Source organism: Marmota flaviventris, chromosome 8 (assembly GCF_047511675.1).
Source record: "Marmota flaviventris isolate mMarFla1 chromosome 8, mMarFla1.hap1, whole genome shotgun sequence".
Lineage (NCBI taxonomy): Eukaryota > Metazoa > Chordata > Mammalia > Rodentia > Sciuridae > Marmota > Marmota flaviventris.
This window is the reverse complement of record NC_092505.1, coordinates 134,646,716-134,900,235: the sequence shown is the minus strand read 5'-3', so window position 1 is coordinate 134,900,235 and position 253,520 is coordinate 134,646,716. Positions and strand designations below refer to the sequence as shown.

The 253,520-nt window shown below is 42.9% G+C and overlaps 7 protein-coding genes, 1 non-coding gene and 4 pseudogenes across 17 annotated transcripts; 3 read left to right on the top strand and 9 right to left on the bottom strand.

Annotated features, from left to right (window-relative positions):
* The first annotated feature begins 571 nt into the window (after nucleotides 1–571).
* On the top strand, nucleotides 572–1,320 carry LOC114091205 (small COPII coat GTPase SAR1A pseudogene; annotated as a pseudogene).
* A 24,396-nt stretch (nucleotides 1,321–25,716) lies between these two features.
* On the bottom strand, nucleotides 25,717–26,644 carry Tmem89 (transmembrane protein 89). The gene is made up of 2 exons (XM_027933583.1): nucleotides 26,354–26,644; nucleotides 25,717–25,893 (listed from the first exon to the last, which is right to left on the bottom strand). The coding sequence occupies exons 1-2, from the start codon at nucleotides 26,642–26,644 to the stop codon at nucleotides 25,717–25,719; spliced, it is 468 nt and encodes a 155-aa protein (XP_027789384.1).
* A 1,971-nt stretch (nucleotides 26,645–28,615) lies between these two features.
* Nucleotides 28,616–38,370, bottom strand: Slc26a6 (solute carrier family 26 member 6). Of its 3 annotated transcripts, XM_027933762.3 has the most exons (22): nucleotides 38,220–38,370; nucleotides 37,546–38,057; nucleotides 36,276–36,433; nucleotides 36,055–36,194; nucleotides 35,799–35,909; nucleotides 35,111–35,274; nucleotides 34,782–34,946; nucleotides 34,554–34,706; nucleotides 34,168–34,250; nucleotides 33,935–34,082; nucleotides 33,575–33,688; nucleotides 33,403–33,480; nucleotides 32,984–33,079; nucleotides 32,787–32,893; nucleotides 32,554–32,623; nucleotides 31,381–31,473; nucleotides 31,191–31,295; nucleotides 30,708–30,800; nucleotides 29,789–29,965; nucleotides 29,538–29,592; nucleotides 29,131–29,267; nucleotides 28,616–28,892 (listed from the first exon to the last, which is right to left on the bottom strand). In XM_027933762.3, the coding sequence occupies exons 3-22, from the start codon at nucleotides 36,392–36,394 to the stop codon at nucleotides 28,878–28,880; spliced, it is 2,223 nt and encodes a 740-aa protein (XP_027789563.2). In that variant the 5' UTR covers nucleotides 36,395–36,433; nucleotides 37,546–38,057; nucleotides 38,220–38,370; the 3' UTR covers nucleotides 28,616–28,877. The 3 variants fall into 3 exon arrangements, with proteins under 3 accessions (XP_027789563.2, XP_027789561.2, XP_027789564.2); XM_027933760.3 differs by lacking the exon at nucleotides 37,546–38,057 and having other exon boundaries at nucleotides 38,220–38,369; XM_027933763.3 differs by lacking the exons at nucleotides 37,546–38,057; nucleotides 38,220–38,370 and adding an exon at nucleotides 37,055–37,539.
* Nucleotides 38,371–40,279: 1,909 nt separating this feature from the next.
* Celsr3 (cadherin EGF LAG seven-pass G-type receptor 3) lies at nucleotides 40,280–66,783 on the bottom strand. The gene is made up of 35 exons (XM_027933757.2): nucleotides 63,102–66,783; nucleotides 60,564–61,214; nucleotides 59,919–60,144; nucleotides 59,525–59,640; nucleotides 59,081–59,169; nucleotides 58,780–58,937; nucleotides 58,008–58,171; nucleotides 57,607–57,732; nucleotides 57,347–57,516; nucleotides 56,751–56,936; nucleotides 56,083–56,199; nucleotides 55,508–55,679; nucleotides 55,209–55,350; nucleotides 54,991–55,111; nucleotides 54,512–54,695; nucleotides 54,094–54,195; nucleotides 52,631–52,725; nucleotides 52,218–52,427; nucleotides 51,744–51,939; nucleotides 51,356–51,511; nucleotides 50,810–50,981; nucleotides 50,068–50,235; nucleotides 49,707–49,833; nucleotides 49,409–49,615; nucleotides 49,013–49,187; nucleotides 48,658–48,770; nucleotides 48,123–48,202; nucleotides 47,545–47,668; nucleotides 46,905–47,021; nucleotides 46,665–46,813; nucleotides 46,299–46,408; nucleotides 45,772–45,930; nucleotides 45,126–45,326; nucleotides 43,374–44,259; nucleotides 40,280–41,995 (listed from the first exon to the last, which is right to left on the bottom strand). Exons 1-35 carry the CDS (start codon nucleotides 66,781–66,783, stop codon nucleotides 41,968–41,970), a joined length of 9,879 nt encoding a protein of 3,292 aa, XP_027789558.2. The 3' UTR covers nucleotides 40,280–41,967.
* A 7,952-nt stretch (nucleotides 66,784–74,735) lies between these two features.
* Nckipsd (NCK interacting protein with SH3 domain) lies at nucleotides 74,736–85,011 on the bottom strand. 2 transcript variants are annotated; one of them, XM_027933976.3, is made up of 13 exons: nucleotides 84,768–85,011; nucleotides 82,126–82,235; nucleotides 81,677–81,881; nucleotides 81,411–81,501; nucleotides 80,675–81,165; nucleotides 79,438–79,608; nucleotides 79,179–79,265; nucleotides 78,953–79,091; nucleotides 78,763–78,843; nucleotides 78,450–78,578; nucleotides 78,263–78,355; nucleotides 77,950–78,122; nucleotides 74,736–75,627 (listed from the first exon to the last, which is right to left on the bottom strand). In XM_027933976.3, exons 1-13 carry the CDS (start codon nucleotides 84,936–84,938, stop codon nucleotides 75,424–75,426), a joined length of 2,145 nt encoding a protein of 714 aa, XP_027789777.1. In that variant the 5' UTR covers nucleotides 84,939–85,011; the 3' UTR covers nucleotides 74,736–75,423. The 2 variants fall into 2 exon arrangements, with proteins under 2 accessions (XP_027789777.1, XP_027789778.1); XM_027933977.2 differs by lacking the exon at nucleotides 78,263–78,355.
* A 2,007-nt stretch (nucleotides 85,012–87,018) lies between these two features.
* Nucleotides 87,019–118,295, bottom strand: Ip6k2 (inositol hexakisphosphate kinase 2). Of its 5 annotated transcripts, XM_071615749.1 has the most exons (8): nucleotides 118,218–118,284; nucleotides 107,024–107,093; nucleotides 95,860–96,192; nucleotides 94,035–94,103; nucleotides 93,721–93,943; nucleotides 92,266–92,441; nucleotides 88,465–88,640; nucleotides 87,019–87,793 (listed from the first exon to the last, which is right to left on the bottom strand). In XM_071615749.1, exons 2-8 carry the CDS (start codon nucleotides 107,028–107,030, stop codon nucleotides 87,293–87,295), a joined length of 1,485 nt encoding a protein of 494 aa, XP_071471850.1. In that variant the 5' UTR covers nucleotides 107,031–107,093; nucleotides 118,218–118,284; the 3' UTR covers nucleotides 87,019–87,292. The 5 variants fall into 5 exon arrangements, with proteins under 5 accessions (XP_071471850.1, XP_027789496.1, XP_034493283.1 ...); XM_027933695.2 differs by lacking the exon at nucleotides 107,024–107,093 and having other exon boundaries at nucleotides 118,218–118,295; XM_034637392.2 differs by lacking the exons at nucleotides 107,024–107,093; nucleotides 118,218–118,284 and adding an exon at nucleotides 103,905–106,997.
* A 6,412-nt stretch (nucleotides 118,296–124,707) lies between these two features.
* Nucleotides 124,708–125,395, top strand: LOC114091171 (adrenodoxin-like; annotated as a pseudogene).
* A 4,220-nt stretch (nucleotides 125,396–129,615) lies between these two features.
* Nucleotides 129,616–202,451, bottom strand: Prkar2a (protein kinase cAMP-dependent type II regulatory subunit alpha). The gene is made up of 11 exons (XM_027933835.2): nucleotides 201,933–202,451; nucleotides 180,056–180,091; nucleotides 167,854–167,906; nucleotides 164,876–164,959; nucleotides 158,628–158,734; nucleotides 154,053–154,206; nucleotides 150,460–150,561; nucleotides 150,239–150,313; nucleotides 136,922–136,987; nucleotides 133,725–133,866; nucleotides 129,616–133,167 (listed from the first exon to the last, which is right to left on the bottom strand). Exons 1-11 carry the CDS (start codon nucleotides 202,177–202,179, stop codon nucleotides 133,034–133,036), a joined length of 1,200 nt encoding a protein of 399 aa, XP_027789636.2. The 5' UTR covers nucleotides 202,180–202,451; the 3' UTR covers nucleotides 129,616–133,033.
* On the bottom strand, nucleotides 194,717–195,635 carry LOC114091384 (transformer-2 protein homolog beta pseudogene; annotated as a pseudogene).
* A 7,004-nt stretch (nucleotides 202,452–209,455) lies between the features above and the next one.
* Slc25a20 (solute carrier family 25 member 20) lies at nucleotides 209,456–236,186 on the bottom strand. Of its 3 annotated transcripts, XM_027933959.2 has the most exons (10): nucleotides 235,979–236,068; nucleotides 230,324–230,443; nucleotides 227,552–227,644; nucleotides 223,031–223,158; nucleotides 219,493–219,583; nucleotides 212,930–213,047; nucleotides 212,031–212,103; nucleotides 211,547–211,656; nucleotides 210,710–210,834; nucleotides 209,456–210,290 (listed from the first exon to the last, which is right to left on the bottom strand). In XM_027933959.2, exons 3-10 carry the CDS (start codon nucleotides 227,597–227,599, stop codon nucleotides 210,228–210,230), a joined length of 756 nt encoding a protein of 251 aa, XP_027789760.1. In that variant the 5' UTR covers nucleotides 227,600–227,644; nucleotides 230,324–230,443; nucleotides 235,979–236,068; the 3' UTR covers nucleotides 209,456–210,227. The 3 variants fall into 3 exon arrangements, with proteins under 3 accessions (XP_027789760.1, XP_027789759.1, XP_027789761.1); XM_027933958.2 differs by lacking the exon at nucleotides 230,324–230,443 and having other exon boundaries at nucleotides 235,979–236,186; XM_027933960.2 differs by lacking the exons at nucleotides 230,324–230,443; nucleotides 235,979–236,068 and adding an exon at nucleotides 230,226–230,314.
* On the bottom strand, nucleotides 229,258–229,331 carry Trnav-cac (transfer RNA valine (anticodon CAC)). Its single transcript has one exon. It is a non-coding gene; the product is annotated as a tRNA-Val (tRNA).
* A 9,432-nt stretch (nucleotides 236,187–245,618) lies between the features above and the next one.
* Nucleotides 245,619–253,137, top strand: LOC114091203 (peptidyl-prolyl cis-trans isomerase G-like; annotated as a pseudogene).
* Nucleotides 253,138–253,520: the final 383 nt, after the last annotated feature.

Genomic DNA, 253,520 nt, shown 5'->3' with positions numbered 1-253,520 from the left:
GTCTTCTTTGATATAAGGAGAGTAACTAAGAACAGAGTAGGGTCGAAGAGCATGAGAAGAAGATTAACATTAAACAGGGATGAGAGGTGGGAGGGAAAGGGAGAGAGAAGGGAAATTGCATGGAAATGGAAGGAGACCCTCAGGGTTATACAAAAGTACATACAAGAGGAAGTGAGGGGAAAGGGAAAAATAATACAAGAGGGACAAATGAATGTCAGTAGAGGGGGCAGAGAGAGAAGAGGGGAGGGGAGGGGAGGGGAGGGGGGATAGTAGAGGATAGGAAAGGCAGCAGAACACAACAGACACTAGTATGGCAATATGTAAATCAATGGATGTGTAACTGATGTGATTCTGCAATCTGTATATGGGGTAAAAATGGGAGCTCATAACCCACTTGAATCAAAGTGTGAAATATGATATATCAAGAACTATGTAATGTTTTGAACAGCCAACAATAAAAAATTAAAAAAAAAAAAAAACAACACCCTCCCAGGGTCTGTGTGTTCTGAGGGAGGGTCCCAGCCACCTGCCACCTTCGGAGGAGCCCCTCAGACCATAGTAAGCATTAATAATGTCTTTCATCTTTGAGTGGATCTACAATGGCTTCAGCAGTGTGCTCCAGTTCCCTAGGACTCTACAAAAAAATCTGGAAAACTTGTATTCTTGGGTTTGGAAAATGCAAGCAAAACTACTCTTCTTCACATGCTCAAAGATGACAAATTGGGCCAACATGTTCCAATACTACATCCAACATCAGAAGAGCTGACATTTGGACTGGGGTTGTAGCTCAGTGGTAGAGTGCTTGCCTAGCATGTGTGAGACACTGGATTTGATCCTCAGCACCATATAAAAATAAATAAATAAAATAAAGGCATTAAAAAGAAGAAGAAGAAGAGCTGACAATTGTTGGAATGACTTTAACAACTTTTGATCTTGGTGGGCATGAGCAAGCTCATCGGGTTTGGAAAAATTATCTTCCAGCAATTAATGGGATTGCCTTTCTGGTGGACTTTGTAGATCATTCTCACCTCATGGAATCCAAAGTTGAGCTTAATGCTTTAATGACTGATGAAACTATTCATTGTGCCAATTCTTATCTTGCAAAATAAAATTAACAGAATAAATGCAATCAGTGAAGAAAAACTTTGCAAGATATTTGAGCTTTATGGACAGACCACAGGAAACGGGAATGTGACTCTAAAGGAACTGAATGCCCACCCCATGGAAGTGTTCATGTGCAGTGTGCACAAGAGGCAAGGTGAGGGTTTTGTCCCCCCTAACCCCGCGCCCACCCACTGGCTTTCCCAGTATGTTGACTAATGTTTGGACAGTGAAAATAAAATTTTACTCCTCAAAAAAAAAAAAAAAAAAAATCCCCCTCCAAGCTGGGTGTAGTGGCATAAACTTGTAATCCAAGTGGCTCAGGAGGCTGAAGCAGGAGGATTTTAAGTTCAAAGCCAGCCTCAGCATCTTAATGAGGCCCTAAGCAACTCAGAGAGACTGGGTCTCTAAATAACATATAAAAAGGGCTGGAGATGTGGCTCAGTGGTTGAGCATCCATGGTTTCCATACCCAGCACCATAAAACAAAACAAAATAAAAAGACATCCTACCTCCACCCCACAACCTCCTCCAGCAACCACCATGCTCCATACCTACCTTCTAGCAATGCTCTCCCAAAGAGCCCCCAATCTAGTCAAGTCCCCACTTCACTCCTCCAATACCACACCTTCAAAATAACCAACAATCTCCATGTTGCTAAATCCATGAGAAACACCCGGTCGCACTTAATGTGATCAGCCACCTTTCTCCCTTTGAGCATCTCTGTTTTTGAAACTCCATAGAGGTTCTCAAACTGTTCTTGTCCCCATCTCCCTGCATTTTCACAGCAAATGTCAGGGCTCTGTGATATATATGTGTGTGTGTATGTATGTATATATATATATATATATATATATATATATATATATATATATATTTTTTTTTTTTTTTTTTTTTTTTTTTTAAGGGCTTGGAATGTAGCTCAGTAGTTAAGTGCCACTGGGTTCAATCCCCAGTACCAAAAAAAAAAAAATTAAATTAAAATAAGATTCATCCCAACTCACTCTCAAAATCCATATCTAGTCCTTCAGAGAATCCTGTTCCAAATAATTCTTTCCTTTCTTCCCTCCCCTCACCCTCTCTCAAGATAGGAGTCTCACTGGTTTCTTCTTGGTCTCAAGTAACCTTTCCTGAGTAGCTGGGATTACAGGCGTATGGGCCACCACAGCCAGGTCTCAAATAATTTCTAAATCTATTGGCCTATTCTCCCTTTTCACTCCTACTTCTGCCTAGGGGTGAGATAAGAAGGTCAGTGACTTAGGGAGATATCCAAGAAGTGTGATACTGTAGACACCCAGGAAAGGATGTGTTTCAAGGGGTTGGCCCAAGAAGGAAATATTACTAAAGGATCAAGTAGAAGTGGCCAAAGGTCAAGTGGCCATTGCAGCAATTTGGCAAGACTTTAGAGGCTTATTGATTTGGAATTTACCTGATGTATGGAATGAGGTAAGGTCAAAATACCCTCCCCCCACAATTTGCAACTAAATTTTGTAACCCATTTCTTGACTAGACTTCCTTTCTCCATTCATCTCTGAGAACCCCTGTGTCTCCCCCCAACGATTCTCAAACTTGTGACCATGTACTGCAAGCTATGCTCTGTCTGGAAGGCCTCATGCACTCACCTTACTCTTCTTGCTCATATTTATGTAACACATTCATCTGTTTATCTCCTAGATTTTTGTTTTTCTTTTATTTTCTATTTTATTTTAATGTAATATAATAAATACAAAAATGTAGCACTTGAACCATTATTAAGTGCATAGTTCAGTGGCGTTAATTCATCTATAGTGTTGCATAATCACCACTATCTATTTCCAGAAGTTTTTCATCATCACAAACAGAAACTCAATACCCATTAAGCAATCACTCACCATTTCCTCCTTCCCTCAGCCGCTGATAACCTCTTTACTACTTCATCTTTTTAACTGCTTATTCTGGGTACCTCATGTAAGTGGAATCATACAATATTTGTCTTTTTTTTTTTTGTACTTGAGTTTGAGGGATTGAAACAGGGGTGCTTTACCACTGAACTACACCCACAGCCCTATTTATCTATTTATTTATTTGTTTGGTTTTGAACCCAGGGGTGCATAACCACTAAGCCATATCCCCAACCCATTTTTGAATTTTACTTAGAGACAGCATCTTACTGAGTTGCTTAAAGCATCACTAATTTGCTGAGGCTGGCCTTGAACTTGCAGTCCTCCTGTCTTGGCCTCTAGAACTGCAGGGATTACAGGTGTGTACCACTGCACCAGCCTTATTTTTTATTTTGAAACAAGATCTCCATACATTGTTTAGGGCCTGGCTAAATGGCCTTTAACTTGCAATCTCTAGAATTACAAACATGAACCACCATAACTGGCTCAATATTTCTTGGTTTATGTCTGGCTTATTTTACTTATCATAGTGGCTTCAAGATTTATTCATATTTTAGCATGTATAAGACTTTCATTCCGGGGCTGGGGATGTGGCTCAAGCAGTGGTGCGCTCGCCTGGCATGCGTGCGGCCCGGGTTCGATCCTCAGCACCACATACAGACAAAGATGTTGTGTCCGCCAAATACTAAAAAGTAAATATTAAAAATAATAATAATAATAATTAAAAAAAAAAGACTTTCATTCCTTTGGGAATTTAAAAAATTTTTATTGTGGTAAAACATATATAACAAAAATTAACCATCATACTAATTTTAAGTGTACAATTCAGTGGCATTTTATTTTAGTCAGTTTTTTCACTGCTGTGACTAAGAGGACCCAACCAGAATAACCGTAGAGAGGAAAAGTTTATTTGAGGGCTCACGATTTCAGAGATCTCAGTCCATAGAAGTCCAACACTATTTCTTAGGCCTCTACAACATTGTTGCAGAGTGTGACAGAGGGAAGCAACTCATATAATAATCAGAAGCAAAGAGAGACTCCACTCACCAGATACAAATATATACCCCAAAGCCATGCTCCAAGTGTCCCAACTCCTCCAGTTACCACTCAGTTAATCCCATCAGGGGATTAATCCACTGATTGGGTTAAGGCTCTCACAACCTTTCTACTCCAAACTTTCTTGCATTGTCTCACATGTAAGCTTTTGGGGGGACACCTCACATCCAAACCATAACACATAAATTACTTTTGCAATGTTGTGAAACCATCACCCCAGACTACTTACAAATTTTTTGTTTCCCCAAACAGAAACTGTGAAACCATTAAGCAATAATTCCTCATTTTCTTTTCTCCACCATCCATGGTAAACTCTACTTTCTGTCTCTACAAATTTCCCTATTCCAGATACCTCAAATAAATGGAATTATACAGTTTTTGTCTTTTTGTGTATGACTAATTTAATTTAGTATGTCTTTAAGTTTCACCCATGTTGTAGTATGTATCAGAAATTCACTACTTTTACGGCTGAATAAAATATTCCATTGTATAACATACCACATTTATCCTGTTGATGGACACTTGGGGGTGTTTATATCTTTGACAATTGTAAATAATGCTGCAATGAACATTGCTTTACAAGTATCTGCTTAATCCCTAATTTCAATTCTTTTTTTTCTAATGATTCTTTTTTTTTTTTAAGTTGTCAATGGACCTTTATTTTATTTATTTATATGGTGCGTGGTAGACAAGCGCTGTACCACTGAGCCACAACCCCAGCCCCCCAATTTCAATTTTTTTGGTATATAACTAGAAATGGAATTGCTAGATCATATGATAATTTTATGTTCAGCTTTTTTATGGGGGGGGGCAGGGTACCAGGAATTGAACTCAGGGCACTCTACCACTGAGCCACATCCCCAGTCCTATTTTGTATTTCATTTAGTGACAGGGTCTCACTGAGTTGCTTAGGGCCTCACAATTGCTGAGGATGGCTTTGAACTCTCGATCCTCTGGTCTCAGCCTCCCAAGCCGCTGTGAATACAGGTGTGCATCACAGCACCAGGCTTGTGTGTTTAGATTTTTGAGAAACTATAAAACTGTATTCCAGGTGGATGCTGATCCATAACAGGGGTGGGAGGCATGGGGAAAATGGAGGAACTTTGATTGCGCAAAGGAGAGGGAGGGGTCGGGCAGGGTGTGGGAGTAGGAAAGATGGTGAAATGAGATGGACATCATTACCCTAGGTACATGTATGACTGTACATACGGTGTGATACTACGTTGTTTACAACCAGCGAAACGAAAAGTTGTACTACAATGTGTACAATGAATCAAAATGCATTCTGCTGTCATATATTCCTAATTGATTTTTTAAAACTGTATTCCATAGTGGCTGCAACATTTTACATTCCTGCCAGCAGTGCACAAAGATTCCAGTTTCTCCACATCCTCATCAATATTTTTTATTTTCTATTTTGTTTTTGCTCTTATTTATTTATTTATGGTACCAGGAATTGTAAAGAGAGGTGCTTAACCACTGAGCCACATCTTCAGCCCCCCCCCCCTTTTTTTTTAATGGTGAGACAGGGTCTCACTAAGTTGTGTAGGGCTTCCTTAAGTTGCTGAGGCTGGCTTTGAATTTGTGATCCTCCTGCCTCAGCCTTGGAGCTAGTGGGATTATAGGCATGTACCACCACACCCAGCAATCTTATTTTATTTTTTGGTACCAGGGAACGAACCCAGAGGTGCTTAAGCACTGAGCCACATCCTCAGCCCTTGTTTTATATTTTATGAGACAGGGTCTTACGAAGTTGCTTAGGGCTTCCTTGAGAAACTGATGTGACTAAACCAGCTTCTACCTCAAGGCCTGTCCTAAGGAAGGGGGCGTGACCCTTGTCCTTGGAAAAACCCACAGAGCACTCAGTAAGCACATACCCACCCTGCTGAGTTGTTTGTAAATAACAGGAGAGATCTGCGGCCCCAGGTGTCCCTGATTCAGTTAGGCTAGATGAGGACCCATAGCAACCCCCTAGCAACCTCCAATCAGCATGAGACAGGGAAAATACCTGGGATGCCAGATGACTCCCCTGTAGTTTATGGTGGTTGATAACATGTTGGGAAACCTTGTAGTTCAGCACAAACACCCCTCGTGGCCTAAACCAATCAGTTCAAAGGAATCCCCCTCTTGTACTAACCAATCACCCCTACCCAACTTGTTCCCACCAGTGAATGTGCTAATCAATGTTAAGAGTTGTTGTTTGACTTTCCCGTGGTATGGAATGATTTGCTGTGTGATCTTGTGATGCATAGAGTATCCCCCCAAAACCTATAAAATCTCACTGGACAAAGGACCAGGACTCACTCCCTGGGACTGCTGCGTTAGAAATGGTTGTGAGTCCAGGCTCGAGCTTGCAATAAAGACTCTTGTGTGATTGCATCGGATTTGGCTCTTGGAGGTGTATTGGGGTCCCAGGAATCTGGCATTACATCCTTGTATTTCTGAGGCTGCACCACAACACCCAGTTCTCTTTTTGTTTTTAATATGATTATGAAGTGATATCTCATGATTGAAGGATATTGGAAAAACAACCCCCCAGGAAGAAAAAGAGGACAATGGGTCCCAGGGAGAGAAGGAAAACAATGGGCTCTGGACTTTCACCATTTCCCAGCAACAATTGGCTCTGAACTTTCACAATTTCTGGTTCTACAACTGTTTTCCCTGACTGCCGAAATGACACATTCTACTATGATTAAGTCTCACTAAAGCCTATAAAACTCAGACCCCGATTGTAACTGTTGCCAAAAGCTTGGACCTTGTCCCCAATGCCAATCCATTAATGAGAACACGGTTTTGAGAAAAAGGAAAAGAAAGTTTATTGCTTTGCTAGCAAAGGAAAAACACAGGGGACTCCTGTCCCAAAGGCTGTGATTCTGCTCATTTACAGGAACAGAGAGCTTTTATAGAGGTGATTCAGAGAAAATGAGATGAGCAAGAAGAGATCAGGAAGGAGAAGACCAGGAAAAAGGAGATTAGGGAAGAGGTTGGGGAAAAAAAGATCAGGGAGAATTTTAGGGAAAAGAAGATCAGGGGGCTGGGGATGTGGCTCAAGCCGTAGCGCTCTCACCTGTCATGTGCGGGGCGCTGGGTTCAATCCTCAGCACCACATAAAAATAAAATAAAGATGTTGTGTCCACTGAAAACTAAAAAATAAATATTAAAAAATTCTCTCTCAGGGCTGGGGATGTGGCTCAAGCAGTAGTGCGCTCGCCTGGCATGTGTGCGGCCAGGGTTTGATCCTCAGCACCACATACAAACAAAGATGTTGTGTCTGCCGAAAACTAAAAAATAAATATTAAAAAAAATTCTCTCTCTCTTTAAAAAAAATTTCCTCTCTCTTTAAAAAAATTAAATTAAATTAAAAAGATGTTGTGTCCACTGAAAACTAAAAAATAAATATTAAAAAATTTTCTCTCTCTCTCTCTGAAGAAGAAGAAGAAGAAGAAGAAGAAGAAGAAGAAGAAGAAGAAGAAGAAGAAGAAGAAAGAAAGAAAGAAAGAAAGAAAAGGAGGAGGAGGAGGAGGAGGAGGAGGAGATCAGGGAGGAAAAGTTTAGGGAAAAGTAGACTGAGAAAAAAGAAAAAAATGTGTAAGTTTCAAAGTCACAAGAGATATAGTCAAAGCATCAAGTGAACCCCTGTTAGTTAACCAGCTGCCATTTTCTCTTTTGAAAATGTGCCTAAAGCATCACTGATCCGTTGAGGTCTGTCTCTTGTTTCTTTTGCTTTCTCTTTCATTTTGCTTTCAATGATAGCTTATTGTTTTCATTCTACCACTGAGCCACATCCCCACCCTCATTGTTTATTTTTGTTGTTGTTGTTCTTTTTAGTTATACATGATGATGCATTTTGACATATCATACGTACATGGAGTATAAATTCCCATTCTTGTTGTTGTACATGATGTGGAGTTACACTGCTCTGTATTTTTATATGAACATAGGAAACTTATGTCCAATTCATTCTACTGTCTTTCCCATTCCCATTCCCCTATCCCTTTCCCCCATTCACCCTTGTCCAATCCTGCGAAGCTCCACAACCTCCCGATTGTGAGTCATCATCTGAATATCAGAGAGAATATTTGATCTTTGGTTTTTTGAGGATTGGCTTATTTCACTTAGCATGGTAGTTTTCAGCTCCATCCATTTACTGGCAAATGCCTTAGTTTCATTCTTCTTTATGGCTGAGTAATATTCCATTGTGTATATGTACCACCTCATTGTTGTTTTAATATGTGTTTCCCTAATGGCCTGTGGTGTTGAGCATCTTCTCATTTGCTTATTGGCCATTTTTATGTCTTCTTTGGAATATCTAATTAAGTCCCTTGCCAATTTTTTTTGTACCAGGGATTGAACCCAGGAGCACTTAACCACTAAGACACATCCCCAGCCAATTTTTCTAATTTATTTAGAGACAGTATTTTGATAAGTTCCTTAGGGCCTCACTAAATTGCTGAGGCTGGCTTTGAACTTGAGATCCTCCTGTCTCAGCCTCCTGAGCCACTGGGATTATAAGCATGGACCACTGGGCCTGGCTCCTTGCCAATTTTTTAATTGTATTATTTATATGTGTGTGTGTGTATTTTTTAAGGTACCAGAGATTCAACTCAGGGGCACTTGAACACTGAGCCACATCCCCAGCACTATTTTATATTTTATTTAAAGACAGGGACTCACTGATTTGCTTAGCACTTCACCATTGCTGTAGTTGGCTTTGAACTCAGGATCCTCCTGCCTCAGCCTCCCAAGCCACCGGGATTACAGGCATACACCACCGTGCCTGGCTTATTGTTTATATTTTTATTGTTGAGTTTTAGAAATCATTTATATATTCTGGATATTCATTATCAGATATATGATTTTCAAATATTTTCTTCATTTTACTGGCTATTTTATTTTGATGAAATTCAATTAATGTATTTTTCTTTTGGTAAAATAAGAAATTACTATCTTCTCAAAGGATTTGGAGGATTTTCACCTACCTTTTCTTCTAAGTATTTTATAGTTTTAATTCTTAAATTTAGGTATTTCATGTATTTTGTATATGATGTAAAGTAAGGGTCCAATTTATTCTCTTGTGGGTGTGGTGCTGGGGATTGGACCCCATGTATTGTGTATGCTAGGCAAACTAGACCACTGAACTATATCCCCCAGCCCTTTTGCAGGTAGATATCCATTTTTCCAGCATCATTTCTTGAAAAGACTGTCTTTTCCTCATAGAACTGGGTCTTATCACCCTATGGAAAACAAACTGAGCCGAATGAGGTGGCACGTGCCTGTAATCCCAGAGGCTCAGGAGGCTGAAGCAGAAAGATCACAAGTACAAAGCCATCCTCAGCAATTTAGTGAAGCCCTAAGCAACTCAGTAAGACCTTCTCTCTAAATAAAATACAAAAAGGGCTGGGGATGTGGCTAAGTGGTTAAGTGCCCCGAGTTCAATCCCTGGTATAAAAAGAAAGAAAGAAAAATAAAATTGACCACATATGTGAGGATTTATTTCTGGACTTTCTGTTCTATTCATTTGGTCTATATCCTTATGCCAGTATGAAATTTGATTTTTTTTTTTTTGTACCAGGGATTGGAACTCAGAGGCACTCAACTACTGAGCCACATCCCCAGCCCTATTTTGTATTTTATTTAGAGACAGGGTCTCACTGAGTTGCTTAGTGCCTCGCTGTGGCTGAAGCTGTCTTTGAACTCGCAATCCTCCTGTCTCAGCCTCCAGAGCCACTGGGATTACAGGCGTGCACCACTGTACCTGGCTCCAAATTTGATTTTCTGTTTGTTTGTTTGTTCTTGTTGTTTTTGAGATGAGGCCTCACTATGTTGCCCAGTCAAACCTTGAACTCCTGGGCTCAAACCATCCTCCTGCCTCAACCTTCCGAGTAAAACTAGGACTACAGGCTCATGCCTCTGTGAGACTCCAAACTATTTTTTTTTAATTATATATTTTAATCAGGTATATATGACAGCAGAATGCATTTTGGTTCACTGTACAAAACTGCAATTTTTCATTTCTCTAGTTGTATATTATGTAGCATCCCATCATATGTGCAGTCATACATGTACCTAGGGTAATAATGTCCATCTCATTCCAACCATCTATTCTGCTTCCATGCCCCCTCCCCTTCCCTTTTTCTCCTTTGCCCAATCAAAGTTTTGCCATTTTCCCCCTGCCCGCCACCCCACAATTGTGGATCAGCATCTGCTTATCAGAGAGAACATCCTTTGTTTTGGGGGGGGATTGGCTTACTTTGCTTGGCATGATATTCTCCAACTCCATTCATTTACCTGCAAATGTCATAATTTCATTCTAATGCTGAGTAATATTCCACTGTGTTTACATATACCACAGTTTCTTTATCCATTCAACTATTGAAGGGCATCTAGGTTAGTTCCTCGGTTTAGCTATTGTGAATTGAGCTGCTATAAACATTGAATTGAGTTGCTATAAATATTGTGTTACTGTAGTATGCTGATTTTAAGTCCTTTGGGTATAGACTGAGGTGTGGGATAGCTGGGTCAAATGGTGGTTCCATTCCAAGTTTTCTAAGGAATCTCCATACTGTTTCCAGGGTGGTTGCACCAATTTGCAGTACCCCCAGCAATGTATGAGTGTGCCTTTTCCTCCACATCCTCACCAACACTTATTGTTGTTTGTATTCTTGATAACTGCCATTCTGACTTGTGTGAGATGAAATCTTAGAGTAGTTTTGATCTGCATTTCTCTAATTACTAGAGATGAACACGTTTTCATATATTTGTTGATCAAATGTATATCTTCTTCTGAGAAGTGTCTTTTCAGCTCCTTAACCCATTTATTAATTGGATTTTTTTTTTTTGGTGTTAAGTTTTTTTGAGTTCTTTGTATATCCTGAAGACTAGTGATCTGACATTTGTGCATGTGGCAAAAATTTGCTCCCAAATGTATTTCTTGCTATTTCTGGTCGACCTAACCAACCTACAAGTCCCAGGAAATGACCATTGAATGTCCAGCACTCCTAAGGTTATCGTATGATCAGGGGCACCCCTCAGCCACAGCTTTCACAGCCACAGCTGATGCCTACTGTCGACAAAGTTTATAGGTGGTCTTTCATTTGGGTCCTCCCAAAACGTAGGCTCTCTCTTCACCTCATTGAAAAGAAGCTTTTTAGCTTGAATCCATCCCATTTATTAATTCTTGATTTTATTTCTTGCGCTTTAGGAGTCTTGTTAAGGAAGTCAGGGCCTAATCCAATGTGATGAAGATTTGGGCCTACTTTTTCCTTTATTAGATACAGGGTCTTTGGTCTAATTCTTAGGTCCTTGATCCACTCTGAATTGAATTTTGTGCATGGTGAGAGATAGGGGTTTAGTTTCATTTTGCTATATATGGATTTCTAATTCTTCCAGCACCATTTGTTGAAGAGGTTATCTTTTCTCCAATATATGTTTTTGGCGCCTTTGTCTAGTATGAGATAATCGTATTTATGTGGATTTGTCTCTGTGTCTTCTATTCTGTACCCTCGGTCTACATGTCTATTTTGGTGCCAATTCCATGCTGTTTTTGTTACTATAGCTTTGTAGTATAGTTTAAGGTCTGGAGTTGTGATGCCTCCTGCTTCTCTTCTTGCTAAGGATTGCTATAAGGTCCTTGCTTAGCATCTTGATGGCCATCTTAAGTGACAGCCACCATTTTATAAGTACCGCGCGCTAACCGATTGCGCCACTGGAGCTCCTACAGCCACCATTTTAAGGAAAAAGTTTCATTTTCCCACCCAAGAAGGCATTTCTGGAAAGGCTCACCACTCCCTCATACTAACCCAACCCCTAAGCACTGCATTGGGACCCATCAGACGCTGATTCTTGAGCCTGCCCCATAAAAGCCCCAGAACCCAAGCCTGTTTTGCTTCTCTCCACTCTATAGAGAGATGGCTTTTATTTGTCAGCTCTGACAAACTCTCGTGTGTATCTCTGCCTAGTCTCTGTCTTTCATTTTTCACTTACCCATCTCTCATTCCTTACTTTCCCTTCTTTTTGGTGCCGAAACCTGGGATCAGGTTCCCTGGTGTGCCCACTCCCCTCTTCAAGGGTCACTGAGCATTCCAGGGCCCCGATCCAAATTCCACCATGGGACCAGGCCTTCCATTCTGCCAAACGCCCTCTCTTCACCCACCACCAGACATTCCAGGTAAGACTCCTGTCTCTGGTCGACCTAACCAATCTACAAGTCCCAGGAAATGACCATTGAATGTCCAGCACTCCTAAGGTTATCGTATGGTCAGGGGCACCCCCCAGCCACAGCTTTCACAGCCACAGCTGATCCCTACTGTCGACAAAGTTTATAGGTGGTCTTTCATTTGGGTCCTGGGTTTTGAGAAAAAAACCACCAAGGGTGATTGGAAGTTGTTCCTGGTGAGACTACCTCTCAGCCTTGGGTTAATTATGCCCCTTCTACGGAGTTCATGCCAGGCGCCCAAGAACCTTTATGGACTCCTGCCCCTGATGCTTACCCAGCAGTGGTGATGACCCCCTGAGCATAACCATCCTCTCAAACTAGGTGATACTAGAGACTGGGGGATGCCCCACCTCTAAACTCACCTCCTACATCTCAGCATGGATGGCTCCTCATCCATTCCTTCCCATAGTCCCCTAGGTTGCCTCCTGGCTAACTTATGGCCTCTCTCACTCACCCTGGAACTAAACCCCCCAAAACTTATCCACTTGTGCAATCAGATCTGGCCTCAATAGCCTTTGGATAAGGACTCTAAATAGCTGCTTTTTAAAAAATATTTATTTATTTTACTTGTACACAGTACCTTTATTTATTTATTTATTTTTATGTGGTGCTGAGGATCGAACCCAGGGCTTCACATGTGCTAGGCAAGCGCTCTACCAAACCACAACCCCAGCCCCTAAATGGCTGCTTTATTAGGGATCTTTTCAACTATTGTGAGCGTCTGGGAAAATGGAAAGAGCTATCACACATTCAGGCTTTCTCCTCTCTAAGCTTTCTCTCTGCAACTCTTACTCTCCTGCACAAGTCCTCTTAGCTCTCACTTCCCTGCTTCCAAAGGAACAGAAGATTCTACCCAGGACTCCTCTTCCTTCAACCCAGCGGATAAGCCCCTGCCATACCATAATTCTCTTTCTGATGAAGCCACCGCAGCAACTGTCCCCTCAGCCCCTCTGCCTTTCTCTCCTGCTGCTACATGCTTACAGTTTGCCGCTTCCCAACCCACATCTCTTGTGTCCTCTTGGTTCATGTGCCTTTCTCTTTGTCAGATCTTTCACAGTTAGAAAAGTGGCATGGGTCACTTCAAGTTCCAACACATATATCAAAGAGTTTCAATATCTGACCCAATCATATGATTTGACCTTCCATGATGTCTATATGATCTTGTCTAACACCCTCCTGCCCAAGGAGTGCAAGTGAGTTTGGGAGCAAGCTAGAAATTATGCAGGTGAGTTTGGGAGCAAGCCAGACTTCCCCTGCCCATCTGATTGGCACTAAAGTGGTCTCTGATTGGAACTCCAATTGGAATTATAATTCATTCGCCTGGAGGAGTAACTAGTAGAAACCAATTAATTACTTGCCTTATGGTAGCACATAAAGCGATCAATTATGAAAAGCTCCAGGAAATCATCCAAGATAAGAATGTAAACCCTTCAGCATTTAGGCTTTATTACAATATACTAATCTGGACCCTGAGACTCCAGATGGGAGACAACTACTAATGACCCAATTTTTCTCCCAGAGTTTTTCTGATATTAAGGCCAAACTAATGCACCTCAAGAGGAGGCCCTTTACTCCCCAAGCTGAGGTTCTAGGAGTATAACAGGAGAGGCAAGAAGGCCCAGAGCAGAAACAGATCCTTACTCAAGCCATCTGTCTGGCCTCAGCCTCTGTCCCTGGTTCCACTGGCCCATAGAGACTGCCCAGACCCTGTTTTAAATGTGGTCAGACGGGGCTTGTACATGTTCCAAGCCTTCCAAGCCTCCAGGCCCTTGTCCTAAATGCCATCAGGAGGGACGCTGGGCCGTTGACTGTCCCTGAGCCCATCTCAGCCCCCATCCATCCATCCCATCCTTTCCAACTCTTAGGACTGGCTGCAGAGGACTGACAAGGCCCAGGTCTCCATAACCCAACCACTACCATCACTCTGTGGGAACCCAGGGTAACTCTGTGTGTTTCAGGTAGGCCTGACTCCTTCCTTCTAGATGCGCAGGGCTACACGTTCAGTCCTCAAGGAGTTCTGGGGGCCTAATAGTCATTTTATAACCTCTATCGTCGGGGTAAAGGGTAAATCTTACTAACCCTTACAAATACCTAGACTTGTTTGCACTTTTGGCTCTCTAATTTTTTTAAACCTTTTTGTTGTTGTTGTAGATGGTCAGAATGCCTTTATTTTATTTGTTTATTTGTATGTGGTGCTAAGGATCAAACCCAGTGCCCAGTACATTCTAGGCAAGTGTTCTACCACTGAGCTACAGCCCCAGCATGGCTCTCTAATTTTTGCCCACTCTTTTTTGGTCATTCCACAGTGCCCTGTTTCCCTCACGGGAAGGGACATCCTCACAAAGTTGTGGGCTATGCTTTCCTTCTCCCCTCGTACTTGCTTCCATCCAGACTTGCCTGCCACTCCCCTGATCCTCACACTTACCCCTTATTCCCTATTCCATTTGCCAGAGCCTTCCCATTACCCTCTTCCAAGGTGGACCCTACTGTCTGGGATGTTTCAAGTCCTTCTATCATCCACACCAAAAGCTCATTCTTATCCATCTCAAAGACCCCCTCCATTTTCTGGCCCAATCACAATACCTGCTCTCCCGACAAAAACTCCTAGGCTTACAGCCTATCATTTAAGACCTCTTGTGAAAGGGATTCCTTAGACCTACACATTCCCCTTATAACACTCTCATCTTGGCAGTAAAAAAAGCTCAATTGTTCCTACCGCTTGGTCCATCAAGCATTCATCAATTCTGTGGTTGTCCCAATCCATTCTGTGGTAACCAATCCTATACCCTTCTCTCCATCATTCCTTCTGGGACCTTTTACTTCTCAATGCTATACCTGAAAGATGCCTTCTTCTCTATTCCCCTCCATTCTGACTCTCAAGACATTTTCACCTTTACATGGACAGACCCTGAGTCATATAACTCCACTCAGCTTATGTGGACAGTTCTCCCTCAAGGGTTCCATGACAGCCCTCATAATCTTCAGACAGGCCTTGGCTAAGAACCTAGCATCCATACATCTCACTCAGTCTCTGGTGCTACAGTATGTTGATGATCTCCTTCTCTGAAGTCCCTCCTTTGAGGTCAGTTATCAGGACACCTGTAAGCTTCTTAACTTCCTTTCTGTTCATAACTGTAAGGGTTTCTCCATCCAAGGTACAGCTCTCTTTGGCAATGGTAACATACTAGGGCTCCCCCTGACCCCTACACACAAAGCCATTACAGTTACTAGAAAGGGCCTTATCACTAATATACAAACACCCTCTACTAAAGAAGAAATTCTCTACTTTTTAGGTATGGCAGGATTCCTCAGAGCTTGGAATCCTAACTACTCTATATTGGCTAAGCCTCTATATGATGCAGCCCAGGGCCTACTCTCTGAACCTCTATTCCACTCTGTTACAAAGCCCTTCACCATGTTCCAGCAGGCCCTCCTCCAGGCCCCTCATTCTCCCTGATCTCACATGCCCATTTCACCTTTTTGTGGCTGAAAAGCAGGGATTTTCTCTAGGGTCTTCAGACACTTGCTGGGGCCAACCTTTCCCCCTGTGGCTTATCTATGGAAGGGTCTTGAGCCTACTGTTCAGGAATGGGCCTCTTGCCTACCAACGTTGGCCTCAGCCTCTCTACTCATCAACGAGTCAAAGAAACTTACCTTTGGGGCCCTACTTCCCATCCTGGCACCCCATCACCTAAAGGAACTCCTCACCTACAAGGGCTTACATTCCATACCCGATGTCGCCTTTTGTCTTCTACCAGGTTTCCCTGGTGGAAGATTCAGTCTTACTTTCCACACATGCTCACCTTTAAACCCTGCTACTCTCCTCCCCACTCCTCAGGACTCTTCCACCTTTTCTCTTCTTACCCTTTCATGCACTGAAACTCTGGAGGAGTTTCTTCTACATCCCTCCCATATCCAGGAAGGCCCCTTGCTCCAGGCAACATACACATGGTTCACAGATGGCTCCTCCTTCCTTCAGGAGGGAGTTCATCAGGCAGGGTATGCTATAGTCTCTCTAACTCAGTTGTGGTTGAACTTGTTGCCCTCATCAGAGCCTTCACTTTGGCAAAGGGAGCCTCCATCAATGTCTACAGTGACTCCAAATATGCTTTTCACATACTTCTCTCCCACTTTGCTATTTGGAAGGAGCACAGATTCCTTACCACCAAGGGAATTTCAATTACTGATGCCCCCTTTATCTCTAATCTCTTTCAGATCTCAAAGCTTCCCACTGCCATTGGAATCTCACATTGTAAATTCCATCAGACAGACACCTCCTTTGTGACACTCAGCAACAACAAGGCAGACTCTGAGGCGAGGGCCACCACCCTCTAGGACCACCTGTGGTCCTCAGTCTTACTAGTCCCCCCCACACAGACTCTTCCCCACTTGACACTCAACAGGTGCTTACCTTCCTTCACAACCTCTTTTAGCCTAACATCACATCTTTAAAACAATTTCTCACTTCCCTCCTTAAACTCTCTCCAGAGGACTTACAATGTCTCTCTACCCTCTCTGCTTCCTGTGAAATCTGCAGGGGCGGGGGGGGGGGGGGGGGGGGGGGGGGGACACGGACACACAATCCCACCTCCAATCTCTGCCCACCTGCCTTCCCTTTACACCAGGCAAGAGGACATCTACCTTGCTCTGATTGGCAGTTGGATTTCACCCATATGCCCCCAAGTCAAGCAGTACAAATTTTTCTTGGTACTTGTCGACACCATCTTGGGATGGGTTGAGGTTTTTCCTGCCACAAGAAAATGTGCCTCTGTGGTAGCCAACATCCTCATTGAACATATTCTTCCCTGATTCAGCCTCCCTTCCTTGCTCCAGTCTGATAATGGTCCTGAATTTACTTCCCATGTTTCATGGTCCGTAGCTAAGGTACTCAACATCTCCTGGCATTTTTTTTTTTTATGTAAAGCAATCACACATGTCCCCTTTTTTTAAAATATTTTATTTTTTAGTTTTTTGGCGAGCACAACATCTTTGTTTGTATGTGGTGCTGAGGATCGAACCCAGGCCGCAACCATGCCAGGTGAGCGCGCTACCGCTTGAGCCACATCCCCAGCCCCCTCCTGGCATTTTCATATCCCCTATCATCCCCAGTCCTCTGGCAAGGTGGAATTGAAGCCAGACTTAAAGATAGGTAGTTAATGTAGTTAGGTAAATATTGAGTAAGGTGAAGATGAATAAGATGAAGGCCATTATTGAGAATGGAATCCAGGAAATCAGAGCAGCACTTGGGGGAATTGAAATGTTAACATCCCCAAGGCCCAGAGCTCATCCCAAGGAAATGTTAATGAATCAGCTCCCAGAAAGCCCTTCCTGCCGAGATTACTTCTTCTGCCCACCTGTTCCCCCATCCTTTGGGCCTTCCCACCTACATTCCATCACTGCAAGGTAACAGAACAGAGGACAGGTATATGACAGGAATGTGGGAAAGCTGAAAGTAGACTTTAGCTCTATATAAGAGGGAAGAAGACCTTCCCCTTCCAGGGACTCCACCTCTTGGGTCCCCTTCTTTCTCCAGGGAGAAGTCTTTTCTGCTGTCCTTTAATAAAGGCTTCTACTTTCCACTCTAAACTTGCGTGCTTCTCTGGTGTTATACTTCAGCATTGGGGAAGCAAGGACAGCAGTAACAGAATGTACCAACTGGACCTTGAAAAACATTCTCACTAAACTATCCTTTGGTTTTTGTTTTTTTTTTTTTTTTAATATTTATTTATTTATTTTTAGTTTTCGGCAGACACAATATCTTTGTTTGTATGTGGTGCTGAGGATCAAACCCGGGCCGCACGCATGCCAGGCGAGCGTGCTACTGCTTGAGCCACATCCCCAGCCCCACTAAACTATCCTTTGAATTACATTTAGATTGGACTAAACTCCTTCCCTTGGCTCTTCTTAGGTTACAAGCCCTCCCAATCAATATCTCCCCTTTTGAGCTTCTATACAGACTATCTTATCTCCCTACTCAGCTCACCACCCTCTCTGATTCTCCAGTTCCCCTTGCCCCTCATCTTTTCTGGCATACATAATGCTATTCTGGCAAAGCCTAGTTCTGCCTCTTCCACTCTTCCCACTCTGTGACCTGGTACTTTTTAACTCCCGCCCGCAACAAGCCCCCCTCCTCCTCTCAACTCTCAGCAAAATGAACTGGACCCTATCAGGTCATTCCTACCACTCCTCAGCAGCCCACCTTGAGGGCATCTCATATTGGGTTCACAACTCCCATTTAAAATGTTTTTCTCTGCCCTTTTATACAATGAGAATCATAGGCCCTCTCAACTGTGTGTCTCCAAGGCCAGAACCCCCAGTCTTCCTTTGGTCTCTGAGGACATGAGGACACTGCAGAACCATGAGTGCCATCCTTCCCTTTTTCACTTCTGCCCTCCTCCCTTATTCTGTACTCACCTCCCACAGGTACCATTATCTGGAATTACCATTCCAATTTCTAGGAGACTTACAGCAACTTGCTCAAACCATACTAACTATACAATCCCACCTTGATTCTTTAGCTGCTGCCGTTCTGCAGATCTTTTAACAACCCTGAAAAAGGCGGAATGCTACTTTTATGTCAATCAACATGGAATAGTAAAGGACAAGATAAAACAACTCCAACAGGACCTTGAACACCAGAAACAACAGCTCTCCTCTACTGAAGGATGGCAGCTAAGGACCCCCCTTCTCCAGTGAGCACTTCCTTTCCTGACCCCTCTCTTTGCCATAGCCCTTCTGTTGATTCTTTCCCCTGCATCATTAGATTGGTTGAAGACCAGATCCAAAAAATCTCTAATCAAACTATCAACCAGCTTTTGTTACAGGAATACCAACCCCTCACCAAAAATTGGGGCACCAGTGACAGCATTCCACCACCACTCAACCTCTGTCATTATTCCAGTGATGTCCAGTGCCCCTAATGAGAGATTCAAACTCCACCCCTTCCCAACAGGAAGCAGTTATAGAAGATTGACCTGAGTCCCTATTGGGGGCCCAATAGAAACAAAAATGGGGGGAATATAATAAGGTTCTTGCTTAACATCTGGATGGCCATTTGAAGGAAAAAGTTTCTTTTTCCCACCCAAGGGTGTTTCTGAGAAAGGCCTACCACTTCCCTAAGCCCCCCCAACACATACACACACACAAATACTTAGGGCTGGGCATGGTGGCACATGCCTGAAATCCCAGTGGCTTGGGAAGCTGAGACAGGAGCACCATGATTTCAAAGCCAGCCTCAGCAAAAGTGAGGTGCTAAGCAACTCAGTGAGACCTTATGTTCAAATAAAACAAAATAGGGCTGAGGATATGGCTCCGGTGGTTCAGTGTCCCTGAGTTCAATCCCTGGTACCAAAAAAAAAGAAAAAGAAAAAAAAAGAATAATTATTAAATACCTAGGAATAAGGGGAAAGCTTTCAATCTTCCATTGAATATGAAGTTGGGCTGTGAGTTTTTCATATTTTGCCTTTACTATGCTGAGGTAATTCCTTTCTATTTCTAGTTTATGTACTGTTTTTATTAACAAAGGGCATTGAATTTTGTCAAATTCTTACATGTTTTTTTTTTGTATGACAATAATATAGCCAAACTGGCTCTCTTCTAGTTACAATTTGCATGCAGTTTTTCCATCATTTTACTTTTAACCTTTCAGTATCCTTATATCTGCATCTCTTGTAGTCTGCATATAGATGAACTCCTTTTTTGTTGTAGTTTTTGTTGTACCAGGAATTGATTGTGCATGCTAAGTGTGCACTCTATCACTGAGCTACGTTCCCAGCCCAGATCAACTTTTTTAAGCATCTGCCAATCTGTTTTTCAAATCAGAGAGTTTAGTCCACTTGCATTTAATGTTATTAATAATAAAGGATTTACTTCTACCATTCCATTATATGTCTTCTATATATCTACGTATGTACATACATATATATATTTTTTCTTTTTCTTCTTTTTTTTTTTTTTTTGGTACCAAGGATTAAACCTGGGGAACTTAACCACTAGCCACATCCCTAGCCCATTTTATGTTTTCTTTGCTTTTCTTTCTTTTTTTTGGTACCAGGGATTGAACTCAGGGTTACTTGACTCCTGAGCCACATCCCTAGCCCTATTTTGTGTTTGTTTTTTTTTTTTTTTAGAGACAAGGTCTCACTGAGTTGTTTAGCACTTCACTGTTGCTGAAGCTGGCTTTGAACTCATGATCCTCCCGCCTCAGCCTCCCAAGCAGCTGGGATTACAGGTGTGCCTCTGTCCAGCTTCTCCTCCTTTATTCTTGAAGGATTGGTTTGCTAGGTAATAGAATTATTGGTTGACATTTTTTTTTTCACCAGAATTTTAGATATGTCACACTAACACTTATTGTCCTCCATGGTTTCTGAGAAATCAACTATTATTAGTCTTATTTAGAATCCCTGCGCATAACAAGTAGCTTCCCTCTAGCTGCTTTAAAAATTCTTTGTCTTGAGTAACTTAGCAACAGCCTTGGCTAAGTAACTTAGCAATATCCTAGGCAACTTAGTGAGACCCTAGGTTGGTCCTCAGCACCACATAAATAAATAGAATAAAGCTATTGTGTCCAACTACAATAAAAAAAAATATTTAAAAAAGATCCTTTGATAAGGTCTCTGGCCTTGAGCAGAAGCTTCACAGAAGTGTCTACATTTCTAAGATAAGTTACCAGTTGGGCTCCGTAACAGCTGGAAGGGGGAGGAAAGAAAGGGGAGAAGAAGCTCTCCCTTCTCAGATGTTGTCCTTGAAGAGTTAACTTGCCCAAAACAGTGAGAGAAAAAGCTGCTTTTATGTGAACTTCTGCAGACTGTGAACTTCTGAGCCCCTCCCCTCACACACTGGGCATAAAGTTCTGAAACTACCTGAACTTGGGATTCAGTGGATTAGTTGATTACAGCAAAAACTGTATCTTCTGAACCTGGCTGCAGCCAAATAAAACTGTTTCCTGCTATCTTCAGGGACTTGCCTCATCTGTCCTCTACAATCTAGACTTGAGTTCCTAAAAAGTTGGTTCAGGCAGTTTCTGAAAACTCAAATACCTGATTTTTTGTTTATTTGTTTTTGGGGTGGGGGGGCGGGGGGGAGTTGAGGGGGACTGAACTCAAAGGCACTCAATCACTGAGCCACATTCCCAGTCCCATTTTGTATTTTATTTAGAGACAGGGTCTCATTGAGTTGCTTAGCGCCTCACTTTTGATGAGACTGCCTTTCAATTTGCAATCCTTCTGCCTCCACCTCCCAAGACACTGGGATTACAGGCACATGCAGCTGCACCCAGCTCAATTCTTGTTTCTGTGAAGGGATGAATCCATGAAGCTTCCTAGTCCACTTTCTTCTGTGACATCATATCCTTCTTGTATATTATTTTTATAAATACTTTATCACTCAAAATGAAGAACTTGATGTTATTTGAATTGTATCAACTTCAACAATTTGAGGTAAAGTGCTTTTCTGGACTGAGAATTCCTAATATCAAGGTCTGATTTCATTGTAACAGTTTCTCTTTGAATGTATATCCCTCTTCCTACAGTTTACCATAATTAGCAAGAAGAACCCAGAATGTACCTTCAACATTTTGCTTAGAAATGGACAAATTCTGTTTTCCACCCTACTATGGGATACAATTCCACACTAAACTTTCTGCAACTCCAGCTTCCAATAACATGTTTTTCATTTCTTTCTAAGCTCTCACCAGCAACATCCTTAACATTCAGATTTCTTCTAATGGTTCACTGAAGCCAAAATTGGCCTTTTCTGTTATTCTTCTAGCCTCTGCCAACTGCCCAATTCCAAAGCCAATTCCACATTTTTAGATTTTTTTTTTTTTTTTTTTGTACCAGGGATGGAACCCAGAGACACTTAACCACTAAGCAAGATCCTAGGCCTTTTTATATTTTATTTAGAGATAAGGACTTGCAAAGTTGCTGAGCCTGGCATTGAACTCACAATCCAACTGTCTCAGCCTCCTGAGCTGCTGGTATTACAGACCTGCACCACTGAACCTGGCATGTTTTTGAAATTTGTTACAGCAGTATCTCATTCTCTAATCTCTATCAGTTTTCTTTTCCTACAATAACATATTACCCTTGGGTTGGGGGGTGCAGCTCAATGTTAGAGCACTTGCCTAGCATGCACAAGGTCCTGGGTTCAATCCCTAACAATATAAACACACAAATTAACACAACCTTAGTGGCTTAGAATAATAAAAATTTTTATCATACCACAGTTCTGTAGGCCAGAAGTTCAATATGGGTTTCATTGGGCTAAAATCAACACATTAGCAGGGATGCAATCCTTTCTGGAGGTGGTTGGGGAGAATTTGCTCATTAAGGTTATTGGCAGAATTCAATTCCTAGTGATTGTAGGAGAACTTAGTTTCCTTTTTTTTTTTTTTTTGCTATCACTTGAGGGTCATTTCTTGCTTGTAGAGACCACCTGAATTCCTTGGATCCTTGGCCAGCTGTGGAGGATCGCATCCCTTTCATACTTTGAGTCTGACCAACTTCTGTCCTCCTCTTTTGCTTTTTCAGGCTCATGTGATTACATTGGGACCACCAAAATAACCCATAATGATCTCTCTAAAGTCCTTTTCCCTAACTTCATCTGCAAAGTACTGTAATATATTCAGAGATTCCAGGGATTAGGATATGGACATCACAGAGGGGCCATCATTCTGCCCATGGTACCCTCTCTAGGAGACACCAATTTTTGTTCCTCTTCAGACCCCTCCTTCCTGCTTTCCAGAGCACCTTCTTTCCCTTGAACTCCTGATCACCTTAAAGCTCCTTTAACAAGTTCTATCTCCTCACTAAGCAATTGTATGTGCTTGTCCTTCTCAGTGGAGCTCTCTTCCCTTCTTCTGGTCATTCTACTCATCCTTCAGGTCCCAACAGTCAGCCTCTGCACCACCCCAGCTGAGCAGCATACCTTGCTTCAGAATAATTGCCTTTTCATGTCTATTTCACCAGCACTAGACCTTTATTTGCAAGAAGGTAAGGGAGGAACCAGGTCTGCTATGCACATTAGTATATACATCCACAATAAAGGGTCAGCAAATAGGAGGTGCTCATTAAACCTTGTAGAGTGCCAAAGTGGATCTCACAACAGGCAGATGAAACTTGGCCTTCAACATCTTACTTTCGGCCTTGAGAAAGGCCCCAGTAGTGTGTCTGGGGGCAAATATTTTTGGAAAACTGGCAAAATTAAGATAATATAATTGCATTAATTCAGGACCTCTGTCCTTTCTGTTCAGACTTGTCTCCAGCCTCAAATGTGTCGGGTGGGGAATATCAGAGAGACTATGGCATTTGGGAATCTATCCAAGGGGAAGGTGGGTTAGGAATTATTCCAGGTTGGGTTCCCTGGAAAGCTAGCTCTAAGAGGAAGATTAGAGTCCAAGATACTTACCAGAGAAATCAATTGGGATCAGTACCTGAGGAAGGAATAGGGTTGGGCAGAGAAAGAAAGCTAGCTGGGAGAGGCTCTCCATGGCTGAGGCAGACTTGTCTTCTGGTTGATTTCCCAGTGTCTGGCAACAGCCAGCCTTTTTTGAAGGGGACTAAAGTGGCACATCTCTGTCTACCATAAGGAAACACTTGGTTTGAGTTAACAGGGACATATTTATGTGAATTGTTCCACTCCTGTGTAAAGTTAGCTTATTATTCCTCTTCTGGAATGTAGCCTGGAAGAACTCCTACCGGGGTGAGAGCTCCTGACAGGACAGAAGTACAAAGTCTTACTGCATTAAGAACGTGCCCCACAGCACCCAGCACTAGAAAAATCAGGGAGGGAAAACAAGGTTTGAAATATGTACAGGTGGAAGTCCACCTATGGGAAATTCTTCCAAATCTTACAGTTTCTGTATGAAAAATGGATGTTTCCAAATTTGGCAGCAATACTTACACCACTGGTAATAGCTTAGGAAGTAAAATAACTTTCCTAAGCTATCAATAATTAAAACTCAAACTTCAATCAACTATGTTAGAAGGAAGACTGAATTATCTTTCCCTTTTCTATTTAAAAATTTCTCCCCCTGAATTACAAAATCCTTATTGTTTATAGAAGCCATCAAAGTAAGAAGCCAGAAAATGGAGGGAGAAATTATAGGAATGTGTCATATAATAATATGTATCACAAAAGATATATTTACAGATCACTATTGTAATATTTATCAACCTAAAACCATTTGCGGGGGGAGAGGGTACCAGGGGTTAAACTCAGGGGCACTCAACCACTAAGCCACATCCCCGGCCCTATTTTGTATTTTATTTAGAGACAGGGTCTCACTGAGTTGCTTAGTGCCTCACTTTGGCTGAGGCTGGTTTTGAATTTGCAATCCTCCTGCCTCAGCCTCCCGAGCCGCTGGAATTACAGGTGTGCGCCACCATGCCCAGTCTAAAACCATTTTTAATGATTTATTTATTTATTTATTTTTCAATGCTGGTGATTGAACCCAGGGCCTCATGCACATGCTCTACTACTGAGCTAAATCCCAAGCCTTTTTCATTTGTTTCTAGTGTTCAATTTTGTTGTTGTTCCCAATGTTCAATTTGCAATAGCATATTGTTTTTCTAAAACCGAGACCCCCAAAATGCATGTGTCTCAGGCCCAACTCCACCTGGATCACCTTTGATAGGTGGGAAAAGGGGTAAGTCTCTTTGGGGAGGTCCGACCCTCATTCTTCTTCTAGGGGCCTTGGAGCAAGGGCACTCAGGTATCAGAGCATGTTTGAGGTGGCCACAAAAACTGCCTACTTGGCTCCAGTTTGATATTATCGGGCCCAAGCTGGGGAGGAGGAGAGTGGGGAGCCAAACAGGTGCCAAGGATCTGGAGAGTGGCTGCTATAGGAGACTCAGCAGTGACCCCCTTGGAGTAGGGCCTTGCAAGTCCAGGGAAGAAGGAAACCAAAGCCAGCTGCTTTCAGGTGGCAAGACTAAAAAGTCACGAGGACATCTCCCCTACTGATCTCCTGAGGTGGTGATAAAGGTGGAAGAAGTAAAGGAGTGGGTGCCCCCCAGTAACTGGGGTCTCAGGGTTCTCAGTTCCCATTAGAGACCATTGGAATCTGGTTCTAGCCTCCTCACTACCCTCCTCCTACTCTTCTCAGCTGACCAGGCCTTTTCTCTGTACCCCATGTGCACTGGAAAAGCCTGGATCCTTCCTTGGCACTTTATGCTCTCCACCACTGATCACTACCCATCCTGACAACAAGCATGGAATACCAAACAGCATATGGCCTTTACTCAGACTGAGATCTCCACTGGGAGTAACCTTCCCCATACCCACTCTTCCACAGGCACTTTGTCAGTTCCTGGACTCCACAGACCTGCTGGTTCTAAGAGTAAAAAGGGGCCACAGAGAGGCCCAGAGAGAACATTTGCATAGGCTTGAGTCCCAGCCAGGGAACTCAGACTATCGTCACCCTGGCTGGCCAGCAGGCAGAGAGAAATGTGCTGGATCACCCACACTAGGTGGGAGTCCCCTTTATTTGAATTCGCTTTTGGGTAGCTAGACGCTGCAGGTGGCCCTCAATATGGACCAGGAGGGCATCCAGCATGTGAAGGACCCCAAAGAGTAGGGCACGATCTGAAATTGGAGTTCGCCGTTTCCAAGGTCCGTAGCAACTAGTGGTCACCTGTGGGTGCTGAGAATAGGAGTCCAAGTCTTACTCCAAGAGGTAGGAGTGAGTAGAGAGAGGGGAAGGGGGCATAGCAAGTGGCAGCAATAGAGAAGGGTGTAGGGTTATGCATTTGTGCCCAAAGGAGATGGGAGAGGTGACTTAGGGTGATGGATTCCCTGAGGGTCTCCTATAGGCTAGCATGTTCATGGGACCCATGGGGGTTGGATGAGAAATGGATGTACTAAAGGAGGACAAATTGGGCAGGGTACTGACCATGGGGAATAGTCAGGATGGATGGTTCTAGAAATGCATTTCATGGAGATGTGTGGACGGATGCAGGGAAAATAGGGTGTTGGGTAGGGTGAGGTTGGGCAGGAGGCCCATGAGTCTTTATAAGGCTGGCTTATTAGGGAAGGTTGAGTAGAAGTTATGGGCCCACTGGGCATGAGTGGAGGAAGGAGCTGTCGGGGAGTACTGTGCTCACCTTATCCTTAGTGTCCTGTGAACGCCACCGCTGCAGCATCGCACGGCTGATCACCAGCATCATGGTGGTGGTAATCATGACCCCAGCCACAGGGTAGATGCGGTTCCCTCCCAGGCCCACCCAACCGTTCGGACAGCCCAAGCTGCTCCTGCAAGAGTCTAGGCTATTTGGCTGGCACCCCCAGGGCTGCAAGTCCAACCCCACCTGATACCAGAGGGGCCGTGACCAGGCATGGGTGGGAGTAGGTATTGCCAACAGTAGTGACAAGAGAAAGTACAGTGCATGCAACATGGCTGTGGCCACTACCAGAAGCTGGAACCTTTGCGCTTGGCAACCACCAAACACCCCTCCCCCAAGAGTAGGCCCAGCTCTAAAGCAACAGGTTCCAGCAGGGCCCAAGGCCCTTCATGACCAGCCTGGACCACAAATGGGAGGTGGGGGACTGTGTTCAGGGGGGGGGGGGGCGGGGGAATGGCAGCTCTGAGGCCTGGCAGGCCCAGGATAGAGGGAACACCTCTTATCCCCTATCTTCCCTGCTTCCACCTCATCTTGACAAAATCTAAACACCATGGCCCCTACAGCCCTCTGTTCTTCACCAGAGATAGCACTCCCAGGCCAATCAAGCAGTATATGACTGAGCTGCTCACTGTCCCTGCCCCCACCCAGCCCAGCTCCACCATCCATACTGCCTGAGCTGCAAAAATGTGGCTCCCGGGCTGGGGTTGTAGCTCAGTGGTAGAGTGCTTGCCTAGCATGAGTGAGGAACTGGGTTCAAGCCTCAGTTCCACTTACTACAAAAAAAAATTTTTTTTTTCATGTGGCTCCTGTCAGTAAAAAAGTCTGAAGGTTCACACTGGCCTATAAGATCTCCCTCCCATTCATTTGGGCTGTACCTGCCTCATATACACATCCCTGAACAAATCTGCTATTCCCTGTCAGAAGCAATTCATCTCTTAGAAAGTCACCTTCTCATGGCTAGCGTTTGAGTTCAACTGTTACCTGCTCCCTAAGCCTCCCTCCCATGACCATCTTAGGTAACACAGCCCCTTCTAATGTGACCCTGCATTGTTTTCTTCAAAGCACTTCTAAGTACCTTCAATTTCATATTTGAGGTCCAGACTCCTACTCCAGCATTTAAGTCTCATTCAACCAATATTTACAGAGTGCCAGTTCCTGGTACCAGAATGCGGTATGATGGAGCCAACAAAGAGCTTTGATTTCCTGGACTGTGGTGAGGTTCTGGGGGGAGGACAGACAGTTTGTAAATACAGTGCCAGGCACTGACATAGGCCATGATAAAAATAGGCCTGGGCAAGGGTGCCCGGGTGATTTGGAGGGCAGGGCAGTCTCTGTGGTCAGTAACTTGATGAATGGCAAAGTTCATGCTTTGAGCAGGTGATTCAAGTCCTGAACTCATCTAAGCATTTCCCCACATTTGCTCATTTAATACTTACTGAGTAGTCTATGAGGTGAGTACTATCGCCACTCCACTCATCAGTAGCACACCCAAGCCCAGAAAGATTCTGGTGCCCCCATAGACACTCTTGACAATTTACTGTGTCAAAACCCCCTTGCCTGCTGGGCCATATGCCCTGATGTTGGCTTTTTTTTTTTTTTTTTAGTTGTAGACCGACACAATACCTTTATTTATTTTTTTGTGGTGCTGAGGATCGAACCCAGTGCCTCACATGTTCTAGGCAAGTGCTCTTACCACTGAGCCATAATCCCAGCCCCTGATGTTGGCATTTACTGGGAGAAATCAATAAATGCTTCTTGGCTAACAGTGCTCTGCCAAGTCCAATGATCTAATTATATAAACAAGCAATCAATCACACTTATTTAAAAATACAGATCAGCAGCGTTGGTAAGCAACTGATCTTCCTTGACTGGGTGTTCAGGGGTTCACTCTGTACCACCCAAGGGCTGCCCAGTGGCACCTGCCCTGCTGTGAACCTTATTGGGTATCCCTGAGAGCTGATTATTCCTGAGAAACAGTTTTAACTCCAATTATTTTCCAGCCTGAAGCTAAATTCTACCTGTGTGTAATTGGGGAGAAACTTGAGCCTGGGATGTCCTCACATTAGGCCTGGCCCCATAGCTCTCCTACTCTGTACACTTTCTGCCTGACCTTCCCCTCCTCTAATCCCCATCCCTGGCTTCTGACCTCAGTCTCTATCTTGGGGCATAAAAAGGTCAGAAGCCAGAATTGTCAACCATCCAACTCCCCAGTCAAGCCCCCACCATGCCATGGCAAAGCCTAGAGCTGGTTAAACAAATTTTTATTCCTTAGACTGAAAATAGACATTGGCTCCCTCCCCAAGCCTGGCCAAGGCCAGCCAAACCACAGTACCCCTCTTCCAGGCCTATAACCTGAATCTGGATTCCTAAAATCTCCATCCCTGAGTTGTATGTATATATGCACCAAGGGGCTCCTGAGTGGCACATGCTCAGTGTGGGGGTCTTCTTGAGGGTGCTCCATCACAACCTCCTGAGGTGAGCAATCTTGGGCAGGGTAATAACACAGTCAGAGTTTGGTGGCCTGGATAGACAGAGGAGGGGAGGTTCTAGTCAGTCTCCAAAAAACACATAACAAACCACTTCTCCAGGACAGCAACCCCTGTTCCCAGGAGCAACTTAATCCAAAGACAACTGGAGAAGGAAATGGGTCCACTGAGGGCAGAGCTAGGTCAATAAATGGACTTCCTGGAGTTAGGGTCAGGTTGGGGACAAGCAACAGATTAATAAAAAACAGCCTAGTGGGCCAGAAACAAGCTTACCAAAATAGGGCTGATGGGGCCAGACTTTGAGTGTTGGAGGGCAAAGGTCACAGCATCATGAACAGAGACAAAGAGATGCCGTTTTGTTATAGATGCATCAAAGAACTGCCCAGCCTCCAACTGGGTGACCACAGGACCTGTAAGCAAGGAATAGGTCTCCTCTGACTCTCAGGACCACTTGACATTCCAGCCCCAGACACCTTTATAGTGTTCTGATGTCTGCCACACTATCTTCCACCCCTGAGGCTAGAGCTAGACACCCAGTCACTCCCAACACTAGACTCCTTCCTCCCAGGGCACCTTTGACCTCCAGTTTCAGAAACTTTTTCTTTGTGATTCCTGGCAAACCTCTCAGCAAAGAGTCCCACCCTCTTCCTGGACCATCCTGTTATCCCCAAGCAACGCACTGTGGCAGGCTGCAATGTACACATCCACCTCAATCTCCCGGAAGTCACGGAAAATCTGCAGCAACAAAAGGGGCTGGACTCAAGGGAGGCTCAGGGATTCAGAGGGGACACTTGGGCAAGCTTAGGGGAACAATTTTTTGATGTTGAGCTTGCAGGGTTTGGGGGCATCATCATGCTCAGAGGGGTCTCAGCAAAAGTTATGGGGTTTGTGTGGAAGCCTGGGGGGCCATGGCCTGCCTACAGCCCCTTACATTCTTTAGGTTCTTGATGCACACAGTGTCTACAAAGGAGAGGGCACCCAGGTCCAGGATGAGGCTATGAAAGTCCGGCTGAGGCAGGCCCAGGGCTTTCAGCGTAGGCACAGCTATAGCCTTGGCATCTTCTTGACCACTAGCCACAATCTCTTCCAGCTCATTCTCTGGCATTGCCTGCAGGGGAACCAGACGTGTGGTAGGACAGCCCATCAGGAAGTGAAAGCAGGGAACATACAAAGCACCTTAGGGACACATGGGATTAGACACAGGAGTGTGCATATAAATACCCACATATAGAGGGACATACAGGGAACACATGATGACACAGACATGGGGGAGTCATGTGTGTACATAGGACAGGCAGTATAGATACATGGGGACATACAGGAGAGCATGCCCAGATATTCACACACAGCTGTTACCTCCTGGGCCCAGGCTTAAAAGGGACACAAGAAGGGAGGATACTGGGAAACTATATTCCACCATCAGCCAGCCCAGGTGGAGTGGATAGGGGTACAAGGACAGACCAGAAGAAACACATCCATTCATGTGCACACACTCACACACAGACACCTTGGCAGCCTGTTCTGTTTGAGTCTCTAATTGAGTGTGGCTTCTCTATGTTCCCAAGATTTTTCCCATATATTCAAGCCCTTCCCTCCCTTCATGAGCAGACTCTGGGATCTATAAATCTAAGGTCTTCATCTAGGCCTGAGATTATAGATAAGAGAACAAGCAGAATTCTGTTTCACCACAGGTCTCTCCAGAGTATCAGAGCCATCACCCTATTTCCCCAGACATTGGTGCCTCCTCAAACCCAATTTGGTTGGGGTCCATGACTTTTCTCAGGAGATGTGTAGACACCCTCATCTCTACAGCTCATGGCTGACCTCTCCTCTCCCACCTCTAGCCTCACCTTGGTCTTAGAGCTCTCCACATCATCGCTCTTGGTGTCTCCAAGATTGGTGTTGACATTGATGGAAACTGAGTTGTCCTGGGAAGAAACAGCCTACACAGGGGAAGAGTGGAGACAGGAAAGAGTTATTCCCGCTATCATATAACAACAGGTCAGGTAGGTAGGTCTGATGTAGATCCCAGGCTCTGGAAGCTGTGGGATCTGGGGCAGCCAAGCCACAGGGCTCTGACCAATTCTGAGAACAGCCACAAAAATGGAAGAGGACTATGATGATTCACACTGTCACCGGTATAGGGACAACAAAAGACCACCAAGAGCCCCGCCAGGGAGTGAAACAGGGAGGCTGGGAGACAGGCTGAGGGAGGAACACTGGGGCAGGGGCAGAGTTCAATAGTGAGACAAGTTGGCTGGGGTCAACAGCAGACCACGGGCAGAGGCCAGCCCAGGGCAGGGCCAGGAGTCAGCCACTGGAAGGGGCCCTGCCTGTTCCTGGGGTGACTTGTGTTTCTGTAGGCGCTTCAGCTTCATCTCCTGCTTCTTGAGCAGTTTCTTCTTCCGAGAGATGAGGTGATCAACATCCACACCACACTAGAGGTGAATGTGAAAGAAGAGGATGAGGCACTCTGGGAAGGCAAGGGGCCCTCAATCAGTCTCCAAGAGACCTCAGTCTCACCCTCTGCTTCAGTGTGTCACTGTAGAGCTCAGCGTTGGCAAAGTATATGGTGGCTGAGGAGCGGAAGATCTTCACACCTGGGACCTCCCTGGCCTGGGGATGGGACAGAGTTGTAGGGGAGCCAAGTCCTCTCCCTCCACTGCATCCTGTTCTGTCTTTCCTCCCCAAGAGCACCCAGTGCCTGCCACCTCCCACCCTCTGTTCCTAGCCTTTGGCTTACTCAGAGGTGGACTCCCCATCCTACTACTTCACTCCTGCCTCAGGTCCTCTCCCCATCACCTCTCCTGCTCTTTGCCACTACCCAGATTAGATTTTGGTGGTGCCTAGGCCTCCTCTTAGATCTCCAACCCCTGTCGTTTTGTTGTTGTTGTTTTTTCTGCATGTGGACATAAAGATTCCTCTAAGCTGTCACCCCAATCTCAGTTCCCATCCCATTTACAACACAGCAAGATCTTTACTAGGCATTTAGGCCTGTGCCTCATGGTGCTTCCTCTCCATCCAGCTGAGCTACTCCCCTCATGTCCTGTCCCACACCTTAGATCCCTTGGTCCCATCCTTTACTCTGTCTAATCACACTGTGCTCATGCTTTCAGTCTCTGTCAGTGGGAAGGGACTTTTTTTTTTTTTTAAACATTTACTATTTGTAGTTGGACACAATAACTTATTTATTTTTATGTGGTGCTGAGGATCGAACCCAGGGCCTTGCACATGCGAAGCGAGCACTCTACTGCTAAGCCATAACCCAAGAAGGGGCTTATTTTATTCCAGATCCCTATCCCCTGTGCCTGCCCCACAGCCTTTTTTCCATCATTTGGCTTAAGACTTCCCAGGAGGTAAATGATTAGAGACTTAGTAGCCCCACTGATGAGATCAGGAAACAGCCTATGCCCTAGGACCCTGATCCTCTATATTCCTGACCCAGGATGGCTCTAAGACTGACCCCTCACTAGACCTCCAGACCTACCTCTCTTTACTCTCTTTCTGTACCTTCTTAGCCCCTCCCACTGAGTGGGGGTTATAGACCCAGACTCCCCACTAAAAATTCCAGAGACCAAACCCAAAGTACTCTCAGCCCACTGTGTCCTTGCCAGTGTAAAAGGGATTGACATGGGTTTGCTCTGCCTCTGTTCCACCCAACTCATGCTGCCCTCCTACTCAGCCCCTGCCACTCACATCTGAGTACTCTGCCACGTCTCTGTAAATATCCGTGTCTGACACCTGCCCCAGGACAGAGTAGTGAGGTCTGTGGAGGTGAAAGTGAGTATAAGAAGAGGAGGAGAAGGGAGACATGAGGGCACACTGAGGAGCCTGTGGTTCCCCCTTCTCCAGAGACATGGGGAAACCTGGGGGGAGCCAGTGTTCCCTTTCCAGCTGGAATGAGGGAAGGACCAATAAGGATGACTCACAGCTGTGTTCGGACCACTACAAGAAGCAGGGAGAAGGCTAATGCAACTGCCAGGCCAAGGTCCAGGTTTAGCAGGATGGTAGCCACAAAGGTCACCAGCCAGATGAGCTGAGAACAGAGGGCCAGGAGTTAAAGAGTATAGAGGGGCCACTGGGGCTAAAGGCCCCAATCCCAGCTCTGGGCCCCCAGGTCTCTTACCAGGTCTACACGATTTGTCTTCCACAGGGAGCATATGTCAGCAAACTGCATCAACATGCCCTTTAGGTTCACAATAATGGTGGCTGCCAAAACTGCCTGGGGTGGAGGGAGTATCACCAGGGCTGCTTATAGGTGCCTAGATATTGACCTCAACCATGTAGGCATGATTCAGACTGACCCCAAGAACCTGGTCAGAACCCCAACCAACAGCAATGACCACCCACCCCAACTCTACCAATTTGGATTTGACTGAAAAATTCTAAACCCTGACCCTTGAGGCCAAATCTCACCCTATAGATCTCAGCCTTAAAAATCCAGGGCATGATCTTATATTCTTGCCCCTTACTTGGGTATAGACTAAACTGAGACCCTGGCCTTACCAAAGCCCTGAAAACTGGTTGGGTAGGGCAGTGGCTCACCCTAGGTAGGTCTTGGAAGAGTTCTCCAAGTTTGAGGATGATGAGGAGGATAAAAAGGGAAGAGACAGCTCCGGCAACCTATGGGATAGGGGCGATCAGCAGGTGGGGGCAAGCAGGGGTAAACCACCCTGGAAAAGCAATGTGCACCCTCACTCCCACATCCAAAACCCACCTGTGTGTTGCCCCCAGTGCTTTCTTGTACCAGACTCCGGGACATAGAGCAACTCACAGGAAAGCATCGGAAGATACCCCCAATGAGGTTACTGAGGCCAAGGGCCACCAGCTCCTGTTGGGGGAACATGGGTGTGAGGAGACTTGCCGGAGGTGCCTGGTCACTGCTCCACTATTTAGTTGATGCATCTCCAACCCCCATCCCCAGTTAAGGGCCTTCAAAGACTAGGCTGCTGTCCCACACATCTTTTTCCCCCACTCTCAGTCCCACACAAGTCCCATCTGATCCTCCCTACCCGCAGCTGCTGGGGACTCTGTACATACACCTGGAGGTCCCCTATGTGTCCCTCATTACTCAGACCTGGTTGCTGTCCACACGGTAGCCATGTCTCAAGGCAAAGATCTTTCCCAGTGAGATGGCAATGGCAAACCCAACCACAGCGATGGCGAAGGCATTTCCCACAAGCTTTACAAACAGCTGGGGGTTGGGAGCTTCTGGGGATACCAGTCTGAAAGAGGCATCTGTGAAGTCAAAGAAAGGTTCTTTCCCTGGCTACCCAGTCCTTCCTGCCCTGATAGGGGACCAGAACTTACCCTGCAGGGATGTTGCCCACAACATCCACCCCAAATCTCTGCTTCAGGCCTACACCATAGGAAATGCCTGTAGCCCCAATGAGCTGTGGGGAGAGAACAGAATCAGGGGAAAAAGGTACAGGTATTATTGTCTGGGAGAAGGATAAACCCCTTTGGGAGAGAGGAGACACTGAAGCAAAATTTTCTGAGGGAAGGGGGAGATTCTGTCAGGGGTAGGGAGAAGACAATGGCATTTTTGCTGCAGTACTCAAGAAGCTTTCACAGGGGCCACTTCAACCAGCTCCCAAATATCTGGAGGTTCCCCATACCTGGGATCTATCCTCACTTGCCTTTTCCCCCTGCCCTTCAACACCCAAACCACAAGCAATTCCCCAGTAAACCCGAACCGTGAGCAATTCCCCAGGTATCGGCAGGGGCAGATACCGCTGCAGCTTGTCATTCAACAGCTTCACCATCACAAGCACCACCCCGGCCACAAATGCAGTGATCACGGTGCCGATGACACTCTGGGGTAGCTTCCAGCAGACCTCCAGCACTATCTGAGGAGAGGTGGGGTCACAGCCAGCACTCAAGTTCATGGGGCACATCTATTCACCCATCCCAACCTTACTCACATAGATGAGGGATAGTGGCCCTGAGTGGCTACTCAGCTGGAGGCCAAACACATACTTGAGCTGTGAGACAAAGACCTGCACAGATGCAGCTGTGGTATAGCTGCGGACCAGCGGCTCTGACAGGTAGGTGACCACAAAGCCAAAGTGCACCAGGCCCAGCCCCACCTGTGGGATAACAGGGAAGAGTCAGGGGAGGCAGGAGTCCTAGGGGTGGTCCAGGGCAGATGGAATCAGAATCAGAGGGGATAGTGAACAGAGGGGACAAAAATAGGATGGCAATAATCAGAGAATCTGGGTGCTGGGGAAACATACTTCTGAATGTTTCACACCTGGAAGAGTCCAACCAGAACACTGAGTGCGGAGGCCAGCTGCACACGGGTGACATCTCTGGCTGTCTCATTGACTGTGGAGTTTGAGTCCAGCAGGAATTTCTCATCTGGGGCTAGGGATTCTGTCACACTGCCCACCATCACAGACATGATAGCAAAGGTCCCTAAAGGAGCAGAGCAGGGCTGGTCTGAAGGGAAAAGAACACTGTCCTCCCCTGGAGCCTTGGTCTTGACAGTGAGGCCAAGATAGATCTAGTTCTGGACAAATATCCTTAGACCATGGCTATACAAATGGCAGCAGGTCAGGAGGGAACCCTGAGGCTCATGGGTTCTTAAGGGTACTAGAAATGCTACCCTACATTATATACCTTGTACCATTTATGTCCATTGGCCTAGAGACAGAGACATTCCATGAATTGGGGAAGAGGAAATAACCTGCCTTGGCCTCTTGAATTCCCTCATTCACTTACATCCTCCTGGAGTCAGGGCTTTGAAGTACCCTGAATCTGTGCTCCCACAGTCAGTGACCTAGTCCTGCCTGGGGATGACAAATGGGCCAGCCTCCTAGTGACCCAGCAACCATTCTACTCTTTCCCTAAATTTCCCTGCCCTGCTCAGCCCTCCCTCACCCTGTTCTCCATGGGGGATATGGGCATCCTCCCAAAAGTCTAGGCCTGACTCTACTTACCCACAGAGATATGCCTGGAAGTACCAAACAGGAAGTAGATGAAGACTGGGTAGAAGGAGCTATAGAGGCCAAACACAGGAGGCAATCCAGCCAGGAGGGCATAGGCTAAGCCTGGGGGGAAAATGGTAGCAAAGCAGGCTTGGAGATGAGGATCCAAAAGGTTGGAAGAATCCCAGCATGGTTAGAGGCCATGTGTCCAGGTATGGTATATCACAGATCACAGGGACTCTAGGTCAGGGCCTTGAATGTGGCTCACCCTGGGGAAGCTGCATGATGGCAACACTCAGGCCAGATAACAGGTCACCCAGGAGCCAGTCACGCACAGGATAACGGGGTAACCAGCCCAAGACCGGGAGATGTTGAATCAGAAGGGCACGGGCCCGTGCATGGGAGCACCTGGGGACATGAGGGGTATATATGAGGGACAGGGGCTACCTGGGCCCCGCCAGAGTCCCAGGCCTTTCTCCCTGGCCTTACTTCAACCATGTTCTCCACTGATAGGTCCTAGGTGTCAAGTCCCAGCGCCCCAGTTCTTCCAGTTGCTCCTGGTTCATCAGTGGCCGGTCCACATGGTAATCTTGCTTCTGCAACTCCATTATCTATGTTGCAGACAGGAGTGCCTGTGTATCCCTTATCTGGGGGGATGAGATCAGAGATACAGTAAGGATACCCCTTACCCAATCTTCCCTACACATACCTGGGAATAGACAGTCACATACTGATTTTTCCAGGCCCTAAGATCAAGGTAGATCCAGCCCCAAGTTGGTCCCTGCAGGCCCCATACCCACACCCAAGCAGAGGCAGTACCTGAACTTTGGCTGGTAGAAACCTCTTTCTGGGCCAAAGTCCCTCATGAAGGGATAACAAGAAGAACACGACCCACACTTCCAGCCTAGGTGTGGCTGCCCAGCCCTGAGTACTGGTCCAGGTCCAGGTCCAGGTCCAGGTCCAGGTCCAGGGTGACTGCTCCTCCTAGCCCCCTCCTCCCAGGCCCTTGCTCTCCCTGAGTCAATCCCTGTGTCCTTATCCAGCTGCCTCACCGACCCAGATCTGGCTGGCCGAGAACACTTTTAGGGAAGGGATCCAGCAAATCAGAAATCCAAGTCTTCAAGCAATTCTCTCCCCAAGCCTCAGTCCTCCAAATGAAACTCTTTCCTCTAAGGGAAGGACTGCTTTGCCCCTAGGCCTCTAGCCCCAGAGTCCAATTTGTAGACAAGCTGGGGACTGGGCTGGGGAAGCCAAAGGATGCCTCTCACCTGGGGGGATGTCTGAGGAGAAGGGGATCTTTCTTGAATTTGGAAGTTCTCACCCAGGGGGAGACACGCCCATCTGGAAAGGGAAGCTCTCCCCTGAAGTAGGGAAAGTCACCTAGAAATAGAGCTTTCAGGGGGAAAGCCTTCACCCCCAGGCAAATTCTGATCTGAGGTAAAGTTCTGACCTGGGAGGAATCTTTTATCTGCCTAGAGGCTCCTCTCTGAAGTGAAAGACCTTAAAGAATAGGAGATGGAGGTGGGTGGGTGGGAGAGGGAAGTCTTATCTGGGAAATACTCTCACCTAAGGGGTAGGCTCCCCATGGCATGGGAAAAAGCTCTCTCTTGGAAATAACTTCTCAACAGGGTAGGGGTGGTAATGGGGTTCTAGAGCGGGAGGGTCTAGCATATTAGGAAAGCTTTCACCCATCAGGAGAGTTCTAACCTAGGAGAAGCTCCAACCAGGAGAGGATCCCACCTGAGGGACTGGAACTCACCTGGGGAAAGCCTCTAACCTGGATGTCCCGGTTGGAGGGAGGCAGTATGGCAGGTGCAAGGAAGATCCTCAGAAGGCTCCGCTGTTTCACGGAGATCTTAGAGACCCCTCTCCCCTCCTCCGTAACTCACTCCAGTCTTCTTAAAGGGCTCCCTCCCTCACAACGCGGGACGCGTGCCTGGAGGGCGGAGCCTTGATCCTTGGCCCCTCCCTCTGGGAGAGTACGGGGGCCGTAGAGCTAGAGCTCTCATTCCCTGGTCAGTTATACAGCTGGGAGGACTCGGGCCCCAGCTGATCCACAGGCCCCAGCCAGAGACTCTCTTGCAGCGATCTTCCAACCTCAACGCGCCCCAGCTAGCACACCTCTTGGGCCGGGGCTCCTCCGCACGCAGCCACCTCCTTGAGCCCCCCCGTTAGCCCTTGGACAGCATTCCAGTGGCTTTACGCACAGCCCTCAAGGGCCAGGGTCGCACCGGCTCCCACCCCCATCCCTCGCTGCAGAGGGGCAGCCACCTGCGGGAAATCGTCAAAGCGGTAAACCGGTTGGGAGAAGGAAAAGCCTACTCGGGACTTAGCGGTCCCTCTTAAGAAGCCCAGGCCGGGAGCCCGCGCGGGGGCCACGAGGCTGCCCGCGCCTCTCGGACAAGCAGAATCCGGGCCATGCCCTGCACTCACCCCAAAGCATCAGACAGCCCCAAGGCCCTCAGGCTTCCAAGCCAACAGCTCCAGCAAAAGGCCGCTTTGGGACGAAGGTGGCGCCAAGACAGGGGCGAGGTGGGCCTCTAGCTCCCAGGGCCTAATCCAGGGGCAAGTTGGGGAAGGTTTGAACCAATCAGCGTTCTAGGGGCAGGGACTAAAGCACGCTTTCTGAGCAGGGAGAGTCGGGAGAAGAGAAGTTTAACCCCTTCTTCACCCCGGGCCTGGCTTTTTTCTTGCTCCCCCTTGCGGCTCGCTTAACGGTCTGCCAGAGCCTGATGGGACTGTGGAACGTGAACCAAGAACCAGAGCGGGACTGGCAAGGAAGTAAGTACTGGCCAGAACCGCGCCTCCAGGGCCCTGAGTGGATGGAGCTGATCCTGGTGCTTCGCTGGGTAGTGTGACCTGATGTGCATGAGGTCTTGTGGGGCCTCTCATATTTCCAAGCTGAGGGCGCCACCCTCAGGCTTTCCCTTGGAGAGCAGGAGGCATGTTTCTGAGACCCACGAAATGTCCCCAAGGCCTCCTCTTCAACTCTAGCTAGTGAGGAGGGCTCTGGACAGGTGCAGGGAGCCCAACCTAGGCATGGTGCCTGGAGTTTCCTCCCTGAGCCATGGAGGAACTCAACATTCTGGCCAGTTGCAAGTCATGGAGGGTGGGAGGAGTCTGGGATTGTGGCTCAGTGGTAGAGTGCTTGTCTGGCATGTGTGAGGCCCTAGGTTTGATCCTCAGCACTGCATGTAAGTAAATAAAATAAAGGTCCATCAATAACTAAAAAAATATTTTAAAAAAGAAAGGCTTGTGGGGATTAGTGTTGTCAATGGGCAGCTGCAAGGGAAGCTCCTAGAAGTTGACAACTTCTCATGTAACAGTGGTTCACTTTATGCTTTGGATATAGCCCTTGCTGCTCTGCCATTGCAAAATTTTTTAAAATGGACATTTTTTTCTCTCCCTCTTTCCCTTCTCTTGCCTAATCTTTCCCTGTCCCTAATCTCAGAGGAAACAGGATTACCTTTCTTCCCCATCCTAGGCAGATTTCTCTGTTCTTGAGTAATCACCCACCATAGAAACAAAGTAATCCGGACTTTGGGGATGGTATCAGAAGATCTCAGAAATGACTAGCTCCTAACTTAACAAGTGAATTACAACTTCAGTAGAGAATGTAGCCTTTGAATCACCTCTATAAAAGACCCCTGTTCCTGTTGGTAGGCAGAATCACAGACTCTGGGAAGGGAGCCCCCTGTGTTTCTCCTTTGCTAGCAAAGCAATAAACCTTCTTTTGGCTTTTTCTCAAAACCGTGTCCTCATTGTTGGACTGGATTGGGGACAAGGACTGCACTTTCGGCAACACCCAGAGCAAAACAGTAACCAGCTGTAGGCATGGTGGCATACGCTTGTAATCCCAGTGGCTTGGGAGGTTGACGCAGGAAGATAATGAGTTCAAAGCCAGTCTCAACAATGGCAAGGTACTAAGCAACTCAGTGAGATCCTGTCTCTAAATAAAATACAAAATAGGGCTGGGGAGGTGGCTCAGTGGTTGAGTGCCCCTGAGTTCAATCCCCCGTACCAAAAAAAGGTGGGGGGAGCCAGTCTTAGCAATTTAGCAGGGCACTTAGCAATTCAGGGAGACCCTGTCTCTAGTAAAATATGTTTTTAAAGGGCTGGGGATGTGGCTCAGTGGTTAAGCACCATTGGGTTCAATTCCCAATACCAAAAAAAAAAAAAAAAAGTACTTAGCCAGGGCTGCAGGCCCTGAACACTAAGTAGGTCCTCATGCTTGACCAGGGAAGAGATGTCCTTGGCACCCTACTCCCAGCACTTGTGGTCCATCTCTAGCCCCAATCACAGGTGAAGGGCCAGATTTCAAAGAGAAAGAGATGGGAACCTGGTCCAAATCTCCTATAAAGTGAGCAAAAAACCCAAAAATACCCCTAGATATTCAAACTCAGTCTGAACTGAATCATTCACAGCCACCATCCTACCACCACCACCTCCAACAGAAAGAGGCAACAACTGTTTTATATAGAAGTTTATTCCCAAAACAGAGCTCGGCTTCACGGAACAATTTACACAGACAGGAAAGAGGGCTGCTGGGCTGGAGTGGGGAGACCCCAGAGAGGGGTATCTACAGAACCTAGGACATAGCAAGGATACCCTCTCACCCACAGCATGCCACTCAGCCCTTTGAGGGCTGGGGTCATTTTGGGTAAGAAGAGCTGGGGTCCTGGCTGGTGGGATTTGAAACCAGTCAGTGAAGTAGAATTTTTAATCTCCTTGGAAACTGCCTCCAAGAGCATGCATGGGAGTCGGGTATGGGGAGGTGTCTGCACAGACCCAACCCTATACAACCACTGTTAATAGTGGTAAAAGGATGCCTACTCTCAGACCTTCTGGGTCTGCTGTCAAACTGGGGCCTCAGGATGGACCTTTGGCCTGGGAGAGCTAGGAGTTAGAAAACCCCACAAGATGACCAGGCCCAGGATCTTCACAGGTGGGTCCTCTTAAGCCCCTCTCCCACTTTTCCTACCTTTCACTTGTAAACAAAGGGGGAAAAAATTCTCAACTGTAAACAAAGTGTTAAAGTTCAAAATTTTAAGTTGTAAACAAAAAAAGTTTTTAAAAACCTCACCTGTAAACAAAGTAACAAAATTTTAAAGTCTCTAGTTCTGAACATCAGACAAAGTAACAAAAGTAAGAGTTTTGTGAACAGGGTCCTAACAGTCATTTTTCCCTTTAAAAGGGAATAAAGGAAGGGTGGAACTGAGTCACTTCAGCAGCCCGGTGCCTAGGGCCAGGGAGGATCCTGTAAACATGGGAGGCAGTGGCACCTACATTCTGGGTCTTGAATTCCCTCATATCTGCTCCCTTTGTTCACTCTCCCACCCACCCCTCAGAGGGCAGTGTGGGGGAATCAAATGGCACCACAGACAACTTTTGCTCAGGCAGGGGCAGGGGCAGGTCAGTGACCCCTCTACCCACCCAATACTGGAATGTCTGAGTAGAAGCCTGGGCCCCTCCCCAAGGGAGAAAGGGAAGCCTTGCTCTGTAAACATGACATCTGCTGCTCCACCAGTGCCCACAGCATCAGTCCTAGGTCATAAGGCAGTAAGTGGCAGGGACTCCATGTAATAAACACACACATCCACGGGGAGGGGTGGCATGAGCAAGCCCCCATGAGAGAATCAGAGGACCCCTGTTTCCAAGACCAACCCCCAACCCCAGAAGTTTGGTCGGTGGGGCATTTAAGAGAAAATAAGATCAATTCTGCACTTTGGGCCCTGACAATCCTCAGATCAAACAGGGGGGTGGGGTGGGGTGGGGTCAGGAGGGCATCTGTCCACATGTTGGACAAGTCTACCCCAGTAAGATATGAGAAAAGAACATATGGTTTACTATGGACCCAAATGGGGCCAAACTCTGCATCTCTCTTCCTCTGTTCCCTTCCCTTTACCAGTCCAGTCTCAGACCCCTGGGGGAGACAGAAAAGCTGAAAAATAACATAAGCATATCTCTCTGGTTACAAAGGTATAAAATGTATAAAAGTCTTCCCTTCAGTCCCCACCTGCCTTGCACTTGTCACACCCATGCTCACTGATGTGCATGGAACCTCCACACTGCCATAGAGGGAGCTGGGGGGAGGCACACAGGATGCTGCCTTAGGATCAGCCCCCCTACTCCTGGATTTTCTCCTGTTGCCCTCAGTTGTTCCTCATATGCACGTCATCCTTCAGGAGTGACCCTCACTTCTGGGAACCCTGTAGAGTTGAACATGGACATCAAAGTTAACTGCTGAGAGGACCCTAAGTCAGATGCCTCCTAGCTTCCCTACCATATCTGGCCTGCTCCACCTCCCCCCATTACTGTTGCCTCTCAGTGTTCAGCCCTTCATGTTCACTTTGGAGTTCTGAGTCCCCCACCCATTCTGAACACCTTAACTCATCAGCAAGGCTTCCTGACTACCTCGGTCTTTTCTCTTAACACTTAGCAAGCACCTGCCATGTACAGACATTATGTTAAGCACTTGGCACGTAATATCTCACAAATCTTCACATCTCAAAGAGTTCGATACTATGGACCTTTCTACAGATGAGGAAACTGAGGGTCACAGAGGCTTGTACCCTGCACAAGGTCACACAGCTAGTAAGATAAGAGAACTCAAACTCACACCTGTATGATTCTGGAGCCTAAGCCCCTACTCAATTTCCCAGCCCTCCTCTTACTCAGCCAAAGCCCAAGGCCACACTGTAGGGGGACCCAGGTGATAAGTCTGCTCTCTTTCATCCTCACCCTTTAGTATCCCTCTAGAACCCTGGGCCCTCCAACCCCCCCTGCCTCTCCCTTCTTCCTTTGTCTTCCCCCAAACACTGGGTCCTGCACAGTTCTGTTGGTCCCCTGTCCCATCCCCAAAGACCCCTTCCCCTCAGATCCATCTCTCAGCCTACAGACTCCCCACTCCTCCAGAGCTTGACCTAGCTATACTCCCTGAAATGCAACTCTCCCATTGGCTTACAAAACCAGCAACTCCTGCTTTCTCCTCACCCCACCATTCCTTCTCAGGCTCTTGTATATCCAGCTACTTCTGGGCATGTCTGCCATCCTCTACCCCACAGATGCCCTGCAGGCTCCTGAGATGTACCAGATCCCAGCTCAAGCCTCTGAGCCTCACCCCATAGTGCCCACAGGCAGGAGGAACTTAAAATTGACTGAATATAGTTTATCCTCAAAGTTAGCTCTTCATCCAGATATATCTGGTACCCCTTAGACAAACCTTCCCAAGCAAACACTCCTTCACTCCTCCCTGCTCTTTGAAAACATGGGGTTATCTTCTACTTCTAGGCTTTGACTCCTGCCTTGCCCCCTCTACTAGATCCAGTCCTTTGGAGGGCAACTATCTCTTCCTTAGTCTGGGAGGTGCAGGGAAAGAGCGCTGGTCCCAATCATACAACTGGTGAGTCCCTGCTAGTCACATTCCCTTTCAATGCCAGATCTCTGTACCCAGCCTCTGACCTCCTGGCTGTGCTGAGCCTGGGGTAGCCCCCACCTGTCTGTCAACCCCCACCCCATTCTGTAGTGGAACCTAGGGGAGGAGGCTAAGCTAATAAGGGTATGAGTAGTTGGCTAGGCCATGCTTACTCTGAGTCCGGCGACAACTCTGAGATGCTGTGGGACGTGGCAGAGCGAGGTGTGGAAGGCCCAAGTACAGAGGCTGTGGCAGAAGGGGTGGCAGTGGTGTGAGGGCCAGAGGGCGTGCTTGAGGACTGCACAGAGGAAAGAGCTGAAGAGTTGAAAGAGGCGAGGATGGAGGAGAGAATGTCCAGCTGCTCTGTGGAGGGGCCATGGCTCGGGCCACTGGTTGGCTCCTCCCTAGCTCTGAGCAGCTGAGGGGCTGGTCCAAGGGCCTCTCGTGAGGAGTGCCTACTAGGCACTTGGTCCAGCTGCTCCCGAGAGTTCGAGCTCCTGGACAGAGAGTCCAGGGGCCGAGATGGCAAGAGGGGGTCCTTTGAGAGTTGCCGCTGGGGAGACAGGGGCAGAGTAGGGTGCTGTGGGTCAAGGTCCCGGGTGAGACGGGGTGGGGGCAGTGTGCTCAGCCATTCTCGGGGTGCTCCTAAGTCCAGTGCATCCCGTGACCCAAAGCGACCAGCTGTGGCTCCAGGGTAGTCTCGGGGTGGCTGCCTCCGTGGCAGGGTGCTGCCCCGAGCTCTGGGCTCTAAGCGGCCTAATGCAGCATCCAGGTGTTCCTGGGAACCTGGCCGGCTCAGGGGATGCAGAACAGGGACAGGGGCTTCCTCTAGTCTCTCACGGCTCAGCTGCCGCCGTAGGAGCAGATCCAGTTGTTCTCGAGAAGAGTAGCGACTGGCTGGCTGTGAAAGGCTGCCTGTGCCCCCACCAGCATAGATGCGACCATAAGAGGCAGCTGGCACAGCACGGTGACCCAAGGTGGCTGCACGGCACCAGGACAGCTCAGGAGCACCTCGGGTCTGTGGTACCAGTGGGTATTGCAATGGGTTCTTCAGGATACCTATAGGAGAAACAAAATGGGGGGCGGGGTGTGGGGGTGGAGTGGGCCAGGTAGGTATTCCCTGAGTTTAGGGATCGGGTAGCTGCTGGGATCCCTGTCAGAGTTGGGACTAGAAATCAATCCCCTGGGGAGGAGCAGAGGCAACCCTGGGGGTCTCAAAGAGGCAGCAAGAAAGGGCCAGAGTGGGCTGGAGATGTGGCTCAAGCAGTGGGGCCCGGGTTCGATCCTCAGCACCACAACAAACAAAGATGTTGTGTCCGCTGAAAACTAAAAAATAAATATTAAAAAAATTCTCTCTCTCTCTTGAAAGAGAGAAAGAAAGGGCCAGAGTGGAGAAGTATTAATACTCTGGCTCAGGTGAAGGCAACCAAACTTCCCCACTGACGTCAAAAGAGCAGCAGCCACCAGGTTCTGGAAATATAGGACTAGGTCAAAGAGGAAGTCCCCAGGGTCCCTGTAATGCAAGACTGAAGACAGAAATGTTTTGTGTTGTATAGGAACAACCTCTGGTGGTTCCTGTAAAGCAAAGTAAGGAGACAGAAATCTTCCAGATCAGACAGGCTCTGGGATCTGGGAGACAGCTTCCCTTAGGATCTCCACAAAGCAGACATGGGAATGGGGAAGGGAGAGGAATCCCTTGGGTTGGGGCAGCACTGGCTTCTGGATGTAGGCCAGGGCATGGGAGGAAGGAATTGTCTGGGTTAATATAGGTGCATGGGGACCATGAAGCAGAGTAGAGAAACAGAAACCTCCCAGATCAGAATAAGAGGAGCTCAGTTTGAGACCAGGAAGCTGAAATTGATTGCATGAGGGCAAGAGTAGCCTCTAGGGTTCATATAATGCAGGTCAAAGGTCAGAGACCATACCTTTCCTCTGGCGCTGGGCTTGGCCCAGGGATGTTTCGTCCCCGCTGGTCAGGGCCAGATCTGGATGGTTGTTGTTGGCTGTATCTTTGCTGGTGTCCAGCCCCAGGCGCCTTTCAGAGCCCCATGTCTGCAGAGCACAGGGGGCTGCCTCGCATTCCCCCAGGGCTGGCCAGTAGGACAGGAGGTCATTGCCATCCACGTCTGTGGAGCCAGGGCAGGTTACAGAAGCCTCTAGTTTGATCCCAGTGACTTAGGACTTCTGTGACCCAGACTCAATGACATTCAGTGATTCCTGGCTCTAATGACTTTTGAAAATCCTGGCTATTCTCATTGAGTAGAGGTAGGAACAGAAGGGAGACCAGGAAGACCAGGTTGGGTCCCAACCCACAGGGACAAGAGTCTGGAGGGACATGTCATTCTATAACATCCCTGACTTCATCACTCTATTGCTTAGGCTGTTCCTGTGTCATCCAGATACTGCTGGAAAACTGGATGGGGATGGTGCGTGGGGTTCCCATGAAGACCCCAGAGGGTCCTAATGTATCAGATTCAGGCATCCTGAGGAGATGACAGGATCCTTGAATCGCATCTAAGTGGAACATGGGGTATCCCTCAGTCATTCATGGGATCAGAGTGTTCCCATCACCTTTAGGGTGGGTGAGGAGCCTCTCACTCTGGGCTGTCCGTCGGAGAGGACGCTGGAAACGCCCTCGTGTCCGACCATTGTCCTCGCTTTCTGAAGATGGGATAGACAGACTCCTTTCCTCCTCCAAAGACAGGTCACTGTCAGAGTCAGAGTCTGCACCTAGAGTTGGGAAGACCAGAAGGAGGAATGTGTAGCAGTAGCTTTGGGAAGCAAAGGACTTGGGGATAAGGAAAAGGCCTGGAGATAAGGGTCTAGAGGTGGATGCAGCAAGGAAGTTGGGGAGGAGGGCCCCAGGCAGAACTTGGGAAAGGGATAGGAACAGAGGGGCTATAACTATCAGGTATGAGCTGGGTTAGGAGTGGGTTGGAAGAACCAGGGTTAGGTGGGTGGGTGCCTCCTAAGACAGTGACCTGGGGGGAGCTCATCCCATCCCAGTCAGCCACTGCTCTCAGTTTGGGACAGTAGGAGGATCAGGAAGAGACCCTCTCCCTCCCTCCTTCCTTCCTGATCCAGGGCTCCAACTCCACCAGCATCTCGATGGAACATGGCCACGTCCAGGTCAGTGGGGCCAGCATGAGCCTGGAGGCTGTGGTTAGTGTGGTCAGCAGCTGAGCCATGTCGAACCAGAACATTGTCCCTAGAAATACAGGAGACCCCCCCAATCAAGGACAGATGTGATGAGGTGCTTTGGGAGCTGCAATATCTTCAAGGACATGGCCAGCTGAGAGTAGAATGGTTGAAGGTGTCCCTGGGTGTGTAGCAGGAAACATCTGGGGCAGTGGCAGCAACAGGCCCCCAGGTGGCTGAGATAGGTAAAGTCACCCACCTTAGGATCTGGTATTGCCAACCCCCTGGTGAAGGGGGACTGGTCTAAACCTCATGTGGCCACTCACCTGAGGTAGCCGCGGCCCCGCTGGCTGTCCTGGTCCTGGGTCCGGCCAGAGCGGGCACTGCTCACTGAGGAGACGGTGGAAGCACCAAGAGTGATGCGGATGAGGCCACTCTCTTCAAAGAGGGCCGTGTTATTGTAGGCCCCAGGCCCCTAAGGATGGTGGGCAGGACAGGGGTGTGAGCCAGCCCTGAAGGACTTCCAGGGTCCCCATCCTGACTCCCCAGACTTGGAAGCCCCTCACCGTCCCAGGTGCTGGCCTTGTCTCCTCTGGTGCTGCCTTCCTACTCAGACAGGCTGGTGTCCAGGCAGCCCGAGCATCTGCATTCAGGACACAAAAGAGCAGCAGCACTGCCAGGCCCTGGAGGTGAGCAAGGATCAGGGTGGGGTCAGCAAAAGTCACTAAGAAAGGAGTGGGTTAGGAGTGGGTTGGAAGAACCAGGGTTAGGTAGGTAGATGCCTCCTAAGAGATCAAAAAAGTCAGATAAGATCAGAGGAGGGCCACCAGATGTCCCTGTGGCTCAGCAAGAGGGGAGTCAGTTATTGCAGGTTATTGAGCCAGTGAAAAGTCCAAGGAGGGCTTAGAAAAGTCAGCAGGATCTGAGCAACAGGAGTAACTGGAGTCAGTCAGCAAGGGGCCAGGAACACAGTGTTAGTGAAGGTCTAACCAGCACACAGCCTGACAATGTCTAGTTCAGAGTCAGCTCCAGGCCTGGGGCTAGCAGTTAGGGCCAGTGATTGGTCTGGAGTAAGCACCCAGCCTGGCAATAATTGTTACCCACTCAGAGTGAACTCCAGGACTGGGGGCAATGCCTTGCCTGGGCTGGGCCCAGCCTGCTGAAGCCCCCTCTGGTTCTGGGATAGAGGAAGGGTGTGAAAGGTACCTGGAGGCCACAGAGTCCAGCATGGAGGTAGTGGAAGGCCAGGATGCTGTGGTTGACTGCCAGGAGGCCAAAGAGCCAGGAGGCACTGACCAGCAGGAGGAGCAGAAAAGAGCTGCGAAGGGTCCTGCTGTGAGGACATGAGAGGACACAGGAGGACACAAAGGGGTCACACTAGAAGAACAGGAACTTTATGGGGAAATGGAAGTCTCAGAAGAACACTAGGGGAAATGGGAAGTCACACAAAGAACCAGGAAAGTACTCAGGGAGCCATGAAAGGACATGGGGAAAATGGAAGAGTTCGGGTACCATGAAAGAAAACATGGAAACACATGGGGCAGGGGAAAAAGTGAGTCACCCAGACTTTGGGTGACAGAGACCCTGGGAAGAGCCAGGGAACAAGGAGATGGTAGAATGGAAGCACATGTGGGACCAGAGAGGGACCACAAGCTAGGGAAGGCATGACTTTATCCAGAATTTAGAGCCCAACCTATACCAAGCAAGGATGCTCTGGGGGCTCCATATTTTATCCATAATGGGTCTTCCATCTGTGAACCCCCCTTTTTCCCCAGTCAACTCACAGCACAGAGGTCCTCTTGGTTTCCCTCTGTCCTGTGGAGCAGGATGTGCGGGCAGCAAGGAGAAACATGGTCCCATTCATCTGGACCCATGGTGGACATGTGGGGTCCGGGTAGGGCAAAGAGAAAGAGAAGAGATAGTGTGAGACAGGGACATAGAGAGACCAAGACTATACATAGGGGCAGAACCAATGATAAATTCATATACACGCACACACACAAAGATAGATCAGGAACAAAGACAGTGGAGCTTAGAATCACAGGAAAAGTTAGACATAGGGAGCCAGAGAGATACTGAGAGATGGAGACAGAGAGAGATGCAGAAAGAATCAGAGAGAGTGGCCAAGTCTCTGACCTCAGGCCCTCCATCTCCATGCCAGCTAAGTGGGGATTGGTCACTCTGTGACCAGACAACAGAGGTAAAGAGAACCCAGGAAGCCTATGGACTGCCACCTCAGCAGATTCCACATTTTCTGCAAGCCCTCTCCCTTTGTCCTGGGAGGGAAGCACATGGTGGCACCAACTGCTGGGCACTCACCACAATGACAAGGATAACAGGGCCAGCAAAACTCCAGATGAGGGGTTCATGGATAGAGATCCAGCAGAAGTCAGGGTTCCCGTAGCCCTCAGGATCCAGGCCAACAGCAAGGCCTTGGAAAGAGATGGGGAAGGACCAAAAGGGTGTCTTCTAGAACTATAGAATGACTGAAAACCCCTTGGGTGGGGGGAAAATCTGGGAGTAAGGATGAACAGGTTCTTCCTTGAGTAGATGGCATTGGGGGGCTGGGGTTAGGGGTCATGATCAGGACTAGGGATATGGTCAGGGTTGGAACATGTGATAAGTGAAGATTTTGGGGTCACATCCCTGAATAGATAAGTGGGCAGGGCCTCACCCAGCAGCACAGCAGGGACACCCCAGCCCAGGGTGTGGTAGAAGCGCATTGCACCGCGGTCCACATTGCGGGGCTCAACCTGCATGCGGTAGAGGTGCAGGCCCTCTACCAGGAGCCATGCAAAGGTGCTGAGGAAGAAGTAGTGCAGGAGGATGGCAACCGCAGTGCACACCAGCTGAAGGCAGAGAAGGAGACATCAGCACATCTCCTGCCTTGCCCTACCTCTGACCCTACTGCAGGCATCTGCTTCCCATCTCTGACTCTTAAACCATAGCATCTTACCCAGCATATTGTCCCAAACTCTGACCCCAACCTGAGCTTCTAAACTTTGGCCCCAGGCCTTCCCAGGTTAGGTGGGGTCATCAGGACACAGGTTCCCTGGCCCTGACCCTGCACCTGGTTATGGGTCCTGTGAATCCCCAGCAGGAAGAGAAGCTCTGCCACCCCCAGGGCAGCTGCTACATTGGCATGGATCCCACGCACGTTGGACTTGAGACTACGTAGGCTCAGCAGGACAGCTGCAGTCAATACCAGTGCAGCCACAGACACTGCCACAACCACATGGGTGAACACAGCCAGAAGCTCCAAGTCACCTTCTAGCCGCTGTGGAGACAGGGATGGTTATTGGGTGTTGGGCAGGACCTCCCTGCCCTTTCAACCTCCCATTTCCTAAGAACCCAGAACACAGCCCCACCTCACGGGGGGAGGCATCCATGAGAACACCAAAGGTGCCGGTCCGGCTGCAGCGACACCGTGCGTGGGACCCATTCCTGTGCACCAGCTCACAGTCCCGTGCTGTCCACGTGCCATGCTGGTCCACCCTGCAGCCACAAGACAGTTAGACCTACCTTTCCCAACAGGGAGTGCCCACTACTAGAATTTGTAAGAGTTGGTGTAGGGGCTGCGAGTTCCTGAAGTTGGGGAGCAGCATTCCTCATGGACCTAGTTGCAAGGCAGCATGGGTAGGGAGCTCAGAGGAAGGCTGGGACTATCAGTTGGCCTCTCAGAGGCTAAAAGGGGAACCAAGGGAGGGTTTCCAGAGCAGGGATCCTCACGGGCCAGGTGGGTCCCATTGCACGCAGATCGCCTTGCTCCGATTCGCTGTCTGCAGGAGGCGGAACTCAAGGCTAATGGGGGACTCCAAAACACCCTTTAGGAAGTTGCGTCCATGGAACACAGCCACGCTGACCACCGGGGAGTTCATAACAGGGTTCTGGGGAAGCCTGAGGAGATACCCCATTTGGGCTTGGTCATTATTGACTTCTGATCTTTTCAAGCTCTAAATAGCAATCTCATCCTATCTTCATACCATCTACCATGGCTGACCCAGGGTTTAGGATGCCCCTGGAGTAGATGCTGCTTCTAAGAATGCCTCTAGCCCCTGCCAGCCTGCCATGGGGCTTTAGATTCACTGCCCAGATTGGGATCTGAGCAGCTTTTGATGGTCTACAACTGTTTGACCCAATCTTTCCCCCTCCCACCTCGATCAGACCATCAATTCCTCAGTCATTATGTCTCAGTTAGTTGGCCTATCTGCACCTGTTTCACATACTCCTCTTGTATGATTGACCCATTTGTGCTCCATGTCCATCAGCCTTCACCTCTTCTACTCTGCACAAATCCAGAGAAAATTCACACGGTACCTAAATTGGATAGGTCTTGGAGCCGTGCACAAGGACATCTCTGTATATCTGTGAACCTGTGCATCTGTCCACCAAATAAGGAGGTACTAGGCTAGGTAGAAGCTCACAGAAAACTCAAGAGTGAGGGGCCTGAGAATAGTTCTACTCATGGTACCTGGCACCCCGGCGCTCAGCTTGGAACTGGGCAGGGAGTAGCCCCCCCAAGGTGCGGTACACGAGGAGGATGACAATGGAGATCCCAGATTCGGGCTCAGGCTCTGGAGGGGCTGATGAAGGGACCACACTTGAGGCAGTAGAGTTTTCCATGTTGCTACTTGTGGGAAGAACTGACAGGAGAGAGGGAAGAACCATTGTCAAGTGACCTCTAACCTATAAGACCCACAAATCCAACATTGAACCCAACCCAGCATCAAGCACAAGGATCTCTTCCTTGCAGATCCAGAACCGGGGAGTACGGAGAGCAGGCACCCATGAATGAAATATTCCAGGCCTGGGAAGTATCATCTGTGGTGAAGGAGAGGATCTGGCAAGTGAGAGTGTAGCAAGGTGTAGGGTAGAGGGTTAACCTGGAAGGTCACACTTAGGAGATCTGAAGCAGGAAAGGTCTGATAAGGGGAGAATCAATAAGAGGGCAACATGGTGTCTGTCTTGAGAGAACAGGAAAACAGGACTTGGTCAGGGATCACCCAAAGGTTCTCACCTTCAGATGGGAAAGACCGTGGAGTCTGGGAAGGCAGCAGCACATGAGTATGAGGATCCCAGGCATCTTGGCCCCGAAAAAGGTTGCTGTGGTAGCGGGGGTAGCGACGGGCCCCCCGAGTTGAACTAGGATGCTCCAGGCGGTCAATGCTGAGCACTGTCCAGGAGAAAGAAGAGTGACACCCATCAAGTACCTCCTCCCCATACCAAGAGTCTCATTCCCACCTACCCAAGTATCACAAGTCACATTTTCCTTGCCACTAGTGTAGAGACTGTCCATACAAAGCTTGTCACAGCCTCCTGACACTATTTGCATTATCATCCGTAGCCCCTCCAAACTCTAGGCCCCTGCCTTTTGCAGCCCCAGTCCTGCCCCACCCACCACGCACTGATATTGGGTGTCACCAGTCCCACAGGATTCAGGTATGTGAGTTCCATATTCCTTGCGAGTGTGGCTGCATATTCCTCCAGATGCTGCATCAGCCCTGCACTGCCTGGGGAGTCCTCAGGGGCCCGCTGCCCCAGCGCTGCCCACAAGTTCCCTGTCTCTGGAGCAAGCAGTGCAGAGCCAGTCCACAGCAGATTCTGAGAGAATAGAAATAAAATTGAGCTCAGCCAGGTGGTGAGGATATGCCAAGGGAGAGGGCAGGCATGAGGGATCTGGCCAGGTGCTCAGAGGGACTCCAAGAGGCTAGAGGGCAGAACTGGAGAAGATAAGGGAAGAGAGAATGCCCAGGTCCTTCACTTCTTCAAAGATCAGGAAGGACCTGAACTGGGGATCCAGGGCTGGAGGACTAGGGAGTCAGGGCACATGGAGCTGGGAAATAGGACCAGGGATCTGTGAATATAGGGCATAGCCCTACCTCATTGAAATGGGCATCTTGTGTGGCTGTCAGCCCAAAGCCCTGCTGATGGCTCTCAAAGGCCAGTAGGTAGGCCAACAGGCGGGCAGTGACTCGGACATCTTGGCTAAAGTAGCGGTCAGTGTGGCCAGTCACCTCCCGTAGCCGTTGAGCCAGCTTCTTGGCCTCCACAGTATCCAGTGCTGTCTTGTTCAGGTCTAGGCCATCCAGCTGCCAGGACAAGGATGGGAATGGTTGTTCTGTCTTCCTGTGGGCTTTTCTCAAGTCTTACAGGGAGAAAGACTGGGACAGATTAAAGGATAACCAGGAAAATCCTTTTAGGTCAATAATTAGGGCATGATATTTGGTGCCCACCACAGGCCTGGGGAAGTTGAATCCAGGCCCAGGGCCAAGGAAGGTCTAGGCAGTCTCACCAGCAGACTGAGCTCTCGAAAGGCAGGGGAGGTACAGTTGAAGAGGTCAGGCTCCAGCCAACCCCGATCCTCATCACATAGTCTCACAGCAGCACCTGGGGGCAGGCAATACTTGGTCAGGCCTAGGGCCTGGATACCTTTACTGACAGGGTGACCCTCTTCTATCCCAGGGGGAACCCTGAGACAGAGGCCAGTGTAACAGGCATCTATGGCTAGATGCCTGGATGTAGCAGCCCAAGCCCAGCTGCTTGTTGGTCAATTCCTGAGGGGTCTGTGGAACATTCTTATCACCAAGCACATAAAGGAGAGCTCAAGGATGGTGCTGCAGACACACACACACACACACACACACACACAATTATTCTCACACAGGCATGGCAGGACAGACACATACACACTGGCCAACGTTCATACTCATACACTATTGCTTAGCTGCACAAACACAGACATGTGGACCAGGAGAAGTGTGCAAATACTTGATGATCTCTCATACACACGCAAACACACTGATTCAAACAAGGTCTTCCAGGATTATAATGTGACACAAGTGAGATGGGGTTGGGGTTCTCATACAAGTTTTAACTGCCCCACTGGTGACTTTGCTGTCATTACTCTCCCTTATCTGTGGGGTTGGGATGTAGTTGACTAAGACATGACCGGATCTTAAGCGAGATTATAGCCACCAACAAAAGGGACCCTAACTTAAATATAGTACCCCATTTTCCCAAAAGAGAGTCATAGACACGTGCACAGGCACAGTAAGACACACACATACACATAAGCATGCACACACAGACAATCTCTTGTCCAGCCACTGCAGAGACCTCAAGCAGCAGAGAGGTTCTGAGGGACTCTCAGGTGGCAGGGAGGAGCTACTGGGTCCTCAGTCAGAGGGAAGGGGTATTTTGTGACCTCAGTCCGTATGGATAGGCCTACAGGGACCTCAGGAAGTGAGGAAAGGCCAATACAATTCCTTATTAGGGAAGGGTTGGCAAGGGTCTTAGGAAGTGGGGAGGGATCTGTAAGATTCTGAGGTGACAGGGAGGGGTCTCTGAGGACCTCAGGCATCTTCAAACAGCAGAAAGAGGCTTCCAGGAACTTTAGGCAGTCAGAAATAGATTTTAGGGACCTCAGGCAGCAGGGAGGGGTCTGCAGGGACTTTAAGCAGCAGGAAGGATCTGCAAAAGCTCAGGCAGTGGGAGGAGGCAGTGCACCTGAGCAAACACGTACCCCTTACCTGCACCCCGCAATCCTGCCCAGAAGCCAAGAGAAACAGATGGAGGCTTAATGAAGGTGTAGGAAAGAACCCAGAGCCCTTAGAAGGTAGTGACGGGCCCACAGGACTCCCAACCCATCCCACCTTTTTACAGGTACAAGGTCACCCCACTCAAGAAAAGTAGCTCTGACCATCAGAGAATAGGCCCACCCCTGCCATCAGCAATGCCCCTATTTCTCATACTTACCTAGGGCCCCCCGGGGACAGGGCACTGTGGCCAAGACACCAAACTTGGTTTGGGGCCACCACACACCCGATCTCAGGGACTTGGGGCAGGCATCATAGAGCACTAGGGAAAGAGGAAGCTCTGAGCCAGGTAGCCAGGGTCTAAGGCAAGTGACAGCCACACCTACTACCCCTGTACCACACACCACTGTAGACCCACCACTCCCCTGTGGACTTCTTAAGAGCTGGCATGTCACATTCTGTGACAGGTCAGCAAAGTATTTGGGGTAAATATGAGGCTTCCTGGGTAAAACTGGTCTGGTCTCCCTCAGAAGCTTCCCAGAGCCCCCCTACCCAGAAGCCAAGCATGCCACTGATCCTTTAGTGGCAACTTGCTGGAACCAACCCTCTACAGGTGGAGCTGGGTGGAGCTTGCTCACCCCGGCAGCCGCTGGCTGTCACCTCAGCAAAAGGACTGTCACAGCTGTTGCACTGGCGGCCAAGGGCTCCTGGGCGGCAGGGGCACTGTCCACTATGGGGTGCACATGATCGCGAAGTGGAACCAACAGGGTAGCAGTCACAAGGGAAGCATGAGTCACTGCCCCGTGGTCGATAGTGGAACTCCTGTTTGAGGATGAGTCAGGGGCCTGAAGTCAGAAGTCAGGGCTTAACATAAGAGTCTTAGGTCAAGGCTTGGGGAGCAAGCAGAATTAAGGGCAAATGGTAAAGACAATAGGAACATTGGTCTCAAATGAAGACAAGGAAGATGTTATGGGATGAGGAGGAGAAATGATAACTAGGTCACAGAATTCAGGTAAGAGGTTAGGGCCCAAGTCAGGTGACTGAGGTCAGCCAACTGGACAAGAATCATAGATCATACTTAGAGGTTTTAAAGGTCAGGGTCAGGGGCCAGGCAAACCTTGCAATGACACTGCCCATTTGTCTTGTTGCAGCTGGGGTCAAAGCCCTTGTGAACATCACAGTTGCAGGGACCACATGTTGGGCTCCCCCACCAGCCCCGTGGGCATTGCTGGTCCATCCTGGGGATAAGATGAGGTGATAAATGCTTCCATAATACTTCAGTGACCCTCCCTATCCCCACCAGCTCTTTCCATCATCCAGCCCCCAGAGTCTCACCTGTGTTCACAGTGGTGACCAAAATAGCCACTTGTACAGTCACAGGTATAGCCATGGGGGGCTCCTGGGAGGTGCCGGCATGAACCCTGGTTCTGACAAGGGTTCAAGAGGCAGGCATCCACACAGCCTGGGCCATAGTAACCTGCAAATTGGGTCAGGAAGCTCAGGACACTAGTCACAGAGCATGGAAGGAAGTAGGCACTTCTCCCTCTCAATTCCTGCCTCCTCTAGGCCCTGCAGCCTCCCAGTCTTTCCCATAGGCCCCTGGCTTCTTCCCAGATGACCCTCTCAAGGCCCACCTGGCTGGCAGGTACAGGAAAAAGTCTGCCAGAGATCTCGGCAGTCAGCGTGGGGTGGGCAGGGCCCAGATGCACAGGCGTTGGTCACGACACAGCCAGGCTCCACATTCACTTGGTGGGTGGGGGGTAGCAGGGCTGGGGACCCCAAGGGTGTAGAGCCAAGCCATACCCCCTATGGACACAGCCAGCAAGGGATAAGACTCATGTCAAGGCACCTCAGCATCAAGTCCTGTAGAGCCAGCCACCCAGTCTGATGACCCCTGACATACAGTCTCCCTCAGGTCCCCCCAAATCCCAGCCCCCCCAAACCCCAGCTTAGCCCCCCATTGGACCCCAAATTGTGCTATTTCTGATATAGATCATTAATGATTCTTGATAATCTAATCTAGACTCTTACTTTCCACACTTCAGAAAGGCTTGACTAATCTCTGAATGCTCTGGGTCATTTATCCCCCAATATCAACTCCTACTTGAATGCTATTTTTCAGCTCCTGATATCTGACCATTATAGGAGCCCCTGATAGCTGACCACTAACCCTAATGCCCCCATATCATATTCTCATGCTGACCCCCACCTGGATACAGCCGACCAGACCCTGAGGAACATCCTCCTTACTGCTGTGGGGCAGGCCTCCCACGTGGAGTTGCTTTACCTTCAGGCCCTGCAGCTCACTCCCCACTGTCATGGTGTCCTAAAGAAGGGAGACGGTCAGCACTGAGGGAAGGGGGTGACTAGTGGACTCCTGCCATACCCCAGAGTCAGTATTAGTCTTTTTCTAACTCTGCATGACCATATTCTCTGTATCAGAGGAGTAATGTGGAAATGAGCTACTTCCAAGTACAAAGAATCTTCTGAGGCATGGAGGATGCATAATAGAATAGTTGCAGTCAAGAGCTGGGCTTGGACAGGCCCCTCCCTCCTGAACTCAGAGCAGACCTTGAACTTCCATGATTTTGACCAGAAGGGTCTTTTAGGAATCAGGCAAAGTATTGGCTACAGAGGTACCCCCAAGACTAGGTCAGATATCTGGGTATCCTTCCTGATATAAAGAGGGCCTTGACAGTGGACCAACCTAGCTGGTGGGATGGGCTTAGAGCAAGGCTATGAGCAGGGAGACTGGGGGAAGAACATTAGATTTGGTGCAGTGATGGAGTAGAGAGGACCTGGATTAGAGGTGGGGTCAAATAAGGTAAATCTGATTGGAAAACTGAAAACAGACTACACTGGGGTTAGAGGTCAGACCCGGAAGAGGCTGAAGTCCAGTGAGACCATGAAGACGTGGTGGCCCCGCCGGCCACCTGGCTCCTCCTGTAACTCCAGCCGCACATCATGCCATCGGCCATCATTGACAGTCACTTGGTCTAGCAGGAGGTAGGCAGCACGGCCTGAACCCCTGGTTACCGTCACAGATAGCAACCCTCGATCTAGCTGTGGATAGAGATAAATAGCCCCAAGGTTAGAATCCCAAACTGAGTTATGACTGGAAGATGAGATGAGATGAGAATATCAGAGGTCAGAAGAGTAAAGTCAAGGCTATATCTGCCACACAGGGGACACCATGTTGCTGACATGGATCAGTAATGGACAGGGAGCAAATGAAAGGACCAGGGGGTCATGGATTGATGCAGTTAGCACAAGAAAAAGCTATGCTTAGGCCCTGCACCTGCAGAGAATATTGTGGTAGGGAAAAGTCAAGGGTCCAGAGCAGAGTCTAGTGCAGCTAGGACACCTGGCAGAGAAGTATGCTATATGATCAGCCTGAATCCATAGAAATGTTACTGGAAGTATCAGAGATTGATGGTTGAGGGTGTATGAAGGGATCAGAAGGACAAACACACCTGGCAGAGAAGCGTGCTGTGTGGCCCAATCTGTACTTGCATCAGGACCCCGTGCATCGCCCATGTCCGAAATGCTAGCCCCAGGTACCATGGCACAGTCACAGCCATGTCACTTCCAAAGTCCCAGCTCAGTGAGCTGTTGCCATGGAAATGGTAGGGATGGGCCATGGCTGAGGAGATAAGAGAAGCAGGGTCACAGCCCCTATTCTAGAAACAGACCTTACCCTGCAGACCCCTCCTGCCCTATGCAGCCCACTCACTGAGCCGACAGTCTTTGCCACCAAAGCCCACAGGGCAGTCACAACTGAAGCCACCCCAGCGCTCTGAGCAGAAGCCACTATTCTTGCAAGGGCTTGAGTCACAAAAGTGCAGCTTGGCCTGGCAGCCTGGAAGAGGAAGGCATATAGAAGATATAAAAATATGAGGTGAGGGCATGAGTGCTAGGTGCAGAAGGGCCAAAAAACAGCATGATCTCAGCTTTGTGTTCACTGGTGGGGGAGAGGTGGGTAGGAGTAAGGCCCTAAAGGCTGGGCTCTAGCAGCCTTGCCATCAAAGGAGACTGGGTTGAGGTCAGATATGGAGCCACCCCATGCAGCCCTGCAGAACCCTCTTATGATTGGGACAGGGCCACAAGTGAGGCTAATGGGAGCTTTGTGCCTACCTGCCATGGTGCCATTGTTTGCAACAAAGGCCGCCATGTCCACTCGGCGGCCATCAATATGCAGGTCTCGCATACAGCCAATGAAGTCCTTGTGGGACACGGGGAAGTTCTCGGGGAGGTTGGGGACACCCCCCAGGAGCAGAGGGCCCGTCAGGTCCAGGGACCTGGGAGTCAGGGGCCTGGGTCATTGGTGGAACTGGGGCCAAAGTAGGATTGCTCCTGGAGGCCACAGGAAGTAGGGGTAGGACTCAGAGGAAAGGGTAAAAAGCAGGGAGGAAAAGGCCATCTGGGGAGGGAACTGGGGGCTTACTCCAATTGTGGGGGCACAAAGGAGAGATCATGATGATGTGGGGAAAGATGGGTGAGATGGAATCAAGCAAGGGTCATGATGAAGGAGTGAGGCATCCAGGTGACTGGGGCAAGTGATGGAGAAGTGGGTTTGGGAGGTGATATCAGTAGGCTCAGAGTCCTGGAAGGCTAGATAGAGATCAAGGAGCTGTAGGTGATGTATGGCATTAGAGACTTGGATGGGAGAGTAGAGGCTTTGGAGGACTGGGTACCTGGGAACTTGTGCATGGGAGCAGGGAGTCAGGGATAGAATACAGGATTGGGGGCTAGGGTGAGGAGGCTTCTAAGGTCTTTAAAGGGGAATCTGGTGGTTTGGAGAAAGGATGGGAAGTTTGGCAGGCTGTGGTGAGGAATGGGGTATGTGAAGGGTTGGGGTAGGCTTTTATAGTCAGAGGATATGGGGACCATGGGATGGGGGCCTCACTTCTTGGAGCTTGTTTGCACACCAGCAGCAGCACATGAGTAGTTGCCAATTTCAGCACCAAACTGCAGAGCTACAGCCACATTGCAGTCATCCACACTCAACACAGCAACCTTGTCCTTGGAGGGGCCCTGAGCACCCCCTAGGGCATCTGTCCGGGGCTAAAAATCCAGGCACACCAGTCAACTATGCCCAAGGGTAACCCCTGAGAAGCAGAACTCAGAATCCCCATGCACATGCACGCGTGCGCCCCGCGTGCGCCCCCCCCCCCACACACACACACCAAGCCAGGGGTGGTGCCTACCTTGTTGTAGTATTTTAGATGCACTGTATGCCACTGCCCATCACTCAGACCCCCTGGAATTGTGGGGCTGACCACTGTATTGGATTCACCTGTGGGGGATATGCAGGTAGAGTGTCCTCTGGAGCTGATGAGTTGCTCTACCCTCACCCAGCTCATATAGCATATTCCCACAGTCATCCTGGATGCATCAGATCAGTATATCTCCTGGTGACCACACTGGTTAGAACAGAGTGGCCTTGAAGAGATAGGAGAAACATACACTTCTTGGAGAGATGGACCTTCCCACAGGGAATGGACATGGAGCTGGGTTCTCGCTGTTGTCTGTTTGGCACTGAAGTATGTTGAACAGTGCTATAATGAAGCAAACCTGAGGGGACTTGTGGACTGCATTTTCCAGCCATCCCATGCACACACTGTCATGTACATCTCCCAGGGAGCACCCACCAGTGGAATATGTGAGCCGCACTTGGCCAGCCACGAGCTCCAGGGCCAGAAAGTCATGCTTCTCATTCAGGCGCCCATTATAGAAGAGTAACCCGCTGTGCTGCACCGTCGCAAACCTGGGTGGAGTGGAGTGGGGACATTAGGAACCAAAATGACCTCACACCTACCATCCTTGAGGGAAGGCTCGCAGGTCACCCGCCCAAGCTGGAGCAAGAGAAGACAAGACACACCAGTATACTGATGGCCAGGGTACTGATGCTCTGAGACACCCTAGCTAACTTCAGGGGAGGGGGCGGTGTCCTGTGGGGACTTCAGGATGGGGCAATCAAGAATCTTAAGGTCATGGAGGTAGGGACGGAATGGAGGCATACAGAGACACGGGGCGGGCACCTACGAGAGGGACAGCGTGAGGTGGAAGCGCTGCCGCAGGCCACGGAACATGACGAACGAACTGGGCGGGAACGAGCGTGCAGCCACCTCACAGCGAGGGCCCTCGAAGGCGCCGCCCGCAGGACACTGGCAGCGGAAGCCGCCAGTGGGTGCATCAGTACAGGTGCCCCCGTTGCGGCATATGCCGGGCACGCAGCGTCCGGCCTCGGTGTCCAGCTCGCAGTCTTCTCCTGCGGAGCAAGACACTTTCAGAAGCCATCATGGCCATACCCTGCCCACGCTGGAGCACGACCAGCCCAAGCCGAGCCTCCAGGCGGGTTCCAAGACCTCTGATTGGTCGAGCTACCAGAGAGTACGCCCTCTTTCAGTCTAGCCTCGCCCCATTCTTCCCGCCCAGGTCTGATCACACCCCCTTATCGCCTGGCCCTTGGCCACGCCTCCTTCACAGCTCTTCCAGTCTGAGGCTTTTATTCCTTGTGTTCTTAGGCTTTCTTTAGGCTGGGCTCTATGATTTCAAATGTAACTGAGCCCATACTAACCCCGTTGCCTCAAAAGTGATGTCCAGTCCGCACTTGTACTATAGTCCCGCCCCCAATTTTGCAAGTGTTCACCCAGCTCGGTCCAACTTTCAGCCCTGTGTGGGACTCACCGGTAAAGCGCGGACGGCAAACGCAGGTGTAGCCGCCTTCTCGCTGCGCGCAGGCGCCGCCATTCCGGCATGGGTTCGAGTAGCAGAGGTCCAGCTCAGTCTCGCAGAAGTCACCAGTGAAGCCAGGCGGGCAGCGGCAGCGCAAGCCCGCGATAGGCTGGATGGGTCGGAAGAGCGTAGAGGTGGAGGCCAGGAAGGGTGCGGATGAGTCAAAGCGGAGCACCGACACACATTTCATATAGTTCTCACAGGGCTCACGCAGGCACACGTTATCGTCAAAGGGCAGGACATCGAGCAGAGAGCGGGCAGCAAGTGCAGCACGACGAACGTACAGCTGCTCCTGAAGTTCCTCAGAGCTAAACCAGGGCCCAGCAGCTCCCGCCCCCGCCCCACGAGGTGCTAGAGCAGAGAAGCTCACATTAAGCACCGTGCCCCCGACATCTGTGTCATTCTGTATGTTAAAGATGAAGACGTCCTCGGTGGGTGTAGCGAGCACTGCAGCCACGCCTTCCAGGAAGTGGCCCAGGAGCGGTGACAGAAAGCGCTCCTGCCACATGTTCTCCAGACGTACAGTCAGGCTGTTAGCCAGCAGTTCCTCCGTGATGATGACCACCCGCAGCACACACTGCGCTGTCACACTGTGTAGGCCATCTGCAGAAAGGGGTATGTATGGATAGTGATCAGCCTGGGATTAGCAGCTGCCTTTCCCTGGGACACAAGAGGGCTATGGCTAGTGACTCCAGTCCCCAGTACCTCTGAGTCAACAGGCTGAACCCACCAGGACACAAGTTGAGTCTGGGACTAGTGACTACTAACTCCCCCAGCGTCATAGCATCAGCAATTTGCTGCTTCTTCCCCAGCCCCAAAACAGAAGGTGGCTGGGTCAGCAAGCCCATGGTTAGCAAGTCACTCCAACCACACTCAAGAAGGTCCCTAATGCTGGGTGTGGTGGTGCACCTCTGTAATTCCAGGGACTAGGAAGGCTGAGGCAGGAGGATCCCAAGTTCAAGAACAGCCTGGGAAACTTAGCCAGACCCTATCTCAAAATAAAAATAAACCTGGGAAGGGTGTTGCACACCTGTAATCCCAGCAGCTCTGGAGGCTGAGACAGGATCCGAGTTCAAAGACAGCCTCAGCAAAAAGCAAGGCGCTAAGCAACCCAGTGAGACCTTGTCTCTAAATAAATTACAAAATAGGGCTGGGGATATGGCTCAATAGTCAAGTGCCCCTGAGTTCAATCTTTGGTACCAAAACAAATAAATAAATAAATAAAAATAAAACCGGGGATGTAGCTCAGTGGTAGAGCACCCTGGGTTCAATCCCTAGTACTGGGTTGGGGAGCAGGCCCCTAAGTGCTCACTCCTTTATTCCTGTTAACATCAGCAGCCTACTCCACTCATGACACAAAGAGAAGTCAAGGTCACTGACTACACATTTCCAACTTCCTCCCTCACCCATCTCCAGCATGACAGAACCAGCAAAAACACATGCTCCAGAAACAAGGACAATTCCAAGTCAGGGATCCCAGTACCTTTCGTCAGCAAACTGAAAGGGACTCTGGCTAAGGGAACACTAATTGCAATTCCCCAGAATCCTGTGTCAACAAGCTCCAGGAGGATATAGTACCCTGACACTCCCATACCTCCCCTTACAAACATAAACCCACCACAACGTTCTTCAATTAGCAAACTGCTCACCACCTTAGACCTGGTTTCAGTGCATACCCCCAGAGATGAAGGTGAGGTGCTTATCTGCCTTGTTCACCTTGTTCTCAGACCCTGGTACATGTTAGGAGATCAATAGATTGGTTGTTGCATGAATTATGAGTAAATGAAGGCTATGCTTTTTCTGACAGTGCCAGGACTCCCAGCTCCAAAATTGAGGAAGGAGCACTGCTAAAGCCTATTCTCCAACCTCTGCAGCTTCCAGTAAGTAGGACTTCAAGAACCTCTTCAACTTGTTCTCCCCTCCTAATAGGAGGGGTTTGTGAAAGCCTGGAGAAGTGAAATCAGGAAAGAGGCGGGTGGGTCTCTGGACATTTCCCCAAGACCAGGGCCTTAGACCACAGCCAGGCCACTGTGGGCACACTCTCTGCTTGAAGCTGCCATAGTAAGCTGTTATTCCAAACCATTAAACTACTGGTCTCTTTTTCCTGCACAAATGGTCAGTCTGGATCTAAAGTAATCATTCATCTAAACATGGGCATGGTATGGACTAACTGGCAATCTGGTTCTGCCTGGGACCTCCAGAACATTATCTGAGGCCTTCCATGCCCTTTAGGGATAACAAAACTGTCCCTAGGGCAGCAGACAGTTGTTTACAATCTTTATGGTATATACTAGATGCCTTAGAATTTGGGGATTTCTTAGGATACTATCCAAGAACCTAAGCAGAGTCCCTGTGAGGTCTATGGCAGATCTGTGGGGCACAGGAACTTAGAAGACTTGGAAATCACTATTTGATTTGAGGGTCTTTGGAGTTCCTGAGGCCCTGACAGCCTAGGATCATTGGGTCACTTGCCTGTTCCCTGCCCCTCACCTGTGACAGTCACCAACATGGAGGCTACCAGTGGGCGGTTGTTATCTAGCTTTCTGCTGAGTCGCAGTTCCCCACTGGTTTGGTTGACCACAAGCAGCTGCAGCTCATTGCCACGCTCAAAGGAGTAGAAGAGGTGATCAGAGACATCAGGATCATAAGCTGGGATACGCCCAATGATGCCCGAGGGGAAGGTGTCTGAGCGGTTTGATACATAGTTGTTGAAGAGGATCTGGAAGTTGTTGAGCACAGGACTGTTGTCATTCTGGTCAACTAGGCGGACATGAACGGTGGCCCGGCTGACCAGAGGAGCAGATGTGGCTTGTACCACAATCACATATTCCTGACGAGCCTCGTAGTCCAAGTCAATGAGTGCTGTCAACTCTCCAGAAAAGATGTCCATTTGGAACAGCTCAGGGATGTTCCCCTCTACAATCTGGTACATTATATGGGCATTGGGTCCTTCATCAGGGTCTATTGCAGTGATCTGGGCCACCACTGAGCCCACAATACTGTTCTCCTTCACTCGCACTTCAAACTCCTCAGCTGGAAAAACAGGTGCATTGTCATTCACATCTTGCACTGTCACCTGGATACTGACTGGAGTCCGCAGTGGGGGCACACCACGGTCCACTGCATAGGCAGTCAACTCATACACTGGTACTGCTTCCCGGTCCAGCCGCCTCACAGTCCGGACAATGCCAGAAGTGGGCTCAATGGTAAAATCTCCATCCCCATCTTCCCCATTCTGGAAAGTGTACTGGACCCGGCCATTGGCATGAACATCCCGGTCAGTGGCTGAGATCTGCAGGACACTTGTGAAAGGTGGAGCATCCTCAGAGACCAACCCTGTATAGTGGGAGGCCACAAACTGTGGTGCATTGTCATTCACGTCATTAACCATCACCTCTACATAAGTGGTATCTGCTTTCTGTGGGATGCCATTGTCCCGAGCAGTAATGGCCAGTGTATAGGTCACCTGGTCCTCATAGTCCAACGGAGCCTGTAGTGTAATGGCCCCTGAATCTGCATCAATACGGAACTGGGGCAGGTTGTCCTCCAGAAGATAGGTGATACGAGCATTCTCACCCACATCATCATCAGAGGCACTGATGACCACCACAGTGCTACCCACTGGCCGATCCTCATTCATACTCACCGAGTAGTGAGCACTTTGAAAGACAGGCCGGTGAGTATTGGCATCTGTGATATTAATATGCACATAGCAGTGGTCATGAAGGGCACGGTCAGATGCAGTAAGCACCAGTTTGAAATAGCGTTCCTGTTTGTAATCCAGTGGCAGAGCCAGTGTCACTAGACCCACACCTCCTTGGGTGCTGATGGCAAAACGATTCCGGGTGTTTCCACCTGTGATCTGGTAACTGATGGCACTGTTGGCATCACGGTCTACAGCAGTCACACTGACCACACTGGTGCCCACAGCCGCATCCTCATTCAGCCGAAGGTGGTATTCTTTCATGGTGAACTCAGGCCGATTGTCATTAACATCTAGCACAGTCACTGTGACACTGGCTGAGGCAGAGAGCGGGGGTGAGCCATGGTCTCGAGCCTCCACACCAAAAAAGTAATGCTCCACAGACTCACGGTCCAGGGGACCACTCACAGAAACCCAGCCAGTGGCACTGTTTATTACAAATGGTGTATCAGGTGCCACACCAGTTAGGGAATACTCCAATCTGGCATTCTCCCCATGGTCTGCATCCACTGCCTGAATGTGGATGACTGAATGGCCGAGGGGTGCATTTTCCAGAACAGAGACCTGGAAGGGTGTGCTGACAAAGATAGGAGTGTGGTCATTGATGTCTACCACCTGAATGCTGACCAGGCCTGTGTTGTTGGACAAGGGTGGCCGGCCTGCATCTTGCGCCCGAATACGCAAGGCATACTCTCTCTCTGCTTCAAAGTCCAAAGGTGCCACTACCTGTATCTCACCCGTGAGGCTGTCAATAGCAAAGTGGCCACGGCTGTTACCACTGATGATGTTGTAGTGCACCAAACCATTGGCGTCCTTATCCCTATCTGTGGCTGTGACACGTAGCACCACCGTATGGGGGCGCACATCTTCGCGTACCTGAGCCACATAGCGCTTCTCGCTGAATTGGGGCACGTTGTCATTCTCATCAAGCACTGTTATATGTACACGAACGGTGGACGAGCGTGGCCCGGGCTCCTGGCCCTGGTCGCTGGCCTCTACCACCAGTTCGTAGCTTTCCATGTGCTCACGGTCTACGCGGCCGCTGGTGCTGATGAGGCCAGAGCGCGAATCAATCTCAAAAGCTGCTGCTGCTGCAGTGCGAGCAGCTGGCGGCCCCACAAAGCGGTAGCGCAGGTTGGCATTGGGGGGCGCATCGCCGTCTGTGGCACGCAACTGCAGGATGGGGTAACCCTCTTCCACATTCTCACGAAGTGTTTCCCGGTACTGAGCCTGCTCAAACACCGGCGCGTGGTCATTGCGGTCGGCTACTGTCACGGCCACCATGGTGGTGGCTGATAGGCGTGGTGAACCGTGATCCTGCGCTGTCACACGCAGGTAGTGGCGCTCCATACTCTCCCGGTCCAGAGCGGCAGCTGTGCGTATGAGGCCGCTCTGCGGGTCAATGCTGAAAAGTTCCAGCGAGCGGCTGTTCATGAGCGCCGCCAGAGAGTAGACTAGGCGCCCAGCCTCACCGATATCCGGGTCCTGCGCCACCACACGTAGCACCACGGTGCCTGCAGCCTCATTCTCGGGCACCAGGGTCTGGTAGTTGTACTGAGGAAACTGCGGGTGGCGGTTTGCTGCGCGACGGGGGCGTGACCTGTTCGCTGAAGGTATTCGCCAGGTTTCAGGACCCGCGGGCGGTCCCGGGGGGCGCGGCCCCGGGCGCTGCGGAAGGAAGCGGCGGCGGAAGACACTACCCGAGCGCATGCGCTGCGGCACAGGCTCGGGAGCTGTCCGAGACTTGAGGGGTGCTGAACCCGCTGTAGGAGCTGTCCTCGCCGCACGCGGTGCTGAATCCAGTCCGGGCCCAGATTCCACAGCCCCGGGAAGACAGTCCTGCCGAGGGACTGCCCTGCCCGCTTGGGATGCTGTGGCTCTCTCGCCCTGACCCCTGCGCCCTAGCGCCCACAATTCCCTGCAACAACGCAAGGTTCCCACTCTTTTGCGGGAGCTTCTCCTAGCGTCACGCTGGAAGGACACTGGCTTTGGACCACTGGGCTGGGCCAGGAGGTCCAAACGGAAGGGCAAGCTGTTCCCTAGACCAGACGCCCCTGGGGACAGAGCCTCTGGCGAATGACTATCTCTCCGTCCGCAAGAGGAGACCTCTGGGCGCCAGCACAACAGGGGCCCTGGTCCCTGACTTGTCTCTCGCTGCTCAGGGGCCCCTCGGCCTCCCCAAGGGCTTTGCCTTCCCCCTCGGAGCCCCATGAAGACAGGCTCCCTAACTCCCAGGCCAGACCTCCTATTCTCCTGAGCCCCAGGCGACTCGGGACAAAGAGCCAAGGCTCCGCCGCAGATCTGCGTCCTTGGTCCCATAGCAGGAGCTACCCCCGGGTCCCAGCCCTGGTCTCCGCCACCCCCCAGTTCCTCCTGGCTGAGGGGGAACAAAGAGAGGAGGAGAAGGAACTGGAGTACCGGGGTCAACGGTCCCCCGAGACCCTGCCATAGCGGCCACCTCGCCATCATCCCCGTCCTCCTTGCACGGCCTCCACCACCCCCCGTCCTGGTCCGGGCCATGGGCCCGCCCCGCCGCTCGGGCCCCCTCCCGGGCCCCTGCCGCCGCCCCGGCCCCCCGCCCCTCGGCCTGTCGCTCCGCGCCGCTGCCTCCTTCTGGGCACCATCTACTCCGCGGCCAGAGCCCCTTTGGCATACGGCCCCGGCTTTCGCCGTCCCCACCACAGCATCCCCGACGCTGCTGCCGCCTCCCGCTGCACCAACATGGCTCCCGAACGCCCCAATGGTCCGCTCCACCTTCGCCCCGACGCCCCAAACCTGGTGGTACAACCCGTTGCGCATGGCAGCTCCGGCTGTTGAAGCAGATGCCGCCATCTTTATTGAGGACACAAGTGCTACCCACAGTGCTGAACAGAACACAGAGGTTCATGGTTGTTAGGTCCGCCCTCCCGGCTCTTGGCCGCCGCCCTCTCCCGCCTCTCTCCTCTAGGGCGCTATCCCGGCTCCTTTTTCTAGCCTTTCTTCTGCTTGTGGATCTCTTGTCCCCTTCCTGAACCCCATGTCCGATTTTGATCTGAAAATTCGGTGCTCATGATATGGTGAGAAAGTGCTCTTACAGATGGGCGGGGGTACCATGTGGAATCCTGGGGCAAGGGAGATGAAGGCCAGACGCTGCCCGGAGCCCCTGAAGCCTGAATGATAAATAGCTTTAACTATCTGATCCCAAGTTTAACTTATAACATACGTCGCGACTGTTTGTTAGGAGTGCCCCTTCGTAACAGGGACTGGGGATGCCACTCCTGAGCCAGGAGCAGAGGTCAAACTCTTCCCGGTCTCGCCCGCCTTCAGCAATCTCCTGGGCTCAGGTTCCTCCCCTGGAAGCTACATTTACTCTCCAGGACACAGGTCCCGAGTGTTCTGGGATGCCACGTGGAGCCCAGTGCTGCCCTACAGCTGTGAGTTCAAGCTTCCTCAGATCCCCGCCCCTTGCCTACGACGATCACATTCCTTAACCCCTTCAAGGAACTGACAGAAGCTTAGTTTTCCAGGGTCCTGATTCAATCCAGCTCTCTCAACGCGGTCCAACTCCTGGCACACGCGGGTCTCGATTGGCCAATAGCTGGACACGGCGCAACAGACGTCACAGAAAAAGAGCTGAGGTATGGGTAAAAGCAGAGCATTCCAATCAAAGAGTCATTGTTTCTATTGGCACAATAGAAAGCCCCGCCCCTCACGGCGGACTCATTGTAAGGGGAGGAGGCTTCGCGGGTTCCAAGCTAGGTGGGAGAGAGAATCTGGGAGGCTCTATACCACCAGCCTCCACAGATGGCAGCGATAACGGGCTGCAGTACCAGCTGTAGAGCACGCCGGCATCTTGGCACCAAGGAAAGGGTCAGGGCCAGGACTGCTCTACTGGGTGCGGGTCTCCCAACCGGTGGATACTGCTTCAAACTGTCCAAGGACTCCAGACCTCTGACCCTCCTATGACATCATCACTAACCAATCAGAGCATTCTCTCTTAGACTTCGGGGAGGCTGAACCTAGCCGGTTAAACTTCCAAACGCCCCACTTGGCTGCTGGTAAATGGTTTTCAGCAATGACTACTTACCCCCCACCCCACATCGGGTCTGTCCTAACACCTTCCCCAGGATCAGAGCTCCATGCCGGTTGCACACTCTAGGTTCCTACAGTTTTGTGCACGCAGAGGTGGAGCATCTGCAGAGGAAAGCAGAATTCCTCTGAATGAAGACCAGTATGTGCGGGGACCAGAGGAGTTAGAGCCAAGACATGGCTTTAATAGCGCCCACTGCTCTTTGGGTTCACAGCGTAATGACTGGAGGGCACAAAACCTGACGCCAAGGAAGGATGAAGGAGAGGGGTGGGGCGCTAGTGGGGAGGAGAGGGAGGGGTTCCTGAGAATTGATGCATTTGAGCCACCTTGGTGGTTTGAGAAGGCTTCCCACAGAAGATGCTTGAGTAATGCCTTTGAGGAAGGTGGCCCTGTGGGCAAATGTGCAGAGACCTACAGAGACTGTGGCTGAGGGAAATCAAGCCTTGCCCTATCACCTAACAGGGCTGGTCCTGGCTTCTGTGGGTACTCCTAGTGAACAGCAGCACTCCTTGACACCTCTGAGCAGTGGTGTCCACTGCAGGTGGCTCAACATGGAGAGTTGTTGCTCCCTGATCTACCTGCCTCCACTGTTTTCCTCCTTTGTGGCTCCTGTTCTGTGAAGGCCACTTGCTGGCCTTGTCCTCCCATCTGCACTCATCTCTGTGCCCCATCCCCTGTGGCACCTCCCAATGCACTCCCTGTAAAGACAAAAATCAAGTGTCAGTGATAATTCCTCCCTCCACCTCAAAGTCTAGCCTTGCCCCTACCTGCTAGGAGCAATAATAAGACCCCTATATGGTTCATCCTCATTCTTTTCTTATCAGCTCCAAACTAGAATGTGCATCCAGGTCCTGGAGACCTAGATTTAAGGCTGCTGTGGAGGAAGTGGACAAAAGGCCAAAAGACCAAGAAGGTAAAGGTGTGGCCTTCTCAGCTCCTTATCTTTACCTCATATAATTCAATGCCTTATAGAATCCTTACAGTATTGCATGCCCTGGGTTCAATACACACACACACACACACACACACACACACACACACACACAAATAGAACCCAGCACTATAACTTACCAGCTCTTTGCTGGGCTAAAATTTAATCTCTACTTAAAACAGACTCTTCATGTATTCCTCACTTTTGGCACAGCAGAACATTGCTAAAGAAAAATATATAACCCTGATAATTGGCCTCATTTTACATTTGTGATCAAATTATGGATGTAATAAAAATCCAAGAACCTACAAATAAATTCTTAAAAGTGAATTTAGAAAGTTGTTGAACAGAGTCAATATAGAAAAATCAGCCTAGTCAGGCTGTGGCTGTGGCTCAGTGGTAGAGCACTTGCCTAGCATGTGTAAGGCACCGGATTTGATTCTCAGCACTGCATATAAATAAATGAATAAAATAAAGATATATCACATCTAAACATTAAAAAAAATTAGCCTGCTGCCATGGCCCACACCTATAATCCCAGTGGTACCAGAGACTGTAGGCAGAAAGATCACAAGTTCAAAGCCAGCCTCAGTAACTCAATGAGGCCCTAAGCAACTTAGAGACCCTGTCTCAAAACAAAACATAAAAAGGGCTAGGATGTGACTCAGTGGTTAAGATTCCCTGGGTTCAATTCCCAGTATGGAAAAAAAAAAAGAGAGGGAGAAAAGAAAGAAAAGTTTGTTGTAATTTCTGTATGTTGGCAACAGAAAATAAACTTTAAATTTTTTTAAAATACCATTTACAATAGCATTAAGTAATATCAAATGTCAAGGAGTAAATCAATGAAAGATATGTAAAGACTCTACATGCATAAAAAACTATAAAACCTTGTTTAAAGAAATTAAAAAAAATGGAATGAAAACTGTCCTCAAAGATAGGAATATTGAATACTGTAAAGGTACTATTTCTCCCCAAATTACAAAATTTGAGTTCATACAACTCCAAATGTAATCCTAGCAGATTGTGTATGTGTAAACTGACAAATTAGATTCTAAAAAATAAGGACAGGAATTCCCAAGACAGTCTTGAAGAAAACCAAAGAAGGAAAACAAGACAAGATTTAAAAAGCAACAGAAACTAAGACTGTAGGGTGCTGGCACAGGGATGGGTGCACTAATGGAAGAAATCCAAGGACAGGCCTAAAGATATGTGTAAACTTTGATTTTGACAAAGATGGCTCTATAAAATTAACACAAGGATGGACTTTTCAGTAAATGGCCATTTGGATATCTCTACAGAAAAAAATTAAATGAGATCGCTATCTTCCTAACAACTGCATAATCAATTCCAGATAGATTTGACATCCAGATATAAAGGGAAAGACTATACAGCTGCAAGAAGGAAGTGCAGGAGAAGATCCTAACAATAACTTAAGGATTTTTTTTAACAGGACATAAAATGCACTAACTAAACCAAGTATGGTAGCACCCACTTGTAATCCCAGAAATTTAGGAGGCTGAGGCATAAGGATCTCAAGTTTGAGGCCAATCTCAGCAACTTAATGAGACCCTCAGCAACTTAACAGACCCTGGATGAAAATAAAAATGACTAGGGAGGTAACTCAGTGGTAAATAGCCTCTGGGTTCAAATCCTTATTAAAAAAAAAAAAAGTAGGGCTGGGGTTGTAGCTCAGTGGTATAGTGCTTGCCTAGCACATGTGAGGTACTGGGTTCGATCCTCAGCACCACATAAAAATAAATTAATTAAATAAAGATTTTTTTTTAAAGTATTAACTATAAAGGAAAAAACTGATAAACGCAATTACATTACAATTAACAACTTCCTTTTATCAAATGTCAACATTAACAATGGAAACACCCTGGCACAGTGGCACATGGTAGTAGTTTCAGCTACTCCAGAGGCTGGGACAGGAGGATCACTTGAGCTCAGGGGTTTAAGACATTCTAAATCACAGACTCTGTTCCCTGTCTCAATATATAAATAAATAAAAGAGTGAGATATTATAAAATGTAAAACCTAAGGACTCATATCCTGAATACATATTACAAGTCAATGAAAGATAAAACTAATAGATACAGACAAGAGTGTTGAATAAGCACATCACAAAAGAAAATATCCAAATGTTAAATAACCAAACCTAATGAAAAGGTGCTCATATTCTTTAGTCATCAGGGAACTACAAACAAAAAAAATATCAGTGGGGCAGGGTGGTCCATGCCTGTAATCCAGCTACTCAGGAGGCTAAAGTAGATGTATCACAAGTTCAAGGTCAGCCTCAGCAACTTAGCAAGACTATCTCAAAATAAGAAATAGAAAGGACTTGGCATGCAGCTCAGTGAGAGCACTTGACTAGCATATACAACTCCAGGGGTCAATCCCCAGTACTGTAAAAATATACACCACTCAGTATCATATGGATGGCTAAAATAAAAATGACTGAAATACCAAGTTTTGGGGAAAATATATTTGTGTGTGTGTGTGTATCTGTATACATGTGTGTGTGAATTTTTTTTTGTTGGTGCTATGGATTGAACTCAGGGTCTTGTATATGTTAGGCAGTGCTCTACCACTGAACATGCCCAGCCATACCAAGTTTTGGGAAAGATAGGAGGAGAATACATTGCTAGAAATATTTGGAAAACATGGGCTGTGGTATAGCTCAGTAGTAGACCACCTGCCTAATATGCCAAAGGTCCTGAGTTCCATCCCCAGCACCATAAAGAAAGAAAGTATCTGCCAGTGACCCTATAATTCTACCCTTGGCAATATGCGCCCCCCCCCCCCAATAATGCATATGAGCTACAAGAAAACTTGTACACTAATGCTCCTCGTAGCTTTATTTATTTATGGGTACCAGGGATTGAACTCTGGGGAACTCAACCACTGAGCCACATCCTCAGCCCTATTTTGTATTTTATTTAGAGATAGGGTCTCATTGAGTAGCTCAGCCTCCCATTGCTGAGGCTGGCTTTGAACTCAGCCTCCCAAGCCACTGGAATTACAGGCATGCACCACCATGCCTGTCTATAACACTATTTATAATAGAAATTGAAAACAATTGAAAAGTCACCAACAATGGATGGATAAATATGGATACTGTCCATAGAGCACTGGGAATGAACAAACTGCAACCAAATACTATGATAGATGAATCTCAGATATTTAAGGATATCGGAAGCAAGACAAGGGTTTTTATTCCGATTCGAAGCTGGGGGTGTAACTTAGTGGTAGAGTGCTTGCCTATGATGTACTAGGCCCTGAATTTGATCCCCAGTAATGAAAAAAAAAAAACTGTATACTGTGATTCCATGGCAAAATTTATGATTAACTCCAGGAAGGAGGGAGCAGTGACTGAATGATTAAGTGAGCTTGGAGACTGTAACATTCTATTTCCTTGCTCAAATTGTGGTTATATCAGCATTTTTCACTCTAAATTCATTGTCACTCTTTAAATATTTTAAAATAGTGTATTATTCAATAAAACCAAAAAAGGCTTGGCACAGTGGCTCACACCTGTAATCCCAGCAGCTTGGGAGGCTGAGACAGAGGGGGATCAAGGATGAAGGCAGCCTCAGCAACAGTGAGGCACTAAGCAACTCAGTGAGACCCTGTCTCTAAATAAAACACAAAATAGAGCTGGCGATATGGCTCAGTGGTTCAGTGCCCCTGAATTCAATCCCTAGTACCCCACCTCCTAAAACAACAATTGTTCTCATTTATTTGGATCCTCTGTCTATCTTTTGGGGACTGAACAGGCAAGTGATCTCTTGGTCACCTGGAGTTGCTGTACATATGCAGTTGGGGTCCAGTCAATAGACACAGTGCCAGCACTCTTAAGCACTCATTTCTAACCCAGAAGTCAGCCCCAAACTTCTTTGCAACCACCTACACCTTCTTTTTTGAACCCAGGGCCTTCTGCATGCAAGGCAAGCATTTTACCAGATGAATTATATACCCAGCCCCTCCTGCAACTTCTTGAATTATCTTTTCAACTTTACCCATAAACACTCCCCTTTGAGTGCTCTCATTGCCCTCTTTCCTAGCCACATTCTATATCTACCAACCTTTCAAGCAGCCTGAGAGATACTGTCTCAGAAAATTCCCTAAGATTTCTGTGGTTGATCATAATCTTCCTTTGTGATGTAATTTTGTGAGACTGTCACTAGGTATTTGCTTAGGAAATCCTGGACTCCTTGGACTCCTCAGAGCATGTTTGTTACCAAGACCCAGCTTTTATATAACTTGTCAGCTAGGACTTCTGCAACTCTTACAAACACATGCAAGGGTCCCTTAGATGATCCTGCAAAAATGGGCAAGGGATTCTGCCATGGGGCCACAGTTTGTCCATCCTAGGTGCCAGCACTGCGATAGATAGTATAATACAGCCCTGCTCTTCCCACAAGGTAAGTGCATGTTGACAGGGTACAGAGTAATCACAAGTGCATCAGATGTTCCTGACTCAGCTTCCTGAGGGCCTGTGCTTTCTACTGTATTATACTCTTTTCAGAATGGTTCTCTGCCTTCAACACTCTAGTTGAGAAAGGAGTCATGATTGGAAGTCATTGATACTGGATGTGAAAGAGAAGGTAGAAAATCTCCAGGATGAAGACAAGTAACCAGGTTGTAACCCCTAGAGCCTGTGTGCTTAACATTCTAACAATGCCTAAGGAAGGTCATCTCTCCAGCAGCCTTCAGTGCTGTGCTCCCATGGGTTTCCCAGCAAATATATATTCCTACCTCAACTTCCTGAGAACCTGCTTGCTGAGATTCCATCCCAAGCCTGCTTTGTGCTGTTGTGACATTAAATTATGAAAATCACTGCCACCTGCTGTCTACCTATGGGTACTAACTTTCCTTGCTCACTGTCAGTGAGAATCTTTTTGTTAGTCCAGGAAGAATAATAGTTTTTGTCAAACTCTAGCCTCTCATCACTCTAAAACAGAAGTGCAAATCCCACCCCTGTTAATCTACCCTTTTGCCTTACCAAAATGAGGGCATTGTAGATTCAATGAAAAGGGAAACAGGGCTGGATGTGGTCATGTATTCAGGGAGACTGGATATGGGAGAGGGCCTTCTTCACCCGAGAACAACTATGTAGGACAAGAGGGCTTAAACAGGAAGAAGTATGACTTTCAGAGAAAAGAGGACGATGTAAGTGAAGGCTGGAAGCAGTCATTTCCAAATGGAACCCAGAGGCACAAGGCTGTGACTAGGCCCAGGTGAAAGGGAAACTCAGGGAATGGAGGCTGAAACAGGGCCCACAAGGTCTTACAGGACAGGCCTGACAGGGCCTATCATCTCTTCAGGATGCAGAAATAAATGCAAACTAGAGTGATGGATCCTGAGACCCCACTCACCCACTCATCCTCTCCCACCCTAGCATCATAGAGGGAAGTCCAATTCCAGATGCCTGTGATTTATTTCCAAAGGTGAGCTGCAGCACATAGGAAAATACACATGGCTTTTCAGTCTACATTTTTAGAGAAAATAGAATCTGTCACTGGCTTTCTCAGCCATCATCCAGTTCCATGAGGCTCTAGGACAAATGGCTTGACTCCAAGATCCCGATTTCAAAGCAGCAACTTGGTCAAGGCCTCTGGGGGTAGAAAGCAAGGGGCAACAACCCCTATGGGGATCAGGGGAGCACATGAGCAGCACTCACTGCAAAGCTAAGGCAAAGAACAGAGCTGGTTGGAGGTACCTCCCATCACCCCAAGGACATGGCTTGCTGAGGCCCAGGACCCAGACCAGGTGGGGTGGGGATGGGGGCTCTGGCCCAGCCTGGAGCAGCAGCAGGACTTTGCGTGTGTACAAGGGAATGGGATGGAGTGGGGGGCATGCTGAAGAGGCAGCCTACCAGGGGATAGAGGGGCTTCAGCTTGCACATTTCCTCTGCCCCAGTCTAACTCCCAGAAAATGGTCCCAAACCCTACAGTTGGCCCCTTGCATTAGCTATACTTCAAGTGGTGGGGGCCTTGCTCAGGTAACCTTCTACCCCCTTATCCCCTCACAATGACAGTGCAAAACATTCTCCCCTGAGTCCCCTGCACCCTCACCAGGGCTGCAGGGAAGGAGGAAAAGGAAGGTGCTAGCTGGGGGCCTCCCCCAACACCGGAAATTCCTTGCACATCTCTCGGACAATCATGCGGTCCATCTGGCACTGGGGGGAGGCTTCCTCCTCAGCCAGGATGCGCCGTAGTGTGGCCTGCAGGTCAGGCAGCCGATGGCGGTGCTGCAGGTAGGGCGTGGAGCGGACCACAGCATGCATCAGGGAGAGGTATTCCATGCGCAGCTGTGGGAAGAGCAGGTCAGCTCAGGAACCTCAAGAAGGTACTGTAACCACCACCAGAAAGGGACTGGCCACTACTGCCCCACGGACCCTAAGGCTACTGACCAACTGACACTATTTGAACATAAGGCCTGCATTTCCAGCACCCAAAATGTACCTGGCCTTCAACAGTTGCTAAATAAAGTGAACAGATCAATCATCTCAGCCAGAGTCCTAGAATGTGGCCTGCCTAGGGAAGTCCTGCCAATCCTTTAGAGGCCAAACTCTCAAGGTGTCATGTCTGTCAGTTGGAGGCCCTCTTATTCTCACCCTATCCCTCTTCTTCCTTGGAAGATCTCACAGCTTAAAACAGGGACCCACCCTCTACCTATTGCCTAGACCTGTTCTATAAGCACCAGACAAGAATATCCAATTGCAAGCTTATCACCTCCTGAACATCTCAAAAAACTCAAACCAACATATTCACCATCAAACTGAAGATCTTCCCCATCCTCTCCAAGCTGAAGGCTTTCTCATGTTCTTTATTGTAAGATAAAACAACACTATTGTCTATTTAGAAGCACAGACCTGAAATGCAGGTATCCTTTTTTGATTCCTATCTTCCAAATACCTCATATCCAATCCATCTCCAAGACCTGGATATCTTACTTTCTATGTACACCCTGAACATATCTCTAACGCTTCTCCCCCGAGCTCATACTCCCAGTACCTCTAGCTTAAGCAATTCCATCAGCCCTGTGATTTAACATCCAAGCTCTTCCTTGTTCTGAGACTCCAAATCCATTGGCCTGACTTTTTCTCTCCGCCCCCCCCCAGAGATATCCCTCATTATCTCTGACTAGAGAAATTGATATCAAAACCTCCTTTAGGCAGCATCACCTTAATTACTAATCCTGGGACTTAGACCAAGGTGCCTACACACCAAAATGCCCGTATCTAAGCAATACACAAGTACAGTAGTTTTCAGGTCTGAACCTCACTCACTACCACAAACCTCAAAAGGATATGTGGCACTAGTGGAGACCCCACTGCTTTTCTTTGATGTGTTTGCTCTCCTTATAGAAGGTGTATCACTGTACACCTTCTCGGTCTTCCAAACCTAAACTGCCTGGCCAGCTGGACTTGTGCTTCATGGATAAAACAGAAGCAATAATTTTTGTTGTTGCATTGCTGGGGATTGAACCCAGGATACTCTACCTCTGAAATACATCCCCAGCCCTTTTTATTTTTTTGAGACAGAGTCTAAGTTACTGAGGCTGGCCTTGAACTTGTGATTCTCCTGCCTCAGTCACTCAAGGAGTTGGGATTACTATGCTTAGCTCAGATGCAATCTTTTAAAATACCTTGTCTTTTGCTCTCAGCATCCACATCACACCTGTCCCCACCTGCTGTGGCTTCTGTCCATGTGATCCTGGACACCCCTCACCCCCTGACTCATCTACCTGCCTCCTGAAGTGGCCTACTCTCCCCAACATGTTCACCATTTTTTAATGCTTACTGGATCATCCCCTCTGACTTAGCACATGCACTGGTACTTCCTACCTTTAAAACACTCCCTGAACTCACATTACGTGTCTCTAGCCCTACTACCCCTGCTCCCCCATTTTTCTGTTCCCTTCACAGAAAATTTTATGAGAGTTGTTTCCATTCTAATCCTTCCTTGTTTTTACTCCCCAATAACTTCAAATTCTCTTAAACTCTCCATTCAGACTCATACTCCCACTCCATTAACACCGCTTGTCAATCAACCCCGTCCATGTGGCAAATTCAATGGCAAATTTTTAGCCCTCTTTTGGACTCCTGACTGTGTGGAGACAGCAGATCTCCTTCCTTCCAACATGTGACTAGGGCCCCTGCTCACTTGGTTTTGTTCCCGGGTTTCTCCTTACTTGTCCCTGGTGAAGCCTGAACTTCCAGTTGACCCTGCTCATCTATCTCATTTCCTAGGTGACTGCACCACTGCAGGTTTCCCGTAACATCTCTGCATGGACAGCTCCAAAACGTCCCTCTGGTTCCAACTTGCTCCTCACTGCATCCCTGATGCCCTCAGTTTGGCAGGTAGCTCCTTAATCTTGACCTATTCAAAACACAACTCTATCTTCCCAAAGTTTTCCCCATAATAATAATCAGCACTGATTTCACCTACTTGCTCAAAATAAATTCAGCAAGCTTTGCCAGATCCACATCCATCATATCCCAAACCTGACCTGTTTTCACCACCACCATGTTTCTCTCTGTCTCCTTATTTCCATTTGATATTATGTCTCCCCCATTTGGTTCAGATTCCACTCAGCTACCATCCCCATTGTGGTAACCACCAGGCACCTTGTCACCAGGTGACAGGTCTGCAATATGCCGCACAGTGATGTCAATGAGTGCCATCATGTCTGTGTGGTAGAAGATAGAAGCCGTGGCAGAGCTGCTGAACACATCCTGCAGGAACTTTAGGATAGAATGTGGTGGCTGTGGCTCATGTTTGAAGATGCGCACAGGGTCATCTAGGAAGCAAGAGTCATGGGGGTCAGAGTGATTCTTGCCAGGGTCCCAGAACCACCCCAGGAGTTAGAGGAGTCAAAGCAAGGGGTCATAGAGTAACAGGGTATCAAAGGGGTACCCACACGGATTCATGGGCCCTTACCCCCTCTGTTCAGAAGCAACAGCAGCTTCTCAGAGAAGATTTTGACATTGGCATGCTTACTCAGGGCAGCCATGATGACGTTCTGGTCAGGAGCTAAGGAAGGACATGGGTATAGACAAGAGCACAGGTGCAGAGCTTAGAAGGCTTCACGTTGGTTAACCCCCTCCCAGCTAGGACCCAACCTCACCTGGGAGGTGCAGGTTGAGAGCCAGAAGCAGGTTCATGCAGAGGTCTGGCAGCTGCTCTGTGGTGTCTGAGGGTAGCCCATCCTCAACAATGCTCAGCAGGAACTGGGCAAAGGGTGTGCCCAGGTGTTCTGGAAGAGGAGCGCACACAAGTCTGCAGTCCTATCCCTTCCCAACACTACCCAGCTTCCTGGTCTTTGAGTCTTGGGGATACTCAATCCCTACCAGGCTGTGGTCTGCATGTTCCCAAGCCTTTGGGCCCTGGGTCCTACCTCTGGAACCTGTGGTCACCTGGTCAAATGTTTGCATTCTTACCATAGTGTGCATAGGGCACTGCCTCCCCCATGGAGAAGACCATGGCCAAGACGAGAGCAGAGTAACAGAGCTTCTGGTGGTCTAGTGGAGGGAAGGTAGGCAGTCAGAGTTCCCGAAGATGGCAGAGACCCTCAGCAGAAGGTGTGAACCCTTTCCAGATGACAAGAAACAGCCCCTGCCCCTGCCTCACCCTGTGTGTCCGTCTGCATGTCCCGTGCCAGCTCCACAGGCAGCACAGATGATACAAGCGTGGAGATGATGGCTGCATCTAGGCTGCACATGGCACCAAAGCACTTCAGGAGCAGCAGCCGAAGTGACGCACGGTGTTCCTGGCAGAGGACCTTACATGCTCAGTTCCTGGAACCCCAACCCTACCTACATCCCTCCATGCCCCTTCCCTTCTGTTATGCACACACCATTTGGTAATAGGCCACCAAGGCCAAGACAGACTCAAACTCATTCCTCTTGCACATTTTCTTGCAAACTTCAGGGTCTGCATCAGTCTGTAGGGAGGAAGTAAGAGAGTCACCCAGTTTGAGCCAAGCTGTGCAGCCACATGGGGGCAAATTAAGCATGGACGTGCAGGGAAGACTCATAGGCATTAAAGAGAGATGGTGCAGGGTGGGAGACACTGCTCCACATGGTGGGCAACGTATGTGGGCCCCCACCCCGCACCAGAATATGCAGCAACTCCTCCAGATAGCAGCGAATGACACCCTCGTCCTCATACAGGGCCCAGCTACGCTGCTGGGCATCATCCTTCCGCCGGGCCAGGTCTGCAAAGATCACCTCCAGTCTCTGCTGGTCATGGCAGACCTGCCCTGAGGGCAGGGCTGAGCTCAGATCCTGGGGAGAGAAGGTGAGGTGCAGCTCAGTATACTCCCTGCTAGTGTCTGTCTCCAGGAAGTCCCCAGTATCTGGATCTGTGGGCCTACAGTCTGTGAGCTCAAGTCCGGCACTATCTACACTAGGCAGGGGGGCTCAACTTTGGTCTCGATGACCACTTAGGACAGGATTTTGCATGAGACATGTCTAGGGTTTTCTAACAACTTGTTTCTCACCTTACACCTGGATAAATACCTTCCATGAGAAGGTTTATGGACTCTGTCATTGCCTGAATGTGACTCTGACACTCCATGCCCCCATTCCACACAGAGACACCAGGCCTGTCATTGACCCACCTCTCACATTTCCCTCAAACCCTTAACCAGGCACTGGTTGCTGTGCCCAGCACAGTGTCACCAGAGAGTAGATGCTGTACTGAGGCAGCCTCCTGAGAGACCCCCCACCGATCCTAGCCCAGAGTCCCTGTACCCCCAGTACAGGACCCAGTTCCTCTACAGTTCTCACTCCCTCCTCCACAACCAGAACTGTAGGAGGAACTTAAGGTACCTTTCCCTCATCTAACCCCCAAGATATAGTCTGGACTCACTGCCCCAGTGCTGTGCCTAACCAATAGCCTTGGCAAGGTGGGGCTTGCCATTCCATGATGCCCACACACCTCATTCTCTTATTCAAGTGCCCTGTGTCCATACTTCCACGTAGCCAGAGAGAACTCCTGGCTATCCATATCTAGTCTCATTTGTCACCTGCCCCAGATCTCACCTCCTCCCATACCACCTGCTCCTTCACTGCCTGTTTTCTACCCATGCTGGCCTTCTACTTTCTCCTGTGAGCCATGCTCAGTCCTGTTCAGGGCCCTTGTCCAAACTGAATCTCTGACTAGACTGTTCTTCCTCCCTTTCTCCTTCATGGGTCAGCTCAAATGACCCAAGTGCCCAACAAAATGAAAGCCCAAAGCTTTAACTCAACAAATACTTCCACTTATAGGCTGGACAAATGTATGAGGGTGGGAACAGGGTTGGGGTGGCAGGGTGGCCTGAAGGTGAGGAGGCTCCTGGCCCACCCTCACCTTGCCCTCTACCAGCGAGAGGAGGACCTGCTCCATAACAGGTGAACTGGCTGGCACGGAGGCCTGGATGTGACCCACTATAACGCCAATGGCCACGCGGCATAATTCATGGCTCAGGCCGGTGTTTCTCCGCACAAGTTCCATCAGCTCTGCCCCAATGGTCCTCGGCACAACCGTCTCAGCCTCAGCCTTCTCCTCTGTGGTCTCTAGGCTCAAAGATCTTAGGGCCTCCAGGTCATCAGGGGTTGAGGTTGTACCAGCTGCCATCTCCTCTGCAGGGGGTTCAGGGGCTGGTTCCTTGGAGGGAGAAAGCTGGGCTTGCGACACAGTGGTGTGGGTGCCTCTACGGGGCACAGGTGGGGGCGTAGGTGAGTAACTGGGACCCAGCTCAGAGGGGCTGGAGCCTGTATAGAGCGTGTCCAAGGAGGTACTGCCGACTGAGGAACCACTGGACACAGAACTACCCCCAGAGGGCATGGTGTTACGACCACCTGTGAGCAGAGAGTAGATGCTGTACTGGGGCAGCCTCCTGAGAGACCCCACCCGTCCTAGCCCAGAGTCCCTGACCCTGACCAAGGTCACACCCCAGTACAGGACCCAGTTTCTCTAAGAGTCCCTGTCTCTACAAAGCCCAGAACTCCCACCTGCCCCAAAAGGAGGCCCTATCTTCTCTGACAGAGCAACCATTCCAAGCAAAGTGTACCCCACCCCAATTCCTCCAATCCTGCCTTCTCACCATTCCCTGAGACTATCAGTGCCTCACGATCTCGGCGTTTCACAGGTGGGGGTGGTGTGGTGGGTGCTGCCCGGCGAGGCTGTGGTGGGATCTGGGAAGACAGAAAAGAGATCTTGTGGGGACAGGTTAGAGGCTGGGACCCTAAGCTCTGGACATGGGCAAGAATATACTCTGGGTGCATCAGTGATCCAAGTGGACCCCTTGAGCCTCTGGATGAAGCCTTCAGTTCCACCCACCACCTTCTCCAGGATGCCCTCACCATGTACCTGATAGAGGCCTCCATCTGTCCCAAGATGCTCAGAACTGGGCAGGCTGTGCTGCCTTTCAAACCCAATTCGGCACACTCCATTGGGTTGCCTAGCAGCAGCAGTATCCAAATGATGGTCACTGGTAGATGGGGTCATAACTGCAACATTGGAGGCTGAGGGGCCTCTACGAGACAGGGTCTCTTTCCGATGGTAGATCAGCTTCCTAATAAAGGGTCAGGGAGACTTTTGGGGAAGAAGACCTCACAACTCCCAAAGTCCTTTCCTGGTCCCTGTGGGATGCTGGGACCACACAGCCCAGGCTTCTCACACCCCTATCTCTGCCACTGCCTACCCCACTTTGTGATATTCCATACTATCCCCAGTCCTGACTCTACACATCTTTGATCCTTAAGGACCCCACCCTTCCATGCTCATGGGAGAATCCACCCCCACTTCCCCACACTCACTGGAGGACTCCACGCTGTTCCAGGCTGTACTTGCCACCATCTCGCATGGCTGTATTGTGCACAGCCTCAATGGCCCGGTCAATGGCCTGGAGGACATCCTGTTCCAGGCCCTAAAAGTGGGTAGTGGTGATCAGTTAAACCTGGAGCTCAAGTGGGGATACTTAATCCAGACTTGGCCCAGGATGGAACCCAGGTGGAGGACCACTACAGCTGAAATCTAGAATGACAGACAAGAGCAGAGACCAAAACTGGACTATGGAATGAGGTTCTCAGACTGCACCACTCAGCGAACTGGGGTACCAGGTGACCCTAAACCAGCTTACATATTGAGGATCTTGGCTAAGATGCCTCAAAACCATGAACCTAAAGCAAAACCATAGCCCAGGAGTTCCCAGCTTGTGACCAGGAGTATATACACAGTCTATTCCTGGGCTTGGCTCAGAGCCCCAGACTGAGATGCCAAGCAGGAAACCTCCAGTGTCTGGAATCCTTAATAAGTCATTCTGATCTTGCTGACCCTTCACAAAACCAAGGTCACACCCCACAACAGCCTTATCCTCACACAGACCTTCACAGGCCCTGAGAGCAAAGAATAGACCAAAAGAACCTCCTCTCCCCATCCCTGCTTATCAGTCCTCATCCTCCCAAGCTGTCCCAGTAATTTTTTGTACCTGCCCTGGGAAGCGGCTCTGTGTTTGTGGTAAAGGAAGGACATTTGAAATGAGCCTAGTCCCTGCTCTAGGCCCTGTGTTGCCATGCCTAACAACCCAGGAATCTGGTCTACCTCACTGCATGTTATAAGTGTGGTGTGGGATCAGCTATCCCCACCCCTTCCCTATCCCTAGACACATGGTGCATCAGGCTACATAGAAGCCACAGAGCTCCTCACAGTAGGTTTGGGGAACTTCTCTGATGGAGACAGATGGACGTAAAGGTCAGCAAAGCCCCTGAGGTGGCATGGGGCATACCAGGGAACAGGTATACAAGAGAAGGAAGGGGGAATAGGAAGAGAACACACTAACACACAGAAAGTAAGACAGACCTAGAGAGAGAGAGACTCAGAGGCAGGCAGAGGGAAATAAAGCAGGAAAACTGAGAGTCAGAAACAGACTGGGAGAATTGGAGAAAGAAAGGAAAACACCCAAATGGAGAGTCAGAATGAGACAGAGATGCACAGTCAGGGAAACTGAGACACAGGGAATATGCAGAAAGAAACTGAGAGACAGTGGCAGAGAAGATGGTTGCCTCTCTGCTCTCCCCAAACAACCAGCCCCACTGGTCCTGGCTCAGGCAGAGGCTTTACAAGCCCTTGACCTATGCCCTGTGGGGAAGAGGCAGGACTTCCACAGAGGCCTCCAATGAGATCCCACCTCCAAAAGAGGCTGAGTCTGACACACTCCAGACCTAGTAGGGCTCCCTATTCTCACCACAAGCATAGCTAGATGGAATCAACCAACCCCATCTGTGAGAAAACCTCTAAGGCCCAAGACCCATCCTCTCTGGTAAGACCAGATGACATTTCCAAATTTATCCCATTATTTCTGTCTTGAACTGGGCTGGCACAATTTATTTCCTAAAGGCTAGGGACTAGGACAGGACAGGAGTGTCTGACACAGACTAGGTGTCTCAGCACCTTCCTTCCCACTGTGATCATAACATACCAGCCAGAGACACTACACCCTAGTCCCTGCAACAGGGCTACTCTTGAGGGAACAGGAACTGGGACTGCAGCCTACCTACACTGGAAGAAAATGGGGCATGGTCAGACCAGGGGAAGTCAGGAGAATTCATTTCCTTACAATGGGAACAGCCCCTATTCTTGGCTGGGGACAGGAGGGACAAGCTCCCTCAATTTCAGAGGAAGTCTAAGTCAGGGCCTGAAGCTTGTGAGGAGGCATTGCCAGGTAGTGTTAACAAGAGCTTGGTTCTTGGTTCAGAGAGTGTTCAGAAAGGGGGAGGGGTGTCTTGAAAAGAGTTTAGTGGGTGACTGAGTACAAGAAAGTGAAATACACTGAGATCCAAGGTTTGGGAGGTACCTAGGAGATGGGAGTGATCATGACTCCAGGTTTCAAATGGGAGGGGATTGAGGGCCTGGAGGATGGTTGGGGAACCATTGGTATTCTAAGGTGGCTCAGTCTCAGTAGTGAGGTGAAGAGGGTCTCAGTGGTAAAGGTAGGGGCTCCAATAGGTGGAGGAGGTGGGGGGTGGGGAAGGAAGAGTGCAGGAATTCTAGAGATCCAGGGAAGGGGTATATTAAGGGTGTGTGTGTGGGGGGGGGGGTCTCAGGAATTTGGTAATTGGATTGGAGTTTCTGAGTCTAGCTGTAGAATTCTACTCAGATGGAGGTCTCCATACTGGGGAATATGCAAGGGGAATTTGGGGTCCCAATGAGTATCAGTCCCAGAGTTAAGCTTTTAGTAGCTTAAGCTTTTGGTAAGTCTGGTCTAAGATGTCAAGGGTCTATCTAGTCTCTTGCAGGGATTGCTGACCCTAGAAGTCCCAGTCTTCATGGGTCTTAGGTCTCAGGGTCAGGTTCTCAAAACTGTCTCCTGAAGGATCTGGAGCCCCTGGGTCGGTTCTATCAGCCTGTGAAAGGGCCCAGTCTCAAAGGCCACTAAAGCGGGCAGGGGAGGGGCACTCACCTGCAGGCGATGCAGGTAGGCAGGCGGCACGTAGCCTGTCTCGCCACTGCGCGCCCGCGCCGCTAGCCACCAGTGCGCGCTGCTACGCTCCAGGACCAGGAAGGTCTCGCCCGCGGCGAACGCTAACGCGTTGGGCTCCGCCGAACGGAACGCGTACAGCGCACGGTACATGGGGCCGATTTGGGCCGCGCCGGTGCAAGGTACGCGGCGGGAACTGCTGAGCTAGGACACCAGGCCCGGCAGTGCCGCGCCGCGCTCGCCACGCCCCGTGACACTCAACGCGTGCGTGCGCGCGCGCGCCCGCCCTCCGCAGCCCCGCCCCGAGTGTCAACCCACGCAGTGGCGCGGGCGCCCCCTGTCGGCCCCAGAGACGCGGCGAGGAGGGGCTCAAGAGATTACTTTCTCTGCAGCGTTACCTCTTAGATTCAGGGCCGTTGATACATGGCCCCGGACTTGGCTTCCCTCACACGCCCTTGGACTCCCATTTTGCTCAAATCCCAACGCTGCGGCCCTTCCTATATCCTGATGAAGATGTGTTCGGCTCTTAGCCTGTGTGCCCTGACTGTCCGGGGCAAGTGGGTACTGACCTACTAACTGTAAAGATGGTAACTTGGACAAGGTGCTTTCATTATAGGTTTCAGGAAGTGTGAGGATGGAGCATATGAGAATAGAAACCACTTCGGACTATATCCCTGTTCAAAGTCCTCCCATCTTTGCTCTCCTTGCCCCATCACCCTGAGTAGTCAAGCTCCCGCCACTATCAATCGCTATCATCTTACTTTTTAATTTTATTTATAGGACTTAAACTCCCAGATTATCTTACTTCGGATGCCCCTTTCTGAGGGCAGACAGGAGAGCTGGAAGAAGGTGGGGAGTGGAATGCCATATAGCTGTAAAGAATGTTTGTCCCATCCAACAGTCAGCCCAAACCTCCTTAGTGAGTTCCTGAGAAGCCCAGGGAATATGCCCCAAAGGGTTCTGGGGATACACTCTCCACTGGGAGCAGGTGTGGACAAAAGGCTAGTGTATGCAGCTGACCTGTTTTTAGGTATGGTGGAGGTAGGCCTAGTGGGTCTTGGAGAGGAGGTGGCTGGAAAGTTCAGGTGAGGGACAGAGCTACTAGAACCTGACAACCAGACCCTGGCTTCTCTGCACTAGATCCGGCTCTGCAATTCCAGAAGCTCCCTCGGAGGGACCCTCCTCCTCCTCCCAGAGCCCCTGCAGGCCCAGAGGAGTAGTAGTTAGGGGCTGCACTTCACTGACTGAACATTTTTTTTTTTTTTTTTTTGTGGTGCGGAGGATTGAACCCAGCACCTTGTGCATACAATGCAAACACTCTTCCAGCTGAGCTATATCCCCAGCCCTGCACTGCCTGAACTTTTGTGAGGGATGAGACTGGTTAATTGCGGTAGAGCCCAGGGCTGGGTAGAAGTAGTGACAGGTGGTGTGGGTAAGAGGATCAGCCTACCCATAACCCCTTTTATTGTGCCCTCCAACACCAGGCCCCTTTTTCACACAGCCTATGGCTGCCAGCGGACCACAGCCTAGTGTTACTTCAAACCCCAGTATTGGATACAGGACATCTGACATCACAGTCTTCAGCTTATTAGTTGCTGCCAGTGGACAGGAGGGAACAAGAGCTAAACCTAGGGGTGGGGATACTGGTAGAGTGCTTGCCTCACACGTACAAGGTCCTGGGTTCAATCCTCAGCACCATCAGAAAAAAAAAAAAAAAAAGCTAGACCTAAAGTTTGGAGCTTCTGCTGCCTAACTTTGGCTTAAGCTGCTACATAGGGTCAAAGTATAGTGTCAAAGTATAGTTTTGCTGTATGCATATACATGACTGTATGACCAATGTGATTCTGCAACCTGTACACTCAGAAAAATGAGAAATTATACCCCATTTGATTCAAATGTATGATATGTCAAGGTCATTGTACTGTCATGTGTAATTAATTAAAACAAACAAACAAAAAGTATAGTTTCTAGGTAGGGATAATGAAAGACAACCAGCACAGATCAGGAAGACCTGGCTAAGGTAGGTCTATAGAGTTTTCTTTTTTGGTGACCTCAGGGTGCTAGGTTGAAACCAAGCCAAGACACTGTGGTAACTCTGGAATCCATGGGGGGTTAGAAATAGCCAGGGGGGTAGAAATATTACAGAGCCAGGGAAGAGGTCACAACACATGGTAAGCTTCTGAGGTTTAGGAGGGGTGCTACATGCCCTGGGAAAGAACAACAACAACATGGATACAATAAACAAAAAGATCTGTATTAGAACATTTACACTCAGGGAACAAAGAGGTATCTGCATCATCAAATGTGGAATGTTGAAGAAATAGTTAAAATAAATAAAGACTCCCGAGTGCAGCTGGAGCGGGCTCGGGTTGGGGCTCAGAGAGGCCACTGCACATCAGCTCCAGGCTGCAGGGACCCCTACCTGGCCATACTGGCCTCCTCCCTGACGCAGCACAGCTGTGTCTGGGACACAGAGTCTCTCTCAAGTACTGGAGCAACCAGCAAGTTCACTCTCCACTCTCCTCACTTATCTCTGTGACAATGTCTATCAGGCTCTGGAGCCCAAAGATATAGCCAGCATCCTGGCCCTCATGCACCACACTGTCCTCGCCATACAGCCTGCAAGTGGTGTGAGCAAAGTCGATCATGCGCACATCCACTGAGCTGGCACCAATGGGCTTGTAGGCATAGGCACCAGCAGACTCATCAGCTGACTCCTCTGACAGGTCCTCCAAGTCCTCCTCATCCGAGTCCAGGGCCACTTCAGGCCACTCTTTGCCATCATAGATAACCAACAGGGAGCTTGAGTAGAAGCGGTAGGATTCCTGTCTTTCCAACACTGCCTTGAGCTCAGCCAGCTTCTTGAGCACAGGGCCCAGGAGCTCTCGACGCAGGTACCGACCATTGTGGAAGAACTGGAAAAGTGCTTCCTTGAAGCCCTGCACTGATAGTTTCCGCCCATGGTACTTGTTCATGAACATAAGCTGCCCAGTGCCTGCCTGGTATACCTGTGGGGAGATCAGCAAGTCAGTGGATGAGGCTTGGACACTGGGGTGGGGGAAGGTGATGGTGATGTGACATCTGGGATCTGCTCCTATTTTTTCTTTTGTAGTACTGGGGATTGAACCCAGGACTCCATGAATACTAGGCAAGCACTATTCCACTATACATTCCTCGCTCTTTGTAAAATTTTGAGACAGGGTCTCACTAAGTTGAGGCTGGCTCAAACTTGGAATTCTCCTGCCTCAGTCTCCTGAATAGCTGGGATCAAATTGTGTACCACTGCACCAGGCTCTGGATCTGACTGTTTGTTAATAAGCACACCAAGTCACACATGAGCTGCTGTCTTCTCTGATCAGCATCAACCTGCAATGCAGCCATCTGACCTGGGTTAAATTATTGTACATCTGGGTCAGTGGAGACAGACTAATCCTCTTGTCTTTTTCTCTACTTCTGTCTATAGGTTCTGGACTCAGCCTACCAGGACAGTCTCAGAGAAATTACCCAGACATAAAATACATGCTTTCTTTTCTTTCTTTCTTTCTTTTAACCAGAAAGCATCAAATTCATATAGGGTCATTCTGAAATCTTTAGAACAAATAAAACTACACCACAGTGGGGAAGCAGCAGCTACTGGATTCCCTAGCTAGCCCTTGTCTTGCACCAGCACACTACTCACCTGCATGCCACACACACGCACACCAATGACTGCAGATGTGCTCTGCTGACATTTTCGGATCTGGTTAGCTGCTTTCTCCTCTGAAGCATCATCACCATGCTGGCGTGTGCCCATCTTAAGGTCCAAGACACAAGGCACCTCATAGCGGGAAGTCAGGTTCTCCAGTAATATAAATTCTAAGTGGTTAAGAACTACATCCCCAAGAGAAAGTGCTACACATGATACCTTGGCACAGGGAATTGTGTGTGAATGCAGTGACCCAGAGAAGCCTAACCCCACAGGGGGCTCCATTAATTGTGCTGTCTCCTATATAGAGTGCCCACAGCTAACTAAAGAGCTAAGAGGAACTTCTTGTTAGGGAACTGGCATGAGAGCAGCTAGTGTCTAGACTTGATACAGGCCTGAGGTGCTCCAGCCTTAGGAGACAAGATTTCCTGAATTCAGCTATGTGTAGGATCAGAGTACAATAGCATACTGTCCTCAATTATACATAGAATGAGCTCAGTAAATCCTGCAGCCTTAGATATAAATTGTAAACTTCAATACAAATTCATAAAAAATATTTGTCTTGAAAAAACTGTTTCCCAAGCTGTGTGCATGGAAAATGTCTAGAAATAATGACCAGAAATAATAAATACCCCTAGTATGGTCTATTTCCCATTAATAGAAACCAGTGGTCCTTAGAGTAGGAATGGTAAACTACAGTCCACTGCACATTGTTGTACAATCTATGAGCTAGTAGTGGTTTTTACATTTTTAAGAGATCAAAATAAATATAATACTTTATGATCCATGAAAATTGATATTCAACTGGAGTGACAATAAGTATTTACTGGAACACAACTACACTAGTTTATTTAAATATATAGTGGCACATATGTATGTGCCACAACACCTAAAGATTTATTTGGCCCTTTACTGAAAAGATTCACTGACCCCTGCCTTAGGGGAATAGTTTGAGTTCACATCTGGAGCAGGAAATATACATGGTCATTTCCTAGACCCTTTTTCATACTAGAAAGCAAGATAACTATCATAGATTACCACCACTGTGTCAAACTTGGTAAAGGTAACAACTGCAATGGATTAAAACACAAATATATAAACCATACCTCAAGCATATAGTTGATGAGGAAAAATTTTGTTTTATAGGAAGTTTCCAGCTTGTGAATAACAAAATTAGAAAACTACCTAATGAAAAATTAGATCTAAGGCAAAGAGAAAGACTCTGCTTCCCAATGGACATGTACAATATAATTTCTTGGGGATTACTGCTCCCATTCCCACAAACTGAAACCAAATCAGTTCTTTAGATCTTTAAATCAAGCCTTTAGATCCAATCATCACCTACTGAAGACATCATATATGAATACATGACCAATGTAACTACACATCACATACAACCACAAAAATGGGAAGTAGAGCTGGCATTTGTAGCTCAGTGGTTGAGAACTTTCCTTGTGTGCGTGAGGCACTGGGTTCTATCTTCAGCACCATGTAAGAATAAATAAATAAAATAAAGCTAAAAAAATGGGAAGTAATACTCCATGTATGTATGAAAAATACTGTCATGTATAACTAAAAAGAACAAAAAAAGTTAAAAAATTAAAAATTAAAAAAAACAGTGGAAGGGGCTGGGGTTGTGGCTTAGTGGTAGAGCACATGCCTTGCATCTTGTGAAGCACTGGTTACCATTATTAGCATCACATTAAAAATAAAAAATTACAAAAAAAAAAAAAAAACAGTGGAAACAGAGGGGACACAGTAAACATGTAGGAATACAATCAGTAAAACCCAGATCATAGAAAACTCTAAAAAAGAGTTTTTTTTTTTTTGTAATAGGGATTGAATGCAGGGGCACTTAACCACTTAGCCACATCCCCAGCCCTTTTTTATATTTTATTAGAGACAGGGTCTCACTGAATTGCTTTAGGCTTCGCTAAGTTGCTGAGGCTGGCTTTGAACTTGTGATCCTCCTGCCTCAGCCTCCTGAGTTGCTGGGATTACAGATGTGCACCACCACAGCTGGTAAGACATCATTTCTTTCTCTTTTTTTAAATATATTTTTTAGTTGTAGATGGACACAATACCTTTATTTATTTATTTATTTTTATGTGGCGCCGAGGATTAAACCAGTGCCTCACATGTGCTAGGCAAGTGCTCTACCACTGAACCACAACCCCATCCTAGACCCAGTTTCTTTGATAAGAAATTTAAAAAAAAAAGGCAGCAGGGCATGGTGGCACATGACTATAACTCCAGCCACTCCAAAGTTAAGAGGCCAACCTGGGCAATTAGTGAGACATAACCTCAAAAAAAAAAAAGGCTAGTGAGGCTGAGGTTGTAGCTCAGTGGTAGAGTGCTTGCCTAGCATGGAAGGCACTGAGTTTGACCCTTAGCACCACATAATAAAAGGTATTATATCCATCTACAACAACAAAAAGTCTAGACATACAGCTCAGGGGTACAGTGATCCTGTGTTGCACAGAAAGGAAGGAAGGAATTATTTAATTAATTTCTAAGGAAAAATGAGAGTGGTATTTAAAGACTTAAACATTTCGATCCAATGCAACTTACGTGAATTCCTATTCTAACAAATAATAAAAACATACTCTCTGAGACAATTAGAAAAATGTGAACATGAATTAGGTAGTTTATAGTTAGGAATTACCAATTTTTAAGAAATAAAAATGCGGGGGTGCTGGGGTTGTGGCTCAGTGGTAGAAGTGCTTGCCTAGCATGCAACAAGGCACTGGGTTCAATCCTCAGCACCACATAAATGTAAAATAAAGATATTGTGTCCACCTAAAACTTAAGAATGAAAAAAGAAAAGAAATGAAAATAGTGTTCAACTGTTAAAATAGTCTCATCTTTTAGAGATACACGTTAAGTTACACACAGATGAAATTATATAGCTCAGATTTGCTTTGAAAAGAGTATAGGTGGAAAAAATCTTCTGTTTAAAAACCAGGGGCTGGGTCTGAGGCTCGGTGGTAGAGCATTTGCCTGGCATGTGTGAGGCACTGGGTTCAATCCTCAGTACCACATAAAAACAAATAGACAAAACAAAGGTATTGTGTTCATCTACAACTAAAAAAAAAAAAAGTTCAGTGGTAAAGAGTATTTGCCTAGCATGCATAAAGCCCTGGGTTTCATCCATCCCCCAGCACAACCAAAAAGTCCAGGTATGAAGGGTAGTGGGTAAATAGAGAAAGTCATGACACAAGACTGACATAAGTGGGTTAACTGCCAAACCTGGGTGGAGAAATACTCTGTCAATGCATTATTCTAACATATTTTCCTTAATAAAAGTTAAAAATATATAAAACAACCTCAGTTCTGAAGATTTTCAACCCATAAGGTTAAAAAAAAAGAAGGATCCTGGCATAGCTCATATGCCAGACTGGTGAACCAGAACTGAAAGGTTAGTTTTCTCTTAACTTAATCCCTTTAGTTCAAGACGATTTGGGAATCTTCTGCAGGAATTTGCAAACAGGGATAAGCTCTGTGCCATCTTCCCTAGGCTATCTAAAGTACACCTGATGTAAGGTGGCCCCTTCACGAGATATCCCTCATTCCCAGAAACCCCTTATCCCCCATTCCCTACCACCTACACTCAGAGGCCAGTCCCTAGCCCTAAGAGAAGCAATACCTATCCATGAGCATCACAGAAGTTTTCTGGCACAACCCCAATAGAGGAAATTCAATTAAGACTTAATAGACCCAACCACTCTCTTCAAGCCCTCCACACTTTCCCTCCTCTCCCCAACAAGGTAGGGATGTCCCATGAACAAAGGATACTGTACTGGTTCCGATGCTTTGCATTCTCCTTCATTCTCTGTAACTGTTGCTGGTGACATTTCATGCTCCAAGGATTATAGTGTTTGAGCTGGGAACTTATACTCCCCTTTTTTTCTACACTGTAGTATAAGACTTCAGATTTCTTTAGCCATTCAAATTCTTCTTCTAACTTATGGCTATGAAGATATAAGGTTCCAATAAGTCATAATGTCAAAAAATTCAGTGTCAAAGATGCATGAGGGAGCTTTCTGGAGTAATGAAAAGTTAGATATTTTGATATAGTGATGGTTACAAACTCATTAAACACTTTATTTATTTATTTTTTTTTAAGAGAGAGAGAGAGAGAGAGAATTTTAATATTTATTTTTTTTTAGTTTTCGGCAGACACAACATCTTTGTTTGTATGTGGTGCTGAGGATCGAACCCGGGCTGCACGCATGCTAGGCGAGCGCGCTACCGCTTGAGCCACATCCCCAGCCCCATCATTAAACACTTTAAATGGGTACATTTTATCATTGTACCTCATTATCATGAGGTCTATTTTATCTCATTAAAGTTAATTAAGGGGCCATGCCATCACTATTTTCTACAACAAGGGAAACCTAAGAAGCAAGATCAGCCTCTGCCTCCCAACTTCCAAGTCAGGCAGCTTCTATTCCCCTATTCTAGGCAATACCCTCAAACCCACATGTGGTACACAGGTTCATCTGACTTCCCATCTGGAGACTGGGAAAATCTTAGGTGAAATCCCATATAAATAAGTTAATCTACTTGGCCACATTATTTATATATATATATATATATATATATATATATATATATATATATATATATATATATTTTGGTACCAGGGATTGAACTCAGGGGCACTCAACCACTGAGCCATATCCCCAGCCCTATTTTGTATTTTATTTAGAGACAGGGACTCACTGAGTGAGTTGCTTAGTGCCTCGCCATTTTTGAGACTGGCTTTAACTCGTGATCCAGCCTTCCGAGCCCCTGGGATTACAGGCATGTACCACCACGTCTGGCCATATTTGATATTTTAACAAGCTTTGCTAACGTATGGTACTTGAAAACTCTGCCCAAACAGATCCTTGAGTTTCACAAATGTCCCCCATAATTAGTAAGCAACCTGAAGTAAAGGGGTAGGTAACTCCTGTCACATCTACAGGACCCAGGCTATAGCCTGGCACAGAGCAGCAGTTGAAGGAATGTACACTAAATCTCTTTTTACAGCTACTGCTTCAGCTGTTAACCAAAAATGGCATGCCCTAACCCAGAAGTTAATTAAAGAGATGCTGGGCATGCCATGTGGGAACTAACCATTGAAAGACAAGGCACCTATAAGCCCACCATGAATTTTCACCTCCAGGGAACTCAGTCAGCTATAACTAAGAACCCCAACACTGACCTTCCCACAGAGTCCAAGGATTCCCCTATTAGTGTACCTACCTCTTCATCTTCTCCTCTTTCCGGTGCTGGCGCACCCAGTCCTTGGGGGTCTTTTCCGTTTCTAGCATGTGATGTTTTTTGTTTGTCCACCTTAGAAGCTTACTTTTTGGTTCACAGTCTGAATTGTCTACAAAGTCCACAGTTCCGTGGTCCCCTTTTAATGGATACGCTATTAAACACAAGTTCCTGTCTTCATCTTCTTCAAAGCGCACAGATACCACACCTGGAAATGGGGCGAGGAGCAGAAGGAGCTTTAATTCCACAGAAAGATGCTTTCTAAATAACATGATTGTAACATTTGTTGTTTTTCTTACCCTGTTCCTTAGTCTCTATGTTGCCAGAGGCCCCAAACTCATCTGCAAACCTAACAAATATCAAAACAGCTAGAAAAAAATGACACCATACAAGACAAGCGATTAGGGAGCAAACATGGCTGAGAGTCTTCCTCTCTAATGCACTCAACAAGGCAAGAGCCAAAGAATTACAAGACACATTTTTCCATCATTGAAAATGTTTTATTAATTTTTGTGTAACTCTTCTAATACTAAGAGAGATGCAAAAACATTGCTCTTTATATCTTGTGGAAATTTTTAATGCCCTGAACAGAAACTCCGACCGCCTGGAAGCTTGCTTTAAGGCAGAACCTGAACGCAAGGAAACACAAGTTTGTCACAGGGTAAGAGGCATCTAAAAGTAAGGAAGACTGGGTAAGCAAAGCAAAATAAAGGGGCAAACAAAACAAACCACACAGCACAACAGACACCCTAGCAAAGGCTTACTGTAGCACCCCCACTTAGGTAGGTGCCTCAAGCCTTTTGTCCTTCTCAAATATGCTTTTTATTAGTCTTTGCAGTTTCTTGTCACAAAAATAAATAAATAAGTAAATAATCAAATACAAGATAGATAGGGTTGGACCAGGAGGACAGACACATTGTGGCCTTGAAAGCAGCTCTCCACCCTTGAGTCTCTAGAACCTGCCATGTGTAATTAGACAGTCTTTGAGGAGGGAGCTGTCAGTAGGAGCATTTCAGCAGGTGCCGATGAGTGCCTTACAACCGACTGGCTGAACACCTTTCCTCCCAGGCCTCTCTGCCCCAGGATCACTCAATCTGCTCAGTCCTTGCTGCCCGCCCGCTTGCTTGCTGCAGGGGAATGCGTGCTGAGAGAGATGACACTTCTGAGGTAGCCCCCAGCTCTAGGTGCAGAGGAGCCAAGGTGGGGATTTCAGGGGACCACACTTCCCTGTGGCCATGGGGAAAAGGACCAGAGGAAAAAAGGGGGCAAGGGTGGCCAGCTAACAAGGGAACTCTGGCTTTGTCCTGGAAAAAACAAGAGAAGGACCAAGTGAGGGCCCACAACTCCCCCCACCCCCACCCTAACACACATGCATTTCAGAGTACAGAGAGGTGCCCAGAACATTCTGTTTTTTTAAAAAAATAATATTAAACAGTCCCAGAAGAACCTAAGTTGTTCTGGTCTTTTATATATCCGGTAATACCCACTTAAAATTAATTTCTTTAATATGTTCTCCTTTGATTTACAAAAGTTCCCCCCAGACCACACCATGCTGGTGGCTGCTTATGTCCCCCCAAAGAATCATTATAAAAGGAAGAAAAAGCTACAATATGTGAATCAACCATTTGCTTCATGTAGCAATTTTGGGGATTTCCATAATTGCAAAGGGCTTCAGCTAATCAGCACAGTCCTCCCACTCCTGCATTCCATCTGACTCAACCCTGCTCCCAGCCTACCTAATCACCAGGGCTTCTGGTTTCCTGGAGGACAAAAAGCAGGCGGCAAGAATTCTGGGTAAAATCCTCCCAAAGTCTTCCCCCACTGTCCCCACCATGGGGGACTATGGGTTACTGTGATCAAGAGACACCTGAACATAAAACACAACTAAACTTCCACCAAAAATAAACTCAAAACAAATCCACAAAACAAAGCACAATTGAGCAATCTTACCAGGGCTTGAAAACTGAGGGTGTGAGGTGCTGGGCTGAGGGCCAGGAGGAGGGAAAACACAAAGTGAGTGGGAGGGGGTGAGGGTTCCCAGGATGGCTGCCAGGGCCTTCCATGGCCGTGATTCCTCACATCTCCTCACCAGCCTGGCGACCCCTCCGGCAGTTGGGGGCTCACCTTTGTACTGGGGAGTGAATCTGCGCATCTCAGCTGGGAGGGTCTCGTAGAACTGATGCTCCCTCGGGACCAGGGGCTTGCACAGGGTCGTCTCATTGAAGCGTAGAACACAAGAGTGCCCCCCAACCTGGTGGACAAAGGGCTCCAGCAGGACGCCCTTGGTGCGGGGCTCCACGTCCATGGCCCTGAAGGCTGGGCTCATCCTCCGGACGCAGACAGCAGGGAAAACGGGGAGGCAGCAGGGTCTACGGCCAGCTCGTCCTCCGTCGCTTGTCTTGCCTGATCCTCCTTCTGTTTGGTCTCCGCTCCTAGGTTTGTGTAGGCCAGAATGCTCTGCCGGAAGCAAGCACATTGATTTGTGGGAACCGCCTTAGGTTCCAATTCTCCAGCAGAAAGGCAAACAGTACAAGCTCACTTAGGGTTCCGCCCACGCTGCCCACCCCAGCCCCGCCTCTTCCCTCAGAAAGATAAAAACACCCTGAGCTGAGGGAGGAGAGGGAAGGAGAACAAGGCAAATGAGAACACGCAGAAACTGTGCTCCAACAGGGACACTACAGCATTACAAAGTCACCTTAACAGACAAAACACAAAGCCATGAAAAGGTAAAGATCAAAGATCACAATTTCAAACATTATATTCAAATTAAATCTTACCATTGTCTAATATGATAGACAAACTTAAGGTGAAAGGTGCTCAAATTTATCCATTTAATGCAATTTCTACAGGGAAAACCAACTTATCCATCATCTCGGACTTATCCGCCCAAGGTATCCACACATACTGCCCCAGTCCAAGGCCAAAGACAAGCTCCATTAACCTTATTAGCAGTGGAGCTTGGGACCAGCTTTAATGATTAACGTCTGTATTTAAAAACAACCGATCAAGGCTGGTTAACTTCATTTAAAAAGATACACAGTGTTCTAGGTCAACCAACTATTTTTATCAGTTCTATCCTGATCACTAAAAGCTGGGGCACACCTTTAAGCCAAAGTTGTGCTCCTGGGGCAGTCAGGGCTCTTATCCACCATAAGTCTAGGACCTTAGTTCTGATTATGCATCCAGACGCCACAACTGGATCTCAGCAAAGCACACCTTTTTACACATCCTATTAACTGATTCAAGGCATGTCAGGCTAGGTATGTTTTCTGGCTATAATTTATAGACAATGTAGTTTCTACTAGCATTCCTTACAGGGCTTAAACCACTGTATGTATATGTACAGGGATCTTACTGGGAACTTGTGCAGTTCCCATGACTCCATCTGCGACAGTGAGAGTGAGGAAGGGTTTGCTGAGTAAAAAGCTCATTACAGAACTTCTTACTTGGTCCTCTGGATACTTTTAATGAGGTAGACACTACTCTCCCTACTGCAGGCAATGAAGCCAATTTGAGGAAGTAGAAAAAACACCCACAATCACAGTTCCCAAATGAAACTTAAAATCCTAGACTGGAGGATGCCTTAATTTTGCTGCATATATGGGACATTTAGTTTGTCCTATAAAAGTGCTTTCAGGTGATAATGGCCTGATTATATTCTACCATTATGTACAACTATAATGCATCAATAAAAAAAAGTGTTTTCACCAAAATTTATATCTTCTGTAATAGCCTCTTTTAAAGAATTTAATTTGGTGGGTTTTTTTAAATATTTATTTTTTAGTTGTAGTTGTCAATACCTTTATTTTTTTTTATGTGGTTCTGAGGATTGAACCCAGGGCTTCACACGCAGTAGGCAAGTGCTCTACCGATGAGCCACAACCCCAGCCCTGTGATAATCTTTTCCTTTCAGAAAAGCCCACTGTTGACCCAGCTGGATTCAAGGATTTGAAGCTTTATTATATGCAAAGAACACAGACCTCAAAGACCCTGATTTCTCACCTGATGCTACCTTCTCATTATCACAGAAGCCCTCTCAGAAAGGCAGGTACTGAGAAGAGTTCCCAAACCACACAGGCAAAGTGACTATAAGGATGAATACTCTAGTCATTTCAGACTCTCTCCAGAAGATAGAGCTGAGGTGCCTAGTTACACAAGCCCTTTTACTTAGCAACTTAGCAAGAAGCAGTCTCAAAAATTTTTTTAAAAAAGAACTGGAGCTGTAGTGCACACCTGTAATTCCCAGTGGCTTCGGAGAGTAAGGCAAGAGGATCAAGAGTTCAAAGCCAGCTTCAGCAACTTAGTGAGGTCCTAAGCAACTTAACCAGACCCTGTCTCAAGGAAAATTGTCAAAATGACCATATTACCAAAAGTACTATACAGATTTAATGCAATTCCAATCAAAATACCAATGACATTCTTCACAGAAATAGAAAAAGCAACCATGAAATTCATTTGGAAAAATAAGAGACCCAGAATAGTCAAAGCAATCCTTAGCAAGAAGAGTAAAGCGGGAGACATCACAATACCAGACCTTAAACTATACTACAGAGCTATAGCAACAAAAATGGCATGGTATTGGCACCAAAATAGACATGTAGACCAATGGTACAGAATAGAGGACACAGAGACAAATTCACATAAATATAGCTATTTCATACTAGACAAAGGTGCCAAAAACATACATTGGAGAAAAAAAATAACTTCTTCAACAAATGATCCTGGGAGAACTGGAAATCCTTATGCAGCAAAATGAAATTAAACCTCTCTATCTCACCCTGCACAAAACTTAACATGGATCAAGGACCTAGGAATTAGACCAGAGACTCTGCACCTAATAGAAAAAAAAGCAGGCCCAAATCTTCTTCATGTTGGCTTAGGACCTGACTTCCTTTACAAGAAATAAAATCAACAATCAATAAATGGGATGGATTCAAATTAAAAAGCTTCTCTGCAGCAAAGGGAACAATCAATAACGTGAAGAGAGAGCCAACAGAATGGGAGAAAAACTATCGCATGCACATCAGATAGAGCAACCCAATCAATAAATGGGCTAAGGAAATGAGCAAACACTTCACAGAAGAAGATATACAGAAGATATACAATGAATCAACAAATATATTTAAAAAATGTTCAACAGCTCTAGCAATTAGAGAAATGCAAAACAAAACTAAGATTTCATCTCACTCTAGTCAGAATGGCAATTATCAAGAATTCAAGCAACAAGTACTGGCAAGGATGTGTGGGGAATGGTACACTGATTTTATTGCTGATGGGACTGCAAAATGGTACAATCACTTTGGAAACCAGTATGGAGATTCCTTAATAAACTTGGAATGGAACCATCATTTGACCCAGTTATCCCACTCCTCGGTCTATACCCAAAGGACTTAAAATTAGCATACTACAGTGATGCAGCCACCTCAATGTTTACAGCAGTTCAATAGCTAAATTGAGGAACCAATCCAGAAGACCTTCAATAGATGAATGGATAAACACACTGTGGTATATATACACAATGGAATATTAGCCTTAAAGAAGAATGAAATTAGCGGCTGGGGTTGTGGCTCAGCAGTAGAGCACTTGCCTCGCACGTGCGACGCCCTGGGTTCAATCCTCAGCATGACATTAAAAAAATAAATAAATATATTGTGTTCAACTACAATTAAAAGTAGAAGAAGAATGAAATTACAGCATTTGTAGGTAAATGAATGGAGTTGGAGAATATCATGCTAAGTGAAGTAGGCCAATCTCAAAAATCCAATGGCCAAATGTTTCCCCTGATAAGTGGATGCTGATCCATGGGAGGGGGGAGAGGGGGAGGGGGGGAGACAGGGAAGAATGGAGCAACTTTAGACTGGGCAGAGGCAGGAAGATGGTGGAATGAATCAGACATTATTACCCTATGTACGGGTATGACAGCATGAATGGTGTGACTCTACATCATGTACAACCAGAGAAACGGCAAGTTGTGCTCCATTTGTGTAAAAACAATAAAAGTGGGGGGCCCTCGGGATGTGGCTCATTGGTAAAGAGCCCTGGTTTCAATCCCCAGTACTAATAAACAAACAAACAGGGCCGATTTTACTTCCCCAACATCAAATCTGCTCCAAATTATAGTTCTATACAGACTGGTACATACTAGGTTTTATTTTGAGACAAGGTCTTTCTAAATTACACAGGCTGGCCTAAAGCTTGCAATCGTCCTGCCTCAGTCTCCTGAATAGCTGGGATTACAGGTATGTGCCACCACACCCAGCTGTCCTATTTTATTTAAAACCAAAAACCAAAAAGCTCCCATTGAAAGAGTAGGTTATGATGGCACATGCCTGTAATTCCAGCTGCTGTGGCAGCTGAGGCAGGAGAATCACTATTCAAGCTCAACTTGAACAACTTAGTGAGACAGTCTCAAGATTAAAAAAAAAAAAAAGTTAACTCCAGCGTAGTAGAGCATTTGCCTCACATGGTAGCAGAAGCAAGATGATGAAGAGAACACTATCACTTGGATAGCATCATGATCATCATGATAAGACACACACATTTAGCCATTATTGTAGCTCTAAGGCCTGTCACCATCAGAAGTTGACCTGTAGCAGATGTGGTTACCCTGCCAAGGGCAAGAGAAAGTATAACTGGAGCACCAAGGCAAAATACCACCAGGACTGGTCAAATAAGGCACCTAAAATTTGTAATAACACAGATTCAGGGAGGGATTCCATGAAGAAACTCCTAAACCAAGAGGGCAGCATCCAGTTCATCTTGAGAGTTTCAACAATTAGCCACCCAATAAAAATTCTGGCTTTAAAAAAAAAAAAAAAATAGGGGCTGGTGTTGTGGCTCAACAGTAGAGCGCTCACCTCATGTGCGAGACCCTGGGTTTGATTCTCAGCACCACATAAAAATAAATAAGTGAAATAAAGGTATTGTGTCCTACTACAACTAAAAACTAAAAATATAATAATAAATAAAATAGCCAGGTGTGGTGGTGCATGCCTGTAATCTCAGCAATTTAGGAGATTTGAGGCAGGAGGATCACAAGGTTTGAGGCCAGCCTCAGCAACTTAGCAAGCTGATATCTGAAAATTAAAAATAAAAATGGCTGGAGATGTGACTCAGTGGTTAAGCACTACTGTGTTACATACATAAATAAAAACAGAATCTATAGGCAGAATTAATATCATTAAAATGGCCATATTACCAAAAGTACTCTATAGGTTTAATGCAATGCCAATCAAAGTCCCAACAGCATTCCTCGCAGAAATAGAAAAAGCAATCATGAAATTCATCTGGAAAAATAAAAGACCCAGAATAGCTAAAGCAATTCTAAGCAGGAAGAGTGAAACAGGTGGTATAGCGATACCAGATTTTAAACTATATTACAGAGCAATAGTAACAAAAACAGCATGGTACTGGTACCAAAACAGGCGGGTAGACCAATGGTACAGAATAGAGGACACAGAGACCAATCCACAAAATTACAACTACCTTATATTAGACAAAGCACGCAATGGAGAAAGGATAGCATCTTTAACAAATGGTGCTGGGAGAACTGGAAATCCATATGCAACAAAATGAAATTAAATCCCTTTCTCTCACCATGCACAAAAGTTAACTCAAAATGGATCAAGGAGCTAGGAATCAAACCAGAGACTCTGCATCTAATAGAAGAAAAAGTTGGCTCTAATCTCCATCTCGTGGGGTTGGGCTCCAAATTCCTTAATAGGACACCTATAGCACAAGAGTTAAAATCAAGAATCAACAAATGGGACGTATTCAAACTAAAAAGTTTTTTCTCAGCAAAAGAAATAATAAGTGAGGTAAATAGGGACCTACACCCTGGAAACAAATTTTTATCCCTCACACTTCAGATAGAGCTCTAATCTCCAGAGTATACAAAGAACTCAAAAAATTAAACAAGAAAACCAATAACCCAATCAACAAACGGGCCAAGGATCTGAACAGACACTTCTCAGAGGAGGATATACAATCAATCAACAAATACACGAAAAACTGCTCACCATCTCTAGCAATCAGAGAAATGCAAATTAAAACTACTCTAAGATACCATCTCACTCCAGTAAAAATGGCAGCCATTATGAAGTCAAACAATAACAAGTGCTGGCGAGGATGTGGGGAAAAAGGTACACTTGTACATTGCTGGTGGGACTGCAAATAGGTGAAGCCAATTTGGAAAGCAGTATGGAGATTCCTTGGAAAGCTGGGAATGGAATCACCATTTGACCCAGCTATTCCCCTTCTCAGACTATACCCAAAAGACCTAAAAAGAGCATACTACAAGGACACAGCTACATCAATGTTCATAGCAGCACAATTCACAATAGCTAGACTGTGGAACCAACCTAGATGCTCTTCAATAGATAAATGGATAAAAAAAATGTGGCATTTATACACAATGGAATATTACTCAGCACTAAAAAATATCAAAATCATGGCATTTGCAGGGAAATGGATGGCATTAGAGCAGATTATATTAAGTGAAGTTAGCCAATCCCTAAAAAAAAAAATGCTGAATGTCTTCTTTGATATAAGGGGGGTGACTCAAAACAGAGTAGGGAGGAAGAGCATGAGAAGAAGATCACCACTAAACAGGGACGAGAGGTGGGAGGGAATAGGAGGGAGAAGGGGAATTGCATGGAAGATGGAAGGAGACCCTCATTGTTATACAAAATTACATATAAGATGGTGTGAGGGGGAAGAAAAAAAAGAGAGAAAAATAAATAAATAAATAAATAAAACAAAATTCAGATACATTCCTGCAGTTTTTTAAAAAAATATTTTTAGTTGTTGATAGACACAAAATCTCTATTAGTTTTATGTGGTGCTGGAGAGCAAACCCAGTGCCTCACACACGCTAGGCAAGTGCTCTACTACTGAACTACAATCCCAGCCCTGCATTCCTGCAATTCTTGTTTCAATTATGTTCAATCTCTCAGTATGAACCTCAGTATGACCTCACTGTGCAAAATATGTTTCACATTTCAAGGCACACAGAAGTGGAGCTTCTATTCTCGGGTCTCTTACAGGTCTTATCCCTGTGAAAAAATGAATGATCAATTTCCCAAGAATTATACACAAAATCAACTTTCTCCCTAGGGACCTTAGGCCAAAAGAAAGAAGGGCTCCAAAGCACCTGTTCTTTTCTTTTACCTGTTTCTGTGTGTATGTGTGTATATGTTTGTGTATGTATGTGTTTTCTACATGCAGTTTGAGCAGTAGGATCTCTTTAATGGTTTTTAAACATCCAAAGACTAAGGTTCAGTTTCTCAGAAATCCTGGATTACTCATGCAATGTGTGGACCATGTACCTATCTATGGAGATTGGGAATAACTACAAAATACTGGTTTCAGATTTCGCTTTCCACATTGCCTCACAGGTGTCCATGAAACTATGAACAGATAAGGAACATTTGAGCATGATCCTAGGCTAGGTAATAGCTTTTCCCCAGTTGATCCCCAAGATTTACAAAAGACTATTAAAGGATCTGCTGGAAACAATGCCTTAATATTCTAAACTTTTTAAAATATGCAAATAAATCACAGCTATAACTCATGAAAGCCTCTGAGCCCTTTATAAAACCTCTGAGTCCTTTAAATCAATCATCCAGAATCTAGTTAATGATGTTACCAATGGGATCCACTGGGGCCACTTACTCTGCCTCAAAAAAAGCTCCAGGGTCAACACTGAGTTATGGCAGAAAAATAACCTTCATCACTCAAACGTCCTCCCAAATGAGCTCTAGAATCACCACTCAGCACATATGCACACACAACTGAAGATTGCATCAGAGTCAGTTACTGAAATACTCATATATAGCTAGGGATTACAGATGTGTACCACCATCCTACGTATGTTTAGTTTTATAAGAAATTGTTAAAAAAATTTCCAAAGTGCTATACCTTTTTGCATTCCTATCAGCTATAGGAAAAGGTGGGGAAATTGCTTAAGCCTAGGAATTCGAGATCAGCCTAAGCAACACAGTAAGACCTCACCTCAGGGGTTGGGGATATAGCTCAGTTGGTAGAGTGCTTGCCTCACCCTGGGTTCAAGCCCAAGCAAAACACACACACACACACACAGAGTTAATAAGACCTCATCTCACGGTAAAGGGAAAGGGAAAGTCAAGAGGAAAAAAAAAAGTTAAACATACCAGGCATGGTGGCATGCCTGTAATCCCAGCTACTCAGGAGGAAAGTTAAGGTGTCTCAGCAAGATGATACCAAAGAGGGTTGGAGCTGTGGCTCAGAGGTAGAGCGTACCATGTGTGAGGCACACCACATAAAAATAAAATAAAAATATTATGTCCACCTATAACTAAAAAAATAAGTATTAAAAAAAAAGAATTTTAGGCAAAATAAAACCAGGAAGCAAAGAGGAAAGCTATCATTATTTGCTTGGGGAGCACTAGACTGACCCACCTGGATACACAGCAACAAACTACAATTAACCTGAGAAAATGCCACAAACCCCAAGTCCACTGTTCCATAAAATCAATTCTTAGTAAAACACCATTTATACCTTTTACCCTCTAACATCCAGTAATAGAAGAGGAATGAAACAAAAAGAGTTACTTTTACTCAAATTGCATTATGTACTATTAGGATCCAATAAAAGTATTCTTACTAATTTTTTGGTTTTTTTAAACCTCCCCCCATTAATCTGACTTATTTTTTAACTGATAAATAAATTGATTTTTAAAACAGTTTATTTAAGCAAAAGAACAAGATTCAAGATTGTATAACCTATATTGTCTGGATTATAAAGACAAAGACTGATGGAAAATACCACTATACCACTGAATTATACACTTAAAAATGGTTAATATGGTCAATTTAGTGTATATTTTATCACAGACAATAACTAGAAGAAAGTACCAACTACTCACAGGGGCCATGGCTATCAGTCCTCTAAATTCTAAAGAGCTTATGTAAGAAACCAGGCATAGTGACACATTTCTATAATCCCAGTGACTCAGGAAACAGAAATGGGAGGACTACAAGTTTGAGGCCAACCTGGGCAACTCAGCAAGACCCTATCTCAAAATAAAATAAAAAGGGTTGGGCTGGGGATGTAGCTCAGAGGTAGAGTACTTGCCTAGTGCAAGGATCTGGGTTCAATACCCAGTACCAACAAAACACACATACACACACACACACACACACACACACACAACAAAGCAACCTTGAATGCCTTGAAGTCTCAAATGCCCTAAAGTGAAAGAAACCTAATGCAGGTTTCCCAAATAAGATGACAATATACAAAATGAAACAACATATAAACTTTTTAAGTGTGTGGCACTGGGGATAGAACCCAGGGCCTCATGCATGCTAGGCAAACACTCTTCCTATAAGCCACATCCCCAGCCCAGAAAGAAACTTTTCTGAGTTGTCAGTAATAGAAAGCAGATGGATCACCATCCTTGAGGACTGACTATGTAACCCTTCTGTTCTCTCAACAGAAAGCGGTACACTGCGGTCACAGAAAGTATCAAAATAATGCCCAAAAGTGTAGGGGAAAAATACTGCAGTTGTAGAAAAGTCTGCTTTTTAAAATGTGTAAATTTTTGTGATTTCTTTTTCAATCCAAATCCATAAACAACCACTTTCAATCTGAACATCCATTTCTTATCTAATTGTCTTCATATTGTAACTTCTTTTGTTTTTTTTGTGCCAGCTGCAGTGGCACATTCCTATAATCCTAGCGGCTCAAGAGGCTGAGGCAGTAGGATCGTGTCATGCCAGACAGCAAAAAGCAAGGTGCTAAGCAACTCAGTGAGACCCTACCTCTAAATAAAATACAAAAAAGGGCTGGGATGTGGCTCAGTGGTCGAGTGCTCCTGAGTTCAATCCCTGGCACAAAAATAAATAAATAAAGATGACATTTGTGATTATGTATTATTTACTTATATGCACATTATATATCAACTTCCAGTGTCACAAAACCTGTCCTATAGTAGGTGATAAGATCATTATTCCCTCCTTTTCAGTTTTCTGAATGTTTCTAACTCCTTGAAATATTCTTAAACTCTGAACATATATTGGTTTTGCAATGGGAAGAGAAAACAGGGCAGGGGAGGAGGATTCATGGGACAGAAACAAGAAAACAGGGCTGGGGTTGTAGCTCAGTGGTAGCGTTCTCACCTAGCATGCATGAGGCACTGGGTTCTATCCTCAGCACCACATAAAAATAAAGACCAAAAAAAAAGTTCATCAACAACCAAAAAGAAAACAGCTGCCAAGTTTCTGAAGCTTTTAAATTCATCTACAAGCAAGCACTAATGCAGTCACTGTATGCTAAGAGTTTTACTCCATGATGAAAACTCTGAGAGATGGATCACACAGAAACAAATGAAGATAACTACCCAATGAGGAATGTCCCTAAGGCATATATACAAGGCACACAAAGGTCAGAGGAAGTAGTGACCAAACTCCTCAATCTTCAACAACAATGAGATATGTCTGTGCCAGAAATGAGAGCTCCTGTTTATCAAACACGTACTGTTTAAATAGCTCCTCCATTCTCACAAATCCCTGGAGTAGATCCTATGATACTGTCCTTAAGTGATTACACTGAAGCACCATATCACCTAGGTCTTGCTGCAGGAAAACAACGGGTGCCTGAGATTAAAGAATTACTGCTAAGTATGTTGGAATCACAGGTCTAATCTTTTGTTTTTTAATTGTAAATGGACACAATACCTTTATTTAATTAATTTAATTTATTTTTATGTGGTGCTGAGGATCAAACCCAGTAGCTAACATGTGTTAGGCAAGCGCTCTACCACTGAACCACAACCCCAGCCCCACAGAGCTAATCTCTACTTTTTTATTTATTTATTTGTTTGTTTGTTTGTTTTTGTTATTGGTGATTGAACCCAGGCGCTGAACCACTGATCCCACATCCCCGGTCCTTTTTTGTATTTTATTTAGAGACAGGGCCTCACTATGTCTGCCTTTGAACTCCTAAACCTCCTGCCTCAGCCTCCTGAGCTGCTGGGATTACAAACATATGCCACCACGCCCAGCTCATAGGTCTAATCTTAAAGGAGCTGCAGCTCATCTGGCTGTGAGGATGCCCCATGCCACACAGTCAATGAACCTACTAAAGCAGCAGGACCAGAGAAACGAGACACAAAAGCCTTATATAAACTCAACTCCTGGGTTCCAACACTAGATGTTTATTTTTCACCTTCAACAGCATTTTATTCTAGTTTTAATTAAAAAGAAAGAAAGAGGGCTGGGGATGTGGCTCAAGCGGTAGCGCACTCGCCTGGCATGCGTGCGGCCCAGGTTCGATCCTCAGCACCACATACAAACAAAGATGTTGTGTCCGTCGAAAACTGAAAAATAAATATTAAAAATTTAAAAAAAAGAATCCACAAGTTGTATAATTGGAACTATTTCATTAAAGTCATATAGCCATGCAGATCCTTTCCCCAAAGGCAAAGGGAAAAGTAAAACAGCAAATTCAGTTCCAAAAATCTGTACAAACTTTTCTGTAAGGGGCATAGCAGCCTCTCAGCTGCTTCTCCTCTTTCCAAGTACCAGCACAAATACATTACCCCATCTTTGCATTATCAGACTTAGATTTATGGAATGACAGACTATAAAAGACCTCAAGATCAAGTGGGATAGGTAGAAGGTGCTTTTGGCCTACTAAAGAATATGTTTATCAGAATTGCCTGCTAGAGTTAACAAAATTTTAACCATTGAAAAACTTTATTTATCAGCTAAAAATCAATTTAACTTCAAAATTATTTTTTAAAAAAATCAGCACTATGAGAAAATATGTCTGCTATTTTAAGCCCCCCTCAAATTTTTTTAACAAACAAACCCAAAAAAATCTCCTTCTAAAACTGTAGCATCACTCCAAGTAAATCTAAACTATTCATTCTGAGGTGTCATATGTGCCCTTTATCAAAATATCAAATTTTCTTGTAAATAGCTAAATGTATTCAATATAACATCAAGAATTTTCAGTTTTCCTTAAAAAGTCAATTCTTCTTTTTTTTTTTTTAAGAAAGAGAGAATTTTTAATACTTATTTTTCAATTTTCAGTGGACACAACATCTTTATTTTATTTTTATGTATGTGCTGAGAATCGAACCCAGCGCCCTGCTCATGCCAGGTGAGCACATTACCACTTGAGCCACATCCCCAGCCCTCAATTATCCTTTTAGGGCAATTCTTTATCTCCAGTACCCCATCTGGTAAGAAAGTACATAACAGGAACTCATAAGTGACCCTCTTAGATTGGTCAAAATTGCTGTAACATCTCAATCTAGAGGGATTTTGCTACCTCATGTTATTGTTCTCCCATGTGCTAACAATAATGGTCCATCAGCTTCAGACAAGAATATATGCTCCTGGGGCTAGGGCTGTAGCTCAGCAGCAGAGTGCTTGCCTAGCACATGTGAGGCACCGAGTTCAATTCTTAGAACTACATAAAATAAACAAATACATTCTGTCCATCTACAACTATAAAAAAATAAAAATAAACAAACAAATAAATAAAAGATTATATGCTCCATTAACCCCTGCACAGCTCTCAGACTGTTGCAAATCCAAATGATACAAATTCAAGGGCTGGAGCAGTAGATCAGTGGCAGAATGCTTGCCTACCACATGAGAGGCACTGGATTTGATCCTTAGCACCACATTAAAAAAATAAATTAAATAAAAGCATAATGTCCAAATGATACAAATTCATTCTCTGAAAACAAAGTGTACTGAAAATGATTCAGAACTCATGGGCAGCCACAGAACAAGGACAGCCCCAACATGTCTGGACCAACACCCAAAAGGGTTCTACCCACTAGATGGAGGATCAAGTGTACCCTACACTGTACCAGGTCATGTGCCCAGGGTAGCTCTGACAATTTCTCTATTTTCAATACCTTATGTAGGTAAACATTTCCCACAAGGATTTGCAAAATATCCCAGCCTCATTGATCAGTCTGGCAGCTTTTATCACCCAACTTCGTTACCTGAATGCAGTGAATATTCTTCCAGGACTAACCCAGAAAACGAGATAGGGAGATAGGACCGTTAGAAAATTCCAGACTGCACTGGTCCCTCAGCACTATATCCTAATACAGAGCCACTTGCCAATTATCCTTCACAAATCCCAAGATTTCTTTCTAAAATAAAGAACAGTAAAACATCTTAAAATTTTTTCTTTGAGGAAATCAAGTTCAACTATACTCAGTTCTGAAGTAAAAGTCACACTGATCCCTTCAAAATCATGGGTTAAGAACACAGTGGTTTCAGTCAAGCAAGATTGAATTTGAAGACCAGGACTGAAGGCTAACAGGGCACTTCCACTTTTGATATCCACCTTCTCTGGTTCATTACAGGAGCTTAAGTTATTTACAAAGTAAAACCACTTTGAAAGAGAAATAATTTTTGGAGGGGGGGAGAGAGAGAAGCCTGTCTCTTCCCTTCCCCCACCTCATCTGCCCCACACTAATGGCCACACCCATCAGTTTTCAGAAACCAACATCAATCAACTATCAGCTAGTACCTCTGCAAAGTCAGCCCTCCCCAAAGCCCCAGGACCCTTATCCTAGTCTTACCGACCTCCTCTGCTCCCCAATACAGGGGACTGACTATCTCATAAAATCCTTGAACAAGAGACCCCAGGAAGGTACTACTGTTGTCAATTTCTTATGGCTCAGCAGAGATTCTACGAAAGGCAGGGACAGCTCAAAGGACCTGGAAAGAGACACTTGTTTTTCAGATACACACACACACACAAGAAAAACCCAAATCCTCAGCACTGACTCTGCAACCAGCTCATCTACTTCTCTTCCTATTCCATGAAAGAAATCTTTTGCCTTACACATAAAATCTGTACTCATAATGGCAGAAGATAAAAAAAAGTTCAATAAGATTTAACTTGGAGCCCACATCTGCAATCCCAGCTATTCAGAAGGCTACAGTAGGAGGATTAAGACCAGTTACAGCAATTTAGCAAGACCCTGTCTCAAACAGACCAAAAAAAAAAAAAAAAAATGACTAGGGACATAGCTTGGGGGTAAAGGGCCCCTGAGTTTAATCCCTAGTACCAATAAATAAGTAAATAAATAAATAGGACTGGGGATGAAACTCAGTGATAAAGCACCCCCAAGGATTTAATCTCTACCACCAAAGGTGGGGGGGATTAATTTGGGAAGTCCATAATCCCAACAACATGAAAATAAATGATTTAACAAGTTACTGGTAAATGTTTTTGATGTCAGGTTGCTCAAACTCATAAAAAGATACAATCTACAATACTACATTCACCCTCCTCTTCCTTCACCAGGATAACTAGGTAAGTTCTTAAGGAAACTGTGACTGTCTAGCACTGCAAAGAAGAACTGGGTGTGCAAATCTCTCCATGTAACCCCATGAAAGAAGGTAGATTGTCAACTTTACCAAGATGTTACATCATCCCCTATTCATATGGGGGGCGGAAAGTGCCACAGCATAGTCCTCACCTCCAAGTTAAAAGCATATATAAAACAAATGGGCTTCAGAATAAAGGGTCAGGTTAATCTCCCAAAAATGATATTGCAGTTTTACCAAAAACATTTATTTTGTATACAATTGGGGTACCCCCTCCCCTCGTGTGTATATTACTGAAGACTGAACCCAGGGCATTCCACCAATGGGAGATGCTGATCCCTGAGGCAAGAGGACTGCAAGTTCAAGGCCAACAAATACTGTTGATTAAATAAATGTCCAGTCACCACTATCCCCCCGCATACCCAAATACCCATGTAAAAACCAGCAAAATGGCTATGTGCTGCAGTGCAGCCTCCCTGGTCACAGAAACCACCTGCAGAACATATAGACAAATGGACAGCAGGAACAGACTAGATAGCACAGACCTGTCTCCTTCCTTCATTCCCAGGATCTGAGCCCTAATTCAATGTCTCTAACAACCGTAGTGGTGTCCTTTAAAACATACATGCCAGGGGCTGGGGATGTAGCTCAAGCGGTAGCACGCTCACCTGGCATGCGCGGGGCACTGGGTTCGATCCTCAACACCACATAAAAATAAAATATATTGTGTCCACCTAAAACTAAAAAATAAATATTAAAAAAAAAAATACATGCCAGAGTAAGGAGTTTCAGAAAGATTGATGGGCTACTAATGAGGGGAGCCATAACCAGGAGGGGGCTACAGGATTTCTGGGGGTGTATACTATATGGTATGTAAAGTAAAAATTTTTTGAGACAGGCTTCTGCCTCAACCTCTCTAGAGGTTAGAATTATAGGTATGCACCACTGTACAAACAGCCTGAACTATAAATTAATATATGTATTTTTTAATATAGTTTTTTAGTTGTAGTTGGACCCAATACCTTTATTTTTTTATTTTTATGTAGTGCTGAGGATCGAACCCAGCACCTCACACATGCTAGGCAAGTGCTCTACTGCTGAGCCATAACTTCAGCCCCTAATGTATGTATTTTTAAATCAATGCTGCCAAATGGTTACACTGCAGAAATCACAACCAACTTAGGCTGAGGGTTCCAGTGAGCGTATCTCCCATCACTGAGAGGCAAAAAAGTTGTATTCAGGAGAGCACCAAATGTCTCCAGATGTGGCCATGGGAATAATAAGGATGTCTGCAGGTAAAAAGGAGCAGAACTAATTCATAAAATGTGTAAAAAGCATAATTTATAAAGAATATTTTATTGTGAGAAGTCCAACTTCATCTTACGTATCTGTAAGTTGATTTTGGGTTAAACCCAAATAACTCTTCTAAAACCTTCTCCCTGGCGAACCAGGGGCCACCTTACATTTGGTCACAAATAGTACTTTACCTACTCTCAGCATCTGTTTTCATATGTAAGGAGATATAGTACAATCAATTACATAGAGCTGCATATGGTGGGAACAAGATCAAATATCTAGCCTACTATCAAACATGTATGCTAAGCACTCCCCAAATATGAACTTTCCTCAAGTCCACTGCCCCACATTTCTTCCAAAGAGTTCAATGGAAGATGAAGGTCACATGGAGGACTTGACAGGACCTAGTAACTTTGGACTTGTGGAAAGAGAATAAAAAAGGGGGACTTCACAACAGGCAAAGAAATGGAGTGTCAAGGTACATGACAGTCTTTTAAAAACACTGACTTCTTATTTTTATTTGTTTTACTGGTTATAAGTATGAGAAAATTACCATTATTAGTTTGGGATTTCCTCATCCTACAGATTTTCTTCCACGTGTTTTCTATTCCTTACATAAATAAGTTTAGGCTGTTTGCCTTTTTCACCCAACAAAATCAACTTTACATTCCTCTCCCCACTTTTCTGTTTGCAGTGTTTGTAGTGAATTGAACACAAGGCTTTGCACATGCTTAGACAAGTACTGTACTACTGAGCTACATCCAAACTTTTTTCTTCACTGTGGTAAAGTATACATAAAATAAAACCTACCATTTTAACTATTTTTGGATACACAGATCAGTAGCATTTAGTATTTTCACAATGTTGGGCAATCATTACCATTATCAGTTTTCAGAACTTTCATTTTCCTCAACTGAAACTGTATCCATTAAGTGGTATTTCTCCACTCCCCTCTTCTCCTAGCAAACACCATTTTACTTTCTGTGCCTATAAATTAAAACACTCATAAGTGAAATCATTCAATATTTGTCCCTTGTTTTGGCATTTTTGTCCTAAATTAAATGATTTTAGCTTCTTTCCATGTCTGATTCCTTTTAAAGGTTGTATTATATTCATGCATAATCATAATTTACTCAGTCACCTACTATTTCCAATTTTAAACTACAACAATAATACAAATAAGCTTCCTTGTATTTGTCTTCACATAATTGTACAAGTATTTCTGTACAAGTACTGAAAAAATCTCAGAAGTGGAAATGCTAGGAAAGTTCATATATAAAAAGATTGTACCTCATTTCACAGTGACCTATAATGTGTGTGAACTACAGATTCTTTTTTTTTTGTACCGGAGATTGCACTCAGGGGCACTCAATCACTGAGTCCCTATTTTGTATTTTATTTTGAGACAGGGTCTCACTGAGTTGCTTAGTGCCTCACCATTGCTGAGGCTGGCTTTGAACTCATGATCCTCCTGCCTCAGCCTTCTGGGCCTCTGGGATTACAGGCCTACGCCACCGCACCCAGCGTGAATTGCAGATTTTGAAGCACAGTGGTGGCATTTTATATTAGAACAATTAACCACGTGGAAAGAGAAGGGAAAAACCTGGTTTTACAGAGGTCCTGCAAGTTTGGGTAAATGAATTCTGGCAGCAGGAAATTAGCATTTATTCAGAGTTTTCTCTGTGCTAACAGCCTTCTTTGCACTATATTACTGAAAGAGCAATGAAGAGATATAATTCCTATACATATTAGAAGCACATGTAAAAATGAAAATATTGGGAAGAAAAATTTATATGAAAAACTATGATGTAGAAATCTCTCAAACTAGCCAGGTATAGTGGTGCAACCTGTAATCCCAGTGACTTGGGAAGCTGAAGCAAGAGGATCACAAGTTCAAAGCCAGCCTCAGCAACTCGGTGAGACCCTGTCTCAAAATTTAAAAAAAGGGGAGGGGCCTGCAGGTTCAATTCAATGGTAGAGTGCCCCTGGATTAAATGGCTAGTATCAAAATAAACAAAAACTCTCAAGCTTCTTTATTAGTTTCATATCACATGTTTAAGGCAATCTAGCATGTTCATGAATTTAATATCTGGTTATTTGAAGATGTCAAAAGTGATGGCACACACCCGTTATCCAACTACTCAGGAGACTCAGGGAGAAGGATCACAAGTTTGAGGCCAGCATGGACAACTTAGCAAGATCCTGTCGCAAAATAAAAAGGGCTATGAATGTAGCTCAATGGTGGGTTTAATCCCCAGTATGCCCCTATACACACACACACACTAGAAGAACCAGTCCTAAGCCTGAGAATGTTCTGGAGGAAGGGGATAACAGGAGCATCTCTTCTAGAGCTATAACACCCAAGAGGCCAAAACAACTAAGACCAAGCTGACATCTCTTCATTATCCCCAGTCTTGAGATAGCTTGCTTTCTTCCTTCATTTATTTATTTTGGTACTGAGGAATGAACTCAGGGGCAAACAACCACTGAGCCACATTCTCAGTCCTATTTTGTATTTTATTTAGAGACAGGGTCTCACTGAGTTGCTTAGTGCCTCACTTTTGCTAAGCTGGCTTTGAATCTGCAATCCTCCTGCCTCAGCCTCCAAGCCTCTGGGATTACAGGCATATGCCACCAAGACCAGCTCCCTGGGCTTCCTTCTCTTAATGAGTCTCTTTATTCAATTGGAGGGGGGCTATCTTCCCTCACTCAGGTTCTGGACCCCCCCAAGGTACAAGAACTGTTGTGTCTCAGACATTTGTCCCACCTGGCATGACCTCTTTAAGGTCACCTCCTCTATTTCATGGCAGGGCATAGGGTCCCTGCCTTTTCCATGTACTCATGGGGCCTACTGTCCTGCAACAGGGAAATCAAGGAAGCAAGGAGGGCAATGAAACAGAGTTTAGTACTTATCCACTGTGCTTAAACTTTCTGGGGGAGGGAATTAAACCCCCAGAGAATCTAAAACATCTATGGGTCTTTCTCTTGAAAAAAAAAACACACACACACACCTTCTGAATTTTGCATATAATCTGGGGAGTGGTCAACCATAGATTCTATCTTTAGAAATGCTGACACAAGAATCAAATTAGAGGAATGTAACAGATATTGAGGCTTCACAAATCAGGACAAAGATATTTTATGAAGTGTCAGAAATAACTGAGAAGATACTGAATTAAGCTGCAGACACTTAAGGAATGGTCAAGCCCTCAAGAAAAAATGTTCAGCAGATAGCTGGAAGCAGTGGAACTGGAGCTGAAGTGAATCTAAACAGAAATCATATTTGGGCCAGGCACGTGGCTCATGTCTATAACTCCAGCAACTGAAACAGGATCAAAAGTTCAAAGCCAGGCTCAGCAACTTAGCAAGCCCTATCTCAAAAAAGGCTGGCGCGGGGGGGGGGGGGGGGGGGGGGGGGGGGAAGTACAGAGAAGGGATGTAGCTCGGTGGTTAAGCACCCCTGGGTTCAATCCTAGTATGAAAGAAAAAAAGAAAAGGAATGAAAAAAGAAGCAAAGAAAAAAATATATATTGGAGAATTACCTACAAAGGGTCAAGGCTTCTCTAACTATAAGCCTCCTATGAGCAAAGGGCACAACACAAGAGGCAGGACATCAATACCCTCCTAGAGGCCAAGAATCAGAATCTCCTCTCAATTCCACACCGAGCATGTAGCATTCAGAATATCTGGACCGCATAACATGGAGGAGGAGGATTTCTTCCTATATGGTCCTTCAGGTCCCCAGTACTCATCAGAATTCAGCTTGGGGCTTTTTTTTTTTTTTTGAGATAGTGCCTCATTGTGTTGCCCAGGCTGAGTTCAAACTCATAATGCTCCTGCCTCAGCATCTCCAGCATCTCCTGGTAAACCTGTATACCAGGTTTAAAGGTATACACCACCATCAGCATGGGACTCATTTCCAAATGAGACCTGGCAGTTTCTTCTCAACTTCTTCGCCAGAATAATAAACAAGAATAAATTCTTCAAACCAGGCACCAGAGCCAAAAGGTATTGAGCACAGGGAGTGATCAGCAAAACCAGCATATGGGAAATTCCACCACACAGTTGCTTAACAGATTAAAAATTACAAAAAAAAAAAGACCAAGCACATATAAATTTAAAAGACAAAAGAACCATTTACATCAAATGCCATGTACAAAACCTGAAAAAAAAATTAAGGAATTAACACTTTTTAGAAAGAGTAATATTATTATAGATTCCATGGCTCTTTGCTTTTGGAGATACACACAGGAATAGAATATTATGGATAATTTTTTTTTTTTTTTTTTTGGTACTGGGAATGAATTCAGGAATGCTTTACCACCTTTTTTTTTTTTTTTTTTTTTTTTTTTTTTTTGAGACAAGGTTCCACTAACTTACTGAAGCTAGCCTGGAACTTGCAATTCGACCTCAGCTTCCCGAGTCAGGATTACAGGTATGTACACAGTGATAAAATAACATTTCTGAGGGCAGGGATTATAGCTCAGTGACACAGCACTTGCATAAGACCCTGGGCACAGCAAAATAGAAAAACAAAAACATTTCTGGAAAAAATAGAATTAGACATTTTAGTGAAGGCTAGGGATATAGCTCAGCAGTAGAGCACTTGCCTAGCATGGGCAAAGCCAATTGGTTCAATCCCCAGTACCCACTAGAAAACAAAAAAAAGGCATTAAGGGAGGTCAGTGCAGAGAACAGAAGAAACAAGATTAGTTAGAAATTGGTTAACAGCTGAAACTGGTGATAAGTGACAGATTCAAAGCAAATATGCATCATCTTTGCAGATTGTCCTGCAAACTCCTGAGTGAACCTACATTCAATTTTTTGGGAAAAGGACATTTTAATGCCATCAAAATATATCACAAAACAATACTCCTATTACATTGCACACAAAGAAGCAAAAACACAATTTATTTAAAATACAAAAACATGCTTTAAAATGTAACCACATAAAAGTAATCATCTGCTTACTTTCTTTTTTTTTAAAACCTTTATTTATTTTTATGTGGTGCTGAGGATTGAACCCAGGGCCCTGAGCAAGTGCTCTACCGCTGAGCCACAACCTCAGCCCCCGCATCTACTTACTTTCTACAGTCCAAAAATGGTTCAATTTGTTTAAGATGATCATCTCATTAAATAAAATAACTTTACTTAAAGAAAAAATTCTTCTCCAAAGCATCATCTTTACGAGCCAAACAATGGAAAATTTTCACCTCAGCAAACTGGCCTCAGGGAGGCTCATGCTCATCCCTGTTGCCTAGATACAAGTGACATCTCAGGAGCTTACACACTGCTCTGGCATCCTTTTGCAAGGGAGAATAGCTAAGTTTCATCAGTCAGCGATTGCTCTTTCCTGGTACATTCCATTGCTCAGAAAGTCTTAGGGCTGATATATAGTGATCTAGTCTGTCACCTACAAAGCTTCCAAGCAAAAAAGAAGCCTATCACATCTGCTAAACTGGTTTCTACAAGGAAATCAACTCTAATCCCAGTTCTTATCCACATAATTTCTAATAATGCCTGTGAATTCTACTTTAAAATCACAATGCAGGAAAACCAATTTAAACAACAGTTCAACAGACTTTTTCTTCAAAGAAAAAAATTACTAGGCAATTAATGTCAAATATGATTAAGTATTCATTTGCCATTTCAAATTCTAAGTGGCTAAAGTTAAAACACTACCCTGAAATTTATCTTTTAAATACTTAATGCCAAGTTACAGGATGAAATATACAAACCCCACAGCAATAAACTACACAAATAAGCGTCTTAAGTTTCCCGCTAGGTGTTATCCTGCTAAAAATGCAAATACAGCAAACATTTTAAATACTAGAACTCAACAAAATTACTGTAATTATGGTCCTTTATTAGAAAAAAAAACTAGTAAGCTCCAATGTTTTTGTTACTCTTCTAAAGTTTCAGTAATTTTTCTTAAATATGATTCCATATGATTTTAGTTTATTCTTGTTATGTGTGCAATTTTGCTAACGTTTAATTCCAAGCAGTGACTAGCTACTGGTACTTAAAGAGCACTAAATTTTACTGGTTTCTACATTTTGTTTTCACTCGTTTTTTTCCTGCTAGTCGGGCTTTCTAGATACTGAGAGCCAATAAAATCCTACAATAAAGCCATTAGAATGCAAGACAAAAGCCATCTAATCAAATTTGAAGGAAATTAAAGCTCCACTCAATGGTAGAAACATCGGAATAAAATAGGAGTCTTTTGATACACTGCAAGACAGTTTTAAAAATGTTGGGTGCGCTGATTCCCCTAACAAATACGACCCAACTGGCAATCAACACCCAAAATGGCTGCACGTTTGCCAGCCTCAGGTAACAGTATCTGAGGCGCTGGGTTGACCCCTACACTCAAAGATGGAAGACCACATCCTCAATAACCTGGGATATCACGATCGCCAATGACCTGGGTAGATATTTCAACATTACGGAAAGTTCTCGTCCACCTAAAAACCTCGGAAGATCTCCTCAAAGGCGGGGGAAAGATACTACCCACCCCTCAAAATTCCAGGAGACCTCTCTCCAATGATCGGCGAAGATCCTGCCCACCCCCCAAATCCAGAGGGGAGCTTCTCTTTCCAGTGACCCAAAACTACGATGCTTCTCGCAAATGGCCAGGGAAAATATGGCTCCACGAAGACCCGGGGAGACCTCCTGCACAATGACAGCGAGAGACTGCCTCCCAAATAATGTGGGGAGACCCCCAACGACCAGAGACCCTGTCCCCTAACAGCCAGAAAAAAAACAAAACAACAACAACAAAAACCTTCCCCAAAGCTCCCGGGGCGGCAGGACCACAGGCACCGCGAGGCGGGCGTTACCTGCGGCCACAGACCGGTCCCGCGGCGCCTCAGTCCTATTGTTTCTCTTCCACCAAAATGGCGGCGACTGCTCAGAGCACCGCCCCCCGCCCCTCGCTCGGGTGCCCCTAGCTATTGGCTTGTACCGGAAGCCGCGCACGCGGACTGGGCAGCCTGAAAGGCGCTGTTGCTAGGGCGCCGGGATTCGTTGCTACAGCTTCCGGAAGGGGTGGAGAAGGGGAGGAGCCAAGTAGGGGAGGAGCTTTTCCCTCAGGCAGGGCAGGTGAACGGGCGGGCAGGTGAACGGGCGGGCAGGTGAACGGGCGGGCAGGTGAACGGGCGGGCAGGTGAACGGGCGGGCAGGTGAACGGGCGGGCAGGTGAACGGGCGGGCAGGTGAACGGGCGGGCAGGTGAACGGGCGGGCGGGCAGGTGAACGGGCGGGCGGGCGGGCGAGCGGGGGGGGGGGTCAGAGACGAGTTTGGAGTTAAAGATGGCTGAGGGCCAATAGGTCAACTGTAGGATTCCTGGGAGACCGATGGGTCAACCAACCATCTTGGTTTGCCCTGCAAAACTGGGAACATGGTCACTCTAGCAAATGGATGATACAGGACTGAATGCAGATGTCGCTAACATGGATGAAAGAGGGTTGTGAAGAGTAGACAGAAGAGTGACTGTAGACAGCCAACCAAAGAATGGTTATATAGACAGGTGAAGAAATGACTACGTGGATGGGTGCACAAACGAAGACATAGAGGGACAGACAGAGGAGAGGCAGTAGAATCTTCTGTGGACTGGTGGGTGACCCAATGCCTGACTCAGGTCCATCAAGCTCCACAGGGGTTGTCTAATGCTCATTTGTTCTGGGGCCTGTGTTGGTCATAAAGGCTCTCACCTGAGTGAATGAATATCAGTGTAGCTGGGAAAAGCAAGGGACATGGTGCTTAGCACCAAGAGTGGACAGAGCCATCCTATTGAATATCTGTTCTTTCTGTAAAGGAGGCTAATGTTGCTGCCTTATGTCCTGGGCATTTGCAAAGGTGTGGATTCACCCATGCACTTTTTAAGTTTTTTTTAAGGACCTACACTCTTCTGTAAATATGGCAGGGAACAAAAGCAGTAGATCAATAAAAAAAAAAGATAAATAAAACAAAAATCTGGTGTTGAGGCTATAGCTCTGTGGTAAAGTACTTGCCTAGTATGCACAAGGCCCTGGTTCCATCCCAAACACAGGGGAAAAAAATCCATCTCTTTATGGAGCTGATTAGGAGAGACTTGTTATATGACCAACAGATCTCTTCTCTCTTAATTTCCAGGCTCCATTTCTTGTGATTTACCAGTTTTTCACTGTTGCTTGTTCTCTGTTCATTCTTACTTCCTGGTCATTTCATCCAGACTCATGGCTTTAAAATGTCACCAGTATATCAATCACTCCCAAAGGTGTTTATTCAGTTCAGACCCTTTCTGAGCACCAGATACAATGTCCAGCTATCAATTAGATATCTGCATTCTAAGTTGCAGTAATCAGCTTCTCAAATTCAACTTCTGTTACCCTAGCTTTGGCTCATCCACCAAACCTGCTCTATCCTATTATCCCACCCCCACAGATCAGGTGATGGCAGCTTAGACCTTTTTTTTTTTTTTTTTTTTTTTGGTGCTTGGGATTGAACCCAGGAGTGCTGTATCCACTGAGCCACATCCCCTTTTTATTTGTTATTTTTGTTCCTGAGACAGGGCCTCACTGAGGCTTTGAACATCAAATCCTTCTGCTTCAGCCTCCTGAGTCACTGGAATTACAGGTGTGTACCACTTTCACCGAGCAAGATTAGTCCTAATTGCTCAGGACAAACACTTCTCAGTAACCTTGACTAATTTCTTTCATACCTATATGCATTGGGCCAGGAAATTCTGCCGCCGCCATTAGCATCATACCCAGAATAAGATCACTTCTTGCTATTACCATGGCTTCCACCAAGTCCAGATTTCCACAATCTCTCCCAATCTCCTGCTGCTGCCCCTATTATCTTCAATCCATTCTCCACACGTCAGCCTGTGAGTAAGTCATAACCTTTTACACCTGCAGTAGCCCCTCCTTAAGGAAAAGAGAGAATTGGCAAGATCCTCATAATTCCTGTTACCTACCCAACTGCAGACTGCTGGTCTCTATTCCCACTGCTCAAAGTTCCTCACAAATTACATCCTGTGCACCCTCCAGCTCTGCATTTCAGACTTTAATTACTCCTCTCTGCCTCCAGCATGCGGGATCACTTTTATCTCCTTGTCCTGCTCTATTGTTTCCTATAGCAATTACCACCTTCTCACTATTTTTTTGGGCGGGGGGGGGGGGTACTGGGGATTGAACTCAGGGGCACTCAACCACTGAGCCACATCCCCAGCCCTATTTTTAAAATTTTATTTTTAGTTGTCAATGGACCTTTATTATTTATTTGTATGTGGTACTGAGAATTAAACCCAGTGCCTCACACATGTAAGGCAAGCGTTCTACCACTGAGCCACAACCCCAGCCCCCTCAAGCCCTATTTCGTGTTTTATTTAGAATCAGGGACTCACTGAGTTGTTTAGTATCTCGTCCTTGCTGAGGCTGGCTTTGAACTCGTGATGCTCCTGCCTCCAGAGCTGGGATTATAGGCATGCACTACAGCGCCCAGCTTCTCACATACTTTTAAAAATATTTTTTAGTTGTAGATGAACACAATACCTTTATTTCATTTATTTATTTTTATGTAGTGCTGAGGATCAAACCCAGTGCCTCACAAGTGCTAGGCAAGTACTCTACCACTGAGCTACAACCCCAAGCCTTCTTGCATACTTTTAAAAGTAGATGTTTATTAGGCTGGGGATACAGCTCAGTTGGTAGAGTGTTTGCCTCACATGCACAAGACCTGGGTTCAATCCTAGGCACACACACACACAAAAAAAGTAGATATTTATTATCCTTATATGGCATTGTGCAGCTTCCCCCACTAGAACCAAAGCTCTGGGATGTGGAATCTCTGTTTTGTTCAAAGGATGTATCATGAATATCTCATACACCAGAAATAGTTGTAGACTGATTGCATAAAAAGAAGTCATGTGGTATTAAGTGGTAAATATTGTAGAGGGAAAGAAAATAGGTCAGTGAGAGGTTGAGGCAGGGTGGGAACACCCCTAGTCAAGGCTAGTAGCTTCTCTACACCAGGCAGGATTGCTGGAAAGCCTAGCCCAGTTCCTGCTCTTATGACTTCAAGACCTGTGACTGCTGAAAAAAAAGCCTCAAAAGGCACCAGATGTTCAGACCCTCACAGGTCACTCTTTCACCTTCTTCTGCCCACCCAATCTTCCATTCCAGAGGCCCTTCTATACATGGGGTGGGAGGCTGGACAGTGCAGCCCTATGTAGAACTTTTCTGTTCTTTCCATAGTGTTTACCAAGGGCTGACCTGGATTAGACACTGTGGATATGTCAAGAATGGACATGGTGGGGCTGGGGTTGTAGCTCAGTGGTAGAGTGCTAGGCTAGCATGTGTGAGGCATTGGGTTCGATTCTCAGCACCATATATAAATACGTAAAATAAAGGTCCATCAACAACTAAAAAACATTTTAAAAAAATAGACATGGCAAGAATCAGGGGTGAGGAGGGACAAGGGCAAAAGAAAGACAGTGGAATGAATCCGACATAACTTTCCTATGTACATATATGAATATATCACAGTTAATCTCAAAAAAGAAAAAAAAAAACAGAGGCAATAGAACAATGGGGAAGGAGACAGAGGAGATGGTGGAATGCTAAAGAAGCACCCAGAGTTCCTGCCTGATCTCTTGTGCTTTCCCCCTATAACAAGATGAGGGCCAGGCACAGTGGCACAAGCCTAGCAACTCAGAGGCTAAGACAGGATTTGGAATTCAAAACCAGCCTCAGCAACAGTGGCAAGGCTGCTAAGCAACCCAGTGAGACCCTGTCTCTAAATAAAACATGAATTAGGGCTGTGGATGTGGCTCAGTGGTCGAGTGCTCCTGAGTAAAATCCCTGGTACCCCCCCCAAAACCAAAAACAGAGGATGAGTTCATTGCTAGGGTCATGGCAGGGCTGCAGGGGATCAAACAAGTCTTAGGGCAAGACAGCAAGCACTGCAAGGACCCTGGAGATGAAGGATGTTGGGAGGTGATGAATAGACCTGGCCTCAGTCTAGTGAGCAGGATGAGGGGCCCTTTTGGTGCCAGGGTGTGTATGTGTGTGTTTGGTTGCTGCTCCCTTGCCAGGGAGTGAGGAAGCACTCTCTTATCAGGATCTGGGTATGGGAGGCAAAGAGAGTTGTTTTGGGATCAAACCTTTTACCCAGCTCCCTTTCCTTCATGCTTCTTAAACTGGTCACTGTTCTCTAATCACCATTACCCCATCTGGCCTAAATCTGCCCAAGAGCCTCAGGGTAAGCCATGCAGCTCCAAGCTGGGAACATGATGTTCCCATCTGGGTAAGGGGATGGAACTCAGATCTCCTATGATCCCATCAGCATCCACAGCCCTAAGACATGGGCCATGCAGGGAGGGGGGCTGGCTGCAAATCATTCCAAAAATATTCTCTCAGAACAAAAGGCAGGAAAATTACCAAGAAAAAGATCCAGGGTGGAGGGGTTCTCAGCTTGTCCTGGACATGTACACCCTGTCTCTAGTACATCCAGATAGCACAGAACCTGGAGAGGGTCAGCTGAGAAATTCCCATTGTGCTGGAAGGCTATCCAATCTCAGTGGGCCCCACCCCCGCCCCTACTCTTAAATGTACCTTTGAGAACTAGTTCTCTCATGCAAGGTTAGCCACCGTCCCCTCACCCCCAGTTTTCAGTTATGAGTCCAGCTCTGCGTCGGAGAATGGAGACTGGTTTTGCTAGGAGCTAGAAATTTGAGGTTTTTTCTTTTTTCTTTATTTTGGTACTGGGGATTGAACTCAGGGGAGGTTAACCACTGAGCTACATCTCCCACCCTTTTTAATATTTTGTATAGAGACAGGGTCTCACTGAGTTTCTTAGTAGTACCTCACTAAGTTGCTGAGGCTGGCTTTGAATTCATGATACTCCTGCCCCAGCCTCCTGAGCACCTGGGATTACAGGCCAGCACCACTATGCTCAGTTAGAAATTTGAGTTTCTAAGTGAGTACAAGGGTAAAGATCATGTAGCATCAGACCCTACCCCCTTACTATAGTTGAGCCTTGGCCCAGACCAGGTAGGTGAGAGCCTGCAGGCAAAGCCAGGGGGTCCGGGGTGGATGACCTGTCATAGGCTATTGCCTTTTTATAGAGGAGACATTTGAGGCTCAGGACAAGTGCCAATCCTCCTCTGGCCAGCCTCAGCTAGGAATTTCCAGCCAGATGGAACCCCTTAAGCTCTAGGGTCTGAGGGGAATGTGTTCTCCCACTCAGCTATCTATGCCCTTGTCAGAAAAGAGCTCTGTACCCCAGTGCTGCCAAGACTACTTCTTGTTGGGATTTGCTCTAAGACTTGGGGGTTGATGGGGAGTTTGAGCTTGGATGAAGCCTCATTTCTCACACCAAACTTGGGGTGCTATACAACCTGGGACTGGAGGCCACGAACGTAAAGAAGCATAGGGACAGCCTGGCCCCTGCTGGTCAAAGTGGTAAAATGCAGCATGGTTCAGCTGTACACCTGAACTGATGTACATCTGTCCTAAAAACTCATTCCTGCTTGTCCACAGGCTGACAATTAACTTCAGGTACCCTGCCTCTCCAGTTGCCCATGTGGTGGACTTTTGGAAGGAATGGTAGACTGTACTGGAGGTGTCCCCTTAAAGCCCGTGCCCGGAGGGGGGGGGGTTCAGAATGAAAATGTCCAGTATGACTATGATTGGATGTTATGCTGTGATACCTAGTTTGCTTTATCTACTGGGTCTTGATTTCAGTTATTCTTCCTTTTTATATTTTTAATAGGCAAAAAACAACTGAACATTTCTGTCCCATCATCATGGGGTCTGGAGGATCCTGTATGACAGGACATTGCTAGATTCTGACTTCAAGCAGAATACACAAAGTGACTTTTGCCCCTTGGCCATGTGCAGTTCTGCAGGAGGAAGGAGTAGGCATATGGCCAAGAATTTGGGCATTTGACTGGTATCTTCCATTTCAACTGCTATCCCTAGGAGCTGACTAGTCAATGTCCATTCTTTTGCCTATCAGGAGTGACTGGTGCAGAGTCAGGCTCCAGTATCTAAGAGAGCTCTCTCTCTGCTCTCACACTGCAGCCAGGCCATTATGCCCTGTGGCATACCAATGATCTGGGCACTGTCTATATTTTTATACAAAGACAAATTAGATAACTGGTTTTATAGAATAAAAAAAGTACCCTTAGGATCAAGGATTCTGGCTGGGGAAAAATAAAAGATGAAGGGATAATATTTCACAGAGGCCGCGGCCCTCGGGCATCCTTCCGCCCAGCTCGCCGAGCCTTCACCTCCGCGCGGCTGGGGAGGCCTGCGTCCACCCAGCAGCTAGCGACCGTGGGCCATGGCCGCCGCGGGGAATTCCAGGCTCCTGCGTATCGCCTCCGCGGCCCTGGTGGCTCGGCCCGCCGCCCACTGCTCCTCGCCGGACCCCATGCGGGGGGGACCCGGGGACGGGCCTGGGCGGCGGCGCGCGCGGGTAAGCCAGCCGCTGAGCGTGTCGGCGCGGAGCAGCTCAGAAGATAACAGTCCACTTTATAAACAATGATGGTGTAACATTAACAACCAAAGGAAAAGTTGGTGACTCTCTTCTAGCTGTTGTGGTTGAAAATAATCTAGATATTGATGGTTTTGGTGCTTGTGAGGGAACCTTGGCTTGCTCTACTTGTCACCTCATCTTTCAAGATCACTTATATGAGAAGTTAGAAACAATCACTGATGAGGAGAATGACATGCTCCATCTGGCTTATGGGCTCACAGACAGATCACGGTTGGGCTGCCAAATCTGTTTGACCAAATCTATGGACAATATGACTGTTCGAGTACCTGAGGCCATAGCTGATGCCAGACAATCTATTGATGTGGGCAAGAATTCCTAAACTACCATAAGAAGAAATATTTTTGTGAAACTTTACCTATTTTTATAATTTTTAACATAATTAAATGAGAACATGGCTGAATGGGTTTATTCTTATGACTAGCTTTACCATTTTACTTCACCTTGTATAACTACTGAATTTTGTAGTATTAAACATGCGATTTTTACATTGGTTATAAAAATATTAGTGAAATATTAGAAAATAGCTGAGAATGATGAAAATCTTATATAGTTTACCTTATTTGTGATTAGTGACTTAAGCAAAATGTTACCACATAATCTTATGTCTGCTTATTTAGAAGGCAGGTTAAGAAAAGCTATGATTACCCCTGCTTGATGTGGGTGAAGGCAGAGATCTAAAATGGCTTGTCCAGGATGATATGACTAACTAGGAAATTTGTACTGGAACCTACATCTTATTATTTTAAGTTAGTTTTATGTTCAGATTGATACTGGAGAAATTATGAACATCTTACTTTTAGCACTAATTAAATGTAAATGTGTGTGAAAGAATATTCAGTGAATTGCTTAATTTCCAAGATAGCTATTAAACTTTATAAATATTTCAAAATTTTATTCAATGAGAAATGTTAGACATTTCTCATTCACTTAGACATTATGACGCTGTCAAGTTGATGTCTGTTCTGACTAAACCATCTTTTCTATTTCAAGCAAAACAAACTGTCTTAGCAATCTTTCGAAAATAATGTTAATTTATAGGTTGATTCTTAGAATGGAAATCTTGTGAATTAGCCCCTGAGCCAGAGGACATGAGCAGGCTGCTGCATCCCACTGCCCAGGAGGCACCATTCTTCTCACTTCAATGTCTGCAGCCTGGGTAGCATAGCATATGCTACAGCCCCAGAAATGAAGGAATATCTTACCAATTATATATGGAAGATATTTGTATCCTTATCTTTGCTATAAATAAATTCATTAAAGGTAATAAATGGGTAAAGTGTGCTCTTTGGATATATAATAAAAACATCAACTAATTTGGACTAATGAGGAAGAGCAGAACAAATTACTAAGAAAAACAGTGAGTTTTAAGACTGTCAAGTGAGTTTCAAGTACTTAAATGCAGTTTGTTAATTTGTGTAAATATTGGTCAACTATAATACTTGACATACAACATTATTATGTTTGTTAGGGATGCAGAGATGTACAAGACAAGAATGCCTTCAGGGAACTCTATTAGCAAAGATAAAATGTGAATATATACAAATAATTTGCTTGAACCAAACTGATCAATTTGCCAAATGGTATTTTAAACTAATTAATATAGAAAAGTGATTGGGAAGAACTTGAGGCATCTTATGTTCATTTAGTGTTTAATGACTGTTGAGTACTTTCTGTATAGAATGCTGTACTTTTAAGTACTTCAAAGCAAATTTTTTTAATCTTAATTAGCTTCTTTTTTTTTTTAAAGAGAGAGTGGAGAGACAGAATTTTTTTAATATTTATTTTTTAGTTTTTCGGCGGACACGACATCTTTGTTTGTATGTGGTGCTGAGGTTCGAACACGGGCCGCACGCATGCCAGGCGAGCGCTCTACCGCTTGAGCCACATCCTCAGCCCCTTAATTAGCTTCATTATTCTTGTATTCTTATATAGATCACCTGAACTCTCCAGGTAATCTATTTTAAAGATATAGTTTAATGATGATATTCAGCCAAAATGTTCTAAAAATTCTAAATTTGAATTATCAGATTTCAAAATAGAAAAGTTCAAATTTAGTTTAATTGTATTACATAAATAAGACTAAATTTATTAAATGGAGAATATACTCTATGAAAAAAAATATTTCACAGAAAAATTCAATTCTTGGCAGCTGTTATCACAGAAAGTAAACCTATCCCAGAAAGCCACCTATAACTAATGTTTCTCATGATGTTTCAAATGACTAACATGAAGATGACAATTTATTTTTTTTAAATATTGTTTTAGATGTTGATGGACCTTTATTTTAATCATTTATTTATATGTGGTGCTGAGAATTGAACCCAGGGCCTCCACACATGCTAGGCAAGTGCTCTACCACTGAGCCACAACTCCAGCACGAAGATGACAATTTCTGAGTTCTTACTTGGGAAGGGGAAGTCCTTCAGATAATAAATCTAGTCTTTCTCCTTTCACAGCTACTCCAGATACTTTTTAAAATAATTTTTTAATATCTTTATTTATTTATGTGATGTTGAGGATTGAACTTAGCACCTTGCGTGTGCTAGGCGAGTGCTCTACAACTGAGCCACAACCCCAACCCTCCTCCAGATACTTTTATAACTAGAATCAAATGATGCAAGGTAGAACTGCATGCTTTTGTGTCTACACCACTCATTTTATGAACAGGCAAAGGCAGCCTACAGAAAGAAGAGCTGCATGACAAAAAGCAACAGTCACTGGGAGCTTAATCATCCTTAAAATGGGAGACCACAGCTGCTATCTGCAGCAGGCTAGAAACTTAAGAGGATAAACTCAATCAGCGAAGGGAAGGTCCAAGAATTCCCTAGTAGACATCAGTACCATTAACTAGTTAATTCCTTGAGTGTGAAGTGTCAGGAATGTCCATAGCTGGTCATCAGGGTTTGGTCAATGAACAAATTAGCCAGGTCAGATCTAATTTCTGATATTCCAATTTAGAACTTGTTAATACTCATCTTAATTCACAACTGTTATTATGTTCCTGGTTAACACTCTGCATGTCCCCAGTCAAGTAACAGTATGTATCACTGGCCATCATCTGTGATGGGGCATTTTTTTTCAAAGAATGTGGGTACAGGATGATGCCTTGTGAAATTACCCCAGTTTCTTTCCACATTACAAGTGATACTATTTTAATTTTTTTATTATAAAATTAAGTGACTAAGATCATTGAGAACATGTTTGTGTAACTCTGAAGGGACAAATTTCTAGCTTCCTGTTATACTAACACAGAAAGTAAAGTCCTCATGTAATGTTCCTTCTTTAAGACAGAGACTGTAGATATGATTGTGACATTGCTGTGGAACTTTTTTTTGTGTGTGTGAACCAGGGGTGCTTAGCCATTGAGGTACATCCCCAGGCTTTTATTTACTTTTTAAATACATATTTTTTATTTTTTTGGTACTGGGGATTGAACTCAGGGGCATTTAACCACTGAGTCACATCCCCAACCTTTTTTTTTTTGTATTTTATTTAGAGAAAGGGACTCCCTGAGTTGCTTAGGGCCTCAATAAGTTGCTGAGGCTGGCTTTGAACTCTCAATCCTTCTGCCTCAGCCTCCTGAGCTTCTGGGATTACAGGCATGTGCCAACCCCATCTTTACTGGTGCATTATTGAGACAGCCCTTTTATTGAGGCAGGATCTTACTAAAGTTGCTCAGGCTGATCTTTAATTTGCAATCCATCTGCCTTAGCCTCTGGAATAGCTGGAGTGACAAGCTGATACAGTACCCAGCAAAGATCAACATTTAACTTGGTGGACCTCCCTAATGTAGGTGGGTGGGTCTCATAAAATCATTTGAATGCCTAAACAGAACAAAAAAGCTGACTTTTGCTGGGTGAGATGGTGCATACCTGTGATCCCAGCAGTTTGGGATGCTGAAGCAGGAGGATTTCAAGTTCAAAGTCAGCCTCAGCAATTCAGGAGACTTTGAGCAACTCAGCAAGACCCTGTCTCTAAATAAAATACAAAAAAAGGGCTACAGATGTGGCTAAGTAGTTGAGTGCCCCAGGGTTCCATCCCTAGTACCAAAAAAAATTCTTTTTTTTTCTCTCTGCCTTTGAACTGGCACATTGATTTCTGTCCTGCCCTCAGACTCAAACTAAAACATTAGCAGTTCCCGGGGCTTGAGCCTGCTGACCTTCAGACAAGAGATACATCATTGCCTGGTTCTTGGGCCTCTGGATTCAGATTAGAACTAAACCATATGCTGTCCTGGGTCTCCACACTGCTGACTCATCCTGCAGATCTTGGGATTTTCCTGCCTCTACAATTATGTGAGCCAATTCCTTATAATAAATCTCTCTACAAACACCACACACACACCCTATTGATTGTTTTTCTGGAGAACTCTGAATAGTACATATACCCAGGTTTCCTCCCTAATTTTCAAGGGCTCATACACCAGTTTCAACAGTGTATCTTCCTGATGAACTCTGTGATCCATGGAGCCCAAAAAAAGAGAGTACAGGGGCTGGGGATGTGGCTCAAGCGGTAGCGCGCTCGCCTGGCATGCGTGCGGCCTGGGTTCGATCCTCAGCACCACATACAAAGATGTTGTGTCTGCTGAAAACTAAGAAATAAATATTTAAAAATTCTAAAAAAAAAAAAAAAAAAGAGAGAGAGAGAGAGAGTACAAACACATGACACAAGACTGCACCAGAAAACCAGACATGATTTGTCAGCCTTTATTAACCAAGAGTGAAATTCTGAGCACTAGTTTTTTCTTTTAAAAAACCCAACCTTGTTTATGGCAAACAATGATTAAATTCTGAATTAATTTTTAGTTATATGTTCAATATCACAGAGCAAGGATTGACTGCTTTCTAATTACTTATTCTTCAGAGATTAAAATACAAGTGTAAAACAGGCTAAAATGAGATTCACCCCAATGATTTAAAAAGTAATTCCAATTTAAAGACACTTCAAACACCATGTATAGAACTCAGGACCAATGACCTTAAAACATTTTTACCTTTGAGGTAGCACTATAATGCTGAATTAGATTTCTTTTATTACAGTGAGTTAAAAAACAATGAGGAATTTAACCTTTGTTCAAGGTGGGCTGAGTGGTTTTCTGCAAATCCCCCATGAGGTTAGTGACAGTTTCACCATTTTTTTTTTTAAGTATAAAGATAGCCCTACAGTGTGTAAAAGGAAACCCATAGGAAGGAAGGCCACTTCCCATTAAATAGACAATAAAATCACTGAGGAACGTCAGCAGTCAAGACAGGAGCAACAAGAGGTAATTGTAGTGAAAAATCAAAACAACTCATACCTTGGCAAGACTGGTTTACAAGTGCTTGTCAATAACAAATTTTCCACCATCAGCCAAATGAAAACAAAGGATAAAAGATGACATTCATGGGTCCTTTTCCTTTTTCTCTGTGCCAAATTCTTTTACTTTTTCTAAACGAGAGAAGACTGTACACTGTGACACGACATGAAATGCTGTGTGCCCAGGGTGCTGCTGGGTGCCAATGGCATTTCTTAACTGACCACTTTACCATTGTGAGCAGGGAATATGGGCAAAAAGAGGATGAAAATAATCTCTTGTGACTGGAGAACTATTTTTTTGCCACTTTGCTGCTGAATTTACTCATTAAACTGCTCAAAAAAAATTCTACCCTGATTTCTGAGAATCTATAGCAATTATATGTAACACAATTATATATGAAGACTATGGACTAAGAGGAAAAAAGCACATGAACCCTTCCTTCAGAGAATTAAACCAAGAGAAGACAGTGAGTGAGATAAGCTGGTGGTAAAAAGGAAGGACAATTCTGCCAGCTGGACCTCAAGGCTCTCAGGAACCTTCTTACCATTCAAAAGCAACAGAGCAAAGCCAGAAAAGAGGATGTGAAGCTCTCTAATCCTTGGAAGCTCTAACAAGATTCTCCCCATGAGAATGTAGGTCTTGCTTAGCACAATGGGGATACCTCAGTCCTGAGTCAAACTTGGTCTGCTACATTTGATTCTCCAAGCTGCAGAGATTTGGAATACTGTCCCTGGCACTGTGGTAATGGCTATGTCCTTTTTCGCTCATGTTAGCCTCTGTCTCTTCCTCAGCAACACCCTCATCCCTTGCCACAGGGGCCTTATATGCAGTGAGGGTCTGGACTGATGATCCATACATCAGACAGTAGTTGGAGCAGAAGGAGTTAGACCTGATGAATTCTGTAACTCTGTAAAACAGCAACCATCAGTGAATCAGGGGTGTCAAAGAGGGCTTGTGAAAGGAAAGACTAGACTGGAATGTGTGAGAACCTTCAGGAGTTAACTCTGGCACAGGGACCACAGCCAGCCCTATTTAAGGCTGGCACAGAGGGTGGGGAGGGAGCATTAGCTCAGTGTTCAAATAGTCTTCACAAGTTCTGGGGCTGGACTAGTAAGTCACTACTGAAGCCAAAGTACCTATTACTTTCGCAAGAAACAGGTGTAGTTCTTGTCTATTAAGAGCATAAGACCTACTTCCTGAATTGTTTGATAAAGCAATACTACAGAAAACAACCTTAGGAAAATGCGGGATCACCGCACAGGCAATCCCAGTGCTAGCTATCTGGAGTATAAATTACAGCCTTTCACAAATCTGAGAGTTGCAATGTACGTTGTCTAAGGCAATCTGAAGAGTTTTTCTGCTTTCACTTCATGAAACATAAGAAAAAAGGAGGGATTACGAAGGTTTTGGTAGGTTACTCATTCTGGAAATCTTTTGGCCACAGTGTCTATGGAAAAAGCAGTCTAGTTTATGTGGACAATGAAAGGTGACTGGGTGATTCCATCATTACCCACAACATGAACGATTCAAATGCCAACAAATAATCTCTTAGGGATTTACTGAGTTATACACATTTAAAAAAGGCCTTATACATATATTGGAAATGGCCTCTTGATTTAAAAGTTTTAAATACAAGCTAAACATCTCTAAGGGGAATTTCATAAATAGAGAAATAATCTTCTTTAATTAAAAAATTAGCTGCTGCTTCTATAAAGTTTAAAAATTGATGTTTCAATAGTCAAGCTATGCAACAACTCTGGAGTAGAACAAAAGAGCTCTCTGGGTAACAAACTCTTGCCAGGATATTGTCATGAGCCAGTAGTAGTCATGGAAACAAGAAATGGCAGGAGTTGCTCAGGAAAGTTTTTAGGTCATAAAAAGCAATGGCACCTCCAGATCCTGGCTTCTTATATCAGCACCATGCTCTAACCACTTGAGCTAACTTGGCTACCCCTGGGCTCCTTTTAAATGGATAGCAATTCACTCATGCAAACTGCACAGAGATTAAACAAAACAAAAACAAAAACAAAAACCAACTATAAAATAAAAAACCAGAACCCTTAACCTAAAAAAAACCTTTCCTGGCTCTCTACTACTGGTAAAAAGTGATGAATCCAAAGTTTCTGTTCTAACATGGGTCTCACTGATTTCAGTCTGTTCTAGAGTACTCACCTTCTGGGCCCTAGACAGGGTCTTTCCCTAAGCATCACTGTGGGCTTGGAGACAGCTGTAATGTGTGCAGCTGTCAGAAGACAATACAATGCCACTGGACCACAGACCTCTATTACATCCGCTGCCATTTTCTACCGTAAAACTAAAGGCAGCAACTGTGAACACACTATGGACTTTCTCAAAAGACAAACAAGGAAATTGAGGCTGTAATCTTCCTTGAGAAAGATTGAAGGAGGATGTCTACAGTTATACAACAGGTTTCTGCAGACCTTATGGGTAATTCCAAAAGCAACAGTAGCAGCAAGAAAGGAAAGGAGGATGTTTACACTTTGGACTTTGTATCAGGCACTTAAATTGTTGGAGAGACATGCCATTCTGAACCAAAGATGTGAAAACTGGGTTGAAGTAATCATTACAAGTCATCTAATAATGGGCTTTCAGAAGCAAAGTGGAGGTGTGGGTCAAACCTCTCCCCATCCTTTAGTGCTGACTTTCAAGTTTTCTATATGCCCATAACCACAGCAATGGCAGCAGCAGTGGCAACAGCAGGAACAGTTTTGTCGTGTCTGTCTTCTGTGTATGTTCTGTGGCTGACCGAAAGTTTTTGGTGTCACACTGAGAAGGCTCTGGGATGTGGCACATCTACTGCCCAGGGTCAATCAGATCCATGCTAGAGCCAAACATCTTCACCAGCTGTTCCTCGTAGTGTGAGATGTTTCTCTTCATGATATCCATGCAGGGCCCCAGAAGCCTCTCAAATGCTTGAACATCCATAACTGCATTGTTAAAAAGAGGTGAAGGAGAGAATGAATTCTCTTGGCTAATAATTTAAGTCATTTTCTTTAAGAAGAACATTAGACTTTGGGATACTAGGTATGTGGATAAAGTGATGTTTCTATATGAATGTAGCAGGACTGTCATTTAAGTTTAAAACTTGCAGAGTCCAGTGGCATCTGCCTATTCTATTCCCCAACAGCCCTGGACATGTGCCTCTTTTCACATGTTTGGAGGGCCTGAATGCCTTTCTTACTCACAGTGCCCAGTGCTCAGAAATATTTTCTAAGGTTCTGGGGTGTAGCTCAGTGATGAAGCATGTGCTCAGTATGTGCATGTGCAAGGCATTGGGTTTAATGCCCAGCACTCCCCCTCCCCCACAAAAAAAGCATGCTGAAAGAATACATTTGTCCATCTCTGGTTGGTCATACAAACTACAAATTGTCCAGGCCTAGATGTGAGTGAGAGCTGGCAGAATAAGTCAAGGATTGCTGATGGGAAAATAGTAATATACTGACATTAGAAAAAAAAGTATTAATGCATAAAGAATTTTTCTTACCTAAGCATTTGACATCTCCAACTGCATAAGCCGAAGCAGCTCTGGGTTTGTTGGTAACCAGTGCAAGCTCTCCAAAGTACTGTCCCTTATGGCAGCGGGCAATCTCAACCTCTTGGTTCCCACCATCCTTGTTTGTTTTAGTCTACAGACAGGTAGAGAACATCACCTGGTCTGACTCTAGGATCACAGCTGGAGAGGTCCAATTGCACATGCTCACATTCTCTTCTCAGCACACTCAACACTAAGGAAATTACTTTGCAGAAACTCTAACTGTACCATATAAACTCCATAGATTATTTTCAGTGCTCTGGCTTAATCAAGAGTTGGCATTTTGAGCCAGGCGCGGTGGCATACATCTGTAATCCCAGTGGCTGGGGAGGCTGAAACAGGAGGATCACAAGTTCAAAGCCAGCCTCAGCAATGGAGAAGCACTAAGCAACTCAGTGGGACCCTGTCTCTAAATAAAATACAAAAAAGGGCTGGGGATGTGGCTCAGTGGTTGAGTACCCTTGAGTTCAATCCCTGGTACCCTGCCCTCAAAAAAAAAAAAAAAAAAAAAAAGAGTTGGCTTTTTGGATTTGGCTGGGTATGGTGGCACACATGTGTAATCCCAGTGGTTCAGGAGGCTGAGGCAAGAGGATCATGAGTTCAAACCCAGCCTTAGCAACTCAGTGAGGCCCTGTCTCTAAGGATGTAGCTTAGTGGTTAAGCACCCCTGGGTTCAACCCTTGGTACAAAAAAAAAAAAAAGTTGGCTTTTGGGCTGGGACTGTAGCTCAGTGGCACAGCACTTGCCTAGCACATTTGAGGCACTGGGTTTGATCCTTAGCACCACATAAAAAAATAAACAAATAAAATAAAGGCATATTGTTGGGGCTGGGGTTGTGGCTACAGCAGAGTGCTTGCCTACCATGTATGAGGCACTGGGTTCTATCCTCAGCACCACATAAAAATAAATAAATAAAGGTATTGTATCCATCTACAACTAAAAAAGAAAAGGCGTGTTATCCAACTACCTAAAAAAAAAGAGTTAGCTTTTACCTGGGGGTTTTAATTTCTGGGTTTTTTTTTTTTTTTCTTATAGTTTTTGGTCTTCTGATATATTTGTATACTTCTCAAATGTTCATTAGAACTTTCTGTTAAGTATATTGTGAGTGAGACCTAACAAATTTCAGGTAATAGCTAAATATCAACAGTAAGGTATACACTATTGGAAAATTATATTTTCTATGGAAGATCTCTCTCTCTCTCTCTCTATTTATATATAAAATGTAAAATCTTACCTTAGATAAGAAGTCCAATCCTGAAATACTTTTCTTTGATTCTGTGCCTGTATTGAACTATTCTTTTCTTTCTTTCTTTTGGAACCAGGGGTTAAACTCAGGGGTGCTTATCCACTTAGCCATATCCTCAGCCCTTCTTATATTTTATTTTGAGACAGTCTCACTAAGTTACTTGGGGCCTCTCTAAATTGCTGAAGATAGCTTTGAAACTCATGATCCTCCTGCCTCAGCCTCTGAGTCACTCAGATTATAGGCATGCACCACCTCACCCAGCTCAAGAATGCATTTTTCTTTTTTTTTTCGCAGGGGCTACTGGGGATCAAGCTCAGGGGCATTTAACCACTGAGCCACATCCCCAGCCCTATTCTGTATTTATTTAGAGACAGGGTCTCACTGAGTTGCTTAGTACTTTGCTTTTGCTGAGGCTGGCTCTGAACTCGAGATCCTCCTGCCTTAGTCTCCTGAGCCACTGGGATTACCGTGCCCAGCTAAGACTAAATTTTTGACAAGCCTTCCAACTCCCCTTGCCATGCTGCTGTTGGTCTCACTCACAATATGCTTAACAGAAAGTTCTAATGAACATTTGAGAAGTACACAAATATATCAGAAGTCCAAAAACTATAAGATAAAAAACCCCAGAAGTTTCAAACTACTGTTTGATGTGAAATTACAGATCTATTTTAAATTAGGAATCACACTATCTTATAGATGTGATTATCTTATACCTTATCTTATAATAATCATAGTTTTCTTTCTCCATACTTATTAGACTTTACTAAATGTTTTGCAACAGGTTTCATAATAGGTTGATTTAGTATTAGAGATAACTCACTACTTTAAAAAATTCTATGCTTCCCAAGAAAATAAAAAAGAGGGCTGGGGCTGTAGCTCAGCAGCAGAGCACTTGCACATGTGAGGCACTGGGTTCAATCCTTAGCACTACATAAAAATAAACAAATAAAATAATAAAAGGATTCTGTCCATTTACAACTATTTAAAAGAGGAAGAAGAAGAAGGTGGCAATCTGGTAATGATAGATTGATCAGTAAGGCTCACTCCTTCCACTTACAGATCATCAGTTTTCTAGTTCTCCTATATATCCTGGAGATATCCCCCTAACAGTAGGAAGTTTTCTTCATATTCACCCCCTATATGTACATTTGGGGTGGGTTTTGGGGACTGAACCCAGGGGTACTTAACCACTGAGCCAGACCTTTTTTTATATTTTATTTAGAGAAAGGGTCTCACAGAGTTGATTAGGGCCTTGCTAAGTTGCAGAGAATGGCTTTGAAATAGTGATTCTCCTGTCTTAAGCCTCTTGAGCCTCTGGGATTATAGGCATGTACCACTGCACACAGCTCCATATATACTTTTGTTTTTTAATTCACTTCATTTATTTTAAGCTGTGATGAACTTTTTTTTTTTTTTTTTTTTTTGGAGGCGGGGTACTGGGGAATGAACTCAGGGGCACTCAACCACTGAACCACATCACAGCCCTATTTGTATTTTAAAGTACTAAGTTGCTTAGTGCCTCGCCATTGCTGAGGCTGGCTTTGAACTCGCAATCCTCCTGTCTCAACTTCCTGAGCCACTGGAATTACAGGGATGCGCCACCATGCCCAGTTCATATGTATTTTTTTTTTTTAATGTAATTTCCCTATTTTCTTTAAGGGTTTTTATCTTTTTCTTATTTATTTGGAGGGTAATATTCCTCATAACATTTACTACATGACAAATGTAAAGGCAGTAGAGTAAGAGGAAATATACCAAATCCATATCAATAGATGGGCTTTAACCATATGTCTCTGGCAGTAACAATGATGGCTTGATCACATTTCACATTATTTAAAGCAAACAGTTACTTCTGTGTATACACCAGGCACCTGGCTCTTTGTAGCATCTCACAGAAACTCACCTTGCTTCTAATCAAGATGCTCACTTCACCAGATTCTATGATGTAAAAGCTATCAGCCTTTTCACCCTGAAAGAGAGGAGGTCAGGTCAGAGCCATAGAGAGCACTGAAGAAAAACAGAAATAGACTGTTTTCTCATTGCCTGATCTCTTATCTATACTTATTTCCAACTCTACAAATAAATCAATGGCTAACAAATTTAGAACAAAATAAGAAGATGCTGGGGAGCAGGAACATTAACCCAACTATGACTGACACCTCTCAAATACTCACATTTATCTCCATGAATATGCCCAGTGCACATAGCATTGTTGCTGATCGCTCATGTTGGTCTGCTACTGAAACCTAAGATGGGGCCAATGACTAAGAATGCTGCAAATTAATGTCAAATTAGTGTCCTGGCTACACCTGAGTAGGGGGTCCAGGGACAATCCTGATCATCAAACAAAAAGCATGGATCTGAAAGGCACTGCCTTGGTGAAGAAGATACTTTGATGCCACTTCATAAGCCTCAGGCTTTTATTTTGCTTGCTTTGATTTTAAACCACCTGGTCGTTCAGACAACTCAACAAATAATTTAATAAATTACTATGTACCAGGCACTTTTCTCAGCATGTAAGATATCAGTGGATACAACAAATATCCCTACACTTGTGGAATGTACAATCTGGTAGGATAAACAAATTATAAACAACCAACATCACAGTCCTGTTGTGTTAGAAGGTGGTAAGTATTATAGGAAAAGAGGACAGGGACTGTGTGTGGAGGAGGGGCTGGCTACTGTACACCAGTTTTATTGAGAAGGTGAGATCTGAGCAACAGCTAGAAGGAGGTGAGACTTAAGCAAGCAGACATGGAAGAAGAGGCTTTCAGGCACAATTCAGTTTTTGACCCTTTTACTAACCAAATGGGCACCACATGTAGCTGATATTGATGTTCCAGAGTTAATCTAATCCCAGGACACATTCATATCACTGTCCCATGTAAGCAAAAAACACAGCTTCTTAAAGGGCTTTCTGTGCTGCTATATTAGGTAGCCAAATCACCAGGAATTCTAACATTACACAAAGAACTACAGGATGGGAGCTGACAAAATATGGGGAGCCACAAGGAAAATCAAGGAGCCAGAGGCAGGGTCACCAAGAGGGAAGGATACGTCTAGGTTTAAGAATATTTTCATAAAGCAAGAGCTTCTAATTGTAAGAAGAGAGTTTCATCAGTGTTCAGTACTGTTGGGAAATCAAGAGTAAGAAAGATTCAAATGTGTAGAAACATACTGGTAACTAAGAGGAAGGTAGTGAGTGGTAGGAAGATATGCAAAAGTGACAGATGGTGAAGGATGGTGCCCTTCTTATGTATATCATCCATAATTTAAAGTGCTCAAATTTCAAAGCTATACCTTTATGAAATTTTATATGTATGTAAACCCGTGTAACCACTCTAGATCAAAACAGAAAATACTTCCACTCTCCAAAAGGCTTCTGAAGTTCTTAGTCAAAATCACTACCAACTGCCCATGAAGTAACATCTAATTTCTGTCCTTATAATTTAGTTATGGCTGTTCCTTAACATCATAGTCAGAATTATGTAATCTTTTTTTTTTTTCTGGCTTCTTCTAATCCACATTATTAGAAAACACCCTCAAAATGCCTGGCTGTAAAATGAATTAGATAGGCTAGTAGCTGTAGGAGAAACAAAGTGAGAGGAAGAGTGTGTATGTGCTCAGGAGAGATTCAGTCATACATACAGGACAGGAGGAGGTATCGGGGACCCCATATAGAAAAGAATCTGTTAAGGTTGCTGTGTATTCCCAGCAGGCACTCTGGTGAGTATTTTACATGTATTTTAACATTCCACTGCCAAAGAAGTCTGATAAAGTGAATACAATTACCACCTCATTTTTGTTTAGTTTTTTTATGTGGTGCTGGGGATCAAACCCAGTGCCTCACATATGCTAGGCAAGCATTCTATCACAACCTCAGCCTCACCACCCCTTTTTTGTGGCCTAGTTTCTTCAGAAGTTCTTAAGCCTAGGAGGTAGGGAGAATAGCCAGTGGATTTAGGTTTGAGAGGCATGGGAAAGAATGTTACCTAGAACATGTGGGGAACAAACTGGCCTCAGTAGAAAATAGTGGACCTTTCTGTGGACCACAGGAAGGGCAGACTCCGATCCCTTTAACTTTATTGATTTGCTAATACCTCATTAAAAAGGATTAGGATAGCTCACACACAATGCAAGAAAATAAAATTTAAAATAAAACCACGTATGATCACACAATTGGACAAAAATAATCTATCTTTGTGGCATCCAGGAAATGCACTGTTTTATATTTCCAGCCTTGTGAAACTGCCTTGTTAGGATAGGCGAGAGATAGGCCAGTACACACATTTCCTGTCTGCCTTGCTACAGTGTGATAGACATTCCACATGAGCTGGCTGTTTATAGACTTTGTAGGACTCTGCAGGGTAGACAGAGCAAAATAGGATGACTCTCTAGTAGAAAAAAACAAGAACTCATTGTAAGAATATACTGCTTTTCAAATTTTTGATTATATTAATAGGCTCTGAATACAAATCTCATAAGAAGAACATTCAATGCTACCTTTCTACATTCAGAAGTTTAAAAAATGAGGCTGAGGATGTGGCTCAAGTGGTAGAGCGCTCAGCATGCATAAGGCATTGGGTTTGATTCTCAGCACCACATAAAAACAAAATAAAGATATTGTGGCCACCAAAACTAAAAAACAAATATAAAAAAAAGAAGTTAAAAAAAAATCAAAGTACATTGTATTTTACTTCTTTGTGACCATGCTCCAGGTACTTCCAAAAACAGTTTCTGAATGTCTACTATATGCCAGGGACTGACCAGGTTATTACATACATTCTGAAATTCACTGGGATTTATTAAATAAATACCCTTTTACAAGTGATGAGACCTATATCCTACCATAAGAATGATTAAAACCTGTCGCACAAGGCACTGGTTCAATCCTCAGCACCACATAAAAATAAATAAATAAAATAAAGATTTGTGTCTATTTTTTTTTGTTTTGTTTTTTTAAAGAATGATTAAAACCTAATGTTCAGAATACAATCTTTTGGTTTAAGGGAAAAAAATTTTTTTTTTTTTTTGTACTGGGGATTTAACCCAGGAACTTTTTACCACTGAGCTACATCCCCAGCCCTTTTTGATTGTTGAGACACTAAGATGCTTAGGCCCCTGCTATTTGCTGAGGCTGGCCTAGAACTTAGGATTCTCCTGTCTTAGCCACTTGAGCCACTGATATTACAGGCATGCACCACTGTGCCTGGCAGAAAATGGAACTTTAACATTGATAACGTGAAACATGCTTTTTGTTCAATATAAATGAGATTCTATCCACATTATTCTGAGAATAAGCAAAATATTTCATCAATTAATTAAACTGTGCAAATTGGGCAACCATTATAAGGAACAGATGCTGATGAAGTTGGAAAAGACTTAACAGGACAAACTCTCAAGGGGATACCTGGCCAGGGACTTACCTGGCAGTATAAATATGGTCTGGAGAACATCCAGAGACAGGATGAATTACACATTAGGATCCCACCTTCCCTTGCAACTGGCAGTAGGTTTTGTTTTTCCTGCTATATCCAGGCCCTAGCTGGACATTTGTGCTAAGCAAGGCACCCACTATCATTACAACTCATAAATACAAAACAGTTGGGGTTCAGAAAGAAGTTATTGGCAGATTGGTACTGCAGTCACAGTAGTAAGAGCACAGATGTTCAAAGGAACTTAAGAAAAATTTCCAAATGCTGAAGATCAATGTGGTTTTTGTTCTGTTTTTTTTTTTTTTTTGTACCAGGGATTGAACGTAGGAGCACTTAACTACTGAGCTATATCCCTAGCCCTTTTTATTTTTAATTTTCAGACAGTCTCACTAAGTTGCTTAGGGCCTCACTAAGTTGCTGAGGCTGGCTTTGAACTTTCTATTCTCCTGCCTTAGCCTCCCAAGTCACTGGGATTACAGGTGTGCACCACCGTGCCCAGCCTGAAGATCAACATTTATAGATAAGATTGAAAATATTACATTCCAAAACTTGAGGGATATAGCAAAAATTCTATCTTTAAAATGCCCATAAAGGAAAATAAGATGGCTGAAAAGAGCTAAGCAGTCAACTCAAGAGAATAGAAAAAATGTAACAAAAAGAAAATACAAGGAAAGAAACAATAATTTTTAGTTATAGGTGGACATAATATCTTTATTTCATTTTTTAATGTGGTGCTGAGGTTTGAACCCAGTGCCTCAAGTGTGCCAGGTGAGCATTCTACCACCGAGCCACAATCCCAGTCCCAAGAAACAACAATTTAATGAAATAAAAAAGAAACATCCAAGCCAAATAGGGTGGTGCACCCTTATAATCCCAGCTACTTAAGAGGCTGGAACAGAAGGATCACTTGAGTCCAGGAGTTTGAGACAAGCCTAGGTAGTATAGTGAGACTCTGTCTCAAAAACAAAAACAAAACAAACAGACCAAAAAACATAAGGTTGGTTCTTCAAAAAGACTGAAAGAGAGGAAGGCTGCATTTCCAGTTACTCCATGGCTCAGAATTCAAGCAGTTAAGAGTACTGCTTCTCAGCAAAGTAGGTAAAAGAGGGAACTCATTGAAATTCAATACTGGATTGTCAGAGACTCTTAGAGACTCAGAAATTTGGGTACCTTGAACAAAGGACAAGAAAGAATACACTGTAGCTAAGTTGGTGGTGGTAGTGGCAGCAGCACTAGTTCACTAGAGTGGAGGGATAACAGAGAAACACAAAATTGGCAAGGAAAAAAACCAGTAGAACAGAAAAAGTTGTCTTAGATGAACCAGAGGCTGCACACTAAGCAGGTATTTGAAAGTTCTGTTTCTCAACTGGTGAGGCAGGAGCCATCTTGAGGAGCCATGCTGCATGTTGCTTGAGCCCGGGAGATCATAGCAAATATTTCCATATTGTCCTGGCAACTGCCAACAGGGTAGTCAAGGATGTACCTAGCAGAACATGTTTTAAAAAGGCACAGACATGGGCTGGGGTTGTGGCTCAGTGGTAGAGCACTCACCTAACATGCGAGGCCCTGGGTTCCATCCTCAGCACCACATAAAAATAAATAAACAAAATAAAGGTATGGCACAGAAAAAAAAAAAAAAAGGTACAGACATGATGAACCCAGGAGGAATCAAGTCAGAGATATAGAGTGGCATACAGCTCACCTTCCCTTTGAGACTAGTGATTTGTTCACATGACAGCTGAAGAGAGGTGGAAAACTGAACAAGTGGGTGTGACTACACTCAAGGATTCTCATTCAGGGACTGAGTCTAGGAAAGCCTCATTTGTGGGCACAGGAATGTACAAGACCTATAGAGAGTTAGCTCCCCCATACTACTGAAATCCAGAGGTCCAGTAGAGATTGGCATTTAACCCGCCCTAGGGATAAGTTAATCTAATATCTTCAAGACAGATACCAAGGAAGGCCTGATTAGAGCTAAACCCCAGGAGCCAGAACCTCCCATTTAGACTCAGTAGCAGCCCCACCCTGGAAGTACATCAATCTAGTCTGTCAAGGCAAAACTCAATTGACACTACAAGTCCCTTTCTATCCTTCCCTATAGTGGTGAGAAGGGAAGCTGAGAGATACTTCAACCAGCTACAGTTCCAGGCCAGGTCACTTGACAGCTCAGTGAGCAATACAGAAAGAGGAAGGTTCAACAACTTTCTACCCTTGCTCTAAAGGGTACACAGCCCAAGGAGAAATGGAGGGGCTAGGGATGTGGCTCAAGCGGTAGCGCGCTCGCCTGGCATGTGTGCGGCCTGGGTTCGATCCTCAGCACCACATACAAAGATGTTGTGTCCGCCGAAAACTAGAAAATAAATATTAAAATTCTCTCTAAAAAAAAAAAAAGAAGAAGAAGAAGAAATAGAAAGCGGATATCTGGCATAGGGAGTAAACATCCACCTTTTTTTTTTTTTAAATATTTGTTTAGTTGTCAATGGACTTTATTTTATTTATATGTGGTGCTGAGAATCAAACCCAGTGCCTCACACATGCTAAGCAAGTGTTCTATCACTGAGCCACAACCCCAGCCCTGAACATCCATCTTTATCAATAGTTTTGCCCACCCTAACAGAGATAATTCTTTTTCTTCTTCTTCTTTTTGGTACCAGGGATTGAATCCAGGGCGCTTAACCACTGAACCACATCCCCAGCCCTGTTTTACATTTTATTTGAGATAGGGTCTTGCTGAGTTGCTTAGGGCCTTGCTAAGTTGCTGAGGCTGGGTTTGACTTGAGATCCTCCTACCTCAGCCTCAGGAGTTGTTGGGATTACAGGCATGTGATACAGTGCTAGCCAAGATAATTCTTTAAGAGTATTTTTAGGAACTGGGGCTGTAGCTCAGAGGCAGAGCACCTGCCAGGTATGTGTAAGGCAATGGGTTTGATCCTTAGCACCACATAAAATAAACAAATAAAATAAAGACATGCTGTCCCATCTACAACTACCAAAATATATATATATATTATATATATATATATATATATATATATATATATATATATATATATATATATATTTTTTTTTAATTAAAAAAAATAATTTCTTTTTTAGTTGTAGATGGGCACAAAACCTTTATTTTGTTTATTTATTTTTTTATGTGATGCTGAGGATTGAACCCAGTGCCTCACACATGCTAGGTGAGTGCTCTACCACTGAGCCACAACCTGAGCTCCATTTTTAATTTTTTATTAAGAATTTTTTCCCTCCCTCTGCCAGAGTTCTTGCTGTAATGATTGGTTTGTAGATATACATACTTTTAAAAATTTTTTTATCATTTTTTTAAATGTTTGTTATTTTTCTTTGTTTTATCTTTTGAGGGTTAGGGTTTGTTTGTTTGTTTTTTTGTTTTTTTTTTTCTTTCTTTTCCTTCTAAGAGACAATTTCTCTTGTTCTATTTCTCTTTGTTTTATTTTTTTTCTCCTCCTCTTTTATAGCCAGCATTTGCTACATCTCTTCTGATTTCTCTCTGCTCACAATTTGACTATTCTAAACTTTCTTTTACCCATTTTTTAAAATTCTTAATTGTTAGGCATAACTTGACATAGGCAACGCCATTTTGAAATATACCCTCCAGGACTGGGGTTGTAGCTCAGCGGTAGAGCACTCACCTAGCATGTGTGAGGCCCTGGGTTCGATCCTCAGCACCACATAAAAATGAATAAGTAAAATAAAGGTATTGTGTCCAACTACAACTAACAAATAAATAAAATATTTATATATACCCTCCATCAAAGAACAACAGTCACCTCATGGTCCCTCTGACCTAGCCTCCCCTTAACCCCAAACAATACTCCATCATTATTCAAAGAAACCATAAGCAATACTCCATCATCATGCAAAGAAAGAAAATTGTTATCTGGGACTGAAATCCTCAAAAACACCTAGAAGGTGACATCACAAGAACCCTGCCCTGACAACCCCCTAGCAATAGGCTAACCACCTCATCGCAAAAATTACCCTCTCCATCACTCCCTTATATTTACCATGGCTTGTAAATGGATGGGTTTAGGTTTATTCTGAATAAACCTCTTATTATTGAACCACCTCACTTCTCTCTTTATTTCCTCATTCAGTTCCTTCCTTACATTAATGAAGTGTACTTGACATTTTTTAGAACTATTGGTCTATATATTTCCTGCCCCCACCATTCATGTTGTTGTGGTCATTAGTACTATGGATGGTACAGCTGACATTTGATATTTACTTTAATGACAAATGTAGTTCAGCCATATTGCTGTTGGCACCTGGTGAACTGCCACTCCTCTTTCTGTAGTAATTAATATTGTAGATGTCATAGTAGGCACCTGGTATTTATTTTAATTATGTATGTCATTTGGTGTTATTGCTGTTGTTGTTTGCTTCCCTCTTTTCTGTGAAGTGCTAGGAAATCTACTGGGACACTATGAGCTCACAGGATAGGGACCCTGCTACTGAGCTACAGTCAAAACAAGCCAAGACAGTGTGCCTTGATTCACAAACAAACTAACCGAGCTCAAACTTCAAGTCCCTGGGATTATAGGTAAATGGTTTAAACCCTCCAATTAAAAGACATAGGTGAGAGAATGGATTAAAAAGCAAAACCCAACTATCCTCTGTTTGCAAGATACTCACTTTATAGGCAAACACAGCCACAGACTAAAAGTAAAAGTATGAAGATTGATATACCATGAAAATGGAACCCCCAAAGAAGCAGGAGTACCTACTCTCATATCTGAAACAGGCTTTGAAACAAAATTAATCTGAAAACAAAGAAGGTCACTTCATATTGGTAAAGGGGAACAATCCAATGAGAAGATAAAATAAGAGTAAATATTTATATCCCAAATGTCAGTGCACCTGAAATTACTTGACATAAAGACTCAAAGAGACTCCAGTATAATACTGGGTGATTTCAACATACCTGTCCCACTAACAGAGACACAAACTAATTAGACTATCAGTAGAAACTATTTAGACTTTAAAAATCTTATAAATCAAATGGGCTTAAGAGATATCTATAGCCAGTCATGGTGAGAATGCCTGGAATCCCAGCGATTCAGGAAGCTGAGGAAGGAGGATCACAAGTTCAAAGCCAGCCTCAGCAACTTAGCAAGCTTAAAGCAACTCAGCAGACCCTATCTCCAAAAAAAAAAAAAAAAAAGGAAAGAAAAGGAAAAAAGGCATCTATCTATAGAATATTTCGTCCAACAAAAGCTGAATTCACTTTCTTCTCAGCTTTCATGGAACCTTCTCTATTTAAAACAGACCATATTTTAGGACCCAAAGCAAGTCTCAGCAAATACAAGTTAATTCCTTGTATCTCTTCTGATCATAATGGAATAAGATTAGAAATCAGAACCAAAAAATAAAAAACAAAAGACTATAGAAACTATATAAACACATGGAGATTGAACAATACACTATTAAATGATGAATGGATAACAGAAGAAATCAGAGGAGAAAATTGTAAGTTCTTAGAATCAAATGAGAATACCAATACAACACACCAGTACTTCTGGGATGCTATGAAGATAAGTTCTAAGAGGAAGGATTATAATAGCTATAAGAGCCTATGTAAGAAAATAAGAAAGATCTCAAATGTACAGCTTAATGATGCATCTCAAGAGCCCTAGAAAAACAAGAACAAACCAATTCCAAAACCAGTAGAATCAGAGCTGAGAACAATGAAATAGAGAATAAAAAAAACACAAAGAATCAACTAAACAAAGAGTTGGTTCTTTGAAAAGGTAAATTAGGTAAACCCTTAGCCAAACTAACCAAAAAAAAAAAAAAAAAGAGAGAAAACCAAATTAATAAAATTAGAAATAAAAAAGGAGAAACACAGAATCAGACATCACAGAAATTCAGAGATCAGCTGGGCATGGTAGTGCATAACTGCAATCCCAGCAACTTTGGAGGCTGAGATAGGATCCCAAGTTCACAGCCAGCCTTAGCAACTTAACAAGGCCCTAAGCATGACCAGGTTGATTTCATTCCAGGGATGCAAGAATGGTTTAACATATACAAATCAATAAATGTAATTCATCATATAATGACAGAATTAAGGAGAAATATATAGTCATTTTAATCAGTGCAGAAAAAGCCTTTGACAAATTCAGCACCCACTCATGATAAAAACACTGAAAAGACGAGAGACAGAAGGGACTTAAATACATCAGTAAGGTGATATGTGACAAACCCAAAGCTAACATCATAGTTAATGATTAATGGGGAAAAACTGAAAACATTTCCTTTAAAATCTGGAACAAGACAAAAATGTCTGCTCTCATGACTTCTATTCAATATAGCTCTAGGAATTCTAGCCAGAAGAATTAGACAAGAGAAGCAAATAAAAGGGATAAAAATATTTAAGGAGGAAGTCAAATTATTACATTCTGCAAATTATATCATCTCAAACTTAGGAAATCCAAAAAGCTCTACCAGACGACTACTGGAGCTAATAAACAAATTTAAAGTAATAGGTTTCAAAATCAACACGAAAATCAATAACTTCCTGTACACCAATAATGAACCTGCTGAGAAAGAAATCAGGAAAACAATCCATTTTACAATAGCTTTAAAAAAGAAAATACCTAGGAATAAATCTAACCAAGGAAATGAAAGACTTCTACAATGAAAACCATAAAACACTGAGTAGGGGCTGGGGATATGGCTCAAGCGGTAGCGCGCTTGCCTGGCATGCGTGCGGCCCGGGTTCGATCCTCAGCACCACATACAAACAAAGATGTTGTGCCCACCGATAACTGAAAAATAAATATTAAAAAAATAAAAAAAAATAAAACACTGAGTAAAGAAACTGATGAACATACAAGAACATGCAAAGACTTCCATGTTCATGAATAGGCAGAATTAATATTTTTAGAATGGCCTTACTGAGGCTGGAATTGTGGCTCAGCGGTTGAGCACTGTCTCCCATGTGCAAGGCCTTGGGGGTGGGGCAGGGAAAGAGGGAAGGAGGGAAGGAGGGAGGGAAGGAAGGAAGGAAGGAAGGAAGGAAGGAAGGAAGAGGGTGTTATGAAAAGTGAGCCCAACGTGTAAAAAAAAAAAAAAAATGGCCTTACTACCAAAACAATACACAACTTCAATACAATTCCCTTCAAAATACCAATGATATTCTTCACAGAACTAGAAAAAACTGTTCTTAAATCATTCTAGGCCAAAAACAAGCAATGCTGGAGGCTTCATTTAAGTCTCTTCAAATTATACTACAGAGCTACACTAACAAAAACTGCATGTGCTAGAATAAGACACATAGACCAAGACAACAGAGGACACAGAGAAAATCACCCAGATATAGTCATCTGATCCTTGACAAAAGAATCAGAAACATATGTTGGAGAAAAGACAGCCTTTTTAACAAATGGTGCTGGGAAAACTGGTTATCCACACGTAGAAAAGAGCCTGCACAAAATTCAACTCAAAATGGAGGCTGAGGCAGGAAGATCATAGTTCAAGGCCAGCCTCAGCAACTTAGTGAGGCCCTAAGCAACTCAGTGAGACCCTGTCTCAAAAATAAAAAGGGCTGAAAAAGAGCTGAGATGTACCTCAGTGGTAAAGCACCCCTGAGTTCAATCACTAGTACCACAAAAATAAGGGGGGGGGAGGGGGTTGAGAGAGAGAGAGAGAGAGAGAGAGAAGACTATTAATACACAGATACAGAGCAACTGGTATTTTCAGAAGTTGCTGGGTTGGGAGACATGCCTATCCTTCACAAGGAGGAGGGTCGATTCAGATTGGTTGGTCCATGCCTCGGTCCTGTAGGTAGAGCTGACCTCCCCATAACTGCAAGGACTAGTCAGACTTATCATAAAAGGGGAGAAGGAAGCACCCACTGGAAGGGATAAAGGACTAAAAAAAGTATTTAAGTGTCATCTCTAAATGTCTTTGTTTTCTAGGTACTCTTATTATTGTTTTAATTCTTTTAATTAGAAATTGGTTTGATTCTATATACATTTATTAAGATAAACTTGTAGTACTAGATATGAAAAGCATATATAGGAGAGTGTGAACATAAAAATGGAATCAATTAATATTATTTCATGGAGGAATGCCATTTGAGCCAGGTTTAAAGAGTAGGTACAATTTCAGAGTCTGGGAAAGATCTTTCAGGGCAAGAGAATGATATAGGCAAAGACCAGTGGTATCGGTGGTCTGAACTGGATTTCAGTGTAGATATCCTAGTTTTAAGAATAGAGAGCTTAGTAGCAGAAATGGGAGATGTTGGCTGGCCACATTTACCACCGCTGCTGGGTTTTTTTTTTTTGTACTTAGCATTTAACTCAGGGTCACTTTACCACTGAACCACTGAGCTATATACTCAGTCCTTGTTATTTTAAACAACTTGCTAAGTTGCTTAAGGTCTCATTAAGTTGCTGAGGTTGACCTCGAACTTGCAATCCTCCTGTCTCAGCCTCCCCAGTCACTGGGATTACAGGCATATGCCACCATGCCTCATTCCACTTTTGCTTCTGAACCTGAAATACTTGAAGTAGTTTTCAAAGGACCTTCACACTTCATCCTGAAGGTCCCAGGCCTGTGTCCTTCACATTAGGTTTTCAGAAGGTATGTCAGGAGATGTGAGAAGCCACAGTACTTTCTAGGGTATCTGCATTCTTTTTTTTTTTGAAGCAGGGATTTAACTCAGGGGCACTCAACCACTGAGCCACATCCCCAGCCCTATATTTTATTTAGAGACAGGGTCTCGCTGAGTTGCTTAGTGCCTTGCTTTTGCTGAGGCTGGCTTTGAAATCCAATCCTCTTGTCTCAACCTCTGAAGCTGCTTAGATTATAGGCTAGTACTAGATTGTAGTACTAGATATGAAAAGCATTTTCAGAACCACAGAGAAGCCAATCCTATTTAAGAGAAGCTAATCCTATTTACATATAATTGAAAATGCAAACACAGTAGGCAAAGATAATTATTACAAAATACTTTTTAATTACAATGGTTCAGTCCACTGTGTGGTGAATTTTACAATATACAAGAAATAACACGAGGGAGGAAAAAAGGCATAAAGGAAAGATTAAAGACATCTTACAGATCTGGTTAACCACTGAAGACCAAGGACTCTGGTTTGTGTTTCATTAGCCAAGAGTATGCCTTGTACCAAATGTAGAGAAGGCAGAGGGAACAATCTTCCAATCTTTTCTAGGTTTGAATAGCAATGAATGAAGCTTACTCAGGGTCATAATAAAAAAGACATTCATGAGCTGGGGTTGTGGCTCAGTGGTAGAGCATACTTGCCTCGCATGTGTAAGGCACTGGGTTGGATCCTTAGCACCATATAAAAAAATAAATAAACAAATAAAGTTTTAAAAAAAAGGCATTCAAAAGAATAAACCCCAGAAGACCAGCAAATTTGAATGGAGCTAGATGCAGTGGTATATGCCTTTAATCCCACCTACTCCAGAGGGTGAGGCAGGAGGATTGTGAATTCATGGCCAGCCTCAGTAACTTAGTGAGATCCCGTCTCAAAAAATAAAAAATAAAAAGGGCTGGGAATGTAGCTCAGTGGCAGAACACCCCTGGGCTCAATCCCTAGGTACAGCAAAACAAAAACAAAAGTGAATAGAAGCAAGAGATCTGCATTTGGTGAGATAGACATAAATGAGCTTCAGAGGACTCTGCAAAAGGCACGACCTTGCAACATGAGCTCTCAACAGTGGAGGACATGGAAATCTTACACTAGTCCTTCAGATGATGACTTCCTGGAAAGGAGCTGTGCAAGGCTGCAACTCACCTGAGTGATTATGCGCTCTCCATCCTTATAGATCTTTTCTCCTATCACATCCACAATTTTCATTCGTTCTGACACCTGAAACAATGGACACACTCACAAATTATAAGGAAAAGACCTTAACTGAAAGTCATAGTACCTATACAACATAGAACTGGGTTAGGATAGTATGATTTGAAAAACCTAATAACAATAGTTTTAACAGTTTTTCATTCAGACTTTACCTCTAGTGATTTAAGGAGCGGCACAGACTCAATAAATGATTCAAACATCTTCCTCTTTTTTGCATTGTTTTTCACTATGATTCTTCTAAAAGTCACCCGATCCTACAAAAAAGAACATAAAAATTCTAGTATATGCTTGTTTCAGACCACAGGTTGTTACCTATGGTTTAGTTAACTAGACCACAGAAAATATGAGAGGACTATAGAAGTTTATGTCAACTGAGTGTTAAATGACACTTCAATCTCAGAGTCATCACTGGAAGAAAAAGACCTGTAACCTAAGTCCCTAAGTGCTGCTTACTGTCTAGTGCACAATGGGTGCCAACCATGGGTTCATTCATAGAACATAAAACAAAAAACTTCCATCAAACATTTGTGAGTTCACAGTCATAATTCAATGTCAAAAGCCATCCTTCCAAAAAAGGAAAAAACAAAACAATGAGATGGTTCCTGACCTCAAGGAGTTTACAATCTTAGTGAAGAGACAATACAAAATATAAAAAAATTTTAGAAGTGTACAGTTTAAGACAGCATATGACATGTGCTAGGTGAAACCAGAGAAGACAAGTGCCAAAAAAATTTCCAGGTGAAAGAGATCACAGCAGCAGGAATAATCAAAGATAATTTTATACCAAAAAAATATATATATATATTTTGGAATCTGAAGGAGGGGTAAGATTTAAATTAATGAAAAGGGAGAAAATACTTGGATCTGTTGAGTTTGCTGTCTTTTCTCATTGAAGCTGAGAATTTCCTTGTTCTTGGTATGACAAGTGATTTTCAAGTATACTTTAGATATTTTGGATATGATATTATATAATTTCTTTTGTAGCCATTCACCCTGTTTAGGTATACCATACATGTACAGGTGGGGGTACATGTTTAGCTCCCAAGTGGGACCTGTTGACACTACCCTGGCAGAGAAAGCAAAGTACCAACTAGTAATAATATGCACCCCTTCATTTTGCCTCTTTGCAATTGGGTATGACTAGTAGTCCAACTTCCTCCTTGGCTCAGTGTATCATGGGGAGACATATCAGTTTTTTGGTTTTTTTTTTTTTTTTTTTTGGTATTTGAAGGAGTAAGGGTGCTATTATCAAAAAGAGTTTTCTGTTCTGCTGGCCACCCTCTTCCTGATTCTTTGGCTAGAGAGTGCCAGGTTTTCATGGGGCTACTTCTGTTGCACCTGTTGACAGATCTGGATTGTAGGCTTTCTTAGCAGCCTACCTTAGTTATATGGAAATATACAGAAATCTAGGGAACTCACTGTTACATCCTTCCTCAAGTTCTAAGATCCCTAGTGAGAATGCCTTCTTCTTTCTACCTTTCAGGGCCTTCCTATGTCCAGAAGTTTGTTTGGGTTTTTTTGTTGTTGTTGTTGGTTGGTTGGTTGGTTGATTGGTTTTTTTTGTTTGTTTGTTTGTTTTCATTTTAAGAAGGAAGGAATGGAATGGAACAATTATTCCCTCTTAGTCTGAGCCAGTAGATGCATTTAAAAACTGAGTTCATTCTCCGCCCCCTACTATTTATTATTCTTCCATATTTGAGTGTTTTTAAATCACTGGGTCCCCAAGTATGTGATCTATTCTTTTTTTCCTTTTCTTCTTTTTTGTTACTGGGGATTAAATCCAGAGGCACTTTACCACTGACCTACATACACCAGTCCTTTTTATTTTTAGTTTTGAGACAGGGTCTTGTTAAGTAGCTGAGAGTCTCACTAAGTTGCTGAGGCCGGCCTCCTGCCTCGGCCTCCCAACCCACTGGGATTATAGTCATGCACCACCACCAGGCCCATCTTGGCAATATTCTTTTTTTTGGTGGTGGGGTACTGGGGATTGAATTCAGGGGCACTCGACCACTGAGCCACATCCCCAGCCCTATTTTGTATTTTATTTAGAGACAGTGTCTCACTGAGTTGTACTTAGTGCCTTGCTATTGCTGAGGCTGGCTTTGAACTAGTGATCCTCCTGTCTCAGCCTCCCAAGTTGCTGGGATTATAAAAGTGTGCCAGTATGACCCTTCAGCAACACTCTTAATTTAACATCAGAATATCACAATAAAATGCTCTTTCATTTCTTTAAAATGTGATCTCAGGGCTGGGTTTGTGGCTCAGTGGTAGAGTGCTCTCCTAGCATGCATGAGGCACCAGGTTTGATCCTTAGCACCACATAAAAAATGATGTTGTATGGGCTGGGGTTGTGGCTCAGTGGTAGCATGCTTGTCTAGCATGCATGGGGCACTGGGTTCGATCCTCAACACCACATAAATGTAAAATAAAGATATTGTGTCCACCTAAAGCTAAAAAGTAAATATTAAAAAAAAAGATATTGTGTGTCCACCTACAAATAAAAAATAAGGGGCTGTGGTTGTGGCTTAGTGGTAGAGTGCTGCCGGGCATGTGTGAGGCACTGGGTTCGATTCTCAGCACCACATATAAATAAATAAAAATAAAGTTCCATTGACAATTAAAAGAAATATGTTAAAAAAAGTATTTAAAAAGGGTCATGTACAATGGAAGACAGGTATCACAATAGTGTTAAGAGTAAAACATTCTGGAAAAGCTCTCTTTTCTAGAACATGGCCATCAGCCTTTCTAGTGATCCAAGTCTATGGATATTGTCATGGACCAAGGAACAAGTGAATGGCTAAACATAAAGAAAAGTTGGTCCTGGGACATGTGGAGATAGAAAATGCTACTGACAAAGCCTTTTATGGCATTTGTTTTTCTAAGCTACTACTGCTGCTGCTGCTTCTTTTTTTTATTTTGGTCCTGGGATAGAACTCAGGGGCACTCAACCAATGAGTCACATCCCCATTCCTGTTTTGTATTTTATTTAGAGAGAGGGTCTCACGGAGTTGCTTAGTACCTTGCTTTTGCTGAGGCTGGCTTTGAACTTGCAATCCTCCTGCCTCATTCTCCCAAGCTGCTGGGATTATAGGTATGCATGCACCACCGTACCTGGCATTTTTTTTTTCCCCTGGGGGGAGGTGATACTGGGGCACTTAACCACTGAGCAACATCCTCAGCCCTTTCATATATATATATATATATATATATATATATATATATATATATATATGAACGAAATATATATATATATTTTTTCTTAGTTGTTGATAAACCTTTATTTTATTTATTTATATGCGGTGCTGAGAATCAAATCCAGTACCTCACACATGCCAGGCAAGTGTGTTACCACTGAGTCCCAGCCCCAGCCCCCTTTTCTTATACTTTATTAACAAACAGGGTTCTCACTGAGTTGCTTAATGCCTAAGTTGCTGAGGCTGGCTTTGAACTCATGATCCTTCTGCCTCAGCCTCCCAAGCTGCTGGGATTACAGACGTGAGCCACCATGCTTCTCTCTCTACTTGTCTGATTAAAAACAAACAAAATATAACAAGAGCTATATACTACTATGGGGTCATAAGATGTAGTCCTGTCTCTGTGACTTGGAGTAACTGGTTTGTTGATAAATCACCTTAGAAAAACACACTTTCATGAAACCTTTCATTATGTCTTTCAGATAGCTGGCAATAAAAGAAGCTCAAAAGAAATACTATGCCATGCAATGGAAACCATTTCACTCACGCACCAATCCCCAAAGGGAGCCTTCTGACGTGGCAACAATGGTAGCAGCTCTCGGGGTGTTGTACATCAGAGCTAGTTCTCCAAAACTGCCACGGTTATCATACTGACCAACAGAACGTGTTTGATTATCTTTTGTCACTAAAATGTCGTAAGTTCCCCTGGAAGAATGACAAAAAACAATTTAATTAATTACTTCTGATTATGAATTTACATATAATATAAAACATCAATAGGGGATTTCCAACATAATTTTGTTGGTGTATAAATTGCAATAGATCTTTCATTTTGACTGTATCCTTTAATCCTGCTAAACACTAGTACCTATTTTAGGTGGTACTCTTAGGATTTCTCATGATAGATCATGCTACTTGCATGTTGTTATGGTTTGGATTTGAGGTGTCCCCCAAAAGCTCAAGTGTAAGACAATGCAAGAAGGTTCAGAGGAGAAATGATTGGTTTGCAATCCCCCTGGTGTGGTGACAAACAACTGTAATCCCAGTGGCTCAGGAGGCTGAGGCAGGAGGATCGAAAGTTCAAAGCTAGACTCAGCAAAAGCAAGGTGCTAAGCAATTCAGTGAGACCTAGTTTCTAAATAAAATACAAAAAAAAAATAGGACTGGGGATGTGACTCAGTGGTCAAGTGCCCCTGAGTTCAATCCCTGGTAACCCCACCCCCACCCCAAAGAGTCTTAGCCCTAACCCAATCAGTAAATTAATCCCCTGATTGGGATTAACTGATTGATAACTAAAATGGTAGGGTATGGCTGGAGGAGGCATGGCTTTGGGGTATATTTTTGTACCTGGCAAGTGGAGAATTCTCTCTGCTTCCTGATCACCATGTGAGCTGCTTCCCTCTGCCACACTCTTCTACCATAATGTCCTACCTCACCTTGAGCCCAGAGGAATGGAGCCAGCCACTTATGGACTGAGACCTCTGAAACCACAAGCCTCAAAATAAACCCTTCCTCCTCTACAGTTGTTCTGTTGGGTCTTTCAGCTGCAGCAGTGGAAAAAGCTGAGTGAAACACATTTTACTTCATTCTTTCCATCTATATGTCTTTCCTTTCTTCCTTTATTGTGGGAGGCTTTCATGTCATGTGACCAGCGTTTTCCCCTCCTGATCGGTTGAGGCACTGTTGGTCATCCTCCCATGATCTGGCTACTCTTAAGTTGCTGAAGACAGTAGCCCCGATCTTGAGGTAGAAATAATGCAACCAAATGTGTCTTCGTGCATAAGCGTGCCTTCCTGCAGCCCCATGGTATTACCCCTTGCCCTGTTTGGGATAGAATGCTCCAAGGAAACGCCCTTTATATATCCCCTTCTCTTACTCTGCCCTTGGGTGTGGCCTTCAACCTGCTGACAGCAGATATCATGAAACTAGACTCAGCCCCTTGAAACTTAACCCCTTGCCTCTTTTGAATGGCTTCTCCTCAATAAAAGGGGTCATCACATGCTCTCTCTCTTTCTGAGGACCCTTAAGGTCAGAGGAGCTGTCACAGCACCCACAAAGATAAAGGTATTTCTGTCTCTTGTGTGGTTATTTCGTGCAGCCCAGTTCCCCTGGAGTGACCCTGAGTGTTTTCGTCATAAGCAACGTGACACTTTACTTTGCTTTTTGCACTGGTTAGGACCTCTGGTGCAACACTGACTGGAAGTGGTGAGTGTAGATATCCTTCTTATCCTTATTCTTCAGGATAGGATAATAATACATTCTATAAAATGCTTAAAATAGACTTTAAAGATTAGATTACATAATGTATGACCTAATGTAAAAATGTGTTAATGTAATAGAGACTCCATTTTTTGTTTGTTTGTTTTTGGGTACTGGGGATTGAATTCAAGGACACTCAACCACTGAATCACATCTCCAGCCCTATTTTGTATTTATTTAGAGACAGGGTCTCACTGAGTTGCTTAGTACCTTGCCATTGCTGAGGCTGGCTTTGAACTCACAATCCTCCCTGTTTCAGCATCCTGAGTTACTGGGATTACAGGCGTGTACCACTGCACCCGGCTAAAGACTCCAATTTTGATACTTAGTTTTTGATAGTTTCAAACTCTATCATTCACCCTTTTCTCTTCCGTCCCACATCTGGGCAAGGTGATAAAAGTACCTGTGTGCTCCCTCCACTGGTACTGATGGGGAGCTCAAACAATATGCCATCTTATGTGAAAAAGTACCCTAACCCTATCCCTACTTTGTAACAACCATAAAATTCCAAGGAAGTCACCTCTCCCTATAGAACCTGACCTATAGTAGGCCTGGTATACAAGGCATTTTGGGTCCTGCTTAGGAACCTACCCTGCTCTCCTCAAAAAGCCTTGTTATATGAATAATAAGACTTTTATACTCTTTTAGTGGATATGCAGCATCAACAGTCTTTACTGTCTGAACCCAGTTTTGGTTCAGGCATCTGATCTCTACAGTAAAGCATGGAATAAACAATGGAAGGATACATTCTAACAATGAGATTATTGCTAAATTACTTCTAGACTATTTTCAAAAACTGTAATGGTGTACACCTATAATTCCAGAAGCTCAGGAGGCTGAGGCAGAAGGATCACAAGTTTGAGGACAGCTTCTGCAATTCAGTGGGGCTCTAAGAAACTTAGTGAGACCCTGCCTTAAAATAAAAAATAAAAAGGACTGGGGATATAGGTGAGTGATAAAGTACTTCTGGGTTCAACACCTAGTACCATAAAACAAAACAAAAAATTGTCTATAAAAAGATATCACTTTTTAAAAATAAATATCACTTATTAAATGCAAAGCAGAGAATAAAACCAAGCCACTCAATCAATTATATGGTACCAAATGTACTCAACAGAGAACCTGACATACAGTAGGCTTGGTATACAAGGCAAGTTATAAGGTCATAAATGAGAAACATGAAATTAAGAATAACTTCAATGAAGTGTTTTTAGTCTCTCTTCTAAAAGACACTAGAAACTTAACTTCAGGGAAGACAAACCAATTCAGATAGAAGCACTGTAGAGGGCATCTCCTGATATCTCCAAATACTTCTCTAAATAATGGGACACATTTTATCACCATATTACATAATAATCATCTATTTAAGGGTCTGTCTCCCTAACTAGAATAAGCTTTTTGAGATCAGAACTGTATCTTTTTACTTGAATGATAATCTTCCACTTTCACTACATATAAAGGATTCCTACAGGTGTTGACATTAACAGAATCATCAAATCCCATTTAAATGTATAATGAATCATTTCCTTTGTCAATAGGCATTTCAGACTTTAAGCTGTGGATGCCTGCAGATGGGTACTTATTTTTCAGATTGTAAAAGCCTGCTGGGAAATCTATTTTGGTGGGAAATACACAGAAGGTGTAAGGTGACTTCTGGACACGGAGATAACTAAAAATTATTCTTTCATTACTATCAGCATTTCTATATAGGAAGGATTAAGCATAACAGGTAAAAGGTCTTTTCTTTGAAAAGATATATTATCTTTACTGTTTAAGTAAAAACATTTCCTTTTAACTATAATAATCACAGGAATCAAGAGCCAATAGGAAGTGAGAGCATTTTCTGTTCAAAAACCTGAACAAGCAAAGGTTTGAGAAGAACGTACCACAGGTACTTGATGGAAATCAAAAAAGCCAAAAAAAAAATGAACAAACAAGAAAATGGACTCAATAATCAGGGAAATAATTGGAAATTTAGAATAAAATCTGTACATTAAACAATTCGATGCAGTAGTATACAATTATTTGAGTGTTTTAACTATTCTGTGCATAAGAAAATGTCATTTTAAGGAAATGCAAATTGAAGTACTTGGAGATAAAGAGCATTCGTGATATCTGCACCTTACTCTCAACAATCTGATAAAGCAAATATGGTAGAACATTAACTTGGGGGACCCGTATTTATAAGAATTTTCTATATTATTTGTACAAGCTTTCTGTAACTCTGAAATTACTTCAAACATTTTTTTTCCAAAAGATTAACAGATGATATTGGGTGAAAGAGCATCTTATTAACTTAGACTCTGGTGAAGGTGCTCCTTTCAGGACTGAGAGGAAGTCAGAAGGAACCCTACCGCACTACAAGAGAATACTGTCAACTCAAGAGGCTAATAAGACACAATAAGGTGGGTGGATCAAATTCAGATATTTAATTTTTCACAGTATAGCTTACCTCTATTCCTTTAGAACAAAGCCAAAATGGGCTAGAGGAATGGAGGTCAAGGTAGTGTATTCATGTGTAAAATCAGGTTGAAATTCAGAGATCCAAATGATAATATAGCATCCTGGCTATTCTTTAAGGAAATCAATTTATCTTAACACTGACTAATGATATATACATAATAAAGCACATCAGGCATTCTTTGTCAAACTCCGTACTATAAATGGTTGTTCCCCACATATAGGTTGCTCTGAGGACTCAAGACAGCAATGGAGAGGGGCAGGCTGTGACCCTTCATAAGGCTTTGGGAAGCTTGCTCACCCGCTGCTAAGCCTCTCTGCATGGACACAGCACAGAGTAAAGTATGTTCCCCGAGTCATAAACCCACCTAAGTCTGGCAATACAATTGCAAAGCTCTATCTCCTACCTTTCTATGACATAAAAGTTGTCTCCATCATCTCCTTGGTCAATGACATGTTCATCAACTTTGACTATCCTTTCAAACATGGCATCGAGTACTTCAGAAAGCTGTTCCTACAGGGTACATACAAAGAGAAAAAGTGGCTTTTACATTTGCTAAAAAATATAATGGCCACAGCTATCTCAATTTATCTTCTATATAACAGAAGTTCCCAAAGAGTCTATTCCCCAAAGTTATGCAGAACTCTAAGAACTTTTGCAAACAACTATTATTCTAGGATTATTCAGCTTTGTAACTCCAGGTACCTCAGTAGGTAGCACAATTACCAACTTTTCTGAGGAGTACTGTTTTGAAAAAGCTTTCTACAACTTATACAAAAATAGATTATGTAGATCATGGTCCCCGTTATCCCAGTTGTAGCTACATGACTCACCTGCCTTCATGGCTCCAGTATATCATGTATAAAGCCACGTACTGCCACCTTCTTACAGGTGTTGACATTAACAGAATCATCAAATCTAAAGAGCTGTGATAGCCTTGGAGGTTATTTTGTGTAGTAGTACACTGCCTCTGAGTAGTCCAGCACACCATTAGTCTCTCTGAACTTCAGGTTCTTCATTCATAAAATTTCAAAATAATAAAGTTGCTAGATCATCAATTTTTACAATTAAAGGAGAAAAATCTGGGGGAAGTATTTACCATACAACAAGTACTTAATAAATGGGATTATTGCTTCATTTATCCATAATATGTAATTACTTACCAATATTACCTGCCACAAGAAGATAACTATACTAATAAGTGTAATAAAAAATACTATTACATCATAGCAAGAGAGCTTTTGCTATGATTTAATTCAGTGGTAGCATGCCTGAGGTCCTGGATTTGACCCCCAGCCCTACAAAAAAAAGGAAAGAAAGAAAGGGAGGGAGGGAGCGAGGGAGGGAAGAAAGGAAGAAAGAAAGGAAGGAAGGAAGAAAGGAAAGGAAGGAAGGAAGAGGGTCTGGGGTTGTGGCTCAGCAGTAGAATACTCGCCTAACACGTGCGAGATGCTGAGTTCAATCCTCAGCACCACATAGAAATAAATAAATTAAATAAAGGTATTGTGTCCAACTACAACTAAAAAAATGTTAAAAAAAAAAAAAAAAAGAGTGCCGGGGTCATGGCTCAGTGGTAGAACACTTGCCTAGCATGTGTGAGGCACTGGGTTCAATTCTCAGCACAACATATAAATAAATAAAAGTCCATCAACAACTAAAAAAAAAAATATTAAAAAAAGAATGGAAGGAAGGAGGGAGGGAGAGAAGGAGGGAGGGAAGGAAGAAAGACCGACCTAACAAAATAGTAGTCTCAATTTTGGGCCAGCATTCCTCTGTCAGACAGGGAGACCAGTGATTGTTAGGGGACACTAAATACTAGCTTCAACTCAAAGAGACTTTATTTATGGGGCAATGTAGATTGAGGACCTGGCAAAGAAATAATTTTTATTGCTGAATAATTCCATATTATTTAATCTTCTGTCAGAGTGACTGTGCTACCTAAAATAATATGATCAAAAGGCATCTTTAGGAAGAAAGGAAGGAAGGAAGGAAGAAAGGAAGGAAGGGGAAAGGAAAGGAAAGAAAGAAAAGGAAGGAAGGAAGGAAGGAAGGAAGGAAGGAAGGAAGGAAGGAAGGAAGAGGGGGCTGGGGTTGTGGCTCAGCAGTAGAACACTCGCCTAGCACGTTTCATATGCTGAATACCATAAAAAGCTGAAAATACTAAAAAGATGGCTTAATACTCATACATTCATGTGGAATGTGGGTCTAGTGTTGCTTGAAATCTCCTATTTAAATACTGGCAAGTTTAAAAAAAAGCAGAAAAAATACTGTCATAAATATAAATTTTCATGTATAATACAGATCAAACATACATCTATACCTGGCTTATGGGTTATCTCTTAGAAGCTGCTTCTAACTTTTCTTCTTCTAGTCTAGACTCTTCAAAAAAATCAGTGCCATAAGATATGGGAATACAGGGGGGCAGGGGAGCATTCTAGGTTAGAGGGAGTAAAATGATACTACAACAACCAATTGCAATATGTGATTCAAGACTGAAAAACAAAACAAGCCAGGCGTGTACCTATAACCCCAGTTACTTGGAAGGCCAAGACAAAAGGATTGCAAGTTCAATGGTAGCCTGCCTGGACAACTCAGTGAGACATTGTCTCAAAATAAAAAGTTTTTATTTTATTTAAAAAAACTTTTTATTTGTCCTTTTTAGTTATTCATGATAGTAGACTATATTTCAACATATTACCCATATATGAAACATAACTTCCCATTCTTGTAAATGATGCGGAGTTACAAAATAAAAAATTTTTAAAAAGGGCTAGGGATAGGGGCTATGGTTGTGGCTTAGTGGTAGAGCGCTTGCCTAGCATGTGCAAGGCACTGGGTTCGAGCCTTAGTACCACATAAAAATGAATAAATAAAATAAAGGTATAAAAAAGTGTTGTATCTGTTTTATGTTTTTTTTTAAAGGCTGGGGATAGTTGGTATGATGGCGCATGTCTGTAATTCTAGTGACTTAAAAGGCTGAAGCAGGAGGATCACAAGTTTGACGAAGGCTAACTTGGCAACTTAGTGAGGGCCTAAGCCGCAACACAGCAAGGCCCTGTCTCAAAATAAAAAAAGATTAAAAAAAAAAAAATGGCTGTGGATGTTGCTCAGTGGTAGAGCACCCTGATACAAAAAAAAAAAAAAAAAGGAAGGAATGAAAACTGTCCCAGATTGGAGGAAACTAAGAATAACAACCAAATGCAACGTGGTATTCTGGATTAGACCTTTAGAAGAAATGCATTAGTCAGGCTGAGCATAGTGGTGCACAACTGTAATTCCAGCTACATAGGAGGCTACGGAGGATCACAAGTTTGAGGCCAGCCCAACAACTTAGTAATACTCTGTCTTAAAATAAAAAGGGCTGAGATATGGCTCAGCAGAGCACTTACCTAGCATGGGTGAGGCCCTGGTTCAATCTCCAGAACCACACACACACACACACACACACACACACACACACACAAAAGAGAAGGAGCACAATTAGTGAGAAAACCAATTTGAACAAGGTGATTTTTTAACTTATACTACTGTAATGATGTCAATTCCTTGGTTTTTTTGCACATGCTAGGCAAGTGCTCTATTACTACGCCACAACCCCAGCTCCAATTTCTTGATTTTGATAACTATACTATGACTATGTAAGATGGTAATGTTGTTGAGATACTGGATAAGCGATGACTTATTCCCTTATAGAGATATATACTATTTTTCAAACTTTTTTTGTAAGTCTAAAACTTGTTCAAATTAAAAGTAAAAATTAAAAAAGGAGGAGGAACTGGTTGCAGTGGTGCCCACCTGGAGATTGAGGTAGTAGAATACCGAGTTTAAAGCCAGCCCCAGTAATTGAGCGAGGTCCTAAGCAACTCAGCGAGACTGTCTCTAAATTAAATATATAGGCTGGGGATGTGGCTCAAGCGGTAGCGCGCTCGCCTGGCATGCGTGCGGCCCGGGTTCGATCCTCAACACCACATGCAAACAAAGATGTTGTGTCCGCCGAAAAACTAAAAAACAAATATTAAAATTTCAAAAAAAAATGTAGATGCTTTCATTAAAAAAATACTTATAAAAAAAAATAAATAAATAAATTAAATATATATAAATACACACACACACACACATACATACACACAGAGCTGGGGATGTTGCTCAGTGGTTAGGCACCCCTGAGTTCAATTAAAAAAAAAAAAAAAAACAAGAGGAAGAATGAGAGAGCGACCAAAAGGGAGAGAGAGAAGGAGAACAAGAGAGAGGAGGAAGAGAACTAGAGGAAGAGGAGGAAGAGGCCGAAGAAATGAATTACTGATATATACAAGAATATGAATAAACCACAGAAATATTATGCAACTTCATACAGAGTTGGGGATATAGCTTAGTGTTAAGAGCATTTGCTTAGCATACAAAAAGATCTGGGTTTTATCCCCAGTACTGAATGAAAAAGAAATTTCATGAAAAAGAGTACATACTGCACCTCGCTACCCCAGGCTTTTAAAATTCAATACTGGGGTTAAACCCAGAGTGTTCTACCATCAAGTTACATACCCTTCCTTTTTTACTTTTTATTTTGAAACAGGGGCTCGCCTTGAACTTGTGGTTCTCCCAGCTTAAATTGCTGGGATTATAGGCATGCACCACCATGCCCAAATATATAATCCCATTTATATAAAATTCTAGAATAGGCAATCTAGTTTATTAGGCAATAAATCAAAACAGTAGTTGCCTCTGGAGGAGGGAGATAAGAAATAATCATTAAGAGGCATGGGATGGGGTCAATGGCTAAAGCGGTAACGTGCTCGCCTGGCATGCGCAGGGCGCTGGGTTCAATCCTCAGCACCACATACAAATAAAATAAAGATGTTGTATCCACCGAAAACTAAAAAATAAATATGAAAAAATTCCCTCTCTCTCTCTAAAAAAAAAAAAAAAAAAAAAAAAGAGGCATGGGATGGGGGCTGGGATTGTAGCTCAGTGGTAGAGCACTTGCCTGATATGTATGAGGCACTGGGTTCGATTCTCAGCACCATGAATAAGTAAATGAGTAAAATAAAGGTCTATCAACAACTAAAAAAATATTTTTTAAAAAAGGCATGGGATGGTGGTAATGTTCTATATCTTAATACCTGCATATGCATTTGTCAAATTTCAAAGCACACTTAAGACAAGTGTATTCAATACTGAAGAAAATGGGGGGGGGGGTAAGGAGCACTTTTACATTGTTGGAGGGATTATAAATTAGTTTAACCACTATGGAAATCAGTTTGTACATTCTCAAAAGACTAGAAATGGAACTACCACATGACCTAACTATACCACTTCTCATATTTATCACAAATAATTAAAGTCATCATACTATAGCAATGCATTCATACCCATGTTTACAGCAGCACAATTCACAGTAGCTGAATAATGGAACCAGCCTAGTTGCCAGTCAATGGATGAATGAAATATGGGATATATACATAATGGGGTTTCACTTAAGCATAAGAAGAATGAAAGAAAATCTGGCACATATACATAAAGGAGTTTCATTCAAGCAAGAAGAAGAATATAGCTTTAGCATATGGCTTTCAGAGTAGGGAAATAGAAACTCTGAAGATTCCCTATAGCTATAGGCAAAAGATATATGTTCTTCTCAAATTCATGTTAAAACCTAATTCCCGGGCCGGGGATGTGGCTCAAGCGGTAGCGCGCTCGCCTGGCATGTGTGCGGCCCGGGTTCGATCCTCAGCACCACATACAAACAAAGATGTTGTGTCCGCCAAAAACTAAAAAAAATAAATATTAAAATTCTCTCTCTCTCTCTTTAAAAACAAACAAACAAACAAAGAAACAAACAAACCTAATTCCCAACAAAATAGTATTAAGGAGGTAGGGTCTCCTAGTGAATGAGATTAATTCTCTTATAAAAAAGACCCTTGCAAGTTCCCTCCTTTTTTCTACCATGTGAGGATACAGAGAGAAGGTGACCATCCACAAACCTTGAAGTAGGTCTTTCAGAGACAGAATCTGCTGATATTTTTATTTTACACATCCCAGTCTCCAGAACTGTAAGAAATAAATTTCTGTTGTTTACAGGCCACCTGCACTCGGATGCCTATCCTTAGGAGGCAGTCCTTGTTCTCTATCTCTACCACCAAGAGAAGAACAGGCTACACCACAGATTCTAAGACATATATGATTTGCAAGAAGTGCTCTTTGTCTAAGATCTTCACCAAGAAGCAGGAGCCCAATATCTGAGGTATGAAAAATAATCACATAATTCTAGTGGGTTAACATGTTACCTTGTGAAGAAAATTACAAAAGAGCATCTTTGGACCAATGAATCCATTTGCAGCATAAATTCAGACCCTCCAAACCAAGCCAGGCCAGAATCATGCAGACTAGAGCATTTTCTGGCAACACTAAATCACATGGTCCTCATATTACCAGCATTATCTTTGAGGAAGTGTTGAAGCAGATCAGAAAAAATATTAAAAGTCATGTGAAAAATCATGTTCACATTATAGTGGTCAACACAATAAAATATTTGTAAAGTAAAATGAATCCAAGATTTCATGTTTCATACAACTATGACTAAAATGCTACAAACTTTAAATGATTAATAGGAAAAAAACTAAAAAGTAATTATAATAAAAATATTTTTAAAATCATTATTACCTGATCAAGATTTTTGAAAAGAAGAATATCTTTACAAGCTTCCTGAAGTCTGGATCTCTGTTCATCAGTTTTAGGATGAATCACCTGTCAAACCAAATAAAGCCAGGGAAAATGGTTTATTCCATTTAAAACTTACCTGCTTAAAAAGTGATATATCTCTTTCTCTTAAAAAGTAGGAAAAATTTGGGATTGGAGTTGTAGCTCAGTGGTAGAGTGCTTGCCTAGCATATGTGATACACTGGGTTCAATCCTCAGCACAACATAAAAATAAAGGCATTGTGTCCATAAACATATATATGTATGTATGTATTTTTTAAAGTAGGAAAAACTAAAAGCATGCTTTCTATAATTTTAATTCTACACAAATACCAAGCAATATCCTGAATGTGAAGGAGCAATGTTATACAAGGGTGACGAGCATGACTCTGGAGCTATCTGATGGCTGTGTGACTGGCAGCAAGTCAACTATCCCTAAGGAGCCTCAAGGTCTTCATATATAAAGCAAAGGGTTATAAATCTGTTCATTCAAAAAATACTGAGTACAGGGCTGGGGATGTGGCTCAAGCGGTAGCACGCTCGCCTGGCATGCGTGCAGCCCGGGTTCGATCCTCAGCACCACATACAAAGAAAGATGTTGTGTCTGCCGAAAACTAAAAAATAAATATTAAAATTAAAAAAAAAATACTGAGTCCAGACTCAGTGCCAAGTACCATCCTAACTCTTGTCACACAGCAGTGAACTCATAGACAAAAATATCTACCTTTACTTTCAATGAGTATATAAATATGTTAGAGAGTATTAAGGCAAGGGAGATAAGAAGTGTGAAGGGGATGGGGATGGGGGAAGCCACAGGTTAGACCTCATTCAGGTGACAATGTGTACATATCTCAAGGAAATGAGTACAACCTGAGGGAGTAAGTCATGCTCTGTAGGAAGAGCAAGTAAAACCAAGGTTTTACAATAGGAGACTGAATATCAAATTCGAAAAATAACTAGGAGATAGATGTGATTGATACAGAGTAAGAGGGAAAAATCAAGAGACTGGGCTGGGGGGTTGGGGAGAGAAAGATGCTCAAATCAGAGGTCATGGTAAATCATAGAGAAACTGGAATTTTCTCTAGCACCATGGGAGTGATTTGAGGATAATGACTGAGGAGGAAATCTGACTGTTTTTAAAGATACATACTGGCTGCTAAATGAAGAAAAGTCTGAAAAAAGATTAGAATGGAAGCCAGGAAGCCAGAGTGTCTATCTTAGTGCCAGATGGTGGTGGTTTGAACCAAGGTGGTAGCCATGGAGGTGCTGAGAAGTACACAATATGCTTTGAAGACATGGGATTTATTGAAAAATTGGATGTGGGGGTAAAAATGAAGTAAACTGAAGGGGACTCTCAAGTTTTCGGCCAAAGCAAATGAACACTGGAGCTGGTATAAATGAAAACAGGGAAAGGCTGGGGGAGGAAAAGAATATTTAAAGGGAAATCAGGAGTTCTTGTTAAATTGTCTATTGACATCTAAGTAAAGATGGTAAGTAAACAATGGCTGTATAAGCTAAAGTATTAACAATTTATTATTAGCAGGAGTAGTGGTATCTGCAAATTAAAGTTGTCATAAGGATTAAATAACAATTAAGGATTTAACTGTCATAAGGATTAAACAAACGATAATTTGCATTCATAATAGGTGGTCAAAACACTATTATTTTCATTATTATTATAGATAATGAATGCTTCCTGAACTAAAAAGAAATAATTACTACCTTACACTGGTATTATAATTGAGATACCTATCAAGTTCCCTCAAAGCAATATCTTCACTCTAAAAAAGTATATCATTTAATCTGACAGAAATGCCATTATTTTAAATATGTAATATTAAAGTTGAAAAAATGTGTCTTAATTTTTAAAAACATTAAGAATTTTATAGTATCCAGGATATTGAAATTTATCAATTTATTCTAAATTTGTAATTACATGATGGTAGCATTTTATCATTAGAATACTTCAAAAATCTTTCACAGGTTACCCATTTTAAAGTATATATGATAAAACTTTAAAGTGTCTTTAATTATCTGTATATACATAAAAACAAATACATAAACAGATAAATATATTTAAATTTTTATGTTATAAAATATTCTAAAATGTACCTCATACAAACATATATTCTATGCCATTATCCTACCCTATATAATCATTTTCAATGGCTGCAGATTCTGTTGACTTGAATTTAACATAGTTTAATCCCTGGTATTCCTTTATTTAAGGTCATATAGCTTGTTTCCATTTTTCATTATTACAACACTGTAATGGTCTCCATTTGTATATTCTTAGGAAAGATCTAACTGTTTATTAGGGCTAAATTCCCCTTTGGGTTAACAGTTGAATCAGTTGGTTTCATCATGTTTAAGATTTCTGATTTAGCTACAGCTAGGTACTCCTCATCACACCCTTAAACAGTGCTGCTTTCAATCTGCTAGATAAAAAATGGTGCCAGGCATGTGGCACCATTACCTGTAATCCCACAAACTCAGGAGGCTGAGGTAGAAGGATCAAAAGTTCAGGGCCAGCCTTGGCAAGTAGTGAGGCCCCATTTCAAAATAAAAAGAAGTGAGAATGTAGCTGAGTGTTTAAAGTATCCCTGGGTTCAATCCCCAGCACCAAAAAAGATAAAACTTAAATTAAAAAAAATAAAAAATGACATCTTATTATAGAGCTTTTTAATTTATATTTATTTTAATCATCAGTATGATTAATTTTTTTTAAAAAAGTATCTTTTTAGTTGTAGGTGGACACCATACCTTTATTTTATTTATTTTATGTGGTGCTGAGGATCAAACCCAGTGCCTCACATATACTAGGGCAAGAGCTCCACCACTGAGCCAACCCCAGCCCCAGTATGATTAAATTTTGGTATGTAAAAGAAAGGAGATAGTTGAGAAATACAATAATTCTACATAACTTTTGCTTTAGTCCTTACCCTTGGATCATTATCTTCCTCTTCCTCATCAGGGTTATAGGTCTCTGCACAGACTAAAATTGGAGAGAAGAAACAGAGATGCATGACTTTAGGAAAAATAGGAAATGTACACAATTTCTTTTTATTCACTGTTTTCTAAAGTTCTAATGATTCTTTTAAATTCCCTCTTTCAATTAATATATATATTAAGTACCTACTACTGTTAGATATTCCCTTGGGTATTAAAAACCCAACTCTCTAGAGAATGATGATAGAAAATAGGAGAGAGACTGTCAGGAGCTGCCACATAGGAACCGAGCGCCCCTTAGCCTTGAGTGATGAGAATGTGGAGATGTGGCAAAAGCCAGCCATGGGCTGTGTGTGAACTATGGGCATTGAGCCCACGTTGCCCCTCTGTTTGGGCAGGCTTCGCTTTAGTCTTTTCGCTTGTTCTGCCATGATCCCCACACAGCTCATGAGATGGGCAAGGCTTCCCTAGATATCAGTCTGCTGACAGCAGACATCAACAAGCTAAATTCAACCCCCCGAAACTTGACCCCTTGCCTCATTTGAACGGTTTCTCCCCAATAAAAGGGCTCAGCACGTGTGCCACGCACTCGCTCGCTCCCTCGCGCTCTCTCTCTCTCTCTCTCTACCCCTAAGGTCAGAGGAGCCTTCACAGGACCCAAAGAAAAAAGGATTTCTGTGTCTCTGTGTGATTATTTCGTGTAGCCCAGATCACCTGGAGTGACCCTGAGTGTTTTGTCCTGGGACACAACAAGAGATGATAAATATATCACCTGCTAAATCTTATGGTAGTGCAAGTACAAATAAGAAGGTGCTACCTATGCTAAGTTATGAAACAGAAACTTAAAAAAACATAAAGTATAATATATATGTACTATAAACACAAGAGAAACAAAGGTAATTACTCAAAAAATGAATTAAAATACTTCAGAGTAATTATGTGCAGGTATAACTTTTAAAACTCCTGAATTCAAGCAATCCTCCAGCTTTGGCCTTCTGAGTAAGCTGGGAGTACAGATTTATGACATCATGTCTCACAAAAAATTTTTTTTGTCAGTACTGGGGATTGAACCATCCACCTTCAGAAGAATATATTCCAACCTTAAAAAAGAACTGTGATTCGTAATGGAATAATAATTCTAAAACTCTACTAACACACTGATGTTTTATATTGGAGAGGAGTACAAATATGGAATAAAAAGAAAGATTAAGACTAGAGATGCCTATATAAATCATTATTTTAGAATCTTACCTGTGGTATTACTGCTGGCAAATATACAATGAATTATTAGTGAATTTTTTTAAAAGGGGCTGGGCATGATGGCACATGCCTATAATCCCGGGAGGCTGAGACAGGAGGATCAAGACTTCAAAGCCAGCTTCAGCAAAAGCAAGGTGCTGAGCAACTCAATGAAACCCTGTCTCTAAATAAAATACATAATAGGGCTGGGGATGTGGCTGAGTGTCGAGTACCCCTGAGTTCAATCCCTGGTACACCCCCAAAATAAAGGGGGGCACAGGGCGTGGTGATGCAAGGCTCTAATTCCAACAGCTTGGGAGACTGAAGCAGGAGGATCTCGAGTTCAAAGCCAGCCTCAGCAATTTATCGAGGCCCCTAGGCAACTCAGCAAGACCCTATTTGTATATAAAATATAAAAAAGGAGCTAGGGATATGGCTCAGTGGTTAAGCGCCCCTGGGTTCAGTCTCAGTACAAAAAAAAAAAAAAAAAAGCGTTTGTACTAACAAAACTGTCTTGTCAAAATGATCTAGATGTGATTGTCGAGAGCTGCCACATAGGAATCAGCATGAACCCTTAGCTCTGAGCGACAGAGGTGTGAGACTGGGCACCTCCGCTTTGGGAGTGGGTGTCACACCAATGAAACTGGCTACACCCCCCTGAAACCCAATCCCTTGCCTCATTTGGATAGAACTTTCTCAAGTGTCTTCCCCTCAATAAATAGGTTCTCAGGGATGCTCTTGCTCTCTCTTTCCAATGGATCCCTAAGGTCACAAAATGTTCCTGATTCCTGCAAGCAAAAGGTATTTTTGTGTATTACAAGCTGCTTTCACTATTTTCTTAAGCTATTGGTACAGCCAACTCTTGTGAACCTAGCTAGCAGGTGATATGTGATCACTGATGTCACTCAGAATTCAACAAACCAAACCTTTTCCCTCTTTACAGTATAGATCATTACATGCTGGGTAAAGTTTTCTTCTTCTTCTTCTTTTTTTTTTTTTTTTTGGTACCAGGGACTGAACCCAGGGTTGCTTAACCACTGAACCACATCCCCAGTCCTTTTTAATAATTATTAATAATTTTTAATAGAATTTTTAATAATTCTAAAATCTCTAATATTTAGAGATGGGTCTCACTGAGTTGCTTAGGGCCTTGCTAAGATGCTGAGCCTTGCTTTGAACTCCTGATCCTCCTGCCTTGGCCTCCTGGGCTGGTGCAGCGGTTACAGGCTTGTGCTATCATGCCTGGCTGGGAAAGTTTTCTTCTAATAAAGCTTCATTAACTACAATAGCTGTGTGACCAGAGGTGATTTATTGCAAATCTCCACCCTTTCTTCTGCATAAAGGAGTTCAAATAAGCAATTTTCCTCTGAATACTGTCCTAATGATTTAAGTATTCAAGTGCCTGGCATACAGTCAGGATGCAGTAAACCCTAATTCTTTAAGCTATTACTGTTATTACTTTTATTTCATTTGTTTTGGTTTTCAGGAATACTAGTTATTGTTAGCTTAGTCCTGTTCTTTATCTTAGCTCTTTTGACAACTGTTCTTCCTTCAATGCTGCCTTCCATCACAGATTTTTGCCCTTAACAACTTTGCTCTTTTTGACATCTTTAAGTATTGAATTGAGTTTCCTATTTATTCAGAATTCATAAGGTAATGTTTTCTTGAACTGTACTGAGTCTTTTGTAGTGAATCTTTCTGGCCTTCATTCCTCTCATATCCTTAATTTGTTCACTTCATTCACAGGCCCTTATTGGTTTGTTGGGATTTCTCATCTGTTACCAGGCAAGGAAAAAAAAAAAAAAAGTTCTTGACCCTAATCTCAATTCATTTGTATGATAGCTAAAAGACTCCATATATCAGGGTTGTGGCTCAGTGGTACAGTGCTTGCCTAGCATGCATGAGGCACTGGGTTCAATCTCCAGCACCACATTAAAAAAAAAAAAAAAAAAAACCTAAATAAACAAAGAGCTCTGAGAAGTCCTGTGTTATTAAAAAAAATCCATATATCTATAACTAGAGGATAAGCTAATATACACTCCCAATTTAAATCCCAGTTTCTTAAAGACACTTACTAACTGCATTCCTGGTCCAAATATATCCTAGTTTTCCATTCCTCAATGGTTCTCTGAACACATTAAACATTTCAAAGATGGTAGCTTCCAGCATGTCCTGTACACAGGACTCTCCCTTTTCTGCCTTAATACTTTACTTGCGTGGGTCATGACCTCTGTTCTATAATGCTATCAATACCCTGCCTTCTCAATGTGGACCTGGTTTCCTAAAACAGATACAGAAAGTTAGAGGAAATAGTGTAAGAAAAGACACCATTCCTGTCCCAGAAACAGCATCAAATAATGTCCTGCAGGGCAGATGCCCAGGTCCTGGCTGGTGTGGGTCTTGGTCACTGAGCCAAAGAAATAATAATGGAATAGAGTTAATGACTCACCACCTTTCTCCAAGCATTTCTTCATCCTGGAGATGAAGTCAGGGTGCTTATCTCAGTTCTGCCCCAAAGATTAAGGTAGACACTTATCTTAGTTCCTGGACTATTTTTGCTACTACTTTTTGCATCTTCATAGGTTATTCTGGTAGAATATTGGGAAAGCTGCATCAAGGACATCTGAACAGACACAATGTTCTTTTTGTGTGTGTGTGTGGTTCTAGGGATTGAACCCAGGGCCTTGTGTGTGCGAGGCAAACACTCTACCAACTGAGCTATATCCCCAGCCCCAGACATCATGTTATTCAGCTACTCCATGTTTAAGACTTAAAAATGTCTACTTATAATAATCCACTTTTTAAAATATTTATTACTTAATTGTAATTAGACATAATACCTTTATTTTATTTATTTATTTTTATGTGGTGCTGAGTATTGAACCCAGGGCCTCACACATGCTAGGCAAGTGCTCTACCACTGAGTCACAACCCCAGCTCAATAATCTACTTTTTAAAAAAACCTTCACTACGGGAAAAAGATGGATGCATGAGTATTACATTTTCTCAATTTTTATTTATGTATGAAAGTTTTTATTTAAATGTTTTAAAAAATTAAACCTTCAATGATAAAACTGACACAATTTTATTGATAGTGACACTTCATCTTGGGCAAGTTTATTTCTAGGCTTGTTTTTCCTTCAACGTTGGAGGACAGTATTTTGTCAACTAGCTCATTTTTATATTTTTATATATTAATATAACTGAGGCAACAAATGTTAATTATAGTCTTCAAGCCTTTAGATATACTACTATAATTTAAACAAAAGTAGCTGGGGCTGAAAACATAGCTCAATAAATAGTACTTCCTCAGCATGCACAAGGCTCTGGGTTCAACATCTAGACCACAAAACAAACAAAAAACCCAAAAGTAAAAAAGGGAATGCTTTTGTTAAAATTATTTATGTTCTATTTGTGGAAAGACATTAATGCATCGATTTTCCAAAACTGATTTTGAATTTACTTCCCTCTCCATTTCTTTATTTATTATGATACAAACACTTAATATGAGCTATCCCCTCATAAGAAATTTTCAAGTCCACAACACAGTATTGTTTATCCTGCATAACTAAAACCTTATACCCACTGAATAGCTATTCCACACTTCCCCCTACTATCAGTCTCTAGCAACCAACATTCTATTCTGTTTCTGTGAGTTCAATTTTTGAGGGGTACTTGGGATTGAACCCAGGGGTACTTTACCACATAGCTATATCTTTTTATTGTGAGACAGGGTACTGCTAAGTTGCTTAGGGCCTCACTAAATTGTTGAGGCGAGTCTCAAACCTGTGATCCTCCTTTCTCAGTCTCCCAAATCACTGGGATTACTGAGCCCAGTGAATTTTTTTTGGAGGGTGGCGGGCCACTGGACATCAAATCCAGGATCTTGTACATGTACATGCTACGCAAGCATTCAACCACTGAGCTACACCCCTGGCTCCTTGATGCTTTTAGATACCTTATTTAAAATAAGCGTATGTCCTTTGTATTTGTTCTTCTAACACTATTTAATATAATGTTCTCCCCCCACACCCTGCTTTGAACTCTGTTCTCATCTCCCTCTCCCCTCTTTCTCTGTTGCTACCCAACCTCTCTACTTCCTCTTGTTCCCTAATTATTTCCCTTGTTTTCTTTTCTTTGTAAAAATTCTTTTTTTTTCTTTTGATTGGAACCTCAAACATGTTTTACCACTGAGCAACACTGCCAGCCCCAAATCCATTTTTAAGTGTCAATATGATTTGTTGCCCTGCTAGTTCTGCATATCAAGGAGCTTGTGCTAGTGCATGAGTTACTTGGAAAAGGTCCAGAGTCTGTGCCATCCTATACATAGCCTTGGGAACCACACTATGTATGATAAGATGCTCAAGATCTATTGAAAATGAAGATGAAAACAGCACAGACCCTTGCTTAAGGAAATTTTGCTGTGGTTCTCCAGCAGATGTCACTAGTTAGTAATGTGATACTGTACAAACTGAAAACACATTATCCAGCACAATTTCTTCCAAATTTTAATTGGAAGAAATATGAATCATTAAAATTTATTTGTGAGGGAAAAAAAACCCTCTAATTTCTACAAAAAATGAGTACAGATCCTGATCACAAACTCAAGGCCCTGTGCTGCCTATCTGCCCCCACAAACACTTGAAATAGCCTGGGTATATTAGTCAGCTGAGGCTGCCAAAACAAAATACCACAGATTGGGTGGCTTAAATAACAGAAATTTATTTTTTCATGGTTCTGGAGACTGGAAGTTCAAGGTCAAGGTATTGACAGGTTTTGTTTCTCCTGAGGCCCCTTCCTTGACTAGCAGACAGCTGACTTCTCATTATGTCCTCACATAGTCCTTTCTCTGTGTGTCCACTCTTGGTGTTTGTTCCTGTTCTTATAAGGACACCTGTCCTTCTAGATTAAGGTCCCATCCTGATGACCTTGCTTAGTGTTAATTACCTCTTTAAAGGCCCTATCTCCAAAAACAATCACACTGGTATTTATTTATTTATGACAGTGCTAAGGATTGAAACTAGGGTTAAATATTGTTAAATATTTGGATCATTCTAAGATTGTTTTGCCCTTTTCGTTGTTGAGCATTTGATCAGTTGAATTGTGGTATTTTTAAAATTCTTAAGCCGTTCAGGATCTAATATAGACTACATTGTGGTGATATTTATCTTTAGTGATACTGTGTATGTGATGATGATGAAAGCAAGAAACAAAAAGGTATAAAGTTAATATTCAGTCAATATAGATAACATGTAACTTATAAGATTAAAAATTTCAGTTTGTGATATAGTCAATGAATTTCTTATATGACTTTAGACTTTTCAATAATATATCCTGAATTTTGCAGAAATTCAAATTCAATATATGAATTTGATAAAAAAAGACACAATTCAGTCTACAATACCAGGTTTCTAAATTATCTTAAGCAATACTTAGTAATATTTCAGTTTAAGATAAATATGGATGGAAAAATATTGTATACTCAGTGTTTTAGTATATTGTATACAATGTAAACCTTACAAGACAGGGCTATCTAGTAAAGAGTATCCACCGTTCCGAAATCAGTGACTGATGTGACACCAGATTCTCAGTGAACTATCCTGTTGACTTTCATAGTCATCAATAGATCAGCATACTTACTGTCTAAATGTGGCATAATGCCAACAGATTTCTAATTAATGTGCTTTGAAGTTCAATACATATTTAATAAATAAACATTTTCCTTTTCTGATGGAGTTTGAAATTAATAAATTCAGACTAACATTTCAAACTCAAAGACAGTTAAAACTAATTTAGGACTATACCAAGGAAGCAGCACTTAAAAGAATTCATGAACTCTCCTCATTCAATATATTTATCAGTTGATATAAAGGACTGTTGTTCGGCTACAATGCAGAACTTGGAAGGCACAGCTTTTCAACTGCAGTGCTTTGCAAGAGAGAGCAGCAGAGACAGCCTACCTTTGAAGAGACTTAGATTGAGGTCTGAGCTTGGTCCCATCCACCCGTTTACCTGCTGTTTCTTGATATCCCTGATCCTTGGTCTGTTCAATATTAAGAGGAGATAACAAAACTAGAACCATATAAAGGGTAAATAATAGAAGATAATATTTAAAATTTAGGGCTGGACTCACAGGAGACACTAACTGCTACTCTTCTATGCTGCTTTATGTTCCAGATTGTTCTTCATTTAGTCACCCTGAATTGTTAGAAAAGTCTCTTCTACAGTTTTGACACAGAATATGTGGTCACACAACTAGTTCTTGGGCATGTTAGGATTTCCATTCCCTACCTCTGTTTCCAACTTTATTTTACTTGCTCTCCTACATCCAAAGCAGCCAGGGACAGTTCATCCCCCTTCAAGTCTTTACAACATTCTTTCATCTAGATGGCATTCTTCCTGGTACAAATAAAACAATAACCATGTGTTTCAATCCTCAGTGTAATTTTTGTCTCCTTCTAAGAAGTATTCTTGATCTCTTCTTCCTACAGTAAGCTCTCCTGATTTCTATTCCTTCCTTCTTTGCCTTTTTATCTATCCACTCATCCATATTTACTCATACTACTCAAAGAGCTAGCTACATACCAATGAACAAACAGAATTTTTACTTACACTCTAGTACAGAGAACCAGGTAACAAAATAATAAGTTCAGACAGACTTTAAATAAAGGAGTAAAGAAAATAAAATAAGGAAGGGAGACAGAAACAGAGTCAGAGAGAGATGGAGAGAGAGAGAATGTGTGTGTGTGTATATGTGTATGCGTTTGGGAGAAAGTGACGTGAATTTTAGACAGGCTAAGCTTACTGAGAATGTATCCTTCAAATGAAGGTCTGAAGAACATGAGTGAGCAACTTCAAAGATAGTCTGGGTTAGATATGGAAGCAAAAGGCTGATTAGAATGGGTCCAAGATACCCCAGTCTGGCTGGGCACAAGTCATGAGCCACTCAAGCGAACAAACTTTATTTCTGAACTCCACCAGCACACTCCACACAGGCTCCCTGGGAACTCTCCCCAACGCCACCCACGTGGCTCCTCCAGGAACCACCAACCGGAAATCCCTCCTCCCGCACTTCCCCAACTAATGCGAACTCTCCAGGAATCCCCGTGAGAACTCCAAAGTAGCAGGCCTAAGCGGACAGTAAAGGTCTAATATACAATTGAATCAATCCAGCATCATCTTAATGGCTCGCCTCTCAACCATTACTTCTGGCAAAATGCTCTCAACACTAAGAGAGAACAGAAGCACAGAAACTAGAAACAGCAAATGTAGGCAACTCTTTAAAGCATTTTGCTATAAAGGTATGGAGAGAGGAAAAAGAGTGATGGTTGGGGAGAGAAGAGTGGTCAGAAAAAAGTTTTCTTCTATATTTTAAGAAGAGCAGGGATGGGGTTGTGACTCAGTAGTAGAGTGCTTGCCTAGCATGTGTGAGGGAGGGCCTGGGTTCAATCCTCAGCACCACATATAAATAAATAAAAATAAAGGTATTGTGTCCATCTACAACTTTAAAAAGTCTCCTTTTGAAAACAAAGAAAGGAGAGAAAACAATACATTTCTTTGCTGCAAAGTTTTATTTTATTTTTATTTTTTTGGTGCTGGGGATCAAACCCAGGCCCTCATGCATGCTCACTCTACCAGTGAGTCACAAACCCACCCCCAGCTAAAAGGTTTCAAATCCTTAATAAAATAGTAAAATCTAAAAAAGAGGGATAATACTTTGTACTTGTGTGAGGTCTCTGCAAAGTTCAAGGAATAAACAATACTTACAGAAGACCAAGCAGCAATTTATGAATTAATGCCATCAGTGACCTCTGAAGGGGGTATCATTGTACTCTTCATCCATCAGATCTGTTCTACAGATACCAATGGATATCACTAATCTTTTTTTTTTTTTAAATATGTTTATTTATTTATTTATTTTTATGTGGTTCCGAGGATCAAACCAAGGACTCACACGTGCTAGGCGAAAGCTCTACCACTAAGTCACAACCCCAGCCCCGATATCACTAATCTTTTGGAGTCAAAAAAGAGAGATGAACAGAACTGGAAGATCCATACTCTATTTCTTCTCAGGAGATTGGTCACATATGAGAATACATTCTTCAATCTCCTTTCAACAGATTTTGGTATAGAATGTTAGCAAAGGTTTCCAAAAGCAAATAAGTTGATATGCTCAAAGAAAAAGATTGAGGAATAGAAAAGGGATTTCTAGCCAGGCACAGGGGCATACTCCTATAATCCCAGCAACTTGGGAAGCTGGGGCAGGGAAGATCACAAAGTCAAAGCCAGCCTCAGCAATTTAATGAGGCCCTAAGCAGCTAAGCAAGACCCTGTCTCAAAATAAAAATTAAATAGTGCTAGGGATATGGCTCAGTATTTAAGGGCCCCTGGTTTCAATCTAGTACCAAAATAATAATAATAATAATAATAGAATTCCTAGCCTTACAAGATAATAAATAAATTATATGACAATTTAATATCAAGAAACTTTCCCAAAAGAATATAAAACAATGATATAAATGCTTACTCAGCAATTTTGAAACACATTAACAACCAAATAAATCCTACCTGTAACAAAGTCATTTTTCAGAAAATATATTTCTCAGCTCTATGAAAAATGGGTGAGATTCTTAGCTTAGAAGCAATAATTTTTTAAAAATATATATATATTTTTAAGTTGCAGTTGGACAGAATATCTTTAGTTATATATTTATTTTTAAATATTTCATTTGTTTTTATTTTATTTTTTTTTTATGTGGTGCCAGGAATTAAACCCTGTGCCTCACTCATGAGAGGCAAGTGCTTTACCACTGTGCCACAACCCCCACCCTCTTTATTTATTTTTATGTGGTGCTGAGGATTGAACCCAGTGTCTCACATGTGTGAGACAGGAGCTCTACCAATGAGCTACAAAAAAATGTAAATTTTTAATAGATATTAACTGAATGCCTTCTATATACCAGGCAGTATTTGATATACTCTTTTTTTTTTTTTTTGAGAGGAGAGAGAGAGAGAGAGAGAGAGAGAGAGAGAGAAGAGAGAGAGAATTTTTTAATATTTATTTTTCAGTTTTCGGCGGACACAACATCTTTATTTCATTCTATGTGGTGCTGAGGATCGAACCCAGCGCCCCGCGCATGCCAGGCGAGCGCCCTACCACTTGAGCCACATCCCCAGTCCCTTGATATACTCTTTTTGTTTTGTTTGTTTGGTTGCAGTACTAGGGACTGAACTCCTGTATACTCCACCATTGAACTATATTCCTAGCCCTTTCTAATTTTTATTTTGAGACTGGGTCTGTAAGTTGCCCAGGCTGGTCTAAATTTATAATCTGCTTCAACCTCTGAAGTAGAGTATGTGCTTAAAACACACAAGGCTCTGAATTCAACTTCTAGCACCAAAAACAAATAGTAGGGGCTGGGGATGTGGCTCAAGCGGTAGCGCGCCCGCCTGGCATGCATGCGGCCTGGGTTCGATCCTCAGCAACACATACAAACAAAGATGTTGTGTCCGCGGTGAACTAAAAAATAAATATTAAAAAAAAAATTCTCTCTCTCAAAAAAAATAGTAATAATAAAATTAATATTAAAATTAGTAGCATGACTAACCAGGAAAATTTTTGATTAAAAATTTTCAAAAGGGAGCTGGGTGCAGTGGCAAAAGAATATTTATAATAGTATTTTATTAATTTAAAAAAAGTTTCTAGGCATAGTGGTGCATGCCTATAATCCCAGCAGCTAAGAAGGCTGAGGCAGGAGGACTGTGAGTTCAAAGTCAGTCTCAGCAAAAGCAAGGTGGTAGGCAACTCAGTGAAACCCTGTCTCTAAATAAATAGGCTGGGGATGTGGCTCAGTGGCTGAGTACCCAAGTTCAATCCCTGGTACCCACCCCCCAAAAGATTTTTTTCAAAAGGGGTCTGGGGATGTAGGTCATTGGTACAGTGCTTGCCTAACATGCATGAGGACCTGAGTTCAATCCCCAGCACTGCAAAGAAAGAAAGAAAAAAATTATCAGAAGAGCCAGGCATGGTGGCACATACCAGTAATCCTACTGACTTTGGAGGCTGAGACAGGAGGATTGCAAGTTCAAGGTAGCCTTGGCCACTTAGAGAAACCTTGTCTCAAACTAAAAACTAAAAAAGGGTTGGAGATGTAACTCAGTTTTACAGCACCCCTCAGTTCAATCTCCAGTATTGAAAAAGAATTTTTTCCAAACGGTTAAAAATCTGGAAAATTTATTCCAAATCTAATTAAAATATAATCTGGTATAATCTGGACCATAATAGACAAAAGGGAAAATAATATCAAACTAGTCCCATACAAGAAAATACAAAAAAGATTTCTCATATTTGGAACGCATTCATTTTTGCTAAAAACCAAAGAAATGATCTTAGGTACTATTTTATATACGAATTCCATATTATTGAGATGGGTGGTTGAAAAGAGACATAAGCAGGTTACCTTTATCCTGCAACCTAATTTGTAGATGATCTCTAAAGCAAGATACAGAAAAAACTAAAGCAATGTTTAGTCTCAGACCAGAGAATGCCACTTAAAAGCATTATAACTGAAGAAATAATTCAAGTGATTCTAAAAGTGTAACAGAAGCTATAGTAAGATAATCCAGAATACCAGAAATAGTGACATGTGAAATAGTTTTTAGAGATTCTAATTATAAACATGGATTATAAAATAAATAAACATAATTATAAAATTATAAACTGTTAACAAAATAAATTCTAGGAGACAACCACAGCAATTATAACAATATAAAAATTTTACATATACATTCAGAACTTAAAATGAAAATGAAATGAAGGAATCATAGATAATTTTAATTTTAGTCTAACATTTTATAATGCTTATCTTTTTATTTAAAAGGTGAGTTTATTTTCACTTAAAATATTACTATATGAAAACAGCATTTTAGTAGTATATAATAAAAGAGAACACATACCTGATACTCGTCTACTAAATCTGCTAGGAACTGGAACTGCAAAACAAAAAAGCAACATTTAGTTGTCATTATGTCATGTGCCCATTCTTATGCCCCCACCCCGCTTTTATTTTAAATATTTTTTACTTGTAGATGGATACGATATTTTTATTTTTACTTGTTTATTTTTATGTGGTGCTGAGGATCGAACCCAGGGTCTCATGCATGAAGAGGAAGTACTTTACCACTGAGCTACAACAGACCTTATCCTCCCCTTTTTGCAAAAATCTCTGACAACAAAACTATGTATCTTAAAAATCAAGTTGTGGGTCAGTTCATACTCTTTCATATTTAACCACAAATAACTGTTCAATATGATCATATAAAGACAATACAGAAAATAAAATATCTCCTTAAAAAAAGTTCTTTATAACTTCAACATACTTTTTTTTTAAAGAGAGAGTGAGAGACACAGAGAGAGAGAGAGAGAGAATTTTTTAATATTTATTTATTTTTTTTTTAGTTTTCGGCAGGCACAAAATCTTTGTTTGTATGTGGTGCTGAGGATCGAACCCGGGCAGCACGCATGCCAGGCGAGCGTGCTACCGCTTGAGCCACATCCCCAGCCCAACTTCAACATACTTAAAGCGGTAATTTTACTTCTGTTCACATTCATATTTCATCCAATTTTTATCATTCCATATAAGAAGTTTTCCAAATTTCCAGAAAGGTTATGGTACCAAGTAGTGAAAATTTCCTCTTTAATATTTTTTAAAGATAATCCTAGACTTGCTAAATCATAGAACACAAATTCCATTTTTAAAGCAATTTAATCAGTATTACACTACAATTGAAAATAAATTGAGCATTAAGTTATACTTCTAGATATAGGTAGGTTTTTCTTCTGCTCATAGTCAGTATATTAATCAGAAAAATGTATCACATATCTTTATTTTGGGGGAAGAAAACCTTTCTCAGTTATTTTTTTCTACTTTTAACCCATCACATTATCTCTGGTGGTTATCTAAATTCCTATTGCTAAACTATATCATTTGCATAAGCCTTTTAATTTTTAATTTTTTTACTTTTGTGTTACTAGGGATCAAACTCAGGGCCTTGTACATGCTAGACAAATGCTCTACCACTCAGGTACATCCTGAGCCCTTTTATTTTTTATTTTGAGATAGAATGTCACTAAGGCTAAGTTACCCAGGCTAGCCTCAAATTTGTGATTCTTCTGCCTCCACCTCCTGGTGCCCGACTGATTATTTTTATTTTTAAAAAATTATATATAGGGCTGGGGATGTGGCTTAAGCGGTAGCGTGCTCGCCTGGCATGCATGTGGCCCGGGTTCAATTCTCAGCACCACATACCAACAAAGATGTTGTGTCCGCCGAAAACTAAAAAATAAATATTAAAAAAAATTCTCTCTCTCTCTCTTTTAAAAAAAATTATATATATATATATATATTTATATATATATATATACACATACACACACACACACACACACACACACACAGCTGGGCATGATGGTACACACCTGTAATCCCAGTAACTCAGGAGGCTGAGGCAGGAGGACTGCAAGTTAAAAGGGCAGGGTTGGCAACTTAGAGAGACCCTGTCTCAAAAAAGGGCTGGGGATGTAGCACAGTGGTACAAAGACCCCGGGTTCAATTCCCAGTAGAAACAGACAAATATAAATGAATGAATGACCAAATGAATGAATGAAGGGAATGAATAAAATAAACTGGGAATATAAAGGAATGTCCTCAACATAATAATGGCCATTTATTAAAAACCCACTTGATAAAGTTGCCAAGACCATTCAATGGGGAAGACAGTCTCTAAAAATACAGTGCTAGGAAAACTCAATCTCCTCATGCAAAAAACTGAGGTTGGACCCTTACTTCAGACAGTATTTTAAAAAATTAACTCAAGCCAGAGGCTCAGAAGACTGAGGCAGGAGCCTCAGCAACTTAGCAAGGCCCTATCTCAAAATATTTTAAAAGGGCTGGGGATGTGGCTCAGTGATTAAGTGCCCTCTGGGTAGCAAAAAAAAAAAAAAAAATCATAAACTTGAAAACTAAAATTATAAAACTCTTAGAAAAAAAGATGAGAAAAATCCTGACGTCATATATAGGGAAAAAAAGAGATTCAATGAACTGCATCAAAATTAAAAACCTCTGTTCATCTAAGAACATAATCAACAGAACAAAAAGGCAAGCCATGAAATGGAAGAAAATTATTTGCAAATCAAATCAAATCTGAAATATGTAGACTAGAGGGGAGAAAAACCCTCACAGCTCAACAATAAAAAATCAAATAGGGCTGGGGCTACAGCTCAGTGGAAGAGTGCTTGCCTTGTACATGTGAGGCACTGGGTTCGATCCTGAGCACCTCATAAAAATAAATAAAGATATTGTGTCCATCTACAAAAAAAAAGGCTAAGTGAATTAAAAAAAAATCAAATAGTAGGGGAGGTAAAAATTATGTACTAAGGATTGAAACAGAAAATTATGCTAATATGCATTTATGAATATATCAAAATGAACTCCACTATTATGTATCATATTACAATATACTAAAAATAATTTTTAAAAATTTAAAAAGAACACAAACCAATTAAAACAGTGGGCAAAGGACCTGAACCAATATTTCTCCAAAGAAAATAAACACATGGCCAACAAACACAGAAGATGCTCAACTTCACTAGGGAAATACTCAAATTCTAACTACAATGAAATGCCATTTTACACCCATTATTGGGATAACTACTATCATAAAAGAAAAGCAGGGGTATGTGGGGGTGCTAACAAGTATTGGCAAGAATGTGTTGCTGAGACAGGAGGATTGCAAATTCAAAGCTAGCCTCAGCAACGCAGCAAGGCGCTAAGCAACTAGGTAATACAAAATAGGGCTAGGGATGTGGCTCAGTTGTCGAGTGCCCATGTTCAATCCTTGGTAACTGCCCCACTCCATGTGGAAAAACTGAAACAAGTGCTGTTGGTGGGAATGTAAAAGTGGTACAGGCACTATGGAAAACAGTAACTCAGGCCCTAAGCAACTTAGTGAGACCTTTGATAATACAACGTGTATATGTTAAGGAGTATCCATTAAAAAAGGACTGGGGATGTGGCTCAGTGGTTAAGTGCCCCTGAGTTCAATCCCCAGTACCAAAAAAAAATGGGGGGGTGGTGAGGGATTGGGGGATGTAGCTAGGTGGTACAGCACTTGCCTAAGCATGCACAAGGTCCTGGATTCAACCCCCAGCAACAAAAACAAACAAAACAACAATAAAACCCTGTTAATTAGAAAAAAGATAGAATGTGCAACTTTAACCTTAGCCAGGCATGGTGGTGAGCACTTGGGAGGCTGAAACATGAGGACCTCTTGAGTCTAGGACTTCGAGACCAGCCTGCACAACATAGAAAGACCACAACTCAAAAAAAAAAAAAAAAAAAGTGAAAGCAAGATCTCCAAGAGATATCTGTATACCTATGTTAATAGCAACATCATTCACAATAGGCAAAAGGTAAAAACAACAAAAGTTTCCATCAATGGATGAATAGATTAGTAAAATGTAGCATATATACACAATGGAACATCAGTCAACTTTTAAAAAGCAAGGAAATTCTGATATATGCTACAATGGATGAACCTTGAGGACATTAAGTGAAATAAGCCAGCCACAAAAAGAAATACTGTTGTGATTCCACTTATATGAGGTACCTACAAAAGTCAAATTCATAAAGAAAGAAAATAGAATAGTTCTTACCTAAGCAACTTAGTGAGACCCTTGATAATACAACGTGTATATGTTAAGGAGTATCCAATTAAAAAAGGACTGGGGATGTGGCTCAGTGGTTAAGTGCCCCTGAGTTCAATCCCCAGGGGATTACCAGGGGATAGGGGAAGAGGGGAATGGCGAATTGTTTATGGGCATAGTGCTTCAGTTTTACAACATGAAAAGAATTCTAGAGATAGATGGTGATGATGGTTGCACAACATTAATGCCAATCAACTGCATACTTAAAAATGATAAAGATGAGCTGGGCATAGTGATGCATGCCTGTGATCACAGCAACTCAGGAGGGAAGGAGGATCACAAGTTCAAAGCCACCTCAACAACTTAGCAAAGCCGTAAGCAATTTAGTGAGACCTTATCTCAAGATAAAAAAAAAAAAAATTAAAAAGGACTGGAGGAGCTAGGGATATAGCTCAGTTGGTAGAGTGTCTGTCTTGCATGTACAAGGTCCTAGGTTCAATCCCCAGCAACACACACACACACACATACACACACACAACTGAGGACCTGGCTCAGTGTAAGTGCCTCTGGGTTCAAACCCTGGTACAAAAAAAAAGGTAATATTTTAAATTTTATATTATATTTCACAATTAATTTTTTTAAATATATAAATTAAAACTTGACAATACAAAGTGTACATGTTAAGGAGTATCCATAAAGAGAATGAAAGAGAAAGCAAATGTGGCAAAATATTAATGAGTGGTAATTTAGGAGTTCACTGTTCTTAATGGGGTTGAAGTTTTTCCAAAAAATATTTTAAAAATCTTTGTAAATATACATCCTCAAATCAAATATGATAAAATTTCATTTTTATTCTATTGTCAAATCATGTTTATAACAAATTCAAAGTTGAGTGCATGAATTATTTAAGTATTTATAGTTGTAGATGGATACAATACTTTTATTTTATTCATTTATTTTTACCTAGGCTGCTGAGGATTGAACCCATTGCCTCACATGTGCTAGGCAAGCACTCTACCACTGAGCTACAACCCCAGCCTACATGCATTCTTCTTTAAAGTAAATTACTTTGTTGAAATTTGCTTAATTTTATAATACACTGACTTAAAATTTTTAAATGGCAAACCTATTCATCACTATTAAGTTAAAAGGTTATAATCACTATTTAAATTTATCATGCATAAGACAACAAAAAATTGTTTTGAAAATTCCTAAAGCATTATCTGTTTCTGTGAAATTAGTTCAAACGCATTGAAAGAAAAATGTTGACATTGTAATGGAAAATATAATTAAATATGAAAGACCTCAGGCATTAACTTGAATGAATGAGAGGATGAAAAGATAAACAAAAGGGGTAAAAAGAAAAATGCTGCTTGAAAAATTTAAAAGGAAAGTGTGACAACCAAGGCTTAATGGGAGAATTGGAGAAAAGGGAAAGTAAGAACCCTCTACCAAGTACCAGGGAAGGCAGTAAACTCCTCCAGTATAGAATACCTGTCTCATTCCATTGATTCCCCATCTGTAGGCTCCCTGTTTTCCCACTATAATGGTCAGCCATTAGACCACTGAAAAGAGGCTGGGAAATTTGAACACCCATAACAAGGCAGAATTGAGCAGAACCAGCTGGGAAAGTTCCCTATGAATGAATCAGCAGTGGATACAGCACTTCTGTTACAATATGAAGAAACTGGAATCTCTGTACACTAGATTTTATAAAGATCACCATGGAGTCAGGCATGATGGCACACACTGAAATCCCAGCTACTTAGGAGACTGAGGCTGGAGGATCACAAATTCAAGGCTAGCCTGGGCAACTCAGCAAGACCCTATATCAAAAATAAAAAGGGCAGGCAAAATAAAAATAAAAAGGGATATGGCAAGTAGGCTTCACCTTACTTGGGAACTAACTGATGTCACTGGTCCATCTTTGACACTACTCATCTACTTCATTAACAACTTCACCTCCTCTTCTTCCCACTTCCTCTCCTGAATCAGTCTATCCTTTTTCCATTCTCTACTATCCTAGTCTGAAGTATATAATTTCTTGCTTAATTGACTTTAAGTAGCCTCTAAACCTTTTTCCACTGCCAATTTCTTTTTTTTTTAATTTTTTTTAAGAGAGAGAGAGAGAGAGAGAGAATTTTTTAATATTTATTTTTTAGTTTTCGGCAGACACAACATCTTTGTTTGTATGTGGTGCTGAGGATAGAACCTGGGCCGCATGCATGCCAGGTGAGCGTGCTACCGCTTGAGCCACATCCCCAGCCCTCCACTGCCAATTTCCTCAACAACTATCTTCCCCACACGGTAATCAGTAATCTTAAAATTGAGGAGACAATTAGGGAACATCTGTCAAAATTTTCAAGTATGAACTGCATTTAACAATAATTTAACAATATATTCCACACATATATAGATATATGTGCATACTACAAAGGTTGTTGTTATGGTTTGGATGTGAGATGTCCCCCAAAAGCTCAGGTGTGAGACAATACAAGAAGATATAGAGGATGGATGATTGGGTTATAAGAGCCTTAACCCAATTAGTGGATTAATCCCCTTATGGGAATTAACTGAGTGGTAACTGAAGGCAGGTAAGGTGTGGCTGGAGGAGGTAGGCTTTGGGAGCATGCCTTTGGGGGAACATATTTTGTATCTGGCAAGTGAAGTCTCTCTTTCTGCTTCCTGTGAGCTTCTTCCCTTCGCCCACACTCTTCTACCATGATGTTCTGCTTCACCTTGAGCCTCAAGAAATGGAGCCAGCCTTCTATGGATTAAGACCTCTAAAACTATAAGCCTCTAAATAAACTTCTCTTCTAAAATTGTTTTTGTCAGATCTTTTAGTCACAGCAGCAAAAAAGCTGACTAAAACATATGTATATGTGTGTTTATACATACCATAATCACTAAAATGTTGCCACAGTCTGGCTGGGCACAAAATCACGAGCCACTCAAGCAGGAACAAAGTTTATTTTTTGAAACTGCCGCCAATGTCCGGTACCACCCGGGAAGATTTTTTTCCACCCACGCGGCCTCCTCCCTGACCGCGGAGAGAGCCCCTCCCCCGGAACTCCCTCCTACTGTACTTCCCCAACCAATGGGAACTCTCCAGGAGTCCCGTAGCCGGCCTAGGTGAACAGCAGGAGTCCAATATCCATATGAATGCAAATCTTAACATAATCATATCATCTCAATGGCTAGCTGACGTCACCTTTAGACCAAAAATGCCATGCATCATATACTTGGCTCTTAGCAAAATGTATAATAGCAAAAAGAAGGGAAATGAAAATTGCCTAGAAAAATAAACTAAGGAAATACTGGCACTGATAGAGTATAAACCTCTACACATCCATTAAAATGGATGCAATAAAAGTATACAAACTGATATGGAAAAACCTTCAAGAAGTATTGTTATATAATTCTGGGCATGGTGGTGCACATCTAAAATCCCAGTGGCCTGGAAGGTTGAGACAGGATTGCAAGTTCAAAGCCAGCCTCAGCAACTTGGCGAGGCCCTATGCAACTTTGTGAGACCCTGTCTCAAAATAAAAAATAAAAAGGGCTGGGGATGTGGGTCAGTGGTTAAGCACTCCTGGGTTCAATCCCTGGTACAAAAAAAAAAAAAAAAGTATTATTATGTGAAAAAAGTTGCATATCAGTTAAAAAAACAAATGAAAAAGAATTTAAATTAAAAAGTTGTACAAGTACAGCATGATATAATACTAATTTTCTAAAGTTTGTTTTTAATAAACAAATTTAATATCCTCACAAATCCAAGTAGTGCTATACATATATAAAATAATTAAGGAATGATATAAATTATTTAAATAATAGATAACATTGATGTTTTCAGAAAAGCAAGTCACAGAAGAAAAGTGATTGTGTGTATGCATGCATGCATATGCAATTGGAACTGAACACAGTACCTTATGCATGCCAAACACAAGAGTATTGATTTTAGGGCTGGGGATGTGGCTCAAGTGGTAATGCACTCGCCTGGCATGCACAGGGAGCTGGGTTCGATCCTCAGCACCACATAAAAATTTAAAAAAAATAAAGATGTTGTGTCCACCGAAAACTGAAAAATAAATATTAAAAATTCTCTCTCTCTTCTCTTTCTCTCTCTTTTAAAAAAACGAGTATTGATTTTAAATAAGCAAGGAATATGAGGTTGCATGCACAAAAGATTGGAAAAGATCACAAAATTTAGATCACTCTCAGAAACAAATACAAGCATATAAATGACTGCCAGGGAAAACAAAACATGAATGCTTTTTTTCATGCTTTCATTGATTTACAGCACGTGCCTGGCAAGGTTCATTCCTCTACCATCCTATACAGAGGAGCCCTCAAGATGCTGTGTCTATTAGTCAGAGGCCTCTGCTCTTCTCCCTCCCTCCTTCCCTCCTTCTCTCCCTCCCCCCTCAAGATCTAATTCACACTCACAATTTCTAACACTGACATATCTTTTTTTTAATTTATTTTTTAGTTGTAGATGGACACAATACCTTTATTTTATTCATTTTTATGTGGTGCTGAAGATAGAACCCAGTGTCTCACACATGCTGGGCAAGCACTTTACCACTGAGTCACACACAACCTCAGCCCCCTGACCTATCCTTAAACACCTGTTATCCACAGACAAGAATTTCCAACTGCAAGCTTGTCATCTTCTGTATATCTCAAATGCCTCAAACCAACATATCCACCATCAAACTCATCAAACTCATGAGCTTCCTCATCTTTCCCAAGGTGAAAGCTTTCTTATGTTCTTTTCTTTTGGTACTGGGGATGATTACCCAGGGTTGTCAGGACTCACATATGTTTTTTTTTTTTTCTACAGTGTTGGGGATCCACCAACTCAGAGCTTCATCCATGCTAAGCAACCACTTTCCCACTGAGTTATAGCCCCAGGCCCCATTTCAATTTCAAGTACAAGGAAAATGAGTAGGACAAGAAAAACAGTACAGTTAATTGTGCCTCAATATCTGCAGGGGATTGATTCTAGGATCTCCCATGGAGGGGGAAATTATGGGAACATTTTTGGAAATCCAAATGGATAAAATGTTTAAAATCAATTAAAATTGTCAAACTTAATTCAAGGTTTAAATACTGTAGGGAGAGGGGCTTGCTGTGGGAATTGAAACCAGGGGCTCAATCTACTATACAGCTACGTTCCCAAAGCTTTTAATTTTTTTTGACACAACATCTCACTAAATTGCCAAAGCTGGTCTTGAACTTGTGATCCTCCTGACTCAGCCCCTCCCCAAATTGCTGGGATTACAGATGTGCACCACTGTGCCTAGCAAAATACATCTTTCTTTCTTTTATTTTTTAGTTGTAGATATATACATTACCTTTATTTTATTTATTTTATGTGGTGCTGAGGATCAAACTCAGTGCAAGTAAGAAAACTGAGCCTCACTATACTCACAAATTCAATAAGAGTAGTCCTACTCACCACAAAAGACCTGAAAGGTGGACTCAATGATCTTATGAATGAAGTGCTGAGACTGTAAAAATGTTAGAGATTTCAATTTGGAGGGGGAGGGGTGTTTATTTTTCAAAATCATATGTGGGAACAAGTGTATGGAGTACTGCATACATGGCATACGTTAAGGCCGTCTGAGTGGCACACCACGCCCCTGGTGCTAAGCAGCCCTGGGCGTGAGGCCATGTGTTGCAGTCCTGGCACTTGCTCCACTGCCAGATCCTGGATTTGCTGCAAGGATAGTTAGCAAGAAATCGTTATTGGTGGCTGCCTATAATCTTCCTAGCTACTGCCCTACATGGTAACTGCGCAATAAAATCAGACCAAGGTTTCAGCTTGGTCTCTAGAGGTCTTGATTAGCAACTCCACAGCCACACTCTCCTCTACCCTGTTCCATGGACCTCCCTCCTCACTGGATGAGAAAGAGCCACGCAACACATAATCATATATCTTTAAAAGACTGGAATCATCTTTTTTTTTTTTTTTTTTTGGTACCCAGGGCCTTAATCCGCAGCCCTTACTAATTTTATTTTCAGACATGGTCTCCCTAAACTGTCCAGGATGGCCTGAAACATGACCCTTCTACCAGTTTCCCAATTTGCTGGGATTACAGGTATGTACCACAAGCCTAACAGCTACATATTTTCATTTTCTTTTATAAATTTAAAAAAATTTTTATTTATCTAGCCTTTTCAAATATCTTTTCTTGGTTATATTTTTTTTCCCCTTTTTGCAGTACTGGGCAAGTACTGCACTTGCTAGGCAATTGTTCTACCAGAGCTACCTCCCCAAGTCCTTTTTATTTTTTTAATTTTGGGACCAGGTCTTATTATTGCCCAGGCTATTGCTTTAGCCTCCAAAGTAGCTGGGATCAGAAGCATGTGCCACTGTGCTTGGCTAGTTACAATTTTTTGAGTCTCATCATGTGCAAATATCATGCCAACCATTTTAAAGATATTATCACAAGTAACCCTCACAACAATCCTATTCCCATCTCATTTTCTTGCTGAGAAAACTGAGACTCAGAGAACTGTCCCCTAGGTCATATAGCTAGGAAGTGATCAAACTAGGATTTGATTGATCTAAATTTGACAACTGAGGAAAAGTAATGATGTGATTAAACAGAAAGTTCATTTTATACTTTAAAAAATAAATTCCATCATTCCATTATTTAATTATGGATCCAAAGCAATATATTAGAATTCCCTCCAATTTTCTCCAATGGAGGGATCATTATATCATGTTGCCTACTTGCATGCTGTTGCCCCACTAGATGATAAGCACCTGCAGGCAGAAACACTGTTATCTTCCCCTGTCTCAGTGCTGAGCAGAGTGAGCATCTGCGAAACTACAACAGAAAGGCAGAAGAGAGGGTGAAGGCCACTGCAGGGTTTTAGCATCTCCAGTGAGTCCACTACTCCACCCCTCTTCTTCCTTCTAGTTAGATACTTTAGGAGTGGTCTCTCACAGACTTGAAGTCCTTGTGGAGCTTCACTTCCAACCCTGTTCTCCACTTTTAACTTGGTCACAGGTCAGGATGCATGATCCAAACTCGGCAGATTACAGTGTTCTCACTGCCCCAGCACGGTAATTTGTTCCAAAATGGGAACCTGACCCAATGCAAGCCACTTAGGGTTGTTCCCTAGAACATACCAAATGAACATAGAAGAATAACTCATTATCTAGTTTGGATCAAGAACTACCAAATGCACTAGGGAGTCAATGGAGGATCTTCTACAAGGCAGTATCATAGAAAGATAATTCCAATAAGAATATCACAATGAAAGACCAGTATTGGGCCTATTGTAATAGCCCTACAAAAATAGTGAAAAGAGAGCATATTAGGGCTGGGGTTGTGGCTCAGTGATAGAGTGCCTGCCTAGCATGTGTGAAACACTGGGTTCGATCCCCTATACCACATAAAAATAAACAAATAAAATACAGGTATTGTGTCCATCTACAACTTAAAAAAAAAAAAATAAAGCATATTAGGAAACACTTTGGGATTGCTTTGTGCCTCACTGAAAATACTGCCCTGAAAGGGAAAACCTATGCCCTTAAATCCCTTGTATAGAGATGACCACCGTGAATTGTTTATTCACACAATAAGTATTTGTGGAATATCTAGAAAGCATTAAGAGAAAAATGGTTAAAAGCATGGAGTATGAGCCATGATGTTTGAGTTTAAATCTCTACCTCACCTCACTTACTAGCAGACCTTTAACAAGTTAGTTAACTTCTGAGTCTCAATTTTTCTCATCTGTAAAAGCAGAATGATAATAATACCTATTTGATAGGGTTGCTGCTGGGCAGAAAAGGAACGATTGAACTAGTTAGTAAAAGACAAGCAGCAGTTCAGCAGGCAAAAAAGAGGGGGAGGATTAGTACAACCACTATGGAAATCAATATGGAGATTCCTCAAAAGACCAGGAACAGAACCTGCCATATGACACAGTTATCTCATCCTTGGTATTTATCCAAAAGAACTAAAATCAGCATACTATACTGATATAGGAACATCAGTGTTTTGGTAGCGCAATTCACAACAGCCAAGTTAAGGAACCTGCCTAGATGCCCCTCGAGAAATGAATGGATAAAGTAAACATGATATATATATACACACAATAGTTTTATTTAGTAATAAAGAAGAATCCAATTATGGCATTTGCTGGCAAATGGATGGAACTGGTGAACATCAGGGAAAGTGAAATTAGCCAGACTCATAAAGTCAAGGGTCAAATGTTTTCTTTTATATGCGGAAGCAGAGTAAAATAATAAACAAAATTAAAAAGTGGGTGTGTGGTGTGTGGATCTCACAAAAATAGAGTGAAGATCAGTAGAGTAGAGAAAGGGAATTAAAGGGGGGGGGAGGAATAGGAAAAGGGAGGAACTGCAGAATAAAACTGACCAAATTATGCTACGTACATATGTGAATATACCACACTGAATTCCACCTTTATATATATATATATATCTATAAAGCATCAATTTTAATAAATAAATAGGAGGACAACCAGTAGAGTAGAAGAAGGGGAACAGGGGAAGAGATGAAGGCAGGGAACGAAGAAGCACTAGAGACTAAAAAGGAGAAATTATATTCCATGCTTATATATATTCCATGGTTATATCAAAATGAACCTCAGTGTTATAATTATAATGCATTAATAAAAACATTTTACAAAGAAGACGACAGGGAGGACAGCATTCCAAGCAAAAAGGAAGGTATATGCAAAGGAAAAAAAAACTTGAAAAACATAGCTCAGTGATAGAGGCACCCCTGGGTTCAAGCCCAAGACCATTAAAAGTAAAAAGAATGAAAATACTGACTGGGGTATTGTTCAGTGGTAGAGCACTTGTTTAGCATGCCTGAGGCCATGGGTTCAATTCCCAGCACACATAAAACAAAACAAAAACTGTTAGCTGCTAGGCAGGCTGAATAAATGTTAGCTGCAGGGTGGGCTAAACACTCAACCCCCACCTGTCTAGTTCCTTACGGCTTGTTTGCCTCAAGGCTTTACACTCAGCCTTTGCCTCAAGGCTTTACACTCAGCCCCACTCAAGGCTGAACACTGGACCCCCACTCATCTGGTGCAAGGGAAACCCACTTCTGGCCCCTGCCCGGTCTGCCTGAAGGCAGAAGATGACACCCTTAGCAACTACAGTATGATCCAATCACCATATGCCAACAAAGCGGCTTACAGACCCAGAGACCCCATTAGATTTTGGCCCCTCTCCCCCCTCGCTTTGCTCTCTCCCTCTCTCTCTCCCTTTGCTCTTTCCCACTCTCTTTCCCTGCTCTCTCTCCCTCCTCTCTTTCCTTCCGTCTATCAGACACTGCCCCAATAAAGATCTCTTGGTGGCTACAAGTGTGTGGTCACTTTCCTTTCAAAAACAACAATGGAACAACTAAAGCTGGGTGGCTATCATAGAGCTAGGATATAAACCCAGGTCTCCCTAATTCCTGTTTAAGTCAATCTCTAGTTAAATTAATTAATATAAATCAATCCTCTATTTAAAGCATTTTACTTGATCGCAAGTTCAAAAGCCAGCCTCAGCAATTTAACAAGGTGCTAAGCAACTCAGTGAGGCCCTATGTGTCTCTAAATAAATTTAAAAAAAAAAAAAGAACTGGGGATGTGGCTCGGTAGTCAAGCACAACTTTCCATTTCTCTGGTTGTAGAAGATGTAGAGTCACACCATATATGCAGTCATACCTGTACTTAGGGGAATGATGTCCATCTCATTCCACCATCATTTCTGCCCCTCTTTCCTCTCCCCTGCCTCCCCTTTGCTCAAAGTTCCTCCATTCTTCCCATTCCCAGTCCTCCCCATTATGGATCAGCATCCACTTATCAGAGAGAACATTTGGCCTTTCATTTTGGGGGATTAGCTTATTTTTCTTGGCATGATATTCTCCAACTCCATTCATTTACCTGCAAATTCCATAATTTTATTCTCTTTAAATGCTGATTAATATTCCATTGTGTATATATAGCACAGTTTCTTTATCCATTCATCTACTGGAGAGCATCTAGGTTGGCTCCACAGTTTAGCTTCTGTGAACTGAGCTGCTATGAACATTGATGTGATTGCGTCACTATAGTGTGTTGATTTTTTAATATTTATTTTTTAGTTGTAGTTGGACACAATACCTTTATTTTATTTGTTTATTTTTATGGGGTGCTGAGGATTGAACCCGGGGCATCACACGCACTTAAGCAAGCTCTCTACCGCTGAGCCACAACCCCAGCCCCCCCAATCAATTTTTTTAATCAAACTGCTTGTTTTTGTTTTTTGTCATTTGGTAGAATTTTACAGAAGGCTTTCATCATCAGAATATCCTGGATTCAGTTGAAAAACCTTACAATCTTCCTGCCTCATCACCCCCAGTTGGTAGGATTACAGGAGTGCACTACTGTGCCCAGGCTCAGTAGAAAAACCTTTAAAAAAAAAAAATTACTCTAGGTAACTGTAGGTTGAAACAATATCTTTATTTTATTTTTTTGTGCCTCACGCATTCTAGGCAAGTGCTCTACCTCTGAGCCACAACCCCAGCCCTAGAGAAACCTTTTCTTTCTTTTTTTTAATATTTATTTTTTAGTTGGACACAATATATTTATTTATTTTTATGTGGTGCTGAGGGTCGAACCCAGGGCCTCGCATGTGCTAGGCAAGTGCCCTACAGCTGAGCTACAACCCCAGCCCCTAGAGAAACCTTTTCTAAAAACATTTAACTTTGAACAAAGTACCAGACTACACAAATGAAAACAGCATTTTAACTCAACCAAAAGTAGTCATCATAAAAGGAGTAAGTCACCTAACTTCACTAGGCACTGTTTCCTTTTTAAACTGGATACAATAAAAAAAAATTGTCCACAAATAATATTGCAGCTGTACATAAGGTTTCAGAAAATCTTCAACTTCATGCTTTAACAGTAATGAAGAGAATGGCATCAAGTTTTGGAACATAAGGGGAAGGTGATCACTTTCTATAAATCTTTACCCCAGTCTTGAGCAGCTAGATCTCCATCCACCTCCTCCTCTGTATGATTTGCTATAGTAGTCCCAATCATCATAGCCTCAATCATATATCCTCTGTCATAGTAAACCTAACAGCGTGAGCTGCCATAAATAAATCTTGCCATGTAAATAAATGGCTAGTGTTGGGATATGTGGTCTTTTGTTACAGAGAAATCAACTCTGATTCTATGTCCAACAAACTCTATTGAGTAAGCATGTTGTTTAGCTTCCCTGGCATCACCTACATTTTCAAAATAGACAAAGGCAAATCCTCTTGCCAGGTGTAGTGACACATGCCCATAATCCCAGAAACTTGGGAGGCTGAGGAAGGAGGATTGCAAGTTTGAGGCCAGCCTCAGCAACTTAGCAAGGCCATAAGCAACTAAGTCTCAAAATAAAAAATAAAAAGGGCTGGGGATATGACTTAGTGGTACAGCACTTTGGGTTAAATCCCCCATACCAAAAAAAAAAAAAAAAAGGCAAGTCCTTTTGAATGCCTAGACTGCTGGTCATATACAATAGACACATCAACAAAGGGGCCATATTTAGAGAACACTTCTAGGTCTCTTTCTGTGCTATACAAGCTAAACTCAAACATTCCAAGATAACAGTTGGGGTCAGGATTTGTCCAACTGCCAACATGAGCCCTCTCAGTAGATTGTAAGTTCAAGGCCTACCTCAGCAATTTAGTGAGACCCTATCTTGGAAAAAAAAAAAAGTGGGGGCTGGGGTTGTGGCTTAGTTATAAAATGTCTCTACAAACAAACAAACAAAGGTTTGCTGAGCTTCAATCAAAAGCTGCCAACCTGTTCCTCCTTCATTATATAGGGTTCACAGCAGACACACAGGACATACACACTGTTTTCTGAGCTTTTCAGAACCAAAACACTCCGCACCAGCTCCAAGTAGGCTCTAAGTCTTCCTAATATTTTTTAGGGAGGGGGATGTACCAGGAATGGAACCCAGGGGGCACTTAACCACTGAGTCACATCCCCAGACCCTTTATTTTGAGACAACATCTCAGTTGCTTAACGCCTAAATAAGTTGCTGAGACTGGTTTTGAAACTGCTATTCTTCTGCCTCATCCTCCCCAGTCACTGGAACTAAAGGTACATGCCACCCTCTCTCCCAGCTTAAATCTCCCCAATTTTTGACAATAGTACCAAAACAATTAAATGAGAAAAGAATAGTCTTTTCAAGCTGGGGTGTAGCTTAGTGGTAGAGTGCTTGCATAGCACATGTGAGGCACTGGGTTCAATCCTCAGCACCACATATAAATAAAATAAAGGTATTGTGTCCATCTACAACTAAAAAAATAAAAACAGGACACTGGATATCCCTATGCAAAATATGTTGTAACTCATATGTTACCAAAAATAACTCAAAGCCAGGCGCAGTGGCACACACCTCTAATTTCAGCAGCTCAGGAGGCTGAGGCAGAAGGATCCCAAGTTCAAACCCAACCTCAGCAACTTGGCAAGGCCTTAAGCAACTCAGTGAGACTCTGTCTCAAAATAAAAAATAAAAAGAGCTAGAGATTTGGTTCAGTAGTTAAGTGCCCCTGAGTTCAATCCCTAGTACCAAAAAAACAAAACAAAAAAAACCCTCAAAACATGTCAAAGGACTAAATGTAACATCCAAAAGCTACAGAATTCGTAGAAGAAAACACAGGGGACAATCTTCTTGACCTTGGATTTGGCAATGATTTCTTATATATGACCCTTAAAGCATAAACAACAAAAGAAAATACATTGGACTTCATCAAAATTTAAACTTCTATGCTTCAAAAAACACCAGGCAGAGGCTGGGAGTTAAGTTTAGTGGTACCATGCATACAGCATGCATAGAGCCCTGGGTTCAATCCCAAGCACACACACACAAACACATACAAACATAAAATAAAAAACTTCAAAAAAGTGAAAAAGAATTGAGGGCACAGGTCAGTGGTAAAGAGCTTTGTCTAACATGCATGAGGTGCTGAGTTCAATTCCCAGCGTTTAAATAAAAAGTAAAAAGACAATCCACTGAATATTTATAAACCATGTATCTGATAGAAGATTGATATCTAAAATATACAAAAACCTTCTACAACTCCAAATAAAAATATTTTTAGTAGCCAAAGGGCCTGAAGACAATTCTTCAAAGTGATATATAAAGGACCAACAAAAAGTTGGGGCTGTAGCTCAGTGGTAGAGCACCTGCCTTGCACATGTGAGGCACTGGGTTCAATCCTCAACACCATATAAAAATAAATAAATAAAGATATTGTGTCCATCTACAACTAAAAAAAAAAATTTAAAAAAAAGGACCAACAAATACCTAGAAAGATGCCCAACAACATTCAGTCATTAATTAGGATAATGCAAATTGAAACCATAATTAGGTTCTAAGTTGGCTACAATAAAAAATGCACATAGGTGCTAATAAGGATGTGGAGGAATTAGAACCCTCAATAATAATAGTTAGAATATAAAAAGGCGTAGCCACTTAAGAAAGGAGTCTACTGGGGGCTCAGGTTGTAGCTCAGTAGTAGAATGCTTGTCTAGCATCTGTGAAGACCTGGGTTCGATTCTCAGCACTGCATATAGATAAAGAAAGTAAAAAAGAAAAGAAAGGTCCACTGACAACTAAAAAATGTTAATAAAAAAAAAAAAAAAAGTCTCACCAATTCCTTAAAAGTTTAAATACAGGATTATAATATAACCCTGTAAATTTTTTTTTTTTTTTTTTGTGTGTGTGTGTGTGTGTGTGTGTTGCTGGGGATTTAACTCAGGGCCTTATACATGCAAGGCAAGCACTCTACCAACTGAGCTATACCCCCATCCTATGGCCCTATAATTCTACTTCTAGGTGTATACTTAAAAAAATTAAAAATTTACATCCACTACAACAGGCATTGTGTAATCCTAGGAACTCTGGAGGTTGAGGCAGGAGGCAGAATAGTCAAGTTTGAGGCCAGCCTCAACAACTTAGCAAGACCCTGTCTCAAAATGAAAAATAATGGGGCTGGGATTGTGGCTCAATGGTAGAGCACTCGCCTAGCACATGCGAGGCCCTAGGTTCGATTCTCAAAACCACATTTTAAAAACAAATAATAATAAAAAGGGCAAATGATATAGGTCAGTGGTAAAGTGCCCGTGAGTTCAATCTCTATACATTCGCCACAAACTTGTACACATGAATGTTCACAGTAGTATGATTTAAAAGTTACAAAGTGAAAACCATATAGTTCAACATTAGGGATGATCACTTGAGTCTACAACCAGCCTGGGCAACACAGCAAGAACTTGTCTCAAAAAAATTTTAAAAATGAGGAAGTGAGGGGCTGGGGTTGTGGCTCAGTGGTAGAACCCCTTCCTAGCATGTATGAGGCACTGGGTTTGAACCCCAGCACCGCATATAAATAAATGAATAAAATAAGTCTATCAACAACAACAAATTTTTTTTTTAATGAGGAAGACAACATGGATGAATTCTGAAAACATGAAGCTAAGAGCCGGACATGTAGCTCAGTGATAGAGATTTGTCTAGCACACATGAGGCCCTAAGCCCATTACCCAACACTTCCAGAGGAAGAAAAAAAAAAATTATGCTAAGTGACAGGTGTGAATCATACGATTAATTTATATGAAATGGGCCGGGGTTGTGGCTCAGAGGTAGAGCGCTCACCTTGCATTCGTGAGGCACTGGGTTCGATCCTCAGCACCACATATTGTGTCACACCTACAGCACAACGTATTGTGTCCACCTACAACTAAAATATAATTTTAAAAAATTTATATAAAATGTTCAGGATAGGCAAATCTATAGAAAGATTACAAGTTGCCTAGAGATGAGAGCAATGAATAAGTGTTGGTGGGTAATAGCAAAAGTTTATAGGGCTTCTTGGGCTGGGGATGTGGCTCAAGCTGTAGTGCGCTCGCCTGGCATGCATGCGGCACGGATTCGATCCTCAGCACCACATACAAACAAAGATGTTGTGTCCGCCGAAAACTAAAAAATAAATATTAAAATTCCCTCCCCCTCTCTCTCTCTTAAAAAAAAAAAAAAGTTTATGGGGCTTCTTTTTTGTGAGTTGTCATAGGAATCAAACCCAGGACCTCATGCATGCTAGGCAAGCACTTTACCACTGCCACACACTTCTTTTGGGGTGAAGAAAATGTTCTAAAACTGTGGCTGAACACAGTGGTTTATGCCTCAGGAGGCTAAGGCAGGAGGATCCCAAGTTCAAGTGTCAAAATAAAAAATAAAAAGGCTTTGGTGTGTGGGGCTGGGGATGTGGCTCAAGCGGTAGCGAGCTCGCCTGGCATGCGTGCGGCGCGGGTTCGATCCTCAGCACCACATACTAAGAAAGACGTTGTGTCCAAAAACTAAAAAATAAATATTAAAATTTAAAAAAAAGGCTTTGGTGTAGCTCAGTGGTAGAGCACCTCTGGGTTCAATCTCCAGTACTGAAAAAAGAAAAAAAAATTGATTGTAAATTATATCTTGGCTTGGCTGTTACCAAGCCAGTTGTAGTAGCACACACCTATAATCTCAACAACTCAGGAGGCTGATACAGGAGAATAGAAAGTTCAAAGATAGCCTCAGCAACTTAGCAAGGCCTTAAACAACTTAGTGAGACCCTGCCTCAAAAAAAAGAAAGAAAGAAAAAAGCGGTTCCAAAAGAAAAGTTGGGAAACTCACAAATAATAAATGTTTTATGGTGATTACAAAAGTGAATCAAGGGGGCTAGGGCTGTAGCTCAGTGGTGGAGCACTTGCCTAGCACTTGTGAGGCACTGGGTTTTATCTTCAGCATCACATAAAAATAAATAAAATAAAGGTATCCCTCTACAACTAAAAAAAAAAAAGAATCAAGTCTGAATGCCAGTTTATTGTTCTTCTGCAGATTAATTTGTAAGTCTGTATTCTTCCAGCTCTCCACAAATAAATATTATTTCATACTTTGATATTCTGATATACTTTGATATTAACGTTTTGAGTAAATAAAAATTTGATATTAACGTTTTGTGTAAATAAAAATTGATGTGAGACAGGTTATAGCTCTTATAATTTATAAATAACAGAGAAACAAACCTAGGAGTCACTCAGAAATAATGCTTTTAAAAACACATTTATCTCTGGGAGATTGTTGTCACTGCCCTCATTTCAAAGATAAGAAAATCTGAAATCAAACAGGTTTGGCAACTTGTTCATGACCTCGAAGCAAACCTGTGGCAGAGATTTGGAAATTTTCTTTTCCTTTTTTTTTTTTGGTTGAGGGGGTAACTTGGGGATTGATTGGTCAGGGGCACTCAACCACTGAGCCACATCCCCAGCCCTATTTTTTGTATTTTATTTAGAGAGAGGGTCTCATTGAGTTGCTTAGCACCTCACGATTGCTGAGGCTGGGTTTGAACTCAAGAGCCTCCTGCCTCAGCCTCCTGAGCCGCTGGGATTACAGGTGTGTGCCATAGCCCTGGACTGGAAAATTCCTGATTTCCCCCAAATTCATAATGTAACATGCAAGGGAAACACAAAATAGCAGTATCTACTCTTTAAACATGAACAAATTTAGGGACACTTTTCCACTGAAGCTTATAATCTCCCACAGAAACTCTTTGCCAGCTGTGACTTGAAAAAGTCCCCCCCAGTGTGATCTAATAACACTAAGATTCTTCATCTCTCAAATGTTTTTACTATTTTGTTAAATTCTATCACAAAAAAAGTAGGATGGCTGGGGATGTGGCTCAAGCGGGTAGCCTGCTCGCCTGGCATGTACGTGGCGCCGCTGGGTTCGATCCTCAGCACCACATAAAAAAAAAATAAAGATGTTGTGTCCACCGAAAAACAATAAATATTAAATAATTCTCTCTCTCTCTCTAAAAAAAAAAAAAAAAAGTAGGATACTTATATTGTTAAATTGGCAAATCATATGCGAAAGAAATCAAGAAAATGAAACTGCTTCTAGACATTCCTTTGCTTAAACAAGTTGTAAAAAGTGTTGTTTTCTTTCATGCAATAAATAAACAAGATACTGTCTGCTTATCAAATATTATTCAATTGTTTTAAACAAATTAAAAATATATGGAGCTGGGGTTGTGGCTCAATAGTAGAGTGCTCGCCTAGCATGCATGAAGCACTGGGTTCAATCCTCAGCGCCACAAAAAATTAAAGATATTGAGTCCACCTAAAACTAAAAAATAAACAAATAAATATGTGTGTGTGTGTGTGTGTGTGTGTTTGTGTGTATCTCCCCCCCAGGGACCATATGTAAAGAAATGCATACTTAAGGCAGGCGCAGTCAGTGGGGGGCATGCCTCCAATCTCAGAGTCTAGTTAGGCTGAAGCAGGAGGATCTAGAGTTGAAATCCAGCCTCAGCAATTTAGCCGAGACCCTGTCTCGAAAAATAAAAAGGGTTGGGGATGCAGCTCAGTGGTTAAGTGTTCCTAGGTTCAACCTCTGGGAAAGGAAGGGAAGGGGGAAGGAGGAAAGGAAGGAAAGAAAGAAATGCATACTCGAGCAAGCTGGGATGAAACGATCTGACACTTGCTTTAAAATTCTTCAGCGAAGTGGGGAAAAGATATATCTGAAACATTTGTGATATATATTGACATGTTGAATGTGATAGTATAAAAGGTTCATTCATCTTTTTCTACTGTCTATGCTCAAAAAAAGTTTCACAATAACCTCCAAAATGAATTATTTTCAAATTTACTGTCCAGGTTATTAAACAGGCTGGATGTGAATGCTCTGATCTTCGGAACTAAAATAGGTTAAGGGTCTCAAGCAAAGGCGAAAAATTTTTTGGCGGGGGCCGAAGTGGGCTCCACACCTCTCCGGCCCTCTCCGCCACCAAGACTGAAAATCCTCACGCTTCCTTCAAGGCTGAATCTGACTAATCTGTCGGACTCAAGAACCATGCAACTCAATTTGGAAATGACACACGCTGGGCGCAAGCCGGCGGCTCAGGAACCCAACAAACTCCATTTGAGAGCTCCCAGGTCCAGGCCCTGGACAGTCGGATTGGCCCGGGCGCAACGCCCGACCCACCGCACCGCTCTGGAGACCTCTGAAGACTGCTTGCACCGCTCCCTCGGTCCCCACCACGAATCCTGGCCGGGTCCGCCGCATACCTTCCAGTTCCACGTCCTCCTCTGAGTCGCCGTCCGCTTCAGCTACAGCGTCCGGGCAGGGCTCTGGAGCGTGTAAGTCTAAAGGAGGGGCGGCGGCCGGCAATGAGGCTCGGGCGCGGGCCTCGCGCAGGCGGGTGAAGTAGTCCACCGCGAAGTCGACGAGGTCAGGAGGTTGCTGCCGCAGCACCTCCACTGTGTACCCCTGCAGCAGCTCTGTGAGCCCCGGCGGGATCTGAATGTGGCTCATGCCGGCGGCGGCCTCGGGGACTGGCGAGCACGGGCCGCCGGTGGCCACAGCCTCCGCGCTCCTTCACACCGGCTTCTCTATAGGCGCCCGCGGTCTCCTAACGAGCGGCCCTGGTTTGCCTTCCTCGCGTCGCGCCCCTTTGGCTGGGTCTGTTTCTGAGCCACGCAACCCTACGCTACCGCGGCCAGTCTGGTGCTGCTGCTGCTGTCTCTGGGCCGCCGCCGCCGCCGCCGCCGCCGCCGGGGGCACCCACAGCGAGGAGAGTTGGACAGGAGGGGCAGGCGCCCGAGTTGTGACGCACGCGGCCGCAGGCGTGCGCGTCCTCGCCAAGCTCTGGTCCTCAGTGCGCGTGTGCCGCACTGGGCGGCACACCCTCTGGCGATCTGTTCTAACGTTCTCAAAGTGCTTGACCTGCTGCTCCCAGCGGGGAACAGGGGAAATTAAGTAATAAGTGGTCTACCTACGAAGCAGGCTGGTTAGTGCCTCTCATTTGGTCAGAAAGACTCTTCATTTATTCTTTTAAAATATGCTAAGAGCCTCTTAAAGGACAAAAGGGATACAGATACAAAAACACATGCCCACCCAACTGTTGCCTCTGGTAGAGAGCAAGAGGGCCCGCTTTAGGGAGTAAAGTCACGCTGACCCCAAGAAATGAGCAGGACCCGCCTAAAGGAAGATATGGAGAAAAACCATTTTAGCAAAGAGCACAGCAAGAGCAAAGAAAGATTTAGTCAAATCAAGGTAACTCTGGCTGACAGGTGGAATGACTAGAGGCCCCTTGGGAGTCTGGCGTGAGGTCTGTGACTTGTCAAAATGGAAAGGCCTTGTAGGAAGTAGAAGTTTCAGTGAGAAAATAATTTGAGAGCCACCAGTAGAGAAATAACATTGAAAGAGGTCACTCAGCCAGCTATACACAGTGAGAAAAGAATAATGCCCAGAGCAGAAACAACTTTTTCTCCCTGTTCTTCCTTTTGAGCACTCCCCCTAAGGTCACAGGTCTAGAACCCCTGTGAACCCCTTCTCTCTCCACATTCCACCCTGGACCCTGGGCCAGCTCTGCTTGATAAAATTGAGTAGACCATAAAGTATTGTTATCCTTTGCACAGGTGAACAAAAGAAGCCAGGCTACTACCCAACTTACTTCCCTCCTCCCACCAGATTGGAATGGAATAAAAGGTAGAAACCTTCCTGGGATGTCCATGCTAGAGGCTAGCTATTGACCAAAGACCAATAAGCATAGAACAGTCCTTCCTCTCCCTTTTCCTGCCAGGCCCAGCCAGTGATTAGCTGTAGGCTTGGGAAATGAAGGGCATTTGGGATGGTTAAGCACCACCTAGTAATTACACAGTATTAATTAAAATCCTCACTAGCACCTCCCATATAGCTTGGCACACATCCAGGAACTCAGTGCTGCTGGGAACTGTGCTGCTGGTAGCAGGAACATCTCATCTGCTCTGGTGGAGAAACCAGTCCAGGGTTTAGGCTACATAAGCCTGTGATGACAAACAGGAGTATCTCCTAGAACAAGCTTCTTGATTGCAGGGAGGAATATTTGACCATCAACTTTGTGAAAGGAAGAGCAATGTCCAATTTTTTGCCTGCTGGGTCCTTATTGCACACTCCTAGCGAGGGTTTACTAACTGAATGAATGAAAATTTCAACATAGCAAGCAGAGCCAAGGAAACTGCTTTCCTTACCTCAGTCTCAGAACTAGAATCCTTTTCTTCAAATTCTGCTGATCTTATGATATGAAGACATCAGTATGGACAGGCATTGAGGGTGTTAAGGGTATCTTGACCCTTCTAAGTTTCCTAGAGATTAGCCCTTGACAGGGATACCCAGAAATCCTGGTGTGACTCTCACTACACCACCACACCAGAGGATCTGTCCCTCTTTATGCAATCCTACAGCCATTTTTTGAAAAGGCAAATTCATAATTCCACTCCAAAGTTTGGCCATACTGTCAGGTTTTATATATTTTAAAAGGGGGCAGGGAACTGTACAATTAGGACTCTTACCTCAATAATAAAATAGAGGAGAGAAAAGCTATTCCAAAGACTGGGGTTGTAGCTCAGTGGTAGAGCACTTGCCTAGCATATGTGAGGCACTGGATTCAATCCTAACACATAAAAAATAAATAAATAAAGGTATTTTGTCCATCTTCAGCTAAAAATATTTTTTTAAAAAAAAGGAGGTCTGTTAACAGCTAGATATGAGCAAGTTCTCCCAGTCCAAGTAACCTCCACTGGCCTCTGCCAGAAGCAGTTCTGCCCGACTTGTTCTTATATGTCCCACAGCTCCACCAGTCAGCCAAGTCAGCAAACAGCATTCAAAAGACATCCTAGCTGGTCACAGTGACACACACCTGTACACCGTTATTTGGGAAACTGAGGTAGGAAGATCACAACTTTGGCATCAATCTGGACAACATAGTAAGACCCCCATGTAAATAAAAAGAAAAAAAAGTGGACTGGGATATAGCTCACTAGTAGAGTGTGAGCTTTAGCACAAACCCCTGCATTCAATCCCCAAACACACACATTAAAAAAGCATCTTAAAAGGAATGAGGACCACAGAAATTGGAACTCCTATACCTGCTGCTCACCTGTCTCCACAGACCAGACTCGAGTCAAGATGAACAGCCAGTCTCCATGTCCAACTTGACTCCTTCCCTCAGCCCTTGACCCCAGAGCAGGAGTCTATCCCTACCCCTTCTGGCCAATCCTTCATTAACAAGTGGAGCCCCAAAGACATTCATGACTACCCATTTGAGCTTGCCAAAGATGGCCCTATAACAGGAAAGAATATCAGGAGCCTGATCCCTGCTTCTTCCACCTTTATCCTGAATCCATCCTGCTTGCATTCAAGTTTATCCAGCTGCACCACTGGAGGTTACCATGGTAACCAAAAACCATAGGCTGCCAGTAACTAGAAAACAGCAAGTGACAGTGGGTAGAAAAGGCCAAGAGCAGAGACCCTCAGAAGCAAAAGAAATAGGAGGAGACTCCAGAACCCTGAGTTATATATTCTATTCACAACCCAGCAGGCAGTCGACATCTTGCATAGACTGCCATACCACCAACCCCAGGTACAGACTTGGACACTATGGGGCAAATTATCAGAGATGTTTACAATTTTACAATTAAGGATGCATAATAGCACAGGTGGGACATACAGTGGGCCTTGATAAAAATGACAACTTCTATTTCCAGTGGAACAGTGAATTTCATGATTGTTGTGGGTTTTTTCCTCCTTTGCAGTGTTGGGGATTTGAACCCAGGGCCCCATGCATGCTCGACAAGACTCTACCACTGAGCCACATCCCCAGACTCTTCATGAACTTTTAAAAAAAAATTTTTTTAGTTGTACGTGGACACACATTCTTTATTTCATTTGTATGTGGTGCTGAGGATCAAACCCAGTGCCTCATGTGTGCTAGATGAGCACACTACCACTGAGCCACAACCCCAGCCCCCCTTCATGAACTTTTTTAAAATAGTTTTTTAGTTGTAGATGGACACACAATATTTTTATTTGTTTTATGTGGTGCTGAGGATCGAATCTAGTGCTAAAGCTCACACTCTACTAGTGAGCTACATCCCAGTCCACTTTTTTTTTCTTTTTCTTTATGTGGGGGAGGGTCTTACTATGTTGTCCAGATTGATGTCAAAGTTGCAATCTTCCTACTTCAGTTTCCCAAATATCGGTGTAGAGGGGTGTGTGTCACTGTGACCAGCTAGAATGTCTTTTGTTTTTTTTTGTTTTTATAATTTTTATTGTTGGTTGTTCAAAACATTACATAGTTCTTGATATATCATATTTCACATTTTGATTCAAGTGGGTTATGAACTCCCATTTTTACCCCGTATACAGATTGCAGAATCACATCGGTTACACATCCACTGATTTACATATTGCCATACTAGTGTCTGTTGTATTCTGCTGCCTTTCCTATCCTCTACTATCCCCCCTCCCCTCCCCTCCCCTCTTCTCTTTCTACCCCATCTACTGTAATTCATTTCTCCCCCTTGTTTTTTTTTCCCTTTCCCCTCACTTCCTCTTGTATGTAATTTTGTATAACCCTGAGGGTCTCCTTCCATTTCCATGTAATTTCCCCTCTCTCTCCCTTTCCCTCCCACCTCTCATCCCTGTTTAATGTTAATCTTCTTCTCATGCTCTTCTTCCCTACTCTGTTCTTAGTTACTCTCCTTATATCAAAGAAGACATTTGGCATTTGTTTTTTAGGGATTGGCTAGCTTCACTTAGCATAATCTGCTCTAATGCCATCCATTTCCCTGCAAATTCTATGATTTTGTCATTTTTTAATGCAGAGTAATACTCCATTGTGTATAATGCCACATTTTTTTTTTTATCCATTCATCTATTGAAGGGCATCTAGGTTGGTTCCACAGTCTTGCTATTGTGAATTGTGCTGCTATGAACAATGATGTAGCAGTGTCCCTGTAGTATGCTCTTTTTAGGTCTTTAGGGAATAGACCGAGAAGGGGAATAGCTGGGTCAAATGGTGGTTCCATTCCCAGCTTTCCAAGAAATCTCCTTACTGCTTTCCAAATTGGCCGCACCAATTTGCAGTCCCACCAGCAATGTACAAGTGTACCCTTTTCCCCACATCCTCGCAATGGCTTCATAATGGCTGCCAATCTTACTGGAGTGAGATGGTATCTTAGGGTGGTTTTGATTTGCATTTCTCTGACTGCTAGAGATGGTGAGCATTTTTTCATGTACTTGTTGATTGATTGTATGTCCTCCTCTGAGAATGTCTTTTGAATGCTGTTTGCTGGCTTGGCTGACTGGCGGAGCTGTGGGACATATAAGAATAAGCCCAATAAAGCGAGGCAAGCGCTTTACCACTGAACTACAGCCCGAGTCCTCTTCATGAACTCTTAAAAGGTTTATTACAAAAAAGCTGTCTCCCTCCCCCATATCTACTGTACTTCTCTCCAAGAAGAAGAGAAGCCCAAACTCCTCCAAAGCTCTACTCTTGGCCCAGACCCCAGGCTTGCATACCTTATGCCCTCTGCCTACTGGGGGAACTCAGCTGCAGCAGGAACAACTCCCAAGTACCTGACCAAGGGTCCACTTCTCTAAGCCACTCCAGTCTCCCACCTGTTTCCTCAAACCTGCTGGTTATCTGACCACCTCTGCAAGGCAGCCCCTTGCGGATCCAGTCCTCACAGTTTACTAGTACCTATCGATACCAGTATCTGTTTCACCTTAGAAATGTTAATGAGCTGGGCATGGTGGCACAAGACTCAGCTGAGGTAGGAAGACTGCAAGTTCAAGGCCAGACTCAGCAACTTAGCAAGCCCCTAAGTGACTTAGTGAGAACCTGTCTCAAAAAATAAAAAGGGCCGGGATTTAGCTCAGTAGTTAAAACACCCTGGGTTCAATTCCCAGTACAAAAAAAAAAAAAAAAAAAACTTCATGAGCCTATAGTTGGCCGAGGGAATTGGGGAAGTGGGCTGTTTTTTCTATCCTCACTCAAGATGCCCTTTACTCTCCATAATGCCTCCCCCTTGAGGCCACTGCCTTTGGTCTGATCTATTTTAACAAACATCCATGTTATAGGGAGAAGTTAATTCCCAGGCCACCTGTTTCTGTACCTGTGAGTCAACCCCTTCCCCAGGACACTGTGTCCCATGAAAGTGTCAGTCTCTATGGTAAAACTGCAGTCTTTTTCTGAGACACCTCAGGGCAAGGAAAGAAGCTGGAAAGCAAGGGGAAATCTAGACAGAGAATCATACCTGTATACTTACCACAACAGATAAAGCAGAAAACAGAGCCCTCAGGGAACACTTAGCCTTAGGGCCTTCTCAGTGCCTATCAGGACGCTGTGTGCCACCCTTGACCTGATTCACAGGATAGGTACCCGGGCTTTGACCCAGCAATACAGACAGGCCTCCTGGAGCCTGGGTCAAATAGCTCCAAGACAGCTTCGGATAGCATCACAAGTCTTTCTTCAGCATACCCAGACACCCTGTCTCCATTCTATTATCAACTTGTCAATAACTTTTACAAATCACTTTTTCCAGTCTGAGCTTTGGCTTCCACATCTGAAAGTGAGGGTGAAGGTAAAAATCTCTACTCATTAAACTTTGAGTTACATGGTGAAAAAAAAATAATATGGGAGCTAACCATGGTGGTGCACACCTGTAATTCCAGCAACTTGGGAGGCTGAGGCAGGAGGATTGCAAGATTAAGGCCAGCTTTGGCAATTTAGCAAGACCTTAAGCAACTTTGGGAGACCCTGTATCAAATTTTTAAAAAAAGGGCTGGGGATGTGGCTCAGTGTTAAGCACCCCGAGTTCAAGCCCTGGAACCCCAAAAATTTTTTTAAAGGACTGGGGATGATGTAACTCAATGGTAAAGCACTCTTGGGTTCAATTCCCAGCACTATGATACAGAAATCATGGGAAAGGACCCCAATTCCCTAACCTGCCTCCACCCTTCATACCCCTGCCAGGAGAGAAGAGATATATCAGGAACAGGTGGCATTTCAAAGTGCATCATAAAAGGAAGCCCCAGTCAGGAGAAAGTCACTCACCATCTGCTCTGCTCCCTTCACAAATATGTCACCAAGGACTTCCCTGTTTGATTTAACAACTATTGAACACTAAAAGGAGTACAAAAATCTGCCACCACTAAGAAACCAGCTGGGCAGGGTGGCACATGCCTGTAATCCAAGCTGCTCAGGAGACTGAGGCAGGACTATTGTGAGTTCAAAGCCAGCCTCAGCAATTCAGTGAGGCCCTAAACAACTCAGCAAGACCCTGTCTCTAAATAAAATACAAAAAAGGGCTGGAGATGTGAATCAGTAGTAAAGTGCCCCTGGATTCAAAGGACTAAAAAATAAAATAAGGAGAGCTTCAGGAGACAGTATGAGATATTAAAGATACAATATATGAGGGGGCAGGCTTAACACTGAATTAACCTTCCCAGGCAGAGGACTTGCAATTTTCATCTTTAAAAAACTATATTTTCTATTTGATCTTAATTCCTATCTGGTCATATAGAAAATATCTTCCCAGGAATAAAGCCTCCTTCCTTGAAGTTACTGATCAAGTCACCCTGTTCTCTCCACCCTTCCTTGAATACCTAGGGCAATCAGAGAATCTGGGCAACTTCCTCCTTCACCTGCTAGAGGCCTTGCCTAAGGCTCCCAGGGAATGATACTAGATTCCTAATGACTTCCATCATGGACACAGATTGCCAGCTGAAATATCACAGAATTGCAAGAAAAAATATCACACAGTGCAAAAATTAGAAACAATATTTATTGTTTCCTATAAAATTGGGTACTTTCATGAGAAAAAAGTTGAAAAAAGAGCCTTCATATATCTTGGGCTTTCACACTTATCCCTGTATGTTGGTACTGTCCTCACTGGGTAGGAGGGAAAATTCTTCACCTCCTCTGGGAAATTAGGCTACTCTAGCTTTATTTTTGTGTATTTTTCTTGCGTTAAACAAAAAGTCCAATGGTTAACAGGTTATCTGTTCCTAGGTATATCCACCCAGTCCACTTTTATAGACTGATATGGTCTTTAAATAAGTCCACATCTTTATGCGCATCCCAGGATTAGATGGCACCCTGGACATCAGTTGGGTTTTCCTGGCTAGGGATTGAAGATCAATCAACTGATTAGCTAGCTGAAAATCCACATATTTTGTGCTGCCAATGAGAGGCTGAGATTACCTCTTTATCAAGGAACATTTTGGGTATAGTAGGGCTAGCAGTCAACACAATGTAGCACTCTGGCCACAGTGGTATCTGTTCTAGAAGCTACTTATTTCATCTCCATATTCTCTTGAGATCCCCTAAATTGACAAGAGTGAATTCAAGTTTCAAAATGGCACTCAAGTTATACAGGGTAGAGGACGTCATTAAGGCAATAGTTTCACCAACTCCATGCACAGAGGTCTGATCCCACCATTCCCCTCCCATCACCCTTCAGGACTGCCTAGTCCTGCCCTCTGCTTCTCCTCAACAACACTTTGCAGCATCGAGAAGTCTTGAACAGTCTTCAGCCTCACAAGTTGGGGGCCACCCAATTAAGGAACTTCATGGCAACTTCAAAGCCAAGGAAACAAGCCTAAGAAGGGGGTTGAGAGAAAGAAAAAAGCCAACAAGAGTATGACTATTCAGAGATACCACCCATAGCACCATGCTTGGCTGGCCCTGTTAAGACCAGAACCCCTCCCTAACCCCACTTCCATCCCAAATCAAGGAAGCAAGCTATACTTTCATTCCTAAAAGGAGAAGAAAACAGGTCCTACAATTGCCCACTTCTGATGACCAGATCAGGATATAAAATCCCCTTACCCCAGAGACCTTAAAGGCAGATCCTTCTGACAGCTTTAGGAAAATGGGCAAATAAAGGAGACTGTGGCTAAAGATGGACTAGGGGGAAAACTGAGTCTCTAATGCAATCCCAGGAGCAAGCAAAAGCCAGCCCATGTGTACCCTGCTCTGATTCCAGAAGGAAAATTACAACCCCTGACAGCTACTCACTGCATTGGCTGGGAAGGCTCGGATCATCACTGCATTGAACCCTTTATACAAGGATGTGATTCCTTCATCCCGGATCAGCTCTCTCAGTACATCTCTGAAACCATTAGGATATTTTCCTGGAGGTGCTGTGGGGTAGAACCCAATTTTTAAGGCTTCAGGAAGCTTCCTGACCTTACTCTGGCAACCCTCATGGGAACAATCTAAGAGTTAAGTCTTCCTGTAAAGTCAGGGCCAGAATCAAGAGGGGTGAAGAATGAAAAAGGAATAGGGGTAAACTCAGTGGGTTCTAGTCATGCTAGGGACTAGCCTAGCATGAATAGAGGGAGAGAGATGGGGGAGGGGCAAGGGGAGGAAAGGAGAGGAGGAGAAGGGGAGAAGAGGAATGGAGGAAGCAAGAGGAAAATTTTAAAAAGTAAAGAGAAAAGCAAGCTTTCTGGTTATGCAGGGGAGGAAGAGTGGATTTGACTTCTTTACTTTTTCCAGTACTGGGCACCCAAGGGGACTCTACCACTGAGCCACATCCCTAGCACCACCCCCACCTTTTAAATTTTGAGACAGTGTCTCACTAAATTACCCAAGCTGTCCTAGATCTTGCAGTCTTGCCTTAACCTCCCAAGTGTAGCTGCCACACCAGGCTTGGATTTGACTTATATCATTTATTTGTTTAGGCTGACAAGAAAATGAATCTAAGGTTCTTGGGACATGAATGACTGTGAGGTAGAAAGTTAGTCAGACAGATACTGGGTGCTTACATGGAAAGAAAAAGTATCCCAGGGTCTTAAGAGTTTTGCACACCAGGGATAGCCAGTGCTAACTATCCACAACCACCACACTCACCAGTCTGGAAGCGGGACTTGAGCACATCTGGGGGGATTGCTACAGCCCAGTTGAAGATCCCTGCAATGCCCCCAGCCACCAGGATCCGAGGTGCACTGAGTTCACTGACACTGCAGAACAACCACCACAACCCCAGTCAGACAAAGACTGTGAAAGTGTGGTGTTCAGACCATCCCCCCTGTTGCAGACAAGGAAGTTACTGAGAGAGAAAAACTGGCTGAAGATGAGGTCCAAGGGCAAGACTCTCCATCCACTTCTTAGAGGCAGCCTATTTCAAATACTTGTTCCACTTGGTGAGTCACAAAGTAAGAGGATTAGCTGGACCTCAGCAGACATGACAGGAAAGGGTACATACAGGAAGAACAAAATGTCACTTTTGCTCTTTCAGACTACCCACAGGAGAGGACAACCCATCCATGAATGGAAAAAGTAGCCAACCCATCCATGAATGGAGAAAGTGGCTTCTAATATTTAATGTTCTCACCTCTTTCCCTCTGGAGTCAAAATGTTTTTCAGCCATTCATATGTCATGAAATACATTCCACTGGCTGGAACATCTGTTAATAGCAAAAAAGAGGTGAATTAGTCTATAAAACCTCCATAAACTACTTGTACTTAGAAGAGGCAAGCTTGATGTTGGAACATTCAAGATTTCCTGAGAAGTTCCTCAGCAGCCACATCATATTTGTTAATCACTTTGCAGTTATCAGATGTTGCTCTGGCCCAAGCACTGCTACAAGTGAGTATAAATACACATTTCATCTTTAAAATCCCCTCCAGGGCTGCAGTTGTCAGTGGTAGTGTGCTTGCCTAGCATATGTGAGCTGTAAACACCACTGATATGTTAAGAAGTTGTATTAAGAAGTTGTAATTGTAACCACAGGTAATAAATCTGGCTTTCCTTTAAGCTGCCATCTCAGGATAAGAGTAGGATTATCTCTGTTTTTTCTAATTCCACCCCAGCAGAACCTGCCTCTCAAAACCAGTCTGGTAATTTGGAGACAGCTGGTGGGTATAGCCATGCACGAGGCCCTGGGTTCTATCGCCAGCACTGAAAACAAACACACATCCCAGGAAATCACCAAGTCACTCTCATCACTCATCCCTTCAGCCAGGATTTTCATCTACTAGCCCATCCTTTTCAACCACCACTGTCATGATTTACACTCCTGAAGACACACAAGAAGAATAGAAGGTCCTTCCAACCTTCTATGTCCATATAAGCTAGGGTGAGACTGCCTAAAACCAAGTCAAACACTGATGGTCTTGGCAGAGCTGTGGCATATGCCAACACTAATATGGAAATCCTCTCAGGACCTTTTGTGGTATACCTTCCTCTGGTGACCTCCCCAGGTGACTTCAGATGAGGGCCTCAAAGGTTACCTCGCATGAGGGTAAGCACAGTCCCTTTGTAGATGCCTCGGATCCCAAACTCCTGGTATATCTTCTTTGCACAGTCCAAGGTACCAGTATATTTGGTTTCCCCTGAAGAAGCCTGAATCTGAGAGGGAGAGAAGGTCATCAGGTCAGAAACAGCAACATCAAAGTCAAACAGATCTAGCTGAGCATGATGGTGCATGCCTATAATCCCAGCTACTCAGGAGGCTGAGGCAGTAGGATAGTAGGTTAGCAAGACCATGTCTCAAAAAAAATAAATATAAAGGGCTGAGCTCAGCATGGTAGCACAAACATGGAATCCCAACAAATCAGGAGGCACGAGGATCGCAAGTTCAGGCCAGACTCAGCAATTTAGCAAGGGCCTCAGCAACTTCATGAGATCCTAAGACAGAGTTGGGTAGACCATTTGCTTAGCATGAATGAAGCCCTAAGTTTGATTCCCAGCACCACAAAAAGATAAAAAAAACATAAGCATGGCCCAGCATGGTGGTGCATGCCTGTAATCCCAGCAGCTCATGAGGCTGAGGCAGGAGGATTGTGAGTTCAAAGCCAGCCTCAGCAATTTAGTGAAGCTCTAAGCAACTTAGCGAGACCCTGTCTCTAAATAAAATATAAAAAGGGCTGGGGATGTGGCCCAGTGAGCATCTCTGGGTTCAATCCCTGGTACAAAAAACAAAAACATAAGCATGTTTATGTTTTTATTACTAATGAGAATGACACAGTGGGGAGTGAAAAACTGATATTGAAGGAGAAAGAAAGAGGAAATATTAAAGCAATGCCTGTGGCTGGACAAGAAGGGATAAGATCCAATACACAGAGAGCCAGGGGTCTAATAAAAGCACAGGTCATCCTTGGTAAAAACGATCAGGACATGTATGGATGTACCATCACACAGACAGGTGGTGGTGATTGATAGAAGGCATCTGATGAAGTCCTCTCCTGATGGTTTCAGATTTCTCAGTTAAGCAGGAGCCAGGTGTTATGGTTTAGATATGAGGTGTCCCCAAAAGCTCATGTGTTAAACAATGCAAGAATTTTTCAGAGGTGAAATGATTGGTTCTGAGAACCTTAACCTAATCATTGGATTAACCCACTGATAGGGATTAATTGGGTAGTAACTACAGGCAGGGAAGGTGTGACTGAAGGAGGTAGAGGTAGGTCACTGGAAGTGTGCCTTCAAGGTTTATATTTTGTCCCTGGTGAATGCAGCTCTCTTTACTTCCTGGTGCCTTTACCTGAACTGCTTTCCTCTGCCACACCCTTCTACCATGTTGTGCCTCACCTTGGGCCCAGAGCAACAGATTCAGCCATCTATGGACTGAGACCACTGAAACCATGAGTCCCCAATAAACTTTTCCTCCTCTATATTATTCTTATCAGGTCTTTTGATCACAGAAGCAAAAAAATCCCAATTAAAATACCAGGTCATACACTAGAGGGTAGGGGTTTAAGAAGAGGGAAGAGACAAAGTAGTAGCTCAGCAGAGTAGGGAAGGGTACAGATAGGTCAATGTCTGATCTAGAAGTAGAAAAGGACTTTAGGCATAAATGAAATGAAAAAAGTCATAAGAGAGGGCTGGGGTTATGGCTCAGTGGTAGAGTGTTCGCCTTGCACCTGCGAGGCCCTGGGTTTGATCCTCAGCACCACATAAAAATAAACAAATAAAATAAAGGTATTGTGTCAAATTACAATAAAAAAAGTCATAAGAGAAAAGATTGATGTTCAAAGCTACTGAACAAAAATATTCCTTAGAACAAAATCAATATCCAGATTTTCGCTTCTGAAAAGATGCTAAATCTAACAAGAAAACTATGGATGCTGATTTTTAAACAAACATAAAAGACTCTGAAAGTTTGGAGAAAAGATATCAGACCAGCTACAAGGGACATTGAGACTTCAGGAATAAAGTGGTGAATTTCCAGAGTTTTCTTTTTGTCTCTTCTAACTCAAGACTTGAAGCTGAAAGGACTGGGAACCCAGAAACTGGCACGAACCAAAAAGAAGATACAACAAAGCTGCAAAGACCTTCTCCATGAAGGGCCAAAAAAGGAACAGTCTAGAGAGAAAATTTTTAGACATTAAGCTCTCTACTCCAGCCAAACACCGTAGAAAAACCTTGGCCTCCCCTGCATACATCAGCAAAAAAAACAAGTGGGAAGCCTAGACTTCCACTCTTATGAGGTTGTAAGGAAGCATGCAAGCATGCAACATGCTACTGGGTAGAGTCAGCAAAGACCAAGTAGGGAACTAGGACTTTCATCCCTGATAGCCGGTAACCATCACTCTCCCACCCCATAGTATCAGTAGAGACTTTGGAACTCCCACACCCAGTAGTAAAAAAATGCCCTAGATGTCAACAGAACCCAAGGCAAATGGGAAGCCTAGGCTTCTGCCTCCACCTAACAATAATGAGGCTTCATCCTTCCCATCTCTGCTAGGGTATTGACAGAGAAAGTCAGCTAAAACAGAAAGTTCCTAGAATTTCTACATAATACATAAATATCCAGCTATCAATAGAAAAATTACTTGGAAGACTGAGGCAGGAGGATCACTACTCTGAGGCCAGCCTGGGCAACTTAGTAGCACTATTTCAAAATAAAAAATAAAAAGGACTGGGTATGTAGCTCTGTGCTAGAACACCCCTGGGTTCAATCACCAGTACTACAAACAAAAATAAAGAAAAGAAAAATCACTTGTCACACTCAAAACCAGAAAATCTTACACTGAACCAAAAAAGAAAAGCAATAGATGCCAACTAAGATATCAAAGCTATTAGAATTGTCTGACAACAATTTTAAGGCAGCCATGATCAAAAGAACCTTTAAAAAGCAATTATGAACATGTTTGAAATGATGAAAAATAGAAAGCCACAACAAAGAAATAGATATGTTTCAGAAGAGGAATAGAAGATTTAAGAAAGAACCAAATGGAACTTTTAAAGCTGAAAAATACAGTGAAATAAAAATTTTGTGAATAGCTCACTCAATGGCAGAGTAGAAAAAAGAGAGCAGAGGAAACTGGTGAATGAGAAGAGAGAACAATGGAAATTAGTCATTCTAAACAACAGAAAAGAAAACAGAATGAAATAAACTGAACAGAACTTCAAGGAACTCTGAAGTTATAATATAAAACCTAACATTTCTATCTTCAGAGTTTCAGAAGAAGAGAAAACAGGATGGAACTAAAAAAAGGGTAGTGTCATGTTCCTCACGACTAAAACACTCAAGTCACTCCAGAGGAACTGGGCTGTACAAAATAACCACATAAGAGACAGAGATACGTTTTTCTTTGGGGTCCTGTGACAGCTCCTCTGACCTTAAGGGTCTGCAAAAAGAGAGAGTGCAGGCGAATGCTGAACCCTTTTATTGAGGAGAAGCTATTCAAATGAGGCAAGAGGTCAGGTTTCAGGGGGTTGAGTCTAGCTTCCTGATGTCTGCTGTCAGCAGGTTGACTGACATCTAGGAAGGCCACACCCAAAGGCAGAGCAATAAAAGGGGACACACAAAGTGATTCCATGGAACCTTCTATCCCAAACAGGGCAAAGGAGTAGTATCACAAAGGAAGAGGTGAGCATAGCTAAATCCATGGCGCGACATGCCAATGTCTGAAGACGTGTTCTCAAACTTCCGGGACGAGGGCAGTATCCAGGTCACTATGAGATGTAGTGACGGAGAATGTGAATCATTCAAACTGGCCTCTCACAGGGTAGAACTGAAATAACTGCTGGAAACTTCCCAAATTTGTCAAAACATAAACTTATAAGTTTAAGAAGTTCAATGAATACCAAACAAATAAAACTAAAGAAATCTATGTAAAAAAAAAAAAAAAAAAGAAAGAAATCTATGTCAAGAAACATCACAACTTAACTTCTGAAAACTGAAGACAAAGAAAAAACTCTTAAAAGTAGCTGGGGTGCAGTGGATAAAAATCACCTTTCCTATAGGAAAATAGCAATTTGAATGACAGAAGAAAGGGAGATAAGAAGGAAGTGGCCAAGTGATAGCAGAGGCTTAGAATCTCCACCACTTGGGAGGCTGAGGCAAGAGGATGCAAGAGGATTGTAAAGTGAAGGCCACCTTCAGCAACTTAGTGATACCCTTTCTAAAAATAAAAAAAGAAAGGAATGGGATATAGCTCAGTTGTAAAGCATCCCTGAGTTCACTCCCCAATATTGGATTAAAAAAAATAGCCAGTACACACAGCAATCCAAAATGCATATAAACAACAACAACAACAACAAAAAAGCAATTTAGCGGGACTCTGTCTCAAGAAAATGGCACAGTATTTTTCAAGTGTTTAAAAAAAAAAGGATTGTCGGACTGGGGATGTGGCTCAAGCGGTAGCGTGCTCGCCTGGCATGCACAGGGTGCTGGGTTCGATCCTCAGCACCACATAAAAAACTAAAATAAAAATGGCGTGTCCACCGAAAACTAAATATTAAAAAATTCTCTCTTTCTCTCTCTTTAAAAAAAAAAAAGAATTGTCGGGGCCGGGGTTGTGGCTCAGAAGTAGAGCGCTTACCTAGCATGCATTAGGCACTGGGTTCGATCCTCAGCACCCCATAAAAATAAAAAATAAAATAAATAAATAAAGGTATTATATCCACTCATAACTAAAAAATAAAATTTTTTAAAAAGAATTGTCAACCCAGTATCCTATATCCAGTGAAATATCCTTCACAAATAAATAGAAAAATCAATCATTCTCAGATGAAAGAAAACTAAGAACATTTGAAATAATGGCAAAAGAAGGGCTAGGGTTGTGGCTCAGCCGTAGATCGCTCGCCTAGCACATGCAAGGCCCTGGGTTTGATCCTCACCACCATATAAAAAATAAAATAAAATAAAGATATTGTGTCCATCCACAACTAAAAAATAAAATATTTTTTTAAAAAGAAAGAAGGAATGGCAAAAGGAAATTCTCTGAACAAAAGTAAACAATTAATGAAGTAAACTTGAAATACCAGGAAGTAAATAATGTGGTAATCAAAATATGAGGCATTATATAATGATAATAAGAGGGACATTATATAATGGTGAAAAGATTAGTCCACTAAGAAGACATAGCAATCCAAAATGCAAGTAAACAACAACAACAAAAGCAATTTAGCAAGACCCTGTCTCAAGACATTTTATTTTTTAATAAAAAGGGCTGGGAAGGGGCTAAGGTTGTGGCTCAGTGGTATAGAGCGCTCACCTAGCACATATGAGGCACTGGGTTCGATCCTTAGCACCACATAAAAATAAATAAATAAAATAAAGGTATTATGTCTATCTACAACTAAAAAAAAAGAAAGAAAAAGAACCTAAAGATAAAACTACTATGCAACCAAGCAATTGTACTCCAAAGCATTTATCTCAAAGAAATAGTTATTTTCTCACAAAATATCTATATATAAATGTTATACCAATTTTTTTCAAAATGGCCCCAGACTAGAAATAACATAGATGTCCTTCTATGGAAAAATGGCTAAAGTGTGATCCACCTATCCTATAACTACAACGAAGCAATAAAAATGAATGAACTATTCATATACACAGCAATCTGAACAAATATCCAGAAAATTATACTGAGTTGAAAATGTGGTTCTGAAAAGTACATACTTATCATTCCATTTAAACATTCTTGAAATTACAAAATTATAGAATGGAATACACACTAAAGGTACTGGGCTTCTGGGAAGTTTACAGAGACACACAACATCTCAAGCAGGAGCAGCTTCCCTTCTACTTCTGATGAAGCATTACTCACCTTTTAGAGTTCCTAAAATGGCTGCTAATAAAAGTGGGTAGGTCTGGGGTGATGTGTCATGAATATGACATTTTTTTTTAGTTGTAGATGGACACAATACTTTTATTTATTTATTTTTACGTGGTGCTGAGGATCGAACCCAGTGCCTCACACATGTGAGGCAAGCTCTCTGCTACTGAGCCACAATCCCAGCCCCAGTATGACATTTTTTTAGTTTCATGTAGTGCCCTGGTTCTCAATTCTATTAAAATTGCTTTCATTTTCCTGTAAACACTGAAATTTGTTTTGTTTTTTGGTTTTTTTGTTTGTTTGTTTTTTGGTACCAGGAATTGAATTCAGGGGCACTCAACCACAGAACCACATCCCCAGCCCTATTTTGTATTTTATTTAGAGACAGGGTCTCACTAAGTTGCTTAGTGTCTTGCTGTTTCTGGGGCTGGCTTTGAACTCACAATCCTCCTGCCTTGACCTCCCTGGGGCTGGGATGACAGACATGCACCACTGTACCCGGCTCTAAAATTGTCTTACACACCCACCTAAAGCCTTTTCTTTTTTTTTTAATATTTATTTTTAAATTGTAGTTGGACACAACATATTTATTTTATTTATTTATTTTTATGTGGTGCTAAGGATTGAATCCAGGGCCTCACACATGCGAGGCAAGTGCTCTACCGCTGAGCCACAACCTCAGCCCACTACCTAAAGCCTTTTCAAAGGGTAAAAGGATATAAACACGCACACAAAATTGTACACTAAATGGAGAAAGCTAGCTGCCTCCCCACATATCACACCCTTACCTGTAATAAGCACTTGATCCGTTCTCCAGGGGTCATAATTCCTGTAGTGAACACACCAGATAACATCCCAGCTGCAAATAATTGAGGGTAGCTGCATTGAAAATAAAAACCAGAAATGAGCACCTGTGATTAACCACCAAAGACAAAGCAATCCCAGCAAAGAGGATGTTTTGTAAGAAAAAGATAAGAACTTGTACTGGAAAGAAGCACAGCCACAAATAAATCATATTTCACATAAAATCTAAGTTCTACTAGGCCCAGAGGCATATGCCTGTAATCCCAGTGACTCAGGAGGCTGAGACAGGAAGGCCCCAAGTTCAAAGTCAGCTTCCACAACTTAGCAAGACCCTGTTTCAAAATAAAAAATAAAAAGGACTGGAGATGTGACTCAGTGGTTAAGTGCCCCTGGGTTCAATCCCCAGGACCAAAAACAGAGCCAATTTCCAAAGAATATTCTGTTATCAAAAAGATCAGATCAAGGATCTCAGCAGCAATAACAATGGGAGCCTGGTCACGAGGCCCACTCACACAAAATGTATAGTCAGAATCCCTCATTTATGGAAAAAACTTTATACTATGACATGGTTTCCACCTCTGGAACTACCATAGTGACTATGGAACAGGTTCCCAGGCCTCTCAGAGCCTGGATTCCCCATTTATAAAATGCTGGGCTATTGGCAGGAAAAGGCTTTAACCCAAAATCTGGACCTCAGGAGACCCCTGTTCCCCTCCAATCTTATTTCCCCTAGACCACCAAGGGCCTGAGAATGCTCTAAGCCAAGACTCAAGCAGGACCACTTCAAAGCCAAGAAGAATGAATGTCTGTGGCCACCTCTACAGGCTGAGCGGTGGGCAGGCCAGTTACAACGAATGTATGGTAAGAGGCCAATTAAGACTAAGTTAGGGATGGTACTAAATTAGGATAATGGCTCCTGTAGCACCTGTGTGAGGAATGGTTCCCTGGGGGCCAGAGGTATGGGTTCTCACTCTGGCTCCCACAAAATCACCACATTGAGTATGAGGAGGACCTGAAGCTCCAACTGTCTATCACTATAGCTGTCTATGCCACTTCTAGCACCTTCTTTTCTCTTTGGGAATAGCAATACCACCGTGGTCTAGAGACAAAGGGGCACAAAACCACATTCAGCATTTCAATAGTCTCCACAACTTAACAAATATTGCTGAAAAACTTCACATAGGCCTGAGCCCCAAGATCCTGCTGACCCCAAGAGTCTCATAACTGAGCCTTCAGGCCAGTCCCACCCAAAGAAACCCAAGGCCTAGGGAACAAATGTCAAATGGCAGTTGGGAGAGATCTACTATAGATTCTTCCCTTTATGTACAGGTCCAGCTTAGCTTCCACAGCCCTGTTTTTCCAAGAACTCATTCCAGGCAGGACTCACATGTCTACCTCAGACATACTAGGTAAGCATATAGGCTGACTATTGAACAGACAAGAGACTTGCTTTCATTCATAGCCAGTTCCAAAGTTGTACTTTAGCCAGGCACAGTGGCATTTTCCTGAAATCCCAATGACTTGGCAGGCTGAGGCAGGAGAATAATAAGCTCAAAGCCAGCCTTCGCAACTTAGGGAGCCCCTAAACAACTTAGCGAAACCCTATCTCAAAATAAAAAAATAAAAAGGACTGGAGGCATTGCTCAGTGGTTAAATGCCCCTGGGTTCAATCCATGAAACTAAACAAAACAAAAAATTCTGGTTTACACTGTTGTCCTTAGAGGAGTCCTCTCAGCAACTAAATTTCCTCTTTAAGACCAACGTGCTCCATTCTTTTCAGAATGCCCAACCCTAGGCTGGACACACCTTATATCCTGGGACAGAGGACTTGACTTTGCCCTGGATGGGATCTCTTTATGTGCACAGGGCACCTTGTGGACACTATGATCACCTGGCCTATTCGGTCATTCACTCCCTACTCCCATCCCAGGGAGGGAACTATGAGTACTGGGCCTTTCTGAGCTTCTACCCCAAGGCTCTGGTAACACTCCTTTCTGCATCATCCCCAAATACCACTGGAAAAAAGGTGAATACAGCAGGGCTGACAGGATTATGCAGGTGATGTCTTGAGTGTCTTCAGGTTTGTTCAGGCACAGGTTATTTCTCTGACAGCTGATGTACAGGAATACAGCCCATAGGCATGGTCCTGGTACAGCTTGTGAATAGGTACATATGCTAGAAGACCAGGTGTTCAGATTGAACATGTGTCCATGAAACACTTGGACTACCAATAGTCAAACAGCTTCAAAATAACCCCTCACATTTGGTAGCCATTGTGGTTATTTATAGAAGCATGGCACATTCCGAGGATCACATGAACACCAGAAATAGTTTCCTGTTACAAGAACCAGTATCTATATACTAGCCAGTCACTCAGCCCACCATGACCTGAAATGGTGACAGAATCAACCACATGGCACATAGGGATTCCTCCCTTGAGCTCATAGATGCCAAGCCTATCCAGCCTCAGTGGTTCCTGTACTGGCTGCAGTCCTCCCAGAGGTTGTCACCCGCATGCCTCAGATTACGTGGACATTATCAACCCAAGTTTCCACTCAGAATTCCCTTGCATCTTGAGACACCCATCTGTTTTCATTAGAAGATTTTAAATTTTTGAGCTATTATTCTGATTCTGCTGCCTCTTTATGACTCAATTCAACTTCATAAAGTTTGTTTTTGTTTTTTTGTAGTACTGGGTATTAAACCTAGGGCCTCATACATGCTGGACAAGCACTCTATCGCTGAATAACATCCCCAGCCCTTTTCAATTTTATTTAACAAGTCAAGGCCTTACTAAGTTGCTCCAGTAAACCTTGAGCTTGTGATGCTATTGCCTCAGTCTCTGATTCATTGGGATAAAAGGCATGCAGTACCACTCTGGTTTAGTGGATTTTCTTTGAATATACTTTACACTAGGCCTGCTGGGCATACCTATAAACCCAGCAATTCAGGAGGCTGAAGGACGAAGATTATAATTTTGAGGCCAGCCTAAGCAACTTAGCAAGATACTATTTCAAAATAATAAAATAAAAATGGCTAAGGATATAGCTCAGTGGTAGAGAATCCTCGGGTTCAATTCCTAGTACTATTAAAAAATACACTTAACTTATTTCACTTTCATAAGAAATTATTTGTAATCACAATCATATTATAATTGCATTATAAAAATGAAATAAAACAAAAGTTCTTCAACCAAGTGACAGAAAGCAAGGCTTGCTGCTGTAGTTACAACCATACCAGGTTCTTCTCACAGCATTTTACACATATTTTAGCATTCAGACCTCCCAATTGCATGTATAGTTGTTTTCACTAAGATCCCCAGTAATCCATATTACCTCATATAAGACATGACAATCTGGTAGGGAAGGGATTTTTTCTTCCTTTTCCCTTTAGGAACTCTTAGGAGTCAGTCCTGAGAGACCATTAGACAGCCACTGCCCATTCGTCAAGAAACTTTCCTTTACCTCATGTCAAACCACCAAGCAGAATAGCATCAAGTGTACTAGGCCTGTGAGTACTCACCTGAGTACATCCTCTGGTGACTTCTGTTGTAGTTTCTTCCCCAAACCAAACCCAAAGAAGCATACAGCAAACATAGGGGTGACCCCGATGATAGGGGCAGCCATGCCCCGGTATAGCCCCGTAATGCCCTGTAAGGAATCACAGAAGCAGAAATTGTTTACAGATACCTCTACTTTTTATATCACTAAAACAGGAAAGCTGTGACCTCTAACCTGTGGCTTCCTTATCTTCTATAAAGAAGAACTTTTAAAAGGAAGAAAATACACACATGTATCAGAAATAATTCTTCTTTACACTGCAGAAGCCAGAAATAGTTTCCATTCTAGAAGGCAATCTGGCAATTAGTAACATAGCATACCCTTTTACCCAGAAATTCTCCCTCTAGAATTTGCTTTAAAGAAGTACTACAGACACATGCCTGTAATCCCAGTGACTCTCAGGAGGCTGAGGCAGAATGATTAAAAATTCAGGCCAGTCTTGGCAATTTAGCAAGACCCTATGTCAAAATTGAAAATAAAATGGCTGAGGATGTGTCTCAATGGTACAGTATCTCTGAGTTCAATCCCCAAAACTGCAAAACAAGAAACAAAGAAAAAAACTCAGATGTGAAAAGAATGACATCAATTGGGTGCAGTGGCCCATGCCTGTAATCCCAGCGGCTCAGGAGGCAGAGGCAGGAGGATCCTGAGTTCAAAGCCAGCTTCAGCAACAGTGAGGCACTAAGCAACTCAGTGAGACCCTGTCTCTAAATAAAACACAAAAAAGGGCTTGGAATATGGCTCAGTGGTTGATGGCCTCTGAGTTCAATCCCTAGTACCAAAAAAAAAAAAAGGAAAGAAAGAAAGAAATTTTTGGAAAAAACTTAACAGCTGCCAAATAAGAATACCATAAATGAACTATCACGCAGCCATAAAATCACATTGTGATATGAAAGGCTTTTATTAAGCGGGGGGGGGGGGGTGAGCTACAAAATAGGAAGTACAATGTTATCTGATTTCCTTGGGGATGATATTACAAGTGATTAAGAAATTTTTGTGCCAGATGTAGTTGTACACACCTGTAATCTCAGCACCTCAGAAGGCTGAGGCAGGAAGATAGAAAGTTTGAGGCCAGCTTCAACAATTTAGCAAGACCCTCAATTACTTACCAAAACTGACTCAAAATTAAAAATGAATGAAAAGGCCTGATGATATAGCTTAGTGGCAAAGTACCCCTGGGTTCATTCCCTGGTGGCAAAAGAAAAATAAAAAAGAAAGAAATTTTTGTATTTTCCAAGGTAGTTTTGATGTTTGGTGGTACTAGGGATTAAACCTACTACCTCATACATACAAAACACACATTCCAATAATGAGCTACACTTCAGTTCTCTGTATTTTCTGAGTATTAAGATGTGATTTTTTGGGGGGCGCTGGGGATGTGGCTCAAGCGGTAGCGTGCTCGCCTGGCATGCGTGCGTGCGGCCCGGTTCGATCCTCAGCACCACATGCAAACAGAGATGTTGTGTCCACTGAAAACTAAAAAATGGATATTAAAAATTCTCTCTCTCTCTTTAAAAAAATAAAAAATAAAAGATGTGATTTTTGTCCAGACTGCACATCAATTTTCATGAGTACAGTGTGGTAATGAAAGTAACTATGTAGTAGGCAATAAATAATTAGACAGGGGCTGGGGTTGTGGCTCAGCAATAGAGTGCTCATCTAGCACAAGCAAGGTGCTGGATTCGATCCTCAGCACCACATAAAAATAAATAAAATAAAGGCATTGTGTCCAACTACACTAAAAAAATATTTTAAAATAAATAAATAAATACATAAATAAATGATTAGACAGCCGGGCATGGTGACATACACCTATAATCCCAGCCTCTCAGGAGGCTGAAACAGGAGGATCAAGAGTTCAAAGCCAGGGCTGGGAACGTGGTTCAGTGGTAGAACACTTGCCTGGCATGTGTGAGGCACAGGGTTCGATTCTCAGCACCACATATAAATAAATAAAGATTCATTGACAACTAAAAATATATATATATAAAAAAAAGAATTCAAAGCCAGCCTCAGCAAAAGCAAGGCACTAAGCAACTTAGTGAGATCCTAAATAAAATACAAAATAGGGCTGGGGATGTGGTTCAGTGGTTGAGTACCCTTGAGTTCAATCCCCAGTACAAAAAAAAAAAAGGGAAAAAAATCATCATTAATTAATTAGGCAGAAAATTAGCTATCACAACCTAACAAGATAATAAACCCAGGAAGAAGAACACCTGGGATTTGGGAGACTAAGGATCCAGTCCAAGGGAGTTGAAGTAGATTTATAGAATGTCACTAGGTATGGTAGACCTGAGAAGCAGCCAGTTCACACAGGAGTAGAAGAATGGAAGACTCCAGGATGGAGCATTTAGGATACAGAATGACAAAAGACAAGCAATTCAAAAAATGATTAATATTTGAGGGGAAATAGATACTCACTGTGATTTGAACATTATGCAATGTATACATGTATCAAAATTTCACATGGGGACTGGGATGTAGATCAGCGGCAAAGCACTTACCATGCATATGTGAAGCCCTGGGTTTGATTCCCAGTTCCAAAAAAGAAAAGACAAAAAAGAACCCCACCAAAAAAAAAAAAAAAGAAGAAGAAGAAAAAAAAATTTCATATGGTACCCCATAAATAGATACAATTTTGCTGTGTCAATTAAAAAATTAAAAAGAACAAGAAGCAAAGGAAATTGACACAGAATTACTAATCCAATCCCATGGGAAACAAAAAGTTGTACAAGGGATGTCTTCATCCATACCATAGAACATTACTTGATTAAAAGAAAAAAATGTATAAAACTAAATCATGAAGGGCTGGGGCTGTAGCTCAGTGGCAAAGTGCTTGCCTAGCACATGTGAGGCACTGGGTTCGATCCTTAGCACCACATAAAAATAAATAAAATAAACACATGCTCTCCAGCTATAACTACAAAAAAAATTTTAAAAATAAAACTATAATAATGAAAATAGTGATTTGTGAATCATGAATCAGTGATAGAAAATACTAATCATCTTAGTATTCCTGAAGCACTGGGTTCAATCCCCAGCAACAAGAACAAAAAAGCAGATTGAAATAAAAGACAAAATGTGATAAAATTATATGGATGGGCAAGGGGGCAGAAAGAAGGGATAGAAAGTATAAGAATTAAAATAATCTAACTCTAGGCTGGGATTGTGGCTCAGTGGTAGAGTGCTAGCCTAGCATGCATGGGGCCCTGGGTTTGAACCTCAGCACCACATAAATGTAAAATAAAGATATTATGTCCACCTAAAACTGAAAAATAAATTAAAAAAATAATAATATAATCTAACACTAATAGGTAGCTAAAATACATTCAAAATGTATAAAAAAGCAGGACATGGTGGCACACACCTATAAGCTCAGCAACTCAGGAGGCTAAAGCAGGAGACTTCAAAGTTCAAGGCCAGCCAGGCATGATGGCACATGGCTATAATCCCAGCAACTGGGAGACTGAGGTAGGAGGATTGTATATTTGAAGCCAGGCTCAGCAATTTAACAAGGCCCTCAACAACTTAGTGAGACCCTGTCTTAAAATACAAAATAAAAAGGGCCAGGGGTATGGCTGAATGGTTAAGCACATTTGTGTTCAATCTCCCCCAAAACAAACAAACAAACATAAACCCAGAAAGAAAAAAAGAAAAAGAAAATTTCAGGCCAGCTTAACAAGGCTTGCTTAGCAAGGTCCTAAGCAACTTAGCAAGACCCTGTCTTAAAATAAAAAATAAAAGGGCTGGCAATGTGGCTCTGTGGTTAAGCACCCCTGGGTTCAATCCCCAGTTTAAAAAATTTATATATAGATAAATATAGATATAGATATAGATAGATATGTAAAGGTAAATAAAATACAGTAGTGAATGTGTATTATAAATAGGTAAAAACAACATAAATAACTGAAAGAACTAAAAGTAGCTACCTCTGGAGAATGAGAAGAGATAAAGACCACTCTGTTACTTGGTTATAAGCCTTTCAATAAAGAATTAAGGGCCTTTATCACTTCAATAAAAAATAAGAATTCTCGGCTGGGGTTGTGGCTCTGTGGTATATAATCAAATAATTCCAAACCAATCAAATGTCTCTGTCTAGGGTTATGGAAACTCTGTTTATCTCTATGTTTCAAAGATGGGCTGACTTTTCCTCTGTACTTCACATGCACTTCTGATATGGAGCCCTGTCAAACTGATTGACTCAAATGTGATTTCCATCCATTTCATATCTTCAGTTATTCCTAGTTCTCAATGGTGCCTTACAAAACAGAAACATTTTATTGACTTCACTCATCTGTATAGAACAGTAGCTGAAATTACCAATGACTACAGAACAGATAATAATAGAATACCTATATCCTAGCATGTGGAACAGATCTCCAGCACAATCAAAGCTGTCCTATCACCTGGGGAGGGGTTAACAAAACAATTCCTTGAATGTGTTCCTATGAGTAAGAGGAATGGCCAGCACCAGATATCATACCTCTCTAATAAGAGTCTTCCGGAAGCAGTCAATGGTCCCAGAGTACATAGGTGGCTGCCCAGGCAAACTTGGTGGCTGTGTCTGCAGTCGGACCTGAAACCAGAAGTTAAAATAAATTACCCTCCAGAATCATATCTATCTGTCTGTGGCAATGGCCCCACTGTCTATCAAACTGAACAGGGAAATTTGCACCTCTGTACATGTCTTTAGCATTCCCTTAACCTATAAATTGGGACATCTCTTTTATTTCATTAGTATTTCATTTCTTTTTTTTACAGTAAATTGTAACATTATGTAACATCATGATGTAAATTACTTATTCTCATGTTATTATACAAATACTATGTGATGCAGAAAGCACAAGTCCTGCCTGGCATTTGAGTATGATGTTTATGTATTGTAGTGAAATACCACTAAGTACAATTTCAAGAGCAAAGAAGTGTCAAAGAAAACTAGAGGGCTGGGGTAGTGGTTCAGTGGTAGAACGCTCACCTACTGTGTGAGAGGCCCTGGGTTCGATCTTCCCCACCACATAAAAATAAATAAATAAAACAAAGGTATTGTGTCCAACTACAACTAAAAAATAAATGTTAAAAAAAAAACTAGAGAAAATCTGTAATCTTCTAATCAATGATACTCTGACAAGAACACTAAATATATTCATGGATAGATAAGCTTTATTCAAATGTCTGCATAAATATACTTGATGTCAAATGAGAAGAAGTTTTTACAAAGGGCTAAAATTTATTGAAAGTAAAATTCGGTGCTTCCCTTTGGTCTGTCTCTGAATTTAGCTGACCAACACCTCATTATTAGTAATCTGCACTCACTACTCATTTTCATCACTCACAGTTTCTCAGATCTTTGGGTGGCATTTCCCATTTCTCTGGAAAGCTCTTAAATTGCATTAGTAACAGAAGGACAGGGTTTTTTTTTATCCATTCCTTTCTACTCCAGAGGCAAAACCACATCCCTTGATTATCTTGTTTTCATTGTGGCTATTTGCAAATGGTGTGCAACTGAGGAACTTAATATACAAAAATATGGTATAATCTTTGTGTGCTAAAACAATAACTTCATTTTAACTTTTTCATTAAAGAATTATTTTTATTATTTCTCCACAAAGAAGAAACATTGTAAAAATTGTAAAAACATTGAAATAACTCTTTAAAATCTTTGATTGATGGGGCTGGGGTTGTGGCTCAGTGGTAGAGTGCTTGCCTAGCACGTGTGAGGTCCTGGGTTCGATCCTCACACCACATAAAAATAAATAAAATAAAGGTATTGTGTCCAACTACAACTAAAAAATATTTATTAAAAAAAATCCAGGCTTAGGGCTGGGGATGTGGCTCAAGCGGTAGCGCGCTCGCCTGGCATGCGTGTGACCCGGGTTCGATCCTCAGCACCACATACAAACAAAGATGTTGTGTCCGCCGAAACTAAAAAAATAAATAATAAATAATAAATATTAAAAAAAAAAAAATCCAGGCTTGATGATGGGTACCTTGTCAGCACACGCCTATAATTCCAGACACTTGGAAGGCTGAGGCAGGAGGATCACAAGTTCAAGGCCAACCTCAGCAATTTAGTGAGAGCCTATCTCAAAATAAAAAATAAAAAGGGCTGGTGATGTAACTCAGTGGTCAAGTGCCCCTGGGTTCAAACCCGAGTACTAAAAAAAAATTTTTTTTTTTTTTTTTTTTTTTTTGTGGTGCTGGGGATTGAACCCAGGGCCTTGTGCATGTGAGGCAAGCACTCTACCAACTGAGCTACATCCCCAGCCCCTAAAAAAAAAAAAAAAAAAAAAAAAAAAATTTTAATTAGAATAAAATAAAATCTTGACTGTGGCTCAGAGGTAGAGTACTCACCTACCATGCACGAGGCACTGGGTTCTATCCCCAGCACTACATACAAATAAAATAAAGATACTGTGTCCACCTATAACTAAAAAATAAATATTTTAAAAAATAAAATAAAATCTTGAATGGATATATCTATAATTTATAACTAAGAATAAAATGCTAAATTCTATAAGATAGAATTTCTGAATTATTTTGATTGGAATTTGCTAGGAGGAATCAGAGAAATTTCAGGCTGGGAGTAGAGTGTATGCTTAGCATGTACAAGGTTCTAGATTTGATCCCTAACACCAAAACCAAACCAAACAAAAAAATTATTTGTATTTCAACTCCCAATTTAATTTTTAAAAGCAACACATTGTTGAAGGCACTAATGATATTAATCTGGAAGGCAGATATTTGTACGTGAGGAGAGTTGGAACCTTTCATGCAACAAATGGAAGTGCTCTTTTCCATTACATTTTCAATAAAAGTACAAATATACATATGGTAAAAAAAAATGCAGGGGCTGGGGATGTGGCTCAAGCGGTAGCGCGCTTGCCTGGCATGCGTGCAGCCCAGGCTCGATCTTTAGCACCACATACAAACAACGATGTTGTGTCCGCCAAAAACTGAAAAATAAATATTAAAATTCTCTCTACTCTCTCTCTCTTTAAAAAAAATGCATATAGTACAGAAAGATCTAAAATAATAAATATCCTTTTTCTATAACATAGCAGATTGATGTCTTCAAAATCCTTTAAGAATCATATGAGTAACATACCAACTAAGTCTTTTCAGGTCTTTGAAACTGTGTTAAATGTCTCCTATAATACCTCTGCTACAGAGAAAACAGGCAGTCTTCTCCTTCATAAAGAAAATTTAAAGGGCAACAGGCACACACTGCTCAGAGAGAGCAAAATCCAGGCAGGACCTCAGACACCACTCGTCTAGGTGTAGCTCCAGAGAGTCCAGTAACATCCAGAGCCAAAGCTGCAGGAGTTCAGCAAAGTCCTTCTTCAATGCTGCAGATCCTCCTGGCCAGCTGCACCTCCTTGGGGAAGAGGAGAGGAGGATGAACTCAAAGAGGTGAACTAAAACTGCTTCTGCCGCCTCTTTAAGGGCTAACAGGACTTGGACTTGCCATCTGGAGTACTCACCACGTGTGAATTTCATACATATTTCTATTGCCAGGCGGCTGTAGGGGTAGTTTCTTATTAAGAGGTCTGTGTTCTTCTGCAGCTTTTTGCTCATTAATCCAGCCAATTCTCACCGACTATATTGACCGAGGAAGAACCCAAGGAGGCTCGCTGCAGCGGGGGCTGGTGAGGGGGCGGGGCGCCTCATCGGCCCGGAGCGTCCCAAGGTTTGGGAGTTAAAGGCTGGCTGTCTACTGAGCGACAGAGGAGGCGACAGCGCATGGGCAGCGTGCCAAGGAGGAGCTAGTGTCGCCTTCCATTCAAATCTCCCGCCTGATTCTTTTTTATTGGCAAATAATATCCTATTGTATATCACATTTTGTATATCCATTTATCAGTTGATAAACAATTGTGTTTTTACCTTTTTTTTTTTTTTTTTTTTTTTTGAGAATGCGTGTCTCCTATTGTTGAACTCCTGGGCTCAAGGGATCACCCTGCCTCAGCTTTCTAATATTGGAATTATAAATGTGTGTGCCAGTAATGCTGTTATAGATATTCATGTATCTATATGGATGTTTTTATATGGATATGTTTTCAATTCTCTTGGGTACTATATTGGTCAGTGTTATCTAGAGAAACTGAACAAATAGGAGATATATAACTCAAGAGATTTATTATAAGGAATTGGATCATGCCAGTATGGAGGCTGGGAAGTTCCAAGATCTGCCATCATCAAGCTAGAGACCCAAGAAGATCCAATATTTCAGTATGAGTCTGCAGGCAGGAAAAGTCTGATGTCTCAGTTCAAGCAGGCATACAGGAGCAGCTTCCTTTAACAGACTTTTCTATTCAGGCCTTCACCTGATTGGACAAGGTCCACCTACATTAGGGAGTGCAGATCTGCTTTATTCACTCTACTATTCAAATGTTAATGTCCAAAAACACCCTCACACCCAGAATAATGTCTGATCAAATATCTAGGTACAATAAGATTCAGTAAATTTTTTTTTAAAGAGAGAGAGAGAATTTTTTTAATATTTATTTTTTAGTTTTCCGTGGACACATCTTTGTTTGTATGTGGTGCTGAGGATCGAACCCGGCCGCACGCATGCCAGGCGAGTGCGCTACCGCTTGAGCCACATCCCTAGCCCCAGATTCAGTAAATTTGACACACAAAATTAACCATCACAGGTATTCAGATATTCATCTATAATTAGAATTTTGGATCATATGTTAATGCTATTTAACTTTTGTGTGTGTGTGTGTGTGTGCATGCATGATGAGGATTGAATCCAGGACCTGGGGGTATGTGGAGTTCATGTTCTACCACTGAGCTACATACCCAGTTCCTCTTTATAAGCATTTGAGGGTCCATCAGATTGTTTTCCCTAATAGCCTCATCATTTTATATCCCCACCAGCAGCTTACAAGGGTTCCAATTTCTCTACAACTTCATCAACACTTTATTATTTTTAAAATTATAACTATAGCCATCGTAGTTGGTGAGGTATATAGTGGGTGGGGTATCTCATTGTGATTATTGCTGGGTATTTTGTTGTTTTTTCAGTTTTAAGGCTTGAATCCCCAGGTTTCACACATGTTAGGCAAATGCTCTATGACTAAATTATATCTGCAGTCCTTTTTATTTTTTTATTTTGAGACAGGATCTTACTAAGTTGCCCAGGCTAGCCTCAACTTGCTATCCTCTTGTGTCAGCCTCTTAAGTAGCTGGGATTACAGGCTTGGACCACCACATCTGGCTTCTCACTGCATTTCCATGATGCATAATGATGTTGAACATCTTTTCATGTGTTCATGGGTCATTGGTTCATCTTCTTAGGAGAAATGTCTAGATCTTTCACCCATTTTTAATTTGATTATTTATCTTTTCATTATTGAGTTCTTTATATGCTATGGATGCCAGCCAACTTCTTGATTACAGCCTCAAAAAAGACCCTAAACCAGGGCTGGGGCTGTAGCTCAGTGGTAGAGCACCTGCCTTGCACCTGTGAGGCACTGGATTCGATCCTCAGAGCCACATAAAAATAAATAAAAGATATTGTGTCCATCTACAACTAAAAAAAAAACACAAAACCCTAAGCCAGACCAATCTACCCAAGGTGCTCCCTAAAAATCTGACTCACAAAGATTGTGAGAGTTGATGAGTAATTATTGTTTTAACCCACTAAGTTTTGGGTTAAATTGTTATAGTTCAATAAATAACTGATGCACCCAGTTACTTCTGTAGTTTTTTTCCTGCTCACTATTCCGCTTAAATCCTTCTTAAGCATACCACCATACTAACCTTTCTAAAACATCCTTTTTAACATGTTGGTCTCAAACTTGCCATCCTCTAGTCTCAGCCTACCAAATCTCTGGGATTATATGTGTGTGCTACCAAACCTGGCTATTCCTTTTTTCTTTCTTTCTTTTAAATATTTTTTTTTTTTTTAGTTTTAATAGACCTTACTTTATTTATTTATATGTGGTGCTGAGAATCAAATCTAGTGCTTCACACATGCTAGGCAAGTGCTTTCCCACTGACCTACAACTCCAGCCCCCTTTATTTCTTTAGAATCTTTCACTGATACATTTGTTAGGGCCTTCCAGGCCACAGTATACAGAAGTCATTCTCTAGGTAATAAAGGTAACATGCAAGTCTGGGTTTATGGTATAGAACAGTAGAAATGTACAGAGGCTACCATTATTTTTTATCCAGAATCTCTTATATTGGCTTTCAGATTCTTCATGGTCAGCTATAACTTCCAAGGTGAGCCAAGTGGATCAAAAACTGACTTGAGCCAGTGCTTGCTTAGCATGCAAAAAGTTTTGAGTTCAATTTTTTTAAAAAACAGGATTTCTGATTGATAGTCTTTTGTGATTTTTTTTTTTGGGGGGGGTACTGGGGATTGAACTCAATGGTACTCGACCACTGAGCCACATCCTTAGCCCTATTTTATTTAGAGACAGGGTCTCAGTGAGTAGCTTGGCACCTCACTTTTGCTGAGGCTAGCTTTGAACTTGAGATACTCCTGTCTCAGCCTTCTGAGCTGTCGGGATTACAAGTATGCATCACTGCGCCTGATTTTTTTTTTTTTTTAATAAACCTTATACCTGTCATTATGACACCAGCCATCCCAACCAGTGAGAATTTTAAAGTCCTCAGTTGGTGTTATTTTACATTCTGACACCCTACTTCAAGCCCACATTTGCCTTCACTCTTGCCAAAAACATATCTTAGAAACTTAATCCAAAGGCATATAAACCATATAGGAGGTGTTTAGATCATGAAGGCTTCACCCTCATAAATGGATTAATGCCAACTACAGAAAGGCTCAAGGCTTGAGTTCAATCTCTTGCGCTCTTGCCCTTCCACCTTCTGCCATGGGAAGACACAGTACAAAGACCCTGGCTAGATGTGGGCCCCTGGATCTTGAACCTCCTAGCTCTGAAACTATAAGAAATAAATCTCTATTCTTTATAAATTACCTAGTCTCAGAGATTCTGCTACAGTAGCATAAAATGGAGTAAGATACCTTCCCATGCCAAATTGTCTGGGTCTCTCTACTCTTTCAGTCAGAATTCAGTCAGCTCTTCAATATCTGCCTTAAGAATTTTCCCAGACCCACTTGAATCAAAGTGTGGAATATGATATGTCAAGAAATTTGTAATGTTTTGAACAACCAACAATAAAAAATTAAAAAAAAAAAAAAAAGAATTTTCCCAGGTCCCATCTCTGTGGTATTGCAGTTCTTGGCTTATTAGGATATATGGGCCACAGGTCAGTTGCCTTGAACCCCTGAAAGTACTTCAAGGTTAGGTTTTAGTTGGGCCAATTTAACTTTCTGAAGCCAAAAGGAGAACAGTCAGCAATTTGTGGATTTGATTTAATGAAAAAGAGACTTTCTGAATGTCAAAATGCCAAGGAGTATTTTCAGTCACTTACAATTCAGTACAGAGGTCACTGGGCCCTTCCTGGGAGTAATATCAAGAACAAGAGGATAGGGAGATAGAAACAATATATACATAAGGCAGTAAATAAGGGTCTTTTATTTTTTTTAAATTTTTTTTAGTTGTCAATGGACCTTTATTTTACTTTATTTATAAGTGGTGCTGAGAATTGAACCCAGGGCCTCACACATGGTAGGCAAGTGCTCCACCCACCACTGAGCTACAGCCCCAGCCCAAGGGCCTTTTATTTTTTAAGGCCCTATATACCATTGTCTGAGAAGCACCAACACACACTGTATTTACCATGTGCTGAATAAACATATGATTTCATGTTGCACAATGCCCTAACCAGCCCAGCTGCTTTAAACCTGGTCATAGAATGACCCCAGTACAAGCTCTACCTCAGGGCAGTTTCCCTCTTGAAAGACATCATACAACCTATTGCCAAGACTACTGAAAGGAAGGAAGGAGAAAGAAACTGGATCCAACATCCTAACAAACCCCACACATGTAGGTTTCTATAAGACACCTGTCTGCTGCCCACAGGTCCACCCTGGCCATGACCTGTCATTTTCCTTCAAGTCTGTGTCTAAGAAATAAAGTTAGAAAACTAGGATAAAGTTTCAAATGCAAAGTCACAGGACGTGGACTTTGGTCTCCAGCAAGGACTTGCTTAAAGTGTTGCAAGGGGAAGAGTTGAGAAGTGATGTAAAAAAGACAGAGGAAAGGATAAGTCTCCTCTCTCATGGAGACTTTGACCATGGTTTCCTCACTGGAGAACTTTTGTTTGTTTTTTCACAGTTCTAGGAATTGAACCCAGGGCCTTATTCATGAAGGCTCTACTACTGAGGTACCCCCAGTCTTTTCACGAGGGAGTTTTGAGCATTAGCCTATGGATTAGCTTGGCCCTTGGTAAAGCTGGACATCTGTTTTCCTTGGAAAGGGCTTAGCCATTGAGGATCTCATTATTTCCCACAGGGGAATCTCTACACAGTATAGTATGGAGGCTACTGTGGGTCACAGAGTGAAAATGCCTTGTTGAGCAGGGAAAGATGCAAAAGAAATAGAGATGAAGCACTCTGGTCCCAGGGTAGTGTGTCAAATGACATCTCCAGAATGACCATACCACTGTCTTTAGTTGTCCTCCTGGGACGGGCTTTACAAGGGACCTGTTTCAACCTTGATGATAAAACCAGGGCTTTAGAAAGCCGCTTTCTCTTTTCCATCCAAGAAGCAGTGGCCCGGGGTCAGAAGACTGCGGGACAGAGACCTTTAAATAAGAGCTCCTGAAAAAGCAGTTCAAGGCTGCTCATTTTGCGCAGTCTGGCTCTTTGGGGCGCTAGGTACAGCTTCCGCCCACTCCTGAAAGGGAGTCTCTAGACCTTTCTCGGAAGCTCATATGGGCCCCCACTTCTATCCAGGGGCAGAGCTTCGCCAAGAACACTTTCTGAGCCCTCTTCAGGCCTCCTCCCCAAGCCCGCGCCCCAACCTCCCCTCACCTTGACGGTGTCCAGAGGATGCCCCACGAACACCAGACACACGCCGCCAAAGCCGCCAGCCACAAAGTTCTTGAGCGGGCTGATAGTCTTTGGCTCGTCTGCCATGGTCAGTCCGTCCGTCAGTCTGCCTGTCAGTTCCTGGCAGTCTTGCTCTGGCGCCCTAGCTGCAGCACCAGTGCCGCAGACCTTTCACCTACTTTAGATTAGGCGGGGCATGAGCCGGGGCAGGTCAGGAGGAGGGCCCAGTTGGACTAGCGGAGCTTCCGTCAAGATGCTGCTTCCGGCTGCGGCCCCGCCTTAACGGGCGTGGCTTGGGTGTGACTGACCTTCGCGCGGTAGGAGTAATATTTGTTGTGGTTATTCCTCCTAGGGGTTAAGTGTTTATTTCGCAGGGCTTTTGGACTCACATTCGTTTACTCACTACACAAAGGTCTCTTGCACCCTGCTGTCGTGCCCGGCACTCTTCCAGGTCCTGGAAGCGCAGTAAACGTATTTCTGCCCTGTAGAGTTTACACATCCTAACAAAGACAAATGAAAAATGCGTAGTGTATCAGACGGTAAAAGCCGCTCTAGAGAAAAAAAACCGGGAAGAGTTGTGTGAAACAAGTAATTTGCAATTTTAACTGGTTGAGTAAGGGAGGATCTCTTTAAGGTGACTGTATCCAAGATCTGAGAAAGTAGGGGAAGTGAGTCCTATGCATAGATACAGGGTAGAGGAACAGAGACTTTACAGGCAGGGGAAAAAGAAAATGCAAAAGCCAGAGGTGGTTTGTGCTTGGCCTGTATGAGGAATCACAGAGGAGGAGAGGAGGAACTATTGAGGATAGAAGTAAAAAGAAGCACATCAAGACTTGATGCTTCACTGTGAGGGCATCAGCCTCTTTTCCGAAGGAAATGGGAGTTGTTGCAAGGTTCTGAGCAGATCTGACTCTGAGCTAACAGATTCACTCTAACTATTGGTGAATATAGATTGTAAGGAACAAGGAAGAAACAAGAGAGATTTGAGGAGGCTTAAAGCCATGGCCAGAAATATTGACTTGGACAGGACATAGCAGAGGAGATGCCATGGTAAGAAGTTTTTAGATTCTGGATATATTGTAAAGGAAAACCTAAAGGAATTGTAAATGAATAGAAGATGACATATGTGACAGGGAGGTTAGGGAGTGATACTCCTGTTTTGGGCCTTAGCAACTATAGAAGAGGCATCACCTTTAATTGAGGTACATGCGGGAGGAGTTCAGTGGTTAAGTGCCCCTGAGTTCAGTCCGCAATACCAAAAAAAAAAAAAAAATTGCAGTGGCAAAGCAGCAATGGTTATATTCAAAGCATAAAGTGAACCAGTGTTATATTTCCCCACTGTCAATTTCTACATTTCATTTCTATGGAATATGGGTGATGACATATTGCCTGCTGACAGAGGGCAGAGTTGAGGAAAGTTACCTGAAGTCCTTGTTCTCTATTACGTGGGGCATGGACAGTTAAAGGTTTTTAGCATCAGGGCAGTCCAGAGGCCCATAGTGGCAGTTGATGGGTGACTGGACAAGGCACACATAGGATAGGTATCATGCTAGGATAACAATAAAAACAGTGCATTATTACATTTTTGTAAACAATTAGCACAAAAATATTTCAGCCAGTCTCTAAAACCATGAAGAAAGTAACTCATACAAGGGAAAAACAGATTCTGGTTATCTGTAGGTTTATCCTAACCTACAGATTAGGAGGATTTGGAGTCTATTAGATCAGGCTCAAATTGACTCAGGACAAACTTGATTCTAGTGTCCTTTGTGATCATTTTTATTAGGCACTCCCACACAAGAACCCTTCCTTTATAGCCTCCAGCTTTGCTTGCTTTTGGTAGGGCTTGTTAGCATAATTGCAGCCATCTTCCTTTTCCCCACCCCCACTTTGTAAGTACTGTTCTTATTCCCAAGAAATAGAAAGTAGAGAGATAAAACCTACTGGCCTGGAGACATGCTGGTCTCTCATTGTTCTCTCCTTGAGAAATAGTAGACAATTTACTGGCCCCTGAGATGGGGACTTATTGGTTTTCCTGTTCTCTCCTTGAGAAGATAAAGGGACATGCTGGTTTCCCTGTTCCCCCTTTGAGAGATAGGAAAACTTTCCCAAGAAACAAACTTGCCTTCCATAAGAACACGGGATGCCTACTATGTCAGTCAAGACTAAACCCACCCCTAGCACGCCATAATTCTAGCCTATAAAAGGTAACATTCAAGGGGAGTTGTTGCTGCTGTCCCTCTCTTTTTGCAAGCAGCCTTGTCAGGCTCCTGACAATAAACCCGCCTCTTATCCCAGGTGTGTGTGTGATTAGTCCTGCGCCACTTTTCTTTCAGGGCTGACACTAGTGTAGATCTTAAGTAACATTTTAAAAAATTGTCTTTCCTTTTAAATGTCTGTGTATGACTGTGCTTTGGTCAAAATTAACCTTGTTCTTATCTACTCTTAGGGTCAGCTAAAAATCCTCAGAGATCATTCTGAAGAACATAGGAGAAGACTCTTGGCTCCTTAAGCCTTCCTCTACCTGTTCTGCCATCTGCCAGGATGGGTCAGAGACTGGCTGACCACATGTGGCTTACTTTTGAAGCGTCAGACATTTCCCTTTCCAGTGAACCTCCTCTTTGCAGAATGTGCACTGCTTGGCTTCCTGTTCTGTAGGGGAGATCTGGAGACTTACTGGAGTTACAGAGCCCTTGGAGGCATCCTGTCATTCTCTGGGTCCTGGCTGACCTTAGAGGAAAAGGGCCAAAATATTGGCTGCTTTTTCCTAGGTCATTTTACTTTCTTGACTTTGGTCTCCAAGTTTTTGGTTTTAAATATCCAGCAGATGGGCTTGGGGTTGTAGCTCAGTGGTAGAACATTTGTCTTACACGTGTGAGACACTAGGTTCTATCCCCAGCACCACAAAAATATAAAATGAAGGTATTGTATCCATCTCAACTAAAAAATAATTATAAATAAATAAGTAAATATTCAGTAAGTGGGTTTCACCATGTTGTTTGTTTGTTTTGTTTTGGGTACCAGGAATTGAACCCAGAGGAGCTTAACCACTGAGTCACGTCCCCAGCCCTTTTTTTATGTTTCATCAATTTTTATGTTTTAATATTTTGTAGTTGTAGATGGACACAATACCTTTATTTTATTCATTTTTAAATTTTTTATTCTAATTAGTTACATATGATAGTAGAATGAATTTTGACAAATTATATACAAATGGAGCATTACTTTTCATCCCTCTGGCTGTACATTGTACTGAGTTATACCAATAGGATAATCATACATGTATATAATGTAATAATGTCTCATTCCTTCCCATCCCCACTGCCTCACCCCTCCCCTCACTCTCCTCTACACAATCCAAAATTCTTTCATTCTTTCCTACCACCCCTTATTCATGTGTGTGTGTGTGTGTATTTTATACATACACAAGAACTCTACCACTGAGCCATAACCCCTGCTCTTATATTTTACTTAGAGACAGGGTCTCTCTGAGTTGCTTAGAGCCTCACTAAGTTGCTGAGGCTGGCTTTGAACTCAGTCTCCCAAGCCACTTGGATTACAGGAGTGTGCCACCACACCCAGCTCACAGGTCCTAAAGTGGGAATAACAGGTTATAATTTAAATATCTATAATTTTACAGTTGTCTCTTTCATTTAATTGGGATCAGTATTAGAACTGGAAGCCAGCATTATATCCTATCTGTCCTGTAGGTGATGGCTTACTGTCTTAAATTAGCTCAGGTTGATCTATTACAAGTAATATTTCTGCAAAACACTTATAGGCAACAGTTATAAAATTTTACAAGGAAAATACAAATGAACACTAATATATATCTTTGGTGTCTATTTAGTCTATTTTTAAAAATTGTTTTTGTAGTTGTAGATGGACACAATGCATTTATTTTATTAGTTTATTTTTATGTGGTGCTGAGGATAGAACTCAGTGCCTCACTCATGCTACGCAAGCGCTCTGCTGCTGAGCTACAGCCCCAGCCCAAGATCTGTGTGTTTATTAACTTATTTACATACAATTTTTGTTTTTTAAAAATACACACACACACACACACACACACATATATATATATATATATACACATACTTAGTTGTGGATCAACCTTTATTTTTATTTATTTATTTGTATGGAAAGCTGAGAATCAAACCCAGTGCTCACACATGGTAAGCACTGTACCCCAGCCCTACAAGTTTACTTTTTTCTTAGTTGTCCAATGACCTTTATTTTATTTATTTGTATCTGGTGCTGAGAATCAAACCCAGTGCCTCACACATGCTAGGCAAGCACTTTACCACTGAGCTACAACTGGACTTTTACTGGGCTAGTGTTGTGGCTCAGTGGTAGAGCACTTGCCTAGCAAGTGTAAGGCACTGGGTTGGATCCTCAACATCATATAAAAATAAATAAATAAAATAAAAATATTGTGTCCATCTATAACTAAAACAAAACACACACACACACACATATTAAATTAAAACACACACACACACTTTTACCAACCTAACTACCCTTTACAATTTACCTAAACTTTTTTTTTTTTTTTTTTTGGTGGGGTGTTCCAGGAATTGAACTCAGGGCACTCTGACTACTTATCCACATCCCAGCCCTATTTTATATTACTGAGTTCCTTAGTGCGTCACTGTTGCTGAGACTGGCTTTGAACTCTCAATCCTCCTGTCTCAGCCTCTCGGATTACATAGCCACCGTGCAGGCTATGTAAACCTTTACTTAAATATCACTAGGTGTGGTGGTGCACGTGTGTAATCCCAGCTTCTCAAGAGGCTGAGACTGGAGGATCACGAGTTCAAAGGTAGCCACAGAAATTTATTGAGGTGCTAAGCAACTCAGTGAGAACCTGTACCCAAAACAAAGTTTTATATTATATCTCCTGTTACTTTGAGATCACAGAAATCTTTACAACAAAAAAATATTTATCTTTTAAACACAACTTTAATTAAATTTAATGATAGCCTACTTTGGAGCCATCCTAACATGGAGGATAAGAGGAAGAGCTTAAATTGGGTGAGGCTGGCCTTTCTAAAAAAGTCTTATTTCTTAAAAAATCTTATTTCTGGTTCTGATTTTTGCCCTTTTTAAAAATGTCATTCTACAAAGTTCTCATATATTATTTCCTGAGACTATCTAAATATCAGTTAACATAATACAACATTACAATTGAAACATTATCAAACAGAAAAGCTAAGAGAGCTCTTAACTTACTTTTGTGGAAAAGGTGGCAGAATATTTTCATGTTCCACGTAGTTAAAACTGTGAACAAATCAGGGCCCCCTTATTAACTTCCAAAAATATATCTAAATTCCCATCCCAGTGTAAAGAGTAACAAAATTTATATATAACTTATTGACAACAGGTTACCTTTATCCAATTACAAAACATTAAATTACATAAATACCAATACAATTTGTTATTTTTATATAAATCTGAAGGAGATGATTGCTACAGACAATTTTAGTTTAAAGACTAACACCTTGGCAAAGTGCTATTACAAGCATTATATTTTAAAAGGTTTATATACTTGAAAAGCATGAATGCATCTAATTATGGGGAGGTTGTCCAGCACCTCATTAGGGGGGTCTTCTTCCTGCCAAAGAGGGCGTAAGCCACCTAATAAATTAAAATCTAGAATAATTAGTAAAGGATAAAAGACAAAGTCAGAATTAATTTCAAAGGATTGGAGCACGTGATAGGTTCAGTCCACATAGGGGCTGGATTAGAAATTAGAAAATGGCTCCCGTGGTTTATTTAAGAGGGTACATCAAAGGCATGGGTAAGATTTCAAGGACAGAGTTTTTCTTCATGACATCTTGCAGTCAGCAGGTTGATGGGCATCCTGGCAGGTCCCACTCATCTCAGAGGGACCATTTGGCTGGGTGGTTGTAGCAGGTCACCCCACCTCTGGTGCTGTGTGGGACTAGGCAGAGCAGAATAGGGCTTCAATGTGTCTGGGCAGTCAACCAGAGGAGATATCTACTGGAAGTTCCAAGACACCAGATTATCCTATTCACTAGACTACAATGTGCAATATAGTCTACATACAGTCCATGGAAGGCTCTCAATATCTAGTAATACAAATAAGCCAGTAATGGTTAGTGTCACAATTACACAGATGGCCTTATATTAGCTAAGTTTATCGATAGTGTACAGTAACAATAATCACAGGTTTTGCATGGCTTAGAAGTACTAGCAAGAGTTAAAGGATAATCTTAAATCTCCTATTTAAACATTTAGAAAACAGTGTTAATCATCAGGAATAGACTTAGTCAAAGCTAACAGATATAAGCCAAGTCTTCAAATGGCAGTGTGGCACTTCTATGTCAGATACAGTATATAAAAGAGAGTACTTATTGGTTACCTTGCTAGTAAACTAAACTTTCATTTTACAAAGTTCAGACAAATGGGGGCTGGGGATGTGGCTCAAGTGATAGCACGCTTGCCTGGCATGTGCGGGGCGCTGGGTTCGATGCTCAGCACCATATAAAAATAAAATAAAGATGTTGTGTCCACCGAAAACTAAATATTAAAAAATTCTCTCTCTCTCTCTTTAAAAAATTCAGACAAACATGTTTCTCAAATGTATACATATCTCTAGTCACATATATTTAGGCTATGAACTATTTTGTAATAACCTAAAATATCAGTTGTTTATTTAACGAGTTACAAAGTAATCATTTAAAAGACTTTATAACAGGTACAAACCCTAATTCATTTAAGACTTAGTTTCCCTAAGTAATATTACCTAACAGGCACACACACAAAAAAAATTTTTTGATACTGGGAATTCAACCCAGGGGTGCTTAACCACTGAGCCACATCCCCAGCCCTTTTTTTACCACCACACTTGGCAAGAAAATTATCTTAATAGATAAAAGCAGATTGATGTTTCAGACTTTGCTTCATATCAGTACATTAAAATTCTAATAACCTTGCCAATTATAGTCAATTTAATCAAATAAATAAACTTTTTGAGATTTACCTTCCACTAACCTTCTGCAACTTAGACATTCTACAACTTGTTTACATCCTTAGTTTTGTCCTCTTTTTTATGTTGGACTTTAGCATAAGAATATTTTCCCATCCAGTAACATTTATTTTATCATCTAATTTTCTGTAATAAAATATATTTCCATACCTATAGCTTTCTTATATCTTTTTTCTAGTTTCAGACCCTTTCTTAAATTCATATTTTAAAACAATCCTTATGGGGCTGGGGATGTGCCTCAAGCGGTAGCATGCTCGCCTGGCATGCATGCAGCCCAGGTTCAATCCTCAGCACCACATACAAACAAAGATGTTGTGTCCGCCAAAAACTAAAAAATAAATATTAAAAAATTCTCACTCTCTCTCTCAAAAAAAAAAAAAAAACAATCCTTATGAATGTTATCTGTGCATTTAATTTACATAACAAATTTCATCCCATGAGAAGGTCAGAAAATCTGGCACATACAAAATTGTACCTTAATCTTTTTTCTCTCAGGTTGCATTCTAGGTGTTGAAGCACAGGATATTTTTTAACCTGATGTATATCTCTTATCATTATGACAGTGCCATCAAATTTAAGTGAGATCCCCATTGCTATTTATATCTAGAGTCTCCTTTTGGGCCTTTTTGTTATACTAGGCATATTGATATTCAATGGAGCAGGCCCTTTCCATCCTTCTCTTTCAGCTTCCTAGAAGATCCCTTTGCAGAGGCTGCCAACAAAATACAGGTTAGCTTTAGTTTCTGTTTTTTTTTTCTTTTTTCTTTTCTGGATGCAATTGTTTATCCTGCCAGTCTCCCCATGCACTTAGTTTTTTGGGATACTATTAAAACAAGAATGACACAAGCCTGTAATCCCATAGGCTCAGTAGGCTGAGGCAGGAGAATCTCAAGTTCAAAGCCATCCTCAGCAAAAGCAAAGCACTAAGAAAATTAGTGAGACCCTGTCTCTAAATGAAATACAAAATAGGGATGGGAATGTGGCTTAGTGGTCAAGTGCCCCTGAGTTCAATACCTGGTACCCGAAAAATACACTGTTCTGCCCCAGTGATGGATATCCCCTTGCCATATAGGGTGTCCTGTCAGATTTTAAAAGGAGAGTCCATTCTTGTCCTCAGGTTGTAAACTAACAGTACTGGAACCTACTGCCGTGTCCTCTGTAGCCAGGGCAGAGGCCAGAATCTCTTTGCCCATTTTTCTAACTCCAGGCAGTTTTCCTGGGATTTTTTTTTCCCCCCAGTCTAGGGCTGGTATATTTTTTGTTTTGTTTATACCAGGGATTGAACCCAGGTATGCTTCACCACTGAGCCACATCCTCAGCCCTTTTAAAATTATATTTAGAGACTGGGTCTTGCTAAATTGCTTAGGGCCCCACTAAACTGAGGGCTGGTATTCTTGACCCACATCAAGATTATCTGTGGCTGCTCTTTACCCACATCAGGATTATCTGTGGCTACCTAAGATCAGGCTGAGAAACAGTACTGGGACTGTCAGCACTGGGTTGAAATGATTTAAACCTTTTGTTTAATCCTTTCTTCTGGTGTCCTGCTATCCTTGCACCCCAGAGGCAGTGCCTTTTTGCACCCTTCAACTTAGTTTCTGACTGTTCAGACTCCTTATCATGAAACTACAGAAATTCCTGTACACACAGAATTTCTTCCTCATATTTTACTTCTGACAGACCAACACCAAGTGCAAGATTGTGTAATAAAACCATTCAAAGGCCAGATTGTGTTACAGTAAAACATTTTTCTCTTAGATAGGCTTATACCTATCCATGGCCCATTCAGCTGAGATCTTTCTTCTCAAGAGACAACTAAAAGATCAACATAGCAGGCTGGGGTTGTAGCTTAATTGTAGAGTGCTTCCCTAGCATTTGTGAGGCACGGGGTTTGATTCTTAGCACTGCATATAAATAAATTAGTTAATTAATAAAATAGAGGCCCACTGACAGCTTTTAAAAAATCCACTAACACTGCTTTTTTTAATATTTATTTTTTAATTGTAGTTGGACACAACACCTTTATTTATTTTTATGTGGTGCTGAGGATTGAACCCAGGGCCTTGCACGTGCTAGGTGAGCGCTCTACTGCTGAGCCACGACCCCAGCCCCACTAACACTGCTTTAAAAAAAAGAAAAATCACTTCTTAAAGGGCCAGTAACAAATTTAAAAAGAAAAGGAAAGAAAGAAAGAAAAGAAATACAGAGATAGCCAACCATAAAGAATCCCCCAAACCATGGCTGACATACGAGAATCTTTAAAACAGACAGACCAGGACATACAGAATTTCTTATATTTACTTTATCTCTGAGAGACCAATTCCAATTGCAAGATTGTATAATAATTCAGAAAGCTATTCAAGGGCCATATTATAGTAAAACATCATCTTTTTCTTAGCTTATACCTGTAGGTGGCCCATTCAGCCAAGATCTTTCCCACAGACTACCTATGGGATCAACACAGTATTGCCCATGTCTTAAATGGGGGCAGTAGTAACACATATAAACAAAAACAAGACAACCAGAGGGAATTCCCAAAACCAAGGCCAAAAAACAGATGAGAACCTAAAATAGATCAGAAAGGAGTAAAAATCCCTAGGTTCTTAAGTCATGTTCAACCATGGCTCCTATACCAATGGTGCCACAGATGTCCTGACAAAGAGGATGCAGATGTGTGGAATCAAGGGTCTGGGCATGCACTTTAGGGGACTTACCAGATGACCAAGGTTATTGTGATTTTATTGCATTCAGTTTCATTTTTCTCAAAGTGAACCAAGATGGAGCAATCTGCTCTTCAGGGAGAGAAGGTAGGAGTTCTCTGAAACAACAAGAGCTTTGGCAGCTGCTGGGATGGTCCCTCAGTCCCTCCCTTTACTTACAGGAATAGCTCTTCCAGTTCAACCGGGTTCAATATACTCAGGAGGGTCAGGGAGGAGGAGCTCTTGAGCCTGGAAGTTTGAGGCCATCCAGAGCAACCCAGACACAGTCTTGTGTGGTGGATGTGTGAGAAACAAGCCATTTACAGAATACAATATGTAGCTTTAAATGCAAAATTAGTTGGTAGAATCAGCCAAAGAGGAAATAGAATAAATGACTACAAGCAGTTAAAACTCTAGTGTGACAGATTCAAAACACCTTGACAAACAGGAGAGGAGGGAGAAAGGGCCAGCATAACCTGATAAACTTCATAGAGCCCAAATGCACTCAATCCAGGAAGGCCTTCCAGCCACAAGAGAACAAAGGGAGGTGGGAACAACTAAAGGTATATTTCATTAAATAACCCAACAGGAGAGAGTAAAACATAAGTGACAGTTGGAAAGATTGCACACACCATAGTACTCAGCCAATGAGGAACCAGGAGAGGGACCCTGTGCTCTAGCGGGGGATAAAATGCTGATTGTAACCACTCTGGGTTGTGCCTGCTATTCCAGACACCCAATCTTGCAAGACTGTCATTAAAGTCTTGCTTTTTCAGTATGGAGATTCCTCAGAAAACTTGTAATAGAACCACCGTTTGGCCTAGTTATCCCACTCATTGGTATATATCCAAAGGACTTAAAATCATCATACTACAGTGACGCAGCCACATTAGTATTTACAGCAGTTCAATTCACCATAGCTAAGCTATGGAACCAACTTACATGCCTTTCAGGAGATGAATGGATAAATAAAATGTGAGGGGCTGGGATTGTGGCTCAGCTGTAGAATGCTCACCTAGCACGAGCTGGACCCGGGTTCGATCCTCAGCACCACATAAAAATAAAGGCATTGTGTTGTGCCTATCTACACCTAAAAATAAATATTTTTTTAAAAATGTGAGGGGCTGAGGCTGTAGCGCAGTGGTAAAGTGCTTGCCTCATATTTGTGAGGTTCTGGGTTCAATCCTCAGTACCACATAAATATCTACAACTAATTAAACATTTTCTTTAAAGATGTGATACATATAAGCACAATGGAATATTACTCAGCCATAAAGAAGAATGAAATTAGGCATTTTCCAGTAAATGGACACAATTGGGGTCTATCCTGCTAAAGTGAAATAAACCAATCCCCCCAAAAAACAAAGGCTGAATGTTCTCTCTGATATTCAGATGCTAACAACACAATAAGGGGGAGAAGGAAGAATAAAAGTTCATTAGATTATACAAAGGGGAATGAAGAGAAGGTAGGTGGGCATAGGAACGACAGTAGAATGAATCAGACATAACTTTCCTATGTTTATAAATGAATACATGTTCAACCACAAGCTAGGATCCTTTTAAATTTTTATAAATTATACTCCATGCATGTATAATATATCAAAATAACTCTACTTCACATATATCTAAAAAGAGCAACAAACAAACAAAAGCTTTGCTTTTTGGTATACCTTGTGTCTCAGTACTTTCTTTGTGTTTGAACAGGTGAATTTCTCACAGATGTAGATCAATGTTAGACCATTTGCCTAGTGTGCAGGAGGCTCTGGGTTCAATCCCCTGGCACTGGAGAGAGAGAGAGAGAAAAGCAAGACATGGTCTTAAATATATATATATATATATATATATATATATATATATATATATATATATGTCTAAGGTAAGAGATTCAAGGGCTAGAGTTGTAGCTCAGTGGTAGAGCGCTTGCCTAGCATGTGTGAGGCATGGGTTTGATTTTCAGCACTGCATATAAATAAATAAAATAAAGGTCTATCAACAACTAAAAACAGATTTAAAGAGAGAGAGAGAGAGAGAGAGAGAGAGAGACAGACTCAAGTCTAGACTGCAGTTGTGTCTCAGTGGTAGAGCATTGTGTACCATGTGTAAGGACCTAGGTTCAATCCCTACCACCCCCAGAAAGAGAGAGAGAGAAAGAGAAGGGGTGAGGGAGAGAGAGAAAGAGACTCTAGTCTTCTCTGAGGCACCACAGAGAATCAAGCAGGATAATTTTTTTTTTTTTTTTGATAAATTTTTTTTTTAAAAAAAGTGTCTACATGCATTGTAGCAACATTATGGCAAATTTTTAGGATAAAGAGATAATGTTAGGTTGGAGTTCAGGTGCACCAAGATGGCAGAGAGAGAGTATAAGAAAGAAGCTGCTGGAGGACAGGACAAGGAGAGGAGTCTGGTCCTTGTTTACAATAAATCCCATTACCATGACAACTCCCACCAAGGAGGACTTATCACCATGACAACTCCAGCGCAGTTTCAAATTTTAAAATGACCAAGGGGGGTGCTGGGGTTGTGGCTCAATGGTAAGAGCACTTGCCTAGCACATGTGGGGGCCCTGGGTTCAATCCTCAGAATTACATAAAAAAATGAATGAACAAATAAAGGTATTGCATCCATCTACAACTAAAAAATATTTAAAATAAATAAATACATGACCAATGTGATTCTGCAACCTGTACACTCAGAAAAATGAGAAATTATCCCCCATCTGATTCAAATGTATGCTATGTCAAGATCATTGTACTGTCATGTGTAAATAATCAAAACAAAAATAAATGAATGAATAAATAAATAAATTAATTAATTAAATGATCAAGGGGTGGGGGGTAAAGTGGCCAGTATTCTAATTGATTTTCTAAAGTAACCAATGGGGGTGATATACTTTGATCAGGTATCATAATTATTTTCTGATGTGTGTCCCAAAACTAACCAATGACAGCAAATGGGGTAAGATCTCCAATCAGGTTCCTATAAGGAAGAGAACATCCCACAGCTCAAAATATAAAACCCTAATTTCCAGACATTGAGGCCTTGAGCCGTTCTTTCTTTTTTCCTCTCTCTTTAATCCTCACCCCACCTTTCTCCCTTCTTTCTTCTCTCTCTCTCCCTCCCCACTCCACAGTACCTGACAGAATTCTCTCTTCACTTTTCATAAATCTGTACTTTGTCTGTCACTTCTGTGTGTCTTGCTCAATTCTCTGTTTGGGTACACCAAAAACCTGGACTTCATCTGGACATCCCAAAGGTAACAATATAAAAGAATATTGAAAGCTTTTAGAGGGAAAAACAATTGAAGAACAAGAATCAGAACACATCAGATTTCTCATTTGCTATGCTTATTGCAAGAAGGAAAAAGAAAATAATTTCCAACTTCCAAGGTAAAATAATTTTTGAAACTAAAATCTTATACCCAGCCAAACTGACATTCAAATGAGAGGAAGGAACAAAAGAAAAAGAAAGTTTGCTGTCCAATTCCTTCTCTGAAATAATTACTCAAAGATATGCTCTAGTCAAATATATCCAAGAAAGAACAGTAAGCACAGAAACTTTGGAAATTTGTATGTTTTTATGATTAGTGCTGATAAAACAAAAATAACAATTTGGTACAAAAATTCCAGAAGAGTCACATGAGAGGTAGCATCTGGGCCATAACCAATAGGACTCTTACTATATGTGGTTACAATCAGTCATTCCTAGGTTTTTTTTTGTTGTTGATTTTTGTTTTGTTTTTTTAGTTGTAGATGGATACAATACCTTCATTTTATTTATTCATTTTTATGTGGTGCTGAGAATTGAACCCAGTGCCTCACACATGCTAGGCAAGGACTCTTCCACCAAGCCACATCCCCAGAGTTTTGCTTTGATTTTTGTGGTGCTGGGGATTGAACCCACTACCTTGAGCATGCAAGGCAAACACTCTACAACCTGAGCTATATTCCCAGTCCCCTCATTCCTAAGTTTTAAAAGTTAGAACAACCTCATACCAAAATACAAAAAAAAAAAAAAAAAAAAACAAATCAAAATTAATATCACTTACTATCCAAAAATATTAAAAGTAAAACATTAGCAAATCAATTTCATCAGTTTCAAATGGATGAGGTGTTGTGACAAGCATGGTTTAAAATCAGTGGATGCCATAATTTAAAAAAAAAATTTTTAGTTATAGATGGACACAATGTCTTTATTTTGTTTTTATTTACTTTTATGTGGGGCTGAGGACCAGACCCAGGGCCCCAAATGTACAAGGCAAGCGCTTTGCCACTGAGACACAAGCCCAGCCTATGGGTGCCATAATTTTTTAATCACAATCCTAACATGGTAAAGAATAAAATTCCTGGGGAAGGAGACAGGCAGTTAGTAGGCTTTAAGCGCCTTTTCTGATGGTGGTAGACTTGAAGCGCTTTAAAGGACCAGACCCAGGGAAGAGGAAATTGTAGAGGTTTAGGAGCAAAGGATTGAATCCACTGCCCTTGGTGTTCTTTTTTCAATTTAAAATCTACATTGGAACCATGGGTTTAGTGTCTCCTAGTTTTTTTTTTGTGTGTGTTTTTTTATATCACCATTATAATCAACCTGCTGGAAGAGTTGTTTTTGAATTATTTTCTGATGTGTGTCCCAAAACAGCAAGGACTTTCATTGTCTTTGTGGGTGAAAGGGGACAGGGAAATCAACTCAGAAGCCATTGCATTATAAGAGTTGTCTCATCCACAGAGATATCAAGGATTTTATGGTTCGAGGGTGGTGACTTCAGTGAAGGAAATGGAGGAAGGGGGAATCTATTTATGGAGGATGTTTTAAAGATGAAAGTTTTGCTGTTAAACACAACAATGAATTTCTCTTGTCAATGGCCAACAGAGGGAAGGATACAAATGGTTCACAATTCTTCGTAACAACAAAACCAATTCCTCATCTACACGGGCATCATGTTGTTTTTGGGCAAATGATCTCTGGCCAAAAAGTTGTAAGAGAGAGAGAAATCCAGAAAACAGATGACAGCTAGCAAACTATTTGCTGAAGTACAGATGCTGAGTTGTGGAGAACAAATTCCCAAATGTAAAGTTAAGAAAGAAGAAAAGAAAGGCATAAGTCATCATCATCTTCCTCATTGTCAGCCAGTGATTCAGATAGCTCAAAAGATTCTCAGTCCTCTGCTGATGCTTCTGACTCTGAAAGTGCTTCTGAAGAGAAGTCAAAAAAAGAAAAAAGAAACACAGGAAAAATTCCCAAAAACACAAGAAAAAAAAGAAGAAGCGAAAGAAAAAAAAAAAAAAGGCCCATCTAGCGAAAGTAAAGCAGAAAATCTTGAAGCACAACCCCAGTCTACTATCTATCCAGAAGAGATCCTTCATACACCAGAAAATATATTCCTAATGAGAAAAAGTCCTCCTAAAGCTGACAGAGAGAGAGAGAGAGAGAAATCTACCTAATTCCCAGCCTGCTTCATACCAGAGACATCTCTTAGTTACTGGCAGGAAAATTAAAGCAAGAGGACCAAGGCATTACCGAACAACTTCCAGATCCAGATCAAGGGATCTTTTCAGATGTTTCAGACATGGTGAGACTCCTCCACATTGGAGGCAAGAGATGCTGAGAGCTCAAAGAATGAGCATTATGAAGTGATGAAAGATGGATCAAAGGGGATAAGAGCGAGTTAAATGAAGTAAAATAAAACCAAAGGAGTCCGGTTAGAGTAAAAGAGAAAAATAGCTGATCGCAGGCATGTGTCTGAGACTTCAAACAGAAAAAATGAAAGGGAAAAGAAAGTTAAAGACCATACATCCAACAGCAAAGAGAGACATCAGAAGAAATTCAGAAAAAGATGATAAATATAATAAAAACAGGGGCTGGGTTATAGCTCAGTGGTAGAGTGCTTGCCTCACACTTGTGAGGTACTGGGTTAGATCCTCAGCAAAACATAAAAAATAAATAAATAAAATAAATAAAGATATAAAAAATAATAAAAGCAAAGTGAAGGAAAGGAACAGGGCTCAGGGGAAAATCTAAAAGTAGGAATAAGAACAAAGAAAAATTTAAGAGTAATGAAAAAGATCCAAAACAGTAGACATGAAGAAAAGAGGATGAGGTCAAGGAGTAAAAAAAGGGATCATAAAAATGTTAAAGAAAAAGAAAAGCAGGGGCTGGGGTTTTGGCTCAGTGGCAAAGCGCTTGCCTTATACTTGTGAGGCTCTGGGTTCAATCTCAGCACCACGTAAAAATAAACAAACAAAATAAAAATATTGTATCCATCTATAACTAAAAAATTTAAAAAAGAAAAAGAAAAGCAGCCTGACTCTAAAGGAAAAGATCAGAAAAGGAGTAGAACTAAAGAAAAGTCTAAACAGAATCAAAAAGTAATAAGTATGATCATAGTAAATGTTGGTAAAGATGGTGACCCGAGCGCTTCTCTTCCTGGAGCTCAGGTCCATGAAGTCCTGAATGGCGCGCGAACCATCACCTTCAATCCCTGTGAATGGTGCGAACTTTGAATGGCACACCTCCAATCCCTGAAGTGGCACGAACTCTCAGCCAATGAAAAAGTAGCAGCCCACTCACCTTGCTCCTCCTCATCCTGTGTTAAGCCCATAAATATCAACACCCTGTTGGTGCTTGTTCTCTTACTCTCCCTCTCTCTCTTTACCTCTCTTACTCTCCCCTTCTCTTCCTCTCTCTCTCTCCCTCTCTTCTCTCTCCCCCCCCCCCTCTCTCCCTCTCCCTCTCTCCCTCTCCCCCTTCTCTTCTGCGACTGACCACTACGGTCCTGCTAATAAAATCTCGGACAGGTAAACGGTTATTTTGGCTTGTTGAGTTTACGGAGCTTTCCCACTGTTCCTTACAGTAAAAGAAAAGGATAGATGTGTCCTGGAGTAGAGAATGTGATATAATAAAGCTAAAGACAGTTACAACAGTAGAACAAGGAAACAAAGCAGAAGTAGTGACTGGAGTGGAAGAGTGCGATTTCAAAGCTATGACACAGATAGAAGCAAAAGCAAAGAGCACCATAGATACAGAGAGCAAGAGTAGAGGAGAAGAGAAAGGTCAGGAAGCCAAGAGATAAGAGCAACACCAGGAAGATAGAGAAGTAAAGATAGGAGGAGAAGAACAGATTCATGGAGCTCAGAGAGAGAAGAAAATCAAAACAGAAACAAAGACAAATATAGAAACCAAGAAAGTAAGAATTCACACAGGAAAGAAAATACTGAGGGTGAGAAAAGAATGTACTCTAAAAATTGTGATCATAGTCGCTCAAATAATAACAGGAGGAAAAAAGTCTAATAGAGAATCAAAGTCCATCCTCAAAAATTAAAAATAAATAAATAAATAAAAGCAGTCAGGACAATTAATTAAAACCCTCCACATTGAAAAATAAGGAGAATGAGAAGACCAGATCCCCAATGGAAAAATAAAACCAAAAATCAAAGTGAAGTGGCACCCCCTTTCTCCACAGAAAAGCCCTCTTCACCATGGCTGATTTTAGGACTGTCAGCAAAAGAGTCTCTGCGAAAGAGTCCAATGTAGATAAACTTCCTATTTTCGTGTCACCCTGTTTACTTGGCCACTGGTCGAGAAGATACCAGCACTCCAGGTGCTGGACACCCCCTTACTAATTTTTCACAAACATATCCAGTATAGTACTTTGAAGAAATGTGCAAACATAGGCCTCTGGCCTTGAGCTGGGGCTTCACAGAGATGTCTACATTTTTAAGATAAGTTACAAATGGGCGCCATGATAACAGCTGGCAGGGGGAGGAAAGAAAGGAGAGAAGAAACTCTCCCCTTCTCAGGTGTTGTCCTTGAAGAGTTAACT

Excerpts from the sequence above, each read along its gene's own strand:
- Tmem89 (XM_027933583.1), bottom strand. The coding sequence starts at position 26,644 with ATGTTGCATGCACTGTACTTTCTCTTGTCACTACTGTTGGCAATACCT. Across the intron at positions 25,894-26,353 it reads CACAGGACACTAAGGATAAG|CACCCACAGGTGACCACTAG; the intron begins GTGAGCACAGTA and ends TCCTATTCTCAG.
- Slc26a6 (XM_027933762.3), bottom strand. The coding sequence starts at position 36,394 with ATGGAGTTGCAGAAGCAAGATTACCATGTGGACCGGCCACTGATGAAC. Across the intron at positions 33,689-33,934 it reads ACCGTGTGGACAGCAACCAG|GAGCTGGTGGCCCTTGGCCT; the intron begins GTCTGAGTAATG and ends TTCCCCCAACAG. Across the intron at positions 29,593-29,788 it reads GCATCAAGAACCTAAAGAAT|ATTTTCCGTGACTTCCGGGA; the intron begins GTAAGGGGCTGT and ends TTGTTGCTGCAG.
- Celsr3 (XM_027933757.2), bottom strand. The coding sequence starts at position 66,783 with ATGATGGCGAGGTGGCCGCTATGGCAGGGTCTCGGGGGACCGTTGACC. Across the intron at positions 49,188-49,408 it reads TTCACAGGACCCATAACCAG|CTGGTGTGCACTGCGGTTGC; the intron begins GTGCAGGGTCAG and ends CTCTGCCTTCAG. Across the intron at positions 45,931-46,298 it reads CATGTTCCATCGAGATGCTG|GTGCAGACTCTGACTCTGAC; the intron begins GTGGAGTTGGAG and ends TCCCAACTCTAG.
- Nckipsd (XM_027933976.3), bottom strand. The coding sequence starts at position 84,938 with ATGTACCGTGCGCTGTACGCGTTCCGTTCGGCGGAGCCCAACGCGTTA. Across the intron at positions 82,236-84,767 it reads CCTACCTGCATCGCCTGCAG|GGCCTGGAACAGGATGTCCT; the intron begins GTGAGTGCCCCT and ends ACCCACTTTTAG. Across the intron at positions 81,166-81,410 it reads ACTGATAGTCTCAGGGAATG|GTGGTCGTAACACCATGCCC; the intron begins GTGAGAAGGCAG and ends CTCTGCTCACAG.
- Ip6k2 (XM_027933693.2), bottom strand. The coding sequence starts at position 96,211 with ATGTGCTTGCTTCCGGCAGAGCATTCTGGCCTACACAAACCTAGGAGC. Across the intron at positions 93,944-94,034 it reads CATAGAGACTAAGGAACAGG|GTGTGGTATCTGTGCGCTTT; the intron begins GTAAGAAAAACA and ends CCCCATTTCCAG. Across the intron at positions 88,641-92,265 it reads AAAGCATCGGAACCAGTACA|AATTTATATTACTGGAGAAC; the intron begins GTATCCTTTGTT and ends TTAACCACTTAG.
- Prkar2a (XM_027933835.2), bottom strand. The coding sequence starts at position 202,179 with ATGAGCCACATTCAGATCCCGCCGGGGCTCACAGAGCTGCTGCAGGGG. Across the intron at positions 158,735-164,875 it reads TTTTCAAAAATCTTGATCAG|GAACAGCTTTCTGAAGTACT; the intron begins GTAATAATGATT and ends TGTACCCTGTAG. Across the intron at positions 133,867-136,921 it reads GCATCTTGATTAGAAGCAAG|ACTAAAACAAACAAGGATGG; the intron begins GTGAGTTTCTGT and ends ACCTGTCTGTAG.
- Slc25a20 (XM_027933958.2), bottom strand. The coding sequence starts at position 236,083 with ATGGCAGACGAGCCAAAGACTATCAGCCCGCTCAAGAACTTTGTGGCT. Across the intron at positions 223,159-227,551 it reads GGAAGACTCTTATTAGAGAG|GGCATTACGGGGCTATACCG; the intron begins GTATGATATCTG and ends GATTCCTTACAG. Across the intron at positions 213,048-219,492 it reads GGATCAAGTGCTTATTACAG|ATTCAGGCTTCTTCAGGGGA; the intron begins GTAAGGGTGTGA and ends TCTCCCTCTCAG.